At 39.7% G+C, this 288,358-nt stretch overlaps 1 protein-coding gene across 1 annotated transcript; it reads left to right on the forward strand.

Moving 5' to 3' along the window:
• Positions 1-25,265: 25,265 nt before the first annotated feature.
• ABCC4 (ATP binding cassette subfamily C member 4 (PEL blood group)) lies at positions 25,266-165,267 on the forward strand. Its single transcript, XM_079306819.1, has 31 exons — positions 25,266-25,496; positions 38,140-38,250; positions 40,395-40,515; positions 41,116-41,340; positions 45,460-45,549; positions 45,882-46,045; positions 49,844-49,969; positions 52,712-52,961; positions 54,584-54,688; positions 58,836-58,925; positions 59,289-59,480; positions 60,996-61,090; positions 61,192-61,278; positions 67,491-67,587; positions 68,716-68,934; positions 70,680-70,820; positions 72,180-72,217; positions 72,526-72,626; positions 75,598-75,744; positions 100,942-101,021; positions 118,412-118,562; positions 119,197-119,316; positions 122,604-122,714; positions 124,122-124,222; positions 126,343-126,534; positions 130,708-130,863; positions 134,713-134,802; positions 135,271-135,443; positions 141,652-141,757; positions 155,950-156,084; positions 160,891-165,267. The coding sequence occupies exons 1-31, from the start codon at positions 25,423-25,425 to the stop codon at positions 160,996-160,998; spliced, it is 3,996 nt and encodes a 1,331-aa protein (XP_079162945.1). The 5' UTR covers positions 25,266-25,422; the 3' UTR covers positions 160,999-165,267.
• Positions 165,268-288,358: the final 123,091 nt, after the last annotated feature.

Genomic DNA, 288,358 nt, shown 5'->3' on the forward strand with positions numbered 1-288,358 from the left:
TTGACTTCCCAGCTTGACCTTGGACCCCAGCGATCACTGGGCTGTGTCTGACACTGGGCGCTGCTGCTCCCGGGGCTGTCCCTGTCTCATTCCCTAGATGAGGGGCTGTCCCATTCACTGAATGAGGGGCTGTCCCATTCCCTGGATGAGGGGCTGCCCTGCCACCCCCACGGGGAGCCCCTGCTGCCCTCTGGCCAGCCCAGGCCACCATGAGCTCTAGGCTGTGGGGCTGGGCCCTGCTGACCCTTCCTGTCCCACACAGCACGCCTGCCCCGAGGCTGCTGCATTTGGTGTTGTTTGGGGTGAAAGCAAGTAAGAAGCAGGAAGGGGTTTTACAGAGATGTTTATTTCAGCCACATCTGTGCATTGCCCATGGTTGAGAGAACAAAGGCCAGGAGGCTTTCAGAGGGTGTAGGTAAGTCATGGGATGAGCAGGCAGGGAGCTGTGGAGTTAGGGAAGAGTGCCAACAAGGAAACAGGGTGGTGTGGGAGCCCAGGGTGTACCCCTGGTCTCCTTGGGCGTCTCAAAACCCCCCTGGCAAGGGTCTCAAAGACCTCTGAGTGAGACCCTGGTGTCACAGGTGCTGAATTCTAACCACTGGAGGAAGTTGTCAGCACAGAGAGAATGGAAACAAGCTACCAAAATTAGTGAAGTGTAAATTAGATTGTTAGAACGTAGATAAATAGACTTTTGGGAATGTTTATGATAAGGGACATGTGGCCAAGATGGAGAATTTGGGGGGTGGACACCTTTTCCTCCTTCTTCTCCATGTCATCCATGTTGGGTGATACGTTGGCACTCTTGGATTGGATGGAGTCAGGGCTGGACCATTTAATAAAATTGTATTGTATTGGAAAAATTTTGTAAACATGTAATACATAGTACAAACTATATAAGATAAGCCCTGCCTTCACCAGGCAGATTCCACCATGGATGCCAGGCTGAGCAGACCACTGCTGGCCAGGCAAAACGTCCCTGAGATAAGAAATAATAAACAATCCTTGGAAAAAGAGAAAATCGTCTCCGGCAGTCTCTCTTCAGCTGTTTCAGAGAAAACCAGGGTTTGAACCACCTTTGTGTCCCTCTGGGGTGATCTCGGGGCAGAGGAGAAACCCCAGACTGGGACAGGTGGGAGTGACTGAAAGGCTGACGGACAGGGAGAGGGCACAGGGCTGATCAGAAAACAGAACAGCGGTTGATTTGGCTGGATAAAGCAGGATCTGCTATCAAGAGAAGGCAGCTGAGAGAGGCCTCTCATTTTCCCTCATTGGAAATGCCTGTCTCATTCTCCACACGAGTCCTGCCCCGAGTCCAGCCCCAAGCTCCCCACAGTGTTCACTCTCCCCACCGCCCTGAGCCCCAGCTTGGCCCCAAGTCTTGACTTCCTCAGCAGTATCTGAACACCTCCAGCCAGCCCAGGAACTAACCTGGGGCAGCTCCAGCTCCTCCCATGCCCCTGGAGCTCTTCAGGGATGGTCTGATGCCCTGGCCCCACTGCCAGACCTGGGCTGTACATAGACAGCACAGCAACATCACCCCAGGCTGGCTGGGAACGGAGATGTACCACCAGGGAGATGCATGGACCCTGGAAATAGGTCCATGGGGCTCCCCTTGGCCTGAGACCCATCAGACATTGCTCGATCCCCTGCCTTACCCTCAAGGCCAAGGCACCATACACCAATGTGCATGACCTCAGGTCTGTGAAAAGTGTGAGAAAACTTTTGAGCCAGCAGTGAGACCAGGAGGCCAAGAAGAGCAACATAATCCTGGCCTGCATCAAAAATAGTAGGACTAGGGAAGTGATTGTCCCTCTGTACTCTGCACTGGTGAGTCCCCACCTCAAATACTGGGCTCCTCAATTCAGGAAGGGCATTGAGGTTCTGGAGCAGGGCAGTGGAGCTGGTGAAGGGTCTAGAAAGCCATAAGAAGTGCAGCCAAGGAATCTGGGGGTAATAAGGTCACCTGGAGAAAAGAGGTGACCTTATCATTCTCTATAGCTACCTGAAAGGGGGTTGTAGCCAGGTGGGGATGAGCTTCTTCTCCCAGGCACCTAGGGGCAGTATGAGAGGAAATGGGCCAGAGAAGTTCAGGTTGGACATCAGAAGGAAATTCTTATCTGAAAGAGTAGTCAAACATTGGATTGGGCTGCCCAGGAAGCTGATGGAGTCGCTGTCACTGTGGCTGTTTATGAAATACCTGGATGTGGCACTTAATGTCATGATCTAGTTGACAAATGTGGTGGTCAGTCAAGTCTTGACTTGAAGAACTTGGAAGTCTTTTCCAACCTTACAGATTCTATCAGTCTACAGCATCCCTTACTGAGGGTCCATGGCCAGGCCTCATCCTGGGAGCTGCTCTGAAGACAAATCACCCCAGTGTGGTGCAGCCCAGCCTGCACCTGTGGGACCTGTTGATCCTGACATGGATCTGCACCCCTGGGCCAATGCCCGAGCCCACAGTCTGTCCCCATCCCTAGGGAGGTGACCAATGCCCAGGACTGGAGCTGTCCTGGGGACCTGCCTGCCCTGCTCCTGGATGGAGGGGGTGGGATGACTCTAGAAGCCAGGTACTGCCCTGACACAAGGGAGCCATGCCCTGGGGAGCCTTTATCCAAATGTCAGGGCATTAAGAGCAGAAACCATGGTAGAACTGAGGAATCACAAAAAGTGCATGCAAACAACCCTTTCTGAATACTGTGCTATGTTATTGAGTACAGACAGAGAGAAAACAGCTTGACATGAAGAATAGACCTGAAAGGATGTTATAAATTTTGAAGATAAGGTCCAACTGTGACAAAGCAATCCAAACTGCCTAGAATATTGTGAAATAAAGTAATGATATTACCAAAATTAATAATTAAAAGGAGCTACTGAATTACTTTCCTAATGCTGTTTTGTATACCAGAAAAGGTTTGGTGCCTTCCCAGTATTTAATCTGATAAGACAGCTCTTTAAAACTGCAACACATAATCACATTGCAAAACTGTTTACACATCTCTTAGCCTCTGTCATAAGGACTGTGGACAACACAGCTCACTTTGCCTCTACCAGCCTGCCATGTACCAGCCTTCTGGGAGGCTATTATTTCACATGAAATTTAGAAAAGAAGGAAAAAGTGTTGTTGCTCTCCTGCAGCAGATTCATCTCCCCTCTTCCTTCAAGAAGGTGCTTCTACTCATGCCCCATACTGGTGGGCTGGGGAAGAGATCCCTCTGCTTAATTGCTACATTATTTGGGTATCTGCCTGCCAGTGTGCAGGTCTCATGACTTTTACTGTGCTGCTAGACATTCTTTCCATAAAGGCATTAGAAATGCTTCTGCTTTTAAGCACATATATATGTATACCTCCTTCTGTCTTAAACAACTGATCATGCCATGCAAGTTTCTGTGAGCAATGACAACCTCTCCTGCTCACATAAGCACTTCAATACCAAGAAAGACTAGGCGGTATCCCTTACAGTTGATGCACAAAATACAGAACTATGCCTACACATCCAGGCAGCAATTCCTGTGACCTGCTCATATTTTGAATTTAGTAGAGTTCTGCAGTTTTATGTCTGAGAAATTATCTTCAATAAAGCCATTAACACATTTGTTTGTCACCACTGATATCCCAAATCCATGACCTTTCACACATACATCTTTCAAGGCCTAATACTAGGACAGGTATAGGTTCTTCCTGCAATTTCTTTGTATTGCTTCTGGGAGCAGTGCAAAATGCTTCATTCTTGCTTTAACTGTGTTTGCATCAGACCATTTCCTCTAGAGCACCAACGGATTCTATCTTTTACTTTTCCTTCTTGACCCCTAACAATGCTGCTTACCCTGTCAGGAAGCCCAAACCTGGTGTTTCCTATAGCACATAAGGAGTAGCTTTCAGATCTGGCTGGTCTTCAGCCTTCCCTTTAATGGGAAACTTTCTGGAATATTCAAGAAATTCTTTACTTCTTCAGTTTTCAGGTAGGAATGCCTTAGACCAAGGTGTGACTGAGTGCAGTTGACACTGTTCTCAGTGTTGTGTCAAACTGAAAGAGAACCCAGGTTTGCAAAACTGGAGAAGGATTATATTGTTCTGGCAGTGTTTCTAAATGTTTTAGCCAATTAAGACAACACCATCATGTTTTCCACCAGCAGTGAGGTGACTACAGAGATCTGTCTCACAGTTCCAAAAGGACCAGGTGGAAAGCACGTGTGAGGAGCTAAAGGTGGGGCACAGCTCTTTGTTTGCTAGTGTTTTCCCAGCTTACCACCCAGCTAGACTTAGGCCCAGCAGCTACATCCCTTTTCCTAAATCCAGCCCTTACTGCTAATAAAAAGCATGCCCAGGCAGTCCATCAGCCATGACACACACCTGACTGAGAGCTCCTAACCACATTAATATCTTCCAAAATTATCAGGAGCTGATAAGGCATGATTACAGCCTGCCATAGGCTAAGTCCAGTTTCTGTCTTGTAAAACCCAGCAGATGAATGAAACTTCAGGGTAGGCAGGAAGATGTTCAGTAGGATCTAAGCCCTTCTCAGCTCTCTGTTCATAGCAAGACAAGCACTGAAGAGAAGAGGAATTAATCACAATGCTGCATCTTGCCCATCACTTACTATCTGCCTCTCATATAGATTACCAGCTCTTGATATTGCAGTACCTTAAAGCAAGAAAGAACCCTTAACATATTTCTATCTTTCTATATGTCACAACATGGGTTAGATCTCAGCAATTTCACCTTTTTAGTGTGATTTAAGTCTATCTTTGGAGGAGGCATTTGGTTCTGTTTTAATGGATGAAGAGGTAGCCAGAAATGTGTTTCTGAGTTTGTTCCAAGGGCAAAATTTGCTGAATATCTTAAATGTCTTCATCACTCAATGTCTCTTCTTTTGTTTTATTAAACAATCTTTTAATAATGGCTGCTCTGGAAATGAACCAGGTTGGATGAGATGATATTTTGAGATCCCTTCCATCCTGGGGAGTTTCATGAAATAATTTTATATTGGAGTCAGTGTATGTCCTTGATTATAGTTTTCATAATCTAAACACATTAAGTTCTCTCAGTCTCTTGGATTAAATACTGTCTTAAACTTTCAGATACTTTCTGGGGCTTTTTTTCCAGCATGTTTCAACTTTCTTGTCAAATATTGGGCACCAAAAAGGAAAGTTATAGTCTGGCATTGCCTGTTTCAATGCCAGTTTTCTATTTTTTATTCAAAATAATATATTAATTTCTTTTTCCACAGTATATTGGAAACCATGTGTTCCACAGTGCATTGGAAACTTGTATTCAGTTATGACTCCTGAGAACTTTCTGAAATCATTATTGAATTGAGTAATCTTGATATGTTATTTTTTTTACAGTGTACTCTGTCAAAAGAAGGTAACATTTGATGCCATTCATGTCAAAGTAAGGCTAGCTCATTTACTGTCCTCAATGAAAAATAGCCATAAAATCTTTAAAAATAATAAAGAAGTCTTGATAAAAGCAATAATTTTTGGAAATTAAGAAATTATGTAATCTTAGACAAATAGCTCTTGCACATGAACTGCTTTGTCAGAGTAAAATCAGTCCATTTGGAAAACAAGAAGTTCAATGGCCTTCCAACATTAAACCATACTGCTCCTAAAGATTTTAAATACTAGCATTATGTCAGGGGTACCTTTTTGATTTACTGACCTTTCACATTCTGTGCTCTGCTTAATTCCACACAAACAGCCAAACATCTTGCACAGTGCTTGGAAAACAAACCACTGGTTTGTTCTTAGACATTATAATGGAGAATACACAATTGACCTATTTAATTTTGTGGTGCTATCTACTTTGGCAACCAGGGCAAAATAAGTGCTTTCTTGTAAACAGTGCATTTTATGCTTCTCTATCTGTATTTATTCATGTCCCAGCAATGTTTACATATTTGTCTGAGAAGTTCTCAGGCTGAAAAGCCAAACTCCAGAATACTTGAGGACAAGAACTAAGGCAATTACTCCCGCAATTTCATTACAGAAGTGGTGTTGTCTGAGGAAAAACTTCACTATTTCTTATAGCAGTATGGTGTCTACAGTTTCAGAGCAAAAAATTTAATTAGCAGTATTTAGATTAGATAGTATTTACACATGATTACACATTGTTCTAAAGTTTGTAATTAATTGTTATTATTTAATTTGGCTTGGGAATGGAAGGATGGGAGTAGGAATGGGAAAAAACATCACCGGGAAGTTTTAGCTGGTATCCTTGTGTGCTAGTAGTTATGTTGCTCCGAGGCTGAATTTTGGCAGGAATGAGCATTGTACTCCTGTGAGAAGCTGGCTTCTCAGGGGTCCAGAAGCAGAGTGCAAGTGAGAAGGTTGTGCCTTCTCCCATTTGGTCCTTGGCCCTGGGCAGAGGGAATTCTCCTTTTCCTCTCCCTCTCCCCAGTTCTTTACTCCTGAAGCGCAAGCCAATGGCAGGACAAGAAAAGGAAGGGAAAAAGAAAGGAAGAGAGGGAAGCAGAGGGGAAGATGGGGAAAGGATAACTGCAATCAGCCATGGTCACTGGATAGCATAGATCCATTTCTCAATATGGATGTGCTCAGTGGGACAAAGTTTAGGGCTGAAACCCATACTAAACACATAGTAGGAATAACAGCTTCTCTCTTATGTTCCAGAAGCCTATTACCTGCATTTGTTGTTCCTGGACATCCTGAAACAAACCTTGTTTCTCATCCTGGGTGACTGAACTGACCAGTGCTACAATTGTGAGACTGATGGAGCAGCAGCATGGGGAAGTTTTGTAAACATTCATATTGTCTGAGTCAATATCACCTCCTTGTCTGAATAATCTCTGATTTGTCCTGCATGCATAAATTGTCTTTTGTCTCTGTTTAATGCTGAGTTCTTTATTCACAACCAAGTGACAATTCAATCTCAAAGCTTTTACATTTTTCAGGAACGACTATTAAAAGTCTAAAAGCAATTATATGCAGATGTAAGGCAAAATAAGACAGTTCACATGACTTCAGTGACCACAGAAAAAAACCTCAGTTTTTTATTTGGGCTGGCAATTACAATCTTTCTGAAAGCTCTGTACATCTTTGCCCTGCCAAACTTGTTAGCTATCACACATGGCTATCATATTTGGCATTTGGAATTTGGAAGGGACTGAGGGACCTTTTGCAGCAGGTATTTTACAGCTCTCTGAATGATGTCTCCACCATGTTACACATATATTGCAGATGTTCCAGTGTTTAACCCTGTGTTTTCATCAGATTTGCATCAGGCTCAGAAAGTAGGGGCATTTGCTTGGATGACTAGATATTAGTAAAATCTCTTGTTTCCTATGAATAGAATGTACAGTTCAGTAGTGGTGAATAATGTGCCCTTTGGAAAAAAAAAAAAGAAAAAAGAAAAAGAAAAAAAAAATTTGGATTACCATTCTGTCCTGATATTATTTCTTGTTCCAGTCTGAAAGAATCCATCATGCTGATTCTTACAAGAAAATACATTTCTTGACAGGTATATACCCATTGTCTGACTCCTGGCTGATGATTTATAATCTCCTTAAATCAGTGATTTATTCAGGATTTGATGGAAGAAAGGGTTGTGTTTACTGAGAAGGACAATCATGAGAGGAGAATAACTACTGAAATGCCACCTCCTCACTTGTGGAAACTTACAAAATCTCATTCAGAGAAGAGAGACAAAACACATCTTGAAGTGCCAAATTCTTTGTCTACCCACCATTCACAGCTGCACATACTTCACAAATCCCCATCCCAAAGTCCAGCCCCAAGAGCAAAGCCTCATTTGGCCAGAGCAGCACTGAGGCATGTGGAACTGTCCTTGGCATTAACACCTTACACAAAGCTGATGTTACTCACCTGCTTTGTTTCCCTTTCATATTTTCTACCCACTTTGGGTGATTGAATATTATCACTGCTTCCCTAACACAGGTGAACTGAAAGTCATGCTTAAAAATATGTATCTTTTATCTCTTTTAAATGAAATCATGGACTTTGCATTTTTGCCATTGAGTAGTTCTCTGTGATAAAACTAAGGTAAGGATGTGACTACACTTACAAGCAGTGAAACAGAAAGTAAATGTGAAATATTTATGAGGATATATACTGCTCTAGAGAAAGAAAGAATGATGGTGATTCCTTTAACTAATGTGATAAACATATAATTACTGTGATTCATGTATCATTAATGTGATTATCATATCACTAATACGATAAGACTGCAAGAAATATGGAAGAAAGGTGCCTAGACAAGAAACCATCTAGGTCTAAGTGCCTTAAAAGATGGCCTGATGAGTAACACAGGTAAAACTACCTAACTTGATTTTGCAGGAGAACAAAAACCTTGGCAATTGTATTTAAAAGATAAATAGTTCTGATAATTTGGAATGACTGTGATGGAATCCAAAAAGGACATGATGCTTTGGCAACAAAATTTCTTTGTGGTTTCTGCCTGTCTTGATGAGTCTCCTTTCCTCCCTGTCCCTTCTTGTTGATCATGTTGTGCCAGCTCTTCCTGTTTCTTGGCCAGTCTTTTACTACATGTCCATTCTGTATTATAAAACCTTGGCAGACATACGTGCTGCAATTGCAAAATTTTAGCTACCTGAGCTGCTTTACTGCTTCTTTTGCTCATAAATTTTCCAGATATATATTGAAAACTTACTTCTTCTGATTCCTTAGTTGCAATAGAACATACTATTGCTGACTGTGAGAGATGGCAGGTTCTTCTCCAAATAGTAATTTAAGCATCAGGAGCTAATGTAATTTTAAACTTGGTTTTGAAATGTGTGCTCTGTGGTACTCTGGTTCTGGAGTAAACTTCAAAATAAGTTGTCACAAGATTATTCAATTTAATAGAGAGGGATAAATAGAGAGAGTTTTGAAACTAAGCTCCCTGATTTTGGAAGAAGTGGATAAATTCAGAGGACTTATACATAACTGCATAAAGTTCAAGAACAAGTCTGTAACCTGCAGATATACAAAATAGAAGAAACAGCTTCACATCTACTATGTGGAGAGGAAAAAGCGAGCAACATAGACTATTTTAGCCTGCTAAATTACTTCTGTGTAGTTCAGACCATAGTGGGACAACATTAGGAATGCCTGAAATCAAAACAATTCAAAGCTCACAGAGGACTTCAAAGTAGATGACAAAAGGCATTGAAATGTACAAAGTCAGAGATGACAGGGAAAGAAAGTGTAGATCCACTTGTATGGAAAGAAAAGAGATGACAGAGAAAGAAAGTGTAGATCCATTTGTATGGAAAGAAAGAGGTACATAAAAATGGTAGGCTGGTATGAACCAAAAATGAAGGATTGGATCCAATAAAGGCCATGGGCTGTGTAAGAGTCAGCACTCAGTCAGGAATGCTCTTGCAGTTGATTGTTATGCATTGACTGAAGAGATACACGCACTTGGATTGGGATTTGTAGCACTGGAGGAGTTAAGGCATCTCTGAGATTTAACAGAGAATGTCAGAGTGGTCTCAAATGCCTTTTGTCTGATTTAAGCACTCTGTTAAGGGCTACAGGAAGTGCCCCAGTGAGACCTGGGTACATTCTGTGCTTTGTGTGTACATCATATATTGGCATGCAGATGACAGGCTCATGGCTTCCTTAGTAAAGATGGGGAGAAGGAATATATGGAAAAAGGCAACAGTCAGTTCCAAAAAATTAAATGTTAACGAAAACAGTTGACAAAGAAATGGAAGACACGCTCCTTGACTTAAGGAACCTCCAGTTGCTAGGTAAATCCTGCAGACTATGTGATCAGTGGATTTTGGAGCAAGTGGAGTGAAGAAACAGCTCAGCCTCTGCCTTTGACAGCCACAGAACTACTAATGCAAAATTCATGATTTCAGGAAAGGCATCAGACCTGACCCCAGGGCTCAGCAAGTAAAGGACACTTAAGATCATCTAATCTTTCAGTTCTTCTGTATTTTGTGCTATCCAGTGTAACAGGATAAAAAACCTGAAATCATTTTGATGTGAGGAACTGTCTAAATACAGGCTTATATAGAGACTGTGCTTGTATTTTCTTTATCCCTCAAAATCAGTAAAGCAGATAAGCTTCCATCTGGTTTCTTCTCCCCTCATTATTGATATCAGCACTTGCTAGGGCACTTCTTCTGCAGTTTGCAAAATTTTTTTAGATTCTTCAGGGCGATATTAAAGCAAAGATGACACAACATCTTTATAATTTCCACATGAGTGAGGAAATTAATACCTTCTGCTGTACACTTCAAAAGCAATCTGTGCAGCGTACACTTTCTGGATGCAGATTTGGGCTCTTTCTCTTCTGGCAATGCTTCAGTTCCTCTGTAACCTTCAGCTTCCAAAAGGTGCCTGCAGTGTGACCATGATGCTTGAACTTCTTTCTACCAAGGTCTTGAGGGACTCATTGTCACTGGGCCAGTTTTACAAATTAAAAATTCCTGCATCTCTAATGCTGGTTCATCTGCAAAATATTTTAATCTAATTTACACATGTTTCAAAGTAACAGAAGTCCCATTCTTTGAGGCAAAAAAGGAACAGCAGGTCTACCAGCCATCTGTTCCTTGAATAGTTTGAATGGGAGCAGAACATTTACCTTCCTCAGTCTTAAATCTTTAGACTGCCTCAGGGTTCAGATGCAGAAAACCCAACACATTTTTTAAGACACCTGACTTGTCATGTATTTATAAATTCAGGCATGGAGTGCAAGAACATGTCATCTACTTTAAAATCTCTACCTCTCACTTTCCATGCAGCTTCAAATTGACTGAGTACTTCAAACTGACAGGCAGTAGTGCCACTTTCCATTGACAATGCAAACAAAATGATGCCTTTAAAAAGCCCAGTTCTTCTTTAAAATTCTGTTATGATGATTTTGTTGAAAAATCTCTAATGAGCTCAATTCAGGCATGCCACAGGTTGAGCCCATGGAGAATAACATAATAGTACTTAAGATGTTTATTGCATCTCACAAAATGTCCTGTTGTCACTCATGAGGATACATACTAAGATGCTAATCCTAAAATCCAAATTGATTTTTTTTTGCAATTGTTTTTGCTGTGATATCAAGTGTCTTGGCTTAATGTGCAACTATCATCAGTCATTGCTTATGTTTGCAAAGCCCACAGATGTAGTCATAGCCAACAGACATTTATAATGTAGCACCTAAATTAATGTAGGACCTAGGCACCTACATATCCCTGCCAGTCTCAAATCCAGGGATTGCTGTTCTATTATAGCACTTCTGGAAATGCCTTCAAGGCCAAGGTTCCATAGAAACAAACAGGAAGAGTTCACCTTATTATAAACATATTAATGTCACATGCATTAGCAGACAAAGTAAAAAACAAAATTATGGAGTTCATGAAGCAGAGCTGAGCAATGACCTCATGCTTCTCACCAGCCTGTTGGTATGTGTTAGCTGCTGCTGTTAGGCTGATGCCACTTCTAATGCAAGAAATAAAACCACATTCTTGGGTATGTGTTTGCCTAGACATTGCCCTTCTTCCTCTATTTCTTATACAGCAGCAAGACACTCAGCATAGGGAGCATGGTAGGCACCAGAACTGTCTAAGGCTGTAACACAGAAACATATGAGAGAGAAAAATCCAACATTACCCATACTTCATAGGTCTTTTCTGTCTCTTCCCACCCACCCCATCACCCAGCCTGCATTTCAGAGGTGTCAAAGCTTAGCTCTGCATTCATCTGCTCCAAAAACTGCAGTGATAACAGGCTTCAGAGGGACAAGATGGCATAACATGACACGTTTCCTAGCTGTCTTCCTCCTATCTAGTTTCTGTCTAGACTGGACACACAAGAAGGAAACACCATTCGTGTATTTTGTGTCCCCTAGAGATCCTCAAATTGTGTCCCTGCCATTAGTTTGCTAGTACAGAAGTGGTGTTGTCCTATTCAAGACATCCCCAGGAGAACAGCATTAGCAAACAAGGCATTCAGTGTTGGCTGGACATCCTGCTTCTCCTCCACAGAGATGCTGCCATCTCCACAGTCTAGCCTGCCTGCTCTGGAGGAGGGAAAAATACTTTCCAGGATATTTAGAAATGCATGCAGCCTGCCAGAGCTGCTGATGTGGAACAACACCATCCCTGACAAAAAACAAACTTTGCTCTCCCGTGTCTGAGAAAAAAAGTGATCCTCATGGGTTTCTCCTGGAAGAGTACCAGAGGATACTTTTGGCAGGGGATGTGCCTGCAAACTGACTGTGAGTTGCTTCTGCAACGAGGGTGAAAAACAGAAACAGGCCTTGAAGCACTGCAGGCAGCTGAGAGAACTCCTTCTGTCCTTAGGACTTTCTCATTAGACAGTTGTGTGTTGTTTCAACCACATTAACTGGCTGAACTGCCTGGACTGAATTCCTAAGAGGCAAAATACACATATATTCCAGGAGTTTTCTGAGAAAGGTATACCCAGGAAAGTTTCATCTGGTGTTATGAAGCTTTTCAGACATCTGGCAGTCAAGGCCAACTATCCCATCCCAAATTTCTGGGTTTTTTTATGGTGGCCTGAGAGCAACAGTCCCCATTTTATGCTGCTTTGGGGAGACTACAGGGAGTGCAGGACTGCCATTCTTTGGGTGATTGTAAGGGTCTAAATTCGCTCAAGCTCTTTGTGAGGAAAATGAAAATTATTTTTCCTGGATATGAACAATGAAACTTGCTTTTGCTGGGTAGCAAACATGTTTTGTTTCAGATTGATTGTACTGCCCAAAGTATTCCCTTCTGCTGACTTCACCTATGTCAGCCAAAGAGATGCACCCTGTGCTCTCCTGCAGCTCTTTTGAATCTGGAGCAACCAAAAAGAGGGGGACATCCAAGCATTCTGACAAAAGCCAGAGACTGAGGGAAGCACATGGCTCACTGTGGGATAAGGTGGGTGGAAGAAAGGTTCTACCCCATACCAGCATTTGGGCAGGCTGGGCCAAATGAGAATAGGTTCAGGTCAATGACCCAAGCAGGGCTGCCAGGTATATTCCAGTAAAACCCTGGGGAAAGCTGTTAGCCTGGAGGGCTGGTTGTTGATTTTTACCTCCCATTTTGCTATTAGACCCTAGTGGATAAAGGCAGGTACACATGGAGCTTAAGGGGAATATGAGGTACAGGCACCACTTGAGAGAGATGGAGAGCATGGGACAGGTATGATGCTCCAATTTTGGAATCTGTCCCTGTGAGAGCTCTGCAGTATACACAGTGCTCTTCCCAGGAAAACCATTTAACTGAATAGTTTCCATTTTAGAAATTGTTGGAGATATTATTGGTGCTGCCCATCATTACTACTATGGTTAAAGCACTTGTGCAGGAAGTGTGTATTGTTCAAGATAGTATAGCTATGGAGAAACCGTATCTTTAAAGTATGTTCCCATGGATATGGTGGTACCCATTTAAACTGGGCAGCTGGTAATAAAGTTCTGCATAAAAAGAGGTAATAAGGAGGGCAGGAATAAGTTTGTTAAGTTTGTTCCTTATTTCTTTGGAAAGAGAAAGAGAGAAAGAGAAGAAAAAATAAAAAGAAAAAGAAAGAGAGAAAGAAAGAAAGAAAAAGAAAGAAAGAAAGCAAGAAAGAAAGCAAGAAAGCAAGAAAGAAAGAAAGAAAAATAAATTCCTCAGATTGTTGTTTTCCTGACATTATGTTTAGTAGTCTTTTAGGGAAAAAAGTAATTCTGGCAAGATAATTCATTCTAGATTCACAGAATTCTGTTAAAAAAAAAAATCCAAATTGAGAATAACAGCAAAAGACAAGAGAAATATTAAATTTTTCTGTCCAAAACAGAGTTTTGATTCTTTGTTTTGAAATCACTTGTTCAATCCAGAATTTCTTTTAAGATTAAAAATGTAAAGTGCTCAGATTTTATAGCTTAATAAAAAGCTTTCTTTAACCTGAAATCACCTCTTCTATGAAATTACCATCAAATAATAATAATAATAATAATAATAATAAAGTATCATTCACATAGATTCATCCATCCATCTAACTGCCAAAAGAGGATCCTTTTTTCCACTTCCCTTACTGCTTTCACTCTCTATCATCTGGTATTTATTATTATTTAATTGTGCTGCCATTCATCCAAGCCAGGGTTGAACTGTGCTAGTTGCTGCATGATTAGATAGCAGAACCTTTAAATTAACAGTTTCACTAAAGAAACCTTTTAGATTAAAGACATAAATAAAAAGGTTTTAATCGAATATTTATCCAGTGCAGTCAACCAGAAAAAAATGGTTGCCATGGCAGCTAGAATTTCCCTGTATAAATGTTAAGAACTGTGATAGTTCACTGGTCAAGCAACCAAGTTAGGAACCCCTGCTTCTTCTCTGGCTGTAGAAATGTATCATTAGTCTCTCTCTCTCTGACTTTTTTGTTTCTTCAGCTGCCAACAAATTTAGGTGTGGGGTTTTTTATGTTGCTAAAGTCTGCTACAGAACATAAACTTTTTGTCCCTCTGTATCGATCTCTTGTTGTCATTCACACAAATTATATCCACCCTAAATGCATTTTGCAAATGATGCTTTTAGCATCACGTCCCATTAGGGAGCTAGGGATGTGCTTAGCCTAAGCCTAAGCATTTTGCTTTATGGCTGTCATAGGTCTCAGCTAGAAGTAAAACTCTAAGATCCTCTACTGGTTACTGTAAGGACTCAGAGACCAAAATGCAGATTTGTATCACCATTTGTGATATGTGCCATTAGTCTCTATTATATTAACACTGCATTACTGTGTGATTTTTTTCCCTTGTGACAATGAGAATTGCGGTTCCATGTTTCTTTTGTAAGGTTGCCACACCTTTAGAGAGAAGTATGTTATCTCAAGTAGTGCCCAATTCACATAGAATGTTAACTATTTCACACAGAAGGGACAACATCACTTTATATCTCTCGACTCCCAGCAGCTTTTATTTTTCTGAATAATTAAGGGCTGCAGGGATGTTTAGGATTGTATCTCATATTTGGACTTACCTAAGGGTTGTACAATGAATGGGAACAGGCTTTGGAGCCCTTGGAATTCAGTGGGATGTAGACTTATTTTGTTTTCCAAAAGTCCTATTTACTCCTATTTACTTGTTTGGATGCTGTCAATCTAATTAATGTGCAGATATGTTCAAGGAAACAGTCAGGTTTACTGAGCCACTCCTGCTGAATAAAAACTCTGCAGGAGGAAGTGGAGAGCACTTAGCCACAAATGTTCCAAAGCAGAACTTAGTAATGCCATGGTTGTCTTATGCTGGGTGGGCCTTCTTCCTTCAAATAATGACCTTCCTATAAGGAAATATAATTCTTACAAAATTACTTAAGGAAAATAATTTTTTAGTTTTGGCAGGCCAAACGACTCATTCAAAAGGGTCATTATTTAAAGTTCAGAAAAAAGCTGGCAAAATTACTCTTATTCTTTTTCTGTGATAATGTAACTCCTGGGAATCCTGGTCCTGAAGCAGAAACTTGATGCCAGTGCTGGACAATTAAAGAATGAAAATTATTTTCAATCCCCAAAGGAGCTCAGTTTTAATATATGAAAATGGTAGTTTATCCAATCCTCTTGAAACTCTGTATTGCAGAGGTTAAAAAAAATGAGGAAAATTACAGATTTCACTGAGGTTTTATTTTACTCTTCATTTTCTTCTGTTGCAAAGAGCAGGCAGGAAAAGCCATCAGCACAGGTGATATTGTCAGCAGCATGGCAGGATTGTGGAAAACTGATTCTTGTTGTGGAAGGATAATCATGGTGCTGCCTGCACTTTGGAGGTGAAAAGCTTTTGGATATCCAGAAAGAGAGTGATGATACTTTTGTGCAACCCTCTGGTGGCTGGTCATCTCCTTTGAAGATGGTCTGGAAAAGAAAAAAGCACACACAGTGGCACCAGCTTGCTTTGGCAAGAGGGATGATGTTGTAATTTTGCTGCTGTGAACTGTATTTTGAAGGGTATGAAATGCATTTATTTACAGAAACAGAATTACAGTTATGACTTCTGATACATCCTAAAGCCATTCTGTGCATAGAGATATTTTATATACACACAAATTTATTCCACCTATTCCTGCCTGCCCCTGGTCACAACTGAGATTTGTACAGAAGTTTTCTCTCACTTTGGTTCATTGTCAGGTGTGGTGCACACATTTGGCTTGTTGGACAAAGCAGTCATTCCACACTTTACCTTCTGCTGGTCATCTTAGTACCTGACACAATCATTCTCCTTCCCTGTTCCCCTTTCCTGGTTACCCTCACCTCTCTCTTTTTTTTATTATGCTCAGTTTTCCATCTTTCTACTTCATTTACCTTCCTTCTTGCTTTGGCCCCAGCTTCTCCCCAAGACTTGGATAATATCTCCCTCTCCCAATTCTTCTCTTCTTAAATCTCTGTGGCTCATGTAATAGTCCTTACTGTCACAGCAGTTGTTCTGACTTTTCTAACTTCATGGCTGTTCCTCCTCCTTGTGCTGTATCTGGAACCACCACTCCTGAAAACATCTGCAGCCTTTTTATAACTCTCTGCCACAGAGTATAAAGGTTGAAAGGCCATCAGAGAGAATTTGTAGGCCAAAGGATTCGATCAGTAAGCAGGTAGGTGCTAACAATTAAAAAGATTAAAATGTAACAAATGCAAACATGGCTGGCCACAGGATTCCCAGGAATGCTCTGCAACTTCAAAGCAAGAGGAAGAAGCGGGTAAGTATTGGTTCACATCTAGCCAGTTCAAACCATGGCATGAGAGGGCTCCTGCACTTTTCACCAATGCTAAAAGTTTTGTGTATTTTGTGCAAACATAAGTAGCCCTTTCTCTTATCTCTCACAGAACAGATGACTGTTTGGTGGTATGCATCTGAAGCCATGGCATTCTTCTTTCCTTTTTACATTTGCACACCTGCCTATTCCCTCAGGATGATGCACACTCTTTGCACTTGGACATGAAGCCTTCAGCCCATGGGAAACACAATGAAGTGCAGAATACAAAATGCACATCCCTGAGGTAGCATGGAGTACTATAAACACATCTGGTTTTTATTCTCTTCTGTGCCTTCCATAAACTAATTGTTAAATGCAAGATCTCAGTTCTTGCTCTCCAAGCACACTGTTTCTTCTTCTCAGAGATCTAAATAAATGCCACAGCAACCAAGGTAAACATCTTCCCACGACAGAGGAAGTAGAATGTCCCTCTGTAAGAGTAAGCCTCCCTCTGTCTCCCTGACAAAATTTTCCACCTTGGTTTGTCTGAGGCTGAGAAACAAATAGCCATGGAATGGGAGCACTAAGAAAGACTTCACTACCTTCTCCTAACAACTATATACATTACACCAACCTTTTTTCCCTAACATAAACACAGCTGTGAGCATATTAGCTTGAAGCTGCACAAACCAAAACAGATTATGAGCAAGAATAAACATGGCATTTAACATGTTGCTAGAAGATACCTAGATGCAACAGTGATTAAGGTGTTGTAAGACTCTACAGGCAGGAAAACACATACTTGGTGCCTGTGAGTCATTATTTATAAGCGTTTGAGTCACAAAACCATTGAATCGTTTACGTTGGCAAAGACCTTTAAGATCACTGACTGTAGCTATTACCCAACACTGCCAAGGCCATCACTAAGCCATGTTCCCAAGTGCCACCTCTATACATCTTTTAAATGCCTCCAGTCATGATGACTCAACCACTCCCCTGGGCAACCTGTTCCAGGGCTTGATAACTCTCTTGGTAAAGAATTATTTCTTAATATCCAAAATAAACCTTTCCTGGTACAGCATGAGGTCATTTCCTCTTGTCCTATCGCTTGGAAGGAGACACTGACCTCCACCTTACTGCAACCTTCTGTCAGGTAGTTGTGGAGAGGTATAAGGTCTCCCCTAAGCCTTCTTTTCTCCAGATAAAATTGTGTTTGGGCTTAAATTTACCATTTTAAAGTAAATCAGATAAAGGAAGATTTTAGCACTAATTATTATATTAGAAATCTCGTAAAACTCACAAATGCATTCCTGGTATGTAGTCCACCTGCACTTGAAATACCCCAGAGAAGTGTCAGGCTGCCAAGAAAGAATTAAGGAATAAGGGCCTCGCCCAGTGGTGTGTGGGTAGGAGTGAGGAGGCCAAGGACACGTGGGCAAAAAACTTTGCCATTTGGGAGTTCTTCATTGGCAGGTAATTGATGTTCTGCTGGCAGCTGTGCCCAGAAGTCTCAGAGAAACTTTTGTTACTTCTCAAACTGTGGGTGCCCCAGGAGAAGCAGGAACTCTGTGTGACCCAGCCAAAAAGTCAGGCTGTGGACCTACAGCGCTAGACCCTGGTGAAACAGCCAAGAGCTAAGGAAAGCCGAGTGATTGCAGTGTTGACAGACTGTGTTGGTCATGGCTGAGAGCAACTGTGTTTGCATTTTACATGGTTTATGTTCTGATTTGACGGTCCACATTTGCTGGTAAGTGCCTCACTCCCAGGTCAGATGTGACTTGACATATATTGAAGATGTCTCTGCTGGCCTTCACTTATTTCTTTTAGAACAGAACTGCCTTTCCCACATTCCATGTATCACTAGCTTTCCAAGAAACTATTGAAAACTGAGCAAACTATCCTCTCCTTTCTCAGCAGAAAAAGTAAGAAAAACTGCAAAATTTTGAAACAATTTTAATTTTTTTCTTTTTTTTTTAAACTTTTCTATCTTTGGCATCTTGTTAGAATGCCTAGTAACTTTCTATGCCTTCTGTTTTCCAAAGCTAATGATGGACATACATACAGACTTGTATTTGAATTTGCCTTGTGAGATTCCTATTAGAAATCAAGTGTGCAGTTTATTTCATTTCCTATTGAAACTTATGTGATTTTATGATCTCTAAATATTATTCACTTAGTACTATTCTAGCTTTTTTCCATCTTCATCCAAGATGCTGGATGATATCAGGCTTTCACTTAATCCATTGATGGCAGCAAATTCTCCCAAGGCATCTCAGAAAAGGTGAAAAAATAGTTACCATATTTTTAGGTTCATTCATATTTGAAGAAAGTATATAGAATGAGGATCTCTACTAGCAACATCTGCAGTTTCTACTGCGAGGTCAGAAGTCTTGTTTTATAACAAGAGAAGTTACTTTAATCATGTCTAAAATCCCATCATAGTTGGTAACCCCCAATAGGGAAAAAGTCACACTTTGCCATTCAATTTAAGTAAGGTTTTCTGTCACTCTATGTTACAGAAAGTAAAAGATCTATGCAGTAATTCATGTTCTTTTTCTGGTTTTTTATGTTGTCTTCTGTCCCATTGCTATTGCCAAAAATAATTTTATTAAGCTTCAGTCTGGCAATGACAAATGAAACACAATCAGGATCCAGATGATCTTGACAGTGATGTTCCATTCTGAAAAGTGGCCTTTGTGTCTTCCTCTGGAGCTTGTTTTTTACTCATGTCATTGATAGGAGGGAAAATAATTCTGGAAAGAAAGACACTTGTTTGACCATCTATCCAATGTCTTTTTTCCTGATTTTAGCATGTATATGGAGTGGCTTCTAGAAAAAACAGAAATATCTGGGCTGTAATAGTAGAGCTGCTGACTCATTTGCACTGTGGCTTATGAATTTGTGAGTGCTCACTATTTATCTTATCCCTCCTAAGGTAAAGGAGAGCGTCCATGCTCCACTTTTAATGCCTCTCCTCTCCCTTTTGCCAATTTAGGTTAACAACAAATGAAAGAGAACATGCAATGGAAAATGCATTCATATAAATAAATGTGGAAAATGCAAAATAATGTTGTAATCAAGAAAAGTTTTGAAAGAAGTACAGATTTTACTCACTTAAGTCAAAGAATATTATTTGCTGGTAGCTACATGCCTTCATAGTCACTTTTGAAAACATTTGAAGACATTTGAATTATACATTTTACAGTGTTCTGAGTCCCAAATTTTGCTTTAGAAAATCAAGACAAAACTTTTATGCCTAAGATCCTCATCCACATAGCAAGAGCACAGTATTGCTGGAATCAGACCTATATGCACTGGAACAAACCATTCACCTCCAGGCTGAGATGAGGTTTTAAAAAGGACTTTTTCCCTCTGTTTTCTGGATGTCATGCTAACACCCTGGCAATTTTGCCCAGTCAAATGGGTCCATGGACACTGGAATTCATGGAAAGCACAGAAATCAGAAGGTTGACCAATCCCCTCCCTAACTTCAGACTAGGTTGCCTATGCTGAGCAATCATCATGACAGATTACAGAAACATTGAATCATAGAATTTCTCAAGTTAGAAGGAACCCACAAGATAACTGAGCCCAGCTCACTGCTCCTTGCAGAAGCAACCTTGATTTCAAAAGTCAGTGATAGGAAATCTTCATTTCCCCAGGCCATCAGTCACAGTTTGCACAATAATTGCTGTTGGTTGGAGTTTTTTGCCGACTCACCTTTGCCCTGAAACTACTTGAATTTAATTTTTTTGTTACTGTAATTCACTGTTGCTCGGAGATTATCCCTGGCTGTGTGCATTAGTATTAAGCCAAAAAAACCAAGAGAACTGGACAGGAAAGAGGCAAATAAAGGGCAAGATTTGCTGTAACATACCAGTTGACAGAGAATGTAAAGAAAGACTTTGCTCTTCAGAAACTGTATTATCAATATTATAAATGTGGTTCAAAAAAGACTTGAAAATGTAATGAATAGAACTACGAAGATTAATGTCTGTTATCTGGTGAGAGTAGAACACTGAAATGAGCTCTTATCTGCTTAGGAATGGAGAAGAGAGGGCTATGTAGCTCAGGACAGCAATATTCTAAATACATAAAGTCTGTGTTTTCACTAATAGCACAGGGAGCTGCTGCTGAGTGCCTGCTGCAACCTCATCCAAATCATCCTACAAAAATAACAGTCTCTAATGCATTCAGTACAAGAGATGAAATCGCTAGGGGCAACTGAAGAGGTGGTAGGTGAGTCAAGTTCAACTTTAGAACAACCTGATATTTTTCTACTACATCAAATGTTCAATTTAATAGAAAGTAACTGGTTTGAATCTTATCTTAGCAGATAACCAATAGAAAGTATTTGCTATAGATAAATTTTAACAGAGTTTTGTGTAAGGCAAGTGAGTGTACCTGCAACTACAGTCATCTATAAGGCATCAGAGACATCACCATGGGATAGGTAGGTAAAACACCATTAAAGGGAGGCTGAAAACTTCTGGAGTGGTAACTTGTGGCTGCATGGAATACCCTACCATGTCTAAAATGTAAATAGGCACTATGCATAGGCACCATAATTTAAGGAGAATGAATGCATCAATTAGCACAAATAAGAAACTATGGCATGTAGAAGATTGGTACGGGGATATAGGAAAAAATATAGGGAAAATAGAAATGGCTAGTGGGGTAACAAGGAGAAATAAGAAAGGCATCCAAGGAAGACTGTTGACATTACATACTAATGACCAGATTGAAATAGCAAAATTACAGCCTGGTTCTGCAGCCATTTCCGTTCTGCAGCTGAACAAGAACAGGCCACTGTGTCGGTATTGCAGAAGGACAAGCACCGTTCCCCAGGGGGTACATCAGCCAGATGATGAGTCAGGCTCCTGGGTAGAGACAGGCTGGGCTCCCAGCCAGCGGGACAGCCTGCTTTCCTGCCAGCAGCCTGGTGGGACACAACGCTGCCTGTTTGGTTTGTCAGGCAGGCGTATGCTCTGCTCTTCTGCCTGGCTTCAGGCACAAACATTAAACTCAAACAATGCACGGTTGCAAAGCCTTCTCATTCTGCTATCATAGCTTGCCTTTGGAACACTAATCCCTCCAACATCTTTAAACAGCTCTGAATTTGATTCTGTTCCAAATACTGCCTCAGAAATACCACGCAGTGCTCAGCAAATCTTTTATACAGACTTCAAACACACTCACTCATAACTACTTGGTTTTCTAGGTGGTCATCTCAATGGCTTGGGGTATGATGTGGAAAAACTCTTCAGCCCTGAAATTAATGGCTGCTTGCTTGAAAGGGAAAGGTTATAGTGCTACATCCTCCAAAAGGCTAAGTTTTAGGTTCATTTTGCATAGCAGTGATCATTTCACCTCAAGATCCGCATTTTATTTGCCATCTGGAAATCAGTGGAAACTGCCTGGTAATCTTCTAAGGGTTTTGAGAAAAGTGGATGTTTATGAACTCCTTAATGATAAGTGCCCTAAAAGTGCAGATGGAGAAACTTGTTAGTCTGACTGCATTCAAAGTGAAAAGACAGTAAAGAAAGCATAAGGCCACACATCATAAAATGCTTACTTAGTGACTACTGTCTTTCTTGTGCAGTGAATAAATAGTCAGTCTCCTGTCTGCACATTTTTGACATGCCCTGTGACCTGAATTTATTTCCCCAGAACAATGTATATGCATAATGAGTTTAACTCAGTTTCCACTGCCTTAATTTGGCTACTGCCCTATTTGAATAGTTGGCTTTGCTAGATTTACTAAATCACACTTTGATTAGTTTGTTACGTATCTTACTCTCTCCACATGAAAATAGGGTTGCCATAGCAAAATGTTCAATGCATAAACTGGCAGTTGCTTTTTCTGACTCCTAAAATAGAAAGAAGATTATTAAATTCATTACTGTGCTCTTTTCCCTTCCCTTTCCTCTCCATGGGCAGTCTCAGTTTTCGTGAGCACTTCTTTGGCCAATTGTTTCACACTTTTTTATTACTTCATTAGCTTCTAATTGCATGCTCAGCAGATAGAATTACAGGTTAATTTAACTTTCAGGACTTTTTTTTTTAATGTTATTTTCCCTTTCAGTTTGTCTTCTCCAAAATTTTTTAGAGTGTTTTGTTTTGGATTTAGGAGCAAACACTAGTATGTATTTCAAAATTAAGTAGTGTCAGCATTCATCAATCATAATGATGGCAAACAAAAAATTTCTTGAGGATTGTTTTATGTCCTTTTCCCTTCATCACAATAATACTGGAAAAATATTATTTTAATATTTTACTTTAATACTTTTACCTGCATTCTGAAAACAAATTACTTGCTCATGAATAGTCTACTACTTCCTTCCTCAAACTAAGAAATGTTTAGGTAATCTTTCATTGCACAACTACTCTAAAAAGCTGAAGTCAGCCTTGAGATTTACATTTTCCTTTCTCCCTCTCCCTAACCCAAACTTCATTGACATTTTGGGACTTGTATTATGCTTTCATACCCTTTAATTCACTAGTTAGACAAATTTGTCTCACAGAAATATAAACCTGCCAAGCTTTTCTTCAAAAATTTTGGGAAATTATTTAAAATTATTTTCCAGGTTCTGGAATATGTAGGCATTATTTTGTTAAACTGGCCTTTTGAACCAAAGCACTCTTTCCACAAGTTTTTTCCCTTGTTTTTATCTGGAAGGATCTAGAAAAAGCTATTGACAGGTGTACTACTTACTGTTCATAGAATTCTGTGACACACCATCTCTGCACAAGCAGTGCATGATGTTTCCAGCCCCATCAGTGTTCACTGACAGCAAGCTTAAGCTGGATTTGTCTGACGTATGATTATACCATTCCTTCAAGCACGAATGGATGCTATTTATTCAATAATATAGTGTAGCCCCAACCTCTAACGTGTCAACTCTGATGAGTATAATTAAAGTCAGATGTCAGCCGTGTCAATAGTCTCACTGTCAATACATTTAAGCAAGAAGAAATAGGGCTGGTTTCTCTTGGGGACATGAAATGAAGGCATAGAACATAAGAATGTTGCTCGTTTTGCAGCTGGCTTGGAGTGGGAAGGAGTCTGGGAGATCAGAGCTGTGATTTTGGAAGTCAGTAACAAGTGGCGTACATCAAGTGTTAGCATTAGGTCCAAAACTATCTGACATCTTCATAAATGATCTGTAGGAAACAGAGAACTGCTTCAGCAAGTTTACTGATGATCACAGAATCACAGATCCATTAAGCTGAAAGAGACCTCAGAGTCCAACCTATGACCTAACACCACCTTGCCAACTAGACCGTGGCATCAAGAGCCATATCCAGGCTTTTCTTAAAGACCACCAGGGATGGTGACACATAACGGGGAGGAGTGGCTGATCAGCGACTGATAACACTCCACAGACCTGTGCTGCCATCCAGAGGGACCTCAACAGGCTGGAGAAATGGACTATCAGGAGCCTGAGGAATTTGAAACAGGGAAGAGCAAAGTCCTGCACCTGGGGAGCAGCCACCAGTATGGGCTGGGGATCACCTCAGCTTGGGGTCCTGGTGGACACCAAGTTGAACATAAGCCAGCAATGTGCTCTTGTGGCAAAGAAGACTAATGACATGCTAGGATGCATTAGAAAGAATATTTATCAGCAGGTCGAGGGAGGTGATCTTTTCTCTCTACTCAGAAGTGAGTATGAGAGAGTTGTTCAGGCTGAGGGACTGCTCAGCCTGGAGGAGGCTCAGAGAGGTCTCATTAGCGTGTATACTGATGAAAAGAGGACAGAACCAGGTTCTGCTCTGCAGTGCCCAGTGATAGGACCAGAAGCAATGGGCACAAGCTGAAACACAGCAGGCTCCATCTGAACACCAGGAAACTTCTTCCTTGTGGGGCTGACTGAGCACTAGCACAGGTTGCCCAGGGAGGCTGTGGAGTCTCCATCCTTGGAGATACTCAGAAGCTGCCTGGACATGACATTTAAACAGCAGGGGTTGGACCAACTGAGCTCCAGAGGTCTCTTGCAACCTCAGCCATCCTGGATGTCAGAGACTGCAGAGAGATAACAGCACAGCAGGGAACCATTCTGCTACAGAGATTAACAGTTCTTTGGTAACTTGAGATACACGTCCTGCATTTCTGTTTTCCTAGATCTCTTGCAGTTTCTGCTACTCTTTTTAATCAGGGTCCCTTTGGCAGGCCATGGGTGACAAGGCTGGAGAGGAGTTTGGTGATCACTTGCTGAACATTTGAGAGCTGTCAATTTCAGCGATGCACCACGTCCTGAAATTAATCAGCTCCTTTATTTTGTATCGCAAACCTCTCCTAAACGCTATCCTTTTGGTTTGGTTTTCGTTTTCTAATTGAAGAACATGCAACATCTGGAAGCAGCGCTGACAACAAGCGTTTCTGACGGCGTTTGGTCCCGCCAAGCCTGACTTGCCCCTGACTCGCCACGGATTTTTCTGTCCAAAAGAAGCCGGGTGGGCACCTGGCTTGGCGCTGCGTGCACCGAGGAGATGCTTTCCATCAGCAAGAGGCACACAGCGCGAAGCCGGGGCGAGCGGAGCAGAGCAGAGCAGCCCGGCCCGCCCCAGCCCGCAGCACCTCCGGCTCCGCGGGGAAGCCGGGCCGGCAGGAGGCGTCCTGCGGCGGCCGGCGGGAGGAGGAGGAGGAAGAGGAGGAGGAGGAGGGCGAGGCGGGGGTGCCGGCTCTCCCGGAAACAGCGCCGGCCGGCGGCAGAGCGGCGGCGGCTGCCAGCGCTGGGAAGTCGCTCGTGGTCCTGCGCCCTCGCCGCACGGCATGGAGCCGGTGCCCCGAGAGGAGAAGCCCAACCCGCTGCAGGATGCCAGCCTCTGCTCCCGGCTCTTCTTCTGGTGAGCGCCCGGCGGGGGCAGGGAGAAGGGCAGCGCCGGGGTGCCCGGCGGCTTCACCTCGCCCCGCCGCTCAGGAATGCCCAGCCCCGGCTAAGGGTGCCCGGCTCGCACTGGAGCGCGGCTCCCGGAGCGTCCGGGCGGCGGGCGGGAGGAAGGGAGGGAGCGAGCGGGGAGGGGAAGCGGCTGCCGGCGGTGACCGTGCAGCCGCGGCTCGGGCACGACCTGCCCGCCCCCGCGGGCCCGGCTGTCAGCGCTGCCGGCCGGCGCAGCCCCGGCTCGCAGGTGGGGTGAGGTCTCCCGAGGTGAACCCTGCGGCCAGCGATAATCCCCGGCCGCGGTCTGGGCACGGCGCAGCGGGGGCCTGCCTATCTCGGGCACGGAGCGCTCGGCTGGGCGGGCGGCGCCGAGCGCGGCCCCGTCGCCCCCTCCGAGCACGTGTTTGTGCCCTCGGTGGCTGCGGGGAGGGCGGCAGCGTCTCCTGCTTCCCGGCCCGGGTTCTGCCCGCCGGACTGCTGCAGGCTGCTCCCAGGCATTGCTCTGCTTCCCCGTTGGAATAACGGGTCGCGGGCAGGGATTGCTCATCCCGGCCAGGCGTGCTGGGCTTGCCTTTGCCGTGAGGCTTTCCCCTGCAGCAGCGAGGTGGTTTCTGAGCCGCATGGCCGCGTGGGGATGGCGGGGCAGCATCCTGGCTGTCTGACCCGCACAGCTGCCTCCGCTCCGGAGGGGCTTGGGGTGTCACCGAGCGAGGGCTGCCGGTGTTGCCACAAACTTTACGGGGCCACGTGGCTGCCAGAGCTAGTGCTCGGTCTCTTACTAGCGGGGTCCTCGGCGTGGCTCTGTGTCTGTGCTTAAGGAGGTGAGGAATTGCAATTTCAGTTGCTTTGAAACGTAGTAGGAAAACGTTCGCAAAGTAAAACGAGAGAGCACCAAGCTTGTTTGTCCTAGCAGATCCCATTTGGAAGAGCACTTATAGAGGAAACCCCTACTCTGCTTCACCTGCTGCAGCCCGAACCAGAGTGCACGTGTGGTGGAGGGGGAAGGAGGGGAGGGCGTGACAGGTGAAGCTCTTTTTTTGGAAGACTCTGAAATACATAAAAAACTCTTTGATTGTATAAGCAGCTCTGAGCAGGTGCATAAGTCCCCTTTGGAAGGTAGGGTTATTTAAAAAACCCTGACAAATTTTAACTAAATATATTTTTCATTCGGGGTATGTCCTCAGAGGTACTATGTGCAGGAAGAAAGAAAATAAATAAGTAATAATAAAATAGGCAACTTGTATGCTTGTGCAGAAGTTTCTGTGTTCAGTATTTTGGCTTTTACTTTGACACCAAGGATGCCCATGTTAGAAACAGCTTTGTTGTGAAATCCAAGCAGAATGGGATGAACCTAAGCTGCCCATGTAGCATTCCAGGACTGCTTCTAGTCTGTTCCCTTTCCCTTGCTGGGATTTTGTGGTGTTTCTGGTGGTTCTGCCAAAACCAATCCAGCTAGATGTGAAAAAGAAGAATGCAGTGCTTGTAGCCAGCTTTCTGACTGCTCGTATAATTCTTTTTTTAGGCCTTCTGTATCACTCTGCATGTATTGCAGAGAAGTGTTTGACAGCAACAGTGAAGTACCTTAAATTTCCCTAGTTTTAGGCAAGTACCTGAAAGGCTCCTTTTATTCCAGATGTGTTTTTGAGTTCTTACTTTGTAAAGGAAAAACAGGTGGAAGGCTGTGCTTGGGGGATGACAGGTCTGCTAAAAGTCCAGAGATCGACTGGGACTTAAGACTTCACAGTCAGATGCTGGTGTACAACCATAGGGCTCCTGCTTTGCAGAAGGGTTTAGTGGAGCATGTAAAGCTTTAGAATGTCTTGTTTCTCAGGCTTTTATAGCAGTGTAATTCACAGCAGTGAAAATAGCCTTCTAAAGTCTCATCTCTTACCTGTGGTGCATGTGATCATCGATATACTAGTCAACAAGCATTAGTGTTTTCTGGGTGAGAATTTCAGCTGAAGTGATACCTTCGGTGGGTCAAATTGAATAAGCTGGGGCTATCAGTTTTCTGCAAGTTAATACCATTTTGTGTAACATTCAGGAAGTGTTAAAACACCCTTTCATTTAGCTATAAAGTGAACTTTAAGGGCAACAAATAATTATTTTCCCTTTCTACAATGAGTGTAGCATCTCCCAGCTGTGTGAGTATTGCTTCATTTTAACTGCTGTCTCACATAGGGTATTCTGAGATGTTTTCATTTGGAGAACTGGGAAAACAGTGCTTGAGGAAGGCCATTCAGTGAATAGTAGCAGCCACCACCTGTGGTTGTGTGCCCCATACCTGCTTGCCACTTTCCAGGTGTTGGCTGCTTGTTATTGATGAGAGTAAAAAGTATCAAGCAGCTGGGAAAAGGTCCTTCTTATTTTTATTTTGTTTGTATTTTTCTCCAAAAGTACCATTTTTCCATTGTAAGGAACCATGCTCCCATTTGTTGTCAGTGGTACAGAATAAAAGCTTTCATTATTGCTTGGTGCAGACAGAATCAAACTCATGGGAGGAAAAGAAGTCGTGTTTTCATTGAGTTATAAAACTCAGGTAATGAGTGTGTAGGCTGAAGAGACATTCTTCTCCCACTGTTCAACGCTTGTCTTCTTGCATTTGGGTTGTGACTTTGGCAAGTATGAGCTTGATTAGCATTAAGCACTCCAGCAGTACATTCATGGGAAAGAGGAGCATCTGGATTGTGTGTTAATACTGTTACTTTTATAATGTGTTTCTTGTGTAATGTTACAAGAATGAAAACTATTTATGACACAAGTGTGGAGATCAGGGCAGTTGCAAAATATTCTAGTTTTCCATGTTTTCCACTGAATTATCTATATTAGCAGAGGTTTATCAAAGACCAAATTGCCCTTCTGAATGTTTTAGATATTATTGTAACTTCTAACCTTCAAGAGTCACAATTTCTATGCCTACCAAAATGTTTAAGTTGTTATTAAGTTATTTTTTTTATTGCTGGCTCAGTTTACCGTGAGAATGAGGCCTCTGAAGGATGGATAGGAGGGTTTGCTTTCTTTTTAAGGTTTGTCCAAGGAAGAGAGAATTCAGTCATGTTTTAATGTTTAAACAGCTATTCAGCTGTAGAAAGTTTAGGGATTGAAAAAGCCTTATAGCCTCCCCATGCAGTTGAGAACAGCATTTTTTGCATCTTTTTTCAGGTGGTGGGGATTATTAAATTAATAACTTTGGAGAGTAGGAATAATTTCTCATTTCTGGCTATTAACCCATCTTTGAGCTTGCACGTTCATTAAGTAGGAAGCATATCTTTATTTGCTCAGAGCACTTGTTCCTTTGAGTTACTAAAGGTATTTTTCTATATGGCAGTTGAATTTTTATGCATTTTGCTATTTGGACATCAAATCCACTTTACTGGAAAGTTGCAAAACATAGGCTATGATTAAATTTTAGAAAGACTGGGTAACTTTTATGCTGTTAACAATATGAGAAGGAGGGCAAGCTGGAATACCCTGGAAAGAGTATCCAGTGTTTTTGTGCAGAGAAGTAAAAGAAGTTTAAGTTCTTCTAGATTTCATAAAAATTTACAACTTCATTTTAATAATAGTAGTAATTACTTACATGTCACAGACTCACCATGACTATGAGAAGTCTTGGGGTTTTTTGGAGCACTGAACACTATCGTCATCCTCAGGCTAGATGTCTTTTCATATCATGACTTGACATGCAGCAATTGCCATTACAATAACAGCACTAAAATGTGATCTGAAAACTTACAGCAAGGCATCTAGAGAGTTATTACTCCAAGGAATAAGTCAATGACTGGTTTATATATCTGTTAGTATCTGGCAGTGTTGTTTTTGTGTGTGCTTTGGGGAGAAGGACAAAATCACTAAGTCATCATGGATCTGATGTGAAGTGCAGTGGGGGAGAAGAGTGAGAAACAATCTTGATTTTTTGGTTTAAATGTGAATGGAATGGGGCAAACATAGACATGCAAGTCCCAGGACTTTGAGTAAGGACTGTACAATATGTAGCTGCTTGTCTGACCATGTCACAGATTTCTCTTGTTCTGGTATAAATAGCTACACACCTTACTTTACTTCTTTCTCCTCTCTCATCCTGTGGCTTAGAATTGGAAAGGCCACTGACTGGATTTCTCTGGCAACCTAAGTATTGCCTGCTTGTCTGTTTCGAGTGTCTCTTGCCTTGCATTGAAAGAAGTTATAGAAAGAATTCATTGTTTTTCTTGCATATTTCAACTGGACTCCAGCAATGCTACCAATGAAATTGGTTTGTGTTCTTTTTTACTGCGTCAGTGTACAGATTTGACTGTGAGGATTTTACAATTAATTAACATGAAAATATCAGGCTTTGTGATTTGCCTGATATTTAGTGATTCCCATGCTCAATGCCTGAAATTGTTCATGGTAATGCCACTTTATCAAGATCTCTGAGGTAGCTAAGTTCATTTATTGACTTACTGGTGCAGGACAATTGTAGTACTGTAAGAAACTCTGAAGAAATATGTATATGTATTTTCAGTATAGATAAATAGAAAACACATTTTCTGTACCCAGAGATTGAAATCACACTTGCTTCTCTTTTTCTCCTGAATGAAAAAAGACTAAGGATCATACATACAACTTTTTCTGAAAGATAATACCTTGTTTGTTTATTCATCAAATATCTAATGTCCTGCTGTCAAATTTGAATCATTTGCTCTCTTGAGTTGCTGCATTAATTTTTAAGTTTTGCATGTTTATTTGCAAGATGTCTGTATTATGCAAAAGAAATTACTTGAAAATTGTTGTTTATGAGCTAGTAAAGTTAAAATATGTGGATAAAGAGTCCTAAATAGATTATATTGATTACAACAAGTGTGTATAAACTGTTGAAGTGTTAGCATTTGCTATCTACTGTAAATATCTGTGCTTACATACGCAGGTAGATGAACTGCTAAGTGTATGATGAAACACAGACTACTTGCTTTTGGAATGCTTATGTAAAGACTGCTGTATCATTTATGACAGAAAATGTCTTATAATTCCTTCAAAACTTCAAAATTAAGATTATGTCATGGTGTTGTTTTTGTCTTCTTTTCCCAAAAAAATTTCCCTATCCTGCTTCTAGAAAACTAGGCCATATGTAGAGTGGAGGAGGGAGATAACCCAATTAGATTTTGGAAGTGGAAGGTTGAAAAGACCAGTCATCCATTTTATTTGTTTTGTATCCCTGGCACCGTACCACTTGCGATAACAGTGGGAACTCACAGGGCATTGTAATTCTCCCTATTTCCATTGCTTGTCAGAAAAGATGTTAATACAGAAATTCCAACCATTAAGTCCTTCTTTATTGAGTAACTTCTGAAGTTTATTTTTATAAGTCACTTTCTTCAGACCTTTACATCAAACCTTTGGTATTTTTCTTGGCCTGTGGTTGCTGGGTTTGGAATTGATATTTTAATGATAGTCTTTGAAATGCCACAGGTACAGGTGATGTCACTCCTCTCTTGCCTGCTTCTAGGCCTGCAGAAAATGTTAGTTTGCAGTATGCTCCCCCTTCTTCTTGCCATGTTTGTGCTTCTTCTTGCTGTCTGAAATACCAGGAAGTATGCTAGATTGATAAGGTAGTTTCATACCTGGCTGATGAACAGCATGAAAACAGCCTGCAATAAGTGTAGTCGAGTCCAGTTGTGTTACTGTCAGCACCAGAAAGTGGGTGTTCAGCAGCTCACACTGTGCTGTGAAAAAGCAGCAGCTTGGAAGATGAGATGGAGCTGGGTATCAAAGGTTAATACAGTTGGTATTGAAACTGGAAGCCTGAAGGGCGTTTTTGAGTTAATATGGCTTTGAAGTAATTTCATTGTATTCCTATTTTTTCCTTCTGTAAGCAATGAGGAAAGCTGCTCTTTAAGCCCGGTTAAGCTGGGGAGGGAAGTTGCAACCAAAATACCAGTTGAAAAGCATCTGAAGAAATACCAGACTTACTCTGTTTACTTTATTACTTGTGGACAACTGCCTTCATAAGGGGAAGTGGAATTAGGCAGCTTACTAATGAGAATGGATGAACATGTGAAATGGAGAGGTTTACAAAGAAATAACATGATGACTAAAAACTGTTGCTAGGGTTTTTATGAATTCTTGCAAAATAACTCTGGAGACTCTCAGTGTGTATGTGTGTATTCTTCTTTCTGTACATCCCATGCCAGCAGTGATCCCTGGACTGAGAGGAAGCACAGATCAGTGCTGGTGTAGAATGTCAGATCACAAAGGGTAATGAACAGTACAGTGAGGCAGGCAGGCTCCTGAGCTGAACCAGGCAGGATAAGCAACGTGCATGATTATCCAAACAGTCTGTGAGGAAACCCTGTTTGTTTTATAAAAAAAGCCATCTCCAAAGTAGGTGATTAAAGAGAAAGAAATATGTGTTACTTTGCAGCTTAGTTGTTGAAGTAGTGCTTCCAAGCTGCTCAAGGGAGACAAAATCCTAGTGTTATGGAAGAATTTGAGTAAACAAAGACTCTCCTGTGCAACTGTTGAAAAATAACTGGACATTGAGTGTGAACAGGTGATGCTTGTAATGTAATGCACAAATAAGCTTAAGAGGAATGAGGAAAATGCAGTTTGTAAACCACCTCTAAGGAATTAGTTGATGAGGGTGTACTAGATGTGGCTTTGACTGGGTGCTGTAAAGTTATCCAGAAATTAAACTTCTGCTTATTATTACAAATAAAGAAAATATTTTCCTAATCAGGCAAGCAGTTTGATTTTCTGACTTGTCCTGTGATAAGGCAGGAGGTGTTGTGGAACTGGTGATACACCACTTGTGCAGAGGAAGGTCCTGTAACATGCAGGTGACTGACTGTGGGGTGATGGTTGTGGAGCTGGTCAAGGCACTTGAGAGCTGTGGGTGCACCCAGAGTCCTTACAGACACGTGCTCTGATCTTAGGACCTTTTTTTTATTTGTGTCAGCTTTGTAATGTAGTGGCAAATGCTTCTTGGCTGATGTTTTTGAATAGACTTTATCAGTTCATGAGGAACTTGCAGTGTATGCTTAGGTTTCCAGAAAGCTCTGCAAGTCTGCTCTGCAGTGTGAGAATGGTACTTTTTTTGAGTATTTACAAGCAGGACATGATAAAAATCCAGAGGTACACCAGGTCCCATCCCTGGGTTAATGAACCATTTGAGCTGGACACTGCTATTAGTTTCATATACCTATCTGTAATGTATTTCTTCCTTGGCTGATAGGAAATTATTTTGTGATGACAGGAAATCTAATTTACAAGTTTTCTTGTTTAGGAAATTTTATTTCATGTATGAAGCAGAATAGCATGACTAGCCTTAACGATGCTGGCTTTTAGATAGCAGGGTCTGTTTCTCCTTCATGTTGTCTTTGAAAAAGGGGATGTGTTCTCTTAGGAGGGTAAGCAAACACTGTCTTAGTTTTTTTTTTTTCAGATCTTAGAGGTTTTCCAATATCTTGGTGGAGTTGCTGTCATAACAATTGGTAGAAATTGGACTTTCCTGAGCAACCAAGTAAATTGTGGCTGGTGGACTGTGTTGTAATCTTAAAGGGTGTGTAATGTCAAGGCCCAGGAGTAGGGAAATGCAGGAAGTGAATGTTTATATTGTGGTCTTTGTGTTTCTGCTGGTTCAGAAATGAATCACTTTCTTTTTTTATCAGTGCCCAAGATATTGCTGCAGAGGTGAAAAGCCTCTTGGGGTCACAACAATGATTTGCTGTTTTGCACTTGGCTATCTCTGGGTTTGCACCAGGTTATACAGTGATTTTTTAATTTATTTTTGTAATCTTTATTCCAAGTTGCATCAGTATTCTGGCAGTAATAGGGACTTATTCTGGGCATATTTCCAGACTGATGTCTTTGATCAGCTAATCGTTTTGATAGAACAGAGGCATTCCCAGCAGAACACAAGGTACTCAGGATTCTTACAGATACTTACATTTTTATGTGTAGATCATTCTAGGAAGAATTTGGGCTAAGCTCTTTGAAGGGCATCATGTGAGCTCTGTGTTCTGAAAGAGTAACTAAAATGAGGCAATGTGTAAGAAATTTTTTTTTTCAAAATTCCTAGCAGACAGGAAGGTATCTGGGGAAAGTAAAGACAGTTACTAAGGAGACCTGTTTTTATTTAAGTTGAGCAGCTTCTTGAACAGAGGGTCTTACCTTCCCAGCACGTTGTTCCTCTCTTTCTTCTGGTAAAATAGGTTGGTATTGAGCCCATCATTAGGGTGAGAGGAGAGGTTTGCATGACTGTTTTATATATTTCTTCCATTTATTTAATTTAGGTTTTTATTTTAGCTTTTTTATTAAAGAATAATGCAATTTGCACAGGTTCTGTTTTCATTAACAAGTGCTATCTTTTTGTGAGCTGTTTTGAGTACTCCTTGAAGAGATCTGTGTTAGTTATCTCTGTTCTGACAAAAGACATACCACTCTAATGAGTAGTCTTCCTTTATGGCTACATTGGGGTTTCAGGGATGTAGACCTTTACTTTATTTGTCAGCCTCCTCTAACAGTCCTCTGACAACACTGTATTTTAACTGAGCCTTCAGGCAAGAGAAGGGCTTGGTTGGTTTGTGTGTTACAAGTGTGTGTCTTGAGTAACAGCAGGCTGTGTGAAATAGGCTGTGGTCTCAGTTCTGCTGTGAGTGCAGAGAATTCCACAGGGCATAATCTGCATGTGGCATTCAGGTGGAAGCTTTTACTTTAATGACTGAAAAGGAACATGTGCTAAGTCTTCTGTCTGGAAGTAGACCTTCCAGCATAAAATTCAGGATGTGTCACTGAAATGCTCAAACTCTTCTTACTGTACTTAGAATTTGCAGAAGACCTCATTCTTGGGATAAAAGTCCTTAAAGGACTAAGCATAATTTTAAAAGAAAAATGTTTAACCTTCTTTTTTATACATTTTTATACGTTTTTTCCCTAATGTTACAGAAATGTGAACTTATGCTGAGTCTTTGCCATGCTGTCCATTATAATAAATAAGTCACAAAATGAATTACTACAGTTTTCTGCTTACTCTGGATTTGTTTTCCTTGCCTTTTTTAGTGTTAACATGGAGGTTGTAGTGCAATATATTATTCTTTTCAATGTTATGGTTTTAACTAATGGAAAAAAGGGAGAAGCCCTGACTTTGCACTAGATTTTACTGGAATTAATAGTCTGACAGCCTTGAGACTTCTGGCAGTTTTTACTCTGCACTATCATCTCTCATCTGCTCTTTAAATGTTTTTCAAATTCACTCACACTGTAGGTACAGTGTGGAGATGAGGGGACAAGGGATTTATTGTAAACTGTAAGAACTCAGTGGAGATGGGCATATCATCAGTAAGTAGTTTTGAGAGTTTAAGGACAAAGGATAAACTGGATGGCTCTTACAGTCCTGTGCACTTGAGTGTTGTCTTTCAGCTGGTTGGTTTGCAGTGGACTGCACTTCTGTGGTCAGCACTTGCTGCTCTTGGCTGTAGTGTGGAATCAAATGCCATCAGTATTGAGCAATTGCCTTCAGCAGAAGTGTTGTTCCATTATTCTTCCTGTTGCCCGCCTGTGGCTTTTTGAAAAGTGTAAGTAGAGGAATGGTGTTCCACTGAGTAAAATTAATAGCATTGTTTTTATTTTTTAAGACTGTATATTCAATTCTGTTTCTAAAGTGTCTTTTATTTTCCTCTGTGTGCTCTGCTGCATGCAAAGTACTATTCAGCACTGCTGAGCCCACAGTTGGGACCCCAGCACAAGAGAGACATATATATATTTATATATCTTATGTATTGGGATATATATATATATATATATATATACTGGAAAGAGCAATGAAGGGTCACAAAAATTATTAAGGGTTTGGGGCGTCTCTTCTGGGAGGAAAGGCTGAGAGAGCTGGAACTGTTCATCGTGGAGAGGAGAAGATCAGGGGGAATATCATCAATGTGGATATTTATCAACATGTGGATATTTAATTGAGGGGAAGGTGCGAGGTGGGCAGAGCCAGGCTCTTCTCAGTGGTGTCCAGGAGTAGGATCAGAGGCAGTGGGGCCACAAACTGAGTAATGAGAGGTTCCCTCTGAGCCTCGGGAAACACTTCTTTGCTGTGAGAGCACTGCTGTAGGCTGCTTGGAGGGGTTATGAAAGTCTCCATGGAGATCTTCAAAAGCTGTCTGGACATTGTCCTGGACGACCAGCTCTAGGTGGCCCTGCTTGAGCAGCAGGGGTTGGACCAGCTGACCTCCAGATGTCCCTTCTGACACAGCCCCAGCCTTTCTGTGATTCTCTGATAAATATCCTGTTTATGTTCCTTGTTAAATGTCTGAACCGGTTTTGTTATCACCACCTCGGCAGCGGTGGCCAGTGAAATCTCACAGCGATTTCCATAGATGGGAGATGGATTTATCCCTTATATTTTCCTGAAAGGGCTGCCTCATCCTGATTCTCATGTAGGAGAAAGATTACTTTAGCCTCTGTCTGAAAGGGCAGCTGTTTATGTTTTTAGCACTGATGGTGCAAGAGAAGGAGTGCTGGGTATCGGCCTCAGGAGTCAGCTGAAGTCTGCAGATCTTTCCCACAGCTGCTTGTCCTGGAGCAAACAGAGGCTGTTTCATCCAGCAGGCAGGAATTATTTGAATGGCTTTGAGGTTGTTTGTCTCATACCTACCTTTCACCTGTGGTCAGCTGCAAGAGCTGAGGCCAAAGAATACATGTTTCAATGTAGCAGATTGCCGGTGTCAAACCTGCTGGTTGGAGCAGTTGGTATTTATTTTATTTGAGACCTTTTTTCAGGACCTTTTGTGGGGAAATTGTGGCAGTGATTCAGGTCCTGATCCTATTTTACCATGAAGTCCAAGCAACAGACTTGTCTGTCAAGTACTTTCTGTTTCCAATTGTACCTTTAACATACATTTAAGAGGTAACAGTTCACATAAACAAATCTTCAGTACTCCCTCCAGGAGTTTTAAAAAGGATGTTAGGCATCAAAGGTGCTACTCCAAGGATAGAGACTTAATTTTTGAATGAGTCACGGAAACATTGTGCTAACATGCTATGTAGTGAGGGAAAAACACTATATAATCCCGTTTGTTGCTTGCAGTTGTGCCGTGGAGCCTGGGAAAAAGGTTTTTACAACTGTGCTGTCTTTGAAGAAACTCTCTGCGCCTCCTCTTTAGGGTTCTGCCTGCCCATCCACCCTCTCCAAAACTAGCCAACAACCCTCTTGTAAGCCAGTGCATACGAAGTTTAATTGGAACATGCCCGAGCAAGAAATGTAGAGCAAGTTGATGAGTATTCATAACTGCTGTTGTGGTTGGGATTAAATAAATACCCTCATTGTAAGCCACCCCAGTTTTGAAATCTCACATGTAGGTCTTCCAGAGAATAACAGATTTCACGTAGCACACCACATGTTCCTCTAAGAACTGTGTTGGAGAAGTTGGGTAATAATTAAGTGTCAGAAACTAAGTTGCAGTTAAGAACTTTCACAGGCAATTGAGATCAGACAGCTCACCTTGAGTGCAGGAGTATTGTTTCCAAAACTGATCCATCCCTGACTTCTTGACTGTGATGGTGTTAACCAGTTGAGAAAGCATTTGCAGGAAAAGCCTTAGGGCTAAAATCCATGTCTCCTGGAAACAAAATATGACAAATTCAGTAGAGACACCAACTAAGTGGATAACTGCAAGTTCCCTAACTCCACTGTTCCCATTAAGCCATACCTGTTTTGCCATGTGTTATTCTCTTTTTCTCCATCTCCTGGACAGCTTGGTCCCTTTTGTGCTTTGTGCCATACAACCCTTGCTCCGTGGAGCACAGCTGAAACTGTTTGGACATCCCTGCCGTGTTTCAGGCTCAGAGAAGGACCCAGGTGCATAAAAATCTAGTCTTGCTGTTCCCTGACAATTGACTTATTTGATCTAGTAAAATACAGTGCTTTTCAACAAATCTACAGTACTGCTATTGCAATTTATCTTCAAAGTACTCTCATAAAATACTGAGCTTTTAAGAATCTTTTCACTAAGGCAATGGAGCTGTTAGATAGTATTTTCCTTCTTTGAACCTACACATTGTGTCAGTGTGCTTCTGTTTATGTCTCCAAACATGAGAAAGATACACTAATAATCCTTTATTTTCCCATTTTTACATTTCAGTGGTTGTCTTTAAATTAGTGACCTTTAATACTTGTCAAGATATCAATTGAACAGCAGGTACTTTTCTTCTCAAGTAGATATTATAAAAATGTCTTTTAGCGTGGTTTACTATTTTATTTACAGCTGTCAATATTTTAATAGTTGGGTTAAGTTCATTTTGTTCCTTAATATTTAAAGGAATGTTATTTTTTCTTGAGTGTAAGGAAACTCTGAGAGAAACCAATTCCCTTAGGGTCAAAGAAGGGTTATGCTGGCTGTCTGGACACCTGGGAGTAAGGTGCTATGGCATAAATTGATTTAGGAAGTGGGAAGTGCTTTCCCATTTGCAAGATAGGGGTTGACTTAATTCTTTGATGAAAGTGCAGTGAAATGTGTGGATGTTGGATGATTCAGGAGGAGGAAAGATGGGGGTAAAAGAATTAAATTATGATGTAAAGAAATTACTCTTTGGTCTGCTGATCATTTTGCTAATAATTTATATTTGACTAGGTGGTTGAATCCCTTATTTATTATTGGCCATAAACGGAAGCTTGAAGAAGATGATATGTATAAAGTGATGCCAGAAGATTCCTCAGAGAAGCTTGGAGAGGAATTGCAGTGGTAAGGAGAAAAATTGTAGAATACTTTGGGTTGGAAAGCACCATTGTTCTCTTTTTTTGTATTAATGCTGGAGAAGCTAAAAATCTTATTTCTATTCTAAAATTAAAAGATGTTATTGTAAAGTTTAACAAGGTCAAAAATGATGAAGAATTTAGAGTAATAAGAATTAAGAGAACTTGTTTACAATAGAAGCTTTTTAGTTTTTTTTAAAGTTACACATAATGGAACTGCATTAGAGTATTTCCATTATGTCATTTGTAATTAATTTGACACTTTGCAAAATGCTGCAAAAGACAACTTTTTATTGACTATAACAGTAGTAATCTGTAATAAATGTGTGAGTCTTCTGGCCTGTGATAAAATAGCTGTGGCAGTTTTAGATTTTATTTATTTTTGTTTCTTTGTTTGTTTGTTTAGAGTGCAAATTGAATTAAGTGACCTTTGAAATATATGCGTGTATGTAAATATATGTATGCTGAAAATATGCCACTCATTGGTGAAGTGAGCAAGATGCCTTGGACAGCTAAAAGCATGTATCTAGCAGGTGTTTTTATTTGGTTTTAAGTACTTTTTCATGGACTGTGTACTGGTTTGTAGTGTTATGGACTCAGGGGTATCTATATTTTAGTAGGAAAATATCTTCAAATAATTACTATTTATTTAAATTGAAATAGAGAGGATTTTTGTCTTCAAATAATCTTCTGCTAAATATAGTTAGAGGAAAAGATGCCTCCTAGTGAAAGGTGGCCTCTGTATTAAGAAAGTGTGGCCTTGCTGTTTCTTGCCTTTGCACTGAAGGCAGAGCAGGTGGGCTTTCCTCATAGCTTGATTGGGATGAGAGACTCCTCAAGAAGCAAAAAGAATCCAGAAATGAAAGGTTGTGACCACGTCTGCCATCATCCTGCTCTGGATAAGTTGACTGAAGAATAAGGGTTGGTGATAAACTCATAGGAATTGCTGCTTTTAGTGTAGCTGGAGAGCTTTGCCTAATTCCATGGCTGTGTCTTGGAGCTGTTCAGGGACTTGGCTGTAGGAAAACATGGATTTTTTCCAATGATTGTTGTAGTAAAAGCATACACTTGCATGAGTCAGGAAATGGTAGAAGAAAAATATGAGTGGTTTTTGATTCTTTAGTGTACTTGACCAAGAATCAGACAATATAATTCATAAATAGCTGCCTATGGAAGCAGTCTTTTCTCTTGAGCCAAGAAACCCCACATAGTTTCAGTTTTCAAAGCATGTAGACAATAATTCTGTAATTCTTGTAACAAAAAAAAAAAAAAAAAAAAAAAGGTAACATAAAAAAAAAATCTTATCTGTATTCTTTGAGCTTTTGTGCTTTGTTGAAAAATAATTGGCTTTCATGCCTTAGACTCATTTTGCCTCTAAAACTACCAAGGTCGGAGGTTTGGCAGAAACATGTAGCCTTCAGAAAAAAGGGGAGGATCCTGTCTGACAGCAGCGTGTTTTAAGAAGTCTGCTTAAATTGTGATACTTTCTTGTTAAAATCATGCTTGTTATTACTATCTTTGGTTTTTATGTGAACAGATTGTGTCCTATTTGTGGGCAGAAGTGGTAATGGAAAGATAAAAAAAAAAGTGGTCTTTGCCACTCTGCTGATGAATCCTTGCCTTCAGAGAGATGTGTGGAGTGTTGGTGACAGCATCCTCATCAAAGCCTGTGGTGGAAAAAAGACAGGGCCAGACAGGGTTGAGAGGTTGGACATCACAGCCTCTCTGGGGAAGCACAGGGCATGTGGATGGATAAAGAAACTGAGCTGCCTCAGTTCAGTCCATGGTCAGGAGATCATATGATAATATGCTCTTAATTAAGGTGGGTGGTGACTATCTGAACCAAGAGGAGAAGAAATAAAAGAAGGGTTCCTTATCAGCAAATATGTCAAGGGTGATAATAGTCAACAGTGAATAGTTTGTGATTAAGCAAGAGCAAATAGGCCTATAATACTAAGTACCAAGTGTTTATGTGAGTGAGAAGACATGATTATTTTTAACTTCTTTTGTTTTATTTGATTTTGTTAAGGTGATCAAGGCAAACTGGCTGTTAGTCTGAAAGTGTTTTATTCTAGGCAATTGCCTTGTGAATTTACTTCTGTCCTCCCAACATATTTGCACTTTGTTTGTCAGGTACTGGGATAAAGAGGTGCAAAAAGCAAAAAAGAGAGGAAAAACACCACATTTAACAAAAGCCATTATTCTGTGTTACTGGAAATCCTATTTAGTTTTTGGAGTTTTCACAATGATTGAGGTAAGTGGTGTAAAAATGCCTAACAACAATGTGAAACTTGTCCTTTTAGATTGCATAACATCTACTGGGGGACTTCATCCTGGACTGCTCTGAGAACCTGGTAATGTTCTCAGAAAGGTGAAACAGAGCTATAGCCCTGAAAGACTGAGTTATAACTGCAGGATTATGGAAGTGGAACAGAGAGCACATTTCCATGCATTACTTTTGAGACATTGCAAACCGTTGACTTGCTTTGTAAGGCTTATCTGTATTTTATGTATCTGAGTGGGGTGCCCAATAGAAAGAGGTTTTTTTTTTTTTGCTCTTTGTAAGTGGCTCTAAAGGACACATGGCATTTAAAAAAATGGAAATATAATACATACTCATGCAATTTTTATAACATCAAAGGGTTTTTTTTTGGTAATTGAGAGAGCTCTCCTTGAAGTTCCAGCTAAATTTTTGTGTGGAACATGTTTTTGACATTTTAGAGCTCATTAAAGACAAAATAGTAAGGGATATGACTTGTGGCAGTGCTTGGTTCTTGTTTGCCTGTTTACAGACTTGCTTAGCACGGTGCAATATGAAATTACTAATACTTTTCCCCCCTTCTTTCTCTTTCAGGAAACCCTCAAAATAGTTCAACCAATTTTTTTGGGAAAAATTATTAGTTTTTTTGAAAACTACGATGCCTCAGATGAGGCAGCTTTGAATTTTGCATATTGCTACGCAGGTGCTCTGTCTGTGTGCACGCTTATTCTGGCTATAATGCACCACTTATACTTCTATCATGTGCAGAGGGCTGGCATGAAGCTGAGGGTGGCTATGTGCCACATGATTTATCGCAAGGTAAGCAAACCTCTTCTCAGCTGTATTGTGTATTTGGCAGCTGTTCTGTTGGGGGGGTTTTAAAGTGCAGATTTTTATTATGCTCGTGATTGCAATTCCATTGGAGTTGCTCATTTGTAGACACCTAATGCATGCAGAACATGTCAGGCTTTATATGTGTACATGTGGCTTTGCTTTCTCTGTGTGCTGAGGTGTCTGAATGTGAACCTGAGGTCTGCCTGGTGAAGGTTGTAGGTGGTGAGTTAAATAGCCCTGAAGTCTTGGAGGAGCTGATTTTTTTTTTTTTTTTTTAATGGAGCTGGCAACTGCAGCCTTGTGGTTTGGTCCCAGGGGAGGACATGGTGCTTGTATGTCACCATCTGGCACAGCAGTCTCAGTCTCCTGGGAATTGCTTTGCTGCCCCTGTTGTGGTAAAGGTTAGATTTATTTATATTTTATTCCATCAGTGCTGTAGAACTAGGAGATGGTATCCTTTGCAGATCAGAGGCTGCTCCACTCCCGTGGGGTATCCATCAGGTTCCCTTGGGAGTGGCAGCAGTTCTGTGGAGCTGCTGCTCTCCCTCCCTCCAGGAGGCCCTCCAGGCACGCAGGGATGCTTGGCATCTTCAGCTTTAGTATCCTTCCTGTTTGAGAGGGAAGAGAGAGAGAAGCAGGTAGAGGAGAGACAGTTCAGAATCAAGTGGAATCCTAAGGATGGGGAGTTAGAGATTTTTATTACCGTTTACTGATTTTACTGTGGGAGTACTGCAGCCCTCCAGTAGAACCAGTGAAATGTGAGAAGGGGTGTAGGTTTAGTGAGCCATGGGTTCTTTGCTGTCTCTGTGTCCTGATCAAGCAATAGCTGTCCTGAACTACAGATGGGGAGTTGAGGCTGCTGTCAGAGGGAAAGTGGAGGAAGAGAAGATGAGTTTTACTTACAGGAAGGAGCTGAGCAATGTCCAGGATGAAATGCTCTCCTTGACGTGCTCTGGGCAGCAAGCAACCCAGTTGTAAATGTCTGCTTCACTCTTCTGAATCTGTTGGCAATACCCAGACTGTGAGTCTTGTCTGCTTCCAAGCAGGAAATCTCTGCTGAGAATGCTGGAAGGGAAAATGCCCCATCTTTCTATCTTCAGTGCTGCTGGAATAGTGACCTGCAATTTCAGACTTCAGCAAAAAAGTTTAATTGAAGAATCAGGACTGCAGTTTCTTTAGAATGTAAAGAAATCCACATTTTTTTAACTGTTAAACATAGGTACCATCAACTTAACACAAACACTTGTACTACTGGTGCAGGTCATATGAAGTTTTTGGGCAAAGCAGTAAAGTGAGGAGACTAAAAGTGTCCCCATTTTAAGTGGTGATTACTTTTCATACACACATTTATTCTCTTCCTCTTTTGATACCTTGGAAAGGGTCCTCTGGGAACTTGGCTCTAACATGGCACATGCTTTCTTGTACATAAACATCTCTCTAAGGTATTAATTTACCAAACTGATTATCAAAACGAAATTAATGAAAAATGTATATAGTGATGGTGTTTGTTGCTGAGTTGAAGTTTAGAAAAGAAATATTTGTAATATGCACCCTAATTTCTAGAGATGGGATTAGTTGGAAAATTAATCTGTCCTCATGTTAACTTCTGAGGGTGAGGGTTGAGGTAACAGCAGAACATTGACAAACCTTTGTAATAATTTGTTGTCCTTATGTGCTGCTTATAAATAGGTAATATTTTCTCTTTAACATCCTATATGCTTTTGAAAGAAACATGGGTGCTTATTTACCAGCAGTTCAGCAGAGTTTGTTAATTGCTGTAGAAAATAAAATCTTGGGTTTGTAAGGATAAATAGATTGGATAAGGCAGCATTCTTAATAGAAAACTTCAAGTGTTCATAATTTCTAGGTTTTAGACCCTTTTTCATTTTCTGGAAAGTTCAAATCTAATTTGCAAAAATTCTTAAGAAGTTTTGCTACCAGTAAGAAGTATTAGTGATGCACATAGAAAACCTGTAACAAAAATGAAAATGAAATCTGTCTCATGATGACTCAGAATCTTATGTTTCGAAATCAGAGGCTACTTGTGGGAAACTGGTTTTTGTTGTTTTTTTTAAGACTTAGCTTTTAGAAGTTCTTTGAGGTCAGTGTACTGACCTTAGCTGGGATGGAGTTAGTTTTCCTCAGCTCATAAGAGGCTATGTATAAGATGTAGTAAAAAGAGGAAGGTATTGAAACAGGACTTTATGGTAGAAATTGGTTATGAAAGTTAAACTACTATTATGCAGTTGAGACAGATCCATTCAGCCAGGAGAATACAAGGCTTATTTCACTTAAAAAAACAAAAAAACCCAATCAAAACCAAGAAGGAAGCAAGGAAATACTAAAACTGCATGGCCACTGATGATGGGAATGGCTACCTCTTCCCTGAGAAGACAAATCAGTCAGAGATGAGCACCCTCCTTTTGGCTCAGATGCTTGTGTGGTTCTTCCTGGGATTGTCTTGGTCAAAAAGAACTGGACTCATAGAATCATATTAAAACTGGTTTTGCTGCTTGTGTAGAAGTAGATAGGAAGAAGTCAGAAAGGTGATTGTGTGGCAGATCCAAGGCAGACCCAGGCCATGGGCCACTGGCATGACACTGGCATGGTGTTCTGATGGTTCAGGTGAACCTCAGGCAGCAAACAGGTTGTACAAGAGGTCCTGTAAACACATCCTGATGGGGAACTTCTCCAAACATGCATCATGGGAACTCTTCTGTGGATTTCTAACAGCTTTTCTCAGAGCTTACCAGCCTGAATGTGTGTGGTGTGGAGCCAACATGATAGCAGCAGGCAGCTACCTGGGGGATTTTAGATTGATGAGAGACATGTGGCTTATGACAGAGAATGAAGCAATAATTTCTCAAATAACTAAATCTGATCTTTCATATACCCAGTATCCTAAATTTATGTTTAGGGATGTCAGAGGAGTTGCACAGTGGAACTTTAAAAGTTTCTGCCTGCTGGCTTCAATGAAGTTAGGATTGGGATTCTCTCTGTGATTAACAATATCTTTCTAACACAAAAGTGAGGTGCAAGAAATGTAAGGAACCTTGTTTGAAACTATGCTTTGAATAGTGCTTTGATGGCTATTGTTTTTCTATTTGTTTCAAACTACTGGAACAGTGTTTTTGAAATAATCTGTGTTTTTCAGATTTCATTATGGGTCAGAAAGGAACCCCGATAATATTTGGCGAGGGAGTAGATGTGCACTGCTTAAAAATGTGAAGTGTTTTTGAGGAGTGAACTGTTTCTGTACAGAAAAACATGTAACGTGCTTTGTATTTTTTTTTCAACTTGTGCTGGAAACCTGTTTTATTTCTAGCAGGTGTAGAAGGAAGCAGGGTATGTTATCAGTATTTTTGAGCAGTTTCAGTTTGGATCTTTGCAGTAGGGCTCAGACTGCATATTTCCAGATGTGATTTTTTGGGGGGGATATTTTATAAAAACATAGTATTTTTTACTGACAAACTTCATTATTAACATATAAAAATACTTGGTATTTACTCTTGTTGTTTTTCATAGCATGTGCTCAACTTCATTTTAAATAATTCAGAAATGTTAAGATTTTTCAAGAGTTAGTGATTTGTAAAGAGACACTGATTTGCAAAGAGAATATAAAATTAATAACTTGAGGTTTTTTGTCTTCTGTCAGATAACACGTTCAAAACAGAATTCTTGCAATAGGCCAAACACTGTTCTGACATTTATCTGGCCTTCAGGTGGAGTTTTCTGTTTCTGTTTTGTACAGACACTCATAGTGAGGGGGAGAACAAAGCACATGGAAAGTTACAGCTCTTTTGCTTAGTGACTTGCTGGGTTGGTATTTTCCTATTTTTAATCACTTCAGACATGAAGATAGGGCATTTTTATTCTCATACTCCTTCCCTTGACCTTTTTTTTTTTTTTTAATACTCTTTCCTTTGGGACTTTGTTTAGGATATTTAGTCTAATCCTCATTTTGTCTAAAGCCCCAATGCTCTCAGGCAAAAGCTGAGATGTGCCTTCAGCTTTAGCCTTGGTACTATATTTATCTATCTGGTGTGTATAGGTGTCCTGTGCTCTATAAGCTGTGATAATATGAGACTGCTCTGACTTTTTCAGGCACTTCGTCTCAGTAATGCAGCTATGGCAAAAACTACCACTGGCCAAATAGTGAACCTGCTGTCAAACGATGTGAACAAATTTGATCAAGTAAGAAGAATTTTATAGATCTTTCCAATGGGCTGGAGAAATGGTGGGGTTGGAGTTAAGAAAGTTTTGTTTAAAACTGGTGATTAAATGTTTCTAATGAATGTTTATTCTAGTTGTTTCTTAAACACAGAATGGTTTGGGTTGGAAGGGACCTTGATGACCATCTAGTTCCAGCCCCCACCATGGGCAGGGGCACCTTCCACCAGCAGGCTGCTCATAGCCCCATCCAACCTGGCCTTGCCATAGGCAGAAGTATTTCCTAAATGTTACTGGGGATTTAATTTGTTAGCTAAGATCAAAAGCTAATTTTTGATTCTTTACTATTTGTTTAGGTAACGATTTTCTTGCACTTCTTGTGGGCTGGACCACTTCAAGCTGTAGCAGTAACAGTACTTCTCTGGGTGGAAATAGGCCCTTCATGTCTTGCAGGAATGGCAGTTCTGATTATTCTTCTTCCTGTGCAGACCTGCATTGGGAGACTTTTTTCTTCCCTCAGGTAAGAGGGAATGCTTTGGGTTGTACCTATTTTCTGTGCTGGGTTTTAAAATGTGTATATTGGGTGGAGGCAGAGTATCAGCTTGTGTCTGGTGATATTTTTTGCAGTGTCTTCTGTCTTTGCTAATGTTTTTTGTAGTTGCTAATGTGAGATGTCTGAATTCCAGATTGTGGACATGAAGTGGTCTGCCTTCCAAACATGCTGAAAATATCTGTTACTCATTAGCTATCCAGTACATTAAGAGAGTCTGACTATTTCTGTAGCTACCTTGCTGTAGAGCATGGCATAGAATTGTGAAACTTGAACTTTGCCTTCCTGCAGTGATTCTTGGGGAGTGCTTACTCCAAAGGGGATGTAGTCAGTCCTTCTCTGCATGACTTACTGGGGTGATACAGGAGTAACATCAGAAAGCTCTTGAAGTTTCTTGTTCAAAGATCTTGTTCTCTCTCCTCTATGATTGAGTTGCAAAGACAAAAAAGGGTAAGGAACTAGGAGAGAAGGGAAGGAAAATTTATCATGGTCGTTTTGATGCCAGCTATGAGGTTTCTAGCTGCAAGGTTCTAGGCTGTGGAGATGAGAGCTTGGAGTAATTTTCCATTATCAGACACATTTAATTTGTTTTTCTGTAACTTTGTTGTAAAAAACCCCAGTGAGACTTGCCTCTGATGGGATTGTTGAGGCAAGTTCTTGCATCCAAGTTTTCTGTTTCTTGTGTAATTAGGCATTCTTGACTTACCTTGTGACTTTATAAAAGGCTTTTACGTCTAATTTGAAATATTTTTGTGTTTCTTTGCTCTTACACATATGATTAGCAGTGTTAGGCATCTTTCTTTGTATCCTTTATTGAATGGATTCCTTTTAGCTCTTTAACTGAATTAACTGGGTTTTTTTTCCAAGTTGTATTTCAGGACAAGTTTTCTAGACATACTGAGCCTGGCATTGCCATTGCATGGCCAGGTGTGAAGGGAGAGATGAGAATCACAAAATGAAAACAAATTTAATTTTCAAAGAGGTAGACCTCTTCATTTGTGGTAGTCTTCAGTGATTACATTCATGTGCTGTTACTCTAATAGTGTTCAAGGGCTGTTTCTCAAATAATGATCCATTCAGAGTTCTCTGTCAAATTCTAAGGGTTTTTCTTTTTATAATATAGTCTGTAGAACACTTAACATATATTCTTAGATGTGTGTTTTCACTGCCTGTGCAAAATGCATACATAAGTGTCAAGCTACTTTGTTGTTGTTTTCCATTAGTTGTAAGTTTTTGAGGTTTGAGTCAATAATTAAAATGTCTAGTGCTTTATCTTTGGTGGCAGACTTTAATATCTCCATTTTACAGATGGGAAACTGAGGCACAGAGAGATTAACAGACTTGTCCAGGGTCAGACAATTGGGTGACAAAAATCACTTTCTTAAAGATATGTATTTTTAAAATTAATTAGTGGCAATGTGACAGTGTTTGGGGTTTTTTGCCCATTCACTAACAGCCACTTGTTTGTATGCAGTGCAAGGAAAAGAATTTGTTAACCAGAAAAGCTTCTGATTGTCTCCATGTGCACAGATCTTTTTGTTTGTGAACAGAAATGTGCAATGAACAGAAGGAGTTAATAGTAAAACTGGAACAGATTTTAGCTCTGTAATGATGAGTGTGTTCTCATGGCAGTTTCTGGGAATCTGCATGGATTTAAGGAAAGCAGCCTATGAAGAAGTAATTTAAGGATTAAAGCTTTTGCAGAAATCCAGGCATGCTTGGTGTGGCAGTTAATTTGTGCTATTATTGAGCATTGTTCTTGGACTCAGTGGTGTAAACTCACATGCACACCAGTTCATGATGCAGCCATTGGCCCCAGTGCTCTGGGGGTTTGCAGATACCAGTTTGGTATCCTGTGGAATGGTATCCACTGCACTCTGCAGCATTGAGAAGTTTTGCAGACCTAATATATTATTTGAGAAACAGTTCAATTATTGGACTGAAGACTATTTTATATGTATTTTATTCACAAGAGCTGGACATTTTCACTGCCTAGTCATGCAACTGTAGTGTTGTTATTTAAAGTCCCTTTTCCTGAAGATAAAAGCTGTGTCTAACTGCTGTGTCAGACATAATTAAAACCCATCAAAGATGCCTTGTGAAAGCAGAAAGGAATTTTGTAGCTTGCTTAATTTAGAATGGTTTTTAGTGTCATAGAGGGGTCTTCTCAGACAAAAAATTTTCAGGTCCTTTCTTATTGCACTCCTAACATGCTGTGTGAGCATTTGTTGGACTGATCTGTTTGTACTCTGAACTTAGTATTTTTAAAACCAGGGATGTCTTTCTGTGCAGTAATTTACCATCAATGCACTGGATTTTTGTATACTTGAAGCTAATATCACCGAGCCTTTGGCTTCTGGTATGTATGTACAAAATAGGTTTATTGCAGTGTAGGGGAGTGTAACTTTCAGGATTGTAGGTGAGAATTGTTTCCTGCTACAGAGATATGAGCAGCACAAGCTAATTTTGTCTTTTCCAGTGGTGGTGTGAGCATGGGGAAGAAACGATGAGCTATTACATTTTTTAAGGAATTGTTTTTCTGTTACTGTTTCTTTTTGAAAAAGGAAAAGATGAAGTGGCAAAGATAATCTCATTCCAAGTCCATGTTATTGGTTTAGGCTAAGTTATTTTTCTCAGTGTTATTAAGAATCCATGATTGCATTAGGGCCAAGTTTCTAAATGCCTTTTGTCAGTTGCCTTGTATAAATATTTTTTAATACTCTGCTTCAGCATTTATGGAATGCTGGTGCTGACAAGTTTTTTTAAAATGATGAGTAGGTGCTTGAAATTCTTTTACCTTAATTCTTTAATTAGGGTGATTTCTTCCAGTATATCAGAGAAATCCTATAGGGGACAAGTTAAGCTGAAAAAGCTCTGTCACACCTTCTAAAAAGATTTGAATTTCTTTTTTTAATGATCTCTGAATCCTAACTTTCATTGGTATATGCTAAAATAAATAATTTAGCAGGTTAAGGTAAGTTTTATCAAAATAAGGTCTACCACAGCTCTTCATGTGCAAAGTGTTTGTCTACATGAATGAATTCAGAATTGGAATAGGGTTTATTAGCATGATTATGCATTTATTATGTGGCTTCTGACTTTCAATGCTTTTTTTCCTAATTAAAACTGTGACTTTATTATTTAATTATATATATTTTCAATTTTTTCCATCAGTGCAAACATAGTGTAGGACTAAAACAGATATGTTTAAATTAGTATTAATTACAATTAATGCTTAAATACTATTTATTTTTTTTTTTAAAGAAATTATATCGGGATTATCTAATGAATTATAGCTCATGTACTAAGTAATCTCTGCTTCAACTACAGTTAATCCTAAAGAGCTACAAATGAGGCCAGTTTCTTTAACAACATTAAAAGACCTTTAGGACAAGGATGTTTGGGCATTTTGAAATCTTCTTTTTAAAGTGATTTTCCCATTTTAGTTTACTTCTAAATGCGTATGTGGATATGTTGTTTAAGTAATACTAATTACTGCATGTTTGCACAAACTGACATGTAGCTCTGAGCATTGAACCAATTCTCAGTTCCCCGAGAACCAGGAGCACAAACATACCAAGTCTGTCTGTTGTGTGTCAGCTTTAGGATCCTGGTCTTCAGGAAAACCCTTTAATGCAATTACAGTTTTGTGAATCGTTACTTGTTTTATCTTTACAAGTAAAAGGAAGAACTTCATAAATATGCTGTGTCATCATAAATGGTCTTCTTTAGGGAATATGAGAATTTTTTCCTTTGTTCTGTTTTCAGAAGCAAGACAGCTGCCTTAACAGATGTCAGGATTAGGACCATGAATGAAGTGATAAGCGGTATGAAGATAATAAAGATGTACGCTTGGGAAAAATCATTTGCAGAACTTGTGAATGGTTTAAGAAGGTAATCCTGGAAAGATACAGCTTGATGTATGACCTGTGTCATTTGCCATTTTTAACATGTGAATGTCGTGTGCTTTAAAATGGAGTTTACTTGTACTTTTTGAGCCTCTTTTTTTTTTTTTTTAATTTTATATAGCCAGAGTGGAAGAATGAAGATACATTCTAAAGGAATAAAAAATTTACAAATATTCCAAACATCAATAATTCAGGCTTTTTTTATACTTCCTCTAACAGTTGTGTTCAAAACTAGCAGCTAATAAGCTGTAGCACTTGCAATGCTCCAATTTCATCCTCCTTATGTGCATTTTATTACTCAAGCCACCTGGGAAAGGTAGAAGGGAGAAAGACAGCAGATCATAAAGTTTGGTGTCCTAAGATATTTTATTTCAGAGATTTTCTTTACATCAAATTAAAACATATTAATGAATTTGATTTTCAGTCAGTATTTACCAATTTATTTGATACTGTACTGCATTCAGTGCTAAAGGTTAACTGTAGGACTTTGGGTGCATATTTGTTATACACTGATTTTCATGTCATGTCCCTCTCCAACATATGAATATTGGTTGTTATCCTGCTGCAGATTATCTGACCTTTTTGTTTAAACTGTTTTGTTTTGGAAATAGATTTCTTGAAAGGAACTTTTTTTTTGTTTTGCATCCATGTGCAGACTTGCAGACTTGCAAATGTTCCCTGAGATGTTTCTTCGCATGCAAATAATTGTTTCCTCTGTTGGATTATAGAATCCTGTACTGATTGAATGTTCATGGCTGATGGGAGCTTTACTGTCTTGCATGGAGCCAGAGAGGATATTTCTTTATTGAAAGCTTCCTCAGAGGGTGTATTCACATCACTAAATTTTAGATTTCCAAATTCAACACCTCATTAGGATTACAGGCTTGCTTTTTAATGTTGGAAAGAAAGATCTTCCAGAACACATTTTGAGCCCTCTTTCCTTTCTTGAACTGTGTTGTGGAAAATAGTAATTAAAAGTCTTAAATTTATCCAGGTACTTTATTGTCCAGTATTTCCACATTGGCCCTTGTCAGTGTCTAAGATGGCATCTGAACTCCTCTATTGCTTTTTATTTTCTTGTGTCTGTCCATATTAATTTCCATTTGTGTAAGTTTGTGCTTCAAGACAGTGTAATATATTATATGCAGCCTGCAGGTAGGCTGTAATTTATCTAATATTTATGGAGAGTAGCACAAAAACTTGCTGATTTTCCACAGATAATGAGAGGATTATTAAGGATTATTAAAGGGTGGGAAAAGAGTTTCATCCAGGGTTGTAGAAGTAATTGAATTAGACCCAATTGAAATAGTTTACATACAGATGTTCCTTCTCTGTACTCCAGAGGAGATCAGAGAGTGTGAACCCTTAAGCTGAAAAAATAAGTCTTTGAAACTCTTTAAAAAGTCTGTCAGTTCAGCCAATTTGGCAAGTATGGTGGGAAAGTTGCTTAACAAGTTTTCCAGTAGTGCATCCTGCATCCTTTTCTTCATTAAGTCATTACTTAATTTACTTCAAATTGTATAATCACAACTTGAGTTTCTAATCTTAATATATAGTTGTAAGTGGAAGGTGATCAAAATTATTAAAATTTTCACTAAGAATTGCCAGAATACGTGGAAAGAGAAATTAGGATTTTTTCTGGGATTTTATATTTGATAGCATTAAGTAGACAAAAAGTAGAATATTTGGGGAAGGAATAAGTTGTTGTGGCTCTTGATAAAGAAAAATGATTATATTAGTAAGGAGGTAAGCCTGATAGCATCCACATTGTAGTAGATGATAGTGCAGTAGCATTTTGAGGATTGGACTTGTTGAGTCATTTAGAAAGGAAAACTGCAATTTAACTGAAGTGGAAATTGAGAACAAATGCATCAGCAGCGTTTCTGTTGCTGGAGGGAGACTTATATGTCTGTGCAATACTTCAATCACTGTTTAGCTTGGGCAATGACTGGCAGAACAATTGGCCTCACAAATCAGTATTTCCTTAATTTATGAACCAGAATTCCTAGAGCAAAAAGAGCCAGGAGCAGGGTCCAAATTGGGAAGGATTTAGACTGGATGAAAGGAAATACTTTAAATCCTGTGATATAGCTTGAGGAGAAGCAGCTGAATAATAGCAGATGCTTGGGCCACGGGCAAACTCTTGATCTTCTGGAAATTGCCATTTTTTTGACTGCAGAGGATGTGGTGGTCTTGTCACGAGTTTTGTGACTGAACTCTATTGGATTTTCATATTGGAAGGATAAGGAGTTTGTGGGTGTTTGGTCTTTATATAGGTTTTTTTTCCTCTTTGCTATTGCATGCAGCCCAAAAATATTTGAAGCAGATTAGAATCTGAATTCAAATACTAGTTTGACTAGAGAAGAAAAAAAATAGTATGTTAGTTTTCTGGCTCTGAAAAATAATTGTTTTCTATGGGTATTAATATATTAAATATAATTAATTTCTCCTCTGAATTTCTAAGCCTCTTAAATTCTGGGGTTTTTTTTGTTTGTTTTGGGTTGGTTTTTTGTGTGTGTGTATATTGGTTTGGGTTTTTTGTTTGTTTGGTTTTTATTTTGTTATTTACTGTATAACATATCTTTTTCACAGTTGTTTGCATATTAGTTGGAGTAGTGCAAGGGGAGGAGAAAGGATATGAAAGTAAAATCCTGAGAGGGGATTTCCCTCGTCCTACTGTTGAAGGTAGCAGTAATTGATGTGATTTGTTTATGTTTTGCACTTTTAGGAAGGAGATTGCCATGATCATGAAAAGCTCCTACCTTCGAGGACTGAACTTGGCCTCGTTCTTTGTGGCAAGCAAAATAACAGTGTTCATGACTTTCCTGGCATATGTGCTGCTTGGCAATGCTATCTCTGCCAGCAGGGTGTTTGTGGCAGTGTCCCTGTACGGAGCAGTGAGACTCACAGTGACCCTGTTCTTCCCCTCGGCCGTGGAGAGAGTGTCCGAGTCGCTGATCAGCATCCGGCGCATCAAAGTAGCGTTACTGACTGGGGGGGTGCATTCCTTCCCTTACCCTCCCTTTCTTGTAACATCACTGGCAAATGCAGCCCTGGTATGGTTTTGCAGTTTGGGATTTGTAGTGAAATAACCTGTTTTGGAAATGGACCGTGTTGCTGCCTGTGCAGGTGCAAAAGCATACCTACTCTGTAGGGTAGGCTGAGATGTAGGAGAGGAGTGTGCAGGGCAAAGACATTCCTGAAGTAAGAGGAATGTGTGTACAGATCAGCAGGCTGGCATTGGGATTTGAAGAAAAAAGCAGGCAGATGGGAGCTGTAGGATTCATATTTCACACTGCAGTACCCTGTCATCCATGGAGGACAGGTGTGAGCCCCAGCTTCTGTCTTGTGGCTGCTTTCAGTGCTGGAGTGAGGACTCAAATTCAGTAAGAACGAGCATTGGTAGTGCTGAAGTCTGGTGCTGACAGAACAAGAGTGTGTTGTACACCATGGACAACTTGTTAAGATGCTTGGCTCTCACTGCACTCTGTAATAATGCCCTGGAGTCTGAGCAATACCTCTGTGGCAGTAAAAACCTAGCAGTAATCTCCCTGCCCTCCCATGGCTCCTGACATCCTCCTGCTTCCTCTTAATTATTGCTTTCTGTAAGTCTTCAGCAGCTATCTCACATCTGCTAAGCTACTTTTACACTAACTCTTACACTAAAACTCTGAGCTAAGTACTTGCAGTCTGGGATTCTACAATCAAGGTGTTTCTTCTCTTCCCAAAATACTGCTTGCTGCTGCCTGTGTAAGGTCCTTAGACTCCATGAGTCAAAGGTTAAAAGAATGTTTTGAGTTTTGTTGTAAAACTGTGGTAGCTGTTATCCTTGAAAGTTTTCTGTGGAAATAGCCTCTTTCCTTTCTGAATATGTTTGGGCTGTTTATAATGTAGCATCAAGCAAGGGGTGGTAGAAGTGTGGCTATGCTACAAAGTGCATACCTATGCATATTGAAGGAAAAGTTTGCTGACTGGGATGTAATATAGAATAGAAGTGCAGTAGTGAAAGTGCAATGAGCCAGTTACGCAGATGGAAGCAGATTTTTTTTTTATTGTTAAGGTCCTGGACTTTAAATGAGGAAATATTCAGAGAATGTTCTGTCTTCTGTTGGTCATTGGAAAAATGCTTTAATATAGACAGTGGACAGCTGCTTACTGTGTCCTCATTATTCTTCCAATGAAAGATCATAAGCCTTTGCCATCAAAGCAGTTGAATAAGAAGGTGTTGCAGTGAAGGTTTCACCTCTTCTGCAGGGAAGGAGGGAGGTAAACAATTTTAAAAATTGTTAGTGATTCAAGGAAAAGACAAGACAGGTTCCTAAGATCTATTTCTTTTAGAAATTCTTTATTGAGCAGGCAATTGTTAGAGTCCTCTCCTATTAAATCTGTACTGTTGGAGGTGTTTTGAGAGGGAGAGCTAGCTAGTTAGAGGTACACTGTTGTAGTTGTGCATTGCTTTGGAAATGTAATTCTCTGACCAATTTGTGGTTATTTTTTCCAGCCCCATAATTAATGCTCTGAATCCTGCTTTCAAAAAATGTGTTTGAGTTCCTTTCCCATTCTCAGTCTCACTAGGCAATATCCTCTTCTTTCATTGCAGAACTTTCTCATGCTTGATGAGGTCTCCCACTTCAAGCCACAACTGCATGGCAGTAATGAAAATATCATTCTTCATGTTCAGGATTTGACTTGCTACTGGGATAAGGTAAATTTACTTACATGTTAAGTATATTGGTGCTGCCAGCGTTTGAAGTCTAAAATGCAGTGTGTGTATGTATAGTGTGCTGATATTTTGTATTCCATCCTTTGTGTTGGAGAATCCTTTCAGTATGTTAAGCTAACTCTGTCCAATAGTACTGAAAATATTATCAAGTGCATCTTAAAAGGAGCTCTTTCTTAATACTATACTAAATGAAAACTTTGCATTTCTTGGGGGAAAGCCCTCTTTTTATTAAGCAGCACTGTATTGTGGCTGAGGTACTTAAATTGGAATTAAGGACAGACATCACAGCAAGATGGGCCTTATTGTCTGGGATTTATATCTGTGAACTGAATGCTTGATCAGTCCATTAGTCTAGAACCTGTACAATATTATACTTCTCACAACAGATTTGAAGGCTTTAGAGAGAGTCAGCACATATTTGATGCTCTGTATTTTGAGACTGTTAAGCTGCACGTTTTTTCTGCTTAAAATGCATCAAACTCACCAAAATGGCTAGAAAAAGGGACATTAAACATGTGATGAATTTATTACATATCTTTCTTATGTAAGAAAGGCAAAGGTTGACTGTTTCTGTTTTAAAACTTTTAATTGCTGTGGTAAGCAGCAATTCATGATGAATTGTTGGTGCTATTGCAACCTACTAGTGTCCTCACACAAGAGAGACTTCAGTCTCCACTACAAGTGCTGGAAGCTCTAAAAATGATTTTTGCATATAAATATAATGCAAATAAGACCTCACCTATTTCCCCTTCTAAACCTTGTTCCCCTACCTGTGCTGTGTCCATAAGAAGATTAGGTGTGGAAATGTATGTGAGGATCTACATTCTTGCAGCTACTCAGCTGCAAAAGAAAATTGCTGGTTTATTCTGCTTTACTTTCTCAGACTTCTCTGTGGCATCAGTATATCTGAGGCATTGACCAAGTTTTTAAAAATTAATTGATATGAAAGACTTGATTGTGAATACATTCTAATGCAAAATGCAGTGTGTTGCTTAATCTTTGTTTTCTTCTCAAACTGACTTTGGTACCACCATTAACAATTTATAGGAAATGGTTGCATAAAGTGCCCATAAAACACTTTTTTTTTTTTTTTATGAGTTGTTTATATTGCCTAAAGCAGGGTAGCATGACTGGAATTACTGGTTTCCTTTCAGTTAAAAAAAACCCCAAAACTCAACAAGCCATCCACAAAACTGTTAATGTAACTTTCATTTTGATATTTAATTACAGTGTGCATGGGAGAAAAACTGTTCTCTCAGAACTGTTAAGATCTGCTCAGAAAGTTTCTATTGTATTACTATCAAAATGATGCAAAACAATTTGATAGACTTGCTCACTGAAAAAAGTGATAAGTTCTGGTAGAGATGAGTTATGAAAGGAGTAATATAAATATGTTATCCTTTGTCCAGTAGCAGGCTTAGCTTGCTGCCCTGACTAGGTTTCTTAAGACATTTTGGCTGTCTGTACAGACACTCTACATTGGATGATAATTTTTTTTTATTTTTTAGAGATTGTTTGCCAAAACTGATACTAAAAAAAACAACCAAGAAGCAACCCATGAATCCAAAATCACTTGAAGTAAAAAAGAGATTATTAGCTACCCTTTTAGGAAAACAGCCTAACATAGTATGTTAGAATTTCTCAAAAGATAAACAAAACCAGTTAATTCCTGGTCACACTCTTGTTTTACTTAGGCAAGTATTATCTTGAGTACCACAGGCTAGTCTGATACCAGCATGGAGCTAGGGATTGTTCAGTCCAGCTTTTTACTAATGTTCCTTGAATTTACAGAACAGTCAGTCTTGCTCAGCTGAGCAACTTTAGTTTTAAAATCTCAGCATTTGAGCAGAGTCCAAATTTATCCCTTGTGATTTTAGTCCTTACATGAGAAGCCTAAGTAATATAGTACTTCTATAAAGTATATGATCTCTGTATCCCTTTGGTGGGCAGAACTGTTTCATTTTTCTTGTCTGTAGGATGTGTCAGGTCTGCCCAAGCTCACCTAAGGAGTTGCTGCCCGTAAGGGATTGTTCTTGTGTCCTCTTGTCCTTGCATTCTCTCTCTGTTGCCTCCCTTGTGCTGGTTGTTAACACTGGTTTGTATGACCTTGTGGTGGAGCAGTTCAGAGGAATAAAGCAATAGAATATGAATCACTTAATGAGATTTGTTTTCTGATAGCTGAGTCTCATGAGCAACGCCTGCAAGGTTAGGCAGAAAGAGGAAAGTTGGAGACACAGCAAGTTGACAGGGCACAGGGGAGCTGGGATGTTTGTGATAATGAGCTGTCAGCTGAACTTAGCTGCAGTATTGGAGTCTGTGCTCTAATTTAAGTCCCTCACTTTAGTGCCTAAAGATAGGTGTGATGTATTCAGGACAAATTATCTTTAATTATAAGGAATGCTATTTTGCAAAAATGTTGTGCCCCTTAGGTGCGTGTGGCTGTGCTGTTTACTTGAGTTTCTGCATTTGTGTAAGCTCTCTGATAACTTCCAGTACTGCTTTAATGTATAGTGTGCTAGTAATAGTTTAAAAACTTTTAAAAATTCTTTCTGTGATGCTTTTGGCTTTTATGTTACATTTCTAAAATTTTTTTATGTGGGTGGAAATGTCTTTGCACTTCTGTTAATACAGAAGGACATCCTCAAGAGGTCTGAAGAAGGGCCTGTCTGAAAACTTATTTATTTTTTCCATATAGACATTGATTTAGTAAGAGATTTTTTTTCTCTTCCTACAAAGTCTATATAATAGAAGAAAATCTTTGGCTGCCATAAATTTGTAGAGGTCTCCTGACCTTAGCACTAGGTGATCTGTGTGCTCTGGACAGAGGAATCAGCTTGGAGTTGAGATGCTGGCTGAGGCTGGTGGTGGGGTTGTGCAGGGAAAAGGATAAAAGTCCCGTTGGTGCCACCTTGTGGGAATTCAGTGTGTCAGTGGAAGTGGTTTAGCAGAGCTGCACAAGAGCCCCAGTTTGGCTTCTCACAGCTGAACTCACGGGAGCCCTGCATTGGAGCTGCCTGCCAGGGATTTCTCCTGCCACGTGTGTGCTATCCCAGCCATCACAGATGTGCATGGATACTGGATTTCTGCTTCACCCCAAATAATTGGAAATTAATTTCAGACTTGCTCCTTTTGCAGTCCCAGAACTTTTTTGTCTTGTGTCATCTTTTGTGTGGAGTTAGGGTGCTGGTCTTTTCAGCCACTTGAACTTCAAAAGGTGGCTGGAGATTTTAAGGTATTCTTAACCTAGCTCTTCTGTTTCTGGAGCTTAAGGCTGGGTTTTTGTTTGGTCCTTTAATCGAAGTTCTTGTTTGGGGGAGGTTTTAATGCATATATTTTACTGCTTGCATTTCAGTGTCAGTCATTCTTAGTGCAGGCAAAGATGCATGTAAAGGCAGAGTCTATTACAAAGGTGTTTTGCTTTAATGAGTGGGAGCTGCACCAGGTCCTTATAAATTGCTATTCAGCATAGCTGTTAAAGGCATGAGCATCCTTTCTTACCAGAAGTAGGCATTTTTCCAGCCTTGATAGAAGAGGTGGAAAACATTGGGAAATAAGCTTAAATTATTAAATCAATGAATTGGGTTGGGAAATAAACTCATCTATAACGTAAAGGCCATAGGTGTACTGGAAAGGAATATTAAACAGACATTCCCAGGGTGGTAAAAATGGATATCCAGTATACAAGGTGAAGTTGTGTAAAATCAAACAACATTTTTATGGTTTTACTTTGAGTAGGGGCTTGACTAGCAAGCACAGCCCTGTCTTTCCTGAGGCTCTGAGTGTGTTGTGCTGGGGCTGGGAATGCTGGTGTGGTGGCCAGCACAGGGCTCATGTTTCCAAGGCTGCCACCCAGACATGCAGGCTCTGAAGAAGCCCTGCTTCTGCTGCCTTTGGCCTCCTTATTCCTTGAGTGCTGTTCTAGCTGTGTTGCATGTTCATGGTGAAGGATGAGGGTCTTTCAAAAATGTTTGCGAATTACTGAAAGAGCAAAAACCATATGCCTGAAAATATGGTGGGCTTATGGAGTGGTGGTTTATAGTCATGTATGCACATTGTTTTCTGTTTCTCAATATTTATTTTGATGTTTTATATTTAATTACTGAGAAATCCTCTTTTCTCTAATCCCCAGAGTTTAGAAACCCCAGCACTTCAAAATATTTCATTTACTGTCAGACGAGGAGAGTTACTGGCTGTGATTGGTCCTGTAGGAGCTGGAAAAGTAAGTCTTAATATTTACACCATTTCATGAGGCTTTTTAGTCTATTAAATGTAAAAACTAGAAACCTGAAAATAGACAGTTCCCTTATGTATATAATCACACATTCCACATCAGGATGCTGGCATTCAAGATAGGACAGTGTTGTTCTGCGTGGGGAGGAGGTGATGTGGAGCTAAACAGTATTTTGTGTGTTGCTTCAAGACTGCATGAAAAGGGTACTGGTGCTTTTCTAGTGTTAGCAGTAGTTTGAGACACAAGGTGAAGTGGGCCATTGTGCCAGTAAACATTTCTTAATCTCTGTGATGTCTTTAATGCAACCAAACTTTTACAGTTTTACTTTATTTTTATAAAAATCTTTTCCAGTCTTCACTCTTAAGTGCCGTGCTTGGTGAACTGCCTAAAGACAAAGGTTTGATAAATGTTACTGGAAGAATTGCCTATGTTTCTCAGCAGCCTTGGGTATTTTCTGGCACTGTAAGAAGTAATATACTGTTTGACAAGGAATATGAGAAAGAAAAATACGAAAATGTTTTAAAAGTCTGTGCTCTTAAAAAGGTAAGGCTTGCTCTTTTTGTATTTTCTTTCCATTCTGGTTATTTTCTTTTTAGTGTCCTTTCAGACCTGTGGTACATGCTGCAGTGTAGATGGAATTGATTGTTATAAGCAGCATGTGAAATAAGTCCTTTGCTTATCAGAAGTTTGTGATTATTTTTGCCACCCTTGTGTAAGGCACCCTCTTCTAATTCCCACTAGGGGGAGGTATAGTATGTGTGAAGCACTCACAAATTTGGGAAAAGCTGTTCCCTATTATTTAGTTTCATAATTGCATTTTTTGACACATACTGTGATTGGGGTGTGTGCAAATGCATTAAGAGGCAGAAAACAAGTGATCAAGCTAGCACTCTTTGTGCCTTTCATTTTGTAAATATCCTATATGCTTTCCTTTGAAATAAATGTTGTGTTTGCTGTGTATTATGCTTTGCCAACAGCTATCAAAAGAACCTTAGGGCTGTGTACTGGAGAATATGCTGAACCCAAGTAGTTTTATGAAAAAATATATTTGAAAGGTTTGTGTGCAAAGGAGTTTGTGATATGAGATATGGAAGAGGATTAAGTCAGATTTGTCAAGAAACAGACATTTTGCTTGGCAGCTGAAAAGGTTTTGTGCAGCATGTTATGATATTTCTGTCAGCAGTGGCACAGGTGAAAAGCAGATGGTTACTGTAATGAGTGTTTTTTGCAAGATTTTTACACTTGTCAGATAGAGTTTTGGTATCTCCTGCTGATATTCAGTCATGCTGCTGTGTAAACTAAAGGCTTTAATGACTTTAAAAGACAGCAAACTGCATTTAAAAAGTCCCCACTTCATATTGATTGTAGATTTGCTTTCATAGTTTCCTTGCAAATGTATGTGTTGTATAAAAGCTGTGAATAAGCTTTCAGAACATGTTGTGTAGCTTAATGTAAAGCTTCTGTATTGCCTGAAGAGAAAGTACAGTAATATGACATGTAATATTGTATAAATTTCTTGTCTTATTCACAGTCCTGAAGTCTCAAATTAACCAAGTCTGTGTGATGAATGTTGTAGTTACTTTTCCTGAGTACATTGCAGTAAGAATAAAAACAATGTAATATTTTTAGGGATATTGGCAAGATAATTTATTGATAATATTTAGTATTCAGTTTTTATTTTTTTGTGACAGTTAATTTTGTTCTAATAAAAACTGATAAATTTACTGTTAGACTTTTTAGCATTTTATTTGATTTTCTGAATCACCAATAAATATTCCTTGTAAGACTAAGGACAGTAGTTTACTTTTCTCTGGCACAGCTGTAGAAAAAGTGAACTTTAAGATCTCATCTATTTTTTTCTGCTTTATGAATTACCTTTTGCTGAAAGCATGGAGTCATAAAGTAACTGCAGATACTACATTTAGTATGAAACCTTGTATTTTAATGTGTTATGTTAATACTTTTCAAATAAGAAATGTTACATGGAAACAGCTTTTTCAGTCTTTGAAGTTAAAATGATTTAAAAACAATAAATTATTTGTTCTTTCCTGTTCCCAGGACTTGGAATTATTGGCAAATGGTGACCTAACAGTAATAGGAGATCGTGGAGCTACTCTGAGTGGGGGACAGAAGGCCCGTGTAAATCTGGCCAGGCTAGTGCTTTTTGCTGTTTCTAAAATTTATAAATTCTCAGACTCCAGTGAGTAAACTAATGTAAGATTTTGTGATACTGACATTTCTTTTAACCTTTTAGAGCCGTGTATCAGGATGCAGACATCTATCTTTTGGATGATCCACTGAGTGCAGTAGATGCTGAAGTTGGAAGACATTTATTTGAAAAGTATGTTACTGTTTTATTTAAATTTAAAATGCAACTGTTATACTGTAATTCCTTATCAAAAAACTTGAGAAAGCATTTCTGGGGAGATGGATTTCTTCACAAAATTTAATACATTCACCTTCTGATTTGTTTTTCCCCTGTTTTATGTGTTTGGAGGATACAGTATTTTTTTCTTCCTCTCTGTGTTTTGTTGATATTGTTCTTTATTTTTTAAAAGCCCTGTAAAAATCTGTTTTGAAGATATTATAAATAAAAATATTCTTAAGTGAATATATGCCATTTTCTTAATGAAAATGTTGAGTTTCATGCATGAGTATTGGGGTTTATGAATAATGGAGTTTATGAATATTAGTACTGAGTGAAGAATAAAATGGGGTGGGATTTTAAATCACTTCTTAGTTTGCTGCAGCTTTACTTTCTAGTAATGAACACTTAATTCAACTGGCTAAAGTGGAGGACAGAACTGTCATTAATTTTTGAATAATTTTTCATTTTGGGTCTTGAAATTTCTCTTGGGTAGATGAAACAGTGCATGTGGCCTGCAGAGTAGACTGTAGAGAGCAGAAATAGAGGGAAAGAGAATGTACAGGTTTACTATATAAGAAAGGGATACTGGACATTCCCCCATTTCCAAAGAAACTGGAGAGTGGTCATTAAAAGTCAGGTTCCCTTTCAGTGAGTTTCTTCTCCATGCCAGTTTCTTCTCTGTATCTAAGGCATATAAGTAAGTATCAGAATAATTTGGTTAGTCCCTGTTAGTTACTTCTTCACAGCTTGCAACTGTCTATATTAAAAGGCATAATCCAGATTTTACTACAAGGAAGAGCTTCTGTGGATTGAATTCAGTGGTCTTTGGTTGAAGCCTTTAATAAATGTGTTTTGTTTAGCATACTTGCACCCTTTGAATTCCATTCTCCAAATACATGAATCAGTTTGGTTACACTATTGTTCTCTCCTGTCCACCCCTAGATAATCATAAAAACTTGCAGAAATCTTGCAAAAATGGTCATAGAAAGTGCACTAAGTAGCAGTGGCATGCATGTTCTTTTTTCCCCATACAGGGATGCTTTTAGTATCTAAATTTGAAAATTGCGCATCCTGTTGCAGTTTCAAATCTGGACCCTCTGAAACCCCATTAATATTTTGCTTTATTTTAATGATGCCTTCAGAAGGCCATTGTTTGTTTCTGTCAGCTGGTATGGAGTAAGAGTTTTATGATGCATAGGCTTCAGGTTCATTTTTCAGCTGCTACGACTGATAGATGGAGTTCATCACCTCTGTGGCTCGTGTATGCTATCAAATTCCTTTAATGCCTGTTGAAGTTTTCTAGGCTTCAGCTGCTGCTTTTCTATTTCTGCACAAGATCTCTGTGCAGCTCCAGCATCTGACTGTATCAGTGCCTGAGCTCTGAAAGTGCACCCACCTGAGCTGTTAACCTGTCTCTCCCTGAAGTCTTAAGGTCTCTTCATGAAGAAGAAGACAAGAAAGTACTGTGGTGCCTTGTGAAGGAGGTCAGGCTGCCTCTTCAGCTTACTCTGCTTTTCATGTGAGCTGTGACACTGGCAGCATCTACATTCTACTGCAAGCCTGGAAGTGTGGATTTTTGCATGTGCAGAGCCACAAAGGAGATAGAAGCCATTGCTAGAGCACAGCATGTGTTTTGCTGATAAGTGTGTGAAGATGAGGAGGAATAAGGAGGTTATCTCAGAGAATTTGAAACTCAGACAAGTAGCTGGGGTTGTTTTTGCACTTTCATTTTTTTCTCCACAACTCCAGATCAGATTGAGCAAAACACAAAGAAGTAGAATGAAAGCATTTTTTAGAAAATGGACTGGGTGGAGTAGTAGTGGGAAGGAAAACTGAACAATGCCTCCCTGCACAAGATTTTAAGGGAGGGTTTTTTTACAAATGGGAGTTGTCTTCTGAGGCCTTTGTGGAGTCTGTAAAGGTACTGGGGATAGTGGGGAGAGTGTTAAGTTCAGTAAGTTGCTTTGAAAAAACAGGACAAGGCATGCACTTTAGTGCTTCCTGAATAATGCTAGAAATGTGGAGAAGAAGAGGGCACTTGGGCAAGAATGATTTCTTAGAACATGGTGCTGAGGAATGTCCAAAACACCACTTCATGCAGGCTGCCCCCCCAGGAGTCCAAACCACGAGGCTTAAAACAATAGAGGAGATGGAAGAAACAGGGGATTTTTTAATGAGAATCTGAAGTGGATATTGTTCAGTTCACTGGCTCTTTTTTTTTCCTTGTAAATTTATGTTAAAGTTTTTTGATTTTTTTTACAAGTGTGTAGTCTATGTGTTTACATCAAAGACAGGTATATTCCTAGTAATTCCCCAAAGCTATGGCATGTGGATGGCTGGTTCATTGCATTTGCTGCTTTTCTGTGTTTTATTCAGCTACTGCAGTAAGCAGTTTAAAATATATAAATACTTTTCAAATGAGAAAGAATGCAAGTAGCACAGCTCCAGTGGGAAAACAGACCATGATATTATTAATGAGAGACTGTGGCTCTTAAGAATTTCTTTGTAATACAGGCAAGTTTTTCTGTGGATGATGGAGTAGATAAAGCCAGTTTTTCATTAAATTCCTCTATCCTGGTTCCTTGAGACCTAGGAAGGTATAAACTGAAGATTTCCTATTTTTGTGTTACTTGTTGCCTTTTTTTCTGTGAGTTCTCTTGAAAGGCATGCTTCAGCCTTTTTCCAGTGGGGGGTTGCCAGTATAGTTATATGCTTTTTACATATTTGTATGTGGATATGAAAAGATGCCTTTATTTTATATTTATTTAAATAAAAATAGCTTTTAATTAACTTTTAAGAAATCTCATATTTTGAGACCTCTAGTTTCAGAATGAAGGACAGCCACCACGGATCCAGTAGCACATTTCTTTGTATGGTGAAGTTTGGAGCAGACTAGGATTTCTAAGAAAAACATTAAATTGGACTTGGATCCCAAGGAATTTCTTACTCTCCCTGTTTATCTGCATATTGTCAGGATTATATGGTTTCAGATCACCTTTAGATAGAAATTAAATTGTGTCCCACTGGCAGCATTAACTCAAAAGTCATGATTGTAAGAGTCAGGTTTGTATTTCATTGGGGCATTGCCTTTCTCTAGGTATTGTTCCTTCCTGTGTGTCTTTTCCAGTGACAGGAGCTGTGTAGCAGTCCCAGCTGATGATCAGCCTGATTTCTTTCTCTTTCTCCTCTGTGATTGTGAGAGTAGACAGAGTTGCAGGACAGTTTAGGAGTCTTTTAAAATCAGATGTAAAGTTGAGATGGTTCTTGTGAGTGGTGTGCACATCATTCCTTTAAGGCAGAATTCACATAGAAAAGGTTCACAAAAATCAATTTGAACACTAAGATCTCTGGCTCAAAAAGTTCTTAATAATATGGACCCTGGAAGCTGGGAATGTGTGCCAGAGGAAGCATCTGTCTCTGTTTGTATACTTTCTCCAGCCATCCAGTGCTACCTGGTGCCTGGAACAGGTCACTGGATTTTGTGGACCAGTCATACTTACTTTACAGACTGGGACTTGCCATGAGATGGAGATAAATGATTATCAAGGTAGGCATAGAATCAGAAATAGCAGAGCAGAAAAAGAGACAGCAGAGTAGAATGTATAGGGTGTGTGAGTTCCTTGTTTCTGGAAGCCTAGCACAATTTTTTTTTTTAATTTTGTAAACTTTTTGTAAACTAACTGGGGGATTGTTCTCCCTAAACTATTTAAATCTAAACGGATGGGAGAGGAAAACAAATATAGGAAGTAAATGCATATAACAAAGTCTTTATGCCTGTGAGCACTTCTGCATGTGCTTTAATTTAATTTCAGTGGTTATTTTCATTGAAATTAATATAAGTACTAACTAGAGTGAAGTTAAACTTGCATGTGAACTTCCAGAAGGAAGAGGGAGAAAGAATGGTAAGGAAGAAAGAAGAATCATTAAAGAACACGCATTTTGCCGAGGTGAAAGAAAGCTGGTTCTTGGAGATAAAAACTTAAAAAAGATTGAAGAAAAACTTGTCTCAAAGCAAAGCAGACCTGATAGGGAAGAACAAATGAGGATTTGTATGCACGAAGTGCAGAGACTCTGCCTTTGCACAGGGGAGCACTGAGTTGTTGTAGGGCCCTTCTCAGTGTCTCCTGCTTCATGCTCTGCACTATCAAAGCTCAAGCTAATTATTTTTTAATTGTGTAGCAGTTAAGCAAAGTGCAGTGGACTTTTCAAATAGATTATAATGTCTTGTTACTTGAGTTTGTTAACTTAAAATGTTCGTTGCTTATTTTTGTTGAATTGGAAGGGTGTAATTTCTGGAGAGGTCTGTCCTAATTCTGGTATTTCTGATGATGCATGAAGGTCATTGGTGGTACATTTTCAGGTGATAAAAATCCAGGCAATGCTAAAGGCAGTTCTGGAAATGGACAGGTATTTGTGATGTTTTGGCTATGGGATGTGAATTAGTAAGTGAATGCAGCAGGAAAAAGTGCAGAGTGTTGGGTCCATGACCATACAATGAGCAGGGATCAGTAGTGTGGTAATTATGTGGAAAAGGAGGTGTAGAGTGTGGTAGATCACAAACCCAGTATGACTCAGCAATGTCATCCTCTTGTTCAGGAAGAGGCACCCTGGGATTTATGACCAGCACTGTATGTGGCAGTACAAATAAAATGATGCTCCTGTTATGTTTTGTGCATGTAAGGTCTCAGCTGAAATAGTGTTTCAATAGTGCCCTTCAAAAAATGTATAGACCAGCTTCATACTCCAGTATAGGTGGTCAGGAACATTCAGGTGTCTGGGACAGGGAGGCAAAAAAAGAAAGAAACCTATCTGCAACTTAAAAGAAAAGTCTAATCGGGAGACTTCTTTATTACTTTTATTTGTTTTCCTTTCATGTCTGGAGGACAAGGACCTTCAAGTATGAAGGGACTTTGTACACAGGAACAAACTGGTGTAGGGGCCCTTAGGGATGTAATGGATTGAAATTGCACCAAAGAATGTAAACTTGAATTTCAGAGAACAATTTTGCAATGAAGATGGTAGTTTGTCCCTGGAACATATTTTCAAGGATGTTGAAATTTCTGTTTAGCTTAAATATGGAGAAGAGCCCATTTAACTTCTGCCAGGAACATTTTTACATTTACATTGATTCTTAACTGGGGAAGAGGATGCATCTTTCACAGTCCCTTCATCTCACTATTTCTTGTACTCAGGAAAGGCTGGTGAGCCTTTGGGTGTTCTCTGTCTGGATCTCTTGTGACTGTGTGCATGTGTGTGCACTTACGTATTTAATATTTAATAATAAACAATAATAATAAATGTGACAGTGGTGATTGGAGTTTGTACAACAGTTTTTCCTGTTGTCATGCATCAAGTGTGCTCACAGTCTAACAAAGTGTGCCTCTTGAGAGTGTTGGACAATCCCAGGGAAGGTGAACTATGTTGGGTTTTGAAAGGCAGGTAAAAAGGTTGTGGCAGTGCTCCAGCAGTGTCTGAACTCTTGGACCAGTTTCATCCCTTGCTGAGAAGGCTTTCCCTGGGTTCTCTGTATCATCAGTGAGAAAGGGAGACACTATCAGATCCTAAGTCACTTAGAGCTGGGCTTTTCACCTGGTTGTTGTTCTTCAGAGCAGTACTTCTAAAAGTAGATGGATGATGAATCTAAGCCTTAGTGGACCAGTTGGAAAAATAATCACTTATGGATTATTTTGGAATGTTTTGGGTTTTTTGTTTGTTAAATCAGTAGTACCATTTAACTCTCCAGAAGTCTCTGTGGCTTGGTGTTACAGCTGGTCTGAAAGCTTCTCTCAAAGAAGTTAATTTTACTGACTGTATTTTCCCAATTTTCCACAGTATCTTGCCCTTCTTTTTTCCTATAGTATAATTTTTAAAAAAATACTCTATTTGCAATTCAGCTTATGACGTGTACATTTGTTACAGGAATGTTTAAGACAATTTTAATGAAATGTTTTATTGTCTCCTCTTTTTTTTCCAGACCAGAAATAACTATATTTCTTTTCCCTACCTTGAAAGCTTAAAAAATTAAATAAGGAACATGTTAAGGTTTTATGTAGTTTTTGTAAATTTAGTAAGCATGGTCTGGTTCTTATTTTAAAAGCTGAGTAATTGAATAGAAGAAGTTTTCCAGAAATAATGAAAATATTTTAGGATATTTAATTTTAATGAGTCTTTCCATCTCTTTGCAGATGTATTTGTGAGGCCTTACATCAGAAGATTTCTGTTTTGGTCACTCATCAGTTGCAATATCTCCGTGCTGCAAATCAGATTCTAATTTTAAAAGATGTAAGTGATTTCAATGTTTATACTTATACTTTGTAATTATCCTTTTTAACCTAAGAAAGGAAAAAAAAAGAGTCAGGTTTGTAAATATATTTTCTGTCTACTTATGACTGCATATGGTTTTTTAAGTTTTGCAGTTATTAATAAGTTGATTTTTCTTGGAATACATTCCCTGAAAAAATCTGCTTCTGAGTTTTATCATTCATATAAATAATATTGAATTAATAATACTTATTTCTTCAAACATTTTGTCTGGTTTTGAAATAAAGTTTTAGCCTTCTCTTGCTTCAAATTTAATATACTGTGAGACTGTTAAATGTTTTGCTTTTGTTCTTGTTTCTTACACTTCTGTGTGAATTAAGGACTGTGTTAATTTTGCAACAAATCCATTTTTAAATTAAGGCTGGGAAGTAGTCTCAGATGCCTTTGAGAATGAGCATGCTGTACATCATGTACTTCAGTACAGCTGGTTCCTTCACATCTTTGTTGTACCAGACGCTCAGAGGCAGAGGGGAAATGCAAGGACTGCAGTTGGGGCTTTTATCCTTGCTTGTTTTTAAGGCTGGGTGGTGAAATGTTTGAAATTACTTTTGATGTATCGAGATGGTGCAAAAAAGGACACTGTCCCTCTTTTCCCTTCCATTCAGATTGCTTTAAAAGTTACAGTAGCTCTTGAGGAATGTGTGGTAGAGCTGAAAGAAACCTGGACATTGTCAGTGTTGCTCCTTGTAAGGCTCTGTGAGGATCAGAAAATGGTGTTTGCCCCTGGGGTGCAGCAATATAAAAAGAGTGATGGTTGTGTACGTGGTTTAACAGGTTGTCCTAAAGCTACATGGTTCGGCTGTCTCCCACAGCTTCACCAGGGAGCTGAATCTCCCCTGGCTGTAACTGGGGCTGTTCTCATCCTGTTTGTTTGTTGGCCCTGTTAGCTGCTACAGGATGACTGGCCAGAGCCTAAAGAGCTTGTTTCTGCTCCTCTAACTGAGGAGTTTATAGAGGCTTTTGCTCAATTGCTGCAGTGGGATGCGTGCCCAGCAACTGCAGAACCCCAGAGGCAGCAAGGACAGGTAAGAAAAATTGTCCTTTATGAAAGTGTATAACGAAGGTACTAAAACTTTATATTGCTTGTAGGGTAAAATGGTGGGGAAAGGTACCTATGCAGAGTTCCTGAGATCTGGCATCGACTTTGCTTCCCTTTTGAAAAAAGATGAGGAGGTGGTAGAGCAGCAGTCAGTTCCAGGAACCCCCAATCTGAAGTCTGCCCGGAACCGAACCTTCTCGGAGTCCTCTGTCTTGTCCCAGGATTCGTCTATCCACTCACAGAAAGATGGAGCTGTGGAACAACCACCTGTGAGTGCTCAGAACATAGAAGTGGTTTTAACTTAAATTTTAATATGGGCTTCCCCTGCAGCATTGGGATTTCAGGGATTACTGATTGCATTATCGGGTGAGAGCTCGCCTGTGGAGGACCTGCCCGGCTGTGCTTGGCTGGCAGCTCACAGCTCAGCCTGGTGCTGTTCAAACCCAGCAGAGCCAGTCTGTGAGTTCAGCATCAGCTCTGCTGGCTGCTAGCAGCATTCCTTGCATGTGTCCAGAGACACCACACTGTGCTTCTTTTAGTCCTCTGACAGCAGTGCTTTAAAGGACCAGCCCCACAGTACTGGGTGGTTTCACTGTGTTTGTGCAGTATTGAACTGAAATGAACACTTTCCCTGAAATGCTGAGCTTTGGGAAGTGCATATAGAAGCTGTGGCTTTATGCAAAGTCTGTCTTTGCATGGCTGGCATTAACATACCCATAAATATACCCACATGATCTTGAGCTGGCCCTGTGGGGGTAATCCTGGGACACCACTGCCTTGCTCTCTCCAGCCCTTTTGTTGGTGGAAACAGGAGGATTTGTATGGTGCCAGTGTAACTTCCAGGTGCCTCCTTGTCTCTTGGCCTGCCCACTGCAAAAGCAGCCCTAAAGTTTCTGTACCAGAGGTTGCTTTCTGCTGTGTGTTTGCATTCACATCAAACAGTGCAGGCTCCCTGTAACCCTGCTGGGCTGTGCTAGCACTGACTGCATCCACGGAACAGGCAATCCCTATACGTCCCTGGTGATTGTTGCCTTTATACTGTGGGTATATATTATTTCTGTTTCTTCTCTGTGATGAAAAGCAGTGAGATTAATAAAAAGAAAAAAACCACAAACTGTGGACTTTTTGAGGAATGATCTTATACTCCAAAGCAGTAAACTTACATTATTAATCCCCCAATAGCAACTCCAGTCTTAAATTTGTGGAGGTGTGCCAAACTTCTTTGCAGCATTAAGGCTTTTGGATGGGGATGGGGAGAAGTGGGAAGGTGGGATGGCTGGAGAAACAAAAAGCCAAGATAGGCTTCTCGCCTTTTATGGATGAGTAGGTTGTATTTCTCTTCACATCTGCCAGGTCTCTTGATTCCACTGCTCTTATACATGAATGTCTTGTGGCAACAAAATCGCTGAACTGATACTAGTTTTTATATTGTATATACTGTCAAAATTAAAAAAAAAAAATTAATTTGTATAGTTTTTTCCTTTATGCCTGTATAATTTTTCCTTCTCTGTTTTTCAATGTCCCCCATCCATTGTTTTCTTAGTATGACTTCCCATTTGTCATTTTACTTGTTTTCCTTATTAACAAGTAAATGTTAATGCTTTGTTGGTATTTACAAGGAGATGATTAGAACTTTATGTTCTGTTATGAAAACAGAACCTTCCCCAAGTAAAGGCCTTAATTTCTGGAGCTGTTATGAGTGAAGGTAGTATATAAGAAAATCTGGATTATGGTCAGAGTAAATATTTCTGGCTATATATGATGCTGTGTTATATTTGGTGATGCAATGCAAATAAAATTCTTAAAGTGTTGCTTTGCAGAGTAGATTTTTCAGTATTAATACACTAAAACTAATTTTTTTGTCATAACTATAGTTCAATATTTAAAGTTTTTATATGCATAATCACTTTATCTCCTTGTTTAATTGTTTGCTAATTCTGAACCATGACTTTCAAGTGGCTTAGTCTGTAACTGCAAGGTTGATGGGGCTTATTCTGTGGGCTTTTTCTTTCAGGGTGAAAATGCACTGGCTGCAGTGCCAGAGGAGAGTCGCAATGAAGGAAAAATAAACTTCAAACTTTACAGAAAATACTTCAATGCAGGAGCAAACTACTTTGTGATTTTTATACTCCTGGTATTTAATATTTTGGCACAGGTAAGTTTTTGGAAGACACAAATTTAATATTGAATGTATTTTGGGTTTGTGAGGTTCCCCCCCACTTCTCTTTTCTTTTTTATATAGTGCATACTTGTTGCTGTCATGTTTCATGTAAAATGTTTGGGTGTTCTGTAATAATTTTGTAGTGTACCCAAGATCAGCATGGAGTTTTTGGTAAGGTCTTTCACTGAACCTTATTTCAACAATTTTAATACCTCACTAAAGTAATCATTTTGATGACAATGTGACACAAAAATTACAAGCCAATGTACTTTGTTGAGAAAGAGAAGAAATTCATAAGATGTATAAAAGCGGTGTTTGACAAACCTAAACAGCCAGAATGTTTCCAGTTGTGGAGGATAAAAAGATTTACTGGGTGTGGGAGGACAGAGTCTGACAGAAGTGTTCAAAGAGCAGCTCACCTGTTGGTAAGTGCAGATTATGTGAAAAGATTAGATGGAGGGTCACTGTTTAGCAGAATGAGAAAGTGAGAAAGAGAGTAGGCAGGTGTTTCATGTGATGCAGACTGTAGCAGGTCTGTAAAATGATTTTTTAAAAAAGGAAAGTTATTTACAAACTTACTGAAAGCAATGGTGAGCTGAGGGAGCTGAGTGAAGATGCCTTATTGCCCTTTTCTCTGTTTCTTGCTGAGAAAGTTGAAATGCATTTCATGTAAATGACTTTTCTTGGCTGTAAAAAAATAGTCTGTGTATTTTAACGTCTTCTTGCTTGTCCTTGAATTGAGTCTGTTGGAATAGCTAAGTGAGATCAGATCTCTGTAGTAGACTGCCCACAACTTCAAATTCACATGAACAGAAGTGTATTTTGAGATAATAACCCTGTTACATGTTTGTGGTCACCTCTTGTCACAGAAGGAAGGTGGCAGAAGGAGGTTTTCCCTCCCTCTCCTCTCTCATCCTCCTTCAACCCTGTTTCTGGTAATTATCTCCTGTAAACACAAATTTCTGGACTGGTAACATCAGAAAGTTTGTTAATCAAAAAGCATTTTGGAATATCTCTTGTAGCAAATTTAGGAACTGAGAAAATGAGTTCTTTAATGTTCAATTAGCATATGTTAGGAAGAGCTACTGTATTTTGTTTGCTAAAGTGTATTGCTTTCCTTTAGTTTGCTAACATGTAAGGTAATTTAAGGTAACTTCTTTCTTTGTAGAGCACTTTCTAATGTGCTTGGCAAATTGCTGCCAGTCTTGAAAGACTGGATGGCATACTTTTCTGAATATGTGATGTTTTCCCAGAGAGCTTGAAAGAATAGCAAGGAAATTCAATTTTATATTTTTATATTTTTTTATTTTTAATTTTGTAAGATGATTTTTATATTTGCCTCTTTTGCTCAAGGTGGCCTATGTGCTCCAGGATTGGTGGCTTTCTTACTGGTAAGTTGATAATAATAACTGGCTAGTTGTTTCTGCCTTTTCAGTTGAGTGCTGTTTGTTTAACTGAAAGAGAATGGAACCTGCTCTAGGATAGTTCAGATCTTCCTCTGATTTCCACATCTTTTGTGGGGGGGGGGAAAAATTAAACTTTATGCTAAGTATAGACTTAATTGCATCTATTCATGTGTGATGCATGACAGCATTGATACATGAGATCTTTTGAAGTAAAAAATTTCAACAGAATTGAATCTAGAAACAGCTGAACACACTTATTTGATGATGGTTATCTTCTGTGTGTGTTTCCACAGGGCAAATCATGAAGAAGAGTTGAATCTCCCAACAAATGCAAATAATGGAACATACAAGAATGAACATCTAGACCTTAACTTTTATTTGGGAATTTATGCAGGTAATTGCACATGCTCGTGTGTTTGTGTCTAAGAACTATTTATTACCTGAAAGAGAGTTCTGAGAGGTGCAAAGCAATGTGTGGAAAAATGTGATTTCTAGCAGTTACTAGTTAACAGATTAGAAGCCTGGATCCTTCTTTCTGATTAAATAGATTGTAATAAATAATATAAAATAAATCTGACAAAAGAAATAGATCGAATGCAGTCTTTAATTGCTTTGCCTGGATTTTGGAGAGTGAATCAGGAATTGAGTATTTGAAAAGTCAGTCACATTAAGGTTGTGGTTATTGTCTATATATTAGTAAGTCATTGAGCTAAATCTTCAGTCATTAGATGGATGGCAAGAAGGATTAGAAATGGATCTTTGTTCTGTACTGTTCTAAAACTTGGCATAGCTACATTTCTTCTGAAGTGCCATAGCAAAAGAACAAGTTTTTAAAAGGCATCCTAGATGGGTATGCAAAGCAGGTTGTGAAGAAACATTTCAATATATTTCAATAGGCAGCATTATGCTTCTGAATATTCAGAAAAGGGCGTTGATCCTTCCATTCAGGCATCCAAACATCTTGAAAAACTGCTCTGAGATGTAGTAAAAATTGCCACAGAAAAATCATGTGCATTCTCTCAGATTCTGCTATTTAACACTCCTAGTGATATATGGTTTTGTATGGCATGGTAATTTCTTCATGGAGATGTAAATGATTGGTGTGAGAAAACAGGTGGAATGCCAGAAGAATATGCATTGAATGCATTCAGAAACATCTCCATGGGTGAGAGAATAGGTGCAGGATTTTCTGTTTAGTTTGTTTCCTGGAATCCACACGATCTAAGTGGCTGACAGAAAACATTGTATTTGGCCTGGAAAGCAACAATTTTTGACCCAGATAAACTTGGCTCTTATTTTCTCTGTGTAATGTCTTATTTCATGAACCGTTTCAGTGGACTGCACAGTATGATTAAATATGGGAAATTACACTTTCTCTGACCAGGTAGCCTAAACCACATTAGTGAAAATTTTATCCTTCAAGGAATATTTTGCTGTAGACAGCAGAACAACAAAAGCTACCTTCATATTGAAGTGTTTAGATGACTTAGTGAGATATTTGCAATGGTTGAACTGACCGCATTGACTTATCTACACAAAATTTTAGATGAAGTTGACAAAGTTATGAAAAGGTAGCACATTTTAAATTAAATACATAATAATCCAACTTACCTTTTTCTGTAATATCTTTTAAACAGTATAAAACCATTTAACATTTTTATTTCTGTTTCTCAATGTTTGAAAAAAACAAAAAAAAAACCCACTGCTGTAGTTCCTTCTTAGTCCTCATTGCTTCTGTGAAACAAGAATTTTGGAGAGTAAAATTGCTGTTAATGGGGAACATTGTTGTTCAGAACTGAGGTACCAACTCCCCAATTCTTCTATAAGGCAAACATACAGAGGGCCCTTGTCTCTCTTGCACTGAGGTGTTCTGAGCTTGTGAACAGGGAAAGCAGAGACGGATCAGGTGAAGGACTTGGAACCATGTCTTGTTTCTCCTTCTCTCCAGCCATTAGTCTGTTCAGGTGTTTTGTTCTGGGAGGGTCATACCAGCAGCTTCCAGCTGCTTCCAGTCCTGAGTGAAGTTGTGCAGAAGTGTGGGTTTCCCAGGATGTGGACCTTTTCCTCATGTCATTCCCACAGGCTGCTGTTAGGAATGGGCTGTGCCACAGCCTCCTGCTTCATACCTCTCCTGCTCCCTTTTTGCATGACACAACTTTCCTGTCAGGTTTATGCAGCTACTCTTGGAAAAATTGTCTTCTCCTACCTGGCCTGGAGTACAGCAGCTGGGACAATGCAAACAAACTCTCGTCCCTGCCACCATCTTTTTTCATAAAAACAGCACTTCACAGAATGTGAGCAATAAACTGCAAGCAGACAAATGAAATAGTGATGATTTTCTTACTCCTTGGGAGGATACAGAAGGAAGCAGGGTAGCTTAACCACGTCACATAATTTAAAACCTCCCTCTTTCCCACTGTTAGAATAGCTGTTCCTTAATTGTGTAAGATTTTAACCTTAGAATAGGCAAGGTTTTTGGCTGATAGTTGGGATCTAACTTCAGCGTGTTCTCAAGACCTGAGGGGTAGCTATGCTGATTTTCAGAAGCTGATCTTGTGGAGCTTGGAAGCCCTGATAAATAAGGTTGACACCTTCACTGTTCACCCTTGTTGATAGGGAATTTTGGCAGCCACACGGGAGATCATGCACAGCAAGCAGAACATCAGCAATCTCATTATTTATTTCAGTTTTTTGCCCTATAGCACTTATGTCTTGTAAAGCAGAGTAGTGCCCAGAAGAGAGACAAAGAGTCCACAGATCAGTTCTCTAAAAGGACTGTTTCATGTGGCATAAGGAATGCCTCTGACAAAGTGTAAAAGACATGCAATTTAAATGATTTGATGTGTTTTACAAGGGAAAGAATGGCATAAATGGTTTGGGCTGATTGGGAGTAACTCAAGTTGTCTCTAAATAGCCATGTGTGTATTATTGTTTAATATCTGCTGGAAAGTGTTGAATCTTCACAGAGACCTCTTCAAGTCACAATTATACATGGCACTGTGAAATGAATTTTTTAGTAATGCTGTTGTGATGAAAGTTTTAATACACATTTATCTCTTGAGTTAACAGACATTTCCTACATTTCTATGAAGTACTAATTCTTTCAGACAGAAAAAGAGAAATTGATTAAATTGATTCTGTGATAGTAACTGAAGCTAGTGACAAATGTATCTGTGTTCTGCACTCAGTCTGAGTCCCCCTAGGCTTAAGTTTGGATTCTTGCTATACACTGAAGTCCAGAGAATTTGATTTTAGTGCAGTTTTATTTTTAACTTTTTTTTTCTACTGAAAGATCCATATCTTTTTGGAGGCTCTATTCATGTTTTTTGGGTTTTTTTTTTTTTTATTTTATTTTTTTATTTCAGGTTTAACAGTGGCTACAATACTATTTGGCATAATAAGAAGTCTTCTGGTGTTTCGGGTTCTTGTCAATTCTGGTCAGAATTTGCACAACCGAATGTTTCAATCCATTTTGAAAGCTCCTGTCTTGTTTTTTGACAGAAATCCTATAGGTAAGTTTATTGGTAAAAAAAACCCCTCAATATTTAATGTATCTTGATTGCAGAAATTGTACCATTTCTGGGCAGTTACAGTTTGATGGTATTTTTGCACTTCTGTTGGATTATTTTGCTTCTTTTAATTAGACCTTCTAAATCTAAATTTTTACAAAAATTTAAATTTAGCGGTGTAGTCCATTTCAATTTCAAACTCAGACTGCTTGTTGATGGCTCATCTTACTGTCTTTAAATGCAGCTTACAGAGCAATGAATTAGCTCTGTACATTGACCTGTATTTGTTCTGATGCAGTTTCACAGGGTGTCTCCTTAATGTGTATCAATGCATTTTGTAAAACTGTGATCCAGATCCTTATGTTCTTCAGAAGAGAGAGAAACTGGAGCAGAGTGAAGAGAATGGGGAAGTGGGTGGTACTGCTTGGCTAACTGAAGGTTTCTCTTTTACATGAAAAACAGAAACCTGATGGTCTTCACTCTTTAGAAAAAAATGGATGTGGGGTTGTTCTCATAGCATCAGGAGGCATTTAATTGTAAGGATATGTAGGGATGGCTATGTTGGTTCAGAGAAAGTAGTAATGTTTTCAAAAAATAAAAACTCAGGTGGAGAAAAGGTTCATGCCCATGGTATGATGCATGAAATGTGTACAATTTAATCTTAAAAAACCCCCTACAACTGCAGAAGTTTAGGGCTGTGTTACATTGCCTGCTTGTACTGTGAGCGTGTGAAAATGTAAATTCAGGGCTGCTGCAAAGGATTAGAAGGGAAGCTGGAAATGGGAATTTCACTTGGAAATGGGTTAGTGGTGAGCTAGTGAGAGCACATACATGAGAAGAAATCCTAGTGCTGATGTGTCAGGGATTTTCCTCTTCTCTCTCTCTCTTGTGTATGTGTGTGCTGCAAACACAGGAACTTTATTTTTGAGGGAATACATAATGATCTTGTAAGAATGCCCATTAATCTGTCTCATAATAACAAACTGAGAACTGGGGAGGAAACATCAGCAACAATGTAAAGTAACACCAATTTGCTTTGTAACACTGAAACCCTAATTAGCAGTGCATTGTGAAACTGACATTGATAGAACCTGCCTGTTACTGGTATTCACACACTGTTGTGACTTAAATGTGTGTTTCTATTAATCAACAGATGCTTTATAATAGAACATTAACTTCAAGATGCATGTATTTCTTTTCCTTCATTTTCTTTTGGTCAGGGTGGCATGAAAAGATACTGCTGTTCTAATTTCTGCATTATTTGAAAAAGGAAAAAAGAGAAAAGATGGCACATGAGATGATGTTCTTGTTCAGAATTGCAGCATTTATTTGTATTATCTGTATTTCATGTTCTGATTTACATTTTTTTTTTACTGTTTATTTGTCTTTTTGAACTTCACATACTGTTTCATTCATTGAGGTGGGATATATTTTTCCCTCCTTTTTAAAATATGCCTATGAAGGATGTAGTAAAAATAAATTGAAATTATTAAATGTGCCTTTTTTAAGGGTTGTGATTGTAATAGCTAAGCCAAACTATTAGTTATCATATCCCATAATAGCAAAGCTAGAGTTGCAATGTTCAGATCTGTCATTTAAGCATCCAGCATGTTCTCAGTATTAGTGTGAGGTCTCTAAGGCTCTAATTGCAGAAGCAATTGCTGAACGGAGTTTTGCTGGTTTATTTATCAAAAAATAATCAGTAATTAAAAAGTGCCACGGCTTGTATTTTGAAGACACGGTGATCTGTGTTCCAGAGAGGAAGGGAACTTAAATAAATAGACATCCCAAGCTCTTGGTGGTTCTTACTGGGGAAGCAGAGTAGCGAGGAGCATCAGGGAGTTGACATTAGGAAATGGGAATGCGTGGTGAATCATGACATGTCTGTCAGCTCCCAACAGATCCAATCAGTCCTGGTGAATAAATGAAATAACTTGCTTCTAAAAGTTACGCTTTGTGAATCAGTTTAGGCATGAGCCCAAGATCTCTCTTTACAGATTGTGTTAGCAGTATATATATAGGGAGGGGAAGGTTGTAATGGGAATAGTAACTAGTATTTTACCCAGGTGATAGAAGAATGTCAGTGTGTTTTTGGAACCTGGATTATATAGCAGAGAGAGAAAAGGGACAAAAGAGCCCCTCTCCTGTCTCCCCAGCCAAAAGATTTGTATGTACACATATTTCGCCTTTCTATGATTTGACATAGGTCTAAAAATAATTAAACACTACTCCATAGTTTACATTGGAAGAACCTTAGTAATAAATGACTGTCTCAGTATTTCCTTCTTAAGTGTTTAGCCTAACCCTGTGGAGCCGATAAATAAGTGACTGACCAAAGTGTATTGTTTTACCTAGCATTCAGAAAAAAATTGCCCTTTATTTATGACTGAAATTCAAATTTATCAGCAGGTATCTCTACTGCATCACTTACACAGCTATCATGAAAGCTTGATGGGTAGTTGAAATGTTAGTATTTTGGGTTTTATCACATCTGACTTCTCTGCATTTGTTTACAAAACTTAGCTTTTTAAGTGTAGAATTTGGCTCTCTGTAAACTTCTTTGCTCTTCTACTCGTATCCCAGTAAGGGAATGCCATGAATGTCAAAGTATCTGTAGAGTAGGTAGATGTGGACGTTTTCTATTTCATAGTGAATGCTGTATATATTGCTCTTCACATGTCACTTGCAGGAATAAAAAGGGGATGATTTGCGTGCACATCTAGCACAAGAGGGCAGCATGATCTGTTTTATCCCAGCTGAGCATTACAGTGACTTCTTAGAAGGATAACAAAATTCGTCTGTTATGTTTTTAGAGATGGTATTTGGGGAGTGAATTTTCAACCTCTCCGCTGAGAAATAGTAATGTGGTTCCATTCAGTTGTCTTCATTATCTGCAAGAATAGTATTTTCTCCTGATCTTTTACACAATAAGCTTCTCAGCTTCATATAGTGCTGAGTTTAGGAACTTTTTTCGTTTTGGAAATAGTGGCCAAAAAGTCAGATAACCCTCTAGAGTCAGAAGAGTCCCACCAGAGAGACTTTCTTCAGCTATTATTCCTTTTAGTTTCTTTTTCAAGATGTTTGCAACATTTCAGAGCAAATTTGTTATAAAGCTGAGTAAGAGGGACCTGGACTTCAGCAGCAAAGACTTGATTTGGGACTTGCCTCTTTTGATACTAGTTTCGTATTGAATAGTTCAGAGGAGCCTACTTTTTACATGCTTCAGGATTTGATTCAAAATTACTTGATTAGCTTGTAAATGAGTTGTTCTTTTCTGGGATTTAGGGACAGAGATTAGAGAAGTGCTAATGTGTAACTGCATCATTTTGGATAACTATAACCATAGTTATGGTAGTTTTAGTGTAAATACTGTATAATTTTTAATTACATTGAGTTTAGGAAGCTGAAACTTGCTGCTGCTTTTCTGATGGGTGCTGTAAGAAGGAATGGATGATATGCATTAATTTGTTCAGATAGAATAGAAATCTCTTCCTCTTTTAGAGAATCTGTCTAAATTTAAATGGAACCAAAATCACTACCCCAGTGCAGCTTTTTTTTTCCCCCCCGAACTATATCTGCATAAACTCTTGGTTCTGACATTTATAGGAGAAAAAGAAACATTTTGGCAGACTTTACAGCATTTCTGGCCTTCTTAGAAATGGGAAGCACTGAATTGTAAGATGGTTGTCCTTGACCTATTAACAGATTTTTTCCCCCCCCACAAATGCTTTGTAGAAGCATTAAATAAACATTGATCTCTTTGGGTGCTTACCTAGACTTTGAGATTTGACCAGTTTATAGAGAGAAATACTCTTTTTTGGTTTTGGCAGCTAGAAATGACATGCTGAACTGATAGCTAATAGCAGCACATGAAAGCTAACTCCAAATATAAAAAGATTAAAATGTGAAAGAAAGCTGTTGTTATAATGAAGAGTTTGTTTTTCTTTAAGGCATAAGGATTTTAATTATGGTGTTCATAAATCAAGTGCTGAAACACTTGTAATTTGACAGAGAAAGTTTCTTTATGGGATTAAAAGCATGTTCATCAATGCACAAATGGCTATCTGCATTTTATCTGACAGAAATGTCAAATGGGCAATGTTGTTAAAGTGTTTCTACCATATAATATTTGCAACGAATATGGTATTTCAGCAGTCTGAAAATTACAATGCTGATAATGAGGTTGTTAAATTATACTTTATCAGATGGATAGTGAAACTGCTTTAGTTAGTGTACATTAATGTATGCTTGTTCACACAAGTGATTCTGCTGAACAAGTAGCATGTTTAAACAAGAAATACTGGTCTTAAACTGTGTGATTTACAGTAGGTGGTGTTTTGGCATATCATGCAGTTAACAAGGCAAAGCTTCATGTTAAGATACTTCATTTGTAGCCTCATTCGGCCCTGATATAAATATTCAGCAGCAATGCCAGGAAATCTATTGTATTCCTATTTGACTCAATCACTCAATTGCTTTCTTTTTTCTTTTTCTTTTTTTTTTTTAAACAAGATCTGTCCTGTCTTTCTGATGCAGTTTTCAGATACATCCTTGTGGTCAAGATGAATTCTGCAGGGTTGTGAAAAACTGTACTAGCTCTTTTGACAGCTTTCATGTTCTCTTAAGCTAATACAAAAAAATACATTGTCCTTAAGGCAGCAGAGGCTTTGTTTTCGAGTCTCTGTGCCAAGCTCTAAAGCGCATTCGCATGTGCACAGGTTTGTTAGTTTACGTTGAAAAGAAGTCCCTATAGGACAGCCTTTTGTTGTAAAATAAAAACACAGATTCTCTCTTCCGTGTTGGTAATCACTTGCATTTGTTGTTATTAAGATGGCAACACAATGGGTTCCATCAATCATCAAGATCCTTAACAACCACACAACGCTGTAAATATTATGTTTGGGTGTTTGAGTGGAACAGCTCGTCACTGAAGTAGGTGTGGTAATTAAAACCTGTTAGGTTGCTACATGTGTTAAAGAAAAAGCCCTTTAATGTTTTTTTCATATAACAATGGCGATATGTACTTTAAATCTTATCAGGGTGTGATTATTAAATGATATTTTATGGGAGTTGCTCCTTTGCTGTTAGTATTATCATGGCTCTGTTAAGAGTTTAAATAGTCTTACACTTCCATGTGTTTTATCACCATTATGATTCTGTCAAGAGCCTTACAAAGTTGATTGCTATAGGAGTAGTCTTTAAAGTCAGTAAATGCACTCTGGAGTTATGTTTACATTTATTATCTATTAGCGTAACTCGATTCAACTCTATCCTATTCTTTTCTGCACTAATAATTGAATGAAACTTGGCCATAAACCGATGAGACAAACCCATTACATTTTCAGTTCACCGAGTCAGAGCTCACCCCATTTATGCCTAATATGGGAGATAAAATTAAAAGCTTTACAGAAAAGCTGTTTGTAGGAGGGGATGAGACTTCATTTGATAGGGAAATAGCGTGAAGCTTGTACTGACAGCCACTTCCAAGCGCAGCCGCCTCCTTCCCCGGCACAAGATTCCGTGTCCCTTTGCAGGGATTTTCTATCTTCTTCACATTAAGATCCCCTGGTGGGGAAAACAGCCTGCTGTGAAACTCATTTCTGACCATATGCTGACCTGCCCAGATACTGCAAAATCTAGTGTTTTCATTGACTGAAGCAGCTATAGAGAGAACTGTTCTCGCCCCACCTCAGCCGAGCAAAAAGGAGGCACGGAATGTCGAGCAAGACAGGGAAGCCTAATTAAAAATACTGGCTTTAGAAGACTGCACAGAAGCTGCTCAGAGACATCCCTTTCCTGCAAATGTAGCTGGAAAATAAAAATGAAATTTTGTTTTAGTCTTGCATAGATGGCATGCTGTTTTGAGGAGATTTGTGGCAATGAGGAGCTGAATGTTGGTTGGAGACACTTGAAAACAGAGGGAGCGACTGCTGTAATATTGATGGAAAACTGCAAGGGGCTTAAAAAGAGGGCCCAACTGAGGTGATGCAGCTACAAATAAGCTTTTAGAGAGAATTCAAAATGGAGGATTTGTTCGTTCATTTTGATAATAACTTTTTAAAATACGTATTTTTTTTCTATTTTTAATCTGTTTATAAATTGTGGAATGCTGGTACAACTGCAGTGGATAGTGGGGACTAGAGGTGCCACATGGATGGCAATGTCCTCTCTTGCTGTTCATGGACGGCTCTTCTGGATGGGAAACGAACATCTCTGAGAAATTAGGAAAAACTTAGCAAAACTCACTTCATTCAACCTTAGAACAAGGCATAAGCATTTGGAGAAGAGCTGGGCAGGGATGATGGATAGCCCAGGTGGTGAGAGCACATATATGGAACATGGGAAGGGCAGTCCAGCTCTTCTCCCCCTCTGGTTCAGTGTGAGCCTTGAAGGTGTGGTTCCCCCACCCTGGGCATGACAGCCATGCACATCAGGCTCTTGGCTCTCCTGGGCTCTTGGCTGTGCCATAACCTTCCACTGCTGTCCCTTGTGGGCACACAGGCACAGTCAGACCACTGTGGTGTCTGCAGAAAAACCAGCCCGCTTTGATGGGGTGTGCTGGGTGTTTTTGTTTAATCTGAGTGGCTGGAAATTAAAATGAAACAAACACTATCACAGTGCAAACTCATTTCATTAGCACTGTTCTGCTTTATACTGCATAGAATTCTTTCTCCCAGATGATCCTAGGTAATCTGCACTGCAGCATCTGGGTAAATTAATTAGTTGAGTTGGGTTTTTTTTTTTCTTTTTTTTTCCTGTTTCTTTTTTTCAGGTTGCCAGCATCTTTCAGATTATGCAACAAGTGAAGATTAGTTTGTGCCTGTGGTGATCTTGTAGAGTGTTTGGAAACAAAAGGCACTTCTTGATCCAAAATTAAAATTTTAATGTAGAAAAGAATGGCTGTTGTATGTGAATCTGCCTGTTTTGGCAATCCAGACTAAAGCTCGAAGAATAGAAATAACAGCAGGAGCAGGGATACTGAATTGAGCTTTACTTCGGTGTGTTGTTTAAAAAATAGAAAGTTTAAGTTCTTTACAGGTAGTACAATGCAGCATTGCTTGCTGTCTTCCACTCTGTCTTCTCCAGATAATTTTTTTTCCTTCATCAAAACCATAAGGAACTTTGGGGCTTTTTGCTATGTGTTCAGGTGAATACATATGCAGAACCTCCTTCAGGATTTGATTTTTGATGTCATTTTATGGAAGATTATGTTACATTTGGGGAGGGCAACATTATACAAGCTCTATATGTTGATAGCCACTACTAAGAGATCTTCTCAAAGTATTCTAAAATAGCATCAAGCATATGAAGAACATTTTGTCTGGTTGTTTGTCTTATTAGTTACTGGACAATAGCCCTGTAATTAGAGTAGTAGTATGTAATGGACATTAATTATTGCTTGTGGCTGTACTGACCCTGAGGCAGGTAGCTTGAAACTGGAAACTGCACGTTCGTTTTTGTTTGGGCTTTGTTTGAATGTTCATTTGAATTTGGGCTCTTGCTGAACATTTTCCTGGGTGATTGTTATTTGCATACTTAGTTGCCATAACTTTTGATTTTGGCTTGAGCAGAATATTTAGCTGTGGTGGTCCCAAAGGGAGGCTGTAGAGAGAGGAGGTTTCTGAAAAATCTGGATAGGCTGGGGCTGCCTTAGCTGTTAGTCACCTAATGCTGGGTAGGAGGTTGTATTCACAGAGCTGGCAGGCAAAGCAAGCTGCTGCGTGGCAGAAAGGTGGCAGAGTCTTCATTCTCAGCTGTTTGGTTCAGAGTAGAATGCCTTTTGTGCTCAGGAGGTGCTTTTGGTTTTGTGTTTGTCTTTGCACTGTTCCAAATAACTTAAAAATGACTTTTGACTTGTTTGTCTTTTAGTTGTAGAATCCCCTCATCCTTCCTGATTTACTAGTTAAAAGCAGGAAGGTCACTAATATTTCCCAAACTTGAGCTTTTATCATGTGCTACTTGTGTGACATTTATGACATTTGAAAATTTAAAGGAAGTTTAGAGTTCAGCTTTTCATAAAGTCATGGATTTTCCGACCACTGACATGGTTCTGGTGAGTTTTCATCTCCTGTGTACTGAATTCATCCTCTGCTTTCTGTGTCCAGGAATGCAACTTTTCCTGACCTCTTTCAAGCATAAGTCTTCACTACCTTGAGTTAGTGTAGGGGCAGAGGGTGCAGAATAATCAGAAAGTGCTTGGAAATCTGAGATGCAGATTTGGAACTTGGACATTCTGGCTTGCAATTATAAGGAATAATTGATGGAAGAGAGATGGTGTAACTCTTCCTCAGTTTTCTTTTTATCAAATGTGATGAGATTTCTCTGTGTGTGTGGCAAACCTCTTTTTTTCTCAACGAAGTTACTGTCTGTTTAATATGTAAATGATGCAATGCAGAATATTGCTAATTCATGTGTAAGTGAGAAAAAACATTTTGCTTTGTGGTAAACTTCCCTTCATTGGGAATACATGTTTCTTTGTCCTGTGTGTATTCATTTCTCAGCAAAATATCATGTTCGTGAGTTTGAATGTTCACAACCCAAAATAAATAGTTTAGTCTACATTTTAGGCAAAATTCCTACATCTGTTCTTAAGATGTCATAATTAATTTCTCATACAGGAATACTGTCCCTACCCCATCCTTTCTAGGACATGCCAGAAGGACAGTAAGTGTTTAGATGCCAGGGGCATTTTCTCAATGTTGGGTTTTTCTCTTCTCTCTCCTTTTCAATGTGAATATTCAAAGCTGTAAACTTTACACTGTGTTGTTCCTCTCTTCTTATAGAGCACTTTTTTTTTTTTTTTTTTTTTAGAATCTGTCATGCCAGTCTTTAGAGAAGAAGTGGTATTTGTCTTCACTTAGAGAGTTAAGTCCCTGTGCTTGAGGATGGGTGTCTAGGATTTGGAAAGTTCCACTTAGATTAAGAAGTGAACCATATTTTTAATATTTATTTTTAATATATATGTGTATATGTAAAGCTTTCCTTGAGGTTGGTATAATAATTCTTTCCTTTCTCCCTTCATTAATTCTCCAGTCTCCTTTTAGAGGAACAGTTCTCCTCTCCTGTCTCAACAATCAGCCAAAAGTAAACAATTACAGTTAGCTTTCCAGAATATTCCTGGTATTTCCTGACTAAAAATGTTGAAGTGGTTTAAGGAAGAGTTGTTAGTTCTTACCTTTAGTCAGCTAATGTTCCCTTACTGTTGGGGAAAAAAAAATTGCTTGGTGCTCCTTTGAGGCAAAAGATGCTTGCAGAAACCTCTGTAAATTTAAAGCATCAGAACTGTGAAATATAAATGGTTTTAGCTTTAGGAGTGTCATCTTTTTTTTTCTATTAAACTAACAATATAGAGAGAATTTTTTCATCAGTATTTTCAACAGAAAACTAGTTATGCTAGACTTATTTTAATATTAAGAAATCTTATCTAAGGAGTGCTTTCAAAATAAAGCCAAATTTGAGAGAAAAAAGTGCCTTGAGGTTTTTATAAAGCTGACACGTTTTAATATTCCAAATACATAGTGACAATGATCTTTTTTCATAATTAAGCTACAAGTATGATTTAATATTGAATTCAAAGCCATTCACTGAGTGCTGCTTATATTCAAACCCCCAAAAATCCCCAAGAGAAAAACCAGAAAAAACAATCCCAACATATTTTTTTTTAATTCAGATAAGAAAAAATAAACTCTGCTGCACCTCAATTTAATAACCAGTGTTGCTCAGCTACTACCGAAGGCTTAGGGACAGTGTTTAGAAGTGATTGTTCAGAAATAAGTGTTTCTCTAAGATTATGAGAGCTTATACAGATGATTTTGTTCACCTGCTGAGTGTTCAAGAGTGGAAATGTCCAATCTGACGCTTTCCAGAAGTGTTTGTTTGCTTGAAAAAATAGAAACATTCCTGTGGAAAAATAGGATTTAATTAATTTTTGTCCCATCTTAGCCACATACTAAAGCAATATTATTATGCACTTTTAATAGAGACACGAACGTTTAGCGGAATGCAAAATCCCAGGTTTCTGAAACGATCTGAGATGGTTTTAGCTTAAAATGTAATGCTGTGAGCACTGCTTAATTTGTTAATACCTTCCTGCTCTGCCTCTGTTTGTACTTCTCATGAGATGCAAGATGTCAAAATGCTTGTTGAGTACTTGTTATTAATTTTAAAATGGTCATGGAAGTGTTTTGAATAGAAATCCTACGTATTGTTCAATTAAATGGGCAGAAAGAGAACAAGTTAGTACAACTGAAAGACAGTACATTTAGATTAAAAATTAAGAAAAAATTCTTTGCTGTGAGGGTAGTGAGGCACAGGTTGTCTAGACAAGTCTGTCTTATCCTTGGAAGTACTCAAGCCATGTTAGATGGGGCTCTGAACAATCTGGTCTTGTGGAAGGTGTCACTGCCCACTGAAGGGGGACTGGAACTAGGTGGCCTTTAAGGTCCCTTCCTACGCAGGCCCCATTCTATGTTTCCTTGATTTTATGGGTCCTGGAAAAACAGAAGGATACATGCATTCTTTGACTCCCTCATGAGAAAATGCAAAAATGTTCTTCCAACTAGTGACCTGCAGCTCTTCAGTAGCTCTGGGTTGTATCTGAATTACTGTAAAATAAATGTGGTGAAAAGAGAGTTTCAGATGGAAGAATTGGGCTTTGAAGACCTTTCATACCTCTCAGATTTGGCACAAAGCAGAGATTTTTCATCTCATCTTTAATGGAACAGTGGATCTTGGCAATGGATGGACAGAGAATGCTCTTGGTGTAAGAGGCAGTATGATGAGTGTAACATTTGCTCCTCAGACCAATTTTTCTTCTTGCTGTGTGCCTTTCTGCTGTGATACCAAGGCAATTCAGAGAGGAAACAGAGCAGTTATTTTAATTAGTGAATTTTATCCTCAAAGGCTTTTTGATCTAATTTGGTCTTCTGATTTTCTGTTGATTTTTCCAAATGCTTCAGACTTAGTCAGACAAAAGCCTTTTTTTTCACAATTGTCAAATTTCATTGAATCTCGAGTCTTGGTGATAGAGCTTAATTGTCAGCAAAATAAGTCTTGGTTTCTGTAAATTGTTTGATCCTCAATTGGTTTAGAAGTGACAATATACTTCCATTTACAGGGTTTAGATACTGTTTTCATGTGCCATGGAGCAAAGTTGGACCAACCAAAAACATTATTTCAGTTGTTTTCTGTCAGGAAGGCTTAGACAAAGAGCTTAGTCTCAGATCCTTTAAAGTTCAAGCATCTGCCACTAGGGGCAAAAATTATTTTCCTGTAGGCATTCATCTTTTATTGTAGATTTACTGTGCTGCTTCACTTGGTTGATAATCTAATTTAAACCTCAGAGATGATTCATACCTCCTCAAGGGGATTCACTGCTAGTTTAAATTGTCTGATGTCAGAACTTTTCAGTTCTTCTAGGATCTCTTTTCTGAACATAATGGTCCTTTGGGTGTTTGAATGCACTGAGAGGAAAGAATGTAATCCATGCAAGTGGTATTACTGGAGAGATACTGTTTTACTACATACTTCAGATTTTTATTCATTTTTTTTTTTATTTCTATTTCAGGTAATTTGTGATGTCTTGACTTAATTTGGGTCTTAATCATGCCAAGTGGTCTATTGTGGAACAAATTTCTGCAGGTGTGTGTGGTACCTGTTGAAATAAGGAACTTTCTGGAGGGTAGAATACACCATGTGCTGTGCTAGACACCTTTGTTTCATAAGCCCAGCATTTTGTATACCTGTAATATGACAGTTTTCCAGAGAAACACTGGATTATGAAAGGTTGCAAAACCTTGGTCAAGAGGAATTTTCAATTTCCTTTCTCAGAAGACCAAAAGAAACAAACCCTCAGTTGTCCTAAAAGGTTTTAGAGTGGTCCAAAGGCATGACACCTGTGTAGTTGGCCATTAAAAATTTCAAGAGTTGAGTGTTTATATTTGGAATGTGAACTGCTGTTTGAGGACTTCTTCTCTAGAGTCAGGCAAGGACAAAACAGACGTTCAGAAAATTAAGAGGTGTTGTAAACACCCTTCAGCAGTGGTGAAAAGTTTATTGAATGCATTCTAAAGTTAGGCTACATTTTGTAAACTATCAGAGCTAACATTAGTTCTCCAAATATTCTGATTAAATAAACTGCTATGCTAAGTTGTTACTTATTAATACTCTGTAATTTTAATAGTGGTTGGTTTATTAACAGAATTTTGCCTTTTTGTGGTTTTTTTGCTTGGAGGTATAGTTTTGTTTCATATGTTTTAATAATGTATCCACAGATTGATCCAGAATCAAGTTCTGCGCTCATGCTGTTTTGGGAAGAGGGAAACAAAAACACAACTTATTTTTTTTTCTGTCATTTGTTTTCATTATTTTATGTGCATTTTTCCATTTTATTTACACTTTAACAGAAATTTGGTGTCTTTTTCAATGCAGAATAATGGCAAAGCTGTTGTTTTGAAAGAACCTTTCCCAAAATGTCTGGGGTCAGATTATGATCAGTGATTATTTGCAATAATTTTCATGTGCATATTACAGAATATAACTTGTGCTTCAAATCCATGAGAGGATTTAAAAGTGGTTTACATATTGGATATGGATACTTGAGTGATAGGTATTCTTGTCATAATCTTTACATAGCTCCTCTAGTTGTCCTGTTTGTTCCAGTCCTGGAATTTGCTTCATCCTAATGTGTCTGGCAGAAAAGCTGCTGGTTTAAAAAAGCAACCAAACCAAATTGTGTTGAAAATGGGTGTCAGGAAAACAAAATCTATGCTAAGTAAGTGAACTGTTAAAATCCAATGATGGACATGTTTTGAAGGAAGAAAGAAAACTCCTACTGATAACTCCTTTACCTGAAATCTTAATTGGCCTTGTGAAATCTTAAGACCCTGTGTGAATGAAATTAAGCAAACTAATCAGAGTATACTCTAAAGACTAATGAGACATAACCATCTGTTTCCCCTGCAGTTCTATAGTTAGCAGAGTGAAATATGCTCCTCTAAGAGCAGTTTAAAGCAATAACTAAAATCTTCTGAATGGTTTTCTAAAGACATCTCTTTCAATAGATGTAAGTCTTCCCTGGTCTCTCAGAGTGTACCTTGTGAATAGTCTGTGTGTGTCCAGTGCCTGTGGATGTCCTGGATGCACTTTGCCATATTCCTACAGGAACCAGAACCTGGTCTCTCCCTTGCCGTATTTCCTATTTTTCAGTGTAAAACACCCTTTGTGTTGCCTTTACAGCTCATGTGTTATTCCCCTATCTGACTTTTTGTCACTCTGCATTTCCAAAACATCAGTTCATGCACTTTACTGGGTTTGAGTGTTGCAATCGCCTTGTGTTCACCTTCTCTTCTCAGTTGCTTTGTCCCCAGCTCTTCCACACTTCCTAGCCTGTGTCTCTCTGTGTTGGGCTTTGTGCCTTGGTTGTGTGTGGGATGACATTTGTACCTGGAGCTTGTGCCATGCCATGGTGAAGGAGAATGGAGGAACCAATGATGAAGGAAGAGAGAGAATGGGGGAGTGGGTATGCAGTGAATAAAGCTGAGGGTGAAGGAGAGGACACATGCAAGCAGGGCAGAAATTCAAGTCAGTATGTGCACAAAGCTCTCTCAGTAACCAAACACCCCAGGTTTGGTGAGGTCTGTGACTGTGTCTGCCAGCTTGTCTCTTCACAATTCTGTCTTGGCAGCTGCTCCCCAGAGCCAGATGGAAGAAAGACCTTTCTTAATCTTACATCCCCAGTATACTTTGAGGGGATCTAATAGGAATTGTAGGGAGGAGTATGACTTGGTTTGCACGTTAGCCTTCTCCCCATGCAAAACTTTTACTATTTCTGCATTTGGTAAGTGGAGCAGTTATCACTTCCAGTGTTTTTAACTCCCTCCCTCCTCATTTTGCTTGTTCATCTTTCATGATTGTATCTTTGTAACTTCCTGCTCACTGTGCATTAAAGTTCATCCACAAGCTGGCACTTTTTCATCTTAAAATCATCATCTCTCAAGGTGCACCAGTAGGTAGCATTGTAACTGCAGTACACTGACAGCAGTTAGATGTGTGGGTGGGGAAAACTCATTAATGCCATGACCCCTTTGTGTCCCTGTAGTTTAAAACACATCTTGTCCTGCAACTTTCTGTTCCAGCTTACTGCTCCATCTCCCCTAGCTCATTATTCCTTCAGTAGTCAATTGTATTGGTTTCCCTTAGCTGGCACAACAAACTCTTGCTGCTGGCTCCGTGATGGTCCAGCCTGTGTCCTGGTGAGGCTCTGCTTCCAACTTCAGATACTTTAGTCCTCTTCTGGGTGTTTCTGACATGCAAAAAACAAATGGCAGTGTTCTCAGGAGTCCCTTGTTGAGAGCAGTACTCTTCTGTTTTAGCCTTTGTATTTATTTAGGAGCTCATACTGCTGGACAGCTGTAAATCAGTGCTTCACAGTGAAGTCTGTCTTTGAACTGAACAAAACCAAAGGGGTTTGTAAATGGTGTTCACTTCTGCTTGAATGGTGGTTCCATCAAGTAATTTTTTTCCTCCTTGATGTGTGTAAATTTTTTTCTGTGTTCATAGAGAAGTGAAGAAATGTTGCTGTTAATGTATTTATCATTCTAAGTTTCTTATTTAAAAAGCCATGAAAAAGAGGAAATTATGGGATTTTTTCTTAAATTTTAAGCAACATTAATGTAACCTTATTGTTTTAATTTATCCTCTAGCATTCAGCTGTCAAAAGAATATGTGGGGATTTAAGGTATATTTGTGCATAAACATTAAAGGTTCTTTGTTTTTGATATATGCACAACTAATGTTTTAGTGTGGTCAGCAGCAACTTCTCATTTGTAGCTGCTTATTTCTTGTATATTTTTCTTTTTTGTTTCTGGGATGAAGCTTTCTAATAGTTGTCCAGTAGAGGAGTAGAGTCAAAGGCATTTGTATAACTTTTCAAAATGCTTAGCATTTAACAATGTAATTATTAAAATATCTTTCCTTTAATGTAATGAATAAAATATACATTAGAGAAGAGGTCATATTTGGGGGTTTTTTCCTCATTTGATTTCATTTGAGTGTTGTTAATTATAGTTTAGGCTGTAAAGAAGTGATTTTTTTTCCCCAGAAGCCGATGGCCCAAGGAAATGCATTGTCAGACTATACGTATATTCTCTTGGACATCACTTCTGGAATAAAACTCTCGGGCTGTGATTGCTTTCAGCTTTTCTGAAACAAAAAATTTTTGGTTATTCCTCAGGCAAGATTTGCAAGTGGCATTTGGTGCCAGTCACAAAACAGAAGAGTAGGTGAAGTCATCCCTCCTTACACCCTAAAGCTTGCTGCACTGGAAAGGGTCCATTCCACGCCTTAAATTAGGCTCCCCCAAAAACCCAGAGGATTTTATTCCAGCTGGGGTCTCTCCTGTGCCGATGGCAGTAGCCTTCAGGCACACACCCATTTCCCTTCTTACAGTGCCATGCTTTCTACTGAGTTTTCCAAGGGGTGAGTAGCTCCAAGAGCAGGGGCTGAAGGAGACCTACAGCAGAAGTGCCTGTAGTAGAGAATTAACATGCCTGCTGGAGGGGTGGGTGACCCACCTTCAGTGCATTCTTTATGAAAACAGAGAATTCTGCTGAAAATTACACATTGCTGTGGATCTCTGCCTCATCTTTGCCTCTCTTGTAAGTCCTGACTCTTGGGCTTGGCTGTGCCTTTATAAACAGGATGGCAGGTTTTCCAATATCTTATTTTGTGAATGATACGTAAGTTTCCAAATGTTTTGTGATTTTCCTCAAACATGTGGTATAAAAAGTCCAAAGCTGAAGCAAAATATTTATTTTCATGGGGCATGAGAGTGTGGGGTGTGTCTTCTTTTACACAGAGCCAATTTTCCAAGGGAATGCTTTGATTATTTGCACAGTAGACTAAGTGAACTTTCTGGCAAAATCCCAGAATATCTCTTGAGTTTTGTAGTATTGGCATTCCATGTGAGGCAGGAAAAAAAAATCCATTGAAAATTATCCAGTGTCATCCATTGAGCGTTCTGGATAGACAAACCATGTGGCTTTTAATAAAATTTTTCTGATTTCCAGTGGCTTTTTTATAGAAGAAATACTTAAAAAGGAAAATATATATCAGGAATTATTACATGGGTATATAATAAATGAACTTTAGAGAGAATCCCTCCTTTCCAACAAATCACATATTCCAGAAGAAGAGAGAAAGAAAAAGAAACTGAAACTAAAGAAAAATGAAATCTCAAACTGAAGGGACATGCCAAGCAAAAGAGAAGGGTTTACAGAGTCAGATGAAGATTAAAGTGAAATTGAAGTGAAATAACTCTCCTGTTTTAGCCTGTCTAGAGGCTTTATCCTCAGAATGGGTGGGCTAGGTAGAGCCACAAGTCTTGGCTGTCCCAAGATAGCCTCTCTAGAATTCAGTCCCTGTAGACTTCTAAACAGAAGAAAGACTTCCTATAGAATTCTCTTTCATGGTTCTGAAAAAAGGAAAAAGATGTATGGGGATCTGAATATCTGAGATGGGTAAAATATGGCATATTATTTGTTTTTGGACTGATAACCATATAACAGTGATAACCAGATGGCAGTTGGAACTAAGATTTCAGAATTTTGCTTTATATTCAGTAATGTCCATTTCTCCATTGTCGTTTTGACTGATGATTGAGCCCCTCTAGCTTCAACACCAATTAAAAAATGAGAGAGGGAAGAGAAAAACATTGGAACATTGGAAATTAAGATTATTATTGCAAGAATTATCTTTAGGAGATGGAATGGTAAGAAAAGTAACAAATGTGAGCAGATTTGCAAGAGCTATGTGAGATCCACCTCAATATTTTCTGAAATGCAGTAGTTAAAGCCTATTCTCAATCAAGTCTTCATAGTATAAATGGCATAGGAATAGCATTCCTTTTTCTTGTTGGAATAACCTTACCAGGAAGGTGACATATATTTAATTTTTTTAAATTTTAATTTGTGCATTGGTGTGTATTTATATATAGTTGCCAAATATGAAAATAGCTCTAGTAGCTGTTTTTCTCCTTTCATGTAAGTATTCAAGTAATAAAATACTCTTCAGATATTTCAGTCCATCTGGATTTGTAATATTCTATTTAATTTTTTATAAGTCCCTCTTGCAGCAAAACAGCACTTGGGACATATTTTCAGCCCAGGTTGGATTTGTAGCAGAAAGAACTAGAGTGCACAAGTGCCCTTTTGTAAGTGGGTGCATTTGTGGTTAAATATTTTAGTGCAGAATTAAATTCATAATCATGCTCGTAGAAAGTCAATATAAGACTACATTTTCTAAATAATGTTTTGGGTTTCTGTTACACAGAGGCTTTGTATTGTGGTGGGAAGTTGAAGAAGTTAACTTTATATATGAAAAAGAAGGTGGTGTAAATCAATGGAGAATTTTGTCAGTAGTGTGTAACTTGACATCTTTTTAAAGACCAATTGATAAGAAGTTGCAAATGTTTTTTTTTTCTCTTCTGGAAGGGTAAGGAAGCCTGTTCTAACTCCACTATATCCCCCTCCTCTATAGAAATACCTTTTTTAAAATTTTTTTATTAAGTTGGACTGTGTCCCTTAAATTGGGACTTAAAAGTCGTGTTGCTTATGATCCGGTGGCATGATTTTAGGTTGTGAGTTTTTTCATTTCAATATTTTCATTTTAAATGTAGAGTATTTTCATTAAACAGAGGATAACTTAAAATAGCTTATATAGATGAGTTTAAAATGAAACAGAGAGGATATCCAGAGCTTACTAGAATGGTTAGAACTTTGTTCAGGCAATCTTCATCATATGATTATGTATTAGAAATTTGATATTACTCCAGGGATTTGAGGGGGATGGGTGGCTGCTTCCATTGTCATTCTAATTATGAAGCAGAGATTAAGTTGTGTACTCAGGCTCCAGTATAAAACTTTTATAAATGGCTAGAAGTTTGTACTTTTATATGATTTTGAATCTTCCTTTCACAATCTATTACAGGGTATGATTGCAGGGGTCAATAATTAGAAAACTGCTGATGTATTATCCCAGGTGCAACATACTTTTTTTAAAATGGGATCACTTTGTTAGAAAGTATAATACAGCACCAAAGTTAAATTCTGTTTTGTAAATGCTGTTACATCTGGAATTGTGACCATCTCAGATAATGGGTAATGAGATGAAATCAGAAAGGCAGTTAGAATGCAGAAGGTATGCTGAGATTTGCCAAGAAAGCAATTTCAGAAAAAAAGGAAAGTTAACACTTCCCCCCCTTCTACCACACAATCAAGAATTTTTTGCTTTGTCTGCTTCTGGTTTTAATGCAGACTTTAGCTATAATTTCTGCATTGTATCTTATGTGAGGAGGCTTTGGCTGGTGATAACAGATGTTAATGCACATCCTCTTCTGAGTACACCCAGAAAAAAGGACAAATCAACTGTACCACATAAATTGCCAAGGAGAGAAAAAAGTTGTATGGAGCATTGGCCTATTTTGGTTTGCCACAGCAGGGTAATTCCAATCAATGGTATGTATGGACTAGAAAGCTCCAGAAACAACTGTACAGTTAGGATCCATGTATTTATACTAGGTAATGTAGATGTCTCCATCAGCAGTAAAAATAAAAATTCATTTCCAAAGAAGCCTGTTTTCTATTCTTATCTTTATCATAGTTATTCTTCTTCCTTTAAATCCTACACTTAAAAATAACATCAAACACAGTGTTTGCGTTTTCTTCTCATTTCATAACTGTTTTCTTGTTTGATAGCATTTATGTAAAAAGTCCTTTTCAAGTAGTAAATTAATTTGGATAGAAGGCTTCCCACCTGAATTCATTACATGCTGGCAGTTTAGATAAATGGATATTATGATCTCAGCATATTTCGGCCCAGCACCACTGTGCCTATTTGCAAATGTCTAAGAAAGTGATAATATTCCTATCAGTTTCAGTCTGCTAAAGAAAAAAAACAGGGTAGAATTTCTTATTTATATTTATAGAATGCCTGTGGGGAAGACAGCAATGCTGCATATGGCAGTTTGTGTGGACATGTGGTGCTAAACATATATTAAAAAAAGATAACAGACCTTTTGACGTTTCTTTGTAGAAATATGGAAGAAAAGCCAGAGTAGATCAGTAATTGACAGCTATGCAGGAGATGCATTTCCAGATTTCTTTCTGAAGAAATATTTCACAAACTTACAATTCCTTTCAAAGTCAGTAATCCATCTTTAATTATTTTGTTGATTTCACAGTTGTATTTTACAAGGTTGATGTAATGTCTGCTTCCTGCCAACATTTGATATGGACAATCCACTTTGTCATTGCTTTGATGAAACGGCAGGCTGCTTGTGGTTGCAGTACTTTTTTTTTTTTTCTTTTTTCTTTTTGTGGTGTGTGTGTTTGTGTGTGTGAACTGAGCATGGGTAAAGGCTTTATCAGTTGCTGAATGCCACAGCCTAACAGCAAGATACGTGGGGAGCTGCCAGTTTGTGCCATGGGCAGAATGGGAATCATGTTCAACGGATGGGTGTTTAAATGTACCTGGTTCTGTCCAGCTACTTCTTGTATTCCTACTTTGGGTGTGCCTTCATTGCCCCACACATTGAGAGCATTATTTTGCTGCCAGGTGTCCATTTAGCAGGGCTCTGGTGTGCCAGGCTGTAACTGGGGCTGTTGGGGTGCATGATTCCTGTCCTTGGGGTCGGGAAGCCCACGCTGTGCCATGGCTGTTGCAGGCAGCAGTGGCACCCAGCTGTGGTGCCAGGGGGATGGGGGACATGAGGGGCTTCTGCTCACTCAGCAAAGTCAGTGGCTTTTGGGGTTCTCTGACTTGTGTCTATCCAAAGTTGTTTGTCCTAGCCCAGGCGAGCATCTCCTTGGCATGAGAATACCTTCAAGCAAGTGTGCAATCCTAGTTGGGGTTGTTTATGTTTAGTTACACATAAATGACTTAGTACCTGCTTGCATCTATTTTTAGCACTGCAGGTTGCCTTTAGACAGGTTTCTGTGAGTTTGCAGCAAGGAGTGGAAGAAAATGTAACTTTCTCTCCATAGAGGTTGGGCAGTGAGAGTGTTCTGGCTTTGCAATTTCAGAGTAGCTTAAGACATTTGAATATTTTTTCCCCCAGTAGATGCAGTACATGGATTGGGATACTTAGGCCAATTGCTATGGAGGAGTTAAAGTTACTATGCAAAGCAGTATTTATTACTAACATTTGCATATTGAAATAAAAAGTGTGATGCAATTAAAATTGCCTGCACTGAGGATTAGCCTGATCTTGGAGGAGAAAAACATTCCAAGAGTGCACACGTATGCACACACAAGTGGCAAAATCTTTCTCTCTGTAGAAGGCCCTTTTCTGAAACCATTTTTCTTTTCCAAAGAGGCGAATCAATGAAGTAGAGAAGTAGTGACAAAGTATTTCTGCAATGTGTGATGAAGCAAGTGGGTATAAAGGTTTTGTAAACTCATTGCAAGGTATAGAAAATCAATGTGCCATCTCTATTGTGTTACACAGAAGTATTTCAGTGAATGCCCTGGCCAACAAAATATACTAGAAGTGCCAAATGCATTTGGAAATAATGTACTCTTGCTCTTAGGGTCGTTGGAATTTAGGTTGCACAACAGTGAATACTGGGATGGCATTTGGCTATTCCAGTGGAGGATCCTAGTACTTGTTTAAAAAAAAAATCCTTTTCTGGTGTTTACATCTTAAGTGTTGGTTCAGTTTGGATTATATTTCTTTCATGATAAAGTATGTATAAACATTTTAAAGAGGTGTGGCACAGTCAAGTGTTTTCATTATTTGTATGGTTGGTTTGAACATCTACTCCAAAGTATCAGTAGGCACCTGCAGGAGCAAAGTGGGTTTGTAGCACCTGAACACATTCCGATTCGTGCAGTTAAAGCAGTTTACAGAGCGAGGAAGAAAAGAATATCACATATTGAGGTTTGATGTCTTTTTCACAGAGGACAAAAGAGTTTTGATTCTTTCACTTCAAGTTTAGCCTAACTATTGTGTAGGGGAGGAGGTTTAATGAATCATTGTTTAACTTTGATACTGCCAAGTATTTGACCATTAAATAGTCTGAAATGTGTACATAGCACTTTGGTGACAGACCCTTATTTAACAGTGATTAATTGGCATTGAATAGTTATTTAATTACTTCGGAAGAAATCTAGCAACAGTGTGTGTTCTGATTAAGTTATTTGATGTAAAAACAAACACAAGACTGCTGAAGAGAGCACGTCCCCTTCTGCAGCTTGCTGCTAACACTGCACTCTGCATGGAAGCCTGAGTGATTGAAATAGCAGATACTGTTCAGCAGTTTGGATGCTGTTGTAAAATTGGCATACTCAATCTTTGATTTCTTAAAGGACTTTTTTTTGTTAGTGGTTTGGTGATTGACATAGAGGTTTTAGATATAGTATTTTCTTTTTGCTTTTGTAGCCCCTTACTGGGATAAGTAAAGGATGTAGGTATTAAGGGAGCTTAAAGTTTTTTGTGAATTGGATATACTGGACTGATCTATTGTTTCTTGTCTTGTATGTGTATCTCAGAGATACTTACTTAAGGAGTTTGGGGGTTTTGAAAATATGAATGATGGTGTCAAGGTAATGCTGATAGTCTGTAATTTTAGGAGAGAAGGGTTTAAAGATTTGGAGAGAAAATATAATTTTTAGGGTGAGGGGGCAGGTAAGTTGTGAAGCTCCTGCCCTTCTTGAATAGCAGATTCAACAGTTTCCATAGTCTGAGGAGCCATTCTCAAAAGTTAGGTTTGCAAATTCTGATAGAAGCTGTAGTCATAATTGTAAGCATTTTGAGTCCTGACTCCAAATAGGTACTTTAACTTTTAAATCTGAAATGTTTTCTCTTGCATGTTTAATAATGCATAAGCAAGTCACTGATTTACTGTGCTTCCAGTAAGTGGAAACAGTTGTTTCTTCATACCTTGTGAAATAGACCTCTTGTACTTGTAGACATCCTTATACATGAAGCAATTGCTTTGAATGCAATACTGTAATGGCTGTGGGGCATCTTGTGGATATTTCCAAAGCATACACCTCTGCTTAGAGGTGCATTGCTGTCCCTGCTATCTGGTGAAGGAACTTGCTTGCTTTAGTGGCTTACTGTAGCTTCCTTCTGTGTAGGGCATGCTGTCTAAAATGCCAGTTCAGTTACATCCCTGTGAACAGGATCTGAAATGCATCTCCAGACTTGTGTTTTCTCTTCTACTGTCTCTGAGGTCAATAGAATTGAAAAACAGCAATGACAGAAATTAGGCTAAGGCCTATGGGTTTGTCATTTGCCTTTAGCTGTAGAAAAGCATTAATGGTCACCAGATAAACAGCACAGAAGGGGAATACAGACCACTTAGCAATAAGCAAAAGGTTTTCCTGGTCTTAATGACTTCAGGTGTCATTTTCCAGAATTTCTATGTGCAAACACTAAACAGATTAATTTTTCAGTAATTTGAAAATTCAAAAACAATGAAGCTTTGCTATCAGAAATTCACTTTAATGTTTATTTGGGGAGCAACTGATTCATGCTGCCACTGTTTAATTGTATTAGGTGGACTGTGAAAGGTTCCAGTTTTCAAGGTTTGTCTTTTTCATATACCATTTCTTTTGCTCACTCAAATTTTAGTCAGTGTCATTTTAAAGAATTATTGTATTTACATTTTAAAGAGGATTAGGCAGATTAAAAGATGTTTTCATGTTTTATTGATAACATCAGATTAATTTCTACTTCCCTAGTGGCAGCTCACAGAACTGTCAAAACAGAAGCTGTAGAAACATTGTTATGCTTAACAATTTCATGAGGCAGTTGCAAAAAAATATAGTTTTGGCAATTAATTAGCAGCATGATTACCTCTAGCAACTGGAGCTGTTGGTGGTAACATGGAAAAGAGTGAAACCAGGGGTAGCTGGGGATGGCCTGGGTGAGCTGTTTTCTGTCATGACCACATTGCTCAGAGAACATCACTGGAAGAGGAGGAGATCCACAGTAACTCTTAATGTGCAGGCAGTGATGGATTTCTAGAGGTGCCAGCCTTGGGCTGACCTTGCTGTGGCCATGGAAAGGTGTCCAGCCTGAGTGACCCTGCTGTGGCCATGGGACAGTGTCCACCCTGAGTGACCCTGCTGTGGCCACCCTGAGTGACCCTGCTGTGGCCATGGGACAGTGTCCACCCTGAGTGACCCTGCTGTGGCCACCCTGAGTGACCCTGCTGCCTCCTGACAGTGTCACGGGGGGTGGCCTTTGCTCAATGGCTTCTTATATTAATCTGAAGCCACTACAAATAAAACTTACTTGGGGTTAAAAGGCAAAGGGTGGTTCTTAGGCTGAATTAAGATGGGGTTTCTCTCTGTGGGAATAGTCCTTTGTCCTTGTGTGCGGCTCGTTGGTGGGTCTCACAGCTTTTCATGGAGGAGCTTAGCAGTGTCACCTCTCCTTGCTGTGCTCCTTGCTCTGTAAAATAAAGTGAAGTCACTCAGAAGACAAGTGACAAAACTGTGAACAGATTTTTAATACCCTGAACCCAATCTGTTATTCTGCCTAGTTTCCCTTATCTGCTCTTGCTGGACACACTGCTAAGGAAAGCTCTGTCAGCAGGAAGCATTTAACCTCTTCAAATTATTTTCTTTTTGCCAGTGAAGTCTTGGTTCATTTGAAAATAACCTAGAATGTGATATTTAAGGATATTAAGCAGCCTTAGTGACAGTGTGCATGCAGCATGTGCTTGATCACTCTTCTGTGACCAGTCTCCATGTAAGAAAATCATGGGAAAAAGAAAGTTTTTTAAAAATTGCCTTGGACTTCCTTGTGATGTATTTACCCTGATATAAGTAAAAGGGAACATCCCCACGTGCTATTCCCAGTAGAAAAGATGAAAAAGATTTTTCTGAATCTTGTGCTGCTGTTACCCTTCCTCTCTTTGTGCAAAGCCTAAAAACAGGGTGAATTCTGCTGTTGGCTGCCTGAAGTAACTGCCTTGGGTAGTGAAGTACTGCAGAACAAGCTTTTTGCCACCAGTTTCTCTCTCCCAGACCTGAGGAGAGGATATTTTCTGTATTGTTTGGTATGGAACAGATATTCTCTTAAAAAAATAAATGAATGAAAAAGATGTGAGCAGAAAATCAGCATGATGGTTGCTACAGAAGTTACTTCAGAATTTCTTATCTCTAAATTATGTTGCCAGTGCACTCTGTGGAAACTTTAAACTTGCTTTCAGTTTAATGAGCTCCTTTGAAAAGAGAAAAAAAAAAGTCTTTTGTTGCCAGTGCAGTGAATATGTTTGTACCAGTTAAAAGTATAATTGAATCAAGATATATGCAGATAACAAAGCAATGTGAATGCATGTATGGGCATCGCACACCTTAGAAAGGCCAGATTCCCACCCCTGGTTTAGTTTCTTTCCTGGTGAGTAGAGATACTGATTAATAGAGAAAGATACTAATCCACTTATGGGTGGCAGCACTGTGACTTTAATTATTAAAGAAGTCCTGATATAACTGATTTTTTTCACTCAAGTAGAACTTGGGAAAATAGAGAAATGTAAATGCTTCACTGACAGCAGATTAAAAATCGTTTTATTAGCTTTAATAAAGATCAGTATTGTCAAGGTTTTGAATGAGTGTAAATGTAAGGCTGCATGAATGCAAATCTATCTCACTTTTTTTTTAGAAACACCTACAATTTGAATTAATGTATAATGTTGAGGGGTGAGAACAGAATTGCTAAAAAAGATCAGTTAGATCAGCAGTGATCTACCTGAAACATGCACTAGTGAGTTTCAGTCAAGGATAGGACAAGATACTGGTTGATGTTGCTTGATGTAACTTGCATTAAGTTGTCCGAGCTGTAAACCTTTACCTGCACATGGTAAGCATATAAAGCATGCGTGTTTCACCTGTTAAATGTTATCTTCTATACCTGTTGAAATGTTATCTTCAAAGTCTATTTTAGTTTTTTTCTAGCTGTTTAGATGAAGGTATTGTATATATTTGGGTAGAAGGCATTAGTAAAAAAACTCCTCTTCTTCAAAATATGTTGCAGTGGTTGTAGAAGATTCCCTTCATAGGAGTTTCCAAAATTGTCTTTTTAGAGTCCAGCTGTTTCCTTTTAATTGTTTTTGAAATGGTAAGACATGGATCTTTTCAGGAATTATATTTACATCCCTTTTGTTTTTCTTCTCAACCCTGTTTCTGTAGGAAGAATCTTGAATCGTTTCTCCAAAGACATTGGCCACTTGGATGACTTGCTTCCGTTGACATTCTTGGACTTTGTGCAGGTAATTCAGTTGCTGATATCAGAGACTTCTGCACTTCATTCTGCATTTAGATTCCTGTATGCTTTGCTGAAGATCAGCTATCTGTCACAGATGTAGCTGAGTTGAATGAAAGTACTTGTTTGTGAAAGAAAGGTGCGGTTGAAATTTAACGTGTCAGTAAAAAGTTAACATGAGTAATAACTGGCAGGTAGGAGTGGCTCTACACAGCTTGCTATTATGTCAAGATTTGAGCTCATAGTAGCTACATGCTTGGTAAATTGCTCCTGATTTGCCTCCAAGCAATCTGGCAAGCTTATTGCTGTTATAAGAAATATGTCCATAGTAAAGAAACAATCAGCTCACATGAAAAGATAGTGCAGATTAACCTAATTACATGTCTACTTCCACAAAGAATCAAATGCTTACCACACCATTTTGGATTAAAATAGGTGTGGCTATTTACAAAGAAAAGATTAGTAGTAATAGGGTGAATATAATAGCCTTAATAGGAACAAGTGAAATAAGTTGCTGCAGAAAAGAAAGATGGACAAAGCATTAAGATTTTGATGATGATGAAATGATAAAGGATTATGTATGATATCAAGGTAATTTTTCTGTTGCAGTTGCTATTAATCTTTCTTGTAAAAAATTGCAGGAGGATAAATCTGAAAAAGAGTGATTGTACTGTATGAAAGTAACATAATCACAGAATCCACAGAATTGTGGAGGCTAGATAAAAAAGACTTAGTGGATTGTCTGGATCCACTTAGTGGATCACACCTGTCATGTTGAGGTCAGAAATGTTTCTTAAGGTGTTATTGCTAGCTTTGCTTCGTCTCTTAAAGATAACTTATGCAGGATCTGAAGTCTGTTTTGACTCATTTAAAAATAAACCAAAGACATTTCAGTTTGAGTAGTTTAATCATGTCGCTCTTTCTGAACTCTTGAAAATAGGAGAAAAAATATTCCAAGGAGTAAAAACATCTATTAAGATAAACTGTTTTTTGTAGTTTAGTGAAGTAGCTGAAATGGACATGTATGTTTTGCTTTTCAGATTTTTACAGTGCCATTTTAAAGTGTCTTTTTGGGTAAGAAAGAAATGTGGTGTATTTTACCTATCAATTACAGCAGTTGGGGTTTTTCTGTGAGTTGGGGAGTTGCTTACAGTGAATATTGAGATTTTGAATTCATGGCCATTTAATTTAATTTAAATTCTTCTTGAAAGTGCAATATGGTTTTTCTTTAAAAACAATTTAATTCTTACTGTTTTTACAGATTCCAAGTCTTCTTCTTCTGTTTTATGAGACAGACTATCTTACTTTATTTCAGCAGTCTTGAGACTATGCATATGTGGTTTCTTTTTGACTGGAAGTTCAGTTTGTCCTGCAGTCTTTATCCTCTTCTCTTAGCTTATGGTTTGCATCCACAGTGTCAAACCCATCTGTCCTGCAGAGTGTGCTTGTCCTTTGGGCCAGAGGGGTTTATGTGTGCACTAGTGTGTCCCCTTTACAGCAGGATGCACTGTCTGTGCTCATACTCCCTGCTGCTCATGGCCAGAGCATCCTTGGGTTCTTTGGCCCTGAGATAAAATAATTAACCATTTTCTTTGGTTCTGTGCATTTACAATAATAATGTGAGAGCTGTGTTGCAAGACCACTTGCATGGTGGTTTTATAGCAAGAAACTGAGTGGGTGTTTTGCATGCCCTGGCATGTGGTTTAAAGGCATGTGGGGTTGTCTGAGGATGCAAAATTTGCTGGGAAAATGTTGCAGAAGTCTGCAAAGGCAGAGGGAGCCACAGTTGGTGTGATCTTGTCCATACTTCCTTTTGGGAGCAGACCCTGAAGCAAACTGTCTTGAGAATTGCACTGCCTTACTTTTGCTGGAACAAACTGATCTGCTTCAGGAGAAAGCTGAGAGAGTGTCTGCCCTGTGTGCATGGCACATGGTACAGAGGGCTGAACCCTCTACCAGCACATTGGAAAACCAGTGTATAGATCCTTTAGGCAGTGTGTGCTTTATGAAACTTTCTGGAATGAAAGAGTGAAGGCTGCTCTTCTAGATGTGATTGTTTTCTTCTTTCAAGTTCCTACTGTAAACCACATTTGGTAAACATTTTCCTTCATCTTGATTAATTTATGGGTTTTTTTAAAATTTGACTATTGAATTATTTGTCAATTTGTCAAATTCTGGAGTTTATTTTTTAAGTGAAAAGTCTTTGCTTTCCAAAAAACAAAGTAGATTTTACAAGTCCATTACACTATTAAAAGACACTGTGTTTCAAAGCTTGCCTGCTCTACTTGGCATCAGAAAAGAAAATTTAGGATCTTCGTGTTGATTAATAGTGCACTGCTATCCATAAGAAAAAAACACTTTCTTCTTGGCAGGTTTTCTAAAATTTACTCTTCTTGATCGGCAGGCTTCGTGCTTAGTGGATGCTTTTGAAATTCAAGAGCAAAGATATTTATTTCTGGTGAAGCAGAGATTTTTACAAAGGATAAGTTACCAATTATGATAGAGATCTTTTGTCACTTGTTTTGTTTGCAGGTGTCTTTTGTAACACTTCTTATAATCCCTTCAGGAAGAAATATTTTCTCCTTTCTAAAAACAGTATTAGCTGGATATAAAAGCTCTGATCCCAGCCATTATTGTTGATTCTTTGAGAGACATTTCCCAACATTCATTGTTTAAATGGTTGTCAGGAGGAATCAAGTGAAACTTAATAAACAATGCAGTAACTGGTTCATCTTACTTTGTGTGTGGAAGCTTTTCCTGAGCAGATTTGCATTGGAGAAGTGGTTGTTTTTCAGAGTTCTTGCTGGGATCATTGTGAAGAATTCCACTCTTTTACTGTATTGGCAAGTGAGTGTATAATTTCAGCACAATTAAATGCTACATGATTGGACACTCAAAAACTACAGTAAGAGCCAATTTAAGTAACAATAAATAAATAATTAAGTGCCACCTCTTAGTTTCAAGAATTTTGTAATTATGCAAAATATAGGTTTTTAAGCAATGCTAAAAATTGATAATATTCTTTTTGGAGTATGTAATAAGATTTATACACTGCACTACGGCCATAATGAGCATTATTAGTCCAGGCAGCTGTACTGGATGAAAATTAATTCTTTGAACAGAAAGAGTGTGATTTTTTGCATCTTCCATGGAGTTAAGGAGGATAAAGACTCTCTTCATGACAGTGGATAGTCTCTGTACACTTCCTTGTTAAAGCAAAGATGAGGGTATGTGGCAAGCACAGAAATGCATCATGAACCTTGTGTATTCTTTTGAAAATCTGGTTAGATTTTACAAAACCATTGTTTTGCAATATCTCCCATATTTGCAACTTGGCAGAAAACTATAAATGCAATGCATCTTTTCATTCTTTGCTTTGAAGTGCAGCAGAATATAACACACCTGTCTTGAAAGACTGAAGGCAAGAGAAGCAGTCCTCACTAGAAGGCAGTAATTTTTTTTTTTCTTCTTATGAATTTAACAGCATATGAGACATGTCATGTTAGTGCAGCTGACTGTGTTTTGTGGAAATTACTGCTGTATCCACAAGGTTTATGAATTAAAAATAAGTCTCTTTTATGAGAACATGTGTATGGCTGTGTTTGACTATGTGGCTGGAACAGGACTCTGTGATAGATGTGAAGTAGAACAATTGAGAAGAAACCAAAGGTTAAACGTTAGGAGTTTCAGCTAAGATATCTGTAATGGTATGTTTAGAGTCCAGGTGGAAGCTCATTTAAGTAAAAAAAAAAAAAAACCAACTTTGAAATCTGCAGTCTAAGCCTGGGTCTTATCTTCTGTAATGAATTCTGGCTGACCATAAGGTTCCATACAGTTCTCCTAAAAAAATAAAATAGAAAGCAATGTTCACTATGACACTTAATTCTACCAAATATGACATTAAATTTGTTTGTAAAATCAGGTAGAAATCAATGTTTGTAGGTTGATTAAGGTAGTCAAAAACCTGAATGAACTTGTTTGATGATGATGGTGGGTTTTGGGGTTTTTTTGGTGGTTTTTTTTAGGTGAGCTTACATATTTTTAATTATTGTTAGCCTCCTTAGCCTCAGTCTACATCTCGTTTTCTTTTTCTTAACCAGAATTACGTGGTTTTGGCAGCTGGTCTCCAACTAAGTTACAATCTCCTCAGGTAAAGGACAACTCATATGATGGTCATTACAGTGCTTTAAAACTTTCTAAGAAGTTTTAAACATTTACTTTATTTAGATGTAAATGTCCTGCCTTAACCTCTGTTGGATTATAAGGTTCTGTTGACATGGACTTCATTGGTAGGTGCAGGGTCTGTAGTTTAAAATCATAGGATGCTTTGGGTTGGAAAGGACCTCAAAGACCAAACCCCCTGCCAGAGACAGGGGTAGCTTTTAGTAGATGAGCTTGTTCAAAACCTCATCCAGCCTGGCCTTGGACACTTCCAGGGATGGGGCATCCACAGCTTCTCTGTGCAATGTGTATCTCAGTGCAGCACTGATAAAACACAATGCACTAATTTGGGAAAAGGCCAGCCAAGAAATAGAATAAAATTTTGTTGGGGTATTAGGTGTTAAAATTAATGATGGGGTATTAGGAATTAAGAATCCAATATATTTATTAGTGATTTGTGCACATTAACCCAGTTATTCCTAAGTGGCCAGTATTTTGGATGCTGTATTTTTGAGAGCTTATCAAAGGCTGAATCATATTCTGACTCAAGCTAGGTCTGCAGAGGCTTAGCATCTTTAAACTCTGATCTCAGACTTTGCCTGATGAGTACCCAAACGGATAAACTACTTCTTGGAAATTGTGTCTGTAAACTGATTGAGTACATAGGATGGTGAAATGTATTTTTCAGAATTTCTTTTGATTTTGTAAATTATTCTGGTAAATTTTAAAGGAATGGTTTTCTCTGTAGTTTCTTGCCCTTGTAATTTTTCAGTGATCTTATTACTTGTTAACAGAGTTGATTTTCTGCTTTAGTTTCAAGTAAATTTGAGTAATTAATGTGATGGCCCCTTCATTTTGATTTCTTACCCTATGTTAGATTGAGGGGAGGGGTAAAAAAAATCATGATCTGTTTTGTTTCTGGAGAACACTGTGAACATGTGAACTATCTGCAGCTGCCCTTGAAAAAGGGCAGTGATTTATTGAGGAAAACTGAATTGCAAAACCTTTTTCCTCCCCAAAATCAACAGCTTGACTGAGTTTAAATAACTGACTTTTCATATCCTTTCATCACACACAAAGACCTAATCCTGAGACTACTTGAGCCACCAATGTAGGCTGTGGCTGAGACCACCACTGAATGTGCCATTCCCTTCTCACTACACACAAAACACATTGACTGCAGCTTTATGAAGTGAAAATACTGAAGAAAAGGAAAATGTGAAGGAGGTGTCCACAGTCATTTCTTAAAAAAAAAAAAAAGAGAAAGGGGGGAAAAAAAGCTGCTGCATCTGGATATTAGGAACAAAAAGTGCCTCAGACTGGAATAATAGCTTGGGTCACTTGGTTTCGTATGTGCACAAGAGTGGAACTGCCTTTCCTTGTTTCAGTACCACTGACCCCTGCATTTTATTGTGTGAGGATGTCAGGGAAAGTGTGTAGAAGGAATTCCAGGATCTTTTAGTTTAACAATGACGTTGTTATTTTGTGCTTTCTGTGAGAGGTGGGATTCCTGAGGAGTTTGTTGTGTTGTTTTTTCCAGTTTAGCTGAGTTCAGTCTGTATGCATGTGTGAGTTTTAAGATGTATTTTTGTTCATTAAAGAATAATTCCTCCCATGTGTTTGCATGGATGCATTCAAAATATTATCGTAAGTGTGTTGTAAGAAAATAACCAGTAGTAGGATCTGTGTTAAATGTCATCATACTCTGTTTGAGCCTGGTTCCTAGTGCAGACCTGTGGATACCTTGGATACTTTTTAGCTACTCTTCTGCTGAATCATGCTAGTTTTGCTGTGCTGAGGTTTAAATGAAAAATAAATAAATTAAAGAAACACAAAACAGTTGCCTGGTAATAACACTTGACAACTGAAACCTTACAGGGCTTTTTCTTGCTGTACCTTCCCAAGTTGCATATTACAAGGTATCTGGCTATTGCATAATAAAGTTATACCAGTTAAAACCTAAGGAAAAATAATAGGGGTGTGTATTTTTTCATTGGTAACTTTTGAGCTCTAATTTCAGAAAAGGTTAAAATGATCATTGCAGTAAGATCCTGTTTTTCGCTGTGGTTGTGCAGTATTTGCATGTGCTTTCAGTTTTTGGTGTTTTTTTTTTTTTAATAAACCCCACTGTCTTGTTAAAAAACAAGTGAACAAATAAAAGGGGTGGGAGGTAGTGGAGGGAGGAAGAGGAAGCTTGGGCTGCATTTGTGTCTCCAAGACCAACATGCAGAAGCTGTGAGTTTAGCACAGACACTTGTCGAAATAATACAGTTTTTATTGACCTTTTCTTCCTCTGTCCTTGAATGTCTTGATTGTTAAACCTTGGTAGCCAATTAGTCTTGCTGATGGTGACCAGCAGTGGGAGATATTCTATGCCAAAGCTGTTGCTGTTCTTTATTTTGTACCTGTCATCACATTCCTTTGAACAGAAGGGTCAGTGTCTTGCATCATACAGAGTGCATATTTACTCAGATTGGTGGTGTGTGCACAGGATAAATTGTGTGAAGTCTGGCGTCACTGCTAATGGGTGGATTCCTGTTTATATATGGACCTTGATTTTCCAGGGAAGGCTAAGGCTCTGTTCTCACTATAGTGGCTGTGTATCCCCAGCCTAAGCCTTTGCTTTGCTTCCCTTTATTTTTTTTTAATTTTTTTTTCTATTTATGTTCATTTGTAGAATTTTTATAAGAATAGGTATGCATGCAGTTCTCCATACATTAGTGTCAAGGCAGCAGAGATCACTACTGTAATAAAACCAATTTGTGTAGGAACATAATGTAAATGCTTTAATATTTTAGAGTGCTTATTAACTTGGCATTAATAAAATTTGAAGATACAACACTTTATCTAACATGGGAAAGAAGGTAAAATAATACTGAAGATGTGGTGTCATTGCCTTCTTGTCCTCTTGCCTCTTTTACTGCTTTTCTTGTTTTTCTTAATTCATTTCCTTTTAGTTTTTTCACTTCTCCATTTTTTAAATAAAAGTAGGTCATAGTTTTGTACAGGGCTCCTTTTTCATTTTCTCATTGAAATGTGGAATACAGGTGGTATGAATATTGTGCTCTGAAAAATAAAGCTAGTTTTCAACTAGTAGAATTCTGCCTTTTTCTAGAGCGTATGAGCATTGTGAGGTGCAGTCTTTATCCCAATTTCTCTGACATTTGAGCAGATTGAGGTAATTGTTCTTGCAGTATTTTGAGAGTTGGAACCTTTAAATACAAAATTGCAGCCAGGTTTAAATCATCTCTTCTCCAAATTGGCTTCTCTGTTTCCTTTATCAGATTGCTTTCAATACATTTTCAGATAATAGAAAGCAGGATAGTTGTATGAAATTCCAATGATGTTCCCCCTGTTCTCTGTGGTTTGGAAATTTCCTCACTTTGTTTGAGGTGTAATTTGTAAGAGTTTCAGAAAGCGATTCTATTCATTTAGGGCCATTCATATCTTTTGGTATTTTCTTGTTTGCTTTTCTTTGTGTGAAAGAAGGCAAAGAAATATTCTGTATTTATGTATGCAAGTGAACTTATATTCTGTAGTTTTCTCCTTTTCTTTTTGGTCTTTCTTTGTGTATATACTACTGCTGTTTTTAGTGCCAGAGTGGGATTTTTTATTATTAATGTTTTTAGGTATTTCCCTGACTTTTTGAGCATTATTGCAGCCTGTCATATCTGTGTCTCAGACTAGTGATTAGTTTTAAGACTTCTGAAAATCATTAACATTTCTAACACTTTACAGTAGCTAGAAATACTTTAATTCTGCTGCCAGTCACAGAGTGTAACAATCCTGTTCCAAATGGTGATAAGTACAAATCTTCTAGATTGCCTTAAACTACTGATATACTATAGATAGGACAATGTCTGCTTACAAACAAATTAGGATTTCACTGTTTGGCAAAAGCATTGGAGATTCCACTTTTGATTCAAGAAGAAAGGAGAAACTTGGAGGCATTTTGAATTACTAAGCCCTGTAGCTGACACGTGTGTGTGTGTCTGTGTATTAAATAATTATTTGTATTTATTCCCAAAGCAAACATGTGAGACAAGGAATTATCTTTAGCAAAAACATCTCAGAGAAATGTTCTGCCAGGGTTATGTGTGCATCTGCACTATATAAGAACTTTTTTCTTGATGAAGCTGATGCTGTGGCTACTTTGTGAACTCTGCAGCTGATTTGAAAATTCCAGATGTTTGTTCATCAAAAGGTAGAAGAGACTGCAGTGTGGGCAGGTCTGTACTGCAAAAGATGAGAGTTCAGGTGGTAACTGAAGGTCAGGTGTATTTTTGTTACATCTTTGTATTACATCTACATTACAGAACATTTTTGTATTGTTAAAAAATAATTGATACATTTGGATTGTACTCCTGAAATACAAAAGTCCGTGTCTTTAGAAAGGCTTTTTCAAGAGCTTAATAATATCTATTCCTGCACAGTGGAAGAATAGGTTGCTGAGCTATTTAATTTTCTTCCACAATCGCATTCCTAAATCATTTTCTTAATGGTTTTTTAAATCAGTCTAAATAAGCAGAGCTCTCATGCTATGAACACCACTTGTATGCTAAAATGAAGGGCTTAAATGTTCTTACAGAACTGCTGGGTGTTGTACTTGATTCAGTTAGTCACCCTTCTGTCAAACTCAACATAAAACTTTGAAAAATATTTTTTTCAATTTTCTCACTAATATCTGGATTTTGTAATCAGATGAAACTTTACTGTCAGTCAGTAACTTTCCTAAGTGTGCCTTTGTTGATGGTTTGTGATAAAGCTTCTGAAAAAATCTTTCTGGTGGTTTGCTGCATATTTGTAACATAAATAATGAGAAGCACTTAGGACAGTAAATTATGTTTATTCTCTGACCAGGAATTTTCTCTTTATTCAGTGGGTTCTGGACTTGCACAGAACAGCTGGACTAGGTGAAACCTGCTGCTGGTGTAGTGAGGATGGTGCTGATTAGTTTAAATATGCCAAAAGCATCTGACCACTGTTCAACCTTTTGGAGCTGAGTCACTAATCATCGTGAAGTACTGAGAAATTATGAGTCAGGAGTTTATTTTTGGATAGAATAGTAGTATTTTATAGCTCTATCAAAGCTCTGGGGAAGCTAAAGGGAAAAACATCAGGGACAGGTTAGAAAGCATGTGTGGAAAAGTGTGACCTGAGGGAAACAGAAAGTGATTTTATTTCTTAGGATACCTGATGCTGTTGTCCTTAATATTTTTCATAGTTTTCATTTAACTGGGGCAGAAAGGCTCTTGTGGTGTTTACAGGAATATGAGTAGTTCTCCATTCCACCTAAAAATAAGTACATGAATAGTGTATTTCTAAATGGCAAGAACAACAGTAAAATGCTTAAAAGCTTGTAGTTGCTGAAGAGCTGTGTGTTACTGTGGAATTGATACTCTCTTTAACAGAAGAGCCCACGGTTTAAATGTAGCACAAAGCTTTTAAAGTTGAAAGACCCAGAATTGAATTCTGGTGAAAGTTAGGCTTGGCAGAGCAGAAAAGGTCATGCAGTTGGAAATGAGGTATTCTAGAGGAGGGTGCTCAGCTGCTCTGGCATTATGGCCAGGAGGGACAAGAGGCCTGAGGCACGAAAGTACAGGGCTCAAAGACAAAGTTTGTAAAACTGACACGTGGGGTAGCAGATTCACAGTTTTACTAAACATTTTAAAAAACTGGGGAAAATACGTGCATAGCATGGGTGAAAAGGTGATAACATCATCATTAGCTCAGAGGAATTCCTCACAGGAAGAGCAGACTGTGTTTCAGCAAGTAAATTAATGGACTAGACCATAAGAACATGAACTAATGCCATCAGTGACCTGTCTAGGTCAGTGTTTTTTCCCCCAGCATTGGCAATAGGAGATGCTGTTTGTGAAGGGCATGAGCTACTTTCTGTGATCCTTTCCCTATTTAGTACCCCAACACTCACAGTTCTGTACTAGGGATGTCAGGAGGCCTGACTTCTCCCAGCTTGATTTTTCCCAGTCCTTTTACTATGTATTTTTGCATTATTTTGTATTGGCCTGTAAGATAGATCTGCCTCCTGCATCCTAATAGCCTGAGAACAGTGAGATATTTTTTGGGTTTTTTTTGTTCTAATTCTATGTATATGTTCTCCATAATTATCACTGAAATGAAATCTGCTTTCAAAAGGGTTTTTTAAGTGGGATAAAACTGAGACAAAGACCAGTGAATCAGCCTCTGCTGTTAGAGTGCTAAACATATGAATAAAGAGCAAAATGGAAAATACACCACTTGTAGCAGTACTAAGGAGTAAAATACCCATTGTTGAATCAAATGCTTTGATTTCATAAGGCTCTGTGCTCACTGGGGCTGTCTTGGGTTTATGTAGCTGGGGAAACATTACAGAAATGACTTCTAAGAGGTAGAAGGGGAGCAGAAATTGTCAAGCCATTCTTTTTTTTCCTTTCAAAATATCAGTTATTTGACAGCAATAAACTGATAGAGGAGATGCAAAAATACCTTGTTCTGGAAATGTTGAAGCAAGTGCAACCACCAGCAAAGTGACCACGCTTAGCAATGGTGGTAGATATTAGAGACACAACCCCTCTAAATGAATATTATGGAAAGGGGATGCTTTCTGCTACCTGAGGAGTAACTCTGTGAGTGTTGTGTGATGCCAGACATTTTTCTGTAGTGTTTCAGGCAGGTTCTAGCAAGAGCTGTCAAAAAAGCAAAGCATGTATGTGTGCATGTTCTACATTCACTGATTTATGCTGTTTCCTCAAGCTACCATGTAAGGTTGTGCTCGGCATCTGAGGTGTTCCACAGGAAAATAAAACATATTTTTCATGTTACAAGGACTACTGTAGTTTATGTGAATACTTCTTGTATGTGCACTTTTTGTCCCTTGGGAACAGTATAAGAATATAGCCAAGGCCTAGTCACAGAAGTGACAAACAGCACTACTGAACAGCAAAAACGTATTAATTTTTTGTAGCATTCATACAGGGAGATCACAGTAAAGTTGTAGTTAATTCCCTGTAACTTTAGGAAGAAGACCTCTCACTTTTCTATAGATCCTCATTGCAAAGTCATGACTTGCTGCCCAAATCATTGAGAACACTTCTGTGCAGATGTGCTTAGTGGGCACAAGGTACCATAAATAAGGAGCACTTCAGGAGATCAAAGATCCTGCTCAAGATTTTGTTGGTTATAAATGCGAAAATAAATTGTCCACAGCTGTTTGCAAAAATGGCTATTGGCAGTATCATTTTGTGTGTGACAGTATTGGTTTCCATGTGCAGTGGTTGAGAGCAGGAGCTGCATGCCTAAGTAGAGGCTTTAACTAGAGTAGCTTTGGCTCTGATAAAGCTTGTTTTTCCATGGAAAACCTGTATTAGCTGGAAGTAACTTACTACCATGGCCGAAGAGCCCTGGCAAAAGATCTCTTACATGAGTGAAGATAGTTTATTATGAGAAGGAAGATAACCTTTTGTAACCTTCCTATTGTAGGAATGTAGTGTGGAGTGTTTCAAGTGTCAGTCAGAATCACCAAGTCCAGGGCTTGGTTATGTGTCTGTTTCTAAAACATCATATCTGAAAGTCTCAGACAACGTACAGACTGTGATTTTTGAAAACTGCAGTTACAGACAAGTTCTGCATGACTCAGTTAAGCCTCCTGGCCAAGGGTGCCCAGAGAACCTATTTCTATCCCTTCTTGTAGGATAGGGGATAACTGATGATAGAATGCTGTTTGAATATGAGAGTGGTGGCAGTGCCAATGTGTTAAGGAAAACACCCTTTTTATTATAAGGTCACTTGTTAAAGAACAATTGCATGCAGTTCGCCGTGACCTCAAACAAATATTAAGGCTTCTCACTTAATGACAAAATGCATGCCAAGTCAAATGAATGAGCCTGTTGGTGGCACAGAAAACATTTGCCCTGAGGAGCTCAGTGTATGCTTGTTCACTTGGAAAAACAGCGATCCAGAAGGACTGTAGAGATGAGTGCAAATAGGAGGTGCTAGCATTAAGGATGTGACTGAAAATTTTGAATACATTTCTGTATATACATTCAGATGTATTCAGCCCATTTGCAGTGACATGTTGATTTAGCTAGGTAACCCCTTGTTGACTAATTGCAAATAGCAGGATTCAGAGAAGAAGAGAGCATCTTGCAGGAGATGAGATGAATTACTCTTTTTGAAGCTTTTAGAGCAAGCAGTATTTAGTTCTTACTTTCTTATTCAGTTTCTCAATTACAATTTTGATTTCTTCTCCAGCTGTATCTTTTTTCCCCCCCTTTCAGTGCGTTGGTTGTCATGGTCTTTTAATTCCAGATTTTCTCATGGATGCACATTTTCCTAAAGCTGAGTTAACACTGATTGAGAGCTGTCATTCCTATCAAAGATTGCTGTCTCTGGTTGCTTTAGAAAAGGACATGGTCAGAGATGCTACTTAAATATTATATATCCCATGTGTCTCATAAATCTTCACTGCATTTTTGCTGAAGACAAGTGTGTTCCTGACAGTTTGATGTAAGCAATAGTGCAAATAACCATATATACTTATTTTGAACCTGTTCCAAAAGAAAACCCAGAAATTTTATTTAAAAAATAGTTTGAAGACAAGACTGCTCATCTCAACTCAGGTGCTTTAAGTGAGTGAAATGAAGTAGAATTGTTTAGATGCTACTTTCTCTTTGGATGTTTCCTGTGGCTTTTTGTAATAAAGGGGAAAAATGCAGAAAATCTACACTGTGGTTCTGGGTGGGGCTTGAGTAAAGTGTTTATCACTCTGATCTTCTCATTGCAATGTCATCTTCCCAGGGAAACATGTCTTCTGGTGTCCCAGTGTAACCAGCCACCTGTGCAGTTTTTATTTTAACAGAAATGCAGATTAGTCAGTCCAGAGAGTCTGGTTTGAAAAAGTCTGTTTTAAGAAAAAAAAAAAAAAAAAGTATTCAAGGATAAAAAAAATGTCAGAACTGGATTAGGGATTGATTGTGCATGCAGTTATTTGGCAGAGTCAACAAGGAAATAATTTCAGTCAGGGGTAGGGGAGAAGGAGGAGGAAGGGTGATGCCAAGCAAGTATGAACAGAGTGGGATTTTGTATTTTCTTGACCTGGCTTTACTTCAGACAGCACAGCATGACTGAGGGTGCCCTGAGTTAATGCAGTGAAGGTTCAGACTGAAATCGCTATTATTAAATTAGTGTGGCTTTGTGGCAGTTCTGTGGGCTAATGTAATCCTTGGGAGTGTATATTGGGGCCCAGGGAGTAGCATTTAGGAATTGGGACTGAGTAGGTGTACTTGGCTTCTGCTTAAGTGTTGGTAAAACTAATCCTTTAATGCTGCAGTTTTTGCATAGGATTTGACTGTAGATTCAGTCATCAAAATTTAGGCTTGATGTGCTTTAGGTGTTTGCTGTATTCAGAGGGCATCAAGTAAATACAGTTAGTGGATTGTAGCCAAGTATTCCACCATAGGGTCCTTAAATATGCATTTAAAGGTTAGATGAAGTTTCCATCCTTGGACATGTTTAAAAGATGCATAGACCATACTTTAGGACATGGCAGTGCTGCATTTAGGATTGGACTCTATGATCTTCGTGTCCTTTCCAGTCTAAACAATCATCACTTTTTAAACTTCTAAACTAGGACAGGAGTTTCACTATGTAGGCCACATCTGGACTCCCACAATGAGGTTTCCAAGTCTCAAATCCCATCCCCTGGGCTCCTCTCTTTGTTTAGAGATCCTACCAGGTCAACAACTGCAAGTCCAGAATAGTGTGGTTCCTATGGTAGGAGGTACAGTATCATGTTTTTCTGTTCTGTGGTTGTGGTCCAGAAATACCTGTTACTTCTGGATCAAGACCTGTTTGAGATAGAAACTCCAGAATACCACTCTCAGTACCTGTAAGAATAATGGAGAAGTAGGTCATCAGGTGATGAAGGGAAAGCATGTTTCACAAGTGAACGTGCTGATCAGAGCATTCATTTCCTTAGAGGATTATAGTTGGGTATGCCTGCTGCAGTAAAAGATGAGATTTTTAAGGGAAAAAAAAGCCACACTAAATGGAGTGACTGACCAAATCATAAGGGAAATATCTCAGGACTCTTGTAAGAAAGAGGATAACTCCCAACAGAAACAACATGTGCTTTTCTGTACTCTAGGGATAGACTGTGTGCAGGCTGTGTGTGTGTTTCTCCAGGGAAATGGAAGCCTGTTTGGAGGTGGGCATTGGGCACTATGGCTCCATTTGGAAGCAATGGTCTTTTCCTGAAACTGTCCAGGTCTTTTTGTTCTTGGTAGCCAGTGCATCTGTTGTCTTCTGTGCAAGGTGGCCTTGTTTCAAATACCTTGCATATAGCTGTAAAACTAATTCATCAGCTTCTGTGTTTTTGTTCTGGTTGCATTTCTTCTCTTTTTTTTTTTTTTTTTCAGTTTGACTGTTACTTTCTATACAGCCATTACATTTTGAATTCTAAAATTAAGAAATACATTAAAAGCTGCTGGTTTGTGGACCATATTCCTTTTATGTAAAAAAATCTTTGACTTTTGGTGCAACTTCTCATTGAGTTGATTCTGCCAGGAGAAATCCAGATATGGTAACTCATTTTACCATTATTGTCAGCCTGCTGATTGTCTTGAGTCCTGCAGCTTGTACACAGTGAATCTGGTAGAAGTTGGGGCAGTCTCCAGCTGCAAAGGTTTTCACTTGTGAAATTCAGGAGCTAGAACCTTTGCCTTACCTCACGCAGTGACTACATGATTACAGTCTGCAAATGGTTGTGTCTGGCTTTCAGACTACTTCATTAAGAGTTAATTTATATGCAAGTTTGGTTTTCAAAAAAAACAACACACATGACTGATCCACCCTATCATAAATTTTTATAATGATAAGGTGGTGCAGGCTCATCTAAAATTCCTTCCAAAGGCGGTGTCAGATTTTTACTTTAGTCATCCTAACCATCTTTTCCTTCCCTGTATTTCTGCTATAGCAAGGCTTTGTTTACATGAGCTGGATCTTAATAGTTTTACTCCCACTCCCACCCCCACTGGCACTTTGCAACATATTGTAGATTATCATCACTAAAACTTCAGTTTGGCTTCTTTATTTTTTTATTAAGAAGCATTTGTTTTCCTCTGCATTCTTTTCCTTGAAGCAGCTCTCCTCAACATTTGCCTTCAGATTTGTGGCTGATGTTAGGAGGAGACTGTGTAATTCAGAAACATCTTTTTTGTGACTGTCTAGGAAGTGAGGAGGGAGAAGGCAGCAGGTGTATAAAGCAGATTCAGGAGTGAGTTTGGAACAGGAAGGAAGGAATGGACTTGAGTCTCTGCTTGTAAGGATGGAGGTGAGGAAACCTCTAGAAACTGGCCAGCACGTGGATGGCTGGCAGGCTTGGCAGAGATAATGAGCATTGCTGAGGAAAGTGGAGGTACAGACAAGAGAAAATTTGTAGGAGGTCAGGAATCTTTATGTCCTGTCTCCTCACCCCATGATAAAAAGGAAGTTCGTTTACAGGGTTCTAAAGAATGCCAGAAAGTAGGAGGTGGAGAAGGGCTGATGGCAGTGCTGGTGAGGAGCCCAGGGTGCTTTGTTTTGCTTGGTGCTGGCACAGCTGTGTGCATAATTGATCCAGGTGAAGCTCTGTGCACTCTCATTGCCACCTTACCTCCTCCTGATGAAATCTAGGTAAAATGTTTGCCATCTGCTGTGTGTATCTAGGAGGTCAAACAACATGATGCTATCAACACCTTAACCCACCAATGAGCAGAGTAGTGGTAATGTAACTTCCTCCAGGACTCTTTTCCCATGCCTGTCTTTTAGCAATTTTCCTTAATAGAGTTATGAGACCCTAAAATATGCTTTCAGGATCTGTGAGATGGGGGCTACTATGCTGATAAATCTTTCATGAGCTAAGACCTCTAAGCCTAGAGCTGACTCATGCAGTTGCAATGTGTAAGGTGTGTGGGTTTACTCTCTGGTCAGGTCAAATTAGGGTAAAGTCAGAGAAGCCTGAAGGAAAAAAAAAGCAAATTTAGGTGTAAGTGTTGTACTTGGTTTTGGCCTTAGTGTGCTATCAGAAGTACAGCAGGAAATGCAGTGTTTCATAGACACTTCTGCTGAATGTGTTTGAAAACCCAGGCAACTCTCTGGGTTTTCATCCTTAGCTGAAATGAAAAATTTCTAGAAAATACTGTCATTTCTAAGGAATGTGTTAATGAGAATAATAGAGAAATTTAATCTCGAGCTAGGATTTCAGTTGTCTGGTTTTGGTACATTATGGGTTTATTTTTGTAAAATAAAGGCTGGGGCTTTTTCCCTGTTTTAAGGAACAAATAGGCACACCCTAATTGCAGTATACCAGGATTCTTACCATACATGCACAGCTGGGTTCTGAAAGGTGTTTGTGTGCAGATGATGGTTTTGACTGTGTATTCAAACTGAAAGTTTGATGGAAGATTGAAGACATCTGAAGGAAATGGGAGATTTAATTCAGAAAGCCGGGCCAGAATCCTCTGACCTAAGCAACAAAATTTCCTCATTATATCTAGTTTCCTAACAGTAGAGTCAGATTCACCTCAGCTGTTACATCAAACTCTAGTAAACCTAGTAGAACCAGCCTTTCATGACACTTCCTGCAGTGTGTAACATTTTCTTCTTACTTGTAGCATTTCACAATGCAGTCCTTTGAGAAAAGAAAGCACACTTTCTCCTGTCCTGGGTTTCCTTTCTAAATGAGACAATGTTGTGTTCAGGAAAACATTGCAAGCCTATGTTGAAAGTCTCTTCCAACTGTCAAGTCTTTCAACTCAAATTGAGAGCCAGTTTTTCACCAGTTTCTTTTCAACAGGAGTGAAAAAAACATATCCTTGATTCAGCAAGTAGCAAGTGTCCATTAAAGATTAGTTGTCCATGACATTGATCATTTATTACTTTATTACAGCAGTCACAAAGTAGTCTACAAAGATAGACACTAATTTTCAGTCAACCAGCTTTGTAAAGACCTATTTTAAAGAACAAATAATGTGGAAGAAAACCATGAACTGCAAAAATAGTCTATTTAGGTATTACTGTAAATTTTCCAAGTTGCTTAAAAATAGATGTTGCTCATATGTTATACAATGCATCCGCTCTTAAATGTGGTAGTTATGTTTAAATATTTAAGTATTTCAATAGTGTTAAATAGTTTTATACTTGTTCTAAATTAAATTCTTCTGGCAAAGAGTTTTTTATTTTGTTTCTATTGTACTCCAGACTCTCCTACAGATTTTTGGTGTGGTGGCTGTGGCTGTGGCAGTGATTCCTTGGATACTCATCCCCTTAATTCCACTATTTATTCTTTTCATTTTTCTTCGGCGATATTTCTTAGACACTTCAAGAGATATTAAACGTCTAGAATCCACAAGTATGTAGTTTGGCGGGATTTAATGTTAGTTTGAACCCTACTTATTATTATGTGAAATGTTAGTATTTTATAGACAGTCCATCAAAGATTTTTTTTTTCTTTTGCTATGCAAATAACTTCCTTATTGCCTTGGTTCTCAACTAGTGAATTACATGCTTAACTCCTGTTTTGCATAATGATAACGTAGGGTATGTCAGTTAACTATCTGTACGTAAAGCTAGTAAAGAACATGCTATGCTGATGGTCTTTGAGACCTTGCATGCATATACTAATGGTATTTCTGACCTTATCTGACTCCTCTGCCTGACTTTAGCTTTACTATGATATGGCATATTAAGCATTATGAATAACAAACATGGGTGCCTAATGCCATTAATAAAGCTCAAAGAATTTCTTCAGTGACAGCTATTGTTAAAAATGTAAGACATTTTTGTATAAATTAATCTGCCTGGCTGTCTGACTGATTCTAATTGAGTAAGAGGACATTAGTTAAAGTTATTGCATATTTATTCTAAAAAGATGCAGTAGAGTAGTTTGTATGGTTAAATATAAAGTGGTAGGATTAAAGATTAGTGTGGTACAAAAAGAATTAAATGTTGTCCTTCAGCTATTGTTATCTCATTTCCCTTTGTAGCTCGAAGTCCAGTGTTCTCCCACTTGTCATCATCCCTCCAGGGGCTTTGGACTATTCGGGCTTTGAAAGCAGAGGAAAGATTTCAAAAATTATTTGATGCACACCAAGACCTCCACTCAGGTTTGTGATGAGTTGATGTGAAAAATCAAATACTTTTCACTGTAGGAGGGAAATATCTTATGCCCTCAGCGACATGTATATAATGTGCATTAAAATCAGTAGGAGCTGTGCATTTGTCTCTTTAGGGTAAAATTTCTGTATTAGAACAAAAACATTATCTGTCTAGATTTAGAGAGTTTACTTTGGGCTGTAATATAATTTAGAATACCCATGCATATGTTTTAACAATGTATAAGATAAACATTTGAAAGTATGCCTGATAAGAATACTTAAAGAATAATGTTTAATATTTTCCTGGATTCCAACTTTAAGAAAAGGAAAGGGGAGGGCGGAGAGAGTAGTGGAGCAAACAAGCTATATTATGAAGCATTTGATACTAAATAGTGCATTAAGAATGGACAGATACTATTAATATAAATAATATTGGAAAAGTTTCATAAATCTAACTTATTTTTTACTTGGAGCAGCTTTCAAGGCTTAAATTTAAAATATGGAACTAACATAATTGGAAGGTGTGAAATATTGGTATTCTGCAAGCATAAGTAATACAATTTAGGTTTGCACTGTGATTCTTTGACTTCTGTTATTTAAATGTACCCTATTACAATGTTCTTTGAGATACAGCAGAATGCAAGTTTTCAGTTCTATGTTTGTTAGGTAAGATTGTGAATTTCTTCTGTTGTAAGACATACAAGTATACAAGTATATTTGATGGGTATTTAGTAATTTATAGATTTACAAGGTTTCAGATGGGACCAGTTGATCCTTTCTGAAGTTCAGTTTATTACAGGTTATAGCATTGTACACACTACTATGTTGAGCCCAGTGACTTGTGACTGGTGTAGTGTATCTACCAGGGAGGCAACTTCAGCCTTGAATTTCCCATTTCTTTATATTTTATACCTGCTAGTTACCTGACCAAATCAACATTACAGTACCTGATAGCAAGGGAAGATAAAGTTGTGGGTTAGTTTTATATTAAAAGACATCTTTAGGCAATACACCACCTACAGAAGTTTCACTATACAAAGAGGACCATGACATTTAAGAGAAATACTTTTCTATGTTTAAAGGTCATACCTAGGGAATATAAAAACTATTTCATTTTTCAGTTTTGTGCATCTCCCTAAAAAAACCTGTAAATAATACCCCTCCTGGGCAGATCATGAATCTGTTTTTGAGGTAATGCTTCAGTGCTGATAGTCACACTCTTCTGTATATCTACACACTTCATCTTGGTGTCTTTCCCACCCAAACCTTTGGGGTACACCAGCTTAAAGTGTGTGTGGTTTTTGGTCCTCCTAGGGAGTATGTGCTTGGACAGCAAAGAAGGCCAACACCATCTGGGCCGTGTTAACAGGAGTGTAGCCAGGAGGGAAGTGGTTATCCCCCTCCACACTTGTTAGCCCACATTTGGAGTACTGCATCCCACTGTGGACCCCCAGATCTGGGAAACGTTCTAACAAACTGGAGCAAACTTGTTGGAAGGGCCACCAAGACAGTTAGGGTATCAACAGGAAATATTTCCTTATGGTGGAGGTAACTGGGCTTGTTCAGTTCACAGAATACAGAGGATTTAATAGCTGCCTTCCAGTACCTGCAAGGATGTTGCTATAAATGTGATTCCTCACATGGTACATTGTGATAAAAGCAACAGCATGGGTGTAACTTGTGCCAAGATATGTTTAACCTGAATTCAAGGAAAAACTATTTCACTGTGAGCACAGTCAAGCAGATGCCAGGATTGCCCAGAGGTGCAGGCTTCATCTGTGTCAGTTTTCAAGACTGGAACTGCATGAAGCATTGAGCAACATGGTCTGACTGTGCTTGAGCAGGAGGCTGAACTAGAGATCTACTGAAGTTGTTTTTACCCTAATTCTTTGATAGTAAACATGAGCAAGCAGTAGCTGATGTAAGAAAATACCTTTCATACTAGCTCACAAAGTTGAGAGTTCTGGGTTTTTGAATCTCCTAAAGTTAAATTCTTTCCTACATTGCAGAAGGCTCTCCCAACCAGTGATGGTTTTGTTCAGCACTTCTGGCTGGAGTAGTATCTTCCTCTCTGTTTAGGCCTGAGCCTAGGACTCAGAACATTTGCTTTGAACCCCTTTGAGGGATGCCAGTGGATGGAGTATTAAATAAATTTTAGATAAAAAACATCTTGAAGGCATGCTGACATGTGACCAAACCCAAGTTTCTTCCTGCTAGTGCCTGTCTCTATAAGCAAGCCCATGAGTTGTCAGGCCACAGTGAGTCTTTATTAGTTCCTGTGACTGTCAGATTCCTTTCTCTATACACAGTGACCCCCCATCTCAAGCTGGCAGTTTAACATGCCTCCCTGGACAATTAGGATCAGTGGAGCAAAAGCTCCATAATCTGACTATCCAAGATGACCAAGCTTAAAGCCATACTTACCTCCTCTCTATCTTTAAAAAATAAAAAAAAAAAAAAAGGAGAAAATTTTTAGTCTGTATTTTTCCCTGCACTGAGCTAAGGAACATTAAACAGTTGAAACTGCAGTGATCTTTAGCAGAGGGTAATGTCAGGCAAGGCAGAAGGGGTTGGAATGGTAACATTCTGCTGTGACCTGGTAGCAGCTGAAACAATTCCTCTGAGTGCAGCCTAAGCAATAAATAATGCCATGCTTTATTATGGCTACTTTGCTTCTGTTTTTGGCCCTGGATTCAAACACTTTGCCTTCTGTATTGCAGTGTCCTTTCATGTGTCTCTAGTACCTTGTACTGTAGCATATCTGTCTGGGATGGGCTTCCCCAAAAGTCAAAATGTGCATCTAATCATCTGAACATCTCTGTATAGCTGCACTGGATGTATTGAGTAGCTCCTACAGGAGCTTAACCAGCTGCAGCTTCCTTCTAAAAACTTGGCTCTGACAGTGTGTTCTGATTTGTTCTAGCTAAAAGCCTGTAGACTTTAGTCCACCTGCAGTAAATGCAGTTGTACTTTTGCTTTTTGTGTAAGACTCTTGAGTCCACTAGAGTTGAGAAGAGGCTTCCGATAAAAATAAGTGGAACATGCTTTGACCCTGGACTGTTTTTCTTTCTCTTCCTATTGTGGTTGCTACTGGTGTGAAAACTAAATTAGATAATTTCAGGAAAACTGGTCAATATAGTGGTTATTATCAGTCCATGCAGAAGTGCACTTGAAGATGGCAACATTTGGGTTTTTTTGGCAACTTGTATTAGTAACATGAATTAATTTAGTAATAATTATGCAGCTTGGTTTTCTAATAATCCACTGGTTTTATGTCTCTGTGAAATACACTTTAGAGGCCTGGTTTCTCTTCTTGACGACCTCCAGGTGGTTTGCTGTGCGTCTGGATGCCATCTGTGCCATTTTTGTCATAGTGGTTGCTTTTGGTTCCCTGCTTCTCGCCAAGAGTAAGTACAGATGTTAGAAAAAGTTCACCCCGTAATTACCACGTACAGTAATGCCTAATTCTTTTTCATGTGTTGCTGTTTCTAATTGTTTAAAGGCTGTAATTAAGTTAAACATTTCTTTCTAGATCATGATCTCTTCCTTAGTCTAGGGCACTGAGGCTGTTTCTGCTTTCCTGCAAATACTGGAGGCAGTTCAGACATCTTCCAGGCTGAGGCATACATCTGTCATCATCCCCAAGTGTGCACACAAACGTGAACTTCTGTAGTCTTCACTTTTGAAATTCTGGCTTTCAGAGCAATAACAAGAAATAAATCTTCTTTTTCCCTACCTTTGTCTTCTCTTTTGGCCCTACAGGGCTTTGCTTTTCCTACTGAAACACCCACAGAGCTGCCTCTTAACATTTTTCCTTTCTGCATGTGGCACAGTAGGTCAAAAGGCAAGCTAAAGTTCCTAGGGATACTCTTCTCATATCTTGGATCATGGGATAGGCCAGTTCCAGAAAGAAAATTGCCTCATAATAATACATTTTATGTTCACTGTCACTCATGAACTGTCATTAGTGTATGCATCATCCAGGATGTAATTGGGTTAGATGTACTAGAATGAGATAGTCATCTAAAACATGAAGGAAGAAGTAATTATCTTGGACATGAAAATTAGTGCTAATTTGCTGGTTTTGTTTCTTTTTTCTTTGGATAAGTTTTGTATGTGCACGTGTATTTAAAAATTTGAGCGCTCTGTGCTGCACAACTCTGCAAATTTTGAGTTAGGTTTGATGTTGGTAGAATGCAAAAAGACAAGTCAAAACAATGGTCCTGAATCTTTCCTTGCCTCTGGATAAAGAGTAGTTCTCTTGAAGTCAATAGGACTATGTTAGGATAAAGTTCAAGTAAGTTAGAGGACAGTCATGCTTAATATTGGGGCAGACAGAATGCATTTATTTTGTGAGAATAGACCCACCGAAGACAGTAGAGGCTTTTAGAAACAGGGGAAGAAATATTCATGTTCATAACTAATTTTGAAACAGTGCTACACAAATTTTTTTGGTTAGGTTTAGGGTCTTATCTAATTTCCATAGAAAGGAAGTGAAGAGTTAACTAATGCTCAGCCAGACAGGGATGACCCTAACAATATAAGTATGGTCTTGAGACTGAGCCTCAGTTTCTAGATAAACACCAGGCCAAGGGGAATTTGGATTATCTTGTTGAAATGTACCCCAAAAATTCAGCAAGTAGCTGTTCTGCCTGGAGCTACTCATTGCACAGATAGCAAGTAGTGCATAACCAAATAAAAATCTGGCTGTGATGCTTCCATCATGTAAGTAACCCCATGAAAGAGAATTTAACTGAGATTTTGTGTGATATTACAGTGTACCTGTTTGAGTCTCATTTTCCTTTCTTCTGCAGCTCTGAATGCAGGGCAGGTTGGTTTGGCACTCTCCTATGCAATCACCCTCATGGGAACATTCCAGTGGGGTGTCAGACAAAGTGCTGAAGTTGAAAACCTGGTAATGTTCATTTCTTTCTTTTCCCCTCTTGGTTCCTTTCATGATTGTGACATGAAGCCTTAAGGATGAGATTCTTTCTAATTAACTTAGGATATTAATACCTTAGCAAGCAATTGAGGCACCACTCTGCAGTCATAAAGAAAAGTAACTTCTTTTAGGTTATAATTTGTGTGACTGATTTTGAATGTTTGTTGAGATGAACTGTGCCCAGGGGTTGTCCTCTGTTCATAGTAAGGGAAGTTTTATAATCTCCCTTTACAGCAGAAAAGAGACTGTCTAGTTACAGTGTAGACAATTGCATTGCAACTTGTTAAAGTTACAATAAATTAATCCCTTCCTATAAGGAAGATTTTAACTTATGTTTTTATATTTGGTATTTATAATTTATTGTTATTTATTATTGCATTTTAAGATTTTATTTATATCCCTCATGGCATTTTTAGAATCTTGTTATTCCATTGCAAAGGCTTATAACTTTTTAATTCATTCTAAGTTAACGCAAATGTGAAAGTATTTGTTTATATTCAGCTGGGAAGGTTGTGTGTTTTCTAAAATATATGGCATAAAATGCCTTTGACAAATTCAGAATATTTACTAGCATGTTCTAATTTGTCTGTCTGCTTTCTTAAGATAATAATAAGAAAAATAGATTGTAAAAAACCATCCTAAACATAAACCTGGGATTTTTTCTGTTGTGTTGACAACTGAAGTTACTTGTAATTACAGTTTGCTGTACATAATCTGGGAAATATGTGTAGTCCTTTTGTAGAAGTTACATAGCCATGCTTAATTTATTAATAATAACAATGATAATGATGAAGTTAGAATTTTGGTTTTTGCTACCACATTGCTTTTTTGGTGCATTTTTCACATACCAGTAAACTGATGGTGACAGATTTTTTGAGAAATGGGAAGAAAGCTTTATGGTTTTTTTCATACCATTGGGGACATTTTTGCAGTGTCTATGAGAGTGTCTCATGTACTGAGTTGCTTTCTTGGAGGCTGTGACTCAGAAATACCTTGAAAGAGAAAGGCCATTCAGTAACCTGGCTTTGATGTGAAATGCTGATCATTTTATGGAAACATGATTAGCATCAACTTTTAGGTGAACATCCACCAAAAGTCCCTTGTTATTAAAGGGTGACTACACCTGGGGGAGGCAAGAACATTTAATCTCAATTCTGTTGCTAGTGGTCAAGAGAAGAGGTTGTCACACTCAGTGGTGGTGCACTCTTGTTTTCAGTCCCATGTGCAGTGTTGGGCAGCACAACACAAAATGAAACTGTTGGAGAGTGTCCAAAAGAGGATCATGAGATGGTGAAGGATCTGGAGGGGAAGCCTGATGAGGAGTGGCTGAGGTCACTTGGGCTGTTCAGCCTGAATAAGAGAAAACTGAATGGAAACCTCATTGCAATTTTCTTATGAGGGGAAGGAGAAGGGCAGGCACTGATCTCTGCTCTGTGGTGACAGTGACAGGACTGAGAGAATGGCCTCAAGCTCTGTCAGGAGAGGTTTACGTTGGATACTAGAAAAAGATTCTTCACCCAGAGGGTGGTTGGGCACTGGAACAGGCTCCCCAGGGCCATGGACATGGTATCAAATCTGCCAGAGTTCAAGAAGCATTTGGACAATGCTCCCAGGCTCATGGTGTAATTTTTTTGGGGTTGTCCTGTGCAGGGTGAGGAGTTGAACTCATTCACGTGTCTGCCTGTAGTTTATTTGGCAGTTTCATTCCTAGCTTTGTCTTTCCAACACACAGTGGATTGGTGTCATCTTAGTCAAGATTGACAGACAACTCTCTTAGCTAAATTTTCATAAAACTTATGGCAAATCTTTAGGTTTGTAATTAATCCTACTTATGCTTATGAATGGCTTATGTATCATCAAAGTTCTGGATCTGAAGTGGGATATGAGATGCATTCTTTCCACTTTTTTAGTTGCATAAAGAAGGACTAGAATGGTACCAAATACTCTTACCTGTGTTTAAGAGAAAAACCACAGAGTAATTTGCATTGAATCTCTATGGTAAAAATGCACACACATAATTATATGGATGCAATATTTGCAGTGTATGCCATAGGATGAAGTTCATGTATGTATGCCTTCTCTCCTCCCCTTAGATGATATCAGTGGAAAGAGTGATGGAGTACACAGAACTTGAAAAAGAAGCTCCTTGGGAGACCAACAAACATCCACCACCAGAATGGCCTAACCAAGGAATGATAGCATTTGAGAATGTTAACTTCACTTACAGTCTAGATGGGCCATTGGTTTTAAGACATTTGTCTGTTTTAATTAAACCAAAAGAAAAGGTATGTATGTGGCTGTTTTTGGATATCCACAGAAATTAAACAAAGATGATGAGTTGACAAGAAGTTGTATGCTAGAAATGCATTATAAAATACATGGATGTTAGGAAAATAGTAAGTGTTCTTTTAAAAAATAATCTTTCGTTATATTTAATAACAAAAGGTGTAGCCTATTTATTTCCTGTAAATGTGGCATAAATTTGTCTGGGAACATGATATTTCAATCTGTCAAAACAAAGGATTAAACATACCTGCTAATTTCCTTTAAAAAATCAGAGATTCTTCAGGAAGTGGTAGACATTTAAAATAGCAGCCAAGCCCAGAATATTTGTTCAAATCCAAAGCAAATGGATCTACATTAGGAAACTGGGGATTCAGCATAGGAGGGAACGTAATTGGAATCAAGTGTGTCAACAGACAAAGTGAGCAAAACCAATAGAAAATAAGGAATATATATGCCCTTGCACTGAGCCCGAAATGGAAGGTAGAAGAAAGAAATACAAATCAGTTGCATAACTTTTGCATAACTTCAGAATTTGGGATTTTATTTCAGTTCCTTATGGCTACCAATCCAATTAACTCTTGTTATTAATTAGATTGGTAGCCAAAAGAAACATAGAAATAAAACTCTTCCTTCTCTGCAAATTTGACTCCTCCTCCCCAATTTTGAGGTCTCCCTGTTGAAAGAGTGCTGCAGGGAAGGTCTCCCCCACAGACAAAATTAAATGGAGCCCTGAAGTGTTAATTTGTGCTGTGCTACATTTCAAATCCAGGTGTACTTTTTTGATTAGGAGTTCTTCCCTAGGAGGCTGGTTCAACTTGACAATCCTTGCCCTTGCCTCCTTTTTAACATGCTTTTCCATTCAATTCCAAACCTGCTCATTTCCTCAAGTGGCCCTGTTAATAACATGCATGTTACAAAAATTCAACCAGACTTTGGCTACATTGAGGTGATTTCCTGGAATTAGCTATGAGTGAGTTTAAAATGGTCTCTTGAGAAGAGGAGCCATGTGGGCTGTCTCCTTAGCTGTTAATGTCTCTCCAGTATAGACAAGAAGTTCTATATTTCTCAGTGAGAGGCAGGAATAAAATTAAAAACGGAAGCAAGAGATAGTAGCAATGCATGACTCACTCCTTGGTGGGGGCAGGGGAGGGAGGGATGACTGGGGGTATTTATTTATTTTTTGCTGAGCAGTTATGCTGTGATTTCATCATCCTGAATTTGCCCAGCTTGAAACTATTGCCAAGAACTTTGTGTTTGCTTTCTATGATGTTTTGCACAATACTGCAGTAGGCTGCCACTGTGTAAAATAAATCTCCCAAGCATCTCTCCTCCTTATATTGGTTTTAATTATGGAGAAGCATCTTCTGCAGAACCAGGTTTCCAAATCTTTTGGGGATTCTGCCCATACTGCTGTCATTGAGAGCTCCTATACCTGTGCAGGCCCCTGGCTTATAGAGACTTCTGGTGGCTGCAGTGCCAGTGGCAGCATAATGAGTTTGAGCTTCTCCTGTGCTTGTAGTTTTTCATGTAGCCACCCCAGGGCCCAATTTGGGAAGCTGTGGATACAGTAGGAATGAAGGAGGTGATTGCTAGCAAATCACTCATGGGTTAAGGTCTCTTTTGATCTGTTCATCTCAGCCTTCAGTATTTCCCTGCAGTCAAAGCAGGCTTGGAAGGACCCTGTGTTTTAAACATTGCTGAAGCAGTGTGATCAGACAGGGACAGAGCAGGGAGGTGCAAACTGCTGTGCCAGTGGCTGGCAGTGATTGCCCTCCTCTGCCTCTATTGCTGCAGCAGGCAGGGGAAGGTTAGCACGTGTGGCATTGGGTTTTATGCACCACTGCCTTTGTTTCAGGGAGCTCATGAAAGCTTGTTGGCTAACATATTGTTAATTGCACCTTTCCTGAGAGCTCCTGGGTCTGTGGGCTGCTTGAAGAAGTTAGGAAGATGCACATGTAGATTTATGGCATGGCAGCTGTGCTCCCACAAGGTACCACGAAAGGGAGGTTGCCTGAGGGATAGCAGAGACATGGGCAGTTCCAGTGGAGTAGCTGACATGCTGTAAATCTCACATTTTTGTGCAGCTCTGCTGTGAGGTACAGGTGACACTTGAGTAATGATGAGGCCAGGGTAGCAGGTGTACTCCTGTGTGCACATGGTTTGTATCAGGCAGCACAACCCTGCCCGTGTGGTTCCTGGTAGGTTCCACTCACAGACTGCTGCTGTGTTCCATTTGCAGACTGGTACTGGCTGTGAGTGTGGGCCTCTGAAGAAAAAAATGTATTTAAAAAATGGATAATGTGTATACTGAGAGCTGTTTCAAATTCCTGTCAGTTTTCAGCAGCCTGTAGTCAATTGGACCAAAGATGCAAATAGATTCTTCTAAACGTTGAAGAGCATAGTCCTTTCATTTGATGCCAAACTGAAAGTGGGATTTTGACAATATGCAGAGCAGCTGCATTTTTATTTTAAGTATCAGTGTATTTTTTAATGATTTCTTTTCTTTATATTCTTGATACAATACTTTATATTGACATTTGCAGAGGAATAATTGAACTTTCATTTTCACAACTCTGGTTGTGTTCTCTATTCAGCATTTTCTTTCTGAGCTGTACTTTATCTATTCAGAGCTACTTCTCTATTGTTTCACTGATATAATTTAGAGTACTAGACATTTTATCATTTATTGTAACAGATTTGCTTAAATTAGTCTGTTTAATAATAAGCACTGTAAAAATGTTAATTAGTTGATATACAATAGTGCAATAATGAATGGTTGGATGAAATTGTTGAATCAGAATGTAGAAGTGGAAAATACCTTTTAGATTATGCAGCATATGTTGCTCCTTGAAGTACTTTTTTAGTGTTCTGTGTATTTTTTATCAAATGTGGACACTTCTGGGTTTTTTTTTTAACTTGGTGTCTCTGACTGAAAGTTTCTCCTTGCACTCTGATGCAGTTTCCTGTGCTGAATTTCATTTCAGCAGTCATTGCTGCATACATGCGAGTCTCAGGCAGTGGGTAATTGCCCTCTGGTGTCTGTACGTATACTCTTGAAGGTTTTCTCATCTTTCTTCCTCCTTTCTGCACCCCAATCACTTCACCAAGCCATATTATACATGTTTAATCCTCATAAATCCTTCACCATCAAATCAGTATCTCCAACCCACATTAATTTTGTGTTGCACTCCTCTGAACTTTTTCCATTGTGCTGATTGGTTTGGGGTTTTTTTGTTTGTTTGTTTTTTTTTTTTTTTAATGTAAGGATTAGGACAGAATGCAGGAAATAACAAATTCTGCCAGATCAGATCTATGTATAGGATTGCACCCTTTATCTTCTCTGATACAGTTGATTGCTGTACACTGTTTTTCTCTAAAAATCCTTTACCCAAATACAATATTAAAAAAAAAATTGGAAGAAATATTTGTAGGTCTTAGCCCCTTGTCATTAAAGTTATCTATCCCATATTTTTGTTTGTCTCTTTTTTCTGAAAGCTTTATTTTTTTCATACGGTGTATGTCTTCCAGTTTTTCTTTGGGAACAAAGAGAACCCTGAATCTCTGTGATTTTATTATTTGCTGTTTCTTGTGTTTGAAAAGGAATTTCAGCCTGATGTCATGGCCTTGTAGTTTCAGTAGTTGTTGAAGATGTCTGAAGTATGGATACAGTTTATAATAGTGCTGCTTTAAAGTACTTCACCTTAACCATAACTAACCAAAATCAATCTCAGTTATTTAAATTGGGAATACACTGTTCCTAGAGTGCTTTATGGGGGTCCTTTTTGGGGTTGAGTAGTAGATGCATGCCTGAAATGATTTGCCTAACATCACCCAGCAAACCAGGTTTAGTATAAAAATTAGCAGCCTTGAATCACATTACTGTATGCATCGAGCCACTTTATCTTGTTTACACAATAAGACACCACACATTAAGGGGAAATCATTCACCTTTGAATATGATCCAAGAAATTGTCAAGTATACAAATGTCACCTGAATCCAAACCGATTTAAGGGGAAAGGATTTTTCCTCTTGGAAGAATGTTAATTACAAAGAAGTTTTATTTGGTGCATGTTCTACTGTAAATGCTGAGATGCTGTAAAAATGTTGCTCAGCACATTAATTTATCTGAAAAGCTCACAGTTTAATTGTATGGGCTTGGTTTGCTCTGTAGGTTGGAATAGTGGGAAGAACTGGAGCTGGGAAGAGCTCTCTGATAGCAGCCCTATTTCGCTTGGCAGAACCTGAAGGAAGGATTTGGATTGATAAGTACTTGACTTCAGAGCTGGGACTCCATGACCTGCGGAAGAAAATCTCAATTATACCTCAAGTAAGAGAGTGACTGTTATTGCCATGGATGTTTTGAATATAATGCCATAGTGTTTAAAGTGCTTTGCTGGGATATGTTCCCCCTGTACCTCTGTATGCAGTAGGCACAGGAACTGTAGCAAGGAATTGTTCTTACTTGAGTAAGGCCCTGATTATTTTAAGATAAAAAAAGAATAAATTTTGGGGTCTGGAGCATTTTTTTCCTTGTTTTGTACCCTGTCTGTTCCTTTGGAATATCTGTGTGTTAGCTGTATGCTGTCCTCCCATAGTCCAGGGAAAAGCAGAGAAAATCTAGTAAGTATATGCTAATCTTCAGCAGTCCTCTGAGTCACTTGGTCCTTTGGCAGCAATTCCTGCCTGATGCATTGCCTGAAGCAAGGGACTTTGAAAGACCACTTTCACCTCTCTAGTCACCTCTGACTGGTGCTAGATTTAGAAGGAGTAAATGTGCCACCTAGAAGGGAGCTATCAGCTTTTTCGTTATTTGCAGAAGGTTGGACAGGAGAAGACATGGGGAACTGACTAAAGAGTAGGTCATTATGAGCATAATAAATAAAACTTCATGAATTTTAGAAGCTGAATACAAGAAAGGTGGCAGTACAGGGAAAAACCCCAGTAAGGCAGTGTTGGAAATGGCCTCATCTCTCATGCTGGAATAGAAGAACGGCTGTTCAAAGAAATCCAGTAGGTCATGGGTCTTCTCTCTTAGAGTCCTACTTTCATGAGACATTGAATCAGAGAAGGGTTGTATATAACCTTAAAACCTCGAAGGCAAAATCTGTGCACGTTGCAGTTTCCTGAGAGCTCTGGTCTCTTCTGTGGGCATTTGCTCTCCAGTGAAGAGGAAGGAAGAGTGAAAAGCTCGTATGCTGCAAATGTGAAGTTGTATTTTAGAAAGCAGTTCATCTGCATTGTTCTAGCAGGTAGAGTGAAGAGTAGACTGTGAACCAGAGGAATTCTTTTGCCATGTTTAGCATTATTTCTCAGATCTATTTTTTTTACAGAATCTGTATTGAGTTATATCTGAACATGTGCTAGTCTGTTGGCAGGGTGGCAGTCAGGGTGTGTTATTTTCTTTAAGCAGAGAATCTAATACAAATGCTAATGAAGCTTTTTTATGCCAAAGAATAGGAGTCAAAAAGAAACAGGTATGCTATTGAAAAAAAAAAATTTAAAAATAGGTACTTCCCCAGCAATTGGATTGTTGCCTAATGCAGGATGTCTTTTGTTTCTGCATGCTACAGGCTTTGTTATTGCATCACTCACTGGAACTAGTCATCTTTTGTATGTAAAGAGAACTTAATATGGATATAAATTCTTTTTTTTTTGTTTGTGTGTAGTGTTCCTTTTTTGTGAAAGCAGATGATCATCAGTTCATTCAAGGTCTACAGCTTTTTGAAAGCCTTGCCCCTAGCAATTGTGGGTGATTTTTACATTTTGAAGAATTCAGCCCAGCTGAATGAAGTAGAATACTGAGACAGAAAAACTTCAGGTTAAACACATTTTCTACATGTTGAATGATACAGAGGCTCAAAGTTTACTGTATTCAATAATACATGTGAGGTTTTTAGATACACAGGTCCATTGACATAGTTTTAAAACTGTTTTAATCCAGTAGAACTCTGATTTCTGTCAAGTTTATATAAGGGAAGGCTGTTTCTACTAAAAATATACAAAACTATCAAGGGGTGGTATGAAGAAGAGGAGGAAGGAGGGTTTTGAATCAAGTTTCTGCTATGGTAAACTGTATGATAGGCATTGTCTTAACTGTGCTAATAGTAGTGTCAATAATAGGAATAGCAATGTAACATCAGGTAGTTATTTTGCAGCAAATATCTTCATAATTATGTGGGCAGCTGAAAAACCAGAGAGAGAGATGCTTATTAGAATTGCAACATAAAACATGCTCAACAGAACCATTCCTAGAGAGTGATGAGGCAAGACTGAAGTTTTCTTGTGTGTGAGTTTAAATACCTACCTGGAGAAATAAAAATGTGCTTAGGCCTCTAATTGCTTGCTTGGATGGAGCTGTGTAAAGGTTGTGTTTGTAAATCTTTCCTATGCAAATGTTGTCTGCCTCTCTGACTGCAAGCATTTTTACAACAATTATTTACAGGTTAGTCTTATTGCTTTCCTCTCATAAACCAGACTGTTTTAAATAATAATCTGTGTCAGAAATGGTAATTAAAAAATATCCTTATCTTCTCTTGCAGTGCATGTCTGTTGTTAGGACTTTTATAATAGTTATGAACACTTTATAGGTTCAACCTCTTTTGCCAACCTATAAAAATTGATTGAAAAGGAAAATAAATGTAACAATACCTTCAAAATATGCCAAATGGTGTATTAAAATGTGTATTGTTAAACAAATTAGTTTCTAGATGTTTTTGAAGAAAACTGTGTTTTGGCCTGGAAATGTTTTGTGTTAAACCCATTTGCTCATTCAGCTGTTTTTTAATGATATTGCTATTGCAGCAGATACTTTCAAATAATTGGCATGTTGCATCAAGAAGTGAATATCTTCTTTTATATTGCTTATGGCATGTTCTGTCTTTTAGAATTCTTTTATAGCACTCAAAAGGTTTAGAAATTAAAAGACAACAAAAGGTTAAGATCTGAGTTTTCTTGTGGTTTGCTGCAGCCCTTTGGAGCTGGGCATCGCTAGGGGTAGATAGGGAGAAAGTCATGACAGGTTAATCTCAGAGTAAGCTGAATTTATCCAGTGTAAGTTAGATTTAATTTCCTAGGAGAGAAAGGAAGAAAAAACGGAACACATTTTGCCTAAAATTTCCCCAATTTAAAGAAGACTGACAACATGATGAATGGTCTCCATTTACGATTAGCACTGTTACAGCTTTTGACTTGTTTTGTCTTTATGTGTGGTATTAAGATTAGTTTAGCCCTAAAGTCATGTCAGTGCATGATTCTCAGGTATGGCAGCTCATATTACTGAGTACTGATCTGTTGCTTAAGGAATTCTGAACCAAAAGTCCTCTTCCACTTCTTAAATGCTACTTATTTCAGAGTGATTTGGTTTGTGCCTGTTTGATTAATTGTCTGTTGTTACTCTGACTGGGAACTGAAGTAGAACAAAACTTGCTTTGACCACAGGTAAACCCACATTGGTCCCTGAATGGGAGAAGGTAGTGATTTGACTCCCTGGTGTATTTTGAGGGAGAGCTGCTTTGCCCAGCAGTGCTCCAGTTCTAAGTTTCCTTTGCTGCTGTGGCAGTATAGATAAACTTCAATGTGTTCATGTTTTAAATGGTGAAAGCCATTCCTGCTTTGCCCTGATGGTAAATTGGAAGGGCTTTTATGGTACAAAATGAAAAAAAAACAACCCACAGCCAAACACAGCAGGAAAACCAGAAAGGCATTGTAAGCTCTTTGATTTCTCTCTGGTTTATGTACTTCAAAAACAGGTTTTCAAAACTGCCCAAAAGTAATTTAGGAGTGTGAGCTCATTGACAGTGCTAGTTGTTGGTTTTCATTAACAATACCATGAGGATAGCAATGATTTCATGTAAGTATATATATAGCTTGTGGCATCAGAACAGTGGCATGTAAATGCCCCTTTAAGTACTGACATAACTGTGTACAGCAATTTGCAAACAGACCTGTCCTGTTTGATAAATTATCTTCAGGCAGAGTAGTTGAACACTTGCTTCCCCCCCCACATCCCCCTTACGCATGCAGTTGTAATATATACCTTTCCATTTCAAAAATGATAGCTTGTTGTTGGATATTTCTGTGCTGTTGTTGATACCAGTTAGCTGTGATTATCATTAAATTGCCTGTTGCATTATAAAACCTGTATTTATAATGGAATGCTGATTTTACTGGGTTTCAGGAGCCTGTTTTATTCACTGGAACTATGAGGAAAAACTTGGATCCTTTCAATGAATACACTGATGAAGAGCTGTGGAACGCCTTGGAAGAGGTGACTTAATGAATCTAATAATGTACATCTGGTATTTAAAATCCACGTAACAATAGCATTATAGTGCTTGTGTGTGTTAGGTTTTAGATGTTTTCATCAGGTTTGATAAAGGTTTAGCCGTTGATGGAAAAAGGTAGACTCTCATATGTGCATTTGTGTATGTGTGTGTGCATGTGTGTGCAGATGTGTATATTGTTACATAAGTCTTTTATGAAAAAATTAACCTTTGGGATGATGCCTTGGTTATATTTTGATTCATATCTTAGTTTTAATGAACATTAATAGATTCTTAACAATATGCTTTAATGTTTTTAGAATTCTAATAACTGACACACTCTGTAATCCAACTTGGCACTTACTCATTACTCAATATAAAAGGCAAACCTTACATACTTATTGTGTCATCGGACACACAATAGCTGTTTTAAAAGGAGTTACTCATCCTACAATATGTTGACATGTCAACAGGTGCAGCTGAAGGAGGTTGTGGAAGATCTACCCAACAAAATGGAGACACAGCTGGCAGAATCTGGATCTAATTTTAGTGTTGGTCAGAGACAACTGGTGTGTCTTGCCAGAGCAGTTCTAAAAAAAAATCGTATTCTTATCATTGATGAAGCAACAGCAAATGTGGATCCAAGGTAAAAACAAACTCTGCCATATTAAAATGAGCTGGTTTCTCTTCTAATATGTTTGTCTGTGCTGTAGAGATGAATTTAAATGCTTTATATTTCATGTAGTTTGTATTGCTGTTTTATGTTTTTGATGATACCATCATTTTTGTCTATTCAGAATGGGGTGATTGAGCTTTGGCTATGGAGCAGATGATATAAACTAAGCACTGAAAAGATCCCTAATTTCAGTGCATTCCATAAAGTAGGGAAATTAATATTCAAAGTTTATTTTTCCTGCAGCCATAGATTAGAAGACAAGAATGTTCTTGAAAATGCATCTCTGTAACATCAGAATAGCTATGAAACAAGTTGAGTTCTGTTGACTTCTGGAAGAAATGTTTGTTAGAAGTAAATAAATACGAAAGATTTAATTCATCTCACTCCCAAAACCCCCTGAAACTAGAAAGATGAAAAATGGCTGTAAGCAAAACCAAATACTTCTGGTTATGAGGTGCTGTCCTTTCATATGGATCAGATGCTGATGTGGTAATTTGGAGGTAAAGTCGGGGCAGGGGCAGAAAGTAAGCTGTCCTAAGCACCACAGTAATTGCAAAACAGATTTTGAGATGTTTAAGTCTACAGGATGGACACACACTCATTCCTTATTCTGTCTTGTATAACTTAGGCCAGCAGAACTTTCCTGAATCATTTCTGTTTGAGCTAGAGTGTACTTGTAGAAGAACATCCAACCTCAATAGCAAAAAAAATTCAATGACAGCCCCTGTTAAATTGTTCCAATAGCTAAGTACCCCCACTGTTAATTTTTGAAACATTTGAAGCGCTGGTGGAAATATTTTGGAAACAATACTGCAAACGTACTGCATCAATTAGTCTGAGCTGAATATATAGTTCCAACAAACTATGGCTTGAGGGAGAACTCGAAGTCCAAAGAGGACAATAACACAGCAAGTCCCTCAAACAGATGCATTAAGGATTTTGTATGTCATCTGGGCGTGACTCATTTTTCTAACATCTTCTTGGGGGAGAAGTGGTGCCACTGGGGTAGTTTACAGTTCAGCTGACAGTGTATTTCTAAAACCTTTAGAGAAGTGCATTCCCTTCTCAGAGGTTCTCCTTTTTTTCTTTTTTCTTCTTTTCTTTTTTTACCCTTAGTTTATTTTTGGCTGAGCTCTGATAGATTAACTCTGATTAATCATAGGTGTGGAAATTTAATACCATCTTACTCATCCTCCCTATTTTGGCATCTCACATGTGTGTTCTCAACTTACACTATCCATTTAATTGATCTTGATTAACGTGTGCTGCAATATATATTATAATAAGGTAAATGTTTGTTTGTATCAACTCTAGGCATAACAATACAAATAATAACTTGGAACTTCTTCTTTGAATTCAGTTTGCATTACAGTTATTATTACCTTTTCCTTAATGTGTTGGTATAACTAGAGCCAAGTATTTTTTAGCTGTGCAATCTGATAGGATGATCATCAGGAAATGCTGATGTGGGTTGCTTCACTGAGCGGTTAGGGAGGCATTTCTGGCGTGTAAGGAAAACCTCCTCCTCGTCTGATGCACAACCCCCATACCTGGCAGCCTTGTGTCTCACCTGGCAGCAAGCACACATCGTATCGAGCACTCGAGATGGGAGACCATGGCAAGCTGCTGCCTTTCCCTTTTTTAGTTTGTTTTTCTGACTCTTGGTCTCTTTTCCCTCAGCAGCCTCAACTGCTGCTGCCACCATGTCCCTTCTGCAGTTCAACCTGGAGTGAGAGGGCAGGGGTTAGGGGTGGCAGGAGGAGAAGGAAGGACGAGGTGGCGTGAGTTAGTGGATGCAGGGTGAGAGGTGGGCACTGTACCTTCCCCAGGGGACTGAGGGGCCTCCCCACCACATTTCAGCTCAGCTAGTCCATTCTTATCTGCTACTGGGAGGGAAGGGAAGAAATTTGAAGTTCATCCTTCTCTCTCCTTCTCATATGTTCCAGCTCCCATGTGTACCCTTATTTCTCCCCTTGCTCCTCACAGATGCCACCTGCTCTGCATGTGGCAGAGGTGTGAGTGCTTTTGTGGGGGGGAGGAGGAGCTTGCCATAAAGAAGGTTGCCCTTAGTCAGACTACCTGCATAATTTATGTGATGACTGACAGATTTAATTTGATTTTATCACCTTGGTCCATTCTCACCCTGGAGAATAGAGTCTAATTTTAAAGCAGTTGAACTGTTCTGGAAAGTTATATGAAATCTGGAGCAGAAGAGCTGAAAATCTTCATGTCGTTGCTTTGGTGATACACAGAAACAAAATCATCAGTAACTGAGACTTTTTAAAAATACTGACTTTGTTTTAATTTATTAAGCCTTCTGCTCAGTGACTACAGTAGTGTGTGTTAAATTGTATTTATTCTCATAGAGGACAAAACTTCTGACGAGCAAACCACTGCCACCTTTTTACATCGGTTGTTCATTGAGTCTGGTAAAAACAGCCATTGCACATAGTTCAGTTCATTACCCATCTTAACCTTGTAAGGTGTAGCCTTTTATTACATCTAACTGCTATCTGTAACTCTTTCTCTTTGGGAGAAATTATCTAAGCCTCTCAGGAGTTGTGTAGTGTGAGATACACTTTCTGAACATTCCAAGGAGGACATTAGAAGATAATGACTTACCCAGTTTTCCTTTCAGCAGCTTGGTTGCTTCTCATTCAGATCATATTTATTCTTCCTCTTTAGATAGTTTTCTTTTTACAGTCAACTAATTCAGGTTACACCAGATCTTGGTCGCTGGGAAACTTGGCGTAAGATCCTCAACCTGTGGTGCCTGTGGGACAGCTCTACCACCATTTTGTACTTTCTTATTGTATTGTTCCTTGCAGCAGGGAGTAGTGTGGTTCCCATTTTTATATAATCAGATTAGGTTTGAGTTTTTGTCATCCAGCAGACCTGGTTTTGGTATTCAGGTTGCATCTTTGGTTCTTAATGTGCCTGAAAGATGATGGGTTTGATCTACTGAAGTGGGTGATGAAATCACTTGGCACTTGCCTAGACATTTGCTCAGTGTGGGTAGACACCACTAAGAGTGCATTTATGCCTGAAAAAGGGACAGAAATGATGCTTCCTTTGGTACTTTTCTAGCTCTAACTGGTATGTGATACAGTCTCTACACTCTGTCAGCACATAATTCTGTATACAGATGCTTTTCTTGGTCTTTTTAGATTTTCTTGCTTTCCCTAGCTTCTTCCTGAGATTCTCCTGGAGGTTACTGATGGTGCTTTTGCCTGCTGTCCCAAAAGCAGTGCTCCTAGATCTACCATGAACCCTGGAGAGGATAAAGCCAAGTGTCAGTCAGCGGACACATCTGCATGAGATCTTGGACTGTGATAGTTGAAGATGGAGCTATTAAGTCTGTTCCTGATTACTCTGTAGTCTCATTTTAGAACATCTGTCATGCCCACAATATGGACAGCAGTTTCTTGTTAGTGATAAACATGTGTTCAAGAAATACCTGTTTAAGATAATAGTTTGATAGTATCTCTCTAAGAATGAGAAGTTTTTTTCTTGTAAATGTAGGAAGTGGTAGTGCTATAAAGAAAACATATAATAAAAGAAGGTATAATAAATGAATGCAGAGGACAGGGATGTTCAAGGCTGAGGCATTCTCTGAAAGCAGTAGGAATAACTTGAGTTACAAATAATTTCAAGCCCTTTATAAAGTTATCTAAGTTCCTGAGCCAGCTGTGATTCTCATGTTCTGTAGTAGCTTTGCAGTAAACTTGAGCTTGACTGTAAGGAAGAAGGCTTTCTTTATATGATTCTAGCGAGTATTGAATATTTTGTTTCTGTTTTCCTATTTCAACCACTGCAGAGAACACATCCTCATGTCTCTAATGCTCTTCCATAGTGAGTGTTTTCATGGATATCCCTGCTTTTTTTCCTTTTGGAGGTAAGAGTAGCCGGTTATTGAGGTGTTGCTGAGAAGAGAGGAAACAAATACACATGCATTAACACTGGGGTGAAAGGACTGATAGTGCTGTGATGTGGATCATGATGAACAACTTCCTTTTCTTAAGGACATAACACAGAACTAAAGAACTTGGCCCTGTCTCCTCCTGTCTCTTTTCCTGATTGCTTACTGGCCTTTGTTCAAAAGGAGTTGAGGAACACCTGCTTCCCACTTTGTTTTTAAGCTTCTTTTAGGATGTAGGAGCAGAAGGACCAAGCCTCTCAGACTGTGGTTCTGAACTCAATTATCTTAAGCTTATGACAGAACTTCAATGTTTCTGTCCCCTGATGAAGGTAACAGAATACATGGAATTCTTACTTTAACTGTTTATGTCTCCCTTCTCTCTGATGATTCTTCCTGTCATCAGCAAGGATCTGTCTTCTCTTTTGTCATGCTGATTGCTTCAGCTTGTAACAGAAGCTGTGCTAGTCCTGTCCTTCAGAGCATGAGCTTGTGCTTTCTACTATGGAAGCTTAATAGTTACTTCATTCCTCTAAGTCATCCTCTTCTTCCAGAGTTGTCTGTCCACTTTTTATTGCTGGTGTCTCCTGGCATGATGGCATCAGAACAATTCTCTTTGTGTAATTCATGAAGTGATACCAGATATTCATCATGTGCAGACAGATTTGGTGTGGAGTACTACTTCTGTCTAAAAAAATACTACTTAATCAGAGGAAGATATGTTTTATGAATATTTTATGCATTTTATTTTGTTTTCCCATTACTTTTTAAGATTGAAGAATTAGGGCTTTGCAAGCAGCTGATTACAGCCAATGTGTCTGCCTAAATATTCTAGTTTATTCAGATATCTCCTTTGTCTTTTTAACCTAATCTGCATAATTTTACTATTCTCCAGTCATCATATATACAAAAGAACAAATTCATGTTTTAATAGAAATCCTGGAAATGAGGCCCATGCCTTCAAGTGCCTGACTTCTAGGCTGGAGCTTCCTTAGTTCAACTAATGCCAGTATATTTTGAGTTCTTTGTGTTATCCTCCTACCTTGGATCAGAATTTTGGTTTCTGCTCCTTTTTCTCCATTGTTGCCATTTGTGTTTTGAGGTTGTTTTGAAGGCTGGTGGGCAATGTGTGAGTACTCACAAGGCCTGGCTGGTGGGAGCTAAGGCTACCTGTGCAGTGTAGGCTGTCAGGTGCCTCTAGAGGGCATTCATCCCTGGATGGCTGCCTAATCCAGGTTCTCAGATTCACCTTCCAGCCATGCCTCTTCCTTTCACTGACTTAAGGGAGGACTCTAGAGATCTCTGCATACAAGCCTGGCTGGTGTCCCCTAAGTTAGGTGCTGTCAATGCTTCTCTTGTGCAGTTAGTTACTTCAATAAATTCCAGTTTGTATTGCCTGTCTTTTGCATTAAAGCTTGTTTATATGGCTAAAGAAGATTCTAGTGACTTAACAACCTATCAGTGTAATTTTACATCCTTTTCACAGTTCTCAATTTTATTTGTGACCATTTTCTCTTCAGCCCAGTACTTCAGTGTCTGTGCTCTAGCTTAGTTTGTTTTCATTCTTAACAAGTCTTGTGTTTCCTTCTGTTGTCCTCTTCTTAGGTGTTTAATTCATACAGTAGGCTCACTCTTAACTTTAAATCTTCTATCTCTTTGGGTTGTGTGTTCCAGTTAATGCTTTTGATTTATAGAGTATGCCAAGTTTCGGGTTTTTTCAGTATTCAAGTTCTTGAGCTATTTCAGTACTACTGTAGTTTACCATCCATCTCCTCTAATTCATCTTCTGCATTTGAAATCAAGAACCTTAGTTTTAGGCTATCTTGTGTTTGTTCTTCAGATGATCTGCAATGAAGGATATTTACTTTCACCAACTTTTTTTCTCTGTGTGCACAAACTAAATCTTGAAAAAGAATAACCATGTTTTTTTGGTGTAGAAATGAGTAGAACTATCTGAATCTACAGAACTTTCAATTTTCTGTCATTGAAGTCTGACAAATTAGTCTCCTGAAATGAAGCCTATTGTTCCACTTACAAGAAGAAACCCTTTCCTCATCAGGTATAGAAGGGTAGATTTTTAAAGTATGTTTCATGATACGCCTCCAAGTCATCTGGTATAACAAGAGGAAGAAGTGATGTAATAATTTTATAAGCATATTTCCTTCTATCCAGTCCTGTTTGATGAAGTCATAAGCATGCCTGCCATTCAGTTATCCATGCAAACATCTTACTTTTGTCTGCATTGCTCTTGCTGTGTTTCAGAACAGATGAGTTCATTCAAAAGACGATCCGTGAAACCTTTGCTCACTGCACAGTGCTGACCATTGCACACCGCTTGAACACCATTATTGACAGTGATAGGATTATGGTAAGACAGTTAACTGCTTCCCTTTTTATTTCCTGAAGAATGATGTTATTGACTCTTCTTAATTTTAATCCAAAAGTGGGGTAGGAGTGTAAGTCATGTGTTAGGCTTATCCAAGTTAACCTTATTATCCTAGCTGTTGTAACTCACAACTCATAAAACTCTAGATGTAATGACCTGGAAAGAATTCTTGCTTTCTCTGGCCTTGTGCTTTCCATCCTGCTGCAGGTGAGGTGCAGCAGGAGACCTGAGCAAATAAGCTCTGCTGGTACTGGAACCACATGAGGTTCTGGACAGACTCAGCTGGGTTCTGTCAGGTGTATTAATGCAGTCTCAGTGGGCCAAGGGAGGCAGGGACAATAGCTGGTGTGGGATGTGTGAGGAGGAAGTGGTGGAGGCTCTGGGGCAGGAGACGTGGAGGTAAGGAGACAGCAGCTGCCCTGGAGCAAAGGTAGTGATGGGAGAAGTAGGACTAGACTGGTGAGGGAGTGAACCTGGCCAGCTTTGCAAAGCAAGGTTCAAACAGAGAAGATGAAGCCCTCTCAGTGCAGCAGCCTCTGCTGTCTGCTCCCAGTAGAGGACTGTTACATCCTATCTGCCACCTTGTCTGCCCCACAGTGCATTGCACATGCACAGAAGTTAGGAAATACTTGCTGACTATTTTCCTAAAGGTAGTGATGTTCCCTGGGCTCTCAGGAAATACACCTGGTTTGTGTCCTTGTCATGATGTGCAGCCTGCAGTGTTACAATTTTCTGCAGTAAGAACATGAGCCCTTTGCAGACATCTTCACAGATGCTTAATGAAATAACTGGCACAGAGGGCAAACTGTGTTCATAAGTGGAACTCAAATTTAACTGGGCTTCAAGCAGAAATTAACCTTCACCTCTTCTTGGTAACCTTAAAAAATACCTCTCAACTTTTGTCTTATGGAAGTAAAACATGATAATTCTTTCCATTCTTGTTTTGTTTTTTTTACTGGATGCTCAAAACATTTTAAAGTCTTTGAGTTACAGTGGTTATCTGAAGCACACAGAATTAAACAATTCCATCTGCTGAGGTGAGTGGTATTCTGAGGAGAAGAATAGGTTGTGAGCTCAGTGATTATAGTTTACTTACAAGGAGAGAAACCAGCAGAACTGCCATTAAGTAGTCATGTAATTGCAAGCATTTAATGTATAATAAATAAATATTTTCTTCTCTGGTGAATACCTCCCCACAGGTCTAATGGATATGTTGGTGTTTTCTACATCTGAAATGAACAAAAGATTTGTGAGGAAACAACTGTGACCTAATTAATAGCTGTGTGTGTTTGTTAGCTGTCCAAAGGGATTTCTGTGGGTTTTGGTTCATTAACTACCATTAACGTGTTAGACCTGGAATGCTCTCTCCATGAAGATGTTTTCCAAGTTTTACCTTTAATGTCATGAAGTTGCAATGAACATGAAATGTTTTATTTACTTCTTTTGCCAAAAATTGTTGCAACAAAGCAACAAAAATTGCCCTTTCCCCCAAACTACTCAGGATAATTGCCAAGTACATAGCTGCTCTATTGCATTTTAAGTGCCTGTACATTATTCTTACCCTTATGTTGTTTCAGTTTAGTCACTATTAAGATTTCTAGTTTCCTAATTTTCTAATTGGCTTTAATGCTTTTGGCTTCTTTAGAGTGTTAAGAAAGAGATTTGCAAGATGTGTCTTTGAGTTTGCAGTCACTAGTAACTTCTAAATATTTTTCATCTTTTTGCATCTTAAAGATTTCTGTAAAATAGGGGAGAGAGGAGGGTGAGAAGCCTGGTAAAAACAAGGAGGAAACTGACATGTAACTTCCTAACAATCCTGTTTTCTTGACATCCTTACTCAGTTATTGATCCTGTTTAGGGGGCAAATCAGAATTGCCATCTCATATTTAGAATGATCTGAGTTTTGGCAGGTGTGCTTTTGTTACACTTTAATAACTTGGTTTACTTGGGTATGCAAGTCCTAGAAGAAATAAAGCAGAATTTTGGAAGAAAAACAAGTTAAAAATGCCAAGAACAAGACTATTCCTCTAGAAGACTAACTATTAATTAATAAGGACTATTAATAAAATAAGCATTCATGGAAAATTAATTATTTACTTCAATATCACAAAAATGGAGAAGACTTAGCTAAAGAAAGTTTTTAGGGCATTCTGTAATTTGGTTAGTCCATGATAGGTTTTAGTAATTCACAAATTTAACTTGATGCAGATTCTTTTTCAAGAGTCAGAAGTGCACAAAGAAAGTGCATTGTTATTCATTTACCTAGTATTATTAAAAATCCTGGTTTTGTTTTTCCTTTAATTGAGAACTCTGTGTGCAATAATACCTTTTTTATAGGCCATCCCAAATCTCTGTTGTTTACTATCATGACAATTTTTTTAGGAAATGGAGGAAGAAGAACAAAGATAGGACCTGGCAGTCAAAATATTAACAAAATATCTTCTGATAAATCATGAGAAAGTTATTTTTCAAACAATTTTTGAGCAAACTTGTTCAGCTCACTTAAATCAGTCATGAATGTTCAGGCCCATTCCTGAACAAGTGGACATCACCTTGAGCCTTCCTCCATTCCTATTGAGTCAGAATGAACGGAACCTCCTCAAAGCAGGGTCAGCACTAATTTCACACCAGGTTTCTCTTGAAAACTATGAGAAATCAAAATTCCACAGTCTCTGGGTTACCTGCTCCAATGCTTAATTATCTGCAGTGATTAAAAGATTGAAATCTTTTTTCTCCTTGTATCCAGTGAAAGCTTTTCTTCCTTTTATGGTAATTGTTTCTTGTTTTCCCACTGTGTATCTCACTGAAGAGCCTTTTGTCTTGTCAGTAACTTCTTTGTAGATATGGGAAGGTTGCTGTTAAGTCCCCTGAAGCCATCGGTTCTTCAGGGTGAGCACACCCTGTTCCATCAGCCTCTCTTCATAGGTGCTCCAGTTCACTGACCACCCTGGTAACCCCATTTTAAGCTTGCTCAAATTTACCTTGCTTTTTCTTGTACTGGGGAGTCAAAACTGGTCATCATGTCTTGAGTGTGTTTGCTGCAGTCTCCAGCTTGGCATTGTCCTTGAGTTTTGGATTTAATTCCATTTAATTAGTAGTTAAAGCAGAATTTTCCAAAAAGAAAGTGTCTCCCTTTAGGGTTAATCCAAACATTAAAAAAAAAAATGAGAAAATAATTTTGAGAAAGTCATGAGAAAATGTCAAGTTGAATGAGTATGGAAATAGGAACTGAACGTGAACTGTTGCATGTCTGCTCACACCCGTCGTAATAACCGGTTCTATTTTAGAAGAGAAGAAAAGCCTACTCAAGGAGGGAAAAAAGGAAGAACAGAATATATTTTATACAACTGTAGACAAATCTGGCCTCAGGAGTTGTTTTAATTCTCGTTTGTTCCATTCCCAAAACCATACCTCTGCTTTCATAATCCAGGTCACGCCTTAAGAGTATTTCCATTATATCTGTCTTAGTGATAAACACATTTTATCAGAACTTCAAACGCTTAACATCATTGAGGGAAGAGCTGTATTGTGTAACGTGATACTCTCTAACCCAGTCGCCTCAATGAGTAATACTACATTGCACTTGCATAGGACCTTTCATCTGGAAATTGTAACGCTCTTTATAAACATTAATTAATTAAACTTCAAACACCTGGGTGAGATAGGGCAGTATCCATACAATCTTTGGAACCAAAGTTGGAAAGACTTGTTAAGTCAGCCCATCAAATAATACTACCATAAAATTATAATCCAGCGGTTTTCAAGCTCCTTTTTTTTTCCCCTCTGTGCTGCTCCAGCATTTAATAGGACACTTTCTCATTCCTTTTCCTTCATTACTTTGAGAAGCCAAGTTGTAAGTCTTCCCATCAGGTGCTAGCAGTACCCATTTTAGCTCTTTGGCACAGGCAGGCACTCTGCAGCCTGCCAGAAAGGGAGGGTAGGATGAAAACTGCATTTACCTCTTTTGTCGTGGCAAATCCTGGCAGAAGTTCAGCTCAGGCTTGCTTCACTGATCCTTCATTCCCTGTAGCTTCTCCACCACCTCAACAGCTGCTTCCCTGTCCCATCCTCACCATAGAGGGCAAAGGCCTTTTATGTAAACTACATCTGTAGCTTGTAGCAGCCAATGGGCACCACTCCCAAGACTTCCAGGGGGATCTTATAAAATTCCTGTCACCCATTGCTCTCTCTCTTCTCTGCTTCCTTCTTCAGACTGAGAAATGCTTTTTAGAAACTCTGTTTTTACAGATGGGAAAACAGAAGTGTACAGAAATTGAGGCTCACCCAGGGACATAGTGGTTTGGTCGCAAATAAAGTATATGCATCTGGCAAGAACCTGATGGAGTTGTTTGCTATACATTCTATGCCATGGCCTCTTCAGAGGAAAGCTACAGAGTCAAAACGTGTGCATTTTTCAATGGCAAGGATGTTTCTCCAGAGAGTTTTCATATCAGTGCAATACTTCTTTGAAATGGAAACTCTTTATGCAAGCAGAACTTGATCTAGTAATTAAAAACTGTAATTCAAATAGGAAGTTTTTGATGAGAGAATCATGGGAAGAGATTTGATTTATTTATGGGAAAACCTGTTGTGGTTGCATTCTGAAATGACTAATATTCAGGGTAAGAATACAATGCACTTCACAGCCAGGCCTGAGTTGTTTTTTTTTTTTGGTCAATAGAAAATGACTTCCCACGTCTTTCCGATAAGCCTCCCTGCTTCCCACGTCTTTCCGGTGCGCCTCCCTCATTCGGTTATTCTCATTTTTCTGATGTTGTGTTTGCCATGGTGGAACATCTGGGACTCATAAATCAGGAACCGTGTTTCCTGCACTGTAGATATCTAACTTGAGCAGAGCAATCAGTCCACCAAGAGTAAGTGTAAACATCTTGGAATCAAAGAGAGAGAGATCCGGGCAGCGTGGTGTGTGGTGAAAAGGGCGTTACCTGCAGCTAGATAGAAAATGGTGTAGAGCAGACAAGGTCTGAGCGCTTGTCTTTCTCTCTGGAGCTGTCATATCTGACCCAGTATTGCACATTAATATCCTTCATCCATCCAGATGGAGATGGGATAGTGGTGATAGACACCTAAGTGAACATGGTGGTGATGGCCATACTGCCCTTCATTACCATGGAGATGCCAGCATTTTTCCAGGAAGTGCAGAAATCTGTACTCTGTCTGAAGAAGTCTGGATGCAGTGCTCACCATTCCCAGAAAAATGTCATGTCCTCTGTGTACACAGGGCAATCAAGTTAAGCCCTCCCTTTTGAAGAATTGCATTGCCAGAAATGCAAGAGTCATCAGAGAATAATATAAAGGAGTCTGAATCTGCAGCCCAGTGAGAGGCAGAGCTCTTGTAGCAGTGGGGAAGCCCCATCTGTCCTACTGATAGCTTCATGTGAGCTTTAACTGCAGTGCCCCAGCTTCAGATGGAGATGTGTAGAATGCAGGAAAGTATTGTTGGTGCACTTCAATTAGTAATACTGAGTTGAAGTCAGAAAAGCTGTGGTCTGTTGACTCTTCTTTAGGTGGCTTTCTTTTCCACTTACTTAAATATCACCGCTGGAAAATGAATGTGTTCTACAGCAAACCTCAACATCCTGTTTAGGGGACATTTTTTTATGTAAAGTCACAAGAACAGAACATGCAGTCCTGGCTGTAGAAACAGTTCTTTGTGAAATCTGTGTTGCACCATTAGTGGTGACTCTCTGATCTCCAGTGTGCCCATGTCAAAGTGTTTCCTTGGTGCAGAGCTGCCCGCTGTCAGACACTGGCCCTCTTGGGCCCGTGCTTGGTATGTCTAAGAGAGGTCAGTTGATGAAACCATAAATATTCCTGAAGCCTGGGATGATAGAATATGAAAATTTTTGAAAATAAGAATGAATTATGACTTCCTTCAAAGTTCTAAAGCAGGACAACTGGATGGGTATAAAATGGGTTGGTTTTTTTTTTTTTTTTTGTTCTGTAATAGAAACATGGAAGGGGATTTGACCTTTTATTAGCCCAGTATCTGGAGCATTACTGGATATTATGCTTGTGCTATTGCAATTTATTCTGTTAAAGAATGTAAAAGGAGCTTAATGGATTACAGTAACTAGAATGGATGCTGAATTTTTGCAACTAAGCATCTAATTCTTCATAAAAACCTTATAGTACCTTGTGGGTTTGAATCCAGTAATCTGCAGTAAAATTGCTGCATGATTACAGGTGTATCTGCTGTCATTATTCCAAAGGAACAAACACTAATAAAAGTCCTTTTTTTTGACTCAGCCTCTGTCTTGAAAATGTGGACTAAGGAGTATTAGAACTAAATTTATTCTTCTTTTATTTAACCTAAGGAAGATCCCCACTGAGTTCTGGGCCCAAAGTCTCTCAAGTAAGGAAATGTGAAGACAAGAATACGGAGGATGCTCATAGAAGGGGACCTGCTTGGAGAGCAGAGGTCCTGGAAACCATTAGGTTTCTCCTTTCTTTTGTAAACTCAAGACTTCCAGAGTTTCTGCAAGAGCTGAGCATTTAGCAAATGGCTTTTTTTAGAAATGGTCAGTTTTGTTCTGATTCTGAGCAAAGGCAGTTTCCACTGTTCCCAGATCTTCTGGTTGATGTTTACCAAACTAGAAGAGAAAACAAGATCCTTCCATTTTCTTTCTTGGAATTTATTGAATTCTACAAATATCAGCAATGAAGACATTGCTTTCAAAACTGAGTAATATATGCATCTTTAAGATTTTATATTGCTGTTTAGGCCAGGTTTTGCATAAAGATACTGGAGATGCATGTTATGGTCTTGTATCAGAGTGAGTCTTGTCAGCTGAAAGGGCTTGTCTGGGACAGTTGTAAATGTCACACCTGGCCTATCTGCCTATAAAATCAAGTCAAAATCCCAAAGAGCTTGAAAGCACACTAGAGTCACACTTCTCTAAAACATTGACATCTTTAGTTCTTAAAAGCTGCTCCCATTTCAAGAGGGCTGCCCAGCAAGATTCTTCTTTTGCCTAAATAAAACAACTAATTCTTGAGGCAGTACTTCTTCTGGAAGCATTCAAACGAAGAATTTGGATTTGAATTTCTGCAGGAAGTAAAGCCAATGTTTGATGAACCTTGATCTCTCATTCTGTCAGGCATTTGTGTGTGAATGTGTTTCCATCAATGTAAGAACAGGATGGTCATACCATGTTTCTTTAAAGACAACAATATGGAATCTAGATGTGCAAGAAATAGGAACACATCTTTAAAGAATTATTTCTGCTTGCTCAGAAATACTGTATTACTGTTTAAAAGCAAATTAGCCCAGGTCATGCTGGTGGTTGATGCCCTGAGCAGAGAGTTTGTGATAAGGTGAAACTCTGTGCATGGCAGCTGAGCCACAAGTTCATTGTCATCAGAAACTGATAAAACCAGGAGACATGCTCAGTCATCTGCAACAATATTCCTTAGCCTCTTGAAAAGTATAATATCCTTGTAGCTTATCTACCTTTCTAAGACCCTCAAAAGCTTTATTAAAGAGTGGGATTTTTTAAAATGAAGTATATCTCATATCACTTCAGGGCCACATTTGAGCCATTCTGCAATCTCAGTTGAGAAATGTGGCTTTACAGTGATGGAAGCAGTCATTACTGATTGACCAAGGGAGAGTTTTGTCAGCACGTACATGTTTTTGTCAGCTGTTGGTAAGCACTGGCACGAGGCCCTTTATACCCTCTGAAGCAAGGGTTGGACTTACACTGGTATATCAGATATTTGGAGGTGGGGAACCTGCAATACAAGAGACATTTGCAGTGTGTGGTTAACAGACTTTTCAACGAGACACAGAAGGAGTTCATATCAAGTGATTATCAGTAGAATAAGTCTCATTATATGTCATTGGTATTTTTTCCCAGCATTCCATCCAGCTTACAGTGGCATGCCATCAGTTGGAGGAAAAGAAGGTTGATTTTTTTTTTTAATCTCTGCAAGAAGCCCAAAGAAAATCTGCATGAACCAATTTACCAGGCAGTGCTGCATACTCAATTTCCCCTAAGTTATAGCCGAAGAATAATTTCACTTTAAAGAAATCCACTATTTCTGATTACAGAATAAGATGTCTAAAGTTGGGGATTAGGGGTACATGTCAAATTCCAGTGACCAGTGGCAAGTTGGCTGTGTTACAGCAAAGTTAAACTCTGCTGAGGTAAGTTATTTGGAAAATCTGAAAATAATAATTTAGACTATAAGAAGGTAAATTCCCAACTCCACTCTGCTCTGTTCATGTACACAAGACATGAAATAGACATTATTTGACATTAAATTTGTCTGGAGTTACTGGTAGAATAATTTATATAGGAACCCTGAAGGAGCATGGGGAATGCTTTGAATAAAACTGAAGGCTTAAAAAAAAATCAAAACAAAAAACCAAAAAAATAACCAACCCAAACTCCACCACCAAAAATTTTAAAAAAGACAGGAAACTTTCAAAAGAAAAGAAAAAAACTCTTTAAAATAGTTTCTGAGTTATATTTGCAGCCTTCTCAATGTGCTTCAATGTTCACAAACATGTTTAGATAAATTGATATTTATAAATGATTCTTCAGAGAAGTATGTGCATGTTTCTGATCTGTTTTGACAAACCATGATGAGACAGAAGAGACAGAGCATGCTTGAATCTGAACTTTATGCCAACTGGAGTACAGGCTGTTGACTCTTTCCCACAAAGCTATGTATTGTCTTGGGTGAATATATTTCTTATAATATGATGTAACCAGAAGCATCTCCTGAATATCCTCCTCTTCCCAGGACTTTATTGAAGATCATCTTGATGTATGCTCTCTGAGAAAAACATTGTTCAAAGTTGTACTCCTAGCAGAGTTTTGAACTTTAATAATGATTTTTTTGTTTGGTGATGTCTTCTCCAAGTCTAAATTAAATCAGATGTATTCCCAAGGAGATAATTTCCTTGAATTATTTTCCTTTTGAATAGGAAATAAAAACATTTATGATCAACTCTTAAATGTCCCAATTCCCCTCTGGCTTAATGGTGAATATGAACGTGAATAAGAATACTAGTCATTCCTCAATAATAATTGAAATATATTCCCTTGCCCCCCTCCTCTGTTGCTAAACACTTCCAACCTTGGATTGTTTTTTTTCTCAGAATGTTTTATAACTATTGTTCTCTTGGTTTGTCTGCTTTTGTTGCTGAAAGTTAGAAAACACAGGATTTAGAATTTTGTTTTTTGTGTCTATGTAAGTACATGGTGTTTGTTGCAGCATTTTAAAAGGCTCTTGTTCTTTTTCTCTCTCTCTGGCTAATGATACTTCTTTTACATGTATTAATCCATAAAGAAGACTGTAAAATTCACTTCTAAAATGAGTGTTGGCTTCTCCAAAGTCCTGTGCAACAGAACAATATGGATTATTTGAGGAATAATGAAGGAGGAAGGGTATTCTCCTGGCTCTGCTGCCTAGGTTTTTGCTGGAAACTCAATTATCTTGACATAGTATCCTTGATGTTTGTTGCTTTGTTTTTCTCTCTTCATGGTGAAATGCATTTCCTGACTCATTTTTCACCGTTTTATGTTTTACTTTTTGTCTTCCTTCCTCTGCTTTTTTGTCTTGGTTAATACATTAAATTATGAAGCTGTGGGATGGAAATAATGCAAAGCTTGGGGGTTTAGGGAGGGACCTAGGCAAAGTGGGGATAGATACCCCTGGTAGGTTACAGCTGAGGCAAAATCATACCTACTGCTCAAATCATACCTAAATTTGGCTCAGCAACATTTTTGTGGTATAGGCAAATACTCCTGTGCTAGTTAGATTTAACATAAGCACATTTAAATGGCTAATAATCTTCTTATGTTGGATATTGCAGGTCAAGATCAAATACTTATTTTCTGTTTCTCTGTCCTTCCCTGTCATTTTAATCATCCCCTTTCTGTGTTATTCTGTGCCCCAAATATCAAACAAAATGCTTTTCAAAACTATATTGTCTTCTACCAGTATGGTTCTTAACCTTCTGGAAAGATCACAACTTAGATGAGCAGTCACTGCTGCAGACTATTCAAACTATTCAATGTTTCTATTCTACCAGAAACATTAGGTGGAATAGAATTAGATGGTGTTCGAGGATTTTACTCAAGAATAATAGATCATTTGAGCCCTGTTTGAACTTAATATGTCTCTGTATTGCTGCTTGAGCAATGCTAATTTGGATAGCTATAAGTAAAGATGTTTTCACTGTACTCAGGGAGGTGAGAAAATTCCATTGAACAGCAATTTTCCTGCATGTTTTCTTTTGTATGATTGCCAGCAGCCAATTTTGTAAATTTTGTACTGTTAGAATTACGCTTTCATATGAGAAAAACCTGTTGAAGTCATAAAGGTGGTACTACAAAGGCAAGAACAGTGCAGGCAAGGTAAAAGAAGCTGCCAGTGCAAGAGGGTGGAGAATCTGGCCCTGGTTTACATATGACCACTTTGGGTTTATATAACTCCTTTGTGTTTGCTTTTATTTCACTCTGGGCTGTCTAAGTATTTCACAGGCAGTTAGCTCCCACAGAATGATCAAGTCTTTATTTTTTGTATTTTACAAAGAGTCAGAGCGAGGAGCTGACAAGTTTAGTGATTTGCAGAAAACCCCTCTCTCTCAATATCTGTGCTGAAGTCTGTGATGAAATTCAAGTCTGATTCAGAGTCAAGTGCTCCTGTGTGTGTCCTCCACAATCTCCCTGCCGATCTGATTTCACCAGCTACAGGCTTCTCTGGCTCTTCTGTATCAAGTTCCACTGGTACAACTGCCTTGGAATGCATCTGGGTTCGATTCCCTTGTATTGTGCAGTGATAAGCACTGCAAGTTGATCGGAAAATATGTGGCTGGTAAACACCAGATTCCACCTTTCCTGAATGATTAGCTGGCTTTTTGAAGTCCTAATGATTTTCATTTGGCTTGGAGTCAGTGAGTAAGAGTATGCAAAGCCTTAGCCAAAGTACCTATTTATTTATGTAAATCTTATCAGCACACATTTCTTCAAAGAAGAGTACCTATCTCTTTGTCTAAGCACTTTTTAATAAATATATAAATATATAAATGTATAACTACCAAGTAAACCAGCTTAAATTTTCTCCATTGTCTCATAGATGACAGTAGTTAGTGGAAAGTGGTTTTCCTTGGTGAACAGCATTTATGGTGTTCTGAATTGTAGGAACGATATTGTCTGTTCAGTTTCATACTTTATTTTTCATTTCAGATTTTTTAAAAAAGTAATGCAGCTGGTTTTTCCTATGACTGTTCTGTCTATCTTTATAATACAAGTTTGGGTTTTACTCCCAAAGAAAGGTTGTGAATAGATTTAATGATTTGTTAAAAATGTGGATGGAGTTTCTCCAGACAGAAATTACTCACTCTATCAATTCATCTTAAAACTTGCCAAGGAAAAGTAATTTTTCCCCTTTCTCCAGGTTCTCTGGAGAGGAGAGATTGTCTATGTTTGTGCTCGTTTCAGACATTTGTAAAATTAATGTAAAAATTGCAATACTGCAGTAATATAATTTTTTTAAACCCTCTACGTGTCTATTGCATGTAGTACATTTAGGGACACATTTAATGAAGATGCTTTTTGTTTCCCTTCTTAAGGGGTGCTTGCATAATCTAGTGCTATGCTGGAAAAAGCTTTACTTAAAGGCAGCAGAGATGTTCCATGCTGTGGCACCCTGATTTAAATGTTAAATTGTATACGATAATTTATTGCATTTTTAAGGAAGCTGTCCTTAACTGTGACATACAGTGGCTTTAAAATGTTGGTAAAAATTATAGTTATAATTACTCATTGAATATTAAGAGTAAATGGGATAGGACTCAGTACACTGAAATGTCAGCATGTGTGCAAACATACTTCTGTGAGTGAAAGACTGCATCTGTTAAAATGTAACTGTATTTGTATATTGTGCTGTGCAATATTACTAATATTTAAGATTTTTCTGTGCAAACTTTCTTTAGCTGCAATTCCAAATGATACTGGAAATCACTGGCAAAGGAAATTCGTAATATAGGCTGGCTTCTCTCAGCTAAGAACTTTCGAAAATAGCAGATATCTTCCTGTAGGTTTCTGTGCATACAATTCATAAAATGAGATGTAATTATGCTGCTGTTTGTTGTCTGAGTTATTTTCCATTCAAATGCCATGTACTTAATTGAACCAGAAGGAAAGGAGTGGGTCCCTTTTCCCTGGGTCTGTGGTGTCAAACAAGTCAACAGTGATCTTGGCAGGGTGGTATTTTCACACCAGTGCAGGCAAAGGCATCGGCTGTGTCTCTGCTCTGTGGATTTTGTCACTTACTGGGTTCCAGGCTGCTTGGAGATCTGCCAGGCCCTTGACCATCAGGATGTTTGGTTTTGTGGAGCTGCATAGGCAAAGAACACATTTTAAAGTTTCCTCACAGGACTCTGAATTTTTCTCCAAGGTTGTTGGAGGTTCTTCTTTCAAACAGAAGTTTGTACACTATTTTTGTTACTTTGGAAGTTGTCCTCACAATACCTTTTATTCATTTCTTTCCTGAAATCAACAGCTCCATTTTTTTAGATCTTTCTTTTTTTCTCACAAGTATGTACCACCACAATTATGGCTTGAGTTATGAGTCCTTGAAGTCCTTTTGTTGTGGCAATATCTTTGTCAATAGCATGCCTGTGTATTCAGTTTTTTATTTATATAAGAACAAAAATATTTTCTGAATTGTTTTCTCACATAAATTCTCTTCCTTTTTTTTAAACTCCATTACTCCTACTCATGGCATAAAGGACTGAACTTGTAGACTAAAACCCAAGTCTCTTTCTTGAGTCAATACCATTAATTTATAAGCAGGCTAAGTATTTGAGTGCATTGCATCTGTCAATATTGGCTTTTCCCTGCTATTGTGTTTCTCATTCTTTTAGGTTAGTTTGGTGTATCTGAACCTCTGATCTAGACTTACCTGCACATTTTTGTGTCATTCACAGGTTTGTCATTTCTCTGACGCCTCCTTTTTTGATAACTAACATAAGTAGATACCGACTATACCAGAAAAATATGGTTCCCACCAGTTCCTACCTGTTCAGCTTTATACAAAAAAAAGCTGCACTGTTTAATTCAAATTTCTTGTTTTCTGTCCAGGTTTTTGAAAACCTTTGTTCTCTGTAGCATGGTTATTTAGTTACACCAGATATCTTTCTTTGGAAATCCATATAAACCATTTTTCCTTTAGTTTTCTTCTGCTGCATTAAAAATTGTATATCAGATTTGTGATTGCTAAAACTTTGAAGAACAAATTCTACCTGTGATCTCTGTGTTTTTTGTTTTAATTACTGTTTCAATTAATTTGATGTCTTGTATCAAAATATATATGCTAGTCTAAAATTTCGTTGAATTAATCCTGTAAAGGCTTTAAAAAATATAACTTCAGCATTTGCTGCCATGCAATCCTTAAATTAAGTTCTCACTAGTCTAAGAACAGTTTATCAGCTTATTCTTAATTTTTTCCTGTATTTTTGACTGTGTATATTCTCTGTGGATTATTGACTAAGTGCATATTTAATTTTATTTGTTATTCTTTCTTCCTCCCCCTCCCTTCCTCTGTTTTTGGGTACCTGTGTCCATGGTGGCATCTGATCTTTTCTTTATGTGGAAAGAACAGAGTCAGGTTTAAATATCCTTCTAATACATAGTTGGCAAAAACTGATGCAAGAAATTGTTTATCTTTTCAGCAACACCCTCATTTTCTTTAATTACATCTTCACCTCTAATTCAAAAGACCTACTTATTCTCCCTTAACCGTCTTGGTGGTTATTGCGTGGTTTTTACCCACAGCTGTTTACTTCAGAGCCCATTTTGGACCTCTTTGTTTCCTTCTTACACAATGAATCTTATAATCTGCTTTGTTGGCTGCACAAACATTGTATTTCCATATTCTGCATAACTTCATGTTGGATTCCTATAGGTGGAATGGCTGTAGGGCACTCTAAAATTGTACAACAGGTCTGTAAACTGAGAAAGCGCTATACTAGTTTGAAGAGGACAGAATTCATTTTCAGGATACAAAATTCATCTAAGTGCTAAAAATGCATACATTTCCCCTTTGCCTGTAGTCGCCTACATTTGGTTTCTAGTCTCTAACATGTAGTTTTTAATTTTCTTATGTTAATACATTGGTTTCTGCTGATTTAACAGGTTTTAGATGCGGGAAGACTGAAAGAATATGGTGAGCCTTACATTTTGCTGCAAGAACAAGACAGCTTGTTTTACAAAATGGTGCAACAAGTGGGCAAGACTGAAGCGGCTTCTCTGATTGAAACAGCAAAACGGGTAATTTTAGAAGAAAAGATAATTAAGTTTGTCTCTACAGTTTGTGTATCTCAAGTTAGCATATTCAGTGTTGCAGTAAGCCTTGCACTGAAGGATCTGTCAGTTTTGCAAGGCAAAGCTGTAATTTTCAGTGGGATATATAGAGACTTCCAAATGATACATGTATTTATATGCTCTGAGTTGAAAGACTGGATTTTTTGCATCCTTTTGTGTGTACACAAAACAGTAAGTGTAAATAATATAGGACGTACTCACTTGTGCTGGGCATTGATCTTAACTTGCTTTAAAATATACATTAAGGCTGCAGAATCAGACATTTATCTGTTATGTCTTTATTTTTTAAATAGTCCATCAGATTTTAGTTGGGGCTCAATTCCTGTGACCATGCTATGGTCTCTCAGGGTTTGATCACATTCCTTCTGTTGTGCATTCCCTTACTTTGTTCCTGTACCTTGGCTCTCTGTTCTGCACCAAAGATAAGCAGGGCTCAGCTAAAGAAACAGCTGTTGAATGTTTTGTCACCTCCTTGCTCCCTGCAAGGCTCTCTCTGTGCCTGATTTACTGTGAGCTATTCAAATCCTACTTGGAGTACAGAATTATTAACGTAATTGTGGGCATTCCTCTGGCAATCAAAGTGTTTAAGAGACATCAATGGATTTGCTTTCATAATATGCCTGTGAGGTAAGGCTATAACATCTCCACTTCTCAGATGGAAAGCTGAAGCAGAGATAAGAAGATAAAAAAGAATGACCTGTGATTGAGGATATCTTTGACTAGCTTTGGCTTGCTTTCTCTTTTCTTGATAATTTACCACACAGGACGTCCAGAGCAAGATTTTAATTCTCTCAGTGCCAACAAAGTTTCAGCATTGCTTCAGCTTAGACTGGCAGTACTCAGTTTGGCAGCAGCTTGCTTGGAACTCATGTAACTGCTTTCAGCATGCAACTAAGGCACTGGTATTAAGCAGCTGATAACCTAAGAGAGCCTTTTACAGGCAAGAGGCAAAGCTCTTTAGCCTTTATGCTTTCCTTTCCTTAAGTTGCTGGATGTGTGGAGCAGAGCTATAGGAACACAAGGTCTAAACTGTTACCCGAGGGAAACAAAAGACCAATAGACAAGGAACAACACAGAGACGGGAAACAAAATGGCAGGTGCTTGACTATTTTCCAGTAAAAAAAATAGATGCATTTCCAGCAAGTTGGAAAAAAATGAAAAGTTGTGCTGTCATGGCGGCTGTGTGCTCATGTCTGGATGCTATTTTACTGGACTTTTTGAAGATTAGAGAAAAGATTTCTGTGTCTGTTCATATTCTCAGATTTTTTTAAAGAGTTTTTCAAGTAAAGCACTGTAGCTAAGAGCATACACTATAAATTTTTGTGTGGCACAAATTGCAGAACTGAGGAAACAGTTTTGCCTTGAATTAAGCTCTGTTAGGAGTTCTGCTGTCCTCTTCCATTGCTGCAGTGTAGCTTCATTTATTTTCTTATTAGAAGGGAATGGGTTAGCCATGTTTTCTGTGGTCTGTGTGAGACAATCTGGATGTTATATAAATGATATTTAAAAGGGCAACTTCAAATTCATGTGACCATTGTTGTCTGTAAAGCGAAGGCCAGCTTCCTAAGGCTTGCTCCTTGGAAAAGCAAGAGGTGAGGCTGTCCAGCTGTCATCCATAGAAATTTAGCTATGTCATGCTGTCATTCCTTCCTTCCCCAGAGCCCTCCCCAATTGCACAATTGCATTCAAAGATGATTCAAAATGTATAAAAATAATTGCCTGATGTTACTTGCCCGTATAGTCATCTGCAGTTACCACATCAATGTTATGTGATTTTGTACAGGAAGGGAAGAGATCCAGGAACCAGTCTCTGCTGAAATGTGGTTTGATGAAAAAGTTTGCTAACTCCCAGGCTAGAAGGCAGATACAAGCTTTAGCATCTGCCAAGAATGCAAAGCATGGTGCTTATCCACACTCGGACCGAAAATATGGGAATCAAGAGACTGTATCTCCAGTCAGCAGCTACCCAGAAGCAGAGTTATAGTTCTTTCTGTTTGAAGGACTTGAACAATTCAGGGGTTTTGTTATTACTGTCCCTTGTGCTTCATGCATACTTTCAGAGAAGTCGCTTAGTCAGAAGAGCTGATTCCAATGGCTTTTCTTTTTATACTACTGAGTCTGTTGCATGTATTGCTGTTGATTTCCCACATTCCTACTGTGGTTACTAAGAACTGTTTTTATGCAGAACAGCTTTCTTTCTGTTTTTGGAAAACAGCATACTGCACATAAAAAAAATGGTAATATGACATATATACATACTTTTCAAAAAGCATTGCAATGGGTTGCTAAGTAAAGTGGTTTGGAATGTGGCTATGCTTTGGCAATGATTATTTGATTTGCTGCATTTTGGACCTGAATCTTGATTTATTTCAGTTTGGACCTGTACAACACAAACTTGTATCAAGATCTTCTTTCAGTAAGATGAAACTTTAAATGCATTGATTTTGCATATATCCTTTAAGTGCAAATTAAGAGGTACTTCAGATCCTAAATTGGGAAGACTAACTTGGACATATTTAAGAAACAAAATTAAAAAAAAAAAAATCTCATGGTCCTCATAGAGAAGCATTGCAGGACTGAGCTATTGCTGGAATCCTAGCTCAGACTTCCAGATTGATCCAGTTGCTATTGTATGTCTCACTTGGTCACTCAGTGTCCCCATTTTTTGTGCAAATGTCAAAGAAAACAACACAGGCGCAACTCAAATTGGAGACTGCTGAGTATGTATTAAATAGCCTGTGAGCCTGATGGCAACTGAGTTATGCTTGACATCGTGAGACTGTTTTTATCTTTGCACAGTTTACAAGAAGCTGCTAGGAGAAAATCCTATGGGAAAGAGAGAAATAGTCGTCAAGCAGTGAAAAAAGAAAAAAAAAATAAAAGTGCTCAATTATTCAGATAAACAGAAGTTGGTGTGTTCTCCCTGCTCTTGGCAGTGTAGAGAGAGGCTTTTCTGCAGGCTTTGGTAGCATCAGGATAGGGATGGGTTTCTGTCAGTCAGGTTTGAGTACTTTGAGGGGAAAATAAGGGTTGTTTTATTTTACTTTAAAGCTATGACAGATGTGTAAATATTAAAACACTAGGTGTTACCTTAGTGATTACTTTCAAAAATGTTGCAGTTCTGTTGGCACTGGAAGAAACTTGTATAAAGACTTGGGCATTTAATATCTTGAGGGATTGGGCTCAGGGGAAGAATTGCAATGAGACAGTTGAAAAGCAGCTGCCATTTCATTACATCTCTAGTAATGTGCCAAGGTTTTCTATTAGCTTTCTATTAAAAAAAATCACATTCAAAAGCTGCATTAAAAGTATGCCAAAGTTTTATGTTTTAAACCAGGAATGGGCTGGGAATACTGAGGCTGCTGTCTGCAGCCTGTGTGCAGTCAGCAGCCTCATTAACGTCCCTCTGTTGCATCCGATTGTGACTGGTTACTGAGGAATGCCTCTTAACAGGACTCCCAATTCTTCTGTTGATTCAAATCAGATTTAATATTCTTTGAAACTTGTAAAAATGCATATACCCTGCATTAGTGAGTGCACAAAAGATGACAGTAGTACTTACAGGAACATTTTTGTAGAATGACTATTTCTTTTTTATCCCATGTATCTTATACATGTATTCATGTATATGAAAAGGACATTATTATCAAACAAACTGAATTTGTTGACAACACTCTTAAATATAAATTGCAGAAATGTTTCATAAGCTGTACTCAAAGCAGTCTGACTATGAGACCTAGCTCGTGACATGTGTCAGCTTCAGAAAGATAGTGTATTTTCTGTTTTTAAAGACTCAAACAAAACTTTTCACATTCTTCTTTGAAAAAAAATTGCATTTGAAGTCCTTTTTCACCCAACACATTTTTAGATAAGAGCACACAAGTCTTGACATTATTTCATTTTGTTATGCGCATCTGTCAAGGAACAGAGATATGATACAGCTGCTAAAAACTGATGATTGTGGAACAGTGAAACTTGACAGCATTTCATTTCCTTTATGTTCTGATTATACATTTATCAGGAAACCTGTATCTCTTCTAGTTGAGCTAGAAATTGGTAAAATTCAGGAACTCAAAGGCTTGGCAAAGAACTGTCCTATTATTTGGTATCATCTTACGTTTTAGAGAAGTTGCTTGGTTGAGTCATTGTTAAAGCTTTTGCTTCTTCTTTCATTATTGTGGTTCACTATCCAGAGATCACATTTCTATAGGCCCTATAACTGTTCTGCAGCACAAATTAAAGGCTGGGATATTTCATACATATACTTCGAAGTTTCAATGGTTGTCAATCACAGTTTGTAAAATATAGGGATTACAACCTGATTTTAACATCCAAATCCATTGTGTTCATTTTATGTGTGAAAATGAGAAACCCTTGTGCAGACACAAGATTTCACAGCTTCTTTGTCATCCTGTTTTTAATTTATCTCCATGTTTTGAGCTAGTAAAATGATTTTACTTATCAGCTTAATGTAAAGTGATAAAACATATCTATTCATCTGAATTAACAAAATTTGAGGGGATCGACAGGTTGTGTGGGATTTTTCTCACATTTTGTTTTAATATAAGTTCATACAGTAATTTTACTAATTTATCAGTGACATCCATTCACTGAATGCCACTAACCTGAAGTTCCTGTTGGGATTTCTTAAGGATGTGTATTTATCTCTGCTGTATTTATCTCCAGAAATATTGTTTGAAGCTAAATGGATCTTGGTGCACAATTACTCATAGAATCTAATATTTTTCCTAGGTATACTTCAGTAAGAATTACCCAGAAGTTGTTCAGAATGGTCAGCTTGCCACAGACACCTCCTTGGATCCTTCCTCAGGATTGTGCATAACTGAAACTGCACTGTGATTCCTCATTGCCTTAACTGTGTAGAATGTAAACCTGAGATCATCTAAACTCAGCGACATTTGCAAGTGTCAATGGGAGAGGAAAGGGAGGGGGGCGATTTTTGCACTGGACATCCTTCCTATTTAATACTGAGAAGAAAAATTTTACTGTCCCTGTTTCTTTCATTTCAGTGCAATATGTTTTTCTTTCCACCTAATTATATTTGTGTTGCTAAGGAAATTAGGCAGATTCAGTTTTTATTTGAAAGTTATGTGGTAGAGATCTCTTTTATTTAAACAGGTGCAGGACACCTAACAGGTTTAGTGTGCATATTTGGAGCTTAGTAAAATAATTGGAATGTGTCCTTTTTTTTTCTTTTTTTTTGTCTTTTAGAAATATTTTGAAAGCAAGCAAAACCAAATTTTTTTCAGCATCACTTTAGCATGACAGCTCTGTCAGAACAGCAGATTTGGTAGTGTGCAACTTGTCCAGAGCAACTCTCTTCCTACCTGTCCCAAGTAATTATGCAGGCTGGTAGGAAAAAAACTTCAAGCCAAAAACACTTTGTCTTTTTGATAGAAAAGTATTATATACTTTTATTTTATAAACCGTTCAAATAGTGCTGTTCAAGATGAATGTAAATATTAGTTTTATTTTGCTAAAATCCAAATGCTGAAAAATCAGTCTCAGTCTTCTGTACTTCAGAAAAAAATTTCCACATTTGCACTGAAGAAATATTTAAATAATTTAACCTACATTCCTCTTTTTACCCGGGTTATCAAAGAAAAAAGGTATTAAAATAACTTGAGGAAATGTTTGAATGACATGTCATTATACCTAAATACTGTGTAGTACAAAGTTATCTTCAACACAGCACATTGAAATGTATACATTATTTGCATTTATTGTGCCTTAATATTTGTGCCTTCAAGCCAAAGCTGTAACTGCAGGGTACACAACAAATTCATTAGATATATGTTAAAAATATGTAACTTTAGTATGTTTAAAGTTTTGCATCAGAGGTTCTGTTGAACTTCAGCTGTTTGAAGTTACCATCCTGCCAGAATAAGTAGGAAAACAAAACCTGTAGTTTCGAATGGCTGTTGCTGATAGAGAGGAATGCAGTGAGAGAAGGGGTTCAATATTCATAAGTTATGTCCTGATTCAGCAAAGCACTTTAACACAAAGGCACTATTCCCATGTTTAAAAAATAAATCAAGCAAGTGCTGTGTTGCTTCACATTTTTTCAAATTTAGTGAGCTGTTCTTTAAGGTCCAGTAGAAAATACATCTATTCATCTTGCTGTTTAAAGAGCACAGTAGAGACTAAAAAGATTTCTTAAGGACATGGAAAATACTGTGCTTTATAAAAAATACTGAAGATGCTTGCTATTACCTTTGTAATGCCGAACAAGTGTTATTTACCCAATGTTCATCCAGTGGACTAAAAGTAAGGCAAACATGAATGTTTCTCATTTCAACCAGTTCTACCAGAGTATGATTTAGTCAGATACAAAGTTACTTCTTACTGAGAAGTAAATTGAGGCCAAAGCCTGTGTACCTCAGCACTCATCTTGGGCATTTTCCTGCTCAGGGCTAGCACAATGGTGAGGAGCAGAATCCATGTTCCCCTGTTGCAGTATTTTTCCTGCACTAGGGCTTGCTGTCCTGCTGTGAGATCCCAGGAGAGAGGGGATTGTGTCTGCAGTGCCACCAGCCAGCTTTCTGAGGGACAGGGCTTTTTTTAAGAGTGTTTGTTTTGTGGAACAAAAATCAGGCATCTGTGCTTGCTGGTAACATCCTCTTACATGGTTAGAAATCATTAGGAGAGAGTTACAAAATGAGGGGCTTTTGTCCCTTGCCTTTTTTTTTTGTCAAGTCCTAACAGTTCTCCTGCAGTGTGTAGCATCTAACACTGTAATAAGTTCCACTTGTTCAGTGGAACTGAACTTTTCACAGTGATGTGCAGCAGGAGGCTTGTGCTACATCTGATGGTAAAATATCAGCCGGGGGCAGCTAGCAGCCACCAGGCCTGCTCATGTAGGCAGTGCTTATGGCAGATCCTTCTGAAAACACACCAGCCACATCCACTTTTTGTATTGCTTGCCCCTTCTCTGAGCTGCTGCAGTCCACTTACACAGTGTCCTAGCACACAGTTACTATCCTGTGTGTTCTGTGGCTGTTTTCCATTAAAGTTGTGTGAAATAAGGATAGGCCTGTTCTGCAGCTGAGTGAGAGTAGTGGTTGCATTGCATAGGTGTGTGAGGATGTAAAGTTTAAATGTGTAAAGTCATGTTAGATAATGCTGGGGGACTGTGTAACAAAGAAAGTTCAACCTCATGGCCTTGTTCACAACTGCTTTTTTGGCAAGGATCTATGCCCAAACTCTGCCCAAGCTTTGCCATGGAAAGACCTGGTTGGATGGTGCAAAACACAGCTAGGGTGACCTGGCCAGTAAGGCAGTGGCTTCATATTGGAGTTGAGAGTTTGAGCTCCTTTGTTTATCTTCTTTTTTTGAGCAGTGTGAGTATATTCAGAATCTGTGTTCTACAATATGCAATTCTTATTATTTCTAAACAGCTAGTTCTTAGAGAAAAGGAAGTGTGATGTGTAATACAGTGACTTCTAAATAGTCTAAGTGAATCACAAGTTCTCCTGGCCATACATACCTCGAGTTTATGTTTTTTTATCAGACCCAAGGAGATGTGCACACATAAACCAAGGATATAATTACAGTTTTAGTTCATTTCAGCTCTGAAATGAATCTATGGTAAGTTATTTCAGAGCAGAACTCCAAAATGCTGGCTGCTGCAGACTCACTGGTATGAGACCCTGACAGATCTAGCTATCAGTCTATAAGCTAGAATTAATTTGGTCCTCCAGCTTTTTGAATGTGCACAAAAATGTTAGGTATCTCTAAAAATGCTGATTTGGCTTCTTCGCATGTTTTGGCAGGACATTACTTGCTGTAGGTATCAAATATCAATATTGGACAAAACAAATTTTTTTACAAAATCACACTTGAAACCCATAAACTGCTGAGTAGAGCAACTGATAGCAAGTCATTCATGTCTGTCATTGGCATTGTTTCATCTTTTTAGTTTTTAGCAACAAAAATATTTTATTCAGGAAACTGGTTTTGCTGGTATTGTTGATAGCTTTTTTGTTCAGATGTTAAGACCAACTGACCCATTTCATTTTAGTTGGGTAAAAAAGGTGCAATGTACCTGAATGGAGGAACTCAAATCAGGAGAAGAAAAAGGCCTTCATGTGGTAAAAGTCTTGGTCTGTTAAATAAATACATTATCTTTCCAACAAGGTGTTTTATGTTTCCTTATAAAGAAAAATTCAAATACTTTTAAACTTCCATTTTGAAAATTGTTGTGCTTTATTTGGAAATAGAAAAGCAGGTTACTCTAAGTTGCATACCTTACTGGGGATCTTGGAAAAAGAATTCAGTCTCCTGAGTTATTCAAGCCTTTAAAATATTTCTTCACCATGACGTGCCTTAAGGTATTCCAGAGTCTTATTTCTAATAAATATAATTTTATACAGTAATACTGAAAATCATCAGTTACAGAACTGTTGTTTCTTAGTAGCAGCCTCTACTTCTGATCTTGAGAATTATTTTTCACACATTTGTTTTGGTATGTCTTTTCTCCACCCCTTCTTAAAAATCCACTGTAGCCAACGAGCATGTTGGCATTTCCAAAGCCATAGTTGGCCACGATAGGCTATTTAATGTTTTACTTCTTTCCTTGTTTTAAGGAGAAAAATTCTCTTTAGTGAACTGAACCATTTGCCAGATGGGCATAATCTTCTGTGATACCATTTGTACTGCCCTTTGGACCAGGGAGAACTTTCTGACCAGCCTCAATAATGCTGGTTGCTTAAATAAGGTTGATTGGTTTTTTTAGCCTTCCCAATACACATGTGAAATAAGATTGCAAAAATAATCAGAAGAAATGCTGCTTTTTTTTGTTAAACTGACCCTTTGAAATACGTCACTTCAAAATTTGCCTCTTATTTTTTGGAGGGGGGAAGAAAGGATTGAAATCCCTTCTTTCCTGTGATGGTGATGAGCATGACAGTTTTGCAGAAGATGAGGCTTTCTGCATATGTTTTACATTGTGTAACAGCGCGCTGCTTTTTCATCATTTTAGCTCTGGTTTTGTTTTGTTTTGGTTCTTGCATTTGTTGTAATAATTTGATTCTGGTATTGCTATGGAATAATTTCTTTTGTGGATGTTCATGTGACAACTGCTGTCATAATAAAAGGCATTTCTCAGAAGCCTGTTGTAAGTCTGTTGTCGTTGCAAATGTGTGGCTGAAGGCAGAAGTTATGGGCTGAGCTAAGTCAGGACATGCCTGACATCTCCAAACACCTCTCAGTGGCATCAGTACCTCCAAGAGCTGAAAATCCACTTGGAGGTGCAAAACACATGCATGCCAGCTTGGTTTTACCCAGTCTATCTCTCAGATCACATTTTTGCTATAAGTGGTAAAAAGTATTGCAAATATATTTTAAAAATTTTGATGGAAGAACCACTAAAGTTGCACCAGTGCAAACAGGATATGGTCTCTGCCTGAAGCAACTGGCAAACTCACTGGACTGGACAATGGAAATGTGGAAGGTTAGTGGCAGAAGTGAGGTGAGTTAGCAGCATTACTCCAAAATCTCGTGTTACCTCTCAGTCCTGTGCTTCCGTCTGATGAGTGTTTTGCTTAATTTAGCAAGACACTCAAAGACTACTTTTTTTCTGAAAACCATGCAAAATTCCTCCCAATGTCTTCCAACTGTCTCAAGAGCTTCACTCTGCTATTTTGATGTAAGATTTTTAGTACAGGATAAATTGTGCATTTGTCAATAATCCCCCACTGCAGCAAGTTGCAGGACCTGGTACAATATGAATTGTCATCTCTCCTTTTCTACTGTGAAATATGTATGCAGCTCTCTTAGTTGTCTCTAAGTGAATTTGGTTTGGGTTGTCACAGCACAAGTCACCTGTGGGATGTGCAATATCCACCTGGAGCAAGCTACATCCTCACAGAGCAAGCACTTGGCAAGTGCACGTGCTCTGTGTTAATACAGCAGTTCTCTTTTAGAAGTGGAAGAGACAGATTTGTTCCCTTGCCTGGAAGAGAGCTGCTCGTAGGTAACAAAGCCAAAGATGCTTTTTAGGAATCTGCTCACAAAACAAGCATGAATTTCATAAACTCAGTGTTTAAAGCTGGTTCATAGATTTGGAGCAATATTAATGTAAAGAAAATCAAGGCTATACTGTGATGTATGAAATCAGGTTTCCACTGTCTGCACCTTGGCACCACTTAACTCCCAAACTGGCCTGGAATCAATAGCTTCATCTGTTTTGAGATACAAAATTCCCTGTGGATCTTAGCCACGGATCCAGCACATGCTGAAAAGTACAATAACCTTGAGGAGAAACTGGAGGTAGTCCCACTGCCATTCAGGAGCCAGGGCACATCTTGCTTTTAAGTTGTTGAGCTCAGCACGGGTACTGGGATCGTACTCACTTTCTTCAAACACGTGAGTTAATAGTTGTGCCAGAGCTCTTGTCCCTCTCCTGCATGGGACACCCTGTTTTTTAGAGCATACTTTTGGGTGTTGAAGGTTTTCCTTAGGCTAGGCTGCTTGGATCTTCCCATCTAGTGCATGACCAAAATACAATATTGAGGATCTTTTTGATGGGAATGTTTACCATGAGTGAATTGGGGATTGTTTACACCAGGATAAAGGAAAAGCCTAGGTTGAAGTCCAAGTTCCAGGTAGTATTTATGCATTTTATTCGATTTTAGAAACACCAGGAGGAGCTGGGGCTTCTGCTCCATTCTGTCAGCGCAGGTGGGATGTCGCTGGGCAGCAGAATCCATTTGCTTGTGTTCACTCCTGCTCTCTGGCCCCAGTGGGGCAGTGGTGGCCCAGGCTGCAGCTGCCACCACACAGGTCTGACAGGTCTGCTCTTTGCAGTCTGTGCTTCAGCTGTTGGGCAGCTCTGCCAAAGCAGATTCGCTTCTCCTGCCTCCCTAAGGATACTGTTGCTCTGGGTGCCATCTCTGCCATGTGGACCTCTGCTCCTGATGGAATGTTCTCTGTGCCCAGCTGTTCCTACTGCAGCAGCTGCTCCTCCAATATACAGGCAGTGAGTCTCCCTATAGACCAAGCTGTTCTTAGAATCAATAAAGCCCCTAGCAGAAGGGCTCTGGAATACTCGCTGAAGTTTCTGCATTCACTAAATCCAGAGAAAAAGCTCCCAGTTCTTGCAGTTGAAATCACTGTGTTGCAGCCAAGGGGATGTGTATCAGCTGCTCGCCTAACATCTGAATGTGGTGCCTGAAGTATGACTGGTGGATTGTGGTCATGCTGGTCAGGCACATGAGTCTTACAAAAAGCTATGGTGTTTTTTTCTTTTTTTCTCTCTTTTTCTCTCTTTCTATTTCTCAGTTTTGGATATTTGCTATGGGGAATTAAAGTAACTTGAAACAGTGAAAAATAGTTCCCTTTGTTTAATTCCAGTAAGCTTTGTACCTCACAGTTCGAGCACAGATAGCAAATAAAGGAAGGAGTTATTTATCCTCTGTATTCTGAAGAAAGGAAATCTTGCTAGTGTTCATGCCAGGTGACCTTCTTCATGGTGCTCTCTCTTTTCCAGGAAACGACCATAATTATTTTATGGCATTAAATTGAGTTGGGTGGGAAATGCAGTCTCGGATTTATTAGTCAAAGTTTCACTGTCAGCAACAGCTTGTTCTTGAATATTACAGGCCTGCATTTTCTTTTCAATGTAAGTGCCAAGCATGAATAGGACATGTGAGTGCTGTTGAACTGTCTCTTGAAAACATTGCCAGGATACCAAAAGAGAGAATTTCTCCCTCTCCCTGCCCAGCTGAGAGGATTTTCCCTCATTCTGTACCAGCAGGACGGCAGCATTGTACCAAGAATATGGACTGCTCTGTGTTTTGGTTGATTTAACATGTATGCACTTTTGCAGAGTAGTGATTTCCTTGAGTGGAGTTATGCAAGTAATTCACCGTGAGTCATTCATGCAGTGAATTAAGTGCCTCTTTCCACAACCAGGTCGTCCTCTGACAATCTATATTTTTAATTTTTTTTTCCTGGAATTACTCAACAAATCCTTTTGCAATTACTTTTAAGCATTCTGTGTAGATCACACATTTATGTATGTGGTTAATGTTTGTTGATTTTTTTGAGTCATATTCATAATACATCAGAGAAAATATGTAGTGTTTTCTCTGTATCAGTTGATATAAATGTTGGTACCTGCAAGTAAAAATTTCATTTTCATCTGGTTTCAGGTGAGCATCTGCCTGCTAATTTCTGTGTGTATCCCTGTCAATAAAACTAGATTTACTTGAGTGGTGTGTCACATTATGCATACACATCAACACAGAAGGGAAAGGAACCTGCATTTTTCAAATAGTTGTATGGAAAGGTCTCTGCTGATTTTTCTAGCGGCAAATGGTCGAGACTCACGGGCTTGGGGGAACAGGAAGGTGCCTCTGCAAATGCCAAAAGAATGTAGAGAACAGCAGGATGTCTGCAGTCTGCTGGGAGGGAGCAGGGCTGGCAGGAGTCTCCCTGCACAGGTTTTACCTGCCTAGGTTCTTTGTGCATTTCTGTGTGTGTGAGAAGTTGCAACAGACTCTGTGCAGAACCAGTTCAAGTTGCTGAAAGCAGAAAGTGAAAGGCCGAATGCTGCTGGTGAGCAAGAGCAGGTGCCTATCCTGTGCCAGGCATGGCCGAAGCCCGTTCCCCGCAGTGTTGTCCTTACAAGTGCACTGGCTGACTGTGCCTCTGCCCCATGGGAGTAATATGGCTTTTTTGGAGGAGGAGAAGCCCTCCAGAAAGGAGAAGTTTTTAGGGAGAGCTTCCTAGAGCATGAAGGAAGCAACAGTGAGGTTTCCCTCAGAGGTCTCCATCTCGCAGGAAAAAAATAGTTCTTTTCTGATTTTCAGGACATGTACTGGACCCTGCAAGGCTCTGGACACTCTGTAAGGAAGGTGTAAGAGCCCACAGTGCTTAGCAGGACCTCTTAATGGGCTGGTTAAGTGGCTAATGGGGATGCCTTTGCTGCAGCCAAATGGATTACTTAATAGAGATGTGTAGATCTTTGGGAGATGACTGGGCTGCCAAAAGGAATGGGCAACAAACCAGTTGGAGCTGCTGATGCTGTTGTCACAGATTTACCAGAAAATCTGCTTTTCCTTCCAGCTGCCTTTTTTTTTTTCACTAAAGAAGTGATTATCAGTTCAACCTTTCCCTGGAACTGATACTGAAGCAAACTTCTATCAGATATTGCTAAGTGTAATGTGCCTTTTCATGACTTCTTGGCTCACGATGGCTGCCAAGCTCACAGGGTAGTTTGGCCCTGTTACTGAAACTGTGGCTACTGTTCGTAGCTGTTTGGGACTTCCATTTACCCATCCTGAGGGAAGTGTAAGAAAGACTGGTCCCTGCTGTTAAATTGTCTGCATAATTTATTTTTTCTCTTTTTTTCCTATTTTTGCTGGGAAAGTTGATCTTAGACGGGAAGAAGTATCAGCAATGCTAGAGTTTTAACAGAAATCATCATATCTGAGTGATTCAAGATGAGTGTGTCCCTCTTCTCTCATCCATTGCCTTGAAGTTGAGGAAAGTGCTTGATTTCCCACTTTGATTTCTCTGGACGACTCTTAATCCCAAATTTTAGTGAGGAGCTGATTTATTGTCTAGCATCAGGGAGGGGACATTAATTCTGTCTGCCACCCAGTGTGTTTGCTTGGAAAGAAAGAAACATCCTCTGCTGTAGGTAAGATCAAAACCAAAGGGTATAAAACCGGGTTGAAATCCATGTGTTCAGGCAGCTTGTCTGGAAAACACAACTCTACTGCCACTTAACCCTGTAGTTGCCTGGAAACCCTTGAAACAGCAGAGTCTTCACCTTGAAGCTCACCCAGCTGCCCTGAACCACCCTCCTGGGTGTCTCCAGAGCTGCCGAAACTTGCAGCTTAGTGCCTCAAACCTGCCGGAGCCTCCCTGGCACCACGGAGAAAACAAGGATTTTACTTGTGTAGGGTTCTGGTAGCTGTGCCTGGCAGCTCCGGCTCCAAACGACTGCTCCAAAAGATGTGTGGGAATCATGAGGGCAAGTGCGACCTGCTGCCTCCCGGGAAGTGCCCTCAGGGACACGGACGCAGTGCCCCCTTGCTGAAAGCCTTTCCTAGAGTCATGGTGCCGAGGAGAGGGCAGGAATTTGGATGGCAGAGCCAGCGGGACGGCAGCTGCCCGGGCGGAGAGGAGCAGCCCGGGCTCCCTGTGCCGCCCCAGAGCGAGCTCTCGGCGTGGGGCACACGCTCCCTCCCCGCCGCCCTCCCGAGCCCGGAATTCCTGGCTGCAGAGTGTGGTGCTTTCAAAGCAGGGCTGGAGGAGGCTCCTCCACCCAAGGCAGCCTCCAGCCTGCCTGTTGGGGCGCTCTCATGGGATGTGGGACATGTGGGTTTGGGCCCCTCGGGCTGAGGCGGGAGAGGAACCCGGGCCTCCCACTTCCTCAGCATATAGTTTGAATACCGAGGCATTATATAATAAAAGCTATCACCACCTTTTCTTCTTCCTGCTTTGTTTTTAAAAGACTGATCTGTGTGGAGTCTTTTGAAAGAAAGGGCGTAGGTACCAATCTCCAGGAGAAGATTCCAGACAATGGATCCCAGGCAGACAGGATTGCCTCACTCCAGCCTCAAGGGGCTTTTAGTGCAAGAGAGAATTGCACATACACCCTGGTCCTCCGCTTTTCCTGTTGCTTCAGTGTAGGCAGCTGCATGCTCCCTTCAAGAAAATCCCACTGTATCCTGCCGGCTCTCTTGTGTTCAGGTCTTGAAGCACCCAAATTCTGCCATCAACCACGCAGGGATTCTGAATGAGGCTCATGAAACGCTGGAAGCTAGATCATCTAAAAGTCTGTGCCCAAACCTCTCCTGAATTTAACCTTAAATTCTCTACTTGAATTAGCTTGTCAAATCCAGATGAAATGACTTGCCTCTTTGAAAAAATACTGGGGATGGAGGCTAGATCCAGAGGGACATTCTTATATAATCGTATAAGCAGGTTAAAATATTTTTATTGCTGTGAAATTTTTTAGAGGACTTTAGTCTAGAAATAAATGTCGACAAGTAGTCTTAATCACTTGCACTCTGTGAGTATCGTTTGAAATAGTCTTGGCAATCAATTGTGATGTAGCTCTTTGGCTGGGAAAGCCCAGACAGTCCCAGATGTCTCTTTGATGCAGGATCACACAAAGATTCAAGTTTCCATTGCTCTGATGAAGCAAGATGTCCCTTGCCCTAACCGAGGGGGAAGAAGTCCCTGCGTCCCAAAATATAAATGTGTTGCACATGGTGCCTGTTAATCAATGGAGTCAAGTCTGGAGCAGCAGCATCTCTTATAACTTGTACTCAGTGGTGTGGTTATACAAATCTGTGTATCTCTTCCTATATCCATATATTTTTCCATGATATTTAAAAAAATGATGGTAGCTGGGTCTAGTCCCTGGGAACTGGAAGTGGGGAAATAATGCACTCATTTTAAAAAGGGTTGTGCTAAGGCACGTGGAGGACAGGGATCTGACACAGCAACCCCCAGGATAAATACAGTCTGGAAACAAAGAGATAGAGAGCAGCCTTGCCAAGAAGGACTTGGGGGTGCTGGTGGATGAGAGGCTGGACATGTCCTGGCAATGTGTGCTCACAGCCAAGAAGGCTGACCATATCCTGGGCTGTATCCAAAGGAGCATGGACAGCAGAGTGAGAGGAGATTCTCTCCTACTCCTCTTTGGTGAGACCCTACTTGGAGTACTGTGTCCAGCCCTGGAGCCTCCAATATAAGAAGGTCATGGAACTGCTGAAATCAGTCCAGAGGAAAGCCACAAAGATAATCAGTGGTCTGGAGCACTTCTATGAAGAAATTTGGGTTATCTTACTTGGAGAAGTCCCAGGGAGAACTTACTGTGATCTTTTGGTACTTCAGTAAGATTTATAAGAAAGATGGGGACAAATATTTTGGTAGCATCTGTTGCATTAGGACAAGATGTAATGGTTTTAAACTGAAACAGGGTAGATTTACACTGGACAGAAGGAAGAAATTTTTACAATAAGAGTGGAGAAACACTGGAACAGGTTGCCCAGAGAGGGCAGTGTTGGGCAGTCCCATCCTTGGAAAAATGTAAGGCCAGGTTGGATGGGGCTCTGAGTAACCTTGTTTGGTTGAAGATGTCCCTACTTCTTGCAGGGATGTTAAACTAGATGGGCTTTAATGGTCACTTACAACTCAAACTGTTCTATGATTGGGTGTAACATTGTTTTGGAGTATTCCATCAGTGGAACTCTATTATTTTCCCTCGTTTTGTTAGCAGAAATCTTGCTCCAGAGGGACAAAGGCCAGCTCTTCAGTGGGTCTTCATGAAAGATGAAAATCTTCATGGTTTTGTGGTAGATATTACAAATCCAAGGAGATCAGCAACCAAAATGAAAAAAGGATGTCACTGTCCTTACCACACTTTTATCAAGAGAATTCCCCAAAGGATGGCAAAGGTTCTCTGCAGACCCTCCATTCACATCTTCATTATCATAAATTGTCAGTGGAGCAAACACTGCAAGGGACACTAGCTCTGGTAGAGGGGATTGAGGCTTTGTCCACTTTTTGAAACTGTCAGGAAAACTTAAAGGAATTAAATAGAAATCTTCCTCAGGATGTTCTGAAAATCTAAGAGTACATTTGAGGAAGTCCAGTCACAGGAGAAATGGCTGGTTACCCTAGCCTTGGACTAGATATGATGCTTCATGGACCCTCAGGTAGTTTTTGCCAGGTGCTGTGATGAGATGCTGCTCTGATACCATCAGGAGATGCTCATGGCAGAGAAATAAAAGAAAGAAGGTACTATAGAGGATCATTTCAATACCTGACACTCTTACACTTGGCTAATTGTATTTGTTCATTAAGATAAGGATCAGCATTCAGCTTCTTCTACATTTAGGTCAGCCTTCCAGTACATTTGCACTTGCAAGAGAGAGCTGCTTTAATGAGGGATAATGAAACTTGCTACACATTGCATCATACCTTCTGTGTTAATATCATTTACACATGATAAAATGCAAATAGTATTGACCGTCAATGCACAATCATGTTTAATCCTCTAAGCCCACACACACGCATGTGCTAAAATGAATATCCCTAACAGTAAACAAAATACAAATCTGTGCCTCTCTCTGTCCTCCTGAGAACATTTGTTTTCCCTGAAGTACAAGGTGCATCATCTCTACCAACACAGCCAAACAAACAGACTGCCACTGGCTCCTGTAGGTACCCTTATTCCTTCTGGGCTTCACAAAACTGTGATAATGCAGTGAGACCTCTGTAAACAGCCCTGTCTTAAACACAGCCACACTTTGCATTGCAGGCATTCAAAGGACATTTCTAATGCATAAATCTAGTTGATCCAAGGCCTGCATGTCCATCTTCTGTGGGCACCCTGAATCTTGAAATAGACACCTCAGCTAAATAATAGGTGGTAGAGATGCTCAAACACTTTTTCATTTGGGATTTATGCTGGTAGAAGGGTAGCAGCATACTCCTTTATATCTGGGTTTTATAATTGAAAAGTAGCACAAAAGGCAAGGTATTAAGCTGAAGTGGATCAGTTAGTCACTAGCCATCTTCAGTAAATAAATGTTCCCTGAAGGTTAAATGGGTCCACATGAACTTCAAGAAATACATTTCAAGCACAGAGAGAAAGTTAAATGTATTTAATTCTAATTATGTTGTGGGAAGTTCAGCTCACAATATCAGAATCACTAAATGATATTCAGGTGTCTTAATACCACATAGATGTTCGTATTTCAGAGGAATAACCTCTTCAGGTTGCACTACTGGTTGAGAGTGCTACCTCTGAACTGTATGATTTTAGGAACATTCTGTATCTCTGGTTCCCTAAGAGCTGCAAAACTATTTTGATCAAGTTTTCTTACTCTTTGAATGTAAAAACTCACATTAGTTCAGGAGTGGTGAAGAATTTTCTTCGGAAATCTCTCACCCACCTTATGAAACTCGGCGTTGCAGCAACTCTTTGCTGTTTCTATTTCTCATTGCTATTGACAAAGTGATGTCTTGGGTTGTAATGATCTAGAAAAATGCAACAGACAGTTGTCTGGAGAAACCATAGATTTGTGTAGGACATGATTCTTGGGAAGGCGTCCTCTTGGTAAGGAAACTCTGAGGAGCAGCTGAACAAGATCAGTGCCTCTGAAAAGCACTCTTATTGCACAGGCTCTTACTTCAAGAGGGCTGCTTCATGAAGCTAGTAAAATTTAGCTTCATGATGCCTCCTGGCCAAGTCTTGCCATGAACAAAGACTGCATTAATGAAGTTTGCTTTCCAGAGAAGGGAAGTGTCCCAACCTTTGTCACCAGTGAGCCTTTCACAGAGCTGTTCAGAGTGCTCAGTGTTGAATACAGATGTGCCCTTTAGACACTTCTTGGCCCATTCAAAGCTTTTTTTTTATTTATGTACCTACTTGATATCACACTGTGCTCCCTCAGCAGCCATAAAGTCAAAACTTTTTTTATTTAATACTGGTGACACAGATGTTATTCAACATTTACTATGCTTTCAGTGCCTGAGCAGATGGAAAGACAAGTGTGTGCCAGAAGTGTGTGTTAGAAAACACAGCCTGTACATCCAAGCTACAAAAGAGTGTAGGTGCAGGGGCTGTGTCTCCTCCAAGCAGACCTGGCAGCCCATGGACTGTGTCAGAGGACCTCTAGACACAAGCTCCTCAGAGCAGCTGAATGCAGACTCCTCTCAACCAGACACGCACTCAGTTTCAGCATTATGTATGTTAGATCCTTGCTTTGATACCTTCCCTTACGCAAAGCCTTGGCTCTATCAGTTCCAGCATAGTCAAACTCAGGTGAATCAGCCTCCCTCAAACCATGCAGCCTGATTCACACACTAGGAATCCAGCCTCTCCTTGCTGCAGAGTAATCAGTGGAAACTCCAACAGTGAAGCTGAGTTTAGTATCAGCTCTGTGAGCACTTTTGTACTCAAACCTCAGGTTTTTTTGAACCCTGACTATCGTGAGTGTGCTCTGGATTGTTCCAATTGACTGGATTTGTAGAAGTAAGGGTGGGTGTATGGAGGGTGAGCTTGTGCTCCTAAGGAAAACAAGTGGAGGTCTTGTCCATACCTGTAAGTTAGAGGGTGTAAGTTCTGTGCTGCAACCAGCCACACTTTTTGGTGTGTTCCCCAGCATGGCTTTGGCCCATGAGGACTTAAGTACTCCTCAGTACTGAAGGGTATGGCACACATCAGACTGACCTTCAGGAACCACATGGATGAGGCCAAGTATTTTGGATGTTAAAGTGTGTTTACTCATGCATGTGCAAGTTGTGCATGACATAAAAAGGATTTGCCATCTGGGTACTAGAGACTTGCATAACTGGTAGTGTGTGTGCAAACGTACACTAGACTGTGAGGTATGGACGTGAGCATTATGTGCATGCATATATGTAGACGTGTGTATTTATATACATGCACACACACACTGCACTTTCATGTAATAACCAAGTTTAATGCTATAATTGCCTGTACTGCAGACTAAGAATCATATCCTCTTGTTATGTTTCTTTCTTTGGAGAAGGCCAAACTATGCTGATTTTAATGAGTCTCCCTTTTTGAGCATCAGTGGGCTTCAATGCCCCCAGCACAACACTGTGGTGAACTGGTTTTTGTCTCTGAAGGGTCACAGAAACAGGTTGAATAATCATAGTGCTACAGCCTCTCTGCATTTTCTGCCCCAATGATGTTGGTAAAGTCTAGCTCCAGCTTCCCTCTCTCCCATTGTACCACTATGTCTGAGATGCCTGATTTTGTTACCTGCCTTTTGTGTCATTCTCTGGATTCCTCTACAGCCAAGACTCACTTACAGGCAAAGAATGCTAACATGCTATTTGCCGAAATTCTCATGGATGAGAAAATTAACATTCCTCCCCCCTCCTTTTTGTTGTTGCCATGGTCACAGGAAAGGAATTAAAGCATCAAAGCCTTCCATTTCCCCATGATGGATTAAGGAAATTATTAATTTGTCTTGTAGAAAGGCAGGTTGTGTCTCAGCAATTAATGTTAGAAGGATCTTCATGAGGGGAATTTCAGCCTCCTGGGCGGAGAAAGCTAAAGCATCTGCTTGTTCACTAGCTTAGATAGATGGGACGACTATGGGGGTCTGTGCATAATTCCTGCCTTTATTAGTCACTCCAGATAGTATTTGGCTGCCTAGGCAGTAGTTTCTTTGGGGCACAGTATTAAAAATTCAAGCCCACCTACAAATTAAGTCCTCTCCTTTATCCATTTTTTTATGCTCCATCCATGATCTCTCAGGTTTTCTTCTGCTGCAGGTTGAGGAAGAAAAAATCCAGGGAAAAAACCTACTTGCATGTAATTGTCTTTGATATGTTCCTACTCATCTCTTGCTCTGCTTTCCTGGCTCCCTGGTGTCCAGCATCTACCTACTGGTGAAGCAGCTGTTTATATGGGAACACTTTACAAAAATTAGCTTCACAGTGGGACATGTTCTTCCAGGGAGCTGCAGGCTTGGCCATAGCCACTGTAATTGACCCAGCATGGGGCATAAAGACTCAGTCCCATAAAGACTTTCTGATGGATCTGGGTCTCTTTTACCAGCTACATCTTGCCGTGTTTCTTGGTGACCTGTCCTGGCTGGAGCTGCCTATGCTTGCAGGAAAAAATGGAGAGGAAAATATCTTACCCTGTCTGCTTCTGCTGTCAAAAAAATCTTTCTTTTGCTTCACCTTTTCTTCTCCATTTTCATTTTTAATTCTAAACAATTGCAGAAACTACAGGTTTTAATTGAGGCATTTGTCATCAATATTAGGAGACAAAAAATACCAACACCAAAATTATTTTGATCTTGATGCTCATCAAAATTCTCTTGACTCCGTAGAGGGTCATATTGTCCCAGGTTTCTTTTTAGCAGCTTCTCTGAGCTTAAAGGTGCTGCTTTGGCCTCCCACTGCCAGCATCAGTGTTGTCTGATGACAGAACTCAGCAAGCCATGCAGACTCTTTTAAATTCATAATTTCATGTTTCTTCTTGGTGCATTCAGGTAATTTGGCCTCTTTATTTACTTGATCCCCTTTTCTTCTTCATGAAAGAGAGTGTCTTAGTGCTTCCCATTGAAATCCATGGAGGTAAATTGCTGGAAGATAATACCTGGTGAGCAAGTGCAGCTGGGGCAGAGGTGGCTGAGCAGCACTTGTGACACAGAGCGGTGCCTCATGCTAACCTCGTGGCTTGTCCCTTTGATATGGTGTCTGTCAGGCGCTGTGCTTTGCCTACCATGCTGTGGGAAATGAGGGAACTTGTTTGTCACTTTTTCCTATGCTGACAGGGCACAAAGAAGGAAAGGATCTTTTCTCTGAGTGGTAAACTCCCATTTCCCTTTGATCTGCTTTGTGGGAGTACCTTTCCTCTATGAATGAAACAAATGCCAGGACTACTTCTTGGAAAAGATGAATGCAATTTGGAAACTCAAATTGAGTTTGCATACCTGCCATATTCCTATGAATAATACAGTGCTTCTCTCCCAGCGACCACACTCAGCTCAGATATCTTTCTTGAAGACCTGCTGCAGTCTAGAAGACTCCTTCAGCTGATTGAAATATATGAAACCCTTCTTCCTGGGTCTGTAATTAAGACCTTTAAAACCAATGTTGTAACACCATGAGGGACATTTCTTTAGTGTTAAACATATGAAATGACCTACTGCTCTCAGATGCTGAGCTATAACCCTGAAGATCTCAGTTGCTGGGGTGAAAATCCATATTTACGTCTCCATTTGTGCAATAGTCATGGAGTCTGGTGATATTGGTGTCACAATAACACTTCGACATGCAAATAGATGGACTTGCAAACACAACATAAACCTACAAAGTCTGAACAAACAAAATGTTTTGCCAGGTGTACTCTGGATGTATTTATGTATTAGTTAAACTCACTTTGAAGTGTTCCACAGTGTACCAACATAATTTATTTTTCCTCTGGTCAACAATGGGTATGCAATGTGCAGGGTTTGAAGTAGGTCCCAAATGAGTTTACCTTCTCCACAGATAGCTGTTGAGGACTCAAAAACACAGATGCCATCTTCTCTGCTATGCTTTTTCTCTCCAGCTGAGCTGAGTAATTGAGCTGGTAGCCCAGGTGGCACCTCAACACCTCCACAGCCCTTCATACTGAGCTTCTTTTGGCCAGCCTGCAGCAAGTATGCATTGTGCTCTCCTGTTGATCCTTATTTTCTCTGTATTCAATACCAGAAGGCCATAATGCTCACTGTAATCTCTCCTTATGCTGATGTGTCCAAATGTTGTTGGCCACATGTAGATATATCTTGGTGTTCAACATCAGGGGTGTGGAAAGAAAGATTTATCTACCTAAAGAGAGGGAAGAAGGAGATGCAGACATCATGCAAAAACCCTTTACTCACACCACAGTTTACATTCTGTTGTGAGAAGGAATTAAACTTATATGTAAATCCCTGTAAACTAAAATATCCACTGTCTAATTCAGAAAGAAAAAAATTTATAAATCTTATCTGTCTTCCTTTTTCCATCCTTTCAGACTCTATGGAGACCCACCACAGGTCCATGGGGGAATTTTGCAAATGTCTTCTGCTCTATGGCAATCCTGCTGTAAGCAACACATGCTTTCTAGGGAATGTGGAAGATCCTGTGCACCAGATAAACTTTTCTTTCTCTCTCTTTTCTTTCTCTCCTGAACTCCAATATGAAAATTTCATAGGTCATGCCATGACATCCTGGTCCACAAGATAAGTGAAGCTAAGAACAAACATTCCAGTCATGGTTTGACTCCAGCTGTCTTTGAGTCCTTAGGTGATGTTGATGGAGGCACACTAGCATGCATACATGCCTGAACAGACCTGGTAATCCAATTCCAGAGGGATATCATCTTTTGTAAACATGTGAAAACCAGAAGGAGAGTTATGTTGCTAAACTTAGACTGTTGAAAACTCAGTAAAACGTGAGTTTCTTCCTCAAATGCTATGAAAAGAAATACTGAAGATAGAAATCATGACAAGACAGCCTTATTTCTAGGTAGCTAGAGGAGAAGTGCATGCTCCTTGCTTTGGAGCTTGATGATCAGCTCACTTGGAAAGGTGAGGCTTTGTTCTGGAAGGAAGGAAGGAAGGAAGGAAGGAAGGAAGGAAGGAAGGAAGGAAGGAAGGAAGGAAGGAAGGAAGGAAGGAAGGAAGGAAGGAAGGAGGGAAGGAAGGAAGGAAGGAAGGAAGGAAGGAAGGAAGGAAGGAAGGAAGGAAGGAAGGAAGGAAGGAAGGAAGGAAGAAGAAGGAATGAAGGAAGGAAGGAAGGAAGGAAGGATAGAAGGAAGGAAGGAAGGAGGAAGGAAGGAAGGAAGGAAGGAAGGAAGGAAGGAAGGAAGGGAAGGAAGGAAGAAGAAGGAAGGAAGGAAGGAAGGAAGGAAGGAAAGGAAGGAAGGAAGGAAGGAAGGAAGGAAGGAAGGAAGGACGAGAAGGAAGGAAGGAAGGAAGGAAGGAAGAGGAAGGAAGGAAGGAAGGAAGGAGGAAAGGAAGGAAGTAAGGAAGGAAAGGAAGGAAAGGAAGGAAGGACAGGAGGAAAGGAAGGAAGGAAGGAAGGAAGGAAGGAAGGAAGGAAGGAAGGAAGGAAGGAAGGAATGAAGGAAGGAAGGAAGGAAGGAAGGAAGGAAGGAAGGAAGGAAGGAGGAAGGAAGGAAAGGAAGGAAGGAAGGAAGGACGGAAGGAGGAAGGAAGGAAGGAAGGAAGGAAGGAAGGAAGGAAGAAGGAAGGAAGGAAGGAAGGAAGGAAGGAAGGAAGGAAGGAAGGAAGGAAGGAAGGAAGAAGGAAGGAAGGAAGGAAGGAAGGAAGGAAGAAGGAAGGAAGGAAGGAAGGAAGGAAGGAAGGAAAGGAAGGAGAAGGAAGGAAGGAAGGAAGGAAGGAAGGAGGAAGGAAGGAAGGAAGGAAGGAAGGAAGGAAGGAAGGAAGGAAGGAAGGAAGGAAGGAAGGAAGGAAGGAAGGAAGGAAAGGAAGGAAAGGAAGGAAAGGAAGGAAAGGAAGGAAAGGAAGGAAAGGAAGGAAAGAAGAGGAAGAAGGAAGGAAGGAAGGAAGGAAGGAAGGAAGGAAGGAAGGAAGGAAGGAAGGAGGAGGAAGGAGGAAGGAAGGAAGGAAGGAGGAAAGGAAGGAAGGAAGGAAGGAAGGACGGAAGGAAGGAAGGAAGGAAGGAAGGAGGAAGGAAGGAAGGAAGGAAGGAAGGAAGAAGGAAGGAAGGAAGAAGGAAGGAAGGAAGGAAGGAAGGAAGGAAGGAAGGAAGGAAGGAAGGAAGGAAGGAAGGAAGGAAGGAAGGAAGGAAGGAAGGAAGGAAGAGGAGGAAGGAAGGAAGGAAGGAAGGAAGGAAGGAAGGGAAGGAAGGAAGGAAGGAAGGAAGGAAGGAAGGAAGGAAGGAAGGAAGGAAGGAAGGAAGGAAGGAAGGAAGGAAGGAAGGAAGGAAGGAAGGAAGGAAGGAAGGAAGGAAGGAAGGAAGGAAGGAAGGAAGGAAGGAAGGAAGGAAGGAAGGAAGGAGGAAGGAAGGAAGGAAGGAAGGAGGAAGGAAGGAAGGAAGGAAGGAAGGAAGGAAGGAAGGAAGGAAGGTTGGTTTAGGTGCATAACTTTTCAATATAAATACTGGAAATTGGTTGGTTACATTAAGAGAAAGGTGGATTACATAGCAAAAGCCAGCTGGTATATTCAGAAAGGATGATTTCTTTATTTTGTAGAAACAACTGCTAGAATTTTTTTAAAGCCCACAGAAAATACCAAAAAAAGTGTTGCAGCCTGATTAAATGGGTTAAGTGTGTTAGAGGGGGAAAAAAAAGCAATTTCCTGCTTAATTTGCTACCGAGAAGCCAGCTGGCAAAATAGTGGCAAAAACTGTGAAACACCTCAGAAAGACTTGCTGTGGCACATGGGATGTCACTACTGGGGCATGCTGGGCTTTCAGCAACAGGAGGATGAAACTGGTTCCACTACTGCCCCGTGGCAACATGCAGGACATTATCAGAAAGCTGCTGATTATGTGATGGCTTGAGCAGAGCAGGATGGAGGCAGAACTCATGTTTCATCAAGTCCTGTGGAAAGGCAGTGGGGCTGGTGGGAGGGTTATTTCTCCATGCCAAGGCAGAAGGTGTGTGCATAAAATAATGGTGGAACCAAGAGGTGCACAGAAGAGTTGTGAGCAGGTACCAGCTGAGGAGAACTTCCCTTTGTCCAACTGCACATAGATTTAAAGATCAATATTTAAGGAAGCATAGTAGGGAAGAATACCTTCAGAGAGGTTCCTGCTTAGGGGAGGGTAAAGAAAAGTCACTCCTGAAGGATGGGAGACTAAATAAAAATATTCATGCTGCAGACACAGATAGTGCTGCAGACTGTAAGACTGGGATAGCCAGTTTAGAAATATCCATCTTGCGCAAGATGGATAGAAATATAATCTGGTTAACACCCTGGGTAGGGGGGAGAGACTGAAGATGAAGCTGCATGAAGGATCATAACACAGTGGCTGTCATCCTGCTTTGGCAGTATTAAAAAATCCTCCCATGACATTGCACTAATGCAGACACCACTGTTGCTGAAGATTTAAAACTCCAGACAGATTGGAAAAGCTAAGACTGGGTATCTGTATAGTACCAGGAGGAAGATATCAAGCACTGTAAGAGCAGAAAAAAAACAGGGAAATGTAGTTAGATTGAAGGTGGAGTAGCACTGCCCTGCCTCTGCCCAGCACCTGAATGTATGGCCCAGTTCAGGTCAGATGCATTCCTATACTGGGACACTTCTTGAAGGTGTTTTTTCCACCCCAGGTGCATTTGGTGGGGAGACCCAGGCACCTCAAGTTAGGCAGGTTGACTAGGGATTCAACTATGTAAAATATTCAAGGAGAGGATTGCTGGATCCCATGGAACGTGAGTCACCCTTTCATATTTGGCACTCTAGGTCCCACCACAAGAGCGTGCTTCAGCACATAGCAGAGAAACTTTCAAGTCTCGGGATGTGGCAGGGTGTTGCAAAAGGCTGTCATGGATATTATCTCAATAGCAATTTCTGGCCACACCAAAGTGGTTGGTTTTTTGAAAATGGTTATGATAATAGTTTACCAGGTTACTAATTAGTCTATTAATTTTGAAATGGTTCAGAACAAGGTTGAAAAATGATGATTCATATGTATTGTTTATCAAGAGTGATTTCAGAGAGGGCAAGTACTTATTACAAGTATATCACAGTATGAAATCAATAGAAGAAGAAAAAATAAAAAGCCCTCAGAAAGTAATACAAAACCTAAGGAACACCCTCTACCAGGATAAGACAAAACATGTCCCACTAAATGGTCAGAAAATGAATATGAATAATATGCAAATAAACTACAGACATAGCATTCACTAAGTGGTGTAAGAAGAAGTAAACTTATGCCTCTCATCTTCTGCTCCTACCATCAATTATGTTTCTTTTTTGTCCCCATGCAAGAGTGAAGAGTATACAAAATTGCCTTTAGAAAAGGGTCCTGGCTCTGATTTTTTAGCCTCTAATCGTAGTCATGTGTTCAGATGTAATGTCATTTCTCAGCCAGATTTCTTAGTGATTAGAATGCCTCCCCAGAGACAAGTTCATTGACAAACTCCAGGAATTAGGTCAATGGGAAGACTTCCACTTGATCCCAGTAAGGTGTGGGAGCTTTGCTGCTGGAAAGCTGAACCTGAGGCTCTTTTTACAGTTCGTGATGCACTTTTATGACAGAATCACAGAATGGGTCAGGTTGGAAGGGACCAGAGTGGGGTCATCTGGTCCAACCTCCCTGCTCAAGCAGGATATTCTTAGAACCCACTGCATAAGACTGCATCAAGACACGATCACGTTCCTATTGCCCCTGTTGCAGGAAAATGCCTGCTTTGTTTGCCATGCAGAGCAGTAAGGGTGGACGCCCTCCCCAGCTGGAGAACCTGACTCCCAGCCCAGGTTTCCCTGCCTGTAAGTACACTCTAATTTACATTCCTCCTGAGTTAGTAAGCTCGAGCCTAGTCTTGAATCCTTCTTGAAAATCCTGGACTGATTCATTTTCCCCCTGAAGAAGCTCCTCATAAACTCTGGCTCACCCTACACACATACATTTCATTTTAATTAAAAAATACCTTGCTGGCATGACAAGCTATACAAGTTTTGCTAAAATATTAAATAATAAAAAAAACCCCTCTGAACCCTCAGGTCTCTGTCACTGAGAGATACAATACATCAAACATCTGTCCAGAACAGAACTGAGGATAGTCATAGCATTTGGAGGTTTAACTTCTTTCCATTTATCATTGTGACGTGTTTCGGATTTAGAGGTAAGTTCCTTTGCAGCATGATCATAGGTCACTTCTTCTTTTTCCCCATAGCTGTACGAAAGTTTTCCTCAATTTTTTTTTTTAATGGAAAGTCTTTTACTACTTTAAAATATTATTTTTTGAAAAAGAAAACTCCTCCTCACATTTCCACCTGTTTTGGGCACAGAAATAGGATGCTTTTCTCCATTTCAATTCCTCTCCTATCACATTAGTTGTGCAGTGATTTCTTTTTAGTTCTGCACTGTGCTTTGCCTCTTCCAATTTCAACTCCTCGTTTACAGTCATTGATTCTTCATATGCTGAGGATCTACTCCAGGCTGGCACATTTCAGCCTGTGAAGCTATCCATTAGTCTCAAAGCGCTATTTAAAACTCTTCAGCAGCTCCATCTTTGGGGCTTTAATACATCTGTGACAGTGACCTGTATATAGTTTTGTGGTAGGGTTAGGTCTGGGGATGGAGATGTGCTCTTGCTCCACTTTCTCCAAAGTGCCAGGCTCCCTGTCCCAGTGCTGGGGAAGGAGACATAATCCACAGAAAGTTGTGTGATGTATTGAGAGCTGTGTAAGCAAGTCCACAGAAATAGAGAGTAATGAGGTGGAGTGTAGTATCACCTCTGGTATGTGGGCAGGCACATCCAGCTCTTGGGGCTCTCAGCCAGCAGCTTTTTGGGTGTTGGGAGAGAGAAACTGGGAGGAAGCAGTCAGGGAAAGGCACACTGTAATGTCACTGTAATGTACCCCCAGCACAGGGACACTGCTGAATGAGTGCTACCAAGGTGTGTTGAGATGTTGCTCCAGCTGGACAATTAGCTGATGTTAGAAGCCCTCTCGAAGATGTTACTGGAGTGTCTTGGCATTGTGCTGTGTGAGCACTTCATCTGCAGTCCTCAGTCTGAGAGCTCACACACCCAGCCAAGCCATAAGGGACCTGGGTGAATTCCTAGGCAGCTACTTCTGCTGCCTAAGGAGTACTTAATTGCAAGGTGCTGGATGTACCTTGGACTGGAGCACCTTCCTAGCTTCATGGGTAAGGTGAATTACTGTGCAGAGAAGCTGCTCAGTTATGTGAGACCAGGGAGGTGCTGAGCAAATGCCAAAGGGAGTATATGCAGTGTGCAAGCCATTGGTTTTGTCAGGTGTTGGAGTCCTACCTTTGTAATGTGTGGATTCTCAGTTGTGATGCTTTCCTCTGCTGGTGCCAGGGCTCGGCTTGGCTGCACCACGTGTTGCAGATGCCAGTGGACTGGACATTCAGAGCTGAAACCAGGAGCAGCACACTTAAATCAGTGCAAAGCTGTGCTTCAGCAGCTCAGCTGCCCATCTCAGCCCAGCCCTGCTGACAGAGCTCTGAGCTCCACTACTACTTTATTTTCTGCTTACATAAAGATCTTCCCACTGTACTTCAGTTCAAAGCTTAACCATTCCTAGAAGTGTCCCCAGGGAATTTATCTTTGTACCAGGGTGCATGTTGATCTAATTTCTTATCATCCAAACTAATGTTTTAATCTGTTTTGAATGTCTCTTTCAGTGACAGTCCTCTGGAGTGCATTTTTTTGCCATATAAATTCCTTTTCTGTTCAACCATGCACTTAATTTCAAGAGCAAGCCACCTTCACAGCAGAGATGTTCCATCTGTGAGCCATTTTGCTGAGGTTTCCAAAAGTGTGGTCTTGTAGATTTAATATTTATTATTATTTGTGGGGCCTTAAATACTTATTTGTCGCCTGTATTGTAGTAAACATATTTGAGTCTTCCAACAGCTCAAGAAAACAAAGTCCAACTAGACAGCATTAGCAGACTGAGTAGAAGAAAGGAGAGGGGGAAAGCAGCAAATAAATGCTACAAAACTGACATTTCTAACGTATTTTTGTAGTGAAAAAAAAAAAAACCAGAATGAGCGACTGCACTAAACAGCACTGTATATGGTGAAGTAGGTAAGAAATTGCTCTGTGGAGAATTACAGTGTTTATTGCTAAAGAAAATTTGCTCATTAATGCTCATTGTTGAGTTACAAGAATGGTATGGGCTGTATGTGACTGACAGCATGGCCATCACCCTCGCGTTTCTCTCTTCTGCACCAAGACATTAGTTCAGCAGCCCATGCTCCCTTAGCCCCCTTCAATGACCTTGACCATAAGTGCTCATTTGGAGACTTTTGGATGCCTAGAGAGGAGGTGAGAGTGCAGGTTTTGGCAAAGCTGATGCCTTAGAGCAGAGTAGGCAGCTGCCAATCATCCATCCAGAGACATGAATCCATGTGGATGTGCTTGGTCTATGCCTCAGTGGAGAGCCTCTACACCAGCCTGCCTTGCTGGGATGTTGCTGTTTGAGGCAGCAGTCCTGGGTCCTGCTCACTGGCTTCTGCAACCACAGGGTATAATGTAAAATAATTTTTAGGAAGTTTCTTTGTGCAGCTAGTCGCTTGCATTGGAATGTATCCTGGGTTTTATTCCAACTAATGTATCACAATTCTCAATATCTATATAAACACTGTCCCATTTTAGTATCCTCTTTTTCTAACCTCAGCAGTATCTGTGGCTTAAGGTCCCACACATTATTACATGTTGTGTAATAAAGCATTTCCTTAGCAGGTCCTTAATTTATGCAGCAGAAAATGTCTTCTAGGTAGCATTTCATCTACCTTGCCTGTGTTTCCGATTATTAATTTGCTCTCAAAACTGGCATCCAAATTTTTCTGTCAGGCATTTATCTCCCTGTCAAGTGCTCTCCCTTATCCATTTAGAAGTCAAAGAACATCTCTCAGCATGGCATCCCTTTCAGTGGGTGCTTTACATCATAGTTTCAACATTATTTCCTAAACGGTTTTGAAACAAGTAACCTTGATTGATTCAGTTACCTGGGCTCCTGATGTTCCTGCTGTCTGTCCCTCTCAGGTCTGCCATGGACCTTCCTCTCCCCATCCCTCAGGGGTATTCTGATGAAGCAATAACACCCTACTCAAAGATTTGAAATGGTTTCATCCCACTTCCCAAGCTCTGGAGTTTATGTAATGATGGAGAGTTTCAAAACTTTTGTTTCGTTTCATTATTAGAAAAAGCTTTTATAAAGACAGTGATGAACATATGTTGTCACTTTTTTTTTCTAGGGGAGGTGCAAGGAATTTTCGCCATTTCCCACCCTGCACTCCTGTTCAGAGACAGAAAACTTTACACTATTATCAGTTCAGGGATAAGCAGTGAGAGGTACTGATGAATTTTTTAGGCTCAGAAGAGTTTTTGTGCTGCACTCATGGTAACATTCTTTTCCACGTTGCATGGGCTTGGCTGGCAATGTGGCACACCCAGGAATTTAGCTACCTATATAAACCCTTACAAACAATACAATCTCATGATGTTTTCTTCTAGAGTATGATTTTTATTCCTTTGCCTTTAAATGTCTGTAGGTGATTCCAAATAAATCAGTTTTGGAGAGTTAAGATAGCCATAAAAATGTGTTAAGTCTGCAGATATTGAAGTTGTGAGGTTCCAATCCAGATGGAATTTTTAAAAGCGAAATTTTGCTCAACTGTCAGTGCAGGATTTTTTTTTTTCTGGGTTTTCTTCATGTTGAAAAGTTTGTGACTTTGTGTGTGTGTGTGTGTGTGTGTGTGTGTATGTGTATGTGCACATGCATGTGTGGTCTCTGCTATATCAAAAACTGTAATATTGTGCAAGCATAACCTTTTCATAGACCAAAGTTCACAGAGAGTTTTTTCTTTATCTCTCTTTATAAATTTTATTTATATGTATGATTTTAATACCTTCACCTCTAGCTGTAAATAAATAGATACATAAACAAGCAAATGCTGGGGTTTAGTGTGCTGGGAGGCGTGGACTGAAACTGGATTTGTGTGGCTGAGGATCTATGCACTGAGCTGAACGTAATTGCCTCTAGTTCCTGTGCACAACATCTAATTTGTGGATTTAAAAGTCCATAAGTGCTCATTGCCATGATGGATCATAACAGCTTTTGAGGCACTTTTTCAGCACCAATGTGGTAGAAGATATTAATTTAAAATTACTCTGCATACATGCATTTTTCTGCATCTGTGACAGACCATCAGTACTGACCACTGTAATGAAGGGGGTCCATTATGGACTCTCCTGTGTTCCCAGAGGAGAAATCATGAAGGACAAATAAAGGGAACTGTGTGCATACACAAACAAATTTTCCTATTGTGCTGATAGGCTTGAGCTGAAGTAAGACAGTAATAAGGCAACCTAAGAGGTTAAAGTGTGGGAACTTTAACCCATACCAGTGCTGCATGCCATCTTCATCAGCCCCGTTTCAGGCTGTGAGAGGCAGAGGTGCAGAGAGTTTTTGTAAGCCTGCCCTTATTTACCACTATCTGCTAGGTACTGCAGATAGTAAAAACTTCCATCAGGGGTCTCTGGCTAGCAGATGATCTTTACACATCATGCCAGCAATACATGGAAATCCAGAAAGTCTGAGGAAAGGACTGAAGCTTTCTCACTCTGTTTCTATAAGGGGCAAACCTGTCACATAGGGACAGAGGCCTTTGTCCACAGTGCAAATGTGCCAGCACAGTGAGCCCTTGCATGGACATTCTAACTACCCCAGAGTGCTAAGCTCTCTGGAATTATCCTGCATGTGTTTGCAGAGTGTAAAAGAACCACTTAAAAACAAAAATAGCCATCACAATCTGGTGTCTGGGGCTACACTTTTAGCTGAGCTGCTAAAAGTCATAGCTGCAAATTACAGGATCATGTCTGGAAGGGTGAGGGGTGGCAGGTATCCCCCTTCCCTGTGTCTGTTTATATGGCAAGTGTGTGTGTAGGATTGAAAGAGTGACTGCTTGTGTGTTGGTGGGTGATGAAGCTGATGACCAAAAAAGTACATGCAAAACTGCAGGCTGCTGCTGCTGCTGCTTGCAAGATGTCTCAGTTTAAAAAGAGCTTTGCCCAGAGGATCTCAGTTGCTTCTTGACTAGATAAGCTTTGGCAAGTCAGGCAAGGAACAGATACACCTGAAAAGCACAAATCTAATACCTTGGGTTTGGGTTTGTTTTTCAGATTATGAAATGTGGAGATGGGAGAGGTGAGGAAAGGGGTCCTGAGGAGAGACAAAATCCAAGTGACAAAAATCCAAGCCCTGGTTCAAGGAGGATCTGTCTTCTGCTGTGCACAAGCACAAAGAATCATGAAGAGATGAGGTAGCTTGAGGGGACAATTTAGCAACATTCTTCTTTCTGTCAGAAATCAGGTCCTCTCCTCAGCTGGCAAAAGCTGCAGACAGGCCCCTCCTTTAGTGCATGGGGATCATTTCTGTATAACATGAAACGAGGGGGAGGGAGAACATAATTTTCCCTTCACAGCAATTATTTCAGCTTTCAATAAAAACCCTGGGTATGTGTACAAAATATGTTCAATGTATGTAGCACCTGTTTAATGTATAATGAGAAGTTACTGTGACACCCATGAGAGAAAATAGGCACATACAGCGTATCTGTAGTATATGATGCACAGTTCAATGTTTCTCTCTCATGGATAGATATGATATATTATTTGTACATTTACAATGTGCATGCATGCTTTCATACTCACATATTTCTATTTTTCTGTAGAAAGAAGTCCGATTTTTAAAATTCTGCAACATGGGTGAATTATATAGTAAGTACAGGTCAGATGACTGTTTTGATAATTTTATAATTTTGGGGATTAAATTAGAAAAATGTAAATTGCCTACAGCCTGAGGAGCCCAAGTCTCAAATTCAGAAGTCATTTAGGAAGAAAGTCTCCATCATGTAAATGAACTTTGTACTGGCTTTTCTGAACTGAACTTGATTTTGTATATATAAGTATTTAAGTATTGCAAGATGCTTATATATGGTTTCTTTCTGAATGTAATGATTTGAATTTTTTAGACACACAGATAACAGTTCTAATGGGACCTTAGTCCCACTATTAGAAATTTTTTAAAAAAGATGTTATTGGCAACCATAGTACAAAACTACTCAGAAATCAGCTTAAATCTTAAGTGCCGTGATTTTGTGGAAGTACTTGTGATGGGACAGTAAAGCTCTTCAAGGCCTGTGTGTTGTCAGGCAGATGTGCAGTGCACACAGGCTTCCAGTACAACTGTCTTTCCATGAAATATTTTCCATGTGGTATCATTTTTTTCAATCGTGCTTTGGGTCATAGGACATGGGTTAATGCATCCTTTCCCAGACAAGTGCCAGCAAAACCTTTATACTCTGCCCCAACGTGGATTATTCTGCAAATGCTCTCTTCTATTAAAGAAGTATTTTGGAACAATTGCAGAGGGTTTTTAATAACATTATTAGCACTCCAGCCTTCTGCCTCTAAAGCCAGATGACTTGGGGCTCTGTAAACACTGACAACACTTTCTTCATGTCAGTAGTCTTAATGACTTCAACTCTGTACAGTACCTGTAGCAAAACCAAGAGTGCACCTCAACCACATGAATAGGGGTTTTTTTCCACCTTTAAAACTTTTCACCATGCATCATGTTGTCATAATTTTATGCTATAGGGAAGCTCAGGAATTTCCCGGATGATGAGCAAGCATCCCACAGGAAAGGAAAAATTCTCGCCTCACTTGGTAGAAACCTCTCCACTCTCAATTTACCTCGCAGAAAATCTTCAAGCTGTTCTCAAGCAAGCCCTACAATGAGCCTTGGCAATTGTGGTCCTACAGAAGTCAGTAGGATTAATGCAAGGATGGGCAAGTTTCAGTGAAGCTTCAGAAACTTTCTGTGTGGGATTCCCAGTCCAATGCCTGCTGCAGTCAGGAGGTGGATGTCATCTGGTGGCAGGAGACATGGTGGTGGTGCTGGTAGTGGCTGCCTCTTGGGCTAGCTGAGGCCCTAAAGTATTGTAACCCTATCCAACTGCAGAATTAAGGATTTTGTGGGAAAGAAGGGAATTTTTACCTAGAGGTCTGAATTTAAAAATAAATAAATAAATAAATAAAAGGGAGCTGGTTTTAGCTGTTTTGTGCTTGGGAATAAGGAGAGCAAAGCCAACAGAAGGGTATGAGAGGGGACAGAAAACGCAGGTGATTATGTCTGGAAGGCATACAAAGGTAATTTAGCATGCGCCTTTGTGATTTATCACATACCGATCCCCCAGCATGTGCAGCGGTGGGTGTGTGCGGGGGCGGGGGGTGCGGAGGGCGTGTGGATACACGCGGACCGTGAGCGCCGTGGGGAGCCTGCTGCGCTTCCCCGGGCGCCGCCGCTCTGCCACTCGGACACAGCTCTCGGGCAGGTGCTCCGGGGGTTGTACAGCAGCACGGTGACAGGAACAGTGTATTTTCCTGTGTGTGCAGCGGGTGCTGGCTTTTCCCGCTTGCTGGGGTGCAGGAGCTGTGGGAACAAGCCACCCCCAGAACTTACCTTGCTGCATCCAGCTCCCTCTGTGCAGCACTGGGGAGGCACAGCCTGTCCTTCCCCTTACTCAGTGTGCTGCTGCTGCTGCTGTAGAGAAAAGAGGTGTTGCCAATCCCTCCGACCTGGCAGGGCTCCCTTGGCATCTCTGCAGCTCCATCTGAAAGCAGTGGGGCCATGTGGATTTGGGGGTGTCTGTGGAGGGATGGCAGGGCAAACTGGCACCTCCTGGTGGGTGACATGCAAAACACCCTTAGTCCCCACATGTTTCTGCCCAATCTATTTTGCAGTGAAAGAGCCAATACCAGGACTGAAAGTGGGGGCTGCCTTCAAGCTTGTTGTTATACCTGTCCACACAGCTGTCTTAGTGGGAAATGCATTTTGTAGTGTGCTGCTTTGCCCCTCCCCTGGCTGCACTGTGAGGGGAAAGTATCCACGTCCCACGTCCTGTACCCCACACCCCATATCCTGCAACCCACATCCCTCATCCTGTGTCCTATGCCTTTCATCTCACACCTGCACCCTGCATCCCACATCCCATGTGGGATCCAGTGGAGAGAGGGCTGGGACCACTGCCTGTTGGCACTGGGTGCACTCCCTTGGTGGTGGGAAAACTAGAGGGGTCCAAGGTGCTGTGATAACAGGCTTTGCATGATCAGCAGAGTCACAACAAAAGGCATGTCCACCAGTGTCAAGGGAAGGACTCTGTGGTGGCACTGCCTGCAGCTGAGCTCCCAGTCTTGAGCCAGCTCTGAGGAACAGCCCTGAGTGGGTGGAGGGGGCACATCCACACAGTGCATCCTGCCTGGCCCAGCCAGCCCAGGATGGGATGTGCTTTCCTCGCAAGCCGGGCTGTGAACAAGCACCTGAGTGAGTGTCTGGCCTGAGTCAGCCCCTGGCTTCCCTCACTGCCGCCAAGGCTGCAGGAAATTTGGGCTGCAAAGTCCCTCCCAGGGCTGCCAGTCTCTTTGTTGGGAGCTGGGAAGAAAACCCGTCAAAGCTGAGGAGGAGGAAAGGTGTGCCGAAAACTGAATTGCAAAGCAGAAAGGCAATTTCGACTTAGCCAAAGAGTCTTGAATTTCTTAGTGGGGAAAATAAAAAGCAGAGTGTGAATCTACAGCTAAAGAGCCTTCCTAAAAGTGTCAATAATTTCCATATACAAAGAATTTATTTTAGCCTTGGATTTCAATGTAAAGTGATTCAACTACGGAAAGTAGGACCACTTTATTGCTGTTCACAAATTCACATGCATTTATTCTGCTGAAAATTTGATATAGGGCATTTTTTGTATTCCCATTTATCGCTTGCCAAGAAATAATTAAGAATAGGAGCTAGAAGATTAATTTTAAATAAAAAATCTTCTCAAATGAAAATGTCAGGTCATAAAAATTCCTTTTAAATCATAACAGCATATAAATCTTTGAAATTAACCATGTAATTACAATGTCTATCAACTTTTACCTTGAGCTTTGAGCCTCTCTTTTTAATCTCCCATTCTTTTTTAATGAATAGCTATTTTGAAATTAAAAAGTACTGTTCATTACACATGCCCCACTATAATAGGGTTTTTATCATATTTGCTCTATTTAAAAATACTTGCTACTTTGTAATTATTCACACGCCGATCCCTTCCTATATTGAGTAGAAAATAAAAAATGAAATAGAAGTCAAAGGTGCTTTAGAGCTGAATGATTTACACAATTCATTAAGGACGGTGATTTTTCAGTTAGCATCAGATTAAATGGTTACTTACTCTCAAATAGCCCTTGGGGAGTTGAATTGCTGGGTAGCAAACAGATTAAAGTTTGCATTGAAAGAAAAATTGAATTCAGAGGTAATCAATAGCATAATAGGGGCAGTGAGTGGTGCCTGCTGCCTGAAATGAAATTACCATATTTTTAATCTTAATTTTCCACTCTGTTTATCTGACAGTGTGGATGTGCAATCCAAACAGATAATGAGAGAGTGGGATATTGACACTGCTGTCCTCTGGAGTGCTTGTTTTCAGTGATTAAATGCTGTGATCTGTGATTACTTTGTGCAAGGATGTCAGAGCTGCTGGCCAGGACTATGGGAGGGACACTAGCTCAGCAGCTGTAGCTCTCTGGTCTCTCAGGTCCTAATGTCTGAAATTCATTTTCTGCTGGCTATATGGGGAGGGGGGAAATTGCCTCTTTATGTATATACTTCTGCTGCACAAATTACAATAATTAATCCCATTACTATTGTTGTCCTGATTCAGAAATGTTTAATTAGATCAATATGTAGTGCACCCTCTCTGTAAGTGCTATATTAAGGAACCGCCAACTTGCAAGGGGTAGTAAGACATGAGTTATTATACAAAGCATGACTAGCAAAGTTTGGAGGTAAAGTGAATTATCTTTGTAGCAGAAGAAGACGGATAATGGAAAGCGTGATTGTACCAGAGATCCAGCAAAGCCAGTTGGTGCAGATATATGGAAATCTGAAATGTAAATAATACCCATTGTAAGTATAACATCCGCAGTCTTTTAAAATGCAAATGTAATGATAGAGATGTTTTTGTAAAAAACATAGAAGGACTTGGGAACAAAACATGATTTAAAAATTGTAATACATTAACATAGCTAACACAACTGGAATGCAGAAAAATATAATGATGCAACCCCTTTTTGACAAACAACCTCAAAGATTTCTCAATTCTATGACTATGAAATCTCAAAATATTCCTGGTGTTTGTTGCTTAACCCAAATGCAGTGTAAGCCATTTGCATTTTGATTAGAACCAGCGAGAGAGTATGTTCAGTATCAGGGCCTGATCCTGCCTGATAATGGGATTACTGGCATGTAGCAAGGTTGTTTGTGTTGCTCAGTCTTTCAGGGATCAGGCCCTGGAAACAGAATTTAGGAAGCCCTGAAGTGTGTATGTGTGATGGATGGGTGGGTTACTTGAGCTGGAGTACGTCAGGCCTTGGCAGTGTGTTTATCGACGACAGCAATCATGTTCTCTGGAGAATTAGCATCTCTCTAGAATACAATTTCCACGTTTGATTACAGTCTGAATTGAACTTCTCACTTTTCTAACATTGCCACTGGGAGACTCTACTTGTGCATCTTCCTAAACCTTTGTATCAAAGATTAATGTGGTCTAAGAGAGGCTATTATTTCAACTAGTCAGTAGAAATCTAGCAATTTTCAGGAATTTTTAGGTTTTGCAGACTTTTTAAAGGCTTGTTTCTTTGGGTGGGTGGGTTTTTTATCTTCTACTACAATGCAATATTGGAAGTAAGATTTTGTTTTCACAAGTGCTCAATTCTCACAGCTACTGTTGCAGTCATTACTGTCTGTAAGATTTCACCCCTCCTGAGAATGAGGTGCATTATGAAGAGCTGAAGGTCTCCTGAGTGTAGCTCTGAGCCCTAAGTGCAGCCCTCACTGTCTGAGTGTCTGAATCTTCACAGGGGTCACATTTCTTGAGCTTGCTTTGACAGAGGGTGAGGAGGATACACCTCACAGCAGGTATGCCCAAAAGTCACATCCATCTTTCCTGGCACGTATGGATGTAAACATGTGCTAGATTGATTTCCATGGCTGAAAGCTGTAGTCTACAGGTATCCTCAAACTTTGCCCCTCTATAGTAATTTCTACAGGCTGGAGCAGGGACATGGTGCATGAGCTAAAATACTTCTGCTGCCTGGTCAGGTGTTCTTCACCAGACAGGGCTGTCTTTGCCCTCTCCTTTACAGCTAATTCAAAGAGATGTCATAACATGACATCTGAGTCATTCCTAATTTTACCTTCCCCTCTCTTTGAACACAGTTGAGAGGCTCATGTGGAAACAATGCAAAAGAGCTTCTTTACCTAAAGAAACCAAATCTTGGGAACTCTGTAACAGCAAATCCCTAAGGCTCAGTGAAAGCCCTGTTTTACTCATAGGAAGTAAAAACAGTAAAACAGCTGCTACTCCAAGAATTAATATACAAAGTAGAAATTGCCACAGAAATACCACCTGACTATCAAAAACTGAAACATGGCAAAGTAATGAAATTTCCTCCATTGCCTTCCTTAAAGAAATACTTTACTCTTTGGGAAACTTGTTCCTACTCCAGATAAAACCAACAGTAAAAAGGACTTCAAAGGAAAATTAAAAAGGAAGGTAAGTCAGAAAACTACTTTGGCTCATGTGTGTGTCCCCTGTATGGGTTCTGAATTACACTCTGTGCAATGCCCAAATGTGCAGATATGGGATATTTCCATGTAGTTTCTGCCTATGATAAGAATTTAGAGATTGATACAAAGAAAAATATAGTAGCAAAATGAATGTTAACTGAGATATCTGCAGGTATTTGTTAATCCCTGTTAATATTTTTCACCTAGTAAATCATAACTGGCCATGTATCTTGCATGGTGCTATTCCTTCTCCTTGATGTTCATGAGGATGAAGGTTCTGATGCAGCACCATCGAAACCTGTGGAAGTTTTATCACTGACTTCTGTGACAGTGAGACCAGGATCAAAATGCACATGGAGGTTTCCCCAGTTTTAATTCCCCATTTGTGACTAACCCAATGAGAATATGGGACAGAACCATGAAACCAGTTGCTTTTTTAAGGGCACTCCTAATTTTTGTTGTTTTGTGTTTGTTGGGTTTTTTTTTTCCAATTTCAAACCTTGCTCTTGGCTCAAATGAAGTAAATATAAAAATATTTCTAGCACAAATTGTCATTAATGCTAAATTTAATGCTTTTTAAAAGCATTATGACCTTAAAATTTGCTGTTGTTTTTTTTTAATGCCAGTAAAATTGAAATACACTGCAGTGCTTGGAAAGTGAGTGTAAAAGAGGTTTGAGTGAGTCAGAAGCAAATATAGTTAAATGTCTGATCAAACATTCATGACAGTATTCACCCACCTTTAGTAAGAAGACAGTATCCAAAATATTCACATAATTACAACCCATGCCTTCAGCAAATATTCAAGATAATATTATTCTCATATTAATCATTGAACAGTGCATTGAGGTAATATTTTGTCACTTCCATATGGCCAATGACGTGAGTTCCCCTCAGAATTGCCAATATCTCACTGAGTCACTTGCTTTACCATATTTCTTTGAAACTGTTTTCTCCTGAAATTACTATATCTGCTGTGTTTGTCACATCCATTAATATAAAATACAATGAATTTATATTAGCAATATTTTTAAAAATTGCTAAAAAATCCTGACGTGAGAAACTCCTTTGATTCATGACGTGGGGTTCAGATTTGCTTTCCTTATCCACAAACTACTTTAGATAAAGATGACAGAAAGATAGGTGTTTTCCACAGTTATTCAGAGTTTACAAACCTGCTGAAGTTGAGGAGTTTGTTTAAGCATAGTGAAGTAAGAAACTGTCTAGAAGAGGTAGAAGCAATAGTGTGGCTGTTGTTTCCCACATATTAACACCTAGCTATCATTTATGGAAAATTATAAACTCAGATGCAAGCAAGACTTAGTTCTCCAGCTTTCTTTTAAACAGGGACATCCATAGTCATTACTGCTCTCTGCTCTGTGTTGTCTGTGTGTGCATCAAGCTCCTTATCACTTTAAAATGCTGTCTCTGGGACTCAGCGATATTGCTAATAAACACCCATTGAAATGGAAAGTGGCTAAAAAACTGTTTGAACTTCTTTCCTGTTGTCTGACTATAGAGGTATAGTCCCAGCAAACGTTGGGGTTTATAAGAGCACAAAAGCTTTCTTCTGCCCATGTACCTGCAGTCACCACTCTAAGTATATTGAGCTTCTGAGCACACAAAAGAGAGGCAGAAAATCCAAACCAATCTCTTCCCTTTCACTCCTTAAATCCTGACATGCTCCATCACCTCTTCAAAATAGTGAGCTGCCCTTCCCCAAAATGGAGAAAAGAAACAAAATCAAATGCAAAACAATGAAGGAGGGATAATCTGATCTTTAAATAAGGAGACATGTTGCTTGGGGCTTAAGCAGGGTAAAGTTTCACAATGATGTCACCTTCTTCTGAGAACGTGACCCCCGTGAGAGGTGAAGGGTGAAATATAAATACCACTAATCCACTGTGTTTGTATATCTCTTAAATATGTGCCAAGTTTGGCATGGCTGACTCCACCAACTGTCTGGCAAACTAGGAAGTCTTCACTACAGGCTTTGAATGAGCAGTATTCATGGGAATCAAATGGCTGTTCTTTTTTTTTTTTTTTTTTTCCTGACTGAAGCACACCTCATTGATGTATTTTCTTCAAAAATAGACCTATTTTTCTGTCTCATTTCCAACAAAACTGTCTGATTTTTTTCAGACAAAAGCAGAGGAGTCATTGCTTTTCATGCAGACAGCAATATCCTCCACATATAATGGTTTCCACAATCCTGAGTTAAAAGTCACATGTGTGAAGTTCACTGTTTGCTTCTTTGCTCATTTCAAACTAATTTCAACTCACTGAAGCTCATTTCATGACAGTATTCACCCACCTTTAGTAAGAAGGCAGTATCCAAAATGTTTGGGTTTTGGAACATGGCATTGAGTGAGTGTACCATATCCCCTACCATGCACCAGCTGGCAAAGTGAAGAGGTACAATGGACTTTTAAAACCAAGCTATATTAAAGCACAACAGCTTGGTTGGTTGGTTGGTTGGTTGTTTGTAAAATCTGCTCCAATCCAAACAGGAATGTATTCAGGAAAGTCACATTGCCCGTGTTATGGAGGCTGTTGGAGTGGGTGACTGACAACCTGTCTCACCTTGCCTGCTTGTCTATGTGTTGGTAAAGGTGGGAGGGAGCTACAACACCAGAGATTTCTATTTTTAGGAGATGTTCATGAAATATATAGAGAACAGAAAAGTTTAAGATTTTTAAGAATGACAGCTTTAAGGATTAACATTTTTTTTGTTTTTGGAATACCATGGGAGAAATCTCTGTGTCAGTGTAGTGGGAGCAGAAATGGAAGCTGATTGAGAAATCAGTTTCCATTTCTCTCTCCAAGCTCTTTTTCTTGGCCTTGTGATACCTGTCTACTTTTAAGACCAGCAACATAGGGAGCACAAATATAAATTTCATTTTAATAATATTTTTATTTGAAAGCACAAATACTTATAGGCATGACAGCTAGTAAGAGGACTAGAAACTGTTGCCCCATCTCAGAGAGCAGGAGCAAAATCTGTGCCCTACCACTTGGACAAGAGAATTTGTTTAATCCATCATTTCTCTGCAGAGAACTTTCCTGAGAGGGACACAGAGAAGGAGGATGAGGAAAAAAGGAAAAATACTTGCCTATTTTCAAGAAGATGGCAACCTTTGGCACAAATATTGTATCCCAGGAGATACAGCTTTAACAGGTAAATCCTGCAAAATGCTTTTCTGTGAACTTGAGAAATGCTTTTTTGTCCTGCTCCCACCTAGCCAGGTCTGTTAGCATTTTTGTTTCTCTTTGACTCACTCTCTCCTTTTTACTGTACAAAAAATGTTTGCTTTCACTGGTAAGGGCTTTCACAATCTATTGTCATCCAGCCTTTCATCTTTATTTTAAGTAGCTCCCCACTTAATTTGACTGGGCAAAATATTTGTCTTCTCCATGCTAAATTTGTACACAGGTACTCCCAAAATGTTTGTAGTGCCTCGAAGAGTTGTGTGTGATGATCTCAAGATTGTCTATCAACACTGATTCCTTTTCTATCTCCAAGTTCTGCCTTTTCCTTGGAGCAAAGATATTGCTAGTTTCTGTGCTAGTGTGCACACTACTGGTCATAACCAAGTCCTAACCCAAGGCTGAGGCTCCTGGTTGGCCCCATAGCACCAATTCACTAATACCTAGTGAAAGGCTAAATATTTGCACATCACTTTGATCCTGTTGCTGTGTTCATACCAGTCTTCACTGTTGAGACTCTGAAGGGCTGGAACTGTCTTTTCCTGTCCCTGTGTGCAGGGAAATGGATAAAATCACCTAGTGACTCTTTTACTCACTCACTCACTCACTCACTCACTCACTCACTCACTCACTCACTCACGTGAGTCCACAGTGATTTCAGGTGTCTTAGAGGGTCAAAGACATCCGGCTGGGCTAGGAGGTATGACACAGGACCTACAGGAGCTGGCCATGAGGAGCTGGCCACAGGACCTACAGAAGATGCCATGGAGAGGCCAGGTAAGACACCCCAAAGCAGGTAATGTGACCCTGTGCACCTCTCAGCTGGTGACCCCCACCAGAGTGACTGTCCATGAGCTGCATCATGCTGCTCTGCATGGATAACCCTCCACACAGGCCAGGAAAGCTGCCAGCAAACAACGAAAGTACTCGAGGAGCATTAAAGTTTCAGCCTAACTTTTATTTAGCTGTTAATTAAGGCACTGGCTGTGTCTAGACTAGAGGGCCTGGGCGTGCTGCCAAGGGCCCGTGCACGGCGTGTTCCCACCCTGCTGCGTCCTGGCCCCAGCCCGGGGCGGGATGCCCGTGTCTGCTGCCCACAGTGCCCAGCACCATGAATTTGGGTGTCCATGGCCACCTCTGGGAGCTGCACACAGCCAAAGGTTACTGAGGACACGGCTTCTGTCACCAGAATAGAAGATAACTTTATTTTCCAAATAAAGTCCCCCCAAAATGCTAGGTTGAAAATGTTGAAAAACAGTCTTCTAGACATGCTGATGGAGTGCTAATAAAATATTGCAGCCAAGTCCCTCTAGCTTTGAGAAATTAAGCAGGCAGCTGAATTCAGCCTATGGTAAAGTTAAGTGATATTTAATGATTTTGAACCTCCACCAATTATCTGAATTTTTCCTTATTAGCTGAAGGAAAAGCCAAAAGTTGTTACCCTATATGCTGAACCAAAGATATGGACAAAGCAATCAAATGCATGGGCTTCTCATTAGGCAGAACAAAGATGTTGGTTCACTACTTAAAGTCAACAGTGTTTGTTTGTTCACTCAAGATCTTCACTGCAGATCTTACTTGGTACAAAAATCTTGTTTTCAGTCTTGTTTTGGATCAATAGATATTTAAGCATATCTCCTAAGGTGGTATCAACATCTGAGGTACACTCTAGATAACTTCATGGCCTAGTTCACTGTACATGGATTAATATGAGAAACCTGTGGAGAAGAAAAAGGAAACCTTGTCTGGGAAGCAAAAGGCAACACAAGAACTGGTAGCAGGATTTCATGGTAGTTTAAGTACAAGAAAGCAAGAAACTTGTGCTGCTTGAGTAAATCAGCTCATATCACAGCACTTTTGCCAGGCTGGTGTATAGGTCTTAATTCAGAAGTGAATGGCAAAAACAGGGCATGTTCATAAGGCCAGAGTCACTTTTTTCTCTGAAACTTATGTGCCAGCTAGAGGTGGCATTTACCCAGACACCAATGAGAAACACAAAGGGATTTATCTGATCACAAAACATGCATCTATATGAACATTTCTCTAAAAAAGTGTGCATTTTTCTCCTTTGACTGAGATGAGATTTCAGAGCAGTTGTCTCATGTGCAGCCATTTACAGGTCAGGAAAGAGAAAAGCTGGTGCAGGTATTTGCTGCCAAGCAGAAGGGAACTGCCTGCAATCATCTCCTCCTCACATTCAGGTCTTTGCACTGTGCCAAAGCCAGGTACTACACCGAGCTCTCTGCTTCCTGGGGGCATCCAAACAGGAGCACTGCACCTGACACTTTTAATGCAGCAGCAGGTCCAGGCCCTGTGTTTGTTTTGAGGTACAGAGCCTGCCACGTGCAGGGAAAACCACTGAGATAGCAGAGACAAAAGGATGTCCAGTCATTCTTTTGTGGTTAGTGGTGTGATAGCATCAGCCTGGGGCTTTGCAGGGCAGCCTCCAGAGATGACCAAATCAGCCACACCATCTCGAGAACTCCAAGCACAGCCCTTCTGCCTCTGTGTTTGGGTAGGCAAGAAAGCATCTGTCTCTGAAATTGTCACCCATTTTCCAGAACTGAGGAGTAGCTGTACTTCAGAAAAGGACCTGTTTTAGAGATAAAGGAGAAAGCAAATTCCCTTGCTGTTCATACAGCTGTTCTACCTAAACCTTGTATATACCTAAACTGTGTATAATACAGTATTTACTGGTAAAACAGACTTTTTATATTCTGGAGTATAATCTTACTATCAATCTAAGAAAAACAATCTGGAACTGAGACACTTGCCATAATATTATTTTCATTTGATACTGTATTTCATTTGAGCTTGACTTTAAAAGGATGTGTGTGCCTGGGTGTGTTAGAAAAATCATAGATTTAAGTCTGGAAAGTGGAGTCAGCAGTCATGAAAACTTTTACCATGTGACAAATATATAATCTCCCTGTAACACCAGACCATAATATATAATATATAGCTGGGAACTGAGCAGAAAGGAGAAAATCAGTCATTTACAAGTAGTCCCTTGTGTCTTACCTTTATTGTAGAAGGGCTTTGCATAAAGTCTGCCTTGCCAGCTTTTAGTGTGCCACTCTGCAAATGAAAGGGAGGAAGATTGCCAGGCAGCAAGCTTGCTGGACACAGGTTATAATTTCTGTCCCTGTTAATGGTGAGTCCTGTGAAAACAGAAATTATTCACCCAGTGTGGTGCATGTAACCTAATGCATATACAGGTTAGCAGTGATATAGAGCCCTGATGATGATGGCAAATGAGGAGTTAGAACAACTAAGCTGGATGATTGCAGGTCTTACAGGTACCACTCCCATTTGGATCAATACATAACAGCAATTCACATGCATTTACTGGACCAGGATCTGTAAAATTTTACTGACTATGGCTGCACAGATATAAGGGATGATTCTTCTAGGTGTTAGCAGTGGTAGTAAATATTTGTATTTATATTATGGTGGTGTCCAAAAGAACCAGTAGGGGACCATTATGAATAGAGCTATATAAGAAGGAAAATACATAATCCCTTCCCCATGGAGTTAACTGTCTAGGGGACACAAATAAAAGGTAGAAGGATGGCAATAATATGAACATGCAAATTAGCATATCAATGAATTGGGGCAGCTTTGTGAGTTGTATGACTTTTTTGTTATTCTTCTAAGGAAGGAAAAAACATGCACAATGGTTGCTATCAAGTCACTGGGAAATTCTAGGGGTCTGGAATTCATTTCTAATTTAGAAAAGGGGGTTTATGACAATTTTCTAAATTTTTTTGTTTTATTTAAATAGAGGAAGAGGAAAAAAGTAAATCATAGTAATTTCTGTTTCTTTGGATGAGTAAACTCTAGACTAGAATTTTATAAATTATAATATCCTAAGAAATGAGCCATAATTTGCAAGTCATGTGCATACACATTCAAGACACATAAGACATCCAGTTACTGATCACTGTCAAATCTGGTTTTAGTGTGGGTCTCACAGGAGTAGCACAGCAGCAGCATCCACCCCTCTGCTCATGGGGCTGTGTGGAAAGCAGACTTCCCACAAGTGGACATACATACCTGATCAGCAATTCCTGTTCCCTTTAAGAAAAAGAAATCAAAAAACTAAGGCTAAGCTATGCCTCTCCCCTTTCCAAACGCTGGTGGAAAAGAGGGAGCAGGAGGGTCACCCTGGGGAGGCTGTAGGGCTGATTGATATTGCACCTCTGAGGCAGGGGGACCTGCCCCACTCCCAAACCTGTCCCTGCTGCCCGTGGGAGCAGCACTGGTGAAAAGTGACCCTTAGTAGGAAAGAAGAGCATTCACATTTGGTATTTAGCTCCTGAGCTTCTCTCCCTGAATTGTTGATTGTTTACCAGCTAAAGTGCAGTTCTTAGGGTGGATATTAGCAAAGAAGGAACTAATTAGGCAACTTCTGTAATCCTGTCAACACTGTTCTGGCTTGCTTGTGCAGGCTGAGGCATTTTCACATTTTATTCTTCTTTATTCTAAACATTTCCCAGGTAACAAGGAAGGTGAAGAAAATTATCACCTTTTAAAACTGCCTCCTTGTAACTTACCTTGACAGAGAGATGAAACTGCTTTTTCTCATGTTTTCCTGGCATAATCCTTTCCCTCTTTAATCCTTCATTTCATGGCAACCTGTAATCCTGGAACTGATCTAAAGAGGCCGTGTTTGCATGTGTCTGTGCCTTATAAAATGTTTTCTTCATCACTCTTCAGGAAAAAAAGTTGTCCTAGGACACAGGGAGCAAAGCAGGGCTTCAAGCGACACAGTAACAGTTTCATTGTTTAACTTAAATAATGAAGGCTTTGGGGTTCTGGTTTTTATTTTTAAATGTTGGAAGTGAAATATGGTAGTGATGTTTGAGTTATGAACAATGTCACTTATTCTTTTACTGCTTCAGAGTCAATATTATGGCAGCGTTCTGGGCTACAGAGCTCTTAGCTGTGGGCAATATTAGCTAGATTTGGGGCATAAATAGGTAGAAAAAAAGGATGGCAAGGAGCACTAAAGCTGGTTTGTGTGCTACTTTCTGGAAAACTTTATTCTTGTTTATTGTAGTTTGTCCTTTTTCAACATGACAGAAGTAAGAGTTGATTAAAGAAACAAAGAACATGCACAAGCATAATATAAAGTTGGCAACTTAGATTTGCATAACTTAAATTCTTAGTTTAAGAGACATAAATAAGGAAAGAAATTCCCTCCAGGAATTCAAACAAAACTTCTTTGGATTTTGTATTTTCCACATTATAAACAAAATCCTCATTGCCCAAAAGCAGAAAAGACTTAAAAGACTATAGCTGCAGGAAAGGGAAGAAGGAGGTTTAAGTTTCTGAGACATATTAAAAATTCATTCCAAGATCAGAAGGACAGACATTTTTATCTGTTCTGACCCTAAATGGCTTTGTCTGATTGTTTGTTTCTTTTGTGATGGTGTGGAGAGCTGCTCCCTTGGAGGAGGCTGTTTAGCAACTACTAGTGGCTCTTCCTAAATTTCTGACAAGGACAGTCTCTCTCTGGTTGAGTCAGGTTAGAAATGGATCTCATCATTCCCACTCTGGATGTTCTTTGTTTCTCTGCTTTTAGTGCTGTTTCTGTTTATGACATGATTCCCACCTCTCTCCTCTGCAAGATTTTCATTACATATGGGTTTAGGGCTATATTTTTGAAGTTCCCTTTTTTTCTCTCAAAGTTTCCAGTTTAGTCTGTGGACGCAAACAATAACACCTCACAGCTGAAGGTATTACACTGAATCAAAGAGCTTTCTGTTTTCTAGCTCAGAAATAAAATACTGCAGGTGTGTCTGCAAGTGTCAAGGAAAAAAAACCAACAAAAACAACACAACAAGATAACATGGAAATGGTAAAAACAGTAGCAGCATTAGAGGGTTTGATTATTCATATGATAATGGGCAGCTTTAATGTGAACTTTTTACGTAGTTGAGCCTGTGAGATCAATTTAATCCGGGTGGGTTATTCTTCTCCTAATGTAAAAGACCATTGATTCCTTCTATTGGCTCAGTGAGGGAGCTCTTCAGCACAGTGGCACACTGAGGAAGCTGGTTGAAAGCCACTGAAATCAGCAGGAGTTTTTTAATTGACTCTGAATCAGGTCCCAACACTGCACATAACTGCTGTCCTTTCACAAAACTTTCTGTTTCTTGAATACAATTGGATTACCTAAATAAAATTTGGGTTTCCCTGTTAAATATTCTGTGTGAATCAATTCTTTATGGAGAAAATATTTTGCCTGCGCTACATTTGCTGTGTGTTTAAAGTCTGAAAGTGTTGCCAGTTATAATTGCTTCATCATCTTTTGTTCAGGTGACTAATTATAATAAAATATATTTTATGCATAAACCAGTATGAGACTCGTTTTTATACATTTCATTTAATTACTTTTTACTGTGACAAATCACATTGTTAGAAATGTACTAACAGATGGGGTGGATTTTAAAGTCAGTATAAATTATGACTCCTTAATTTTTGCAAGTGTTGAAGAATTTAATTGTCTCCATTCAGATTTTTGGCTTAACTCCTGTGGTTTGACTTGTTAGGATTCCAGACATGCAACACACGGAGCAGAGAATTTCTGGACTGTGCAGTGTCTTTTGGGGGGAAAGAAAAAAGAAGAAAAAAGTGTCCTAAGAAGGAAAGGAAGTTAGGACAAAAGGAAGGTCTGAACAGAAGTGCTCCAAATGGCCCGTTCCAGAGTGAGGGTTAGGATGCTGAAGGGCTCTTGTTCAATAGCCCTGCTTGTTAGGGGCAGCAGAAGCAGCACTCTCTTGAGCTGCCCACACACCATCTGCAATGAAATAAAGGCTCTGAGTATGACCCCAGCCCAGGAGTTGGGGAAACTCTCACCCAAGTATAAAATCAGAGCAAGGGTAGCTGCAGCTAGCAGTAAAACATGGTTAGCAGTGAAACACTGTCTCAGAAAGCCTTTTCCCTTCCTTTCCCTTTTTTGGGGGATGCAGAAATTCTTTCAGCTTCAGTAATTTTAAATTCAGATGTTCCTGCTGAGACTTCTCTGGTATTAGCTCCTTCTCCCCCGTCCTTCTGCTCCACAGGTGTGTTACTCCTGACACTTCACTCTCCTGCCCTTCCTCAGGCAGAGCAGCTTTTCCTCTGGCAAGCCTGGGCAGGTGGGCCACCACGAGCAAAGTCATATTTCTCACCCACTGCTCCAAACCTGTCACTGCTCTTGTTAAACCCTCCCACACTCATCCTTTGATATATCACTCACCTGCAGCTCTTTGTGGTGCTCACCATGGTCTTCAGCCTAAACTGCCTGAGTATTCACTTCATCAGGCAAGCATCAGGACTTGTTGAGAAAGGTTTCCTTGATCAGGTGATGATTACAAACTGGGGCTATGGGAGGCAAAGAAGCAGCTAGGTTTCCCAGAGGACCATACTGAACATGACGGATCCAACTGCCTCCACGTGTCCCATCAGCCTCTCAAGTGATGATCTGCAACGTTCTCTTTCCTGACAGATGTGTGCTTGGCACTTTCATTCCCCTTTTGGATCCCAAATTCTCTTGTAGTTCTTTCCAGTTGCTTGCTCAAGCTCTCACCTGAAGAAAGGCTTGTGCTCATATTCTCCAGTGGGTGGAGGACTTAGACCTGTGCCCAAAACGAGGGAGAGATACTATTTACATTGGCACTTGCTGTTTTCAGTGCCACTAATATCTGCCCATGAGGCTTCATTCATACATGGAGTACACACAATACAGGTGTGTGGAATAAATTCCACTAAGTGTGCCATTCTACTTCTGAAGATAAAAAACACATTAAATTAATGAGGAATGTCATCAAGTCCAAGCAAGAGATCAAGCTCAGAGATCTGTGGCTACAAGGCTGTGGTATTGTCTAGCAGGGTGTTGTTTTTCCATGCCTGCCAGTTTTGAACTGGTATTGCAGAATTTGGAAACCCTGGATTTAGAGTTTGGCTTTGAAAGTTCAGCTGATTCAGAGATTAGGAAGCACTAGTACAGCATCTGTACCCATTATCTCATGCTTTAAATGTTCTCTGTTTTACATTAGCTAATGATTTAAGTGCCATTAGATATCTTTGTATGACATCCAATATGAAATAATCAACTAGCTTAGCATAACATTGGTCCCATCAATCAAAGTCTCTGTTCCTCCCACAGCATTGTTAATGAAATGTTGGTAAGAAAACCAACAGACCCGACTATGGCATTAGAATTAAGGGGTGAAAGGTGGCATTTCATTACTGTTTTTTGGGGTTTTTTTTTCATCCTTGAGTCCCATTTCATTTCAACAAAGACTCCAGAAGGGACATATGCTCAGAAAATGTTTTATAACTCCTAAGATATCTGTCCTAACTACTATTTGTGTTTAAGCTGATTATATAATACAGCAGCATTACATGGATAAAAAAAAAGTCATCAAATCCTTTAAAACATACCTGATGCTGGAGCATGACATGGTTTCTTAGAGAAGGACTCCTGGTAGGTCTTTGAATCCTTGTGGTCCTCATGGTGAGATGGATGTCAACTCAAAAGTAGCAGTTTGAGTGGAGACAAATGTGAATGTTGTTCCTTGTGTGTTTGCTTGACTGATTTGTAGGTGAGGGTGAAAATATGAGGGTATAAAGATAAAAAACATTGTCATATGCAGGACCACAGAGCTACTCTCAGTCGAGTTCTCATTAAAAGATAAGATAGCAGTAAATTATAAACAAGCCCAGCATTGTTGCACACTGTCATGATAGGGGGCTGAACAAGGAGGAAGTGAGAGGCATGGCAGTGACTTGGAACATTTTGTCACCTTCTTCTCCATCAACTGAAGCCTCCAGATAGACACAGAGACCTTCTGCCTATGTGGAAGCTGAATGAGCAATAAGGAGAGACCATTGGAGGGGGAAAGAAAGTGAAGCTGGGGTGGAGGAAGTCCCAGGGAGCAATCAGTCAAGAAGGGGCTGGTGATTGTAGTGTGGAGTTATGTCTCGTAAAGTTAATAATGAAGACAAAACCCAGGAAAGTGGGAAAGCAAGCCTGTCTGCATCTCTTCTCTGTTCAAAGTGGAGCAGGGACTCAACTGCTTGGAGAGTCATCTTTCTTTGAAGCAATTTTAAGGTGAAAATCTCAGGCCTTTGTGCAAAGAATTAAAGCATTTCTAATTCCCCTTTAATCTGGGAGCACTCAGAAAACTCTCTGCACTTCTGCAGATAGCTGGCAGGCTCTTTGCCATTCCTTAACGAGCTTTTTTTCTCTTTCTTTCTTTCTTTCTTTCTTTCTTTCTTTCTTTCTTTCTTTCTTTCTTTCTTTCTTTCTTTCTTTCTTTCTTTCTTTCTTTCTTTCTTTCTTTCTTTCTTTCTTTCTTTCTTTCTTTCTTTCTTTCTTTCTTTCTTTCTTTCTTTCTTTCTTTCTTTTTCTTTTTTCTGAGACACCATGATTAAATTATTGTAATATGCATGGAAGAGAGATACTAATTAATTCCAAGGAAAAGATGATTTTTAGCCTATTCTTATAATTATCATCTAAAGTACATAAACTCTCATCTGGAACTGGACTCTTTTAGGACTGTTTCAGATCCTCATGAAGTCTTTTTCAATCAGGCACAAACTCCATTCAGTGAAAAAAGCCAATGTCTCTGCTCTACTGCCTTGTCCCAGTACTGTACTAGGGGGCAGCCAGCTGTAATGGAAAGGCTTGAGACTACTGGTTTTCTGATCTTTGAAGATTTATATGGTATTAAATAGGAAAGAAACATGTCCTTCTACTTGTTAAAAGAAGGACATTTTAATAGGTTCAGACCTTTTTTTTATGGAGGAGTAAAAATGTGACACTGAATTCTGAAAAGTGTTTAATTAACAGCTTGGTTTTGCCAGACTTTTCTAGTGAAGAACTAACTTAGCTTATGGACTATAACTCCAAAAAAGAACTATTGATATGTTAATTGTATATGATTATGAATGGTTATTTATGGCATTGGATCCCTCTGCTAAACCAATTATGCTCTATTTGTGAGATTTGCATTATACTGCATCCATGGCATTTAATTAAACTTCTATTTCTCTTCTTTCTTTCTTTTTTGTTTTCCTTTTCCAGCCTTACATATATGATAAACATGGTGGTTAAAGTCACCCAGTGGTTAAAGCTAAATCAGCTATTTATTTGATCACCCCTCATTCACATCCTACTCTGTTCTGCCCAGAAAATCTTAGCTGTGCCCCCTTAAACATTAGCTACCCAACTCACCAGCTCAAGTTCAATGAATTTTTACAATTGTATTTTATGTACTTCTAGAACTAGATACAGCAGTCACTCAAACTCTATTGGTGAAAACCATCTTCTCTGTTTTAATGTACATTTAAATATATTTATATAAACATAAAGGAGATGTTTAAAAACAGTGTAATGGCACAGCATGCTATAATCTGAGTTTCTTTTGGTCTCCCTCTGCCAGTTAATAAACAGCATGTAAAGCCAACTGCATAACCAATGCTCTAATTCAGAACATATCAAAAGGTTTGCGTGGGTGAGGTAAATTGGGCTGATAGTGAGTCAGGAGCTGGCTGGATCCCTCATTTGTTCATTCAGAGCATTTCTTATGTAGAACTAATTTTCAAGTAGTTGAATTTTTGCAAAGAAAATGAAATCCTTAAGGGGGCAATTCAGCTGGAATCCTCTGAAACACAGTTCAACATGGATTGCCTTTTCACAGCTGTTTTGTGTGGAAAAGGATCTTAGGTTTTCAGTCCCTCAACACCTGCTTACCCTTTCTTTTCTGAAAATGTATTACAGTGCACCTAGTGAATGAGCTGATAGGATTTAGAGCCTAGTGATTTAGCTGTTAGGAGAAAGGGGTAAAATAATTACGTGGGATATCCTTCTTTGTTACTCAAAACTTGCTTTGCCTCCTACTCATAGTGCCAGTGCCAGAAATTTTAGTCTGGGGCTTTCAGTGGTTTAAGTGTCCAAAAGTGGGAGTAAAGAGAGCTGTATCCATCCTCCCTGCAGCCCCTTGTGTGTACTGCTTGCTGTATTACTGGGGCAGGGTGCAGAGAAATCAGGAATTCAGGAGCTGATCTTCCACTGCACATATACATACATGTATATGTACATATATACATACAGACATGCACAGATGTATCTGACTCCTCTGTCCCTGCCCAGGCAGTGGCAAACAGCACAGAGCCTGTTCTTTGGTTTCAGAGCATAATAATATCTTCTTCCTGGCCACAATGCTATTCATCACAGCCTTTTGCCAAATAACAGGCCTAAGTGGCCTGAAGGTCTTTCTGTGGACACTGTTCCAGATTCAGTCTCCTAAAGAATATTTTGAAACATACCAGTCCTAAAATATTTTCAGTCTTACTCAGAAAAACTCTCACTAACTAAATTCTACTCTTGGGTCTTTGTTCTCTAAGAACCTGAGTCCCTTCTGTCTCGGCTGAAGTCTCGACAGAAAGGAGTTTTAGCATCTTGCTTGCATCTCAAGTGTATAATTTAAAAGGTGGCTACACAAAGCAGGAACAATTGGAAGCTTTCTTCTGTGTATGATCATAGGGACGGGAGAACATAGTTGGAATAATTGTATCAGAAGAGAACCTTTTTAATTATGTTCCTTCCATCCTAACACATAAGCAAATAAAGTAGGACCACTGCAAAAGCATTGATTTAGCCTGATTGTCAGGGCAAGTGCAGAAGTGTTTATCATCTAGCCATTGCTAGAATATAGCTTGAAATAGCTAAAGAAAAAAAAAAAAAAAAAAAAAAAGTAGCTCTTATTTCAATTGGGGCAATTTGCAAATACCCAAATCTTCTTTTGTTTGAAGGGTTTATTTTGTGACACAGAACCTATAGTTACTGCACCCCAAAAGTTCTTTTTTATGATTAGCTGAAGCACAGACAAATCATGAAAAGACAATTGTACACTTTCTTGTGTTGCTTTATGGGCTTTAAGTGCCTACAAAAAAGGATTCCTTATGCTTTAATTTCTCTTTATTTTTTTGACTGTAAAGACCCATGGGGTAAATGCCAGTCCCACAATCCTGCAGTTATATGGTTACTGTCAGCCTGCTCAAATGATGCTTCCTGTTCATTAGGCATCCTTTCATCTGACAACAATGTACTGGCTTTGCTGCAATTCTTAGTCAACGCCCATCTCTTCAATAGCCTGTGAATAGTATTAAATAGTGTTTATGCTAGCTATTGTTGCCTTTTGTGTGGTTTGTCTAATTCACAGAGAAAAGTCTGCTTTTGTGGTCTAAGGCTGGCTACGTCATGGCACGCCATGTGCCTTCTGATGGGATCCATTCCTGCTGAGTGATAACATTACAGGTCTCAACTCCTTTGCAATACAATCCAGCATTCTTAACACAGTCAATACACTCACAGGCAATCTAGTTTACTCTTTATATTAAGAGGTTTATGGAGACAAAGCTCATCTAAATACCTGCTCGTGAAACAAGTAAGATGAATTCAACCGATTTGGGAATTACTTCCCAGCTCCCACACAACTACACAATGGCACCAGAAATCAAAAATTAAAAAAAAAAAAATCTGAAACTGAGCAGGGAATGCCCAAATATCCCAGGTAGAGTCATTCTGCACACAAACACAGCACATTTTAGCAAATAGGGTGACATTACTGTTCCTAGTTAAGAAAAGGCTTAATACTAGAGTCAAAGCAGCTGCTTTTCTTTGCTTAAACTACTCACAAAAGAGAAGGGATATTGTAGGGATCATTACACTATCCCGTAGCTCAGGAGCCTTTGCAGGGCAGGTATGTTGCTGTGCCTTGAAAAGGCTTTTGATGTAAGCAGATCATTAGAGGCTCAGTGTGTAACTGATCCTTGGCTGTCCCTGGCTTTTGCCGTATATGGGTTATTCTTATCTAATCGTGTGCTCCCTGTTCTAGGTATCTAAAATCTTATTGTTCTCCTTCCCTCCCACAGTCCCTCCCTCCAACCTTGTCGCTGTACAGCTGAAGTTGCTTTCCAGCTTTGCCTTGGGAAGCGTACAAGTACATACAAATGCAGCTGGGAAGGGAGGCTTACACTCCTAAATAGTGCCATTTGTTTGTCCCAGAAGTTGTTATCCTCCATGCGTCACGCTTTGAACAAGATCAAGAGTGGCTTCTAAAAAATATGGCAATGAAAAGAATGCACACAAATAGTAATTATTGCTCTGTAGCTGCTCAAGCTATAATACCCTCCGTGGCCAGAAGCAAGCAGGGAGGCAGGGGACTGGGTGGGGCTGGGAGTAGGTGGAGGCTGAGCTTTGTTCTCTGTGCATCACAGGAGAGCAGCCAGATTGCCCTTCTGATCAGCACAACCAGACCTGCACTTCTCAGGTCTTGTGGGCCACATCCACAGAGGCATTCAGGATGGAAGCTCCTGGCAAGCAAGGGGCACTGGGGTGAGCACCCACAAACAGCCTGAAGGTAGACTTCTCCACCTGAAGTGGCCACTTTTTGAGTCAGTTGGAAGAGACTACTTCATCCTCGTGTTGACTTCTGACATTGTTCTGTTGAAGTGTACAGACTTTTCTTGCTGCTACTAGTAGAGAGTGGGATAACCAGCACAGGAACAGACACTGTAGACATCTAAAGGCTGGAAAAATGAGTCCCACCCAGATGTCCTTCAGTCCTGGCTCTGCTGTTTTGTCCAGACAGATAGCTTAGAAAATGTGTGATATGCTTATTAAATATCTTTTTTATTTTTTAACCTTCTGAGTGCCTCCAAGCTACTGAGAAGGCAGGCATCCTTTCCAGCTTAGAATGAAAAAATGAATACAAAAATCTGTCATAACAACATGAAAGCATTTCCTGAATTACAATCCTGACTGCTGAATGAGTGTGTTCACCTGAAATGTGTCAGTACAAGTGCAAAGCCTGTTGCCAAAAAACAGGGAGGAACCTGACAGTCTAGAGCAGTTGCTAGATAAGAGCTTTTCCCTGTATTCAGATCACCTTCCTATGGAAACGAGTTGAGCAAATGCTCACCCAGAGTCAGTAAATGAAAGAGAGTCCATGTCCTGCAGAAATGCATTACCTTATTCTGCTCTGAAAATGAATGAGGTGGGCTTTGACTAGCGCTTTCAGCAGGCATTGGAAATGAACTAGGGTTGTCAGGAAAGATCATTGATTTTGCAGGACCCATCCAAATTATATGTTATAGTTTGGAGAAAGAACACTCCCTTTTCAAAAGATAATTTTTCAATGTACTTCCCATGTTTGTGCTTTTGTGCAAACAATAATGGCTTCATAAATGTTTTATGTGATTGGGGTTTTGCTATACCTGGGAAGTTGGCAATTCTGACTAGATTTTACAGATACCAACTTTTTTTTTTACCATTAATACTTTTTTTTCTCTTTTCTGTTTATGTTCCCAGATTGATTTCCAATAGTTAAAATTTAAACAATAAAGGCAACTTCAGTTTTCAAATCTGCAAATAGAACAGACAATGTATGCAACCTCCTCATTGATTGACTCTTCTGTTTTTATAGATTCCCCCTCTTGAAAGAGTCATTAAACACCAGAGAAAATGATTTGTTGCCATTGATTACATGACATACTGCTCTGACATACACAGTTTTTATATCTAAGTTATTAATTATGTTGTTAATGTAATTTGCAGACCACAAGATAAATCATTCAGCTTCTGACTGGATATTACTGGATATATTGCATATATAAATGCATCTCTGGGTGTGAAAGGTAACTGTTACCAAGAGTAATAGATTAGAAGGCTTCTAGTTTGCTTTATAAATCATAATGAGCTAAGGAAAACTTCCTCTGCCCATTTATTTTATTATCTTGGAAATGCTGAGCTTCTCAACATCTCTGCCATTTATGTGCTACAGCGATGCACATTATCACCTCATTTCAATACAGAGGAACATTTGCAATTGTTGTCTTCATGCTCTATCCTCATTTTCTCAAGGATTTCACAGTTTAAGGTTAATAAGCTATGGGACATAAAAAGTCAAGCTTAATTTGTGTTCTCCCAAAGGCTTCCCTAAACAATTTTTTCCCATTTCTGGTGTTGGATACCTTGTGCTAGCTTCATTTTCTGCAAGTTTCTTTTCCTAGCAGCAATGGCCAAGGAATTAATTATGACAGCCAGTGTCACAAATGTGTGCCATGGTAGTCTTCTGCCACCAGTGACAGACTCGTGTTTCAAAGTAGAAGTCTGCACTTGTACCAACAAATTATTTTTAAAAGTTCCTCCCGTTTTGTACTTCATTTCAACAGGTCTGGGTCCTTCCTTAATTTCAGAAGGGTTTAGCAGCAACTATTCAGCAGTTACCCTGGGAGCACTCTGCAGATTATGCATGCTTGCCTGACATTTGACAGATGCCCTTAAAAGGCTGGGTTTCCTTTTCATAGAGGCCAGGGGGTTGAGGAGGGTGGAGGGCTAGAAACATTTTTGAAGTGAGTGACACATGTTTAAATGTCAAGGTGGTCTTACTGAATCGCTAAGCACAACCCTTGTACACTGAAGCAATGAGAAATGTCCTTTTTAGCTAGAGCTAAGAATTCACATTTTTAATATTCCTGATCCCAGAGATGACATAGTCCATTATTTGGAGAGGAAGCTGAATGCTGAGGACTAAGTTTTGTTGCCAGCATATGCTGTGACTGCTCTGAAAGTCTAACCACATGTGAATAGTGAAAAGAACATGTTTTATAAGAGGCATTGCTGAAAGTGTGAAACTCAGGGAGGTAAATTATCTTCCCTTCCTGCTCAGCTCTGTCCATGCAGAGGCTGACATTGAATGTTGCTACAGTAATGATAAACAAAGCCACAACTGCAGCTGGAAAAAGGCATATGTGTGAGGAGGAGAATTACTCATCTTAAACAGGTTTCTTGGCTTTGAAAATGCTCAGAATCTTGATAGAAAGTTCTTCAACATCATGGTTGATATTTCTAAGAGTGTTAGTACCACAGTCATTCCCAGATTGAAACAGCAAGGTGGCCTCAAGGAAGGGAGGTGGCCTTGGGTTTGGATCTGGGTGTACATCCTGGAGATGTACAGATCACTGGTGAGACACAGTCAGGATCATGTTCTTACATGTTTCAGCAGGTGAAGTTGCATTTGAAAATGTGCTCCCTAAATATAGCGATTCTTGGGTCAAGAGATCCCTTTTAAAACAAACAGAAGTATTTCTGCTGTCAATGAGGATGCAGGTTTAAACCCCTCCAGCAGACATTATGTCTGTTTTTAATGAATCAATTATTTTCAGTACTGTATACAAATTTCATGCTCCTATCAACGAGCAATACTGGCCAGAGTAAGGAGTGGTGCAGGCAGCCCTGGTTCAAGGTTTAGTGCTCAACAGTCCTTATCAATCTTAGACTTGACTTGTCCTGAGTAGATATTGCCAATTATGTCATGGTAGCCGAGGTAGATAGATATCTCCTTGGGAGGAAAATAATAGCCAGCATCATTTTGACTTCCCATCTAAATTGAATTTGAACTCAACTCTCTAGAGAAACACAACCACTGCATTAAACAACTGACGGAATTAATGCTCTCATCGATCCTGCTCATCGTTGAAGATGTGTGTTCTTCCATCTGCATCCAACCTCTTCATCCTAGGGACCCAAACTGTGGCCCTGAATGGGCAGAATGTGCTGGCTTTTCCACCTGTGCAAAATGGTACCAGCCCTGCTGCTGGTCTCACAGTTCCTCTGGGTTCACACTGATGTGAATAAGTGGAAGTAGAGGTTGGGTGATGGATGAGATGGGGAGGTGATTTCCCCTTATTTGCTTCAGTGCTCCCTTTTAAATGCAAGCAGAAAGTGGAAAATAAAAACAACAGTGTCATTAACATTGCTGAGTAAATTTAAAATTTATGTTATAAAATGCATATCAGCAGATTTGTGTTTGCTATTCATTTTTATGACACAAAATTTCTCAAAATAATGTGCATAATATGGAAATAGTTCCTGTCTGTCAGATGATGACTGAGTGTTTAACAGGACCCACAGCTACTGTAAAGTAAAAGCTACAGTCAATTATTCACTGGTTGCATCTAGACTTTCCCATTTGGACACTCCGGAATAAAGACTTTTAATTGCTTTATCTTTCATCTACTCACAAAAGAATTGTTATGGGTTTCTTTCTGGAGAGTTTTGTTAAAGACCATTTGGAGACAGAAGATGAAACAACACTTCAGGGATATCACATTTTTATTCTTGATGCTTTGAAATTTCAGAAGGTTTTTTTTAAGGGTCTTTATGATCTGACCAATAATCTGATTGTCAGGCAATCTATATACATAGATATATAAAATATTTAGATGTTAAAGATTTTTTTTTTCTGTTTTGTTTAATTCCCCTTATCCAGAGTAGCAGATAATTTTTAAGAAGATTAATCAAAGTAGACATTGAATAAAATATATTAGATGAAAGGAACCTTTTTACTTTTTCAGTTTATTCACAAAAATTGACTTTGTGATTGATAAGGAGGGCAGGAGGTAGATGAGCAGAAAGGAAAGAACAGCAGTGTAGGAGTTGGAAGGTGCTGGAAGGGTCCCAGATTGTCAGCACACTGCAGGAAGAGGATGGAGGACAGCATGCTGATATCCTTTCCTGTGCACAGCTTGTGTGAGGGCCTTGATGGGTGTGAGGAATGAGGCTAAGAAGATGGAACACTGACAAGCTCTAAAAAGGGGAGGTGGATCATCTAATAAGCCCAGAAATCGGAGGAAAAGAGATTGCATCATGGAGCCATAGGATGGCTTCTGTTGGAAAAGACCTTTAAAGGTTTTCTTTTCCAACCTCCCTGCCATGGGCAGGAACCTTCCACTAGACCAGGTTGCTCAAAGTCCCATCCAATCCTCTGATAATATTTTTGTCCCTTCTCTGGACTCACTCCAAATCATCTATGTCCTTTATAGTGAGAAATTTTTCTGTATTCTTCAGAGGTTACCAGTCCTTGCTTCCATCCTCTGTAGGCTACTTTTATGTGTTCGAGATTGTCCAGGAGCTCACTGTTAATCCTTGCAGGTTTTCTGCCATTTTTGTCCAAATTCCTTTGTTGTTGGAATACATTGTTCTTGAGATTGGAGGAGGTGATCCTTGAATATTAACCACTTTTTTGGGGCTGCTCTTCCCTCCAGGGCTTTATCTTATGGTTCTCTATGCATAACCTTGAAAAGGACAAAGTCTGCTCTCCCTAAAGCCCAGAGTTGTGAGCTTGCTGTGGGATTTCCTCCCTGCCCTAAGCAGTGACCACTTCATGGTCACTATGTCCAAGGCTTCCCTTCAGCTGCCCTGTCCTCACCAGTCATCTTGTCAGTGAGAGCAAAGTCCAACATATATCATCTCCTCATTGGCTCCTCTGTCCCTTGGAGAAGGAAATAAACGTTGATGCATTCCAGTAACCTCCAGGATTACTTAAATCCTGCTGTGCTGTCCCTCCAATAGATGCCAGGGTGGTTGAAGTCCCCCATGAGAACCAGAGGTTGTGAACACCATGTCATTCCTGTCTGTCTGTAGAGGGGCTCCTTGACCCTTCCTGGTCAGATGCCTGTAGCAGACCACCCACTACAAAGTCAGCTCTCCCTGCCCTTCCTTTAATCCTGACCCATAAACTCTGGCTTGGCTCCTTGCCCATCCCCAGGAGGAGCTCCATGCACTGTCCTTCCTAAATGCATATTTGTGCATTCCATGCACATCCACTGACATAGAGAGAAACACCCCTTCCTCAGCTCCCTGCCTGTCCTTCCTAAAGAGCCTGCGTCCACCTTTCCAGTGCTCCAGTCATCACAGCCTTCCCACCACGTCTCTGTGATGCCAGTAACATCCTAGCCCTGCAGGTTTGTGCACATCTCTGACTCCTCTTGTTTATTCCCTGTGCTATGTGCAAAGAAGCATTTCAGATGGGTCCTGATGTAGCTGATTTGCTGGTTGGAGTGGCTGGAACCCTTTTGTGCTGCTCTCTAGGTGCTCTCCTGCTGACCTGTGATCACTCTCTGGGCTCTGGGCATCTGTTGCAGGCCCTGTCATTGAACGGGTAGGAGGGGAACAGATTGGATTCCCCTCCCTGAACAATATTACTTTTCCCTCTTTATCAGCTTGGTAACCCTATAACTGAAGAAGCTCTCATCCCTCTCTGACATATGGACTCTGTGATGTCCCAGTAGGTTTAAATCCAGCATCATTTAGCACTAGTATTAAGTCCTTAAAACTAGTTAATTCATTTATTCCTGTTCTTTCTCCTTAGCTGATTATTTCAGTCTTCATTCAGAGGCTGCAAAACTTACTTTGAACATTCAGGGAAAGTGTATTCACATGCTATTTTCTAATAGACTTTAATTATAAGAAATTAAATGATCCTTCAAAACTGCTATAGACTTCTCTTTCCTCAAGATGCACTTCACACTGAGGAATGGCAAACATAGTGTTGTCTGTTAATAAAATGCATATAGATAAAAGATATAAAATTAACATATCACAAGATTATGAAGTCACAAATTCTGTTCAGTCTTCTGTTCCATTTGCCTTCCTGTCAGTTATTAATTTGACCTCTGCAAATATTCTTTGCAGTACGTCACATGGTTATAAATCAGCAAAGCTTTCAAAATTGCAGTGAAATCTCCAAAATACTAAAATAGCCTTATAGTGCAAAGTCAAACGTTCAGCTGCTGGTAATGCAATTAAAAGTCTATTGGTTTCCACAGGGTAAGAGAGTAGAATTTTGCAGAAGACTGCATGGCAAACATGGAGTGCAGCTGGAGCAGGATGCAGTTTACATGACCCAGAGATTCCCCAGCTCTAGAGACACCTTCTATCTTCTTGCCACTTGTTGCCACATTCTTTTTCATTCCTGGTTTATAGCTTCAATGTTATTTTGGTAGCATTTGTAAATTTTAAGCAAGTTAAACAAAGGGATAGGTGATATATTCCTCAGCACAGGCAATCTGTTGGAGAGGGGAAAATGGAGGATCATAGATTAGAGGGCTGAACCACCTCTGCTATGAAGATGGGATGAGAGAGATGGGGTTGTTCAGCCTGGAGAAGATAAGGTTTCAGGGAGAACTTAAAACAGCCTTCCAGCACCTGAAGGGGAGCTATAGAAAAGATGGGAATAAACTTTCTAGTCATGTCTGTTTTGATAGGACAAGGGATAATGGTTTTAAACTAAAAGAGAGTAGATTCAGATTAGATAGAAGACTTTTACAGTAAGGGTGGTGAAACACTGGAGGTTGCCGAAATAGATAGTAGATGCAACACCCCTGACAACATTCAAGGTCAAGTTGACTGGAGTTCTGAGCAACCTGATCTGGTTGAGGATACCCCTGCTCATTGCAAGGAGACTGGACTAGACGACCTTTAGAAGTCTCTTTCAGCCTAAACCATTCTATGATTTTTCAGATCTGTGCAGCTTACTGTTTATAGACTGTCCTATCCACAAAAGACACCATTAATACTTTAACTGCAGAGTAAGTGGCAGAAGATTGCTCTTCTTTATCCTCCATACATGAAGAAAAACTCCAGCTGCTAATATCTGCCATCTACTATCTAGACCATGGAGGAATCCTGCAAATATCACCTGTGGGTGCTATTGGTGGCTCTGTGTCACAGAGTCCAGAGGACAGCAGGCAGAAGTGATGTTCATTTGGCACGCCTGTGCTTAAGAGCAGTGATATGGAGCAGTTGGGTCTTGGATGTGTAGATTCAATTCCTTGTGATCTGATGTCCACTCATCCATGAACACCACCAGCTTCTTCAGTTTAACCATTTGCTGCTTCTCCAGAGAACCAGCATAAATAACCTGGGGCACACCCTCAGCCTGCAGCAGGGGCAAGATGGGGTGCTCCTGGGAAAACCTACACAAAATGAAATTGCTTAATAAGCAGATTGTTAAACCCTGTGAGTCAATCCCATTCCAGCACCTGCCCTCAGACAGCCCTTTATGGCAATAGAAAAGTCTCTGCCAAGCCCTCATGGTCCATACAGTGAGTACAAAAGGCAGCTTCACTTCTCACCTTGCAGATCAGTCCTCGTGTCCTCATTTTACATTTCTGCTAAACCCAAGAATGGGGGTATAAATCTGTAGATGGGCACCTGCAGGTGCTGGTGTGCCTCTCCTGATCTGCCTGGAGGCTCTGCCTGGATGCTGTTACCAGCAACCCTCTCTGCCAGCACATTTTCCCATTCATCTTCTTTTAAAAAGTGTTATAGAGCAGTTAGCAGCTTCAAGAGGAACTGTTGTCATTACTCATGTTTAGGGATTAGAAAATGTTAGTTCCGTGCAAATTATACCTAATTAGTGTTGTAAGATAATAATTATTTTTCATTAATAGAGTCCTAAATCTTTGAAAGCCTTAAATACTGTGTATCTCATTATGCTACACAGTACAAAACCAGTGAAACCCTTTCATTAATTCATTAATGATTAGTTGGAAAAGCAATGTGACAGATTATTTTACATGTTACCAACTACTATTAGTACACTTATATACACAGCTTAATTTAGAACTTCAATATTAGAGTTTTAGTTCTTCAACCATGGAAATTGAGTAGAAAATTACTATGGAGATAAATTTTCATTTGAGTATTTTTCAGCCACACTTTCTACAATGTACTCCTTTTTTACAATTCACACAATAAGAAAATAAATTAAATATATCCTTAACATGGAGGACTTATTTTTTATTTTTTTAAAGGTAGGTATCATTTAGTTAATGGATGTCCAATTAGACAAATTGTCCAAACAGTGCCATACATTTGAAACCAGTGAATCCTCTCTCAACTTAGCTGAGACACTGGGCAGAAGTGCTTAAGCAACTAAATCAGACCTTTAGTTATGGACTTCTACATTTTCCCAAGGCAAAAATGCCAGAAAAATGAGGTTAAGTTTCATGACAGTAAGTTAATGAACATCATCTCTTTAGAGAGAGAAAGAGAGAACGAGGGAAAGCATGATTTTTGTTCTCTTCACACTTTTGTCTCAAGAGGAGGCAAGGAAGAACACCTAGAAGCTGTCTGGGATGGGTCAGGCAGACAATACCCTAAAAGCAGCACCTTGATCACCCTGTGACTATTCCCTGCAGATCTACAGAGATCTCACACACAGAACAGACCCTTGTTTGGACAGGAGAGCTGCCACCACCGTGCTGTGTGTGAGTGCTCCCAAAGCCAGGCTCTGACTGGTACCCCCTGTGCATGATCAGATTATTCAGGCCACTGGGTCTAATCTAAGTGGAGTTATCATTGCACATGAAAAGTAGATGACTGAAGAAAAGTCACACATATTTCTGTCTGAATGCACTCTTGCAGCAAAGCAAGCCAAAATGACATGAATATGGAGAAAGTGTCTTTCAATGAAGGCTCTGGAAATGTCTGCTGGCAGAGGAGATGTTTTGCAGGACATTCTGCAGTAACTTCTTGCCTGGTGGGTAGGACTCTAGCTCTACTCTTGAAAGGAGAAATTCACAGATCAACTCTTCTGCTTAAATAGATGCTAGGGGAGGAAGCACAGAAGTGTATCTATCAGCCACCAGGTATTTCCTTCATTTCTTATCCCTTCAAGGTTTTGGGTGGTCTCTGGTGGTTGCAGGGCTCTACTCAGGTGTGCACTCACTAAATGGAGAGCTTAAGCTTTCCATTAAAAATTTTGCCAGAATATAGGCTTTCCCTTTCATATGAAAGTCCATCCTTTTGAAATGTGCTTTGATCACACTGCAATATCAAATCAGGGAGCTATTATTATACATGTGTCAAATAAAATAAAAAAAAACAAACTAACCAACCAATCAACCAAAAACCCCTCAACAACTTTAAAAAATATTACCACTATTTAACTGTTTAATTTAATATTTTCTGATGTTCTATTTTATAAATTTTAATTCAAGGATTCACAGAAAAAAATTAAACGAGGGCTTTGTGATGTAAATAAGTTTCAACCCTTTCACATGGAAAACTCTATCAAAGTTGTATGCCTGCAAAAAATTTGCAAATTCCTCCAGTCTGCTGTCCGGTAGAAAGGTCTTCCATCAGAAATGCTTTGTATTCATGAATTTACTCAGAACAAGCAGTTTCACATGCTCTAATGAGCTGTATGTGAAGACAGTAGACATGCACTTAACCAACAAACAATGTTTTTCTCCACCCCATACTCAACAGAATGCAAAATAAATTCCATTATTTGCTTTATTTGCGTCTTTTGAGGACAGTAATATATTGTAAACATTATTAGTCCTTTAAATTGACATCTGTCTGTGGAAGGACTCAGAAATTAGTCTTACCACAGGGTATAAATTATCACTGACCCTCTGGAAAGAAAGTCCCAGACTGTGGCTGGGAACACCAGGAGTGGGGACGTCCCTGCAGGCCAGCCAGTCTTTGAGAATCTTTTTTAATGCTCATTGTAAATCCTGAAGATGTACAGAAAACTTCAGTTTCTGTGATGCTTTCTAAACCACAGGAATATACTTAACACATTAATAAAAGGGAAAAAAAGCCAAACAAACCCTAGGAACAATCCAGTTCCTGTCATCTCTCTTGATTTTTCACTTAGTAGACTTCTTTATGGATTAAAAAACTTTTTTTCTTCTTATTCTTGTAAAGAGTGTTCATTGAAGCTTGGCCAATAGATGGTATCACCCTTTCCAAAGTCTATGCTATGGGAGGCCTATGGAAGCATATCTGCTCAAGGCATTCATGCAAATTATTACTTACTGCCCTATATGCTCATAAATTAATAGCTTCTCTGTGGATGAAAAACAGAAATTAGACAACCATTAAGGTTGAACAATGTATAAAGAATATTAAATATTAATATATGAAATGAAAAAATATTGCAAGAGATATGAATAGATATGCCAGAAGCATAACAAGCCAAACCTAGGAATGTAAATAATAAAAACATGTTTTCAGCTAGATATTCTGGATGGTTTAGTATTCAAATTAAAGTTTGTTTTCCCATTCAATAAAAACAAAACAAAAAAGTATTTACCGTTGTTGCCTTATTTGCATGAGAGTTCATTTTCCTCCTGTGAACAGAAGCAGATCTTGGAGCAGGGGAGAATCAGGATGGAAAGGCCACTTTCTCATCAGAGCGTTTTCCAAGGAGTGTTTCAGTGAGGTGTGGATGGCAGCTCTGCAAGTTCAGGAGCAAGAATACCCCTTAGAATTTAAAGTGCTATTTGAATGAGTAATTGCAAAGCTAGCTTGTGCATTTTAATGACTTGTGTCAGCAGCAATGATAAAATTGAAATGGAAATTGGATGAAGTGTTTACTTAATAGTAGGATAAGGCTGCCTGTTGCTGAAATATTGTGGCTGACTGCATGTGTCACTTGTCTCTGGCAATGATGCTTTTCCTTGGAGCCCTGTCAGAGCTACAGGATCTATCATTTCACACAGCCCATCAGCTGTGAAAAAATCATGTTAAAAATACCTGATTTTGTGAATCCAAGTTCATTTAAAAAATCTATTACACCCTGAAATGAGCTTCAGCTCATTTCTGCTAATTCTGAATTAAATACTGCTCCTCCCTGTCCCTGGGAGAATTATTGCAAAGGCACTCTGTATGGATTTTGACCTTAACCATGGATTGCTTCAGTCAGACCTTGGCTCAGCCTCCTGTGAGGTCCATGGGAGTGACAAGTGCATTTTAACCACACATTTAATGAAACATCAGGTGGAGAATGTCCTTGTTCCCATACTCAGTTTTATACAATTTCATTTAGCCAGATGTTCATTTGCCAGAGCTTGGGCTGGACTGTCTCACAGGGTGCTTTCCAAAAACTCTAGATTCACTCTTGGATAAAAGCTTGGTGTGAATCCTACCAAGTTTCAACAGCTTCACTTTTAAATTGGTGCACAGAGCTGTATGGGCCCTGCTTTAGTTAGGTACTAAATCTGGGCTGTTCCCATGCTGGGGGCTGTTTTGTGGGCTTCACAGGAATGAGCAAACAGCAAGAAGGAATCTGGTATATTTGTAGTAGGCAGAAAATGTTTTTCAGGATAGTCCCGAAAGAGTCTAATGAACATAGATATCTAAAGGTTTCAGATCCAGATGCTTGGTTTAATCAACACACACATGCACACACACAGAGCACATGCTGGCTTAGAAAACTGATTAATTACTAAAGCTTTTGATTAATACAGATCATGGAAAAACCCCAACATTTGTTTTAGGAAGGAATGCTTTTCTCTCTGCCTGTAGTTTGAAAAAAATTTGACTCCTGACTGTTACTCAGTTCTGATTGGAAAAATGTTTAAAAAATAACTGCTGTATTTTTATAAAACACAACAACCACACAAGGCAAAGTACCAATCCTTCTAAAGGCACGTGATTGTACAAGCTAGGCTTCAAAGTACTTGGGGCTGTGTCCAACACCGAGAAAATCCAAAATAACATTGCACAACTGTACTATCAGGCATAGGGTCAATCAGGTTCAGCTCCAAAGGAGGTGGCATCTGTTACCTACCTCATGTTTTAGTAAATAGTCTGTTTTTTATGTGACAAGTGCAAACAGAGATACAAATTAATGGGAAAAGAAAAGCCCCAATTGTCCATTTGTGTCACACTGCAAACTGCTGGATGAAAAACAGCCCAGCATCATTTAATCATCCTGTTTTCCCTCTCCTTTTTCACTCATTACATTCATTACTGGTCACAAAAGACTGCTCACAAAACAGCTAGTGATTTTAATTTAATGCATCCTTTCTAAAACCTGCAGGGAAATTAAAGGAGGGAGCAACCTGGGGAGGGCTGGGGAGCAGAAGGGGGAAATGGCACATCTGAAGCTTTAAATGCTAATAGTCAAACATTTCCCAAATAGATCTGAGCTGACCCTAAACACATTGGGAGGGCTTAACTCATTAGTTTGCAAATTGAGTCAAATTGACACAAGGAGTTTCCTTGCAGTGCCTTTAAATCTCTGATGGAGGCTGGTGTGACCTCTCAATCTGACAGGCCAACAGTTGCCAAACCATCTCAATATCACAAAATACAATAAAACAAGCTACCCAAGCAGATCACCAAGGGCTGGTGCAAGTTTTTTTCCTCTACATTATGCAAAAGGTTGTCATTGCCACCTCCAACTAAATATAGGGGCATCATTGATTTACAAAGGGATAACTAAATGAAAGAGCTGTAATCAGCCAATCTAATCAGTACAGGGTGTAATATTAGGGAAGCATGACAATATTTGGTTGGAGCTGTAGAGAGCCTGTGGAGCACAGCTCACCTGGGGGGCATTGCTCTGGATAATGGCATCCTTCCAAATTGTTCCATGCTATCTAGTGTGGGGGCTTGGATGGTGGATTTGCTCTATCAAGTCCTGTGTCCTCATCCACTGAAATCAATAGAAAGGCTCCCACTGACACTAGAAAGGTGAGAAGAGGGAAATATGCACTGTGAAAGAGGCAGGAATGGGCTGTGCTGGCATGAGCATGACCTGCTGAAGGAATGGGATTTATCTCCTCAGAAAGGTGTTTACACTGGGGTGTCTGGCCAGAAGCTGGGTGCTTACTCTGGCAGAGTTGCTTGCCCCTCCCTGAGGTCCCCAGTCCCTCTGACCAGATCTCCAGCAGCTGTTCCACAGGAGCCTCAGCACTCAGCTCACCCCAGGCTCCTGCATGCTCTTTGCCTGAACCCTGACATCCTGGGTGGTAGCACCACATTTCTGCTTTCCAACCCCTACTGTGCACTACCTGCCTCCTCTTGTAGAAGATGCTGCTGCATTCTCCACCCACTGCCTCTGACTAGAAATGATGAAGGAAAAAAGCCCTGTTCCTGCACATGTGCTCCAAAAGACCTTCACGGCTTCATTATTTAACACTGGCAAAAGCTCTTTGAGGCTGATTTTAACAGCAGGTTGACAAGGAGGCATCACAACAAAAGTAGAAGACTTGTACTTAATTTTCAGAAGTAATATCACAGTGATCTGGGGAAAAATATTGCAAAGTCTGAAAGAGATGTTTAAATATGAGTTTGATAAGGTTAATATGCCTAAAGCATACAGACCAAAGGTCCTCCAACACATTACTGTACATGTGTTCCTTGGGATGCTGTCCAAAGTCTATTGGTCTTGACTTGACTTCCAAGGCACTTAACTTGGAAATTATTCTCAGTGCTTATTTTTCTCTTTTTCATATTGGTTCTGGTATTTTACTCAAGGCTCTCCAAAATAATTCATCTGTAGTCTCACACTTTCTACCTCCTTCTGCCAGAAATACATGTGCTGTGATGCCCCCAGTCAAGTAACTCACAAGTTACCAGCTAAATGCACACTTGTAACAATGATCATTGAGTGAAGGCAAACAGCCTTGGGAGCCAATTAAGCCACATGGTTATTTTGACAGATCATGTCCTAAAATACAGCTTTTTGAACACAAATGGGAAGTATTATGTCCTTCAGAAATACCCCTGTGTCCTTGTGCTCAGGATATGGATATGGGAACTCATTACTTCTGTGTTTAATTGCTCCTCTCCCCACAACAAATTCTCTCTCTCCAGGCTGGCTGTTACCCTTCATTTACTTACTGAGGAGGAAATTCTCCCTCACATATCCCAAGATCAGAACTGGTGCAGTGGCTGTTATTGCAGGGCAGCTGACTTGCACCAAGCTCACTCCTTCTCCCTCCCCAGTAACTTGTTTGCATGACTATCCCATAAACCTATAAAATTAATTTTGCACTAAAAATAAAGGTAGTGAGCTAAGGCAATATAGCACTTCAGCACTTCCATGCCTGTCCTGAGACCACAGTTCAGAGACTCAGGAGTCCAAAATCTCAGCTCAGTGTCACCATAGCATCCAACAGCAAGTACCAAGGCTTGGCATTTTTGTAGCTCACTCTTGCCTTGTAGGAAGCTGCAGATCATTCCTTCTGTGTTGTAGCATGAAATGTGTCCCCTTTAGTTTGATTGTTTACCCAAAACAATTATTTTGCTATGCAAACTGGTCTTGTTATCCTGGGTGGAGTTCCTGTTTCTTCCTAAAAATTGATTTTTATAAATAATTGGATGCAATTTACCTCTTTTATTTTTTTGAAGAGAGAAAGGAGGGGAAGCCATAGTGGGAAAGCCACTTGTGTCTGATCTCCCTCATTGGTTATTTGTTCTCTTTTGTGTTTTACTAATGAATGTTATACTTCTCTTTATTCTCCTTTTATTTCTGTTTTGTTGAAGAACTTCTTTTGCTTGTTTCTTATGTCCCTTGCAAATTCAAATGAATTTTATGTCCTAGCATTTTTGATTTTATCTCTGTCATATAACCCTCAGTTTGGTGGAAGAATTTCAACAAGGGGGTTTCCAAGAGACTTTGCAGCTTCTCCTGCCAATGCAGCAAACCATTGTGTTGTAAACACATGCAGGGCTGCCTGAAGATTGTGGGTTATTGTCTCCTCATACTAATTACCCTCTACAGGGAGATAGTGTGCAGAAACATTGTGAAAACCTTGTCTTCTCTTCCTCCAGCTTTTTGTTCCATTCTCACATCCTTGGCATCCAGCTTTTTGCCACTCCTCAGCTCTCAGGCGTTGCATGTTCCTTTGTCTCTGCCTCCTCTTTTGCAACAAATGAAAAATGTGTTTTCTTAAACCCCCTGTCCTGCTGAAGCACCTGAGCACCTCCATTACTCTTTCTACCACTCCAATGCCCATCTTGTGAAGCTGCACCTGGTATAAACACAACATTTCAGGTGTGGTCTTACACTTTTCCATCTGCTGCCAGGAAAGAACTTTATTTCCCAGTTCAAAACTGCTCAGTTCTTGTCTAGGATCATGCTCAACAGTGCAACAACTCCACTGAGATCCTCATCCTGGTCATCCAAGGAAAATCATCTTGTCTGTGCAAACATGCTCAGTAACCATTTACAACGAGGTACCCTTTGCACACAGTTATTTTTGTTTCCCCTCATGGACTCAAGGCATGTTAGGATAAAAACTATTCACCTGGCCTTTCTGCAGTAAGATCTGTCATATTGTGTCTGCTGTCATAAAATATAATAACAACTGTTAATCTGTTGGGTGCCTGAGCTAGAAGAGGTGACTAGAATAAGCTTTTGTACAAATTCTTAAAATTTTAGACCTCTGAGACAGACCAAGGGCCCAGCCTTGAATTCTCTTTTAGAGAACATCCTGCCACTGATTTGACAAAAGAGTAACCCAAACCAAGGACATGGGATGAAACCCATCTAGTTTTTAATGGCTCCCTCAGTCTCCAGAAGAATCCTGCACTCCCCAGGTACAGCAACATGTCCAGGTCTTGATCTTGTGCCACCCTAGGAGAGACCTAGCCATTTCTCCCCATTTACCCTCTTTCTTTCCTGGTCTCTGGCTCCAGGGAAGGGCCTCTGTGACACCACTGTTCAGCAAAGAGCCAACACAGATGGGTGAGTCAATGCCTGGAGCTTTTATTTAAAGGAGAAAGAGCAGAAATGCCATTTTTGGCTCACTAGCCTGGCTCATGAGGTCTGGGAGCATGTGTCTGCTTCTCTGCCTCACTGAAGAGAAGTCATCTTCATCAAGTATTTAAATGATGGCATTTGGAGGAAAAATACCCTGATGAATGGTGACAGAGATACCTGATTTTTAATTAACATGTAGGAGAGTGGAAATTGTGAGTATAACATGCAGAAAAACCTGCTGCATTTCATTATTTGTGACATGTATTTAAAAATTAACAAAACTTTCAGAAAAATCTGTACACATTTAACATCTGTTATCTCTTTTCTAATCCTTTAAATCCCTTCATTTACTCCAAAGTTGCTTAAACTGTTATCAACCTCTTTTGAGGGCTCTACATCTTAATCACAACTGTATGACAAATATTTGATGATATAGTATGCATTTGGCAGATACTTAGGACTCAAATGATAATACCAAAATAGAGGTTTCATATGATTACAGAGACTAAGGGATTAGAAACCAGATTTAAATGGGTCCAAGGGGCAAATTCAAAAACTTCAATCATCTTTTTGAAAACAAGATGCCATGCTTTGTAAAAAAAAAAATCTAAAATGAATTTGCCAATGATCTCTCCTCCAGAAATATTCTATCACTTCATCAAACTTACTTATTTATTTAAACTGCCTTTGAAGCTCTTTTATTTCAAGCAGAAAAAAAACCCCAGAGTTCAACTGCATACATTACACAAGGGGAAAAAATAACACTGATGTAAAACTGTGGGAACTTTCCCTTCTCCTGTTCTGCATGGAGTAGACATTTCCCCAGAGTTGCCTTCATGGTAAATTGAGCCTGCAGGTAAATGCTCCTGAAGCACAGTGAGAAATGGCACACAGTGAAAAATGGCACACAGTGACAAGCTGGGGAGTGTTCCCTGTGTCAGTGCAGTGAGCTCAGGGATGGAGAACCATGCAGTGACCAGCTCTGGGCTCCTGCTAATTCCAGTGGAGCTCAGTTGCTCAGCACAGTGTCCCACACAGAGATGGAAGGTGCTGTCCAAAGTGCCCAGCAGGTCCCCAGAGGGCTGTCCTGGACCTGGCTTGAGCACCCCTGCATCATGCTGAAGGATGCACTAGGACTCACTGAAGAGAGGAATCACTGTTCCAAGTGAGCATATCTCCTCATCTCCCTCTTTTCCAGAATGAGATGTTTGTGCCTAAATTTGTGGAGTGCCCATTATCTTGAAGAACTCAGTGCATTTAGGGTCAGAATCTGCAAACTTTTAAGCTTTCAGTCTCTTTTTTTTTTTTATCCCAAGTTAGCTCTTTGCTAGTTTCATGCCTGGAACTGTCTTGTTAGAGGTTTGCATGAGCATTGGTGCAAGAAGAAAAGAGTAAAGAAATATGCAGCCCAGAGTGGGGACCAGAGAGTGGCCTAAGTCACCCTGCAGCAGTACCCTCTGAGACTGAGAGGTGCAAAATATCCTCCAGGAAATCTTAAGCATTATCAATACTCAAGACTAAAGGCATGAATTTTTCTTCTTACTGTTAATTTTATTTTACAACACTGATCCTCTAACCAAACAAAGTGAGCTGTGATGCAAGCTCCACTCATCCTCTCCTACAAAGGATTCAAACAGGGAAAAAGTGACTAGAAAACCTGCTGGGACATAGGTGCAGAGAGCACCATTGCTTTATTCCTTTGGGAAGAGATCTAGTGGCTGAACAGGAGCAAAACCCATGTCCTTAGGGTGCAATGAAAGACAGGAGGACTAATGCTGGAGATGTTAAACATGCAGCTGATGTGCTGGGCCTCAGCACTGGTGCCTGCTCTTCCTTCTTGCTTCCTTCTCACTGTGTTGCCATTAGCTCCAAAACTGTATTTGTGAGCAATACTCAAGGATTCCAGGCACACCACAAACCCTACAGAAGGTGCAGAAGCATCCAAGGAGAGGGATTTGCACACCAGGTTATAAAGTACATTTCCAGGTGGATTTCTGCTTGGACTGGCACTAGAGGAGTGTATGGCCTGTGCCCTTCAGCCAGATCTTCTTGCTATGCCTTATTCCATATGAAAACCTGGTAATGTAATTCTCACTTAAAGAGATTTTACTGGGTTGCTACTATTCACTAGGACTTTTAGTAGGTTTTTTCTATCCTTTTGTGTTCTATTTCCCTGTAAAAAACCTTGAAATAGAGAGTCATCACATGTATCAAGCACACAAGAAATACTACTGCCTGTAGATGAAGTAGCACTTAGTACAACAGTGATCTGAAAGACTGTATATTACATTTTACCAGCATTGAAATTTTCACCTTACAAAAGGGAGTCTTTGCTGGGCGTGTGCTCTGAATGGAAAAGTCAGTTTATGGATTCAAGTGGCCCTTTTGGTAATGCTTTGACCAAGGCTTAGAGTATTATAATAAAAGAAAAATCTTGTGAGCAAAAGACAGGCTTTTGCTTTCATTCCTGCTAACACATTTTCCAGCATCTCCAAACAAACTCAACTCGGGTGTCTTGGAAAACTGTAAACTTCAGAGGCAAAGTTTAAGAAGCAAGATGAATTCAAAAGAGTTTGTGTTGTCAGCTACAAGAGTAAAAAAATGTTATCAGCTGCTTAAGCACTGCTGACTAATGTATATTCAAAAGCAAATCAACACAGTTGCACCCACTCTTCAAGCATCAAGGAAACCAGATGAGACCAGTGTCTCAGAGATATGGTGTCAAAGGATTTGGTGCATTTCCCTTTTTTTTTTAGACAGTAGATGGAAGAGAAGAATTGCATTAAAATGTAATGTTTGTCAATGGCAGTGATAAAAAAAGGAAAACTTCCCCTGCCGTTGCTGGCTGCCGCATGCAGCAAATCTGAATACATTGGTAATGTGAGGGACTGATTAGTCCTGTGAGGCTGCCTACAGGTTAGCAGGCCTCATTTCAAATCTCTGACAGCAATATGTGTCGTTTCATGCTTCATCCTCATTCCCCATGTTCAACACAAACCGGGGTCACTCTATATATGGAAATCACTGTCTTCAGGGCAAAAAAATTAAAAAAGGTGAGATTGCCGCTTTAACCTCACTGGCCTCAGAAAATATGTTTTAGTCTGATACATTATACTAGTAGGAATTATTTATCAAGAAGATACAAGCTCGATATTTCAGAAATAATGAGATGTTCTGGTTTTGCAGCTGAAATTTTATGGTCCAGAGAGCATCAGCTATGAATTCAGAGAATGAAGTAAACTTGCAATGAATGATACACAGCATGCAGCTGAAGTAAAATGGCTGTGCAAAGGGTGATATGAAAGTTATAACACTGTGCCAAGCTCACTATGTCTTAAGTGCCTTTGTTGCCAAACAGAGACAGACTTTTCAAAGACAGTGCAGGCACAAGATGCTTGCAGTATTTATTGAGGGAAGTTTTGCTTGGAAAGGAATTGCCCAATGAGAAAGTTTAGTAGCCAACCCTCAGACCCCACATCTTAGAAGACCTGCTGAAGTATTCATGCCAAGATAATCTGGGAGCAGAGATGCAATGTTCAAGTACTCAGTGTGGAAACATTAGGTAGGCTGCAGCAAAGGCTAGAGGTTTTCTCCCAATAAGGAGTGGATTTTACTCATATCTTTATTTTGCTAGAACAAAACAGGTGTATAAATCCATGAGTGTTGTTTTACACCACTGTTCACAGCAGATGTTATTTTAATAAGATGATAAGGGAGCAATGTCTGAGCTCAATCTACTGTCTGATTTTATTTAGTTTGCTCTCTTGTCTGATCAAACAAGCTGAGTGAAGAACTTGCATTTCCTCTATCAGTCTTGGTTTAGGGTTCAGAAGTGTCTAAATGTTAGCCACAGAATCAGTTATGAAATGTACAGTGGTGTCCAAAATAATTAATTTGTTTGACATAGCTTGTGGGGATTATAAACTCCATGTGACAATGTGAACAACAGCACAGCCATGAGGAATGATAGTCAGCCCTTGTGGCTGCTCACATCCCTACAAGAGATACCAACATGCAGGTGCTTAATAATTACCAGAGGAACCAGGGCTCAGACCAGGCACTCAGCCCACAGCAGAGCCATAGAGTCCTGTCCTTGCACAACCCAGTTCTCTCCTACATCTCCTTCTCTTTCTGCTGGCCCAGGCTGGGTGGCAGTGTATGGTCTCTTTTCTAGTGTTTTGTCATCTGTAAAATTAAAATACCAAAATACAGCCAGACAGTTTCATAGGCTGAGACCTACAACTGTTTGTTTTTACCTGACAGCTGATCTGAAAAATGAGAAGAGTTATCAAACTAAAACTAAGATTTTTGTAATTTTCATCCAGTGATCTTAGAAATGAACACAGTGAGTGACTCCTCTCTTTCTTTTCTGATTTCAGATTGTTCAAGATCATTCCCAGGCAGCTCTTGAGTGCAGGAAAATGCTATTCCTTCCCCTGGAGTTGGTAGAACAAATCAGTCTCTGAGCAGATGGGACCATCTCAGCCCCCAGCAGGTTTGCTCTGCTGAGACCCTGTGGCACATGCTGGTGAATTCCAGGAGCAGCCCCACCTGTGCAGCACATCTCCCTCCCAACAGCAGGGTTTGTGTCATGGAGCTCAGGGTAAGACTCACCACAGGTATCTGTGGAGAGGATGGTGAGGAGAGATGGTGATGGTGAGGAAGGGGTGGTGATGGAGAGCATGGTGAGCATTGATGCTGCTCAAAACCTAGATTTCATCTAGATGGCTACTACCAACCACCAAAAAAAAAAAAAAAAAATAAAAAGGTAGTAAGAGGGACATGACTAAGACAGAAATGATAAAACAAACACATTGTTTGTGCTGAAAAACATGCAATTTTAACTGATTTAAGCTGTCAGGAAGTCTCCCTTTGGCTGACACAGGACAGGCCCCTGATGCAGCACTGAAAAGGAGCCGGCACTCAGGTGTGTAGCATCAATGGGCACTTTGGGCACTGTGAAGTGTCCTTCAGCTGTGTCTCCTGAAATGTCTGGGTCTCTAGACCTGTGCTATCTCCTCCAGCCCGTGCAGAACTGTGGGGTACCCAGTACATTTCACAGGCACTTGATCCTTCATTGGAGAAAACTGTGTGTTCACTATTTCAAACCCTCTTATATTTTCAGGTCCATTGATTCAACAGAAATACACTGGAGTTCTTCAAGCTGTGCAAAGACTGCACCCAACAGAATGAGGCCCCTGTAAATGAGATGCAGCATTTTAAGCCATGGAGTTACAGTTCACATCCTGCTCAGGTCTGTGCTTGTGCTACAGCTGCTGTATCTAGACTCTTCCCACACGTATTCCCAGCTTCTGACATCCACTTCTGTACTCCTATCTTTTGGACACACTCAACATCTGCGGTGCCTCCAGGCTGTATTCCTCTTTACAGAACCCCAGAAATCAGAGCAGCCAGCTCTGGATGCCCAGGGGCAGGTTTTATAAGAGAGCATATATAGGCTGCTTAGGCTGAGACCTTTCTAAAAAGGAGACATTTTTTAAATTTACCTGTGTTATATGTGTCACCAGAAGAACATAGGTCCTTGAAGATGTTCTGAGAGATCTTCATATCAACATAGACCTCAGACTGAGAGTTAATAATGAGAAAGAGCAGAGCTCAGTCTAATGTAAATTTATTGTAAAGTATGATTCAGAGCTGCTCTGTGTGAGTTCACCCATGGTAAAATAAATCAAGAAGGCACCTCCACTTTGTTTCCATTGTCAGTACACTCATAACAAGCATCAATGTAAATCCTGGGTGAATGTTGAAACTCTGTCTATGAGGAGTGTTCAAAACATACTTTTGAATAGCAATTAAGAAGAATCTGCATCCATTCTTGATCACTGTCTGATGAACTCAGTTTTATCCTGCATAAATCATTGGATTGAATAGCAGGCCATTGTCATTCAATATGATAAGCCACTGTAGACCTCTGAATCATGATAATGCACAAAGTCATCCATGAGCTGCCCCAGCTCTGGAGAGAAGTTTTGTTACTGCTCTGGCTTTCACAGCAGTGACTTCTTCAATGATTCTGTGATGAATTGATGTTCTTCTCAATAAAGAGTTTCATGTCTCAGGTCTGGGAGACTTAGACCTGAAAGACCTTAAAGACTTAAAATGCAGCCTTGCACACTGATAGTAAAACATCTACTGTTTTGGACTTACTGCACCTCTTATTTCTAATTGTGCATCCTCAGTGTAGAGGTGGAACTACTTCCTGAGTGTAGTCATATAGATTGGGCACTCATTGTCTGCATCATTTATGATTATATGCTCAGCTGGGATGCTGGGACTGCAAGGAAGGACTGAAATTAAGCATTTAAAATAGATATTTCTCTTTCAGATTCACCTGGTCCTATTTTAGGCCACCTAACAGTTCACCCAATTCAGTATTCCAAATATTGGTGGCATTTTAGCATAATCTAAGGGTAGGAGGAGACACTTCCAAAGAGGAAGTTCAGCATTCCGGCCTGGCTGTCTCCATGTGGGGGCTGGCCTTAGGTGATGTGAGTGTGGATTCCCTCCTCTCTGCACAGCCTGACAGTGACTGACAGTCTGTCACTGGCCTGTTGGCTCTATCCTAGTCCTCAGCTCAGTGTTCAGACACATCCAGCACTGAACACTGCCAGGGTGATGCCACCTGCAAGTACAAACAGAAGACAGATGGCTCTAGAAAGAAATGTCTTTGTGTTACCATCACATGCTTGTCCAGCTGCAGTCAATGGTGCTGTTCCCATTGCTGGTAAGTGCTTTGGGATTTGTCCCTAATCATTGACACAAACAGGCACGAAGTTGATCTTGACACAGAAAGAAAAAGGAGAAGAAAGGATAACTATGTACAAAGTCATGGCAAGAGAAAGGCAAACAGAAGAAAAGTTCATCTGAAGGTGACTGAATGCTATTTCAGGACTGTTGGTTGTTCTTTGGATCAAACTTGTGTGTTAGTTAATGACTCATTTTCCTTTTTCTTTATATTTTCTTCTTGACTCTGAATTCTGTGCCGCATCTCTGCACAGAAAAAAAAAAAGCATTTGTAGAATGCTGATTTTCTGCAATTAGTTTCTGATTTTTCAGATTTGTCCTTCACTCCAAGGCTTTTGAGCCTCCATCAAGCAGCATTTTTGAGAGACTATGGGGAAAAAAATCCTTACAAAACAAAAACAGTATTTTCAGAATTCCACTCTACTGCTTTCAGACTATTTCCATCAACCCTCTTATTCATTTTGATTTATTTCCATCCATAAGCAGACTAACGCTTTTCTATGCTTTTATTGTTCTTCAAGAATAGGCCTTCTATTGGAGAAAAATAATGTCTCTACGACCACCACTTTGCTCAATGCAGATCTTCATTAATCTGCAGCCACAGTACAGGCTTTTAGCAGCAAGCACTTTTGATGGGAATTGAATTTGATACTGCATTATGGTTGTAGGGCTTCTCACAATAGACTGTGTTCTTTTCTGTGTCTGTGCACAATCAGAGAGACCCAATTAAATAATTTGGTGCAATAATGGAGAACAAAAGAGTATGAGGGCTTAAAGTGAGGGCTTCAGCATTTGTATTCTCCCTTTTCTGTATCATGTTAATTAATTTGCCTGAAAACCAAAAGAAAGAACATAATGTGAAAAGCATAGCTCATCTACAACATGGAGGCACTTTAAATGCAGATACCAGACCAAATCAACATGTAACAAAGGAACATTCATTACATTTCCATAAGAAAAAAAAAGTTGCCAGCTAATGTTGAGTGGTCCTAGTCATGGCCACTGGAACTAAGGATAGCTATTTGAGGGGGGGAAAGCCAAGGGTTAAGGGCAGGATAATACCTTGTGCCCCTGGGATAACACCTACGTATAAATATGCAGCTTTGAAACTCAATTGTTGGATGGAAAATAACTGGTTGCAACAGAGATCTCAGTCTTTCTGTCCTTTAACTTCCTTTCTTTTTTTTTTCTTTAATTTTCTGAGCTCGATTCTATTCTGTTCTATTCTTCCCACAATAGCACTAAGCAGACACTTCCAGAGGAGTGAAGCCCCACTCCTCTGTTTGGTTTAGAAACTTCAACAGTAAGGCACTAAGGGCAGTCTCTGCTGTTATTCCCACCTTCAACTGAGTTTATCCAGCAGAAAATATCCATTTACTCCCTGCTGGAATAAATAGTGTGGATGTGCAGCCCTCACTGGCTCCTTGAGGCTGGCAGTGGTTGGAGGTCAGCGAGCAGAGCTGGTTTGCAGCTCTGATGACAGGAGCTCCCTGCATCCTGCAGTGCCACCCACCCCTCCACAGGAGGGGGGCCACTGGGAGCTGCAAAACTGGCAGCCACACATCTCTCCTGCAAGAAATCCTTTAAGCTATTAATTGTTTGAAGTCCTAAAAAATGCAAACCCAAGGATTACTCTTTTGTCTCTTGTTCATTAGCAAGTGGGAAAAGAATATCTGCAGAGCTGTGATCCAATTGCATTCATTACTGCTACCTGTTAAATAGTACTTTAGGGATATTAGTGGGAATAATTTACATAAAGGTTATGAATCTTATTTCACAGTATATTAATAAAAAGCTGGATAAAAATGTGACCACAAACTGAGATTTTAATCTGGTTTGGAAATTTACACAATTATGTCTTTGTAAAATAGAAAGATATATGTCTTAGCTAGTTACAACTAGTATCTTTCTATCAGGAAGAGCCATTTAGTTTTGGGTTTGAGCTGTACAGAAGCTTCATAACTGCAGCTGTCAGGCTACCTGCATATCACTCAACCTATTAAAAGCACTGAGAATGATCACCTCATCACCTCTCATCAAGGTGTATACATACTTTTGCTGCTACGATACTGTACTTCCCAGCAGAAGTGTCTTTTTATATCAGCATTCCTCTGAATATTACTTGTGTTGACAAGTTACTAGGTTGAAACCTGGGTGGGAGGATCTAGAGGGATCACAAATGGCTAAGATATTTGTGGCTTTTAATCATTGCAATTATCTGTGCATTCCCAAACAACATTTTTTAAAAATATGCTAGGGGTCTTATCTTCCTCACTTCTCCTTAAACTCACTAAATATATCACAACAGCAGTGTGCTGTTTGTCAGCTACCATAGACTCTCATGATCAGCTTTTCTGGGAAACACCACCACCAGCAATCCTGGCTCAACTACAGCCTGGGAGGCTGCAGCCCTGCTTATCAGCCTGTTTGGTATATGTGTGAGCTATCATGACAAGTGCTGTTCATTATGGTAGGTCTTCAGTCCATAATTAAAATATATGAGGCTTACAGTTGTTATGTCTCTACTTCCAGCATAGGGGCATGAAAACAGATTGTCCTCCTTGAATCTTAGCAAGTTACATTCTGATCCAGCATTTAAAAAAAAAAAAAAAAAAAAAAAAAAAGGCATTTCTTCATATTCTCAGTTAATTCAGTCTAAAAGTGTCACACTTATTCAGCAGCAGTTAAAATAGTCTGTGATGAGAGCATGACAATTTCCAGCTAAACTAGAGGATAATTAGAAATGCCCCGTAGCAGGCAAGTCAGTGCTTCAATTTATTTGCTGTTTATTACCAAGTCCCTGCCCCTTGGGTGTAATGACTGTAAAGCAGCACCTGCAGCTTCCCAGTGTTTGATTTAGCGCTGTAAATGGTGCTCAGAGAGTAGATTAAGCTGGAATGTGATCAAACCTTATTTGCAATCCGATTATACAAACTGCTCCTTGCACTGACCAGATTGAAGTAATTTCCCTATAGAAACGTTACACTCACTTTGGTGTAAAAATGATTAACATGTGCTGACTGTAGGTCAGCCTTTCACTTTCAGTGTAATTCTTTATCAGGCAGGATGCCCATCTTTTTCTTGTGTTTGCCACATTTGTGTACCATGCGGTATTTAACCAATGGATATAATCAACTTCCTTTTTTTTCAGGTCTTCTTGATGAATGATTGTAATAAATAAGCACTCCAGCATAAGCAGATTAAACCATTTTTCCCCTGTTTGATTGTTCAGCAGTATTGACATGCTTAATGATCTAACAGAGAACAGCTACAGAAGGAAGGAATTTCCATATTTTACTGAACATGGCTATTGAGGTATTTATAAACAGCCAGTGTGGCGCTCTAACTTCAGTGTTGGGCAGGATTCCTGGGCATCCACATCAATCCAAGAACTACCCTCTATTTCTTTCAAAAAGTGCCTAAATACTCACTGCCACTACTAATCCATTCACTCTGAAATAATCAGCAACATAAGGCTTCTTGGTTCTCAGTAGCCTTTTTCTTTTTTTTCCTTTTTCTTTTTTTCTTTTTTTTTTTTTTTTTTTTTTTTTACCATATCAGGAATGCTAAATGTGAAAACTGTTTTTCAGACAATTAGCCTCTGGTAATGAAATGCAACCAAATATATTCTGCACATTGAAAGCAAACACTTGGCTCTTCGTATATTTCTGTGACAATCAAAGAAATATTTTAGCCTGAAATGCATTATCAAGCCTGACTCAAATACCAGCAATAACATGTTTTGTTGTATAACATTTAAAAACTGATTTTCTACAGACATTTTAGTTATAACCCTTTAGAGACCACAGTCCTGGAGAGTTCACTGAACAATATTTTCACACCCAGTCTCCTGAGCTGTGAACTGGGAAAATATGGCTCTTGTCCCAGGCAACCACTTTCAGAAGGGGATTCCTGAAGTGGTTTGCAATATGTATTGGGTGCAGCCATGCAAGCACCATCCAGAAATCCCCAAATACGTCATGCAATCTTTTGCTGTCAAATAGATGTGCTGGCCTGGTGACAGCCAGCAATTTGCTCCCCCTCAGCTCCCGTGCTGGGGCTGTGCTGAGGCAGCACTGCATTTGTCCCAGCACAGCTCAGAAAGGCTGCACACATGCTTGTCTGACATAAATACCTTCTGGCTGCTTTCTATGATATCTGAAAGGTTAGAATTAAGTCATGCCAAAAATATCCATTTAATTTCAGCGTTTTTAAGCTTCCTGTACAAGTGTTGAGGAAATTAACATCTGCAAGGCAGCAGGTTGTTATGTGTTTATTTACATGCCTTTAATTTTACTCCCTTATTGAAAATAGAGAAAAATTGGATCTTGATGGATCTCATTGTCAAAGTAAATTTTACACCAATTTCACTGGAAAAAAAGTCTGATCCTTCCCATCACAGCAGAACAGCCGCCCATTACCCTAAAAAAGGAAGATTTTTCTCAACTTGTTTTCTGGAGATCACCTGTAGCAGAACATGAGAACTGAGTGTCAAGAACAACTGGCCACAACACAGCAACTTGTAACACTTTTCTTTGGTTTTGCAGCAGCAATCCACTTTCTTTTGGACAGTGCCACAGACATCCAAAGATGGGAGCATGCAGTGTGGGCATTTTGCAAATGCTGTGCCAGCTTCTTGGTTCATAAAGATTGCTCCTTATATTCATAAAGATAGCAGAGAATTCCTCATGGCAGAACTGAGGAGAAGCATTTTGGTGGCTCCAACACACAATTACATTGGTTAGTGTTTCACAAACAATGCTCCTTTCCTCCTGGCTCTGTGCAATGTCAAAAAGAAGTAAGGACTAGTTGCTTTTGCAGTCTCAGAGGGACAAAACCTGATTCCTTGAGTCTTATTGAATGGGCAGGGAATTAAAAGCTTATCCATATGGAAAGCAGGCTGAGATGGGAGGGCTCTTATGTGGAGCTGCACAATAGGTCCAGTATCAGGGGAAGCAGAAGATGGCTTGGCGTGTAAGTGACTGTAGCAACAAAGCAGAGCTGAGTAACATACAAGTTCTTGTAGCTCATATAGATTCAAAAAACATACTTCAAGAGATTTCTGCAGAAGTCATTCATAGGTTGAATGACTTCCCAAGCATGGGAGATACATTTTCTGCTTATGCTCTTTCTTATTTTAATTCTTTCTCTGAACTTTTATTCCAGTCAATAAAACAATATAGCTCTTTTTTTTTTTTTTACTGTGATGCACACACTGTTTCGAGCCAATATTGATGGGAAATTTGGACCAGATTCCAAAAGGATTGTGCTGGAAGCTGTTTGATATCAATAAGTATTTGTGTGTCTGTGTGGGGATGGGAGGCAAGAGCTCAAGCACCTGGACCTGGCAGCCTTCACTCACAGAAAATGGGACTTCTGTTTTGGTGAGAATAGGTCTGGAAAAAAGTCTCAGAAATTGTCCCCAATTCTGGCAAGCTAATTTCTTTAAGTGAGAAAAGGAGGAGGCAGGCTAGCTTTGGGAATTCTAGTTTTCCTTAAATTTGACATGGAAAAGGTCTTGTGCTTAAGTAGCACAGCAGTCCAGACTGGCAGTTCAATGTTTCCCAGTGTGGGTTTTTTGGTGTTGTACCAACTGTATTCCAACTGTATTCAAACATCCCACTCTTGCAGTAATTTTCTGTGTGTTTTGTCTTTGTTTATTTAGGCCTGCAAGAGACTTTGCAGTGCTACCAACAATCCCCAGGGCGTGGTTACTGCCGAGGAAAGGTTTCTCTGTAATTTGTGCCTACACTCCTGAGAGGGCTCAGGAAAGCCTCTGGAGGTTATGCCAGAGGGAGGGAACTGCTTTTCCCAAGGGGCTGCCTCTTCCATTACCCTCTTGCTTACCCCAGCAGCCAGCAAGGGTGGAAAGGGAAGAGACAGGGCAACAGCCCATGCAATGATTTCACATGAGACCACAATCTGTTGGTTCTTCAGGAGCAAGTGGAATACACCAAGATGTGTGTTTAACAAGATGGTTATTTGTACACCAGCTATTGTTAGTGACTGTGGTGGGTATCTCTTCATTGCTTCTATTTTTCCCAAGATAATAGGAGGTTTCCTGTGTTTACAGTGGAGCATACTGTGAACTATGAAGTATTTAAATGCTTCAGATAAATGAAGACAAATGTCCAGGTGAGGGTTTTCACATGTGGTTGGAGGCTGAAGAGATCTAGGATTGGTCTGGTGATATGCTAGCCTTCTATCTTCCAAAAGCTAGTTCTATGTGATGCTACTCACAACAGGAACCTTGAAACTAATTTTGGCAGATCAGATTAAACCTGACTTTCAGAAATTAATAGTCTATATTAGTTAAGTTATCATGAGCATCACTAAGCTTTCCTGGCCCTGAGGGGACCCCCAAGCTCCCATCCTCTGGGGTGACATGGGGTCCCTGCAGCACCCCTGCACCTTGTCCCCACTTGATGTTCTGCTCGTCCTGTGCCCTGGCAGAGTGTTCAGACACCCGTGGTGGGTGGGTGGGTGACTCAGGGGACCTCCACACCATGGGCACTCTCAGAGCCCCAATAACATCAACACCTCACACGGAACTTTTGCTGGCAGCAACTTCCACTCTAAGAGGATTTCACATCTTCTGTTAGATTTTGGGGTCTGTACCTTCTGCTTGTGGATGGTTAGGAAGCCCAGGTAAGGACAAAATAGTATTGGCTCACATGTGCAGACTTGCCTAAAAAACTGCTTTTCCAAACTGGCTGTGCTTTCCCAATGTGTTCAAACTGGCTGTGCTTTCCCAAGGTAGTCCTCATGGATTCCCAGACTTGCTGCACACTTTGGCATATACAACATACAGAGCAGTTCTCGTGATGCAAAAGCAGGAGATGGGCACTGCCAATTTAATTTTTGATTCTTGTTTAAGCCAAGATTTGAATGGGATGGCCAGAGATTTCAAAATATTATTAAATTTAACATCACTTATAGTGGAAATATGATCTGTGTCTTGCATGCATTAAAGTCAATGTTATTTGACTGAGAAGGTCACTGGATATTTTAACTCTTTTACTTCCCTCTCACAGCCAACATTTTGGATAATAATGGCTAGAAATGGTCCTGGGTGATGTGTAGTCACCTGATCCCATGACAAAAATTAAAGCACTTTAGTCCAGTGTGATGGCAATGTCACAGCTGCTGAGAACTCAGATGCTGCAATCCCTCTGTGTCACTCAACTCTTATAAACCAGCAGTTTTGTATCAGCCCACTCCATTACTGCAAGCCAGCTTGAGTCCAAGGGCTGGCTGAGAGATGGCTATCAGTTGATAATAAAGTGTTTGGAGGTGCAGCCTGCTACAGATGAATTGCAGAGGGATCTGCAGAGGTTATGTCTCCCTGCAAAATCCAACAGGAGCATTGAAAGGATGAAAAGCTGCCTTATCATTCACTGCTAGCACAGAGAACTTAGCCCTCTGCATCTGCCCATAGCTTTATGTACTAGAGCTTCTCCCACCCTCCCTTGGAAAAAGAGGGAATGAAGCAGTGGTTCTGGCAATTTGCTTGGTTTTGCTTTCCTTTAAATCCAGGCCAGAACTTTCCAGCTCTGTGAACCCTGGAGGAAGAGGAAACACTTGCCCTGGGGAGCAGATAGATCTTCAAGGAAGGCTGACATACCTCACCTTTCTTCCTTCTTCCTAGGGCAGATTCAGACTGCTACATGCAGACAGAAATGCAAAATGCAGAAAACATTAATCTTGAAGGAAATAAATTATTGAAGAGATGACATCAACTCAACACCATCAGAAGCTAATTGTTGGCCTCATTAGACAGCATCATTAATATTCAGAGATGAATGGGATATCTTGCAAAACAGAATGGGCATCCTGGAACAGAATTCTGATGAAGACTGCAATACAAAATGCAATGGAGGGAGCTGGAGGGATTGCTTACATGAATTTCTGCTGACAGCCTGGAGATCCCCACTTGAAAGAAAGTGCAGAGTAGAAAGACTTGGATATGTCTGTTGGTCAGAGCTTCTGTCTGAGTTGCCAGTTGTGAAGCAGCAAAGAAATATGCATGGAAATTTTTTTTTTTTTTTTTAAATCACAAACCCCAAAAAAATCAAAAAACAACCCCAAAACAAAACAAAAAAAAAAACCCCAACACTAAGAAAAAAGCTTAAAACCAGACAAGCTATTGCAAATAAATGCAGAGAAATACTAGTGCCAGAACAGTTAAAGAGCAAGGAAGGAAGTGCCAAGTTGGGACAAATTAGCCTATGAGGCTGCAGCTGCTGCTGTCCTTGCCATGCAGGCTGCTAGTCACCTGGACAGTGGTCAGAGGGTCTAGGGAGAAGGGGGCACCACATTCTGGAATGAGTACAGAAGAGGGCTCCTCAGATGACTGAGATTTCTTTTAAAAGAAGATATTACAAGTGCTTGTGATGCTTGGCTCAGCAAAACATAGCTGAGGTGGCATGCTGAAGGGCATGAGAACACAGGGCAGGAAAAGAGCAACTTGAAGGATAATAATTAAATAGTGATAAGCTTATCCTTGATATGCTTCAGCTGAAAGTCAAAGTATTTTGAATTATAAGTTCTGGAATAGCAATCAGACATGGGAGAAATGAGCCCCTTCTTAAGAAGGAGCAGAATGGTTTTGAGATAGGTGAAGTGATGTTTATGGAAAACTCCTGTGCCCCTCATTCTCCAAGGTATCCCCATGCTGTGTATCTAGGGGACCCTGACACTCAGAGCTGGGGCTTTGGCAGCCCCTTTCTTTCCCTCCTTGCAATGTGTGACCCAAACACACTCTGGTGAGCCCCTGAGGAGCCTTCCCAAGCAGGGCAACAGTGGATCCTGGCAAGGGACAGATGAGGCTCAGCATCCTCCAGCCAGAGGCAAAGTCTGGAAAGGAGAATGAGGTTTCTCAGCCTGGCTGGCTTTCTTCATGTGTTGCTCAGCAAGGTGATTTCAGGGACTGCCATGTGGAGGCTTAAGTGTCAATAATGTGGATGTCCATGCTGCAAGTTCAAGAGGAGCAGCTCACAACAGTTATGTTTCAGAGTGCTGGAAAGCCCTTGTATCTGAGGCAGACACAAACTGCAGCCTTATGGATGCTTCCATTACCTCACTATTCTTCTGTGCTGCCAGAGTCCTGTTCCAGCATGGGGAAGCATGGACTGGGAACTACCTGTTCTCCTAATGTTTCCAAGTGGTAGTCAGCATTCTGGAGGCATTTCCCTGGATAACACAGTGTTAACGAGCCCAGAGTGAAAGGTGGTACTGTCATAAATAATAAAAATGAGAAAAGGTGGAGCAGAAGATTCATTTGTAGTAGCTACAATGCTAAATTATTACTTGCCCAGCCTATTTGTGGTTTTAAGTGCTAGATAAATCATTTTACTCTGGCACTTAAAAAAAAAAATGCATCTCCTAGCCTCACCCAGGCAAGTTTATAGAGACTAAAGCAATCCCAGTTAGGATGAGGTTACAGTTTAAGAAACTACTGTTATAACCAGCTAATTATTATGACTGTAACCAGCAAATTTCTCAGTAGCATTAATGCATGTTGTTTGATCTCTAACCTATTGCCCTCAGAGATTATTGCCACTGCAAATGCATAAAGACTCCACCCAAGTCCAGTCTTAAATGGCTCTTAATGTGCTCTCAACATGGTTTCAATAACCATCATCATATGTTTTCTCCATCAGAACACTGGAATGGCCTCAAGGTGGAAAAGACATGGAATATCACACCCACACCAAGAAAGAGATGACCTCTGAGCCAAGGTGGCTTTCAACAAGCCAGTGCCAGTAGAGGACTATCTTGCATCAGATTTCAGAATGTGAACACTTCACCAAAAATCGTTGGAGTTGTCCATGCTATTACTCTATTTTCTCAAATTAAGCCTGCCTCCTGTCAGAGCTCTCATTCCTAATGGCCACCTCAGTCTTGTGCATGGCAAGCAGCTCATCCAGGGTGAGATCTCAGCAACATGTCATCAACATCCAGGATGCAGCACGAGGACAGCTAACATTTCCAGTGTAGTGCTTGTGGCTGTTTCATAAGAATGGATTTTCAGGACACACTAACAGAGGAGAGGGATACAAAGGCACTACAAACACTAGCTGGAAACAGAGACACTGATGTGTGTGGGAGAAAACAATAAAGGGACTAGCAGGGTGAAGGGCATGAAGAGGAACATGGTAGGGAAAAAAAAAGACTAAGATTCAGTAAGGTCAGCATGAAAATTTTCTACTCAGTTTTGTTAGAAGCTGAGGTCAAACAAAAAGATTTGGTGAAAGGCATGAAATTATCTGTCCAAGGAAAGGAACCTCTTTTTAACAGTGGAGCATTAGAGCTCAGATAGAGCTGATATAATGTAGGTGTCAAAGCACAATGCAGATATTATGAGGGATTTAAAAACTGTATATATACCTTGGCTACTGCAAACAATCCTAAGTGCATTATTAAAATTATTCAAACAATCAAGCAAGGAGACAGTGCAGGTATAGCAGGAGGCACAGAGGGGAAATTAAGGATGTCTCCATGGCTCTGTGTTTGAATAAAGAAACAGAAGGGGAACATTGTCAATAAAAAGGGAGCAAGTTGTATAGTAAGAAAAAAGATTACAAGTGGAACTGGTCATGTTAGCTGTGAACTCCTGTGCTATGCAGGGTTGATGTTTCAGTCAGTGGGGAAGCACAATGTACTGAAAAGAGGGAAGGGTCTTGTCTCCTCAGTGGTGTCTGAATCCATGGAAGTGGAGGGCATTGCTCAGCATGATGTGTCTGGCATGCAAGGAATCTTGCAGATACCATTGGTGGTACCGAGTAGTGCTAGATTCAGCTGCATAAAATGAGGTAACCAGAGCAGCCTCCATCCAGCTCCTCTTCCAGCACCCAGTAATCCCAGCCAGATCTGCCAGCACCATGAAGATATCTTGGACACCTTAGGACGGGTTCAAAGGACAGTAAACATTTATGTGCCTGCAGTGACATCTCAGTCATTATCTCCTTATCCTCAATTGAGACCTGAAACACTCACATTAGGTGTCTACACTGTAGATTTTTACATTTGCATGCCCATGAATCTGGAGTTTATTTTCATTTTACATAGTTGTAGCTAATTGACATGAAGGGATTGAGCAGAGCTACCTTCCACATGTAGAATTGTAAAGATGATTGCTTTCAAATCTTTAAAAATGTGAAATTGGATGAAAAAGGATAAGTGTGTTCAATTTTTTTATTTATTTTTTTAGAAAAACAGAGACCAGTTTGGAATTGGATTGATGTTTGGCCAACCTGTTCCCTTTCATCTCTAACTCATAATATTGTTATCTGAAACCAACTATAATGTATGCCTTTTCAAATCCTGATTTATGAATTTCACGGTTTGAAGCAAGTATGACAACTCTGGCATGTACACATAAATGAGATCCTGTGGGATTTGCAGTTTGTGGGGCTATTTGAGGATTGTTGATATCAATGCAATTCCTATTTGATAGGTGTATAGAGCATAAATGTTAAGTGGCAACTTGATTGTTTTATCTCTCCTGGTGAACTGGTTCAGGTGAGCCTTCACTGCCTGTGATGAATACAGCTGACTGAATCTAGATAGGGACATACCTTCCACACTCTGTGCCCTTACAAGTGACAGAAAAAGGGGGCACCTAAAGTATCTTCCTCTGATCAAATACAGTGTCTAGCTATTTGCAATGCCTTGGCTTCCTGCAGAACACTGCTTAGTCAAAACTCTGCTTAGCCAGATCCCCAGGCTCTGACAAACCATATATCATTTATGAGCATTTCTTTGTTTCTCCTCTGAAGTCCTTATCTTCCTAAAAGCAAGAGCAAAAAAAAGGCAAGAAGGAAATAAATCAAGGAAACCAGGAACAAGGAAGATGACAAAAACCACCCAGGAATATAGGACCAACAGGGACCTATCATTCAGTTCAGTCATCAGTTATTGCAAGCACACTGGCCACATGATGTATTTAGTTAGTTCACAGATCTCTCTCTCAAATGCTGTTAGCATTTTGCTCTTTCTTTTCCAAATAAAAGGTTGATCCAAACCTCCTGCCTTCTGACAGCAGAGAACCTCCTTTCCCAGGCAAAGTTTACCCATGGCCAGCTCACATCTATTGGTTCTTTAGCCAAAATACTCTTTAGATGAACAACACTGGTGTGGAAACATGTCAGAGGAGTAAACATCAGTAGTGATCAGATGTGATTATATCTGATTATAAGCAGCTAATGAAGCCAGTAGCTTCTGAATCCTTTTGTGAGAACAGACTCACTTTTTCTACTAATGATTCTTTGAATGTATGGGATTGAATTTTCATGATTGTTACACCTAAAACTGTACATTCAAAATAAGGTGTTACTAGAATCCTGTACAGTGGTGCAGATTTTTTCCCCACTTCTGTAAAATACCTTGCCTTATTCCTCACTGCCAGCAGGCAAGTTGGTTTCAGAATTTGGAGCTTAAGATCTAGAAAACCTGTAGCTTAAGTCATCTGCAATTCTTTCTTGTATGGGGTTCTCTAACAAAATGGTTCCTGCTCAAGCTCTCTTTTTTGCCTTCTTTGGACTGTCTTCCTCCAGGATGTGCCTCCACTATCAGGTCCCATGAAATATCCATGATTTAGCTGAAGTGAGTTTGCATTCAGGCCAGTGAAGAGCCAACATGTGAAGGCAAGTGAGACACGTTATGGAACATGTCCCACGTGCTGTATCATCAGCAAATGTTTCTGAAACTGAAGGGTCATCTCCTTTACACCATGTGAAAGTCAGGGTACCTTACAAGCTACTGTCTTATTAAAGATCCATATTTGTTTTAGACAAATATTCAGGCCATACTTACTCCACATTTGACTCCTCTTATTAATTACTTTAAAAACAGAGGCAGCCCTTCATTTAAGTAGAAATTAGAATAGTGTCTCTTTTCTTAAGTGCAGTCCTGTTATTTCACACCTCCTCAGTGAGTGACCCTTAAAATTCTAATGAAAATCCAGAGTATATATAGAGACAGGCCATTGATTTGAGAAACATTCAAAGCAAATTATAGAAATTCATTATGCATAGAGGCAAGTCATGTCTTTTTTTCTTTCTCAGCAGCAAGCTCTTGAACTAGAAGGGAAAGATATACCATCTAAAAATACAGATAGCTGAGAAAAACAGAGGGTACTGCAACTACCTTTTCTAATAAAACACAGACATTTCTTCACATACAAATATATGGCTTGGCAATACAACAAACTAAAAAAAGTTGCCAGTCATAGACCAGGAGAAGAGAGTAACTTTTATAATCTGTTGTTCACGAAAGGAGAATGCTACCTTGGAGATGTATGTTAGCCAGCCTTTATAAATGTTCAACACTCTTCCTAGATGGGGAGCTGTTAATTTTCATGGGTTAAGACAAGTTTCATATCCCTGGATTTGGCTATATGCTATGATGACAAGTGCTTGGCTTCTCAGTGTATTTTTTTTAATGCTTTCTGTGTGTATGTTTTCTGGTAAATTTGTACAAAAGAATACAAAAATAGATTCTATATGACAGCTGTTGTCAAACTGCAATACATGAACATCAAAATACATTCTTCCAGGAGTATGCATTTCATGTTCCTAATTGTCAAAATGTTTGCCCTGTAAGACTTTGCTAATAAATATTTCAGCATGTCCATATACCGTATGAAATTCCAGCTCCTTTGTGGTTTGTCTCTTCTCACTTCTGGAAAAGTAGAACAGGTTATGCTTCCTATAGGCTTCATTTATAAGAATGGTTTAAGATGGAGGAAAGAAGAGGGATAGAGGAATGCAGCTGGATGATGGATGAATATGGAGCAATCTGACTTCCATGAAATGAATAGCCACCATTCAGGCACAGATTTCATGGTATAATTGACTAACATTAAGGTTAGATGACATCTCATCAGTTTTTTGTTAGTTTTACAAACCCTTGACTGTGGCATCCTGAAGTATTCCTATTCCTCCCTTTCCAAATATTTAAAACACCATCTCCCAGCATGGTAAAAGGCAAACCAAAACTGTCACTCTGGACCTGCTCCAAGCTTTGCCCTGTCCAGCAGAACATCTCTGACAACAGCAGGCATTCAAAACCCTAATGATGTGTCAAAAAGTTCCCAGTGGGAAAATACAGAATAAAGTCTCTTGCATTGTCTTGTTGCCTCCTTTAATAGTCAGAGATTGGCTTAAGACCCAAAGCATGGCATTTAAGTTAATTAAGGGTTAAACAAAAAGTAGAAATGCAAGCTCTGAATATTATTTTTCTTTCTTGGAGAACACCCAGCACACAGACACATGGAGTAGGCTGATCCCAGGGCTACTCATACAAACAAAAGTCTTTCCATTTGCCATCCATGGGCTCAGGACCAGGTTTGACATTAAAGTTTTGGATATAAAGAGCAGACCCAGGCCACTGCACAAGCAAGGGGGATTTAGTGCCAGCAATGCTCTGCTTCTGTGTGTGTTTGTGAAACGCTTCTGAGGTGTGTTGCAAATGTTAATTAGTGCAGCTGACCAGTGATTTAAGGAACCATTAGTGATGGAAAAGGGAAATTTATTAGCATGTACATATTAAAATCCCTCCTCTCTGTTGGATTTATAACCAGCAGTGCCTGGACAACTACTGGACAATGTGTTTTCATTCCTCTGTGTGAGGTATCTATGATTATTTACAGTAGCCACTCATAGTTCATGAGCTTTTTTCCTTTGTAAACTTTAATTTAATAACTCCTAATATCTCCAGTCGCTTTCACATACAGTGTGCTTATTGAACTAATGCCTTATATTTCCTTCTGAATAGAAACCACTCCTGCCCAGACCTTGTGCAGCAAGGGATTTGAGTGCAGTAGACAATTTCAAAGACTGCTCTTTCTATTTAACAATCAGTGCATTAGGCTAAAATATTCACACAGATGCACTAGCAATTGAAAGGGTGTGCGGTGTAGTGACAAGGTCCTTCTGTTACCTGGACTGTAGAATGATGAATGAGCATTAGTGGAATATTCTTTTGGCCTTTAGGTTTACCTTGATCTTCTCACAGAATGCAAATTGACACTATACCCACATTTCTATAGTATTTATTACTGTGGTCATGATGTGAGGGCTTTTTTCAATATGAATAGTGTAAAAGGGGAAACATATTACTGCAAAGAGGCATTATTGTGCTGGGAATGTATAAACAGCTGAGAAGAATAGAGCGACATGCTCATAATGGAAACTGAAAGCTCTTCATTTTGTCCTGATTGTCTACCCTTCCTTTTTAAACAACCTCCCTTTTTCCTAGCTATCAATACAAAGTTCTTTTTGGTAAAATGAAGTGCATTCATGCTGCCTGAAAGAAGCTTTTAAAGTTGATCTGTGCCCACACAAAAGGGAGGCAGTGTTTGAGCACATCAAGTTGAGGAAGCAAACTTGGTCAATGTTCATTATTCATGGCTTGACACTCTGAGCCTCCATATCATTTTGTAAAGAATCAGATAAACTTTCCTTGTGATAAACAACTGAAATAATTTTTCTTAGCTGTCAAGTCCTTTTCTCCCATTTCCAGCCTGTTCTCACACTCTTCCCAGCTCGTAAAAGCAACTGAGCACAGCTCTTTGGACTGATAAATGGGCTCCTTTCAATTGGTGGCAGGCTTCAGGAAAAAGAGATAATCCTGGATAATGTGGACACAGTTTTCATTTCATGTCACCCAATTAAACTGCAATTATCCGGAGTGCAACAGCAGAAAAACTGGAAAGAATGGTTGGAGAATGAGGAGCCTTGGCTCCCTGGGACTCTTTATACTACACACATTAGCCTAGATTTGTTCTATTCTGATAAGAAAGTGCCAGTCTAAGCACTTAGCAGCACACAGTGAGAGACAGACCAGCTGCAACCTGTAGCTCCAAGTGAAATACTATTGCAAGTGCTCTGGGAAACATCACTTCGATCCAGAGTAACTTTCTGGGATATTGTTTGCATCAGGAATCCAAAGCCCTGTGCTGTGGTTAATTACAACCAGAGCAATATGGTCAGGAGGTGCTCTGAACAATGCAGCGAGGTTCAGATTACAGGTAAAACAAGGACAGAAAAAGCCTTTTCTTAGCATGACTCACAGTAGCACTGCAAGCCAAAATAAAACAGATATCAACCATTTTATTATGAAGGCAAACTGTATTAACGTCTCTTATCTCTTCAGCATTTTGGCTGAGATCTAGGGCAGGATGAATTTAATATGTTAATATGTCTTATTAAGTTACCACTCTTGCAGTAAAATAAACTGGATAATCTAACAGATCTATTTTATCTCTAATTACCATGATCCTGGTAAACTGCAATTAAATAAACAGATGTAGGTTTTAAGCTTGTGGCCTGGTGTATGGGAACATTTTAGTAATTGCAATGCATTTATTTGTTATAATTGCTTTATTTCTTTTGCCCAGCCATGTGAGTGTACGATGTCTGTCTGGAGGCATGGCGTATAAGTACAAGGGCAACAGATGATGTACCTCCTGCAATTTTGCTCCTGGAAGTCCATACTCTTTGACCTCAAATTTTTTATTCATTTACTCCTACACAAAGGACCAGGTGGTGCTACCCCAGGCTGCGAGGCAAGTCAAGCAATTCAGCCATCATTCCCTCTCCTGAGAGGAAAGATGGGCTTTAAGGTGCTACACCACCAGGTATTGTGAACATGCAGACACTGATTTTTGCCTGGCTCTCTTTGCATGCTGGGGAGCAGCAGCAAAACAGAGAACCACTATTTTCAGTGGCCACACCTGAGGCTGTGTGCAGGTTCCCATGCCAAGTGGTGTGGGTGCATCTGCCCCATATAATTGTGCAAAGGGAGCAACAAAGGACAGAAGTTTCTAGGTCAGACTCAGAGCTCTCCACCAGGACTTTATGAAGGCTTTTAGGTATCACTTTCGCTTCATCAGGCACCAGGCTTCATGGATCTTGTGTAATTCAATACCAAGGGATAAACTATTTTTGCAATATTTTTGTTATAAAGTTCTGCAACAGAAAAGCGCTTGACAGTTTTGCAGGAAAGACAAAGCAAATCTGAAATTGTGCAGTGATGAAGGACAACCAATTCCTAAAGGAAGCACAGCTATTTCATAAGCAGTTAGTTTTTCAGACTGGAAATATTCTGGTTTACCTGAATTTTTCAGATTGGCCCTCTATCCAGGTTTTTATCAAATGAAAAAATGTACTTCCCCATCCCACCTGGGAAAATCCCAGGTGCAGAAAGATTTGGATTCTTCAGAGATGTTAATAAAATTGGGATTTCCCTGTTTCCAAAATAATACCATGCCTCCCACGCTCTTTATTCCATCTCTTCACATTCCTAACTGAAACAGGTTCTGGGCTGCTTTGAAGATTACTTTTCTGTTTAGGACTTTAAAGCTACCTTGTTCCTCTTGGAGCATATTGAAATAGCAAAAATCTGCACCTTGGTGTGAGAAGGAGCAGTACAGTGGAAAGAGGGGCTGTGGCAGAGATATGGTCACTCATACCTGCAGATTATATTAATAGGGTGGTTCAGGTCCTCTGCCAAGGGGTAGACTTTATACCAATAGAGACAATAATTTTAAAGTGTGGCAACTTTCATTTAACTATTCTGTGGTCTCAAGGAGCCCTTAAGCAAGCATCCTACAAAGAAGGGCGGTCAAAAGCCCTAACGGTGTTGGTTTGCTGGCAGCAAAAAAGATAGCATGATTTTAAGGAACAAATGCATTTTATTTTGGGAAGGTCCTCTAGGGGATAAGGTCAGATGGCCAGTGATTTGCTTCTATTTGAAGCTGCCAACTTGTTTCAAAGGCAATCTCAGCATTCCAATGATGAACCAAGACTGAAGAAATGAGAGGAGCCTACAGGAGGTGCAAAGACTGATGTGCCTATGTAGGTAAAGAAAGGTGATTGTATTTGATTTAAAGAACAAAGGTTGGGCAACAAAGCAAAATAAATCAATCTCTGATGATTCTAGGAAGAAAAAGGTCAGATGGTTGAGCAATGTTAATCACTTGTCATGCTGAAATCTGTCTTGGTGAGGATGTCAAGACATTGATCTTATTAAGTGACATTTATCTAAGTAAAACCAGAAATTAGGTCTTGTATAACACAGTGCAGTATGTTAGTCTTTTAGCAGAGTACACAGAGTGCACAGAATGAATTAACATTGTGCATTAACAGCATATAGTGCAAAGTAATGGAGAATGATGGTGCATGGCCTCATTACACCCCTTATGCCAGGCAGTGTGCATGTACCCAGCCCCTTCCCAAGCAAATCTGTAGTCCAAACAGGCAAGAGTGACAAACTCAGGCAAAACACCTTGACTTGCTGGGCACAGAACCTGGCCTTTCCAGCATTATCTCAGTTACCTCCCAAGAACCAGACAGTGAGGGGTAGGAGATCTGCATATCAGTCACATAACTGTTTTATCACCTATTCTCTTATCTTGGAAATAGAACAAGAATGTAGGATTATCCAAGCCAGATTCTGACTTCATTTACAGCTAGGGAGCAAGGGGAGTCACACCTTCATAATTGTTTCTATTTCCTCATTTCTTTCTCCAAAGGGAAAAGCTATCACGTTCTAATATTCAGGAGAGGTAACTAGATGATGTTTTTAAACCCCTCAAAAATATAAATGCATATATTTTAAAATATATATATATCATACCTCATATGATTTTTCATTCCTGTGTGGAAAAGACAGTTGTGCATTTTAAGGGGCTAGATTTTAAAGGATTATTCTCCATGTGATCCTTCTCTCCATTTCTACCAATTTGCTAGGAAGAAACAGAAACTCTGGGATTGCTGCAATTTATCTCCTGTGCCCTGTAAGTTCTCTGGAAGGAGAAATACTAACTTCTCATGATGTAGTTTTACCGAAATATCAATGTGTACTTTTCATAGGAGCTTCGTTAGCTGATGGCATTTTGCTTGATTACCAGCAGTCATTGTTCCCCTCAGAAAGGAGCAGTGTCAGATAATTTCACCCTCTGCTTTCTCTTTGGTTGCACAGTGGCCAGGAACAGGAATTAGAGACCCCTAAACCAAGCGGAGGCCAGGGCTCTGAATGGAGCAGCTCTGTCTGAGTCTCATGCTAATGAGATCAGGAAGGGAGGAAATGCTGAACTCCAACCCCGGGCTGCCAGGCAGCTTGCCCCTGCCTAGCAGTGGGCAGAGCCAGCTGGGAGCAGGGAGGGTCCTGAGGTACCCAGGGGATCAGGATGCCACTCAGCTGGCAGGAAAGGGAGCAAGAGTTTCACTTATCTTAATAGCTCCTTTTGTTCAGGAATCACAGTAGCAGCCCTTATTTGCAAACTTGGATAAGTATAATGCACTCTGAGCTCTTGCACAGGTGCTGGGCACTAGGGATTTTTCTCCCTGCCTGCACAATGCCTGCTTTTTTTTCCAGGGCTGCAGGAAGGAACTGGAAAGTCTCAGTCAGACAAAAGTGCTGGCTGCACATTTGGCCAAAGTGTTGACTGGCTTTTATTGCTGTGTACATGGTGCCATCCATGAGCCCAGCGATGATGACCCAGAAGGTGATCTGACAATGAGTGTTTCTTTTGGAGAATGTGTCAACTATTGTAGAAGTTTGTACATTCGTAATGAGACTGACTGGTTCCAACAGATAATTGCCTGGCAGTCTGTCTTGATAGCTGTGTAGATAAACGTATATTTTCTTCCCTTCCTTCAAAAACATAACAAAGGAGGCAAAAATAGGGCCTGCAATGTCTGTGGGGATTGAGTAAAATGAGCGAATCATAGTAAGATAGAGAACTTTAGAAAAGCAACACACTCTTGTTGAGCCATTTTTATAAGAAGTTATACCCAGTGAGGAGCTGTCTTACTGAACAGACATGGGTTTATACCACCTCAATGTAACTTTGTTAACTTGCTTTCTTTGAGAATCTGGTTTTCGACTGTTTCTGTCTTCAGTAAAGGTAGCCTGCCAAATATATTTTACTTCTCTTTTCTTTCTTCCTTATTTTTTTTTTCTCCTCCATGTTGTGGTTTACAACTTGCCCACTTCCACAAGAGGAGGTGATTGATGTTGCCATATGTTGATTACTGGATGTAATGCTGACCAGTTCATAGACAACATCCTTTTCTTCGAGATCTGCTGTCCCCCAAGCTCACTGGGTGCTGAGGGAAAACTGGCAAAACTCAGTAAGTTGAATATCTGAGAATGCAGAGAGACTTAGAGTATTCACCTTTTCAAAATGGCAAGGACACTTGTGGATTAACAGTTTGAGGAACTTCAGAACAGGTGGGTTTGTAATATACTGGTGCTTCTACACAGGTTTTTTTCTTTTTTTTCCTTAGGAGATGGAGCAGTCCAACACAAACCATTTAGGATGAAGTTAGTTAGCCCACCACCAGGATACTTGAAACTAAGTCTAACCTCACACCCAAATGTAATCCCTCCTGTTAAGATTACTAGAAAGCTAACAAGATTCTTGGAGCAAAGTAAGTCCTCACTGTTACTTATCAGGTCTTTTTCCAGTAGGGAAGGTAGAAGGATACAAAATATCCTTAAGTTTCTTGCTGTCTGCTTTGTTATGATTAGTAACCTCCTTCTGGTAGAATATGTTTCTTCCTTTGTGAATAAGGCCATTGTCATAATAATTACTCTCAAGTGTTTCTACTGTGATAAATTCAGATACTCTCCATCAGTATTGAGCGACTTTCTCTGCCATTGTGATCAATGATAGATTATATATATTTTGCTTAATTATTTTAAATTATGGTATTATTATGTGCTTGTAATATAGATTATGGAAAGACCCATTTTTTCCTTTCTGGAAGCACTAATGGAAGACTTCATTTCCATTAAATTTAGTTCCACCAGATTTTGCTCCATGAAAAATTGTCAACAAGGTAACCATTTTCTTATTAGAGAAACCAGAAAACCAAACATCTTTCCTCATTCTTAATGTAAATGTGGAAGGTAACTTTGTGATACATGACTTTTCCAAAACAAGTTACAATATTTATTACAAGAAAAGTAACCAGAAAAAAGGACTCTGTTAAAAGAAAGTATTTGAGAAGTGTAGGAGATGTTTTTCCCACTTTCTTTGCAAGGAAGATAGGAATTGTAAGCCAAATGATCTATGGTGATTTTAGTGTGTAATTGATAATTTTTAATTCTTTCAGGATCTGGAGGACCAAATATCATTTTCTTTCCTACTTAGCATTTAAGAAAACAGCCTTCACAAAGATACCTCAATACATCAATTTATTAAATACAGAGAAAGTTTCTTACTTTCTCCCATGGATTCCTTCTTCAAAATAATTTAAATAAATATATGACAACTGGGGCAAGATGTGGACCCTGGTGGTCTTCATTTGAATTAGAAGGCTCTCTGGGTGGGGTCCAGTAACCACAGTCCCCCAGCTGGAAAAACATTTAAGCAGTCCTTAAGTGTGTGAGGATGAATTAGTGGGGATCTGGGAATCAAAAAATCAATAACTTGTAGAGTCTTAATTAGGATCTTGCTGCAATGCTGGAATGTAGAGGCTGGATTTTTGGGTTCATCTGAGCTCGCAAGCGCAGCGAGCACAGTGGGGCACTGTCCTGCCCTTAGCACCCAGGTGGATGGAGCTCAGCAGAGCATCCACCCCGCCGCTACCTGACACTGCCTGTGCAGAGCAGGATGCTCAGCACATCACTGTGCTGTGTATGGGAATGAATGGCAACTGGAGCTGTTGCTGCTGGTTTTATTTTGCCTACTTGGCAGAGGTCTCGCTATTCTTTAGCTTTTGAATTAGGATGATGTAAGAGGCCCAGGCACTATGCTAAACCCTCCACTGCAAGGTTTATCTGAAAGGGCTGCCTGTCTTGAGAGTGTTGCCCAGAATCACAGAGAAATTGCAACAAATTTTGTGGGTCTGTGGCTGAAGGAGTGACTCTGGATGACTGCTACTCTGTAGGCTGGCCACGCTCTATCTGTGGCAAGGCAACCTTGTGTGTGCACCCACGAAGGCCGTCTGATGCACGCCGACAGCCATGCACAACTCTCCTCTCTGGGCTGCTTGTCCCAGGAGTCTCTAGCACACGTTGTTAAATCCATATGCTTGAGCTGTCAGGCAGATGCATCACCCCCATATGACCCTGGCTTTTTTAAAAAAAGGAGGAAGCTTGTTTGGGTGGGTGTATTGAAAACAGGGGAGCTCAAGTGCTGGTTGTTATTAACATACCATACTGAAAACATGCACTGAGCCCTCCAAGATATCAGGTCTGTCACGGTGGTTGATATCTCCCATTCTCTGAGGTCACTCCCTGGGTCTCACGCTGACTTCCTGCATGACTTCAGTTGCTGAGTATCTGCATCATTTCCAAAAACAGTTTTGAGGGGCTTTGAAAATGTAAAACTGGATAACTCGTGCAGGGCCAAATTCAAAGATCAGCGAGTCTTTTCACCACCACTGGTGGCTGAGACAGGAGCAGCTCCTCTCCTGGTTCAGAAGTCTTGCTTCCTCCTCCCAAAGCTGGCTCTAATTAGCTCGTGCCACATGACCTAGCCTTGAGCTGAATCCTAGCCCAGCCCTGTCCAGGCACTGCTCAGTTTTGTTTGTTCCAGGGTTGTCTCATGTGGGAGTGCTATCAGCTCCTCTGCCCTGCTGTTTGCAGCCGGTGTGCAGGGCTGTGTGCTGCAGATGGAGTTCCTCGGGAGATTAATGATGTGCTGCACAATGCCTTGTAGTTGATACCCTCTTGAACTCTGACACCTGACACTGGACACCTTCAGCAAGAGTCAAGGGCTCAGCAAGTTAACAAATTGCAGTGAGATAGTGATTTCCCTTGAAGTATCTTCTGTGAATAATGACACTTCTTCAATGTATTTGACACAGGTAGCTTTACTTTTACTGTTTTTCACATAAATGCTGGAGAAGAGGTTATACATAGAAAAATGTTTTGAACTTTGCCTGTTGGTGCCTCTGGTCCATCTCTCTTAGACTGGGAGAAGCAGGTAATTCAGGAATTTGTGCAACAGTTTGTTGCACCTTTAGTCAAGAATACAGACAAAAGCACCAGTTCCATTTTATCTTTCAGCAGGGCCTCCCTGGGTGTCACCCTCCCTTCCTGAGGACATGCCTTCAAGCAGTGCCCCAAGCCAGAGAGGCCCAGCCACCAGCCCTGCTGCAGAGGCACGGTGTCCCCTGCCCCCCGCTGTCCCTCCCCATCCGTCAGCCCGGTGCCCTTTGGTGACACGAGCCCCAGGGCCGGGCAGGCGCTGGGCATTGTTAGCCCAGCTCCCCACAGCAGATTGGCAGCCAGGAGTGCCGGGGAATGACAGGCCCCATAATGCACCCTCATGGCCAAGATGGAGAGCGTCACCTCTGTAACGCTCCCAGCTTTCATTAGCCTGAATGCAATTGTGCTAGGTTTAATTTTTGGAGTGTTTGCAGTTTTTCCAGCAAATAGCTGTTTGAACACAGTGTCCCCATTATATCACCACAGTCAAAGAGAGGAAAGATAAAGGCATTGTGCAAAGTTTCTGTGGCTTTGCAGACAAGGATTTATGTACTGGAGAACTCTCATCTGGCAGTCAATTTGCCTTTGTCTTTCAAAGTAGTGGAAGTATCAAGGGAGTATGCCCGAGAGTTTTATTTGCTATTTACCAGATTACTGAAGTATCGGGCATCTTTAGAACTGCTGTAAAGACAAATGCTTTCAAAATGATTTTGCAAACTTCTGCCGAGGCTGAGGGGAGAGGCAAGTGAAACCCTTGAAATGCTGTCCTTTGAATTGCTAGAGGGGTGCATGACTGAGGAAGGAACTTGACACTGTACAGTTTCATGAGTTTAAAATGTGATCTGACTGTCCAACACAGAAAGGAAAAAATGCATCCACCACTGTCTACTTTAGAGGGCTAAGCGTGAAAATAGTTTTCTCTGGAAAATGACAGTTCCTGGTTAGTGACTATATGGATAAACTGAGTTTAAAAAACAATCAACATTACATAAACAGGCAAGAATGAGATTCACTTGTATTCTACTTAGAGGCTATAGTCAGTTTACTGCTCAGCTTACAACAAGCAAGAAATATTGCAGTTAATGGGATCAGTCCTGGCTAACATTTTCTCCCTGCTTCTTTCCCTACTATTTTCTTCTGACTGACAGAGCTAAAATTGTAGTGAAGGCAGAGCCTGTAAGACCAGGCTATATTGTCTGAAAGCAGAACTGAATGGTATTCATCTAACACTCCTTAAAGTGGGTGAGAGCTGAAGGGAAAGCTGCTTACAAAAATTTGTAATTTAGTGTTAAAATCAAATACTGTACTGGAGAGCCTGCACTACAAATACCTTAGCCACTCCAGACAATCCCGGGATTTATAAAACAGTTAGCATTAGTAATATGATAATTAACTGAAATAATACATAAACCAAAGTGATTCCCATGATGTTGCAGGGAAAAATCAGATCAGAAACCATTAAGGAAAAAAGACCTTTATACCAGAATAAAATAAGACCTACTGATTTAGGGTTATCAATAGAGACCAGTAAATACCCTGGAATGTCTAACTAGCTTGAAAGACTACCAGTGCCTGAAGCCAACCTCTGCAAAGTTCCAAAAAAAATACCTACCTGAATGTCTGGCATCCATAATGTTCTTGTAATTTCTGATTCCAGGTAAAATATTATGTGAAAGGCCATTTCTGTATCTAGCCTTGATAAATCCAAGAGCTGTGAAGTACCTCCTCAAACAATTCTTATCTTGTATGGGAGATGTGAGACTAACCTGCTGGGTTTTCACTATCTTGTTTGAGGGGAAGTTTCCTAGCTTATTCTTTCACAGGTGTAGGTGGTATCTGTGTTTGTTTTGAGGAGCTGGCTCCTGGCCAGATTGCTGAATTTGCCTCAGGCCTCAATCCACAGTGCAGAATATGACCCCTTTTAAGACACAATTTTAAGGAACCTCCTTTGGCCAAGTGGGCTCTCCCTAATGTAACATGAACCTCTCTCCTCCCCTCCCAGTGCCAGGAAGGAGCAGCCCAATATCTTGCTTTAGGAAAGAGCAATGGCCCTGCTGGAAAGATCACCTTTTTGGTGCACCACAGGCTATATTTCAGCATGATATGAAGCAAACATCATGAAGATATGCCAAAGGCCAGTATAGTGTCAGTGCTGCCATCATTTCAGTCTTCCACCTGTGCTGATGTTTTCTTCTGTTTGTCTGAGTGATTCTTTTTCCTGGGATGGAGATGGGCAGGAGAACATCCACCACTTCCCTGTGTAGCTGGTGAAGCTGTGCACTGGCACATGGAGTGTTTTCAACTGATCAGCACAGCAGTCACTGAACCAGCCTACAGGCATCTGCAAAGCATGGGCAGAAGGTCTAAGAGGGCCAAGGAAAGAAACCCAGCCTTTTGTTTATGGTGCTGGTCTGAGGCTCAGCAGATGTGGGAGATCTGCCTGGGTGACAGATCTTCATTGCTGATTTGGCCTCAGCATTACACTGTCTGTCTGTGCATCTTTCTCTGCCCTCTGCTCGTGTGGCTCCTGTTTTCTCTCACTCATGGGAGTGCTGATTACATCTCTCTGTGGTTGTACAGGGCTTGGTGCTGGGGTAGGTCACTCTGGATACTCCCAGTAACAGCAAATAATGAAGACAACTGTGATATGTTATATGGCATGTGATTTTGAGGAGAGAGACATGTACTAGATATTCTAAAAATAATTCATCTACCTTTATTTATAAACTGGAATATCAGAACTCTCTTCTTCCAGACCACACCCTCAGTTCTTAGGACTACATTCTCAGGACATCCTTGTAATAATGGCAATAATTTTTCACTGCTATGAAAGAAGATGCAATTATTGTCCCATTTTTATGCATTTTGGACCAAAAAAGTTTAACTACCTGTCATCGGGGATGAGCTGCCTCTGTGGCATAAGAAAATTTAATACTATAGAATTCACCTGTCCTAGGCATTGATTGTCCAAGTTTCTGCCTGGAAAATGTGGTGCTTTGGTTTCTACCTGGAAAATGTGGTGTTTTGGAAAAATTCAACTGCAAATTTTTATCACAGACATGTTTACAAAGACCCAGTTCTGTATATGATGCTATACCTGTATTTCTCATTCCAAAATTTCATAATAGAAATTATTCAATCAATCTGCTTCAAATAACTGTGTTGAAAAATGCTTGAGTTTGGCTACAACACAAAGAAAGGTGTTTCAGGGCTCTTACATGTATATATACATATATTTTAATATATATATATTTACATACATACACACACACACATATCTCAATATATACACACATACTATATGAATATGTAAAAGAACACTTTCTGCCATGGGTTCAGAAATGTAAGGAATATTACACAGATGGAGACACTGATTTGTCCTTTCTGGAGCGACTTTACGGCAGTCTGGACTTCCTCTCCTCTGCTGCTCAGAAACAATGCCAAAAGAGAAGTTTCAAGAAGATCTATATTAAACTTCAGCTGTTGATCTGTCTCTTCTCTGGACTTGACCCAGGTTGAACATATCTTACACAATTCAATTATTCTATGACCTTAGACCTTACAGCCTGGTGTATGCAAGTGGATGTCCCCTATATAAGGCCCAGAAGTGAAGAGAATACAAGGTTTATACTTAACTTTCAGCAGAGAGATATAGATTATATAGATATAGATATATAGATATAGATATAGATGATAGAGATAGAGATATAAGTGCTTTGCTGAATAAGGCTTTGCCCAAGAACATGCCAATTTCTGATTCAAGTGCTTGATCCCATCTGTTTAATGGAACCTTTAGATGAAAGCAATGAAAACAACAGAGGCATCTGCCCCTTTCTCCCAAAGATCTCAAAAAAGCCATTATGATCTAGGTAAGAACAAGATTTATTTCACCAGAATAAAAAGCAAAGCTTATAAGAGCCTGTGTAAAATGTGTCCATGGCACTAAGCACACAGCAGTGTCACTGCCCCCTGGTCTGGGACCCTCATAAGATCAAACCTCACACATGTGGAATATGGAACATGGCAACATGGCTAAGTGTGGAACCAGCATGTTTGTGACTTGGTCTCAATTCAGAATGAGTATACCATAAGGGTAGAGCTGTGAATCCTCATAATTTCTACAGTCTTTTCTCCAAAGCCTTCTTTGGTTTTGGTTTGAGTTTTTTGTTAGTTGGATTTTGGGGGTTTTTTTGTTTTGTTTTTGGTTTTTTTGGTTTTTTGTTTTTTTGTTTTTTCTTGAGGGGGCAGGGAGAAGGATGTTGGCATTTGTCATTTGTTTTATATCTCAGCTCCATCTCTTTGGGACATGTCCTCCTAACTATTTAGCACTAGGCTTGGCTATGTACCAGAACAGGGAATCTGTTGCTGCTGCAGCACAAAGAGCAGGTACCATATGATTTACCCATTACTCAATCTTGGAATCACAGGACCTTTTAGGTTGGAAAAGAACCTTTAAGATCATGGAGTCCAACCAGAGACCCAGCATACCAAGTCCACCACTAGTCCATATCTCTAAGTGCCACATCTACACATCTTTTGAATACCTCTGGCACTGGTGACTCCCCCAGTTGGCAGCAAGAAAGGCACTGACCTCCAAGGCCAAAGGTGTGAGTCTTTGGTGGGTCTTTAGGGTGTTGATGGAACCAGAAGTGCAGCTGGAAGTAGAGTTCTAGAGCTAATTTTGCAAGGGTTAGGTCATAAAAATACAAGCCTCAGCTGCAAAGTGTGTCTGGGGGAGTCAGAAAGTGATGATCCCTTCCTCTCTCCTCCACAGATCTGGAGACTGAGCATAAACCAGCTTCTCTGCTTCCACACAGCATTTTTCTGACCCCACATAACCAAACCCATGCTTGGCAAGGAAGGAACGAATCAGACATCTTTCCATCTGGAAAATCACCATCCTGCTCTTCATGTATGGGAGGAGGTGAGGGGAAGTATCAATTTTCTCCTCACCGTCAATGAGCCCTGATAAACACGTAGTTTGGCAACCTGAATGACAAACTTCTCGTGGTCCTCTGTAGTTGTCAGCAAGCAGAAAAGTACAAATGTCCTACTCCCAAGGAGATTTGCCTTGGGAAGGTGAACATTCTACTTCTTGGGCTTGCCTTCCTCAAAAAGAAAAATATGTGGTGCTAGTCAGGGGAGCAGTCAGATCTGGAAGGCCATGTGCTGGTTTTGGCTCACTGAAGAAAACCAGCATCTGGTACAGCTCTGTTTCAAAGTTAAAATTTCTTAAATGGAGCCAAATATTTAAATAACATTAATAATTTTATTTCCTGAATATTAACTATGCTATATAGAGAAATGACTTCTGTACCTACAATAAAGGTCTTTTAGGGCTTGTGAGCTGCTCAGTCTCTCTCGTTTACACAGTCATGCAAGCCAACTATTCACTGCATGGCACGTGGTTTTAGCTACACATTCACTCTTAATTAAAAGTATTGCTTTTTAAGAGAGCAATAGGTTTTGGTTTGGTTTTTTGTTAGTTACTGCCATAGTAACCTCCATACTAAAATACTGAGTGCTAAGAAAAAATTATGAAAAACATGCAAACTCAATAAAATATTAGTTAAAAATTTATGACATGGTATGTCATTTTGTGTCAGGATGCACACAAACACTGTTCAGAGGTATTTGGGGGCTGGGAGAAAATAGCTCTAACATACTTTGTGGAGCCAATACTCAATGCCAATTTCCACTAATTAGCTGGCATTCTCTTTTTTTCAAGTGGGTGGGAGCTCTGTGAAACCTTTTCAGGCTTCTCTCATGTTGGTGAACACCCTACTTTGAAGCTATCTGAATTTCTCTGAAGGGTGTGGTGCATGTGTAGTGTTTGGAAGGTGAATAGAAGACCCAGTGGGATCCTCATGTTTATCTCACAAGAGGGCATCTCAGGCAATCATCTCCTTCCAAACGTCTCCAAGATCTCCTTTCCCTTGGCAGTGCCAGAACAGTGTGGTTAGCCTAAGTGATCCTGGCAATGAGAGCTGCTCTCAAAGCACTTTACCCCAGAACACGGAAATTTCGTGATTTTGCCATCTACATATTAGGAACTGGGATGCAGACAGGTCAGTTTTTGTTTGCTTTTTTTTTTTAATATAGAATTATTGAATAAAAATTCACTGGCTTGGTTGGTTGCTTTCAGACCTCTCCAAATCGTCTGTGGTGACAGTGTGATGTGTGATGCTCCCAGAGCAGCAGCTTTGCCATACCTTCCTACCCAAAATTTGCCACTGACTGTTTCTGGCAACACTCTTCTCAATTCTCTGGCTTCTCTGACTCCTGTTCATAGGTTCCTGCTCTCCCTATGTATTACACAGTCAACTCCCAATTACCCGTGGGTGGTTTATCCAGGTGGCTGATAAACCATGGATGTTGGGATGCAGCGCCAGCTCAGATCTAGCCAAGCTTGTTAACTCTTCTGTAGTGTTGCTCAGATGCTGCCTGGAGCAGCTGTGACTCAAGGAAGGAGCAGTCACCTGGATATGCAGGGAGCCAGATGGGCTCACCCTGCTTTGCCTTCCCTGCCTTATGGACAAGGGGGATGCAACTAGAGAGACACACAGACCCTCCTGCATGGACTCAGGATCATGGACCTGAGCTTCTGTGAGCCTGGCTGACCCAAGAGAGCTCCTGAGGACTTGCTGAGTAGGTGCTGGGACCCCAGTGCTTTTTGCTGTGCCTGTGCTGATTTTGTTCACCGTGCCTCAGTTCAGCACCTGCATTTGCAATTCCTGCATGATTTGACCAAGTCTGCAGAGCAATTCAGTGGCTCAGCCCGAATTCAGGCCATCTGCCCCATAGCCCATGTAAAGTGGGTGAGAATTTCACACACTGAGAGCTCTGTGGGGCTCCCCATTGGCATTGACATGGGATTCAACTGGAAGTTTATTGTTACTACTGCTATATTGTAACTATGATTTGAAAATTTTAGGGAAATTTTAATTTTTTGACTCTCATTCTCTGCTCGACCTTTTTTTTTTTTTTTTTTTTTTTTTTTTCTCTTTGAAGGACAGGAAATGTGCATTGATCCCAGAGCAAAATACCAATTTAAAATATCAGAGTCAGACATGCAGGCCAGAGCAGATGCTGACTACTCATAGAGCAATTGCATCTGGATATATTTAATATTTTGTCCTCACATTTTTATGCTCAGTTTTTACTCTTGTCAGCAGATTACTTATTTCCCAAATGTGGTATTTCTGGATTGGACCTGACAGTGGTGGCACAGTGCAGGAAATCTGCTTTGGGAGCATGGGATGCCCAAGCCATGTGACCCACAAGTTAGCCTCATGGGGTGATATAAGGAAAAAATATGCACAAAATACAGGCATTTCAAACCAAACAGCCAGGAAAAGCAAAGGTCTGTTGTTATCAATGAATGTCTGGGCTGCTTTCTGCCTGGATGGCTTGGAAATTTTCTATTTCACCCCAGTGCCCAAAGGTGACCTCAGTGTTTTCAAGAAGAACAGAAGAAATAGCTGATAGAAAAAGGAGTTAAAGTAGTCTTACTGAACAAATAAATTGGCAAGTGTATCTAATAATTGCATGGGTTCAGCATTTTTCTGCGATAAATGAGTAAACTTTAAATGTATCTCTGAGATGTGCTATCACAGGCATTGCCATGGGCAAGTTTTATCCAATGATGAAACAGCAAGGCCTTGTGAGATAAAGATGATAGAAGGGGTACTATCAGGTGGCAGCTGGGTAATTACAACTCTCTATTTGGGCTCTGTAGTGATGCTGCATGTGATAAGTGGAGAATAATGAAGGAAAAGGAGTAGTGATAATACAGGAGCTAAATGGTAGAAAATAGCCTATCATAGCCCAGAGCCCTCTGAGTGCCTATGGGGACTTTGAACTATCTTCTTCAGTTTTCAACCACAGAAAAAATACTCTCTCTTTCTTCTTCCTTTGCTAAATTTATGTCTGGTGGGACAAAAGGGAAAACTGAAAGGAAATCAAGGGTATGTGAAGAGAATATGACCTTTGCAAATAACACTGAAGGTCACTGTGTAATTATTCTAAAATAAAAGTATCCTGTAATCTTGTCTGTAACCACAAAAGATGTAAGACCATTTTTTAATGTGATTCCAAACAGTTTTGTTGGGGATCATGGTTTATGAAAGGTCAGCTAAAGTGTTTCTAATTATATCTGGTCTAGCTCTTTGCTCAGAAGAACACAAATGCCATTTGTTGTGATAGAGTCAAACTCTGATTAAAGAGAAAAACTGTCAAAAGACAGACTCATCTCATGAAACCAAAACCCACTATTTCCTGAGTGAAGATTGACTTTTGTAGCTTCAAAAACTTCCAAAATAACAAGCCCACAGGAGAATAAAATACCCTGGAGCTGGTCACTGAAACTTTCACCCCAGTTTGTTTTTAATTTTTTCCCTATAGATAGTAATACCTGCTATAGTTCCTGGTGAGCTTGCCACAATTTGCCAGTTATCTTGGTAATTTTTTTTTTATTCCCCCAGGTAAAACAATAGTTCCCTGGCACTTATTTCACTTGGGGTCTGATACCTGAATGTCACTCACACTGGATGTGATATAGTGTCCCCATTTGTACATGATGGAACTCCACATAAAATATCTGCTGCCTAAAGATAAGACAGAAATTGTTTTACCCTTTTTTAGAAGCTTAGCTAAATAGGTAGAGTAAAAGTGCATTGTGCATCATTCATGTATGTTCATGTCTTTTTTCTTCTTAGGACACTGACTCTGCATTAGCACAGACCCAATGGAACAACATAGAGGATGATGCACATTAGCAGGATGCAGAGGGAGTCTCTTAGGAGCAGAAAGATTCAAAATTAGACCTTTTTGGTTTAGTAAATGATGATGTTTAAAGATTAGTGAGGCCAGTAGGGAAAAAAGGAAAATTTTAATTAGTGCCTGGATTTGGGAGACTTGCAGCTTGTTAGTAAAACTGAGAAAATCAGACTCAGTTTTAGGAGGAAAAAATGAACAGAGCTCCTGTTCTCACCGTGACAGAACCTGACTGGAGTATGACAAAAGCATTTAAGCATTACAGAAATAAATGGCATGTAATAAAATGCTTACAGTTGAATAGAATGGCTGCTTATAGGCTGAAATGCCACAACTGAATAAACAAGGAAATTCACATATTTGTAAGAAAAGGCTTTTTAAAGTATATACCTTATTGCAATTATTTTTATTATATTATTAAATCATTATGTCTGTATCAAATTTTTTAGATTTCAAATTATTACTATATTTAGTGGGACACTGAGATGAGTCACACCAAGTCCAGGCCATCCTCTGATTTAAGATAAAGATCTTGGTAAAAAAATAGAGCACAAATCAGGAGTTCATGGCATGAAGAATTATTAGGCCATCTCAGCCAGGAAGTGTAGTTTCTCATTATTGACTGACTCCTTCTCTTCTGGAGTAATAGGCTTTGTAATGATAAAACTCATTGACCTATGAGGCCTTATTTATGTGCAGGCCACTTAGTGCTTTGGCTAAGTAAGTGAAATACAGCTGTGGCCATATGACTCTGCAGTGGTACCTCAAATGGTGAGGTTCCCTAGGAAAGGATTCAACCCTCCTCCCCTTTACATACCCAAAAGTTCATCATCTAAGTTTGAGTCACCCTCCCTGCTTCTTTTTTCAGCCAATGGGGAGGAATTGGCACCTTCAGAAAAAAAATTATATGTCCTGTGTCAGGCATCCAGCTTATGGATGGGTCAATTACCCTCAGGAAATACCATTACTCCTGATGGAATACAGAGAGAGCCCAGCGTGACTGGCCTAGACATCTAACTTCTAGATAACTGAAGACAGGTAAAATGAATTTCATCCTGCCTTTAAAGGAGATTTGTGTCCAGTGAGATCAAGACAGGTCTCTATATTTGGACATTTCTTTCATTTTAAATCATGCTAAGTGCTTTCCAAACTGCGGGGGTGAATAACGCCGTTGTCGTTCATCTCAGTCAGCCTGGCTCGGGTTTAACTCATCTTTGGCTACACACAGCTTGCACAGAGGTTTTCAGGTGGCCATGATGACCCAGGCAGTCCTCTGCTCCTTCTCCTAACCCCATCCTCCACTGATCATTTGTGTGGTCACACAGTGAAGCAGGCCAGCACACTGACCTTGCTGAAAACTGAGTAGGGGAAAAAAAAAATTGTTTCCTGTTCTGGCTCAAATGGCCATACAAACATCCATGTTTGAAAAATGGAAGAAATACCAGAAAAGCAGCATTAGGGCCAGAGACTGTTTCCAGACAGCCTCTATTATATACCTTTCCTTTCTGTCATCCATTTTTCTTGAGTCAACACTAAAATCCTTATCAAGGCTTCACCATCTTGCCTGGATCCCTGTAGTTTTCAACTCATCATCCACACTGCTTGTCCTGTCCTGTCCATCCAGCAGAACCAATTATTCAGGTGGTCTTCCTCACTCTATTCCCTCTTTACACAATCTACTCACTTTGAGGGAAGCAGAAAATTGCTACAGAAGAACATTCTCCAGAAGTGCACTTTAAGCAGTGCTCCTTCTGCTTAGAGGCACTCAGTCCCTGGGTTTGTGCTGCAGCTAGTCCAGGTTCACCCTCTCTGAAATGCACAGGAGCATATCATGTGGATATGAGCTCCTCAGCCTGTCAGTCTGCCCCTTTACCAATGGAGATGTATCCTAAATATTATCCAATATGATAAAAATAGTTTCTCTCTATTTCATATTTACCCTCCTCCCAAGACCTTAAAATAAAGTCAGAAGCCAATTGTGTCTTTGCAAAATGAAACTGAAATCTGAAGCAGCCTTTGAGGGAGATGGCCAAGACCCACTAACAAGTTTTAGCTTGGTGGTCCTGATACAATCCCTGTCAAAAATCAGTTTTCCCCTGGCTGTTTGCAGTCTTAGACTGTACTCTTGGGGATTGATTTCTAGCACCTTAGTCCATAAAATGTACATCCATTATACATCACTTTTATGCCTCCATATAACAGTTTATAGACATGAATTCCTACATATATACACTTGCTCCCTACTGATTCCTGACTTCTTTTCTTACCAGTTTCCTTTTGCCTCCTGAAATTGCAAGGTCTATATCTGGAAAATGAAGTCAGAAATTTTCATAATTTTAAAGTATATTCATACAGGCAGGGAATAATCTGTTCTTCATGTCCCTGGTAGATAGGGCAAGAATTGATGAGCTTAAATTTCTGCAAAGGGGATTTAGGATAGTCATTAGGAAAAACTTTCTTGTTAAACCTTGGAATAGATTGCCTTTGGAGGATGAAGTATCTGTATCACTGATGTTTTTTTCAAGAACGGGTTAGGCAAGTGTCTGTCAGGGATGGCATTGGTATAGTTTATATTGCCTGGAGTGGGTGGAAGGAGTAGATGACCTCTCAAAGCCACTTCCAGCCTCTTTTTCCTGTGATCTTCCAAGCTATTCTGAATGTTTTATTTATCTATATCAGGGCACCTCAGTATTTCTTATACAATATTTATCTGGGACAGAAATTTGAAAGTTCCTCATCCTCTAAGACTACAGATCACTCAGGAGTATTGCTTCTTGCTATCCACTGATGCTTGACACTACTGCAGACACTGGTAGGGAACTACTGGCATTGGCTGGAATATTGTCCATCACATTCTGTCCTATTCCCAATTCTCTTAACAAAGTGCCATCTGTATTTATAAATCTAGTATGTTGTTGAACCTGGATTTCAAATGTTAGTCAAGATGAAAAACCTGCTTATAATATTTTTAAGACTAGGTTATTTATACCACCAAGTTTTGAAACCTTCCTTTCAGTCAATAGAAATACTTTTTTCAGCCAGTGGATCTCTAAAACTAGCAGACTTGAAATATAAGAACATATTTTCCTTTTAAATACTTAGATGTACTGAGTGACATGATGTTTTTACACCCAAGAAAGTCACACGTACTCCAGACAGAACAATGCTCATTGGAAACACAAAACAGCACTATACAAACCAAAATGTGTTTGGTTTTGTATTTTAACATTGTGCCATGATACAGTGGTCTCCTTTGATCCATTTCTATGTGTTGATGCAACAGGGTACCTCCTGCTTATTTCTCCCTCCTTCCTGTTTCCTTCCTGGCTACAATTCCCTGACAGACTGTTTGGTCTCACCTTCAGCAGCACATGAGTTCATGCCCATGACTCGACAGCAGTCTGGTTTGGGGGGCAACAAAAGCTGCCCAGAGCTGCCTGTTGAGAATGCAGCCCCGTTTTGGGATTCCATGGCACTAAAGAACTGTCCCACACAGCACTACTGGAGCAGATAGGAGCCACCATCCTCCTTTTGTGTCCAGCTCAGAATTCAAGGGCTTCTCCTGAGCCAAAACTTCTGGTTAGGCTATGCTGTGTGATAGGATAGGACTCAACAAGGAGAGCTGCACTCCACATCTGAGAGATATCTGCTATCTTGTTTGAAAGCTGATATACCCTCCAACTTTGCTGAAGCTATTTTAGTTAAGCTATAACAACTCAATTGGCTAAATCCTTACTAGTGATATGTAGTTAGAGATCACCCAGAGCTGATACTGGGGATCTTGTCCTTAAGAAACTTTAAGATCTTTATTTTCTCAGAAATGTCAATGGAAAACATTATAATAGCAAAGGATGGGCAGGGACATATTTGTCAGCAGTGGCATCAATTCAAATGTGCATCAAAATGCAGAGGCCTGACAGAGATTAATGACAAAAAGCCAGTTCTCCCACAAAAACTTACATTCTTGCTGTACAACAGGCAATTATTTTGCTTAATCAAATTTTCAACTGAGCTGCCTACAGTGTCAGAAAGCCACAAAGTCATTTAATAGACAGCAGCTTGAATGGTTTGGAGAGGAAATATTTAAGCTGAACTGTTGCTGCTGAGATTTCTCAAGCTCAAGAAATTCTCACATAAAGGACATTATGGGAAGGAAATGAGTTGGCTTTAGAAGGACCAAATTTGCAAATTTTTTTGTCTAGATTTAAAATCTTGAGCTTAAATTGCATGATATTGGTTGTTTTTGCCATGAATACATTGCACACATTTACAAATACATTGAGCTTCAGTAATTGCTGAAGTGGATTTCCATCATTATATTATGGTACAAGTCAGAGGAACCACTCAGATTTTAATTTTCTCAGAAATGTTGCTCTATGTTGGACAGAAAGGAAAAGAGGTGTCCATGACATAACAAAAAGGGTACATTAATTATGCATATTTTGGAAGTGTAGATGTGAAAGCAAATGAACCACCTCTCAAATACCTACTTGCAAACTCCTGTCCTGCAGCAGATATTCAGTCCCTGGACAATCATTCAGAGAGCAATTCAGGTTTCTAAACACAGAGTCATGTTTGGTGCCCTGGGAATATTGCCCAGCCTCCAGCTCTGCCCCAGCAGACTGTGGATCTCCTGTAGGTCCTGCCTGGCATCTGCCAGCCCCATGCAGGTGTTTTGCACCTTCAGATGTTTACAATGGCAATATAAGATCCTTCTTATATTTAGGTTTGTGAATTGCATCCTTTTTTTTTAATGTGCTCTGGTTTCCTGTCTACAAAATGATAAAATAAGCATTGCTTCCTCCCAGCTTCAGCCTGTGCCAGTGTTTGTGGAGCTGTCACAAGTACTGAGAATCCTGAGCACACCAAAGACGTTTCCACTGCAAAAACCTCATGGATCAGGTTTAAGTCCATGCACAAAAGTTGTCATGAGATCTTTACAGGCAGCAATCTTCTGCCTGTCTGCTCTTTGTGGATAGCTGATTCCTTCCCCTGAAGCAATTTCCATAGGTTGATCATGGGCTACATGGTGTGGCCCTGCATCCTGGCAATCTGTGGTGACATCTCATCCAGAGTGGCTCCAAACCTTCCTTTTGGAGGGCTTTTCCCTATTCCATGTATGCACAGGGTGCCTGTAGTATGGCCTCATCTAGAGCCTATCATTCTGTATCAGGACTAAATTCTACCACTTCCCACTCATTAATGGCACATCGAAGGTGTTTGTGTGGAACAGCACCATTTGCCATTAATATAAAGCTGTTCTTTAGCTGACATCCAAACAAAAATTCCGCTAAGAATCTATTTTCTTGTTCTGTAAAGAATTTCAATAAGGCATCTGTCATTTTAAAAAGTCAATCTTCTCCTTATTTTAAGGTATTAAGCAGCCCTTCATTCTGGTGGCTGCTTTTCAGATGCTTCAGGCTTTCTGATCATCAGAATATCACCCACTGTCCTTTGGAACTGGGATTTGTGACAAACCATGGTAAATGGCCTGGAACAGGAAAACATTCCACAGATAATTTAACTGAACTAAATTATTTCAGAAAGAGGACTCTGCACTTCAGTGATACATTTACTGATTTGATATAAAGTATTAATTTTCTGGTTGTATTATTTTATCATGTCTATTGAATTTTACTTTTCCTTTCCCAGGGAATTTGTTCTCAAAACAAAGGTATTTGATACCCAGTTGGAAAGGATTTTATTGAACCTTTGAATGTGTTTTCCCCTCCAGCTGACTTGCATTTAATCCTTTTGATTTAAATATTTCCCTATGTAGGAGTTGACAGCCAGGAAGGACTATAACATCAGGATACCTTTCACTCCACCCATTTTTAAACATTTCTCCTGAGGAATTTGTTCAACCACTGTAGGACCCTGTCAAGAAAATTCTTATGCCTCCAGACTTTATTTCTTAGCATGATGGGTATTTATCCTTTCTTGTGCTAGCTGGGATCAAGAGGGCCAAAAGCAAATGTAACTGATGAAACTGAGGAGCTGGTCTCAAGCCCCATACTGGCCTGCTCAGTATTCTCAGATTAGTGGCTGCCCATCCATGGGAGCTCAGAAAGAATTTCAAACCCTCTGCCTCACACTCACTAGTAAAATATCAAGGAATTTTCTAGGTTGTTTGGTTTATTTATTACTTTGACTTTGGAGAGGTGTCCAAGCCCAAACTATGAGGAATTTGAGTATTGCAGAAAAAGGCATCGTCCACTCTTCTGCTTACAAGAGGCACTGAGTCTTGGGCCTGACGTTACTGAAGTCAATAATATGACTCAGATATACCTATATGTCTTTCAATCACATGTCTAATTACAAAGTAGATAATGTCTGTCAGTGTTCTCTGGGGAAAAGTTCATTTACCTGCCAATCAGCTTGTAGATTAACCTTCCAGCTCTGTCATGAACTTACCCTGAGGAGTTCCTCTGCTACTCTATGACCTGAAAATGTTTCATGTTCACAACATCATTGTCAAGTGAACATCCCCACTCTGCAGTGAATGTATTGCAGTAGGGACATATGGCAGTTTTACTAATACATTGCACATATAACTATCTCCTTATAAATACATCTTCTCTGTATCCCATCCCTGTAGTCCTGGTACATGTTCTGTGTGTACAGAGAAGCTCAGGTTGCTTCTTTTCCTCCTGCAGCTGTAGTCATTACAAGTGATCTGTAAATAGGCTGCAGCTGGGGTCGGTAGGGGTGAGATAGTCTCCAGGACTTTCTCACATGCAGGTCTGAATGGAGAAAGAAGTTTTGAACCATATGCTTGGATGCAGCTTGAGTATTCATCTTGCTTGTTACTGAAGTCAGATATGTCCACAGTTCTGCAATACATTACCTGATCTTTTAAATATGTGTGTAGATGTTCCCAAGAAAAACCCCCTTAGTCATAAATCTTAAGCCATCAAAACCTAACCAGGAATTACTATACGAGAAGTTCTCCAGATGTATAAATGTATTTATTTATATAAATGGTAAGAATCTTTAAAAGATCATTTGTGTCATCACTGCTTTCAGATAAGCTGCTCAGAGTGCAAGATGGGACAGATAAGATAAGCAGCTGAAATATGAAATTAATATGTAGACATGAATTAGCATGGACAAACAGAAACAAAATCTCCTTCAGGTTTTGTGAGCAAATAGTCCTGAATGAGGAGTTTGTTCAAAATCAGAAGCTCTGAATGTCTCAGTATTCTTCCTATTTTATTCAATGGAATCAGGAAGTTCCTTGAAGGGGCCAGGTGGGTTCTAGTGATTGGTTAAAAATTGATGAGGTGCTACAACACACAGAGTATTTACAGAAATTATGACATTTACAGCATAGAGTGTATAAAGAATTTGAAGAGTGTTTGTGTAGCTAATTAGGAGGATGCATGAGAAGAATCTGCACAGATATGACCTGGTATAGGAGATGGGAATTTAGAGATGATGGAGAACCCTCTAACTGAAACCAACATATTTAGTAATCCTAAGAATTATATTCTCTCAGGTACACATCCACACATCCACATTTATATTCTATTGCCAAAACGTACTATTAGATCATAAAATTTGATCTGCAGTATGTTAGACCTATTACTTCATCACCCAATTAAATCTGTACACAGCCAAGTAACTTCTGTTTGATGAAAGAATAACTTGTGTTAGACTAAAGCATAACTTCTAGACAATACCTAGTCTTGATCTCACAGTAGCAGGAGACAGAAAATCTGTTGCATGGTAATTAGTTTGAATGGTTAATCCCACTCACTGCTAAAAAAAGGGTAGCTAACTTCTGTCCTGGATTGAGTTAGCTTCCAATTCCAACCACAATTTCATTCTCTACTAAATCAAGATCACTTCACTGCTCATGTTTCTTCACAGGAAAGGGATTTATATACTCTAATGAAATCCCTTCTCATTTTTCTTTCTGATAAGATTTTTAAGGAAAAAAAAAAAGTTTCCAATTCTTAAATCACTTACTGCATTTTTTCATCACCTTCTCCACCTTTTCAATGGTTTTTGAAAAAAAACCTAAACTGAACCCCTGTTCTGGCTGTTGTCTTGCAGCATCTGCAAGTGCTGCCTCCCTTCTACTCCCATTCATTTCTTGAATGTTTGTACAGCCAGGTTGTGTCCCTGGTGGCATAGCATGAGGGGCTGTTGAGTTCCTAGTCTGCAAAGACCACTTTTGTAGAATTCTATCAGCTGGGTTTGGTTTTTTGTTTGTTTGGCAAAGCTGGAGAAGCAGCTCCTTTCCTGAGTTGGTTGCTCGCTTGTTCTGAGCATTCTGCTTCCCCAGTCTTCCAGCAGCCTACAGGGTGTCATGGGACTTCTTAGAGCCACACTGTCCTTCACTGCCACTCAACACAGCTGTCTGGATTTCCCTCATTAATGCCATTTACAGGTACCACAGAGGTCTCCTTTACCTGGGAGAACTCCCCACTTCCCAGGTTCCCTGACTCAATGTCATGAGTCTGCACACATACCAATACCCTTCCACTGCTATCCCTCTGGTTTCTACACCAAAAGCACAACTGTCCTGGCTGGAACACTCCTGCATGCATCTAATCTGAGCCTGTGTCCGACCATGACCCCAGAGAGCAAGCTGTGCACATCAGAAGGCAAAGAGAACTGTTATCTGTCCAGGTTGTCCCAACACATGCAAGTTAGAAAGTAATAAGCTTCAAAATTAGATGTCCACTGCATAATCAGCCTTCTAAAAGAAAGCAATAAAACCAATACCCAGGCTTGGAAGTGACAGTGAGGAGAGAGAGGATGCAAGAGTAAGAGTGAATATGGTATTGAATTATCTGAAGCTTACAAGTGGGCAAAGAGAAAATGCCTGAAGTAGAAGTTGGCAGCTGAAATTTGTACGAGGGGTAACAACCTATTGACAAGCCAGAGAGAAGAATTATGTTAGGAACAGAGTTCACTATCAGCCAAAGGGAGACATGAGAGATGCTAAAGGGAAGAATTATATTTGTTCTGAAGAGGGGGAGCACAGACAATCGAACACACGAAGACTGCCAGAAGCAGAGGCTGGGAACAGAGAAAACAGTCTGGCTGTATGGACTGTTCCCACTGTTCTCAGCTTACAGCAGTGAATCCTTAGGGAGAAACAGTTTATACCTCCCACAATTCAGAAAATTCTGCATCTACCTCTGAGCCTACCTATGGTTCAGATAACACATTTGCTCTAATATCAGTCCCAAGATCCACAAAACAAAAAGTAGCAGCAATTTCAAGGCACTTTTCATTGTGAAGTTATTTTAATTGGTGGCTGATGCCAGCCAGAGCTGTACTCAACCCTCATATATTTCCAAACTAAGTGTTAAGGAGAACTTGAGACAAATAGGAGAGGTTCACCAATGAAATATAATATTTGACAACTAAGTTTCTTTTTCTCAACTGACCTCTGGGGTTCCTTAAAAGAATGTGTTCTGTATTGCTTACATAGCCTTTAGCCAGAGAAGCAGGTCAATATTTTACTCTTGCACTGTTCAGAGTAGGCAAGCAATTAAGTTACAGCACTGAAAGATGGTGAAAGCCAAAAATCTCTGTCAAAGACAGTAGGTCCTTGTGATTGATAAGAGAACCTCATTCAGCAAAGTACTAACATTTATAAGTTCACAAAACCTTGCAATACTGGGCTAATGCCAGGAATCAGATGTCAAGCAGATTAGAGAATGGACTGGCTCATCAGCTGCCAGTTGAATGAATGCAGAAAGTTTCATTTTGGATCAATGATCTCCAGAGCAGGCTAAAGCCTGCTGGAGAGGGATATACCCCAGCTTCTGTTCCTTGTGCCAGGAGGGCACAAGCTGCTGATATTCAGCTGTGGCAGAGGTAAAGCAAGTTCCCTGGCTGCTTGAGGAACAGAACTTGTTGTTGTTTTGTTTTCTGAAAACCCACAGTGTAACAGTGTCTCCAAACTACCAGACGACTATCAAAAGTTTAAGATACATGTAATTTGTCTCCTTGGAGTACTTCACAATATTAGCTTTAGCTTTCAGCATGTTGAGTGTTAAATTACTCATCACAAGCAACAGCTCTGCTGCAGGATAGGTGTTGATAATAATGCCTGATAGCTGTGTGTAATGTTTCATTTGGCAGAAGGCAGTCTGACTACTACAGGAAGCAATTGGCCAGAGGATCTTGTTGAGGCACAAATAGTCAAAATGCAAAAATTTTACATGAGTGAAAAATTTTCACATAGAAAAGTGCAGCTCTGACTATTAATTCCCTACAAAATAAAAAAGAGCTTTTCCCTTACTGGTGGATTTTTCTTCTATGCAATGCAAAGAAAAAAATGAGAGACTGAATGGAGACACTGAAGGAGATGGATGTTTTCATGCAAAACATCCTTTGTGCCACAAGTAGCTTTTGTCCTGTGGTCATCAGAAGGCAAACAGGAATTTATGTGGGTGAACAACTTCTCATTAAGGTAAAATGGGAAATAAACAGTGAATACAGGACAGAGTAGGAGACAGAGAAATCAGAAAAACACTCATGGAAGTATACCAAATCCTAAAATGAAAAAAAAATCCATTATGTCCTCAGTCTGATCACAAAGGCACCAATACAACATGATTAGAGGGGACCAAAACATCAAATATTCCATGGAAAATATTTTCCAGCAGACATAGAAGTTTCCATCAGAAGCCAAGGCAAGAAAGATCCTTCTGCTATCTTTGTTCAGTTCCTGGTCTGAAAAGTTCCTGCTCAGTTCCCTTAAAACCCAGACCAAAGGAAGAGCTGGATATTCTTTTTGAGAATCAGTGGCCATAGAAGAAAATATAAGAGACATTTTGCTATGTAGGCAGCCAAGAGAATTAAAGAAATATGCATAACATGGCTGCTTCCTACTGTCAACAAAGAGAGAAACTCTGTGAGAGATGGCTGATGCCAAGCATTTTTCAACACTTGATATGTCAGGAAGGTTCTGGCAGGTGTCCTTAGGAAAACAGAGCACTCGTCTGAGCATGTTCAATATCCCCTTGGGAAATGCTGTTTTCTCAGACTGTGTGAGTCACATGGTGCATTTTTACTAGAAAATAAAACATTTTTCTAAATAGGTAAATCCCTGAGATTTGTCCACTGAAAGTCCTGATGTAAAAAAAAAAAAAAAAAAAAAAAAAAAAAAAAAAAGGAGAATACAGCTTTGGTACTCTGAGAAACTTTGGAGAAAATCAGCTTTTCTGTGCTAAACTTCAGCAAAATATTGACACTGTGGAAGGGAAATCACCTACTACAGCTGATCAGACTGTGGCACAGGCTGTCTTATTTCCTCTGGCAGGAGGGAGAGGGACATAAGAGGGCCTGGACTCCAAAGGGAAGAGCCCTTCCTGTTGGTGTTGGGTGTGGGTGCATGACTGCAGCCTAGGAGCAATACTGTGCAAAGATGGGCAAGGGACATAGCATCCAAGCTGTGGTAAAGAGAAACTGAAAAAGTTAAATGAAATGTCCTGGAGTAAAGAATTCTGAACGTGAGCTTAAATTAGGTGGTCTCCAGATGCTGTTAGGAAGGTCCAGACACAGATCTCCTACACCATTGTAGCCAAGATTGGGTTTTATGCATCCCACTTGCTAATAAGTGTTAATTTACTCAAGAAGAGCAGGAGGAGAATTAGACTTAGAGTGTGTGTGTTCAAGAGTTTCATGGTTTCATATATGGGAGGTCACGGTGAGCCCAAATTACCATAAACCTCTTTTTGCCACTGCTGAAAAAAAACTGTCAGTTTTCCCATTTTCATTAGGGCAGCGATTATTTTTCCAGGTATAAGTGTATCATTGGCAAATTAAATATGAATGAGGAGATATTTGATTGTTCAGCCATAATCTTTGTCATCTGACTAAAAGGTGGGAAAGGGAAGTCTATGTTACATTAAGTGCTTGAAAACTTAAACATTTAGAGAGGATACCCCCAATTTTTTTTGTTTTAATTAATTAATTAATCTTAATTGATTACATTAAGGCCAGACTCAGAGACACAGCCCTTTTTATCAATTTAATAATGATCTCTAAGAACTGTCAAAACTTATTGATCATGAGTACAAGTAATTTTCAGAGAAATTCAGGTTTAGATATGTAACTGCTAGCACCACCTGTCTCAAACATGACAAACACCTAGCAACAGCACATCTCATTAAAGAATTAAAATCATGCTCTGATCATACTCTGATCTTCATTTTGAACTGTCAGGCACCAGAACAGCTCCAATAAAAGATATTGCTATCTCCGGGAAAGACCTTAAATTAGTAGAAAACTTGAAATAAAGCATGAGAGTGTTTAGAGAGTAACACTAGAACACACATCTGACTGCTTATATAGAAGGGGAAAAATGAAATAACACAGTCAGTCAAGTTCATGGTCCTGGGACTCTTTATTAGAATGACAGTGGAGATATTTATGCCCAATATGTTGAGGTCTAAGGTCAAATCAGGTACCTCAGTATTGGAAGAATGCAGAGACATTCTGGGATGCTGAATTTCCCATTTTCTTCAGACAAGTCTAAAACTGAAAACAGTTGTATCATTTTGAGATTTCTGATTCCTGAACATAAGAGGTTTGGGACATATGATATTTCCAGTGTTCTGTAACACAGGGAATACTCCACATGTCAAAAGACTCATATTATTAGCTATGTAATAGATTTGTCATGAGTATTTTGGATTCTGATGTTTATTGCTAATTTTTGGTGACCATATGCTTAACTGTGAAATGGAGATGAGCAAATTTTATCTCCAGGAAGCTAGAGTAGGAGCTAGTAGAAGCTGGGTGTTATTGTTATTCAGTGCTTCACTTTGTGTAGTGTTGACCAAACTAAACTCAGACACTGAATGGAGCAGGTCTCTGCCTGGTTCTTTGGCTCAGCCATTGCTCAGAAAAAGCACATACTTCTTCTACAGCAAACCTAAGATTGTTGTCCTAAGATTACAACCTAAGATTATTTAACATTGTCTGGATCATCTGTCCAAGATAGGTTCTTTACCCATTTGAAGAACTTGCTGCAGAGCACACAAATGGTTTTTCAGCAGACACAGCATCTTCTTTTCTTTCTTACATTTGTTTATATTGAGAGATAGTTCTTTCAAATCTTACTGTTGCATTTTCTCTCAACAAAAAACTTCTCCTGAACTTCTTAGGGATCTTCCTTTCATTTTCTTTATGCTTACTTCCATTTAGATGGAACTTATTCTGGTTATATTCTCTTTCCTCTCATTTTACCTCTAGATTAATTTTGAATGCTCAGGTATTGCTAATTATCAAAGCTAGAGCTTTGGTACAGTTGCATCTCTGGCTACTTTACTGTAGCAGTAGTGGGTAAAATTATTTTAAAACAGTCTTCAAAAATTTTGAAGGCTCTTTTGTCTCTCAAATAATAACAGTTTTTACTTTACCATTGCCTTTCTTCTCCTTTTGCATCTTGGCTAAGGTTAATTTCTTCAAAATCTCTCATTCAGTGACAGTCAACCTGCATCCTAAATGAAGCCCCAAAAGTTAGTCCCAGTCTAGTCTGCACAGCATGTCCTTGGGGGTAATTAACAATGATGCTGCTACCAGCTGCTGCGCTGGATATCATGTGCTGGTATTCAAAGTGCTCACCCCAAAACAAGTCTGGGTACAGTGGATGTGCAGTCCAGCTCTCCTGTACTATAGGAAAGTGTTCCAACCGCTGGTCTGCCCAGCAAAGGAAAAGGAACATTGCACATCCCCTCACAAGAATCAGCCCAGCACTGCATAAACACATAGCACCCACATATTCTCTGTTTGAACACAGGGAATGAAGTCTGAAACACAGTGGTAGAATTATGAAAATAAAATGTTGAGAAATTGAGTCTTTTTTCTAAGCAATATTTGCATGGCATATCAGAAACATTTGATTTCACCCTGAATTGAAACAAATTCTCAGATGTCAGCACTTCTTACAAGAATGATATTCCATATCTCAGCTGGTCTTGTCTAACAGGATTTTCTCATTAACCTCCCTAAAAGATAGCATTAATACCTCCATGAAGACTTTTATTTTTCTCTCTTCATTACATTTCTTCAACGTGTTGGTGTACGCATATTGACTTAATAATTACAATTATTATGCTGAATATAATAGAACAACCAGTGATGTCTTATTGGAGAATCTGATTCAGTCTTTATTCCTTTTGTTTTATATTAAAGCAACATTCCAAAGTTACAAAGTCATCTGGTCCACCTGGGCCTGCTCAAACTGAGCTAAGTTCAAAGTTAGATACTGAGTTTTGAACTCAGAGCATTGCCCAGTGGTTTTGAACATTTGAACCTGAGCCTGTATGATGTGAAAACTTGTAAAGGGCGTGGAAAAAGGACTTGCATCTCCTATTTATAGCACCAGTGCCTGCATAGTGCTATGAATCATTTTGGGGTGTAAAGTACATGAGAATAAGTAAACTTTCTGTATGACAAAAGTGCTTGCTTTATCTACCTGTACATGGTTGACATAAAAAAGCAATAGACATCAATGTAAAAAGGTGGAAATATATAAAAATGTACAGTCACTGGGCTGGTTAATAGACATAGAAAAGAGGACAGAAATCTGAAACAACTATGCTCATCAAATCAATATGGGATTTTTCTTGTTCACTACTTTTATTCCCTAACATTGAGTTCTGTAGGACATCCACATTTTTCTGGACCTGCCTTTTATACTGCAAGAATTTACAGCTCATATGTAGATTTCTGCATCCTGCAGGGTTGATTTATAAAAGCTAAATAATAATTAATATAATTGAAGAATTAGCATCAGTATCTCAGTAGACGCTGCAATTAGCAAAACACCATTTGCATGTTACAATCTCTTACATCAAGTAAAATCAAAAGAGCAAAGTGATGTTCTCTATTATTACATCTTCCTCCCATTTCCAGATGTGTTCTCTAATAAAATCCTAAACATGGTGCAAGCATGCACTAGTCTGTCATGCTACTGTGATGTTGCCAAACAGGTAGCATGAATTTCCCTCAGCAAGCCATAAAAAGTGCAGAAGTCAATGAAGCAGGATTTATGGCTAGAGAAAGAGATTACAGAATAGGACTTAAGCACATGCTTAACTGCTTTGCTGAGCTAAGGCATATATGGGGGCACTGATAACTTCAGCACTTGCAAAATCCTTCATGATAGCAAACCACAATTAACCCTAAAATGGTTATACCAAATGACATCATGCCAGCAGATTATTAACAGAGCTTTTATTTTTAATAGAAGTTCAACTGCTTTGCTACTGTATCCTATTTCTGGTTTTCTATCATGTTGTTGCATAGATAATTTGGACTGATATCAATTTTTGTCATGACAACTCAGTTCTGCAAGATAGTATTGTGCTTTTAAGAAATAGATCCTAAACTCCAAATAGTGTTGAAAAAATACATGAAAGGGTTGAAACTGTTGTCTTTTTGAGTACATTAGAATGAAATATTAAAATGAATATGTTTAATTAGTAATTCTTCCCTGGAAATGTACATGTCATTATTTTAGAACAGACTTTAGATGCAACATAGAAGCAGTTTTTTACAAAGTCTGGTTACAGTTATAATAATAATGCAAGTTCAGTGGGGAAGTGGTATAACTATATGCATGGCTTTGCAGCTCCAGGTCACTGATACTTATCCAGGTCAGATAACTAATAGCAGAAATTAATTTTTAGGAATTAGGACAGATTTTAGTGCTGTTTGAGACAAATAAGAAAAAAGGTGGCAGTGTGGTGTTTATTCAATACTTTACCATTGTGAATTATTGTATATGCTATAGCTTCAGAACAAATCAATCCTTTCAAAATTTGATCTGAGATAACATGTGATGAGAAAGTCTATCACTCTCTAGCAAGATTATTTTAAATATATATGGCTAGACAGTCTCTTGCATTAAGGTTCTCACACACACAAATTCTCTAATCCTTGAGCTATTTCTCATGATGCTCTGGTCCTTGTGGAGCTGCCTACAGATCTGCAAGGTATCAGATCCCAGCTGTGGCTGGCAAGTGGACTCCAGCCTGCTGTGTTTGTAGTTATTTCCTTCCCAAAGCTTTTAGGTTTAGGCTGTAAGTCCTCCCCTCTCCAGCTGGGGACTCTTAGCTACCTGTTCTGGAAAAGAGATCCATTGACCTTGCATGTAATGAAGATCTAGTCATAAAATACTGCTTAAAAAAAAAAAAAAATATATATATATATAAATTATGTCACAAACAGAGAACTGCTATTGATTTACTGGTTCAGATTATGTTGTCTGGATATTTAACTACTCTATCAAAGCTACTGGCATCCCTTGCTTGAGACATGTGAGACACATGGCTTCCCCTGGGTACCTCCTCCATTTATTTCAAATTTCCTGTTGATTCTGGCAGGTACTGTGCATAAAATCTGCACTGTCAGTCTATATGTATATATATATACACGCTTCTGAAAGAGCACAATCTTGATCAAAGCAACATTTTGTCTTTCTACCTTTCTATCTGGTCAGCCTTTTTTTCAAGGTGAAGGACAAGGAAGACAAGAAGATGATGACAGTACAACTGAGGTGGGAAAACACCTTTGGAGATTGTCTAATCCAAATCTCCTAATTATATAGGGTCACTTAGCAGGTTGTTCGGGACACTGTTTAGATGAGGCTGAAGTATCTCCAAAGTTGAAGAGCAAGCCTCTCTGGGAAACCTGTTCCAGTATCTGACCACCTTCACAGTGCAAAAGTTTTCTTCTTATGTTGAAATGCCATTTCCTGTGCTTTAGAATGTGCCCATTCACCCCTGTCCTCTCACTTGGCACCCATGAGAAGAGCCTGCACCTGCACCTTGCACTCTCCTTTCAGGTATTTATGTACATTCATAAGATTTCCCCTGAGCCTTTCTTCTCCAGGCTGAAGAGTCACAGCTCTCTCAACTTTTGCTCATAGGATGGATGCTCCATAATATCCTTAATCAGGCTCTAAATCATCCTTGTGGCCCTTTGCTGGACTCTCTCCAGTGCATCAATGTCTCTTTTGTACTGAGGAGTCCACAGTGGAGGCAGGACTGCAGATGTGCTTCACCTATGCTGGGTGCAGGAAGGATCCCCTCCTTCAACCTGCTGGTGATGAACTCCTGCTAGGATAATGCCTAAGATGCTGATAATCTTCTCTGTCTCAAGGGTACATTTCTGGCTGATAATCCCCTTAGTGGCCACCAAGACTCAGTGAGGAGTCCCAGACATCCTGCCAGCCCCACACCCAGACAGCTGAGTTCTCCTTTGGGAGCTCAGTCTGTGCTAACTGTACCACTACTGCCAGGCATAATTTCTGGTCCTATTTCCTGCACCCTTTGGTGCTTTGGAGAGCCCAAAGTGCAGTGCCTGTTGGCTGCTTGTGTCAGCTGCCCTGTCAAGTAGGGAGAATGAAGAATTCTTGAAGAAGGTAAAGCTCTCTGGAGCTTTTCACAAGACCAGTGTGGATTGCACTGCAGGAACAATACTCATGTCAGAGAATTTAAAGCAAAGTAACTGCATTAAGATACACTACAAGACCTATGAACTTGCAGTTGAGTTGAAGTAAATTCATCAAAACAAGAAAAAAAAAGGAAGAAACAGGCTGAAAGGAAATTACAAGAAGAAGGTCAAGAAACAGCAATTTGCAGGTGAAGTTTGGAAGGGGTTAATTACTATGCTTCAAAACAAGGCAGTTGCAAGCCCCAGTTCTGATAGAGAGCAAAGCTCCTGTACAAATAAACAAGTGCTGACATTAGTGAATGAAGACAGTGACTGTGAAAAAAAACCCACCACAACAAAAAAACAAAACACAAAATCAAAATCAAAGCAAACAAACCCTGAAACAAATTCCTAACAGTATAATTCTCACTATGAATTGGGCAAGATTTCATTTCTCTTTCAAGGCACTTCTGTACCCCATCTGGACAAGCAATCACATATATCCCTAATGATAATCCAAAGACTGGCACAAAAGCAGCAAGAAAAGAGGAATCATAAATGGCAGATCTGAAAGATGTTTTCAGTATCCAACAGAGTAGTTTTTCCCACAAACCACTTGCCAACATCCTGACACACAAACACCTCTATATTTATACAGTGTGTGATTTATATCTTGCCAATTGCAATATATGTCTCTTTAGGGATGGCTCCTATCCATACTGGCACCAGCAAAGAGCACACAATATTTCTGCTTTTCAGAGATTAAAAAGAAAATAACTGTGTGGTGTGTCAAAGAGAGGTAACAGAAGCTGGATATATACCAACAGAAGCCTTTTAGCACTAAAATACTAACAAGGTACCTGATATGCAGATTGTTCTGAAATTCGTAACTTTTGAAGATAATGCATGCAATTAGAAGGTTTTTCTTCTCTTTATGTGATGATTTATAACAGTACTATCTCTAAGAAGACATTGTGCAAATGCCTTTTCTTCTTATAGGATTTTACAGCTTAAATGTGGTGCAACTAATACAGAATAGACACCAGTGAACACACCTGTCTCCTCCACCAAGTGAGCCAAGTGCAGAATGCACATTCTGTGTGACAAGGCAGAGAGAGCTTGTGCCCACCATTATGCCATTGCAGTGTTTTGAGGACAGAGCCTCACACACGTGTTAAAAAAGGAAATTTTATCACCAGAAACAGTAAGGATTTTTCTTGCTTTTGCTGGAAAATGCCAGCTCATGAAAATTGGACCTATTTTAAGGAAGTGTCTTTGAGAGTGTCCTGACTCGGGGCAGGTGTTTGACAGTGCTACAAGAAATAATTTTAATTGATCAAATTAAATCTCACCATCTCTTTGTGAATGTTAATTCAAAAGAAAACCCACATAGAAACTTAAGTTGCTCAGTAACTCATCCTGTGTTTGTTTCCAGTGCTGTTTGGAGCGACGTGCCCCACATTATTTAAGCACAGCCCTTCCTTCTGAAGCTGGGCCACTCTCCAGCAGGAATACAGGTGTCATGGTGGTGGGTGGGAATACTAGCAAGTAGACTAACAGTTCTTGCTCTGAGTGCTCTGGATCTGTATTCTGCTTTCTAAAGATACTCTCTACAGATATGATTTATTCTGTTAGCTCACAAAAATTGTGGGCTAGTTTTACACTTTCCCTCTACTATGTAGAAAACAACCAGCAACAAGAACATGACAAGATTCATGCAAAGAAACCCCAAACACAGTATCCCCTGTGTCTTTGTGGTTTTGAGCCTTATGAGGAATGGATTTTTGCCTGTTTATGAATGATTCCTTACAAAACCAGATTAATACCCTTTATCCTTATAGTTATAGTAAGGAAACTAGGCGGAGATATTTAAAGTGTTTGTTGCTGAAGAGAGGACAGTTTTAGGACAAAGACTGCACTTCAGGAAAGCTTAGAGCTTGGTGGACAGTTTGTCTGGTGTGCAGGAATGGTGACAGCAGCTAGCCCAGACTTCTGCTTGTGGTTTCCATCTACCAAGCAGAGGCTGAAAGCAATGATGCCAACTTCAGCTTGACCTTGTGTGATGAATATCCACTAGTTAGACCTTGGTAAGACATCAGCCTTAAAACTGCCAGAGGTGAGAAGCTGATATGTTTCCTTTAGCCATCCCTTTTCCATGTGCACTAACTCCTAGTGAAGGAAAAGCTTAGGATTGAAAGGGATGTTGCTGGTTTAAATGCTTCAACAAGAAATCTATTGCCAGTGCCCTCATCTGTCAAACCCTATTTCTTTATCTTTACATGATCAGGGACTACATTACCTTTAAAGGACTGCTGAGATAAAAAAAAGGTCCAAAAACCCTAACAGAAAGCAAAATTAATTTCACCACTTACAAAATATAATTATATAAATCAGAACCAATAAATGCCCTTTCAAAACTCAGTTTCCTGAAGTTTGAAAAGTAAAAAATAAATAGATATCCTTAACAGAGCAAAATAAATCAGGTGCTAAAAAAATTTCCTAAACACAGAAGAAATTTTTTGCTCAAGTAAAACTTTGTGAGCTGGCCCTGATCTGCACTATGTTACCTGGTACAGGTAGATACGTGAAGAATCTCAACCTTTTGTGAGCCATTAGGAGAAAAAGGGATTTAGCCAAACATTTTGGCACTATTATTTATCATTATGTAATATAATTACATCATTAGTTAATATAACTTAAAAAGTCCATTTTCCAAGACCTCTCTAAAGATGTTCTGGATAACATACATAACAAGATCTGTATTATTTCTGTAAAGCTACTAGATTAATCTAACTTACTGATTATCATCACGAGAAAATACACTTTGCAGCCAACATAAGTATGTCAAAATTGGCAGAAAGGTTTCTGCCCTTACATATTTTCTTGACAGCAAACAAAAAAAAAAAAAATATTTGAACCAATTATTTTCTGTACCTGTGTTCAGTAACATTTGTATTTGATGAATTTTAATTTGAATGGGAAAAAAGATGCTTATATGTTCTTGTAAAATATATTCAGGGATACACAGTTCCACTTAATAAAAACTAGAAATATGTTCTGTACCCTTGTCCAATAATATTGTAGCCAGAACCTGAAGATGCTAAGAGCTCAAATGTAAAAATAACTGTGGATGAGAAAAATAAAAATCATATGCATTATAAAAATTATTAATAAAGAGGTAACAGCTGCTTTTGTGCACAATGAAAACTTACACTCCCAATTTCAGAGATCTATGAAAAAATAAACATTGTATGTAGTAACCCTCTTCATATAGTGCTTGCATTCCATATATAAATTTACATATGCAAATACAGCCTGATTGTTTATCAGCTGTATGTCACAAATTTTGTTTAATGTTGTCCTCTAACATAAATCCCCTTGATATATTGGTGTCAGAATGAAAAATAATCCCATTGTACATACACACACACATATATAAATATACATATAATGCATGTTCTATTTCTGTTCCTTTTTCCTGCTGAACTTGTTTGGACACTCCTCTGGCAGTGCTGATCTGCACTGTTCACATCGACAAAGAAACTGCAGATGCTGTAAACACAGTGAGATTGTTCTAGACTTTAGCTCTGCAAAAATTTGTGGTTCAGGATGATAGAATCACAAACACGGCATAAAAGTAATAAAAATTGAGCACTTTATCAAAGGCCACAAGCAATTTCCCTATACTAAAGGTATCAGCTCCACCAGCTCTGCAGTGACAGAGACAAAAATGGGAGAAGATTCCTATTTCCAGTGGCCTTTTCTGGATGAGGTGGGTTGGTACAATGCTCCTGGAGTTAGTTATTTTCAGGATTGTATATTGGAGCACTACACACTCGAGTCCCATGCCATTCTGGCTGTGTGTGCACATTTGCCAGTGTGGCTGCCAAATATAGATCTTCCCTAAGTTGCAGAACAAGAACATCTTCTTCCTATTTCTACATTTCTGGCCTGGTTGAAATAGAAGGATTTCACATTTGAGCCGTGCTGTGTTCACACCCCAACCTGTAATCAAAAGTCTGAACGTTGTAAAAAAATCACAGGACAAAAATCCTCCACAGCTGCCAAATTCATAAACACAAGAGCTGTTCCAACAAAGCAATTATTTAAACATTTAATAAAAATTAAATTAAGAAAATGTTATTCGTTGCCCCCTGGAGTAAGATTTCGCGGCGTCATTATATTCTGCAGTAGTTACCACTTTGTTACTGATCTGGGCTGGTGAAACAGCACTCCAGCCTTGATTCCCTGGGCTTAGGTAACTGAGCAGAGAGTGGAAACCTGCGAGTCCTCTATTCAGTTTGGTAAACACGGGCTTGTCTGTCACTTCTCATTGTTCCTCTTCAAAGTACAGTCGCCACCTTATCTGGCAACAGCTTTCCTGAAGAGTGCTGCTCATGTGAAATAATCTTTCACCACCGAGGCCAGCATTTCCTTAACACAAGAAGAAACATTTATCTTGCTGTTAATGGTTAATTAATTTTGAAAATGTATATTACAACACAATAAAAAAAAAAAGAAAAAAAGGAAAAAAAAGCCAGGCCGGACAATGGAGCAAAATGTCTCTTCCTCAAATTGACTCCTATTTAGTTCTTCCAATGTCATCCAAAACACAGATAACTTTTCTTTCATGAATTGTTCTCCTGAATGATTTATACATGTTGTGTTATCTGAAGCCCTTTCCAGATCCCCTGTGGTTTCAGCCAGCCATCAGCTGCATAATTGTTAATTTTAACACTATAAAAGGTTCTGATGCCGAGGAGATAAAGCGTCGGAGGAAGAATTAATTGAAATGTATCTTCCAATCACACTGGTTCCCTACTTCCAGTTCCACAAAAATTATACATTGGATTTGAGGTTAAAATAAATTTACATTTGTGCTACCCATAAAGCTTTTGGACTAGTAGAAAATAGATAAGTT

The sequence above is a fragment of the Erithacus rubecula genome (assembly GCF_903797595.1).
Source record: "Erithacus rubecula genome assembly, chromosome: 1".
Taxonomy (NCBI): domain Eukaryota; kingdom Metazoa; phylum Chordata; class Aves; order Passeriformes; family Muscicapidae; genus Erithacus; species Erithacus rubecula.

What these genes read in the sequence shown, in the direction of transcription:
- ABCC4 (XM_079306819.1), top strand. Translation starts at nt 25,423, where the DNA reads ATGGAGCCGGTGCCCCGAGAGGAGAAGCCCAACCCGCTGCAGGATGCC. An exon ending in GCCCGTGTAAATCTGGCCAG is followed by an intron (nt 61,091 to 61,191) that starts GCTAGTGCTTTT and finishes TTAACCTTTTAG; the next exon opens with AGCCGTGTATCAGGATGCAG. An exon ending in GATTGGTGGCTTTCTTACTG is followed by an intron (nt 72,218 to 72,525) that starts GTAAGTTGATAA and finishes GTGTTTCCACAG; the next exon opens with GGCAAATCATGAAGAAGAGT.